The sequence below is a fragment of the Rattus rattus genome, chromosome 1, assembly GCF_011064425.1.
Source record: "Rattus rattus isolate New Zealand chromosome 1, Rrattus_CSIRO_v1, whole genome shotgun sequence".
Lineage (NCBI taxonomy): Eukaryota > Metazoa > Chordata > Mammalia > Rodentia > Muridae > Rattus > Rattus rattus.
Window position 1 is genome coordinate 27,450,881 of NC_046154.1, and position 244,551 is coordinate 27,695,431.

Genomic DNA, 244,551 nt, shown 5'->3' on the forward strand with positions numbered 1-244,551 from the left:
TCCTGGGCTTTAACTCTAGAGCTGGGATGGTTACTAATGCCCTATTCTCGACTCAATTCGTGACTCCCTAGAAGTCTGTACCCAGCCCCGAGTATAGGGGCGCCAGGAGAGGCTCCTTGAAAGAGGTGGTATTGGGTTATATTTAAACTGGGTCTTGAAGGGTGAATAGGAGTTCGAAGAGATGAGGGAAAAGGTCAACAGCATGTACAAAAATCAGGAATTGCAGGTGACTCCTTCCAACTTTATTTGTGTGCCTTATTTTCTTCATCTATAAAATGGGATCAGTGGTCCTGAGCTTGTGAGGACCAAGTGACATTCAAACTGCATGGTAAACTGTCTCTGGGGGAGGCAGAGAGCTCAACACCTGCTGAGCTCAGTGCCCAGCATCAAATAAACAGCATTGTTTATACACATCCATAGCCTAGCCCTTAAGCGTGGAGGCAGGAGGATGGGAGTCCAAGGTCATCCTCTGCTACATACTGAAATGAGCAATCCAGGGTAAGTACACTTTAGCCCCAGCACTGGTGAGGCAGAAGCAGGGTCAGGAGTTCAAAGTCATCCTCGGCTACATAGTGAGTTGGAAGCCAGCTTGGGCTACATGGAACCACCTTATTTATAAACAAACAACAAACAGGGGCTGGAGGATGTCTCAGTGGTTAAGAGCCTGGTGCTCTTCCAGAGAACTCAAGTTCAACTCCCAGCACCCACATGGAGGTGCACATTGTGTCCATCAGAAACTCAGTTGGGGTTGGGGATTTGGCTCAGTGGTAGAGCGCTTGCCTAGGGGCGCCTTAAGGCCCTGGGTTCGGTCCCCAGCTCAAAAAAAAAAAAAAAAAAAAAAAAAAAAAAAAACTCCAGTTGCAAAGGATCATAAGCCCCCCTTTGGCCTTCCCAGGCACTGCATGCTCGTGGTACATTCATTCAGGCAAAACACACACATGTAATTTTAATAATTTTAAGGAATTTTCTAAAAAAGAAATAGCAAGAAAAAAGAGGATGGAGGGGGAGGAAGGGAAGGAGTGATAGGGAGGGTGAGAGGGAGTGAAGGCAGGAGAGAGAGAGAGAGAGAGAGAGCTCCTTCAACTTGGTCAGCTGACCGCCTGACAGGACGATTCTGCCAGCCGCTAAAGGCAGAAGTAGCCCTTCCCCTTTTTCCTTTTAATTTCCATTATATTCTGGTTTATTCTGCATGCGTGTGCACATGCAGAAGGGAGATGGTGTTACACATGTATCATGGCTCAAACGCAGCGGTTGGATGCCTATGACTCTGGCTTTATTAGAACAATCCCTGTCTCCTCTGACCAGCCCCAGTGACATCCTTGTTCCACAAAGGGCTAGGCCAGGACCCTGCAAGGCATCAGCTCTGGAATGGAACAGAGGCTTTGGAATGTCCGTTGTCATGGTCCCACCTCTGTGCAGTGGAGGAAGATGTCTGGAACCTTCTCTCCCCATGAAAGCCCCTGCCACCCTGAACAAGCAGAGTGAGGAGGGGACAGACTGCTGGGCATCTATCTATGCTTTCTCTCTATCTTCAACCTGTGTCCTACCATACTCACCACACAGCGTTTTTCCCTCTGAAGACCCAGGGCTTTCCAGAGAGCAAAAAAAAAAAAAAAAAAAAAGAAAAAAAAAAAAAAAAAAAAAAAAGAAAGAGAGAGAGAGAGAGAAGAGAGAGAAAGAGAAAGAAAGAGCCCTCTTTTCTGGTTCTGAAGGCCAACATGCCATCATCCTCCTGGCCACCTTCCCTGTGGCCGGATGGAACGCCAGAAGCAACATGGAGGCTCCCTTGGCAGTTCCGACCTACCTGACTAGCTAGCATGTTCTCCAGTGAGCCTGAATGAAGGCACCAGCCTCCAGGTCTCCGGGAGAGGCCTTACCGGATTCGAATGTGTCCTGGGTTTTGAGAGTGAGCTGGCGGTTAGGAGAAGCAGCCTGGACCTGAATGCAGTTAAAGCTGCAAGGCACAAAAAAGAAGCGATTGGAAGCTAATGAGTATTGATTACAAGGGGAAAGCGGGTTAATTGAGTGAGCCGGTAACTTGGTTGCCAAGGTAACATCTCACTTGAAATCTAATCATCACCCCAGCGGGCACACCCGGGATCAGCGCAGGGACTGAGGATGTGACGGAATGACTCCTGTCTGAGGACCAAGAATCTGAAACATCAAACTATGGCCAAGGGTTGCCAAAGGGAGAGGAACCCCCGCCACTGAGCCTGAGGCCGGGCACCCTCTCTGTGCATTTATCTCCTCCGAAAGCCAGAGAGAAACCTGCTGTGGCCCCTAGGCAGGCCACCAGCTCTCTGCTGGCTGGAAAGCATGGACGCGGGTGGAAGAACCCTTCTCCGTGACGTAGAAGAAGAGCCACCTTATTTGCATAGACACAGATGACATTTGAGCTCTGGAAAGAAGTGATGGTCTAGGCTTTATGTTTCTCTCCCTTTGCTCCAGATCGGGCTGAATGCAGAAAGCAGATAGCCAGAGAGATAGGCTCGGCATCCGGTAGAGCACCAGCCTAGTGAATGTGAGACCCTGAGTTCAATCCTCAGCACAACCGAGAGTGGCCCAGGAGGAAGATGAAGGCAAACCCAGTCTGTTTGCCAGCGAGTCTCTCAGTGCCTTGAGGTGTTTCTAACTTTGCCACTTATCTCTTTTTTCAGTTTCTTTTATGTGTATTGGTGTTTGGTTTCTGCGCGCGCACCATGTATGCGCATCATGTACGTGTGCAGTACCCTCTGGGACCAGAAGGGGGCTCCCTACAGACTGGCATCAACAGACAGTGGTGAGCCTCCATGTAGGGGCTGGAAATCAAATCTGGGTCCTCTGGGAGATCAGCCATTTCCCTTAACCACTGAACCATTTCTCCAGCCCCTGTTAATCTTATTTTTATTTCCTCGGGGAAGGGAAGGAAGGAAGGAAAGGGACAAAGCCCTGAGGTATGTGTGAGCTTTCTCCATGCACCTGAGTTGGCCTTCCTGACATGCCAGTGTCAGGGTTCACTTCCTAGCAGCAAACAGACCACCAAAGCACCCACCTTAAAAGACGTCCATTTGCAACTATCAGGGGGGCAGACTGCCTCGGTGCCCATTAAGATTCAAGAGATTGTTTTTCTGAATGTGTAGCAGCTGGCTTCAGCCCCTGTGGGACGGTTAACAGAGAAGAGGTGGCATAGATCTGTGTGAATTGTCATGGATGGGGTGGGATTCAGTGGTGACCATTGAAATCACACTTGGACGATAGCCACCATCCCTGTGCCCCAGAGGACTCGCCAAGACAGGAGGGCAGCCCACAGCAGCCCAGTGTGGAGCATTTACCACAGGGCAGTGATGTAACTCACTTCCAGTGTTCTCCCTGCCGCACTATGAAGTTATTACCTGCTTGATAAAAATTCCTGACAGTTGATCTGGCAAGAGGGCTCAGCCAGCAAAGCACTTGCCGCAGGGCCTGACAACCTGGGTCGGATCCTCAGAACCTCCATAAAGATGGATGAAGAGCGCCAACTTCACGAAGCTGGCCTTTGACTTCCACATGAGTGCCACAGCAGAAGCGTGCCCCTCTCTCTCCCTCCCTCCCCTCTCCCCTCCCCTCCTTTCTCTTTCCCCCTTCCCCTCTCTCTCTTCTCTCTCTCTCTCACACACACACACCATACACATAATAAAAATGAACAAAAATGTTGTAAATTTGTAAATTCCAGGTCATTCTACAGGCGAACATGGTTTTTTGTTTGAGTGAGATTGGATGATAGTGCACCCTTCTGCATCTGGCCTTCTGCGTTGTTTTAAAGGCCACTTGGAGATTCAGCACGTGGACCAAATGTAAGAAAAAGCCCCATTCTGCAAATGGCTCCATTTTTATTTGTCCATTTCCCATTTTTGTTCATTCAGAGAGTGGGTTTTCTTTTCTCTTTCTGTTTCTTGGGAAGTTTTTTGCCATTACCAACTGACACTTCGAAAACATCCTTGCAATTAAATCATCAGCTTGTCCATGATTATCTCCTTTGAATAAATTCTATGAAGTTAAATTTCCAGGTCAATTTGCATGCAAATCGCTAAGCTTTCCTCAGATATTTCCAAATTGCAGAAAGTTAAAAGACCCAACTTACATCTAGAAACCACTTTTTATATTTTTATTGCAAATTTATGTATTGTGTGTATATATGCATGTGTGTACATGAGTGCATGTGTATGTATTAAAGCATATATGTGCATGAGCACATATGCAGTATGCATGTGTGTGCATGAGTGCATCGATATGTATGCATGTATGTTATGCATAAGTGTGTGTTGCATGTGTGTGTGGATGAGTGCATGTGTGTGTGTGCTGGAGTGTATGTTGTATGTGTGTGCATGAGTGCATGTGTGTGTATGCTTGAGTATATGAGTGCATGTGTACGTATACATGTGTGTACATGAGTGCATGGGTATATATGCAGGTGTGTATGCATGTGTGTGTATGCTTGAGTGTGTGTTGCATGTCTGTGTGCATGAATGCATATGTGTGTGCTTGAGTGTATGTTGCATGTGTGTACATGAGTGCCTGGATGTATGTGAAGGTATGTATACTTGAATATATGTATGCATGTGCATGTATGCTTGAGTGTATGCTGCATGTGTGTGTGCATGAGTACATGTGTATGTATGCATGTGTGTACATGAATGCATGGGCATGTATGCATGTGTGTGTATGCTTGAGTGTATTATGCATGCGTGTATACATGAGTGCATGTTTATGTATGCCTGTGTACCACAGTTCAGTGTATGGAGGTGTTGTGGGTTGCCCTGGCGCTGTTTGTATTTTGGTGTTAATTCTGCTTCCTCAAGAGGGACTGCCCTGAGGGGTTGGGGATTTAGCTCAGTGGTAGAGCACTTGCCCTAGCAAGCACAAGGCCCTGGGTTGGTCCCCCCAGCTCCGTTAAAAAAAAAAAAAAAAAGAGGGACTGCCCTGCCCAGGAGTGGATCAGATATTCAGGTGATTTCGTGTGAACCTTCTCTCCATTCTAACTGGACAAATAAAGGCTAGAGCCTGTGATTGGGCAGTGGAGGGGAAAGGTGGGGCTGGAGGTTTTAGAGAGTTGGGGAAGAGAGGGGGAGGGAGGAGGAAGGACAGAGAAAGAAGAGGTGGAAGGAAGTTGGGGGAGAACCACATGGCCTGGAGGAGCTGCACGTAGCAAGGGATCCCAAACTGGGGAATAGAGCAGCGCAGTGGTGAATCTGCCCAATCTAGGTGTGCAGCTTACAAACGTTATAGCTGAGTCGTGTGTGTTTGCACGGGCTTAAGGGGGTTGGAGCCTTACTGCAACATGGAGGTTAGGGGAGACAACCTCCGGAAGTCCATCTCTCCTTCCACCAAACGGATCCTAGGGATTTAGCTCAGGGCATGGCAGGCAACTTCACCTGCTCAGCCATTCACCAGCCTTCTTTATTAAAGAAATCACTATTTAAGTATACATAAGGAAAACCCAGAAACTAATATGAAGAGAAGTGTAAAATCAAAGCCACACGCAGCTAAGATACAAATCAATATCCCTCCCTCCCTCCCTCTCTCTCCTCCTTCCATTCCTTCCCGTCTTTCTCTTTCTTCCCCTGACTTCCACAACCTCCACCCTTGCTTAACACACAGAGAGAGAGAGAGAGAGAGAGAGACAGAGAGAGACAGAGAGACAGAGAGAGAGACAGAGAGAGAGAGAGACAGAGAGAGAGACAGAGACAGAGACAGAGAGACAGAGACAGAGACAGAGAGAGAGAGACAGAGAGACAGAGAGACAGAGAGACAGAGAGAGAGAGTCTTTCTCCTATTTCTCTGGCCTTGTCACACTACCTTTTAGTCTCGATGTCTCTATTGCATTCCCACATACACATATGGACTTTTTCTTTTTACATGTTTGGGTGTTTTGTCTGCATGCACATCTATGTAACACATGTGTGCCTGTTGTCCACAGAGACCGGAAGAGGGCCTCAGATCCAACTAGAGTTACAGAGGGTGTGAGCTGTCTTGGGCATGCTGGGAGCAGTCGATGCTTCAACCACTGAGCCATCTCTTCAGGCCTCATACCTGTAATCTCATGCTCATTCCCTCGCCCTCTCCCCAGATCACATCGTCACTCTCTGTCCCTCCCTTGGGATGACCCCTCCTGCAGGGTTTCACAGTCAGGCAGCTGCGAGCCTCAGTCACGTTCTGACAGAGCAGTGAAGCCGGCAGAGCTCTGTAACAGACCATCGGTCACTCTTCCGGGTGACACCCTAGTCTAGCGGCTGCTGGCCAACCCTTGTCCAAAGCTCACGACTCATAGCTGTCTCCAAGTTCAGAAACTTTAAGGCTCCAAGCTGCCCCAGCTAGATTCTGCAGCCTGACATGTGCTCTCTGATGCACACATATAACCATCAGCGTGTGCTGTCTGCCTTAGGGGTATGTGTGCTAATAGGTCAGGCAGACACCAAAACATGGAAATCCAGGAAGCTGGTGGCCTCCTCAGGATGAGGATGGGGAAGGAGCTGCTGGGAGCTCCTCTGCTGGAGTGATGCAGGTCTCCGTGGGTCAGTCAATCACTCCTGCTGCCTCTACCTAGCTACCTTCCCATCCCCTCCCTCACCAAACATCTGCCTGTCACAACGTTTGCTCTCCCCTTCCTCCTCCACATCCTTCAGACCTTCAAGGTCCTTCTCTCCCAACTCCCTCCTTCCTAGCATCTTGCGGCAACCAGCTCTCCTTGAAGGTGAGCACTACACAGAATGTTCAGAACCACAGTGGACAATCCCAGGCTGAGCCTCTAGGCTCAGAGCACGTCTGGGACTCACCACGCCTATGGAATCCTCCGTCTGCTCCTTGGTGCTGGGCACACGGTGCACACCAGGACGGGTCTTACGGATAAATGCCCATCGTGTGATGACTAAATGTCTCCCCTCTCTCCCTCCCTCCCCTCTGCTCAGTCCCTCCCCTCCTTCTCCTCTCTTCCTGTCTTCCCTTTCCTCTCTACCTCTCTCTGTCTCCTCTCCTCTCATTTCTGTCTCTCTCCTCCCTGTCCCCTCTCTGCCCATCAGTCTCTCTTCCTTATCTTTTCTCTCAAGCCCACGACTTCAAATAGTGACCTACAGCATCCAAGTTTCCCTCCGCAGCCCAAACCTCACCCCAGAATCTCAGCCCTCAACATCTCACATGCCCTTCTCCAAACCCAGTACACACTCTGAACCTCCTCCCTCAGAAGCCAGCCGCCTCACGAACTGTCCCAGAACTCCTCAGTGCTCCCTGTCTGTCATCCTTCCGCAGGCCCTGGAGGTACAGGGGAGGGAGGTAATCCCCGATTCTTTTCTGCTCCTCCTGATCCATTCAATGTCCATCAGCAAGTCCTGTCTGCTCCAAACGCAAAGTGCATCCCCCTCAGCAACCCCATCTCCTCTGTAGCCCAAGCCACCAACTCAGACCACTGAGACAGCCTCCTGGCCTCCTGGCCTCCTGGCCTCCACTCTCCTATTTGTTTCCATATAGAACCTTCTAACGGCTTCCACCGTTCTCAGAACCAACCACACCACACAGCTGCATCTCTAGCGCCTGTGAGATTGAACCTCCCACTTTCCCCGACTCTCTCCCCCATCACTCAGACCTTAGAGCTCCTTGGTCCCTTCCTACCTGAGAACACACCAGGCCCCACCCCGTCAAGGCTCACCCATGCTGGCCCTGCCTAGATCTCTACCTCTGTGACTGGCCCCTCTTATTCTTCAGATCACATCCTTGCATGCCAGCAACGTTGAGATGCCGTCATCCTCCTTATGACACCCATGTTGCCAGGAGAGATCTGGAGTCCCCCCCCACCGAAACAAAATGATAACTACTTGAGGTGAGGGATATATGAATTACCCCAAACTTTCACCATGCGATATGTACACAGGTCAACACCTCACACTGTAACCCACAAACCTCCACAATTAGCGTGCATCAACCGGAAACGAAATAAAGGTAAAACAAGCATTTCGCCTCCATCCATTGCCCTGTCTCCGTGCCTTGCAACAGCTCCATCCCCCAAGGGGCAGCCCCAGCAGGGCAGAAGCTAGGAGGCCACGGTGTAGTTGGTACTCAATAAAAGCTGACAGACCACGAAATGAAGTGTTTAAGAGTGACACTCAGCCATCAGGCAGGCAATGTTCTTCTTTTGCTTCCCTGGTGGCTTTGTGACAGGACCTCCCCCTTCCTCACCCCAGTGCAAAGACAAGCGGGATGAAGATTGTCTCGGGCTCCAGATGGCGAATCAGCAGGTAAAGGCCCCTGCAGCAGGGCCCGACAACCTGAGTTTGATCCCATGGTCCCACATATGGAAGGAGAGCCGTCTCCTGCAGACTGTGCTCTGACCTCTATTTGTGGGTTGTGGCATGTGCATAAACATGTATGTGTAGCTGGTGGCAGGACGCGTGCCCGCATGCATGAGAATTCTGTCTCGTAGCAGGTGAGCATGAGACCGTATGAGAGCAGCTTTTAGCACAAAGACTGCCAGATGCAAGGACGTCAAAAAGTGCTCCCTAAAAGCAGCAGTGACCTAGCTCATATACACTGGATAAGCAGCAGCCCTACAAGAGCTGCTTCAGATAGACAGGACCGAGCATGGTGCACACACCTGTAATGCCAGCACTCGGAAGGCTGAGGCAGGAGGATCTCGAGTTTGAAGCCAGCCTGGGCTACATGGAAAGATCTTGTCTTAGAGGAGAGGGAAAAGGAGGAGAGAGAGTAAGTGACGCTGTGGCTCAGGAAGAGTGGGTGGCATGCTCAGTACATCACCACTAAAGCAGTCTCTTAGCTGCCCCGAAAACAAAATGAGCACAGGGTGTGGGGTAGATGACGAGCTGGCTGGAGCAGAACTCAGAGAAACAGGCTCAGACGTAGGCACAGCCTGGCAGACCACCAACCAGTAGCCACAGACAGACATTCCCCTAGTTTGTCTCCACGTGAGAATCTGGGCTTTTGTGCCTGGGTTTGATGTGGAATCCTGAGGCCACCCACTGGTACCCTTCTCCCGGGATTGCCACCCTTGCAACTCTCTGCTCCTGCCAAGGTAAGCGTGTGGATGCAAGCAAACCCCCGGAATGACCACCCACACATCGCCCCAGATGCCAAGGCCATAGAGGCAAAGCACCAGCAGGTGGGCTTGGGTCCAGGCCCATCCTGGAAAAGGCCAGCTGAGGGTTTCCATGGAGCCTGTCGCTATGGTAACCAAACCTCAGCGGCAGGACTCCAGCAGAGCCAGGAAAGACAAGTTCCTTTCTTGTCCATATCTCAGGAGCCTGGGGGGGAGGGAGGCTGGAGAGGAAGGGGGGCAGGGGAACGGTGAGGACAGTAAGGATTTTTGAACCAGGCTGGGTGGGGGCAGGGAGAAATGGAGGTCATCTTCAGTGGGTCAGTCATAAAGCACCAGAATGTGGCACCCCATTTCACGCCTGTATGCCTTTCTCTTCTCTTCTCTGACCTGTCCCGCCCCTTCCCCCTGAGCACCCGCAGCTGTCATTCATGCCTTGTATACTGACCCTACAGGCAGCATCAGCCCTGTTCTCCCCCGACCACCCACGTCTGTTTTGTCACACACCCTCGGTGTGCCTATTCACCAGAGAACTTGGGAAGAAGGGCACACAAAGAGCACAGACCTCAGGAGCAGAGACATGAGTTCGAATCCCAGCTCCACCTTGCATACTGGTGACACTTGCTTTTTCTCTTGGCGCCTCCACTCTCTGACCCGCTCTTTGCCAGCCATGTGATCTTGAGCATGCGTGCAGGCCTCTCCAAAACTGAGCTGCTTCTGAAAAGCGGGATGACGTCGGTGAGATGTCTGGAACACAGGGAGAAATAGATGGCTGTGGATGTGGCTCAGTAGGTAGGGTGCCTGCCTAGCATGCATAAAGTCCCAAGTTCAATCCCTGGTGCTTCATAAACTGTGCGTACTGGCACGCACCTGTAATCTCAGAACCAGGAAGGATCAGAAACCCAAGGTCATCAGTGAGTTTGAAGTCAGCTTGGGCTACATGGGATTGTGTCTCAAAAAAAAAAAAAGAAAGAAAGAAAAAAGTCAGGCACGGTTCTGGTTTGTGGTATACACTGCTTTTCTCTCCTGGGGCCTGGCTTTTCACTTCCTGGCCTCTAGCCTTAATTCTGCCAGGATTCTCAGCCTGGCATAGCCCATGCCTTTCAAAGTACAGCCTTTGAGAGGAGAGAAGGCTCCTGTTCTAAGCAGGGACTGGCGTTCGTACAGCGCTGACATTTCCAGCTGGCCATGGAAATGCAAGCCTGTTTGCAGGAGGATGGACGCCCCATGGGGCTTTTTGGCAGCGAGGCCAATCCACCCCCACCTGTCTGTCTTTCTGGCTGTCTGGCTGTCTCTCTTTCTGTGTGTGGGTATGTGTTGCTATGTGGGTGTGTGACATTCTAACATACTTATACACATGTTTTCACAAATTCTGTCACAAATACCAAACAGACATGACAGAGGACGATAAAAGCACATCTGTCCCTGGTCACTGAGCTTCCTGGCCCAGAGAACACCTCACGCATCGTTCTGTCCCCTGGAGTTTCTCCTTACCTGGAGCTCTCTTAGGTCCACAGAAGATGAAGCCTGAAGCCTGAAGCGGACGCCATCTCCTTGCTCACCCCAAGCTCAGAGGAACCTGCCCTCAGGCAGCTCTGGGCAGTTCATGAGATTCCAGTCAACAGCTAGAAAACAGAAGCAATGTAAGTGGTGTCACGCTGCTCGGGGGTTTGAACACAAGAAGCCACCCAGAGCAAGTAGGTGGAGCAGACTCCGTGCTTGGCAGGCAAGAAGTATTCCCTACCGATGTCACACTGGGACCAAGAACCATGCTGTACTCTGTAGAACTACCTCACACCAGCTAGGTGCCTCTGAATCTGTTTGGGGATGGCTAAAGCAGACTTTAGGGCCAACAACAAGGTAGGGCCTGGGTATGCACAGGTTGATTAGGAACCTGACTTGGAGGGCACCGCCCTCAGCCTCAGCCTTGCCTTGAGTTGACCTTGACTCTAAGATCTAGGTTGTACCCCAAGAGTCAGTTGGGGAAGGAAAGGGTTTATTTGGCTTACACGTACACTTCTAGGTCACAGTCCATCACTGAGGGGAGTCAGGACAGAAACTCAAGCAGGAACTATTGAGGATGCTGCTAACTGATCCACTGTCTGGCTCCTACACTCAGATCCACCTGCCTAGGCATGGTGCCACCCACAGTGGGCTGCACCTCCCACATCAATCATCAAGATCATTTCTGATAGACATGGCCACAGGCCAATCTAGTCTGGATAACCCTTCAATTGAGACTTCCCTCAGAGGACTCCAGGCCATGTCAAGTTGACAGCTGAAGCTAACTAAAACAGGATACGTCTATGTGTATGGATCAATGGTAGAGTGCTTGCCTAATATGCATGAAGCCACAGGTTCAATCCCTAGCACCGCATAAACCACGCATGCTGGCTTACATCTGAAATCCTAGCTCTTGGAGGGTAGGCAAAGGAGGAGCAGAAGTCCAGGGTCATCCTTAGCTTCGCTGCACAGCCAGTTCAAGGCTAGCCTATGCTCCACATACCCCATCACACACATGCACATGTGTGCACACATGCACATGCACAAGTGCACACAGGCCATAGAGCATATGTGGAGGTCAAACGGCAACTTGTGGGAATCTATTCTCTCCCTCTACCACCGTGTGAGTTCTGGGGTTTGGCCTCCGGTCATCAGGCTTGGCAGCAGGTGCCTCACCCTGCTGTGACGTGTGCAGTACACCCACTGTACGCAGAATAAACATAATGAAGAGTATAAAAATAGAATAGCAATTTCTTAGTAGGCATCGGGGCAGAAAACAGAAGAGCCCTTGAAGCCCTCTCTCTCCGCCTCTGAGAGACTCTGCTGACAGAGCAGAGGCAGTATTCCTGAGGAAGAGTAACTCTCTCAAAGACACCCGGCAAGCCAGTGTCAGAGTTCATCTGAGACCCAACCCCAAGCTGGGTCTTCTTGGGACACCCTCCCGGGACACAGTCGCCCTTCTGCATCCCTGTCCTCGCAGAGTCTCAGTGCTTCACCCACGACTTCATTCAGGTAACCCCAGCCCATAACTCTCCACACGGCAGCCCCAGCTGGGCATCCGCCACCCCCACGCCCAGCTCTCAGGCTCTGAGGCTCACACTCCGCCCTGCCCACCTCTCCTCTGGAATCTGCCCCATCTGCCCCACTATACACACTCAGATGCTCAATGCAGCGTGGTAGATGTTGCCCTGAGGACCACTCCCACCGTTAATGTTTGCCCACGGTGGTTGCTCTCCCACGGTTGTCCCTACTGTTGCAAGTGAGCCAGCAGAGTCCTCTCTCCTCCGCCACAGGAGCACACCCACCTCATCATGTCCCCCGCCATCAGAATCACCCTCTAGCGCTTGCTTTCCTTCAACAAGTATCTATGCCCTCCCTACAGTCATTCGGGGCCTCAAGCTGGGCATAGGGGCTGAGCAAAACAGTCTCCATGACTGCATGAAGCCAGTGCTGGACCATGATTTTTCCCTGCTCAGACATCCTCTAGTGACTCTCCCATGACCGTTGGGGTCAAGTGCAAATTCCTCATGTGAGTACATTTCTGGACTGCCCACCTCGGCCACACTGATCTTTCCTGCTGAGTCCCCTGACGTCTCTCCCAGCTTCCCAGATAAGCCTATGACTCCTAGACACTCCCCACGAATATAGCCAAATACAAATGTGGCACAGAGGGGCATGTTGTGTTCGTGGACAGACCGTGCTGTACATGATTAGAGCCAAAGTCCTGCTATCTTGACATAGACGTGTCTAACCACCCTTTCTATAATTGCTGTAATTGCTGAAGTTCAAGCCCATCTCCGTGCCTGCCCCTTCTCCAAAGCACAGACTTTCCCTGGACACCTGGTGAGCTAGCACAGTCCAAGGCTCAACTCGGTCTCCCGGTCTGAGTCTGCAGGACTCGAGCTTCCATGGAAGAAGGTCCTGCCCCTGAGACTGGCCAGGCCAGGCTGCAGTCTGAGGTGGTGAGTCACCTCCTGGCTGCAAATCAAGGAACCCTCAGTGCGCCCTTGTTTGGAGAAGACCAGGAGCTGCAGCGCAGAGACAGAACAGTCATCAGGAGTCACCAAGGCCCTGAAACACACCGGGAGGGTCACAGAAGGATCCAGATAATTGGAGACCGAGAGAAAGAAGATGCGGCCAGATCCAAAACAGTGCAGCAGGAGAAGGGAGAGCCCGTGAGCGCGCAAGGCCACAAGCAAGAGCGCGCATGGAGCCTGGCTTTGAGCACGCGCTCCTCTTGCTCCCTAACCTGCTCCACCCGCGCCCGGGATCCCAGCGTGGGCCAAAGCGGAACCAATGGGCTGCCAAGCCTGGGCATTACCTCACCGGAACGCGCTGCCATTGGCTGGCCCCTGCGCCGGTGCGCGCTGTTGCTATGACAGTTTGGACCGGCGTTGCGCAGAGATGCCAGAAGGAGGCTCCCCCTTTCTCTCCGGGGATTCCCATTCAACTCCAAGGACCTCTGCTGGGACCTCAAGAGAAAAACTGAGCTCCAGCAGCTCCAGCAGAAATCAGAACTCCTCTAACGACACCAACTACTACTCTGCCACAACCGCTCCCTTCCATTCCGTGCCTGGCCCCACCCTGTCACTACACAAGCACCTGCAGACAGCCAGGCACCCATAACCACGCAGGGCAGCGCTGACCTCTGCGCTGACAGATGAGCCCCTGCAAGTCTGTGCCCCGATGTCCTGCCCTGACTGAATGAACGAGCAGCCGGGAACTGCTCCTGGGTACTCTGAGATGTCCCAACTCAACCACTGGCTCGTGGAGGTTTCTGGGAGAGAGGAAAGCAGGGCTGAAGTTTTCTGGACAATAGAAGATAGGAAAAGGATTCCATCCCGTGCTAAGACCCAGAGGCAGGAGGCGCTTGGGGCGCTGTGGCAGGAAATTAGGTGCTGTGATGGGGAGACTGAAAAGGAGGAGTTGGCCTAAATTGGAAAGAAACGCAAGAGCGAGGTCCCAAAAAGATTTGAGAGTAATGTCAAGGAGCTCTGAACCACACCCAAGGGAGAGAGGAGGGGTCGTGATGTGTGGGAACCTGTGACAAGAGAGTCGAGTACTTTGGTTGCCATGAAGGATGATCAGAGGGAGTATGGAGACCAGTTTCTGCAGGCTCTGAGCAGGGTAAAGAAATGCTGAGCCCCTAGCCAGAGTGGAGATGCAGACATGAAGGATGGGGACAGCCCAGGTCAGGTTGAATCGATGCTCCCTTACCTAGGAAGTTGGCGCAGGGGGAGGGGGAGGGGGAGAGGCTTCCTGATAACCATCCAGGGCCATCATGATGGCCCACAGCATCCACATCTGTGTATGTAATGCTAGCTCCATCAGTTGTACTAAACTGATAAGCTCCTCCTTCCCTCCTACTCTCTTCTCCCCCTCCTTCCTTCCTCTCCCCCACCCCAGGTCTAGCACCTGGCACAGAACTTCCTCCTAAATCCCATTCCACCAACAGTGAGCTCCCACCAAACCAGGGTCATCTCTTTGACCCAGCCTCCCTCTGCTCCCACCTCCGTTTCACCCAGCCTCCTCTCTCACAGCTCTGGTAATATTGTCACCACCATCTAGGTCAAAGGATGGGCTGTCTCCTCCCTTCCCTACCCTCAACCCCTCCGCCTCCCTCTTCCCTTCCCCTCCCTCCCCTCTCAGTCTCTTCCTCCTCTCCTCTCTGTCTCTCTCTCTCTGTCTCTGTCTCTCTCTGTCTCTCTGTCTCTCTCTGTCTCTGTCTCTGTCTCTGTCTGTCTCTCTCTCTCTCTCTCTCTGCTTCACACACACACACACACACACACACCAATGCCTCAGCCCTTCCCAATGAAGAGGAAAGCCTTTAATCCATTGTAGTAGATTTCTTTTTTTTTTTTTTGGTTCTTTTTTTTGGAGCTGGGGACCGAACCCAGGGCCTTGCGCTTCCTAGGCAAGCGCTCTACCACTGAGCTAAATCCCCAACCCCCCAACCCCGTAGGATTTCTAAAGCCTAATAGGGCCCCTCTTCTGTGTGCTACTCGGCGCACACCCACTAGTCAACCATCATGATGACAGATCCTCAATAAACATGCAAGCAGGTGAGGAGACCTACTTAGGACCTCCTGTGCACAGCCCTATAATGGGGCACCTTATTACCTCGTCACAGAATGCTGCTTTCACTATGCTTGCCATGCGATGGTGTCACGGGGTGGTGTCACAGGTTCTCAGGGGAAGGCATATCCTGGAGTATTAACATAGTGGTGAGACCGAATCCTGAATTTGTGTCATAATGCCACATTAATGTCATCATGATCTCAACCAAATCCTTGACTCGATGGCTGTGCATAACATCTAGAATAATCTAGCTGCTTCTTTGATGTCAAGATTGCCAGGCTGGAGCTCCTGGTGATCAGAGCTACAAACATTTTTGAAACCTGCAGACCCAGCCTCAGGCCTTCCTCATTGTCCCATTCCCCAGGCAGAGGTGCCAGGAGGTCCACACTCAAGGCCATGAAAAGCCTCCCTCACTGTCCCAGCACTGTTTCTAAAAAAGGCCTGTGCCTCCCTGGAAGGAGCAAGGCTAGAAGACTAGAAAACTACATTTCCCAGATACCCTTACAATTCTGGGTTCTGGGTGGGTTCTGCCAACAGGGAGGATCCATGAAAGATTAGGTAGTGAAAAGGAGTAAAAAGGGTTGGGGATTTAGCTCAGTGGCAAGGCCCTGGTTCGGTCCCCAGCTCCGAAAAAAAGAATTAAAATAAATAAATAAATAAATAAATAAATAAATAAATAAATAAATAAAAGACAGTGTCTAACAGCTCTGATGGTGAGAAGAGACTCATGAGCTCCCAGCGACATTACAGCTCTGTCTCTTTCCACTGGCAATTTAGAGCAATTCCCTGAGTTGAACCATTTTCTGTGAAGTAGCTGGGGAAGTCTTGGGTTTCTCACTAGATAACAAAAGAGACACGTCAAGATCTTATGTGTGCCTACTCCGAGCTGGTGTCTCTCTGAACATTATTCTAAGAACTAGGACCACGGGCCCCACAGGAGTAGGCAGTGCATGAGGTCCAGAGAGACAGAGGCCAGTTCTATAGGGCTTCCTAACCATAGACTCAGGTTTAGGTCTTGGTTTTTTGAGACATAGTCTCAATATGTTCAGATACAAGCAAAACTTAAATGCACACACACACACACACACACACACACACACACACTCATTTTGCATTCTGGCACTGTGGGTGGTGAGTGTGTGGGTGTTTATCTTTGCTAAATTGTGCAATTATGTTTGTGCATCTTTTTCCAGTTTTTATTAGCATATCGTAATTGTGTATAGAAATGTATTTCATTGTGAAATAATGTATTGTGTGCTGTGTATAATGTATTGTTACAATGTATTTTGAACATATTCATCTCTACCTGTTACTTTCTCTTGTTTGCCTTCTCCCCCTCATGCCTCTCCTTTTGCCAGCTAACCTTCCCCACACACACACACACTTTCATGTCTTATTTCTAGGGATCCAATAAATTTAATTAGGGTGACTCAGAGGAGCATTGGGGAGGAGTTATTTACAGAAGCTGGGCTACTTGTATTCTCATAAACTTTCTGCATAAATTTTCTGTTTTATAATCATATGTTCCAAGGTTCCATTGTTCCAGTAAATGGGGGAGGAGCAGCTGGAGAAATAGCAGTGCCCACTTTTGATTTCAAAGCAGATACGCAGAGGAGGAGATGAGGAGGGAGACTGAGGGTGAGGCTGAGGCAGCAGTTCATGGACCCAGCTCGCCATGCCCGATGGCCAGTTGACGTTATCAGGAGTAAGCAGTAGAGTAGAGGACCTCAGAGAGAGACCAGTCTTCACGGCAGCTGAAGAAGAGGTGTTTAAAAATGTCAGCAGCAGACATGTGTGGCTAAGAGCTCGAATCCAGAACATCCAACATCTCCTGACTTAGAGGAAAAACAGACCAACTTGTAAAGACAGCGGGTGTGTTGTAGAGAGAACGGGCCGGAGCCTGTTTTAGTAGTGTTAGTTTAAATAATTGCACAGTTAAATTGATTTTGTAAGAAGGGAGTGAAGGCAGTGCGGTGGGTCCTCAGGAATTTCACACACCGACTGGTAGCTCCCAAGAAATAACCTAGAGAGGCCCATGGTGTTGGGTGAGTCCCAGCCTCAAAACAAGAGGATCAGTGGTGTGGCCGATGGAAACTCATCACTCTGGAGCAAAATGGCAGATACCTGCAGGCTGTCCTGCACTGGCCTCTGTTGGCAACTTGTGTTTCATGCCCCTGTCTTCTGTGACATGGGCCTGAGGTCTTGTGGGTTCTTTGTTGTAATGTGCTTTTGTTGTTCTTGTGTCCCCGCCTTGCCCCCCCATAAGAGCTAGAGCAGCCACAGCTGGCCCGAAACTCCCTCTGTGGCTAAGGATGACCTTCAAATCCTCTTTTGAAAATTTAATTTGCCTGCCCCTAGAGGCATTGCAGGTGTGGCTGCTGTGTCCCATGTGTGTCAGTAGGTGGCAGAGGAGAGGCTCTGACTATGCTCAGTAGTAGCCTAACAGTCCCTGAAAAGGGTGAGCCTAAGACAGCCTGGTCAGGGAACTAGCCTGAGATGACCACCAGTCCAGCACAGGCCCAGTCAGGCTGCTAGAGACTAGAAGAATCCCTGCCTGGTACTGGGGGCTCTGTGTGGGAGTGAGTCCCAGGCAGACAACGCTCATAAGGAGCTACTCAGGCAAGGGTAGTAGGGAGCGAGCCCAAGATGGCCATCAGATCAGCACCATAGAACCTGGACAGGTAGCTAGCCTAATATGAACACCAGTTAGGAGTCATGCAGGCCTAGGAGGGTCAGATCGTGCCTGCAATGACCCCTGCTCAGTGCCATAATGCATGGGTGGGGCTTAGCACTCCTGAGATCATTCCTGAGAGGATCCTAAACACTAGGAGATCCTGGGCATCGCTAAGAGGAGCAAGTAAGTGGTGGAGAAATGGAAGAGAAAGAGAAACAGAAGGATGTGGGCACAATGAAGAGAGGCAGAACTGGAGACTCAGGGTAGTAGGGAGCAGCCTGATGTGAGCAGCTGCAGCTGATGATGCCATCTGGGGGGCTCCTGGCCTGTGCTGCCACATGGGGGAGGGACACATCTGGATCCCTGGCCCTGCAATAGCAGAGGTCTGAAGTCCCTGGTCTGGGCTGCCACCTGGGGACATGTTGATGTCTGAGAGCTATGAAGAACCTGCCCCACCCCTCTCATGGGCATTGTTTCGGGGGCTGGCCCTCGAGGTATAAGGGCAGGAGAGCTGACCCCACCCCTAGCCAGCTGCAGTACTTGGGGAGAGCAGGTCCTGCACATTGCAGGAGTTGCGGGTGAGCCATGGGAGTGGGAGAGCTGACCTTACTACTTGGTCTCCATTTGGTGGAGGGAAAGAGACCTCCACTGCTTCTCCCTCCCCATTCCCTCCCCCACCTTCACCACCTGGGATCCTTAGAGCAGGAGGACTGGTCCTGCCTCTCACTAGTTGCAACACTTGGGAGAGTAGGCCCTTGGCCTCACCTGGGTAGTAGGGTAAAGCAGGCCCTGGTTGAAGATGCGGTGGGGATAGGAGTGGGGGTTTGCTGGTGAGCCGGCTGCAAGGGCATGAGAGTGGGAGAGCTGGTGGCTGGTCAGCTCAGATACGCCTCTCATGTTCAGATTCAGGGCTTTGAATTGTTCCACTGGAACATCTACCCCATCCACGAACTGCTGGAGTATGCGAGGCGGGGCAGACCACAGATGCAAAGCTGCAGGACCTCCATGGCACAGCAACGGCAGGATGTCCTAGAGGAGTCCCAGTGAGGTTCCATTATTGATAAAGTGACAGAGGACAGAGGCCTTGAACCAGACCAAAGGGTCATCGCAGTGAACATTTGCAAGCAAAGACGTGTGGATAAAAGGGTACACTGTGGGACACACTGTGACACACTACAGCTTCCACAGTGAGGTTTTTTTCCTGTTGTAGGGGAGTGGCTGCAAGAGTTGAGGGCAGGCACAGGGGGAGGGGGAGATGAATGGGATTAGGGTACATGAAGTAAAATTTATGAAGAATCAATATGAGCTTTTAAAAAAATCTGTGTGTGAGAGAGGTGGGGAGGGAAGGAGCTTATTCTGTATGTATGTGTTGTTTGAAAAGCCCACCTGGGTCACCTGGGGTTGGAGTTATAGGATATTGTGAGCTACTCCTTGTAGGAGATGGGATTTGAACTCTGGTCCTTTGAAATAGCAGCAAGCCTTCTTAACCACCGAGGCATCTAGCTCAGACTTTGAAGTTCTGACTTTCCTGCAGACACCTCTCAAGTGCTGAGACAACAGGCATGTCCTACCAGTCACCTGGTTTCTGTGGTGCTGGGGATGGAATCTAGGGCTTTGTGCATGCTGGGCAAGCCCTTTCCCAACTGAGCCACATCCCCAGATCTCTACTAAGTATATTTAATTTAAGACATTGTTCTTCTCCATTAGAGTGAGAAAGATAGAGGTTCAGGGGCTGTGGTGTGACCAGTGGTAGACCTCTTGCCTAGCATGCTCAGGGTCCTGGGCTTCATCCCCAGGTCTGAGGAAGTAAGTACAGAGGTCCAAGGATAGACCTCACTTCTAACACAAGAAGAAATGAACCCATAGAATTGATACTTTTTGTGATTTGTATTTCAGTTGTAATAAGACACATTAAGGAGGTCTGGGGGCCGAGTGGGGGTAAGAGATTTTTTTTTCTACATGCTTCTTAGGATTTCTTAAGAGACAGATTTCTACCAGGAAACCCATACTGGTCTTTTTTTTTTTTTTTTTTTTTTTTTTTTGGTTTTTTTTTCGGAGCTGGGGACCGAACCCAGGGCCTTGTGCTTCCTATGCAAGCGCTCTACTACTGAGCTAAATCCCCAACCCCACCCATACTGCTCTTAAATGTGGGATTCTCCTGCCTCAGCCTCTCTTGTGCTGGCATGACAAGCATGTGATGTCATGTCTTGCCTTTATAATATTTAAAACGAAATCTAAGCAACTAGTTTCACATCTGATTAGATTTACAGAAGTTGCTTGAGTGCTTAGGAAGAATTTGTTCATCATATTTGTAAGGCTCCCTTGTCAGGTATTTGAAGTATTTGAATTGGATAAATTAAATTTGTAATTGTACTTTGAAATATCTAAAGGAATTTGCTTAATTAAATGTTTGAGTGGTTTAAAAGTTTACGAGGATTTAATCTGTCAAGTTTATGACTTAATTGAATACCAATCAATGAGAAAGTAAATGTGATCTTACTTTATATAAAAATTACTAGGTTCATAAATAAAATATCATGATCCGTAAGGTAGAAGGGAAAAGCCAAGGCGGGAGCAAGGGTCTGAGATCCATAACACTAAGAAATTAAATATGGATTGATAAGTAGCTCATTGCATTTGTCCCTTGCTAGCTGAATGCTCACACCTGAATGGCTTATACACACACACACACACACACACACACACACACACACACACACACACACACACCCCAAGAAAAAGTTATCCTAAATACATTTAAAAAAAAAAAAAGCACCATGCATTGGGAGTGTCCTGCACACTGCTGGTAGCCTGCACTGCACAAGTCTGGGTGACAGGGTAGAGCCTGTGCTATGGTCAAGCCTCAGCTGGTCTTCCTTAAGGTTTGGGGACTTATTGCTGAGTTATCTCCCATACTTATTTCATGCTGGACTGGGGGCACTCGAGCATGGTAGAACCCTGGTGGAATCCTTGGCATCTTTAAGCTATCGATACGTCTGGTGGTTATTTACACTGTGGTAGGTGTTTCTTACATCCCAAAAAGAAAGCTCCACCCTCAGCCTCCCTGAAAGCATGCATGCAAACAACTGGACACTCACTGTGACTTTTATGTTATAGCGCTGGGGATTGAACCAATGGCCTTTAACCTGCTGGCCAAGCACTTTCCCACTGAGCTATGATCCCCAGCTCTCTGACTTTTCAGTTTAAAATATCTCATTACATTGCCAGGGTAAGCTCAAACTCACTCAGTAGCCCAGTCAAGCCTTGATCTTACTATTATCCTACCTCAGCCTCTCTGGTATCTGGGCTTACAGGCCTACACCAGAGACCTAGCTAAATGATTTTTTTTTTAATTGAGCATCATGTAGTCCTGATTGGCTTTAAAGTCAATCTCTAGCCAAAAAGACCTTGTTTTTCTATTTCTACCTCCAAGTGCTAGAACCACAAACATATACCACCAAAGCTGGTTTACACGGTGCTGGGGATCAAACCCAGAGCTTCATGCATGCTAGGCAAGCATTCTACCTAACACGCTCCAGCTGCAGCTAGATGCTTTTTACAAACAACCAATAAAAGGCAATTGTCTTTGTTTCATCATAAAAAGTTTTATTTGAGTCAAAAGTCCTTTGATGAGCGAACATTTTTCTGTGAGTTCCAGTCCAGCTTGGTCTACATATGGAGTCCCAGATCTTGCCTCAGAAAACCAAAAACAAAAGAAAGATAGCTAACATTTATAGCTAACATTATAACATTGTATATAAATGTATCACTATGCTTTTGAGACACCTGAGTGCTGATTGAATAGAGTTAGATGAGCCAGGAGGCACACAGGCTCTCTAGCGTGTTACTTTCCAATGAGTCTTAAGAGCAGACTCAACTCCTATGTGACAATATCTGCTCATCCCTTCTGGGTGCAGGGGACGGGGGGGGGGGGGGTTGCCACCTGCTCTCTCAGCAAGACACTTGTATTTTGTTTTGTTTGTTTGATTTCAAAGGCAGGGTGCCAAACTAAATTTTTATTGCTGATATTTTTAAAACACAAAAGCATGAAGAATTAGAGGAGATACAGTTTCATCAAAATGTCAGCTCAGATTATCACTGTATCAATTATATGGATTTTCCTTTTAGTGGCCCAATGGTCTTCACAAATAAAAATCACAGCTCAAGCCTTAAAACACATTCTGTGAAATGTGAATTAGACTTGAAAAACATTCTGATTTCCGCTGTGTTTTTTAGATCTCTCTATAGTGTTACCTTGAAAAATCTCTAAGACGTGGAATCCTTATTGACTGGAATCCTGGTCAAGTCATCATGTTTATAGCATCAAAACACCTATTCCAAAAGTTGCAAGATACCCAGGATATGGTGGCACACACTCTGAACTCCAGATGTGGAAACAGGACTATGAGTTTGAGACCTTCCTGGTTTACTTCATGAAGCCTCTGTCAAAAAGACAAATGGCCACGAGAAGAGAGCGACCCCATCCCAGTGAGCAGGGGGACTGTGCTGGTGTCAAGATAGTCTGGGATACTCTCCCTGGCTGGCTCTGGGGCAGCTTTCTGTTCTGAGGCAATACACATCACAGCAGCACAGTGGCTGTCATCATCTGTCTTTTACTTTTTTGGTTTTGTTTTCGTTTTGAGGTCCAGACTGGCCTCAGACTCACTATGTAACTCAGGATGACCTTGAATGTCTGAGCCTCCTGCCTCCACCTTCTGTGTGCTAAGCTTACAGGAAAAAGTCAATATACTTAGTTTCTGCTATGTTGGGGATAAAACCCAGGGCTCCTTGGATGCTGGCCAAACTCCCTAACAACTGAGTTCTTCCCAGCCACTCAGCAACCTTTGATATGACAGCGTAAAGCCCAACAGCCAGAGGAGGAAGATGCATCTTCTTCAAGGTACTCCATTAAGTGATGCCAATCACCATGAACCAATGCCGCCGCCACCACCACCACCACCACCATCACCACCACCACCACCACCACCACCACCACCATCACCACCACCACCACCACCACCACCATCACCACCACCACCACCACCACCACCAGCATCACCACCACCATCACCATCACCACCACCACCATCACCATCACCACCACCATCACCATCACCACCACCCTCACCATCACCACCACCACCCACCACCAGCATCACCACCACCACCACCACCATCACACCACCACCACCACCACCACCCAGCATTGCCACCAGCATCACCACCACCACCACCACACCATCACCACCACCACCACCACCACCACCACCACCACCATCCACCACCACCACCACCACCACCACCACCACCACCACCACCACCATCACCACCACCATCACCACCACCACCATCACCACCACCACCACCACCACCACCACCACCACCACTACCACCACCACCATTACCATCACCACCACCACCACCCACCATCTCTTGTACCTCCCAGTTATTGGGGTCTTTCCTCCCAGGAACCATGCTGGGAAGTTGGCCCAGGGATCAACTATGCTTCAAATGAGGCAGAGTCAAGGTTCACAGAGCCGATAATGTGGGCTCTGCATGCAGTTGTGTGCATGGAGATAGATGGGCAGAGGTTACACTAGCAGAGAGTAGCTGATGAAGATCCTAGAGCCCTTCACACATAACGGGCTAAGGCAGGTCACAAGCTCAGCCCTTTCCCTCCATAAGAGTAAAATAGATTAATGAGCCCAGAGCCTGGACTGTGGGCTCCTCTGTGGATCCATTCATATGGCTAACATGTGGACAGGTTTGCTACCCACCTCTGGGAGCTACAATTGAGGTTATGGGGGTGGGGCTTCTGAGTCTCCATATGAACAGGACCTGGGAATGCCAGGCAGGCATCACCTCTGGAGGAAAAGCCAACTGTACCCTGGAGGACAGGTGGGGAGTTTTTATTGTTGCCTCTGGTCATGAATTGGGAGGGGGGGTGGATCTGTTTCTGTGTCAAGAAAATTTTTGGCTTGGGCTGGTGACTACAGGCCTGTAATCCCAGTGGAGACTGAGACAAGAGGATCGGAAGCTCAAGGCTAGTCTGGACTACAGAGCGAGTTTGAGGCCAGTCTGGACAATTTAATGTGACTGTCTCAAGATGAGAAGGAGAACGTGGGCTAATGACGTGGCTCAGTGGCGGTGTGCTCGCCTGGTATGGGCGAGGCTAAGGACATGCTCGACTGGCAGGGATGGCAAGGGATGTGGCTCAGTGGTGACAAGCTTGCCATGTATGAATGAGAGTCTCATTAATCCCAGGCCGAAAAAGGAAGAGGGAACAGGCAGAGGGAGAGTCAGAGAGAGAGGAGGGAAGGAGAGACACAGGGAGAAAGGAAAGGAGGAAGGAGCAGGGAGGGAAAGGGGGAGGAAGAAGGAGAGAAGGAGGGAGGAAGGGAAGGAGGGAGGGAAGGAGGGAGGGGGAGGGAGGGAGGAGGGAGGGACAGAGAGAAAAGCTACCCCTTAGTTGCAATTCAGGAAAAATTCTAAGTCTAGGAAAGCATTACATAGTTCTGGAAAGACTCTGTCCCAAAATGTAAGAAATATGCCTTCCTGAACTATGAAACATATTCTGCCTAGGATTCTAAAAACCACAACATCCAAAACTCCAGAACACCTTTCCTGGCGAGCCTGCTATGTTGGCACTTGCCCCTGGAGGTGTCTGCGCTATGCAGAGAGATGGGGAAGGATGGGCTTTCAGTGAAGATGGCGCTGACTGGTGGGGGTGCTGGCTGGTGGGGGCAGTGACTGTGGGGGTGATGACTGGTGGGGTTGATATCTTGTGAGGGTACTGACTGGGGGAGCTGACTCTACTGAGTGAGGAGGACTCTAATCCTTGACTATAGGGATTCTCAAGACACTGGGCCTAGATGTCTTTGTCATCTGAGCTGGAAAAATCACAGGCCAAGGCTTGAAGGGACTCCTAGGCTCCGCATGCCTAAGGCTGGAAGCCATGTTTAGGTCTGGTCACTCGTCAACTGACCTATGACATCCCTTTTCTTACAGCAGGAATCCCACTCCCAGTGCTCTGAGAGAGTCTCTGTGCCCTGACCACACCCCTTAGGTCCCCAGAACACAGCCTGGACTATGAGCTCCAGGGAGGCAAGGCTCTCTAGCTGGCATATGAAGGAAGAACCCAGCACCCTCTGAGCAAAGAACAGGAAAACGGACATGGGTTGATGGAAGGTTTTGGTGAGATATGAAAATGAATGTGGAGGTCCAGAGAGATTTACAGGATCAAATAGGCTACCGGTCCTGACCAAGATTAGGACACATGTGTCAGGGGTTGGGGATTTAGCTCAGTGGTAGAGCGCTTGCCTAGCAAGTGCAAGGCCCTGGGTTCGGTCCCCAGCTCCGGAAAAAAAAAAGGAAAAAAAAGGAAAAGAAAAGAAAAGAAAAGAAAAGAAAAGCAGGACGCATGTGTCAAGACCAACCTAACAGCTATCAACATCACAGACCTTGGGGAAGTGGCTGTGAACACGGCTTGGGCTGGCAAAGTAAATAAATATCTGGGCACCTGGGATCAGTGAAAATGGGACGCTGTACTGTAAAGTCACAATTCCATCAGAGCTGACCCAGCAGCCACCTATGCCTGGACAGGGTTCCCTCACCCCCACCCTGGACACCACCCCCTCATATGCTCTAGAGATTCGTCTGCCATTCAGAAAAGGTTCTGCAAAACATTCCCTCATCCCTGGAGAAGTCTCCTGACAACCTGGCCCGGGAGACATTGCAACTCTCTTCTGACTCTAGAAGCTGTCGGGTCCTGACTTGGGAAATCTCTTGCTGACAAGTGTAGGAGAGAGCACTCTGTAAAGCTCAAAGCTTGTGCCTGCCGTACAGCAGATGCTTGACAAACGTGTGTAGAATGAAGGAGTGGCCCTGAGAGATCTCTGCGCGCGCGCGCCACCGATATTATTCTTACTGTGACTAAATAAAGCCATTATCAGGGGTATTATGGGAAATTCCATATTTCTCCCTAACGAGATCTTTCTCTTCTGAGTTCTCAGCAGATAGAGCGCGAGCGGAGGGCCTGGCTCACAGTGGGCATCAATAAACGTTTGATGGATGAGCCAGGGCATGCATGGATAAATGAGAGGTCTACGGATGAATGAATCGCCACGTGGAATGCGGGAATGGAAAGATGGATAGAGTGGTCCTGCGTTCGCCTACTCAACAGCCGCCTCCCTCTTCCCCTGCCTTTTTCCATGTTAAATGAATCCCGGCTTTATTCAGTCTCTAGCACTCAGGGAGGAGACCAGCCCTTCTCCAGGCAACGCGTCTTGTTTTTCTCCAGTCCACCATGATACCTTTTCCCCAGCCAGGGACTTGCTTAGGAACAGCCGTGTGATGCAATTCTGGCTCGAGAGACAGGGGAGCCACCCCCACTGGGGCCCCACAAGAGCAACTCCTCGTTAAAGAAACTCTAATAGGGAACATTGTCTCTTCTGGCCTCCAACATGGGTGTGTGAGATGACACATACAGAGGCGTGCAGCCATCTTGTAGCCATGAGAGATACGACAAAGGAGAAAAGTCAGACATCCTTAGCACCACAGAGCAAATATCCAGGAAGAACCTGGGTCCCCAGCACTGTCTTTGGATCACTAGATTAACCAGTGTCACTGGGTGGGTACATGGATGGATGGATGGACAGATGGGTGGGTGGAGGAATGGATGAATGGAAATGTGTTTGGATGAATAACTTAGAAATCTATAAGTGGAAGAAAAGGTTTTCATGGGAGTGAGGGTAGATGGAGACATTAGTATACGGATAGATTGGGTGACTGGATGGATGAATGGATAAACGGATGGACAGAGACAGATGGATGGATGGACAGACAGATGGACAGATGGATGGATGGATGAACAGGTGGACAGATGGATGGACAGATGGATGGATGGACAGATGGACAGATGGACAGGTGGGTGGATGGATGGACAGACGAATGGATGGATGGGTGGGTGGGTGGATAGATGGATGAATAAGAAAATGGATGAGTAGAGAGATAGATGGATGAATGATGTGGGGATGGAGGAAGAGAGAAAGAGGAGGAGGGTGGGGAAGATGTTGGGAGGGAGGGAAAGAAGCAGGAAAGATAAAAGAATGCTGGAAGTGAAGGGATGGATGTGATAAATGGATGGATGGAGGAAGGGAAGCAGGAGGGATAGAGGAATGGGGACAGATGCTGGAATGGGGATGGGTGATGGAGTACGTAGATGGATACGTGGATGGATGGAGGAAGGGATGGAGAAATGGAGGGAGGGCAGGAAGGGAGAGAGGGAAAGAGGGATGAAGCAGTCGAGGAGTGGAAACATTTTCATGGGAGTTGAGATGAATGTGCAGAGAGCCTAGGGCTGGTTGGCTGGGGAAGAATGTGTGGTGCATGAGAAGACCAATGGGATCTCTCCTCCTTCAAAGGATGCTCCCAGGGGCAGACCAGGCAGCAAGCTGAGCCTTCCCAAGGCTTTCTTCCCAGCCTTCATGTGGCTTCCTGCCTCATGAAACCTAGGCTTGGCCACCAGGATAGTATTTGCTTTAACCTTCGTCATCTGCTGTAAGATCTGGTGCACACTCCTCCTTTAGGGCAGGTTTCGCCCTGCCAGGGAGGCTCAGGCATGCAAACACACAGGGACTCAGAGCTGTTTCTCCACCACCTGCCCCCAGACTCTTGGGGAGCCTTCTCACCTACAGGATGGGACCCACAATGTCATAAGCAGGGAGATGCTGATGTGTGAAAGACAACCTCCTGCAAGGGGGTTTCTCTACCCAGCCCTCACTCAGTCTGTGTGTCTGTGTATGCTGCGTGCATGCCTGCGTGTACATCATGTGCCTGTGCCTGTGTGTGCATCCACGTGCTTGACACAGAAGATGGAGCCCAGGGTCTCAGGCATGCTAGATAACTGGTCTACCTCAGCTTTCTCTGCCGTGATGTTACTTTTCCTTTTGGGACAGGAGTTCACAGAGTTGCCAGGCTGGCCTCGAACTCTGATCCACCAGCTCTGCCTCCCCAGAAGCTGCAACTACAGATGTGTAGCACCACACCTAGAGTTCCTGGATGCTTTAAACTAGTTCAGGTTGAGATACTGTGGGCCCAGCTCTCTATTCTGTCAGGCAGGGGTACCGCCAGGCCGGGTTCCTGGCATGGCCTCGAGGTTAGGGAAGGAGTGTAAAACAGAGGGCTTCCCTCTCTTTCCTGCCCAGACCTGGAGGGCATGTTGCAGCCCTGAGCCTCTAAAGTGAGCATTAGTTGTTGAGCCAAGCTAGCCAGGAGCCACAGCTTCCCATCTCATTCATGCCAGAGACCTCCTTGCTGGGGATCACACATCCTAGCCCTAGTTCTGCCCTGAGGAGCACCCTAGCTCCCATCTCACCACCCCTGTGGCCTCCTCTATCTCTTACCCAGGATCCAGTCCCCACCCTCACCTTAGCCTTCTGTGATACTCAATATTCTCTGAGCCAAGCTCCCTCACCCCAGGGCCATGGCACAGGCTGCTCCTCTCATAGTCACCACTCCTCTTGGCTCTCCCACACACACACAAGCACCAAAGACACCAGGAAATTTCTAGATTTCTATCTGACCCAGACCCCAGAAAGACCCCTCTAATCCACAATCCCAGCACACCCCCTACCACCCCAGCAGACAAGGCAGCCCTTGAAACTGGGCCTCTCCATCAGTACTACATAAAACTGAACCTGACACATGAACAACTGTCTGTCACTCTCCGAGGATTGCCCTGCTGCTTGAGTGACCCTCATGGTACTGTGGGTACATGGCCACTAGGAGGTGGCAACGATGCCATCCATTTATCCTTGGCTCTGGAACTTTCTAAGTTCTAGATCTCCCTTCCCTCATGGTTTAAAGTTCTCTGGAGATACGGTCAGAACTGGTCTGAGAATTGCTAGCCACGTGGCCTTGGGCAGATCACGAACTTTATCTCCTCGTCTTATTGACTCTGCTAGGGGTTCCATCCCAGGGTATAGGGACACTAGCATCAGTCAAGAATGGTGTCCACCTGCTGATGGCTTGAAGGGCACAGTAGGAGCTGCTGGAAAAGTTCTTCCCTTCTGATCCCTCCCATCCTGTCAAGGCATGGGCTGTTCAGGGCACTGCTCTCCTTCTGCCCTGAGGCCCCATCTCTCCATCACCCTGAGCCCCTTTAGGTCCCAACTGAATGTCTGCCAACCCCTGCCCAGGACACTCTTCTTTCCTGGGGCAAGCCAGGAGTTCTCAGCAGAGGGCACATGGCGAAAGTTGCCCAAGCCAGTCATTTGGCATGTAGATTAGACCAGGTTAGACCAATAAAAAAGCTATGTCTTAAAAAAAAAAATGATGTCCACCTTTGCAAGTCACCTGGGATAGGCACATGTGGAAAGAGAGACACTATCCCTAAAGGTGGGTCTTTCCCAAAAATGATACCTGTCAACCCCTGTTGGGAGGATGGCTTAAAGCCTCACTAGTGACCATACAGGGGACTCCACCACATAGGTGAAAGTCCTTGAAGCTGCAGGCAGGCACCATGTGCCAGAAAACCTTTCCCTCTCCTGGGAAATTATCTCCTTTCAGTGGAAGTGACCAGCAAGTCAGCCAGAGCAGGAGAGGGCCTCATCCTGCTGTCTGAGGGCAGGACTCAGCATTCCTGTGTGGTTCCACTTTATACCTGCAAGACTGAGACCCAGTCAGAGGTGGGACCAGCCCAACTCCAGGCAGCCCTGCCGAGATGCCTCATAACAAAGGTCATTGTGGGACAACTACCCTCTTTTCTCTCCCAGTGTCCCAGAGTGAGCCACAGGCACAACTCTTCCTTGCCTTTGAGGCTTTTCTTCTCACCTCCCCATGCACCGCAGGAACAGCAATAGCTACAAAGCCCGGAGCGCAGGAGAGCCAGCACACAGGTCTATCCACCCTCTTTATAATCACTGCAGATGCTGACTGTCACATGGTGGGAGGGTTCCCAGTAGATCATAGTTTTCTGACCACTGTCACCAGTCACCCTGCCATGGTGCTTCTGGAACACCTGTACAAGAAACAAGTGGCTTTCGGAATTCTCAGGATCCGGGTTCAAATCTCAGCTCAGTTAAGAATGTGTTGTGTGACCTGGGAAAAATCACTTACCTTCTCTGAACATCAGATGCCCCACCTACCTGGGCTTACCCTTTAGGCTGTCAAATACAATGTTACAAGTGACACGCTCCCTAAAGAGCTGAGCAGGCTACCACCCTGCCCAGGTGTCCAGCTCGTCAACAGGGCAAACCTGGCCCAAGAGGAGACAAGACAAAGGCAAGAGGACAGCTGCTGGAGAAGGGAGCTCAGACCTGCGCACGTGATCTCTTTTTTTAAAATGTATGTGTATATGAGTGATCTGTGTGCATGTCAAAACAGGGAACACATCCAGTTATAGATGGTTGGTTGTGAGCCACCACGGCGTGCTGGGATTTGAACTCAGGACCTCTGGAAGAGAAGTCAGTGCTCTTAAGCACTGAGCCATCTCTCCACCCCTGCCTACACCCCTGCATGCTCTTCATGCATGCCGCTTTCTTGGTGGCCCTACCCACTGACAGTGCAGGTGTGGAGAAAGGGGGCTTGCATTTGACACATAGATGTGGCTCTGTCCCTTCACAATGTCTCAATGATTGACTCAGTGGCTGTGGGGAGAAAAGATACCTAATATTTCAGGACCCCTCACCTTTATACTTTGTCCCCAAATGGAAGGGGCGTGGCTCAGTGCTTGAGGGTTTGTTTAGCATTTGTGAGGACCTGGATTCCAACAAACACTGCAAAGGGAAACTGAAGAGAAACCATTTTAAAAGCTTGGTGGTAGAGGGCCTATCAGGCAGGCCTGTGGTTCCAACCCTAGCACCACACGAGAAAAAAAATATAGTCCTTTTCTCATCATGGCTTCCCAGATGGAGACAGGAGCTGATGCGGCTTCCAGAAGGAACCAGCAGGGTGGGCATGCAGATTGGGCCACACCCCCTACCCAGTGCCCCAGGTAACACTTGCTCTACCTGTGGCTCCTCTCCCTGCTTCTTGCAACTGGCACCACAGTTGGCACCGGCTCCTTGAACCCCACAAATCCTGCACTGGTTCCAGGAAAACTTCACAGATGAGAAAGTGTCCTAATGGGTATGGGCTGAGGCAGCTGAGCACCCCTAGGGGCCAGCAAGGCCTGCCTCCCCTTCCCCATCATGAGAAGCAGAGACTGACCCAGGCCCTCCCCACCCAGGACCACACGATCCCTGAGTGTCTTCCCTATCCCTCTCACTCCAGGATGGTGGCCTCTGTGTCCTCTCCCTGCTCTCTTCATCCTGTCCACAATCCTGTGATCTGGCTCTTGATGTGCAAAGAACATGTCTAGACTTAGGAGCCCCTCCCCTGCCGGCTCTCCGGGCCATTGTCAGTTGGCTAGCAACAGCAGCAGCACGTTCACTCAGAAGCCAACGTCAAGCCTTCCCTTTTGTCCTCAGATCCCCAGTTCTGGTCCTCCCTGAGATCCTGGCGCCTGTGACTGAAAGAAGAGGCACATAAAAGAGCTTAGAAACGCAGAAAAATAATTCTTCCCACTGCCACACCGCGTTCTTCATAGGAGAGCATGGCACCTCCCCCTCACCAGGCCCAGAGAGGGCAGGAGCTGGTTCAGACCACACAACAGGCAGGGCAAGGTCATATGCTCAATAGAAGACTCTGCTGAGGATGTTTCTTCCCCAACTTGCAAGCGGGCACTGACCTTTCCATAGAGCACCTTAGGATTTCAGTGGAGCACCTTAGGATTTCAGTGGAGCACCTTGGAATTTCATTGGAGCACCTTGGGATGTCAGTGGAGCACCTTGGAATTTCATTGGAGCACCTTGGGATGTCAGTGGAGCACCCTGACTTTCCATGGAGCACCTTAGGCCTCAGCACTTGCCTGTCAGACACTTGTTCAGATAGCACTTGGGTCCTGTCTTCCTGTCACTATCCCATGCCATGTCAAGGACTCAGAACAGTGGCAAGACCCTCATGCACCCCATCCATACTCCTGGAAGCCCCAGGGTGGCTCCATCGCTGTCCATGAATCCCTCTCCAGTTGCACCCAGGGCACACTCTGCCGACACTGGGGTCAGCTGCTGCTGGCTACTAGAGACAATGGAATCACCCTTCCCTGCTGCGGCTTTCCCCACACAAGTTCTTACCCACTCCGGTGGTCTAGTCTTCATATAGTCGTCATATCTACCTCTGAACTGCCGTATCCTCTGTTTAAATGCCAGCTTACCTCTCGCAGTCATTCACGAGCACTTAAGGGACTGACACAGGAGTATCTAGAGTTAAAGGCCAGCCTGAGTTACATAGTAACCTCAGGGTCAACCTGGGCCATATGAGAGGAGGAAGGAAGGAGGAGCAAGAGGAAAAGGAGAAGGAAGTCACAGCAACTTAAAAACAAAAACAAAAAAACAGGCTAGAAGAGGTGCGTCCCAGGGCACTGTGTTCCTTCCCCCTCATACCTTAGGCATCCTCCACATGCATCCTCCATCTTCAGAGCCTCACTATCCCAGAATGGGTGCCAAGGTTCCAGCTCTTTGTCTGCATTTGAACCGGAAGAAATGGATAAGCAAAGAGCTTCCCCGGAAGCCTCTCCTGGAAGCACCATGAGGGTCTTGTGGCATCCTGATGTACTGAGGAGAACAGGTGCCTCCACTGCACACAGCCAGGCCAAAGCAGCCTGCCTTTGTGGGTCACCTTGTCCAGGAGACGTTGTAGTAGGTAACATTGTGGAGGTAACATTGTAGCAGACAGCCTGCTGTCAGTCACAGGGGTAGGGGTCGGGGCTGGAGGAGTCCAAGCCTGACGCTGACATGCTGGGTGACTGAGACATGGCCTGTGTCTGGCTGTTAGGATAGGGAGAGTGTTCTGTGGGTGGAATCTGGCAGTTGGAGGTCCTCAGGGAAGGGGGGTGGCCTTGAGTGGCTTGCCATGAGAGTGGTGGCGCCCTGCCCTCCTGTGACATCGGTCCTGCTAAGCATGAGAACTCCTAACTACCAAGTTCTACCCACACCAGCCCTGTGTGCTGTGTGTGCTGTGTGTGCTGTGTGTGCTGTGTGGCCTGAAGCAGGTGCCTTAGGCTCTCTGGGCCTCAGTAAACCTTACCCAGTAGGATGAGGGGGCGTCTGGGCAGTGCCTTGCCCCACCTCCCCAGCTCTGAGAGCCATAGTCAGAAGCTGGACAGGGCTGTTGACAGTACAGTGAATTCCTTCCCCAGTTGGGAGGAGACAGGAGAGGAAAGGGTCATCTGGCTTCCTGCAGCCAGAGCAGCGCCTGTGCAGAATGGACTTCCTGTTTCCCAAGGGAACTCGAGGCTAGGATGCAGTCCCTTGCTTCCCTCCCTCCCCTTAGCCACGGTGGAATCTGTCCCCAGATCACCTCCCCTGCGTCATCCCGCAGTCTGTGTGGGTGTTGAAGCTGTAGAAACAAGGGGTCCTTTGTCCCTACGATGCCCCAAGATGTTCCCTCCCTACATCCTGGGCCCTGTGAGCCCATACCCATTCTTCAGATGGGGAAACTAAGGTGGAGGAAGTGAGTTTCTCAGGTTTCCAGGCTGGTGAGGGTTGAGACTGAAACTTCTGGAAACCTTGTCCAGAGCACTAGTACTCAGTGTACTCTGTCTTACAGTGTCGTGGGGACACTGTAAGAAGCTGAGCTTGACCCTCATATCTGGTCACCTTGGTATGAATGCTGTGTTCCTTTCTCCTGCTTGTGTTCTGAGAAGCATGGCATGGGGTCTCCTGCTGGCCCCATGTGTCTGTCTCAAATGTGCACTTTGGCAGTTGTCCTTGGGGAGATAGACCCAGGGTGTGGACCCTACATACAAATGACCCCAAAACAAGGTGGCCAGTCACATCAGTCCCCAGCCAGGAGAATGAGCTTGGTTGCCAAACAGCCCTGGAGTCTGTCTGACGTCAGTACCAGCTTGCTGTGTGTCTTGGGCTAAGGACTTAACCTCTCTGAGCTTCAGTTTCTTCATCTCTGACATCCCTATGCATTTCCCAGCACTGCTGGGATCAGGACCACCAGCATGAAAACTTCAAACAACAGCCTCTGTTCTCTCCCAGTCCTGGAGACTAACCCCAAAGGCCAAGGGTAGAGCAGGCCTGGATCCTCCTTGGGGTCCCCAGGGAGATTGAGACTCGTGTATGTCTCCCAGCCTGTGGCAGCAAATTCTACCCTCTGCCTCTGCCGGTCACTTCCCTGTGTGTCTAAATGTCCCCCTTAAAGAGCAGCAGGCACTGACCTACCGTAGCCTGCAGTGACATCCTCTAAACTGGATCTCACCAGCAGAAACTGTCTGGTAAGGAAAGCCACTTTCAGATTGCAGAGGTCAAGATTGGGGGTGGAGGAACACAGCTAATCCACACCAGGGATCCCCAAGATGACACTTACGCATAGCTTTTGTAGGAAATTCATGGGACAGGCTCATCCCTGAGTTTGTGCCATCAGAAGCCCCACGGGCCACTGTTGGCAGATCTGTTATCCATCCCACATCCCCTGTGAGTGGCTTCCTGACACTTGTGGGTCCTTATCCTCACCATGTAGACAGAAACCCGGGGTGAGGACTCACCAGCATACACCACTCAAGGAGGCTCCCAGCCAGGCTCAGGAGGGTCCCAGGGAGGACTGGAGCTGGGGAACTCAGAGGAATGAGGATTGGAGCCAAGTGACTGAGGCTAACCCCAAAAGTCAGTCAGGAGATGAGTGTCACCCAGGGGAGGTCCCCAACCTGTCACCCCAAAAGATTCTCTCTGTCCTCTTTCCCTGAGCTGCCTAACTCCAGCCCTCACTGAAGGAATGAAGTGAGGACTCAGAGCTGAAGCCCAGCGTGGTGGAGTGTAGGGTTGGGTTGGGTCCCACATCCCATCTGCCATGGGCACCGCTGCTCAGGGAGGCAGGACACAGGAAGTTGACTGCACTTTCCCCACGCTGCTGCCGTCCAGGCGGGTGTCAGGCTATAGGACAGCCTCGGGACACCGCTCTGGGGGTGGGGAAGCACAGTCTGAGGTGCAGAACAGCCTGAGCTGGCTTGGGGATCCCCAGGCCAGCAAGAAGACCAGGGTCATCGGGTTCTCAGACTCTTGGGCATCCAAGCCACGGAAGAGCTGAGAATGGAGTGAGGGCCCGTGGGCTGGATGTAGCCTGGGGCCAGGAGGAAGGGGAGGGGCTCTTGTGGGTCCCCAGTGGGGGAGTCTTTGGCTTTACGGTGGCAGGCTTGGTTTTGCTTGATGGCAGTCATCATGACTGGGAGCACAGAGAGGCCTATATGGGGGATTAGATGGTGGCTCTATAGGTGAAGACCTTCTCCATGGCTTCCCACAGCGGATCCTGATGAAAAGAGGCAGTCCATGGCTTTAAGACATTTATTGTCATGGCGGAAGGTGAATGAGTGAAACCGTACCCCCCTTTCTCAGGGTGGGCCTGAGACTAAATACCTTTTGCAGGGAGGAGTGTCTTGGAAGGAGAGTTTATTGGCTAAGCCTCCAGGCATTTAGGTACCTCATTAGAGATCTGTCTTGAGCCTATGTGACCACAGTTCACGTTCTCTACCTGTGGAGGGGCTTGAAGCATTGCCCTCACATGGCTGATGACCACAAATCTAAGGAGGGCTGTGGCTAGTGACAGGGACCTGGTTCCCCCCGGAAGTCAGACAAAATACCTAGCATCCCTTCAGGGTCACAGGGGTTTCTAGACTTAGCTCAACCAGGAACCAGGGTGCTTTTCACAGTCCTTCAGTGGAGTACATGTGACCCCCAACATTTGGAAAGTTGAGGCAGGAGGATTACCCTAAGTTTCAGGTCAACCAGCCTGGTGAATTCCAGGTTAACCAATAAGAGTTTCAAAGCAGGCCATATCTCTCTCTCTCTCTCTCTCTCTCTCTCTCTCTCTCTCTCTCTCTCTCTCTCTCTCTCTCTCTCTCCCTCTTTCTCTCTCAGAGTAGAACCCAAGCTGGAGCTGGAGAGGGATTTCTCTTAAACAGCTACCTATGGTTCCCTTACCTCACCCCCACTGTCTTTTCAGCAACCCACCGAGGGACGAGGAAACTGAGCATGGCAATGACCATAGAGGACCTGCAGGGTCCCAAGAGGGACACTTGTGTCACTCAGCTGCCATTCCACCTGGAACAAACTGCCCTCTGGGACCCTCAGGTCCATGTCTGCAGGGGGCACCAGTAGCAACTGCTCCATGAACCCAATCCTCAACAGTGTGCTGAACATCTATCTCCCCTGTGCTCAGAACCAGGACGCCCAAGGTGGTGAAGACCTTTGGGACAGCACAAAAGTAATGGATCCCTCCACTTCCCCCTCCCCCAGGGCTTGAACCCCAGTGCCTGTGACCGTGGTAAAAAGGACATGTGGGGAAGACTGACCCAGAAGCAGAGCACTGCCCTCCAGTCCAGTGACAGCTCCCTTCTCTCAGGGGCGTAGGACCCACCTCTGTTTTCCAAAGCTGGAAGCTGGACCAGCTGCATCCTGATGCCAGAGGCGCGGTCCCAGCCACAGGAATGGAGGTCACAGGCTGACTCCCAGGCACTGCTGGGCACAGGAAAATGTCCCAGACAGAGAGGGAAACCCTGTAAAATTGCAGCCATGTTGCTTTCTAGGCTTCTGCAGTAGGCCTGTGGGTGCGGCTGCGTATCTGTGTAGCTGTGGGGGTGGGGGCTGTCTGGAGTCTCTGAGCGTGCATATGTCTTTGAATATATATTTGTGGGCGTGTCTGTGAATATATCCGTGAGTGTGCATCTGGCAGGATTATGAGGCAGAGGAATGGCCAGTTCCAGCCAACCTGGGCTACACAGTGCCTGCAACGCTGCCTCAAGAAACAAGAACACCACCGTCCCCTCCCCACCTGGCTCTCCCACCTCCCTCCCTCTGAATTCTCCCGTCTTCTGTTGCCCGCCTGACATCCTGCACGGGTCCCCTCCACTGCCTACAGTTGTAGGCAATGTCTGTTTTCCGTCTAGGAGCTCCGTCTTAGGTACCAGAAGACATGGATCTTTCTCTGTGTTTTCCTCCCCCTTTATCCAAGTGACACGATCTCACCACCTGCAGCCATTAGGACACTCAGGCCCGGCCATCAGGACATTCCCCTTTCCAAGTGGAGAGATTGGCCCTGGCCCACCTGGCCCATAGACATTACCCAGGACTTGATACAATGTTTCTAGGCGAGAAAGAGAGAAGACAGGGGTTTCTGTCCTTGCCAGCTGAAAGGAAGTGATGCCAACCGCCCTCTCCCCGTGGCCATGTCTCTTGCTTGCTATCTAGCACTGTAGGTGAAGTCACCCAATACAATGAGGCAGAGTAGAGAATGACAGTTCCCACCTCTGAGTCACACACACCAAAGCAAGTACCAGCCATTCTTCACAGGAGCATCCGGGTGCCTGACTGGACTCCCGTTGCTTGTAATTATAAGAGGCTTCACAGCACAATTCCCTTGGCATTGCTCATCCCATTCCCCCCCCCCAGGCCAGGTTCCCATTATCCCTCACTTCTCCCTAAATCCACCCTCAGAAGACCCTGCAGTCCTGGGCTGTGAGAACAGAGGATTCATTTCCCAGAACCACCTGGGTATAAGGAGAAGGCTGCTGCTGATAGCCAGAGAGGCCTGACTGACAAGCTCAAATGTGAGTCTCCTTCTGAGAACAGGCTGCACTCCGACAAGTGCAAACCCCCTCTGGTCCTCCCACTGGCAGGAGAAATGACACATCTGGGCAGATCCACCAGATGTGGCTCTAAAAGCACCCCCTCCCTCCCCCCAATACCAGCATCTCTCTGTGTCCCAGCAGATTATAGCCTCTGGTCTGCCTCTTAGACAGGATGTAAGCTTAGCTTCTAAGTCAGAAACCAAAAATAACTGGCTTAAATAGGAGAAAAATTCTTTATTTTTCAGCCTGGTTCACATAAACCACAGAGGGCCAGGCTTCTCAACAGGGAGAAGCTGACTGGCTTGTCACATGCCACGGCGACTGCCAGTGAGAAGGAAGGTTTCATGGGATAGGGATGTCCCCTTCTGGTGTCCCCAGAGCCTGGGAAGGTCACTGGGTTAACTGGGAAGTCAGTTGAAAGCTGGACTCCCTACATGCATCACTCCCAAAGGGGACATAGGTTTGTGTGGTGAATGGCTAAGCAGTAGCCTCGGTTCTGCCCAACCGGTGACACCAAGAGCTTGGCCTGACACAGGGGCCTGAGGGGGTAAAAGACAAAGCAGTACGGAAGCCTCTGGCTCCACCTCAGCTCTGCTAGGGATCTAGAGCCCTCCGTGATGACTGCTGGGAGAAAAGGGGTCCCAGAAGGGAAAAACAAGGGGCTGTTGTTATTAGATCCAAGATCAGTCCTCAGCTGTGCACTCAAGAAGGGACAGTGAGGCAGAATCGATGCTTATTCCAAGGGAGCCAGGAGAAATCCTGTCTGAGAGAGGGAGACAGAGAGAGAGAGAGAGAGAGAGAGAGAGAGAGAGAGAGAGAGAGAGAGAGAGAGAGAGAACAGGGACAGCTCTCTCGAGGTTCAGTGGATGGGTAAAGAAGCTTGCTGCCTAGCCTGATAACATAAGTCAACCCTCGATGCACATGGTGGAGAGAACCCACTCCTGTAAGTTGCTTTCTAATCTCCATGCACACACACACACACACACACACACACACACACACACACACACACACTCAGAAAGTAAATGTTTGGGGTTGGGGATTTAGCTCAGCAGTAGAAAGCTTGCCAAGCAAAAGGCAAGGCCCTGGGTTGGTCCCCAGCCTCCAAAAAAAAAAAAAAAAAAAAAAAAAAAAAAAAAGTAAATGTTTAAAAGCCAGAGAAAGACCAAGCAAGCAAAAGGCAACATGCGTGCCATGAGGTAGATCCTTGCTGGGGTCCAGTTTCCCCACCTGTAAAGTTGGGGCATGTTTTCCTCCACCCCATGGACTAGTCCTGGGTACCCAGCGCCTGCCACACGCATGCTCCACTGGAGGCGTGGGCGGGGCGGGGAAGGCTCGACTGGTGACTAATCTCATTAGTGGTAATCCTCACCCTGATGCTCATTAATATAATAAGGCTGGGCTCGCAGCCCCAGCCTGGCGGTGGCTCTGAGCTCCCATGCTGGCTAGAGCATCTCATTTCTGCCTGGCAGGGGGTGGGGCTTCCACGGTAAACACTTATTACCCTCTGGTCTCTGGGGAGACCCAGAAGAAGAAGCTGCAATTCCAAGCCCACAGCTCAACTCTGAGCTCTGCCGTTTGCAAGCATGATGGCACATTGGGCTCCCACACACATTCAGACAAGTGTGCAGGGCTTTCCAAAGCGTTTGCCCCGACCACACATCAGCTACAGTTATCTGAAGGGAGGGAACGTCAATCGAGAAAGTGCCTCCATAAGACCCAGTTGTAAGTCGTTTTTCTTAATTAGTGATTGATGTGGGAGGGCTCAGCCCATCATGGGCGGGGCCATCCCTGGGCTGGTGGTCCTGGGTCCTATAAGGGAGCAGGCTGAGCAAGCCTTGGAGAGCAAGCCAATCAGCAGCACTCCTCCATGGCCACTGTATCAGCTCCTGCCTCCATGTTTCTGCCCCGTTTGAATTCCTATCCTGTCTTCTTTGGTGATGAACAGCAGTGCGGAAGTGTAAGCCGAATAAACCCTTTCCTCTCCACTTTGGGTTTTTTGTTTTGGTTTGGTTTTGCTATGGTGTTTTTATTGCAACACCAGAAACCCTAAGGCAATAGCAATCCTCGCAGGACGGAATCCTCTGTCCTACAGGCGACTAGAACCGCGGTGAGCACGGAAACACCTGGCCAGCACCCAGCATTGTATTATGCAAGCCAGGCTAAGCATGTCTCCCTGTGATGGTCTTTGCAGCTGGGGATGGCCAGTGTCTATGCCCCCGCAGGAAGAAGCCTCTCAGAGAACTGCTGTCCTCTGCCTAGGGACACACAGAGAGGATTTCCATTGCTCTTTCAAAGACAAAGAAACTGAGATTCAACAAATAGGCCGAAGCCACAAAGGGACTGAGTCAGAGCTGGTTCAGCGTCCCCCTGCCTGGAATCAAGGAAGAGTCTCTGAAGCCTTCAGCTTCAGAAAGAAGCAGGGAGGTCTGGAGCACAGGGACAAGTTACCTCAAGAGGTGTCAGCCCACCTGGGTCTCCTCCAGGTCAGTGTATCGGGCACTTCCTCACAGTGTGTTCCTGGACAAGACACACCACCTCTCTGGGTCCGAGGTCCCTCAGAATGTAGAGAACGCCTGATCTCTAGGAAGTGTGCTCATACCTGTGGCTATTCTGTATCTTTTTTCATATACAATGTCAGGGTAGTCTTACAAAGAAGCCATCAATGTGTCTATTTTCTGTGAGGCTTGAACCTAGGACCTTCCTCTTAAGAAAGGACACTACAATGGAGTCACATCCCCAGGCCTTGAGTCTATGTTTTGTTACGTTTGTTTGTTTTTTGCTCTGATTTGATTTTGTAAAACCGGCTGTCAAGTAGCCCAGGCTAGCCCCAAGTTCGGCGTAGCCGAGGATGACTTAGAGCTCCTAATCTTCCTGCCTTTACTTCTTGAGCCCTGGGATTATAATTATGTATCTGGTTGTGCGTCCTCTAGGGCCTCAAGCACGGTAGGCAAGTACTCTGTCTACCTGGGAGCCACCCCAGCCCTTTGAGTCTATGATCCTTAAGCAAGGCGTAGTCCACAGGGTCTGTTATAAAAGGTTCCATTACTCTGGGATTCTCTGGGACTGGTGGCTCCAGCAGTCTCTGCTTCCCAGGGTGAAAGGATTTAATGGGTTGGTAATTGCTGAGCCATGAGGGCAAGAAGCAATTTATCAGCCCCTCAGCCAGCCTGGAAGGCCACTACTACTCACCCTTCCCTCCCTCCGTCCCTCCCTGAACTATGATGTCACAGCCTGCCCAGGGAGAAAAATCTGTCTCCATGACATGGCCTTGGAGTCTAGGGCTAGTGAGAACTAGAGGCCACCAGAGTGTCTGCTGGGTGACTTGGCAGACAAAGGGTTCTGTCTCCTGGCTGGCCTCACACACAATGGAAGGACCTAAGCCAGCTTGGTCTGGCCCAGCCTCTCCCTCAGCCAGAGATTCACACGCATTCCACCCGCCCAGAAGAGCCTCAGAAAGGAGGCAGGCAGGAAAGGGGGATACGAAGGCAGGGTCTCAACTCGGCTCTGCCACGACGGCTATGCCCACCTCTACCCAGACCCCTCTCCTGACTGACCTGCATCCTTTTATAAGCCCTTCAAAGCCAACTCAGGTCCCTCCTGCTGTAGGAAGGCGTGCCCGCCAATTGGTCCCTCTGTCACTTGTGTGGCATCTGGTACCTGGGTGTGACTAGGAGACGCCAGCCTCTCCTTTCTAGCTTTATTCTTGCAACAAGAGACCTGGAACTTGGGACCTTTCTGCCTCTCCCTCCTGCGTGCTGGATTACAGGTGTGTACTACCACACCCAGCTCTGTCACGCTCAATGTCACATTCGAAACTCCTCGTAGGGCCTGGGTCTGGGAGAGACCTGTAACCCTAGTACTCTGGAAGCTGAGCCAACTTGCACCATGAGTAAAACCCTGTCTCAAAAAAACAAAAAGGAAAGCAAAAGCAAACACCTTCCCCAGCCTCCAACCCAGGCTTTTGTTTGGCTTCAATGCCTGTCTCCAGATCATGCACTAAGGCTTACAGGCATACCCTGAGGGATCTCTGCACACTTGTGTATATATGTGGGGGTGCACTTGAGTGCATGTGGACGCTCACACACGCATGCATGCATGCACACATGCACACATGCACACACACACACACACACACACACACACACACACACACACACACACCAACCCTAAGCCACCACTGGGGGCGCATAATCTTAATGCCTAGAGCATGTGTTAGCACTGTGGACATCGTGTCAGTGCAGAGGTGGGGGGTCTAGGAGGGGCACAACCTGGGGCACCTGTGTTTTTACACAAAAGCATTGCTTAAGTACCAGCTGTATACCCCACTCCTAAAAGTGTTTGGGGAAACAAAGGTAAGAGAGGTATGGGTGATTGCTGGCAGACTTTCAACAGTATACTTGGGGACGTACTGAACAGCCAGTACGTCCGCATCCTCTTACTTCCCTGCTGTGGTACAGAAAGCACGAGCTCTCAAGTACACACACCCACACAAGGCAGCTCATAAACTCCATGCCAGCCGGTATGGAATTGCATAGGTCCCCAGCAAACTCTGCATCCCCTCCACCCTTGATTTTGATTTGTCCATCCTCAGCGATACTAGGACTTTCCATACTTCTCTCTCTTCTAGGAAATATTTTTCCTCTCTTCTATTCATAGAGAACTCCTGAATAGCCTTCAAAACCCAAGTTGGGTATGTTGGCACAGATCTATGACTCCAGCCACTCCAGAGGCTGAGGCAGGAAGATCACAAGTTCAAGGTCAGCCTGGACAACATAGTAAGATCCTGTCTCAAAATGAGAAATGAGCCGGGCCATGGTGGCACCTGCCATTGATCCCAGCACTGAGGGGGCAGAGGCAGGCAGATCTCTAAGTTCAAGGCTAGCCTGGTCTACAGAGTGAGTTCCAGGACAGCCAGGGTTACACGGAGAATCCCTGTCTCAAAATGACAAAGGAAAAGAGGTCAAGGCGTGGTGCTGCACATCTGTCATGCCAGCAGGCAGGAGACTTGAGACAGAAAGGTTGCTTCAAGTTTGAGGCTAGTGTAGGCTGCATAGTAATGCAAGCATAGTGGGTAACCCATGCCAGAAGAAAAGAGAGAATGAGCCATTTAACATCTCCCAGAGGCACTGTTCTAATGCTCAACACTAACAGATGCTGGACTATGCCTGGCAAAAGGTACGGGATGACCCCACCCTACCCCCATAGACAATCAGGAAGGGCCTGTGTCTACCAGTCCACGCCCCCTTCTTACATCACATGGTGATGGGTGAGCAGCAATATTCACACTAAGACGCGATGAGAGTGCAGACCTGTCAGAGCCTTGGCAATGGGCTGAGGGAAAGACACAAATCACATATCCTTCAAAGATCGTGCCGTCATCCCAGAAGCCGGGGTTGGGAGTTCCCAGAAACTGAGGGAGGCTAAGCTCACCACTGCTCGGGAAGGCTCCGTCTCATGATTCTGTAGAAGGGGTCTCTGAAGCCGTGGCTAGCTCAGGCTCCGTGTGCTTCCTTATTGTCAGAGGCCAGCTCGAAAGTCCCTTTACTTACCTGGAAAGGGACTGGGGCCATGGAGGTGCTGACCAACTGGAAATGGATGGTATACATCAGCATGACACTGAGAGGTAACAGCAGGGACAGAGGACACACAGTTAGTTCTGCCTCTGCTGGGCCAGGCTCCCCCTCCCCTCCAGTCCCCCACAGCCCTTGGAAGCTAATTTGTCCTCTGTAGAAAAGCAGAACCATCTTGTGAACAAAAATACAAATGCGGGGCCGAGATATAGCGCAGTAGAGTTTGCCCAAGGTCTTAGGTTCAAGCCCTGGTACTTTTATGAATTGTGTGTGTGTGTGTGTGTGTGTGTGTGTGTGTGTGTGTGTGTGTGTTATAAAAACTATGAAAGTAAGGATAGCAAGATGGTTCAGACAGCAAAGTCACCTGAGTCAGGACCTGAGTTTGGGTGCCCAGCACTCACACAAAAAGCCAAGTTCATGTATGTAGCCCCAGTGCTGAGCAGGAGCAGAGGGCAGAGACAGGCAGCTCTCCTGAGCTCAGTAGCCAATCGGTATAAGATGTCAAGTTCCTGGCTCAGTGAGAGAGGGAGAGAGAAAGAAAAAAAAAAGATGATATATGCATACATTATACATACATACATACATACATACATACACACATACATTATAAATACATACAATGAGACATGGTAGAGATATACACACATATATGCATGATAGATACATACATACATGAGAGTTATATAGATATATAAACATAGATAGACACATACATACATGATACATAGATACATACATATATACATGAGAAAGAAAGAGAGAGAGACAGAGACACAGAGAGACACACAGAGAGAGACAGGGTCTTAAAAGATAAAGAAGAAAAAGCTGACAGGATGGCTCAGCAGGTAAAGGCTCCTTCTGCCAAGCTTGACAACCCAAGTTTAATCCTCACTACTGACACAGTAGAACAAGAGAACCGGCTCTCACAAGTTGTCACCTAACCTCTGCCTGTGAACCAGGGCACAAGTGCACCCGCCCACACATACACACAAATGCACACAATGCATAAACACAATAAAAATATTAAACAATGAAGGAGAGTGATAGAAGATGTGTGATAGCAACCTCTGGCTTCCACATGCACAGGCTAGCACACATACATACATTCACACACATACATGCATTCACACACATACACATGCATTTACACACACATACATGCATTCATACACACACATGCATTCATACCTACACACATACATGCATTCACACATGCATACATTCACACACATGCATTCACACACATACATATATGCATTCATACTCATATACACACATGCATGCATTTACACAATACATATATGCATTCACATACATATACATGCATTCACACAAAATGCACATATGCATTCACACATGTGCATTCACACTCATATATGCACACATACAAGGAAAGAAGGAAGGAAGGAAGGAAGGAAGGAAGGAAGGAAGGAAGGAAGGAAGGAAGGAAGGGGAGGGGGAAGAGAAGGAAAAAGAAAGAGCAAATGATGGAAATGTGGTTTTTGGGTTTTGGGTTTTTTTCTCCCTAATACAGGGTTTCCCTATGTAGCCCTGGCTGCCCTGGAACTTGCTTTGTAGACCAGGCTGGCCTTGAATTCAGAGATCCACCTGCCTCTGTCTCTGGAGTGCTGGGATTAAAGGTGTGCACCACCACTGCTTGGCTGAAAATGTTTTAAATATTAAAGGGAGAGGGGTCAGGCTGTGGCTCTGACCATGCAGTGCTGACATAGCATTTGGGAAGCCCTGAATTAGATCCCCAACTCCGTACAAACCTGGTATGGTGGTCCATGCCTATAATTTTAACACTTGGTTAGTGGAGGCAGGAGGATCAAAAGTTCAAGGTCATCCTGGGCTACTAGAACGGTTGAGGCTAGCCTGGGCTTCAGGAGACTGTCAGAGCAAATACAAATTCAGGCTATACAGACTTCAGTGAGCTCAAATTTCTATTTGTTTCCTAACTGGCATTTTAAAATATGGTTTATTTGAAGCAGGATCCATATCAAGTTTCTACAGTGTTTGACCACTACATCTTTTAATCTTCTTTATGAAGTCTTTAGGGGGGTGCATGCCTATGGTGCAAGGTACAGGAGGCTGAGGCAGGAGGATTGCTTGAGCTCAGGAATTCGGGGCCAGCCTGAGTAACACAGCAGAATCCCATCTCAAAAAGTTGTTTTTATTTTTGTTTTTAGTATGTTTGCATGTGAGTGTGCTTATCTATATATGAACTACTCGTGGAGGTCAGAGGTCAGCTTCAGGTGTCCTTCCTCAGGAATGCTGTCCACCTCCTTCGAGACGTGAGCTCTCATTGGCCTGGAGTTCACCAATCAGGCAGCCTGTGGCTAGTGAGCCCTACAGATTTTCCTGCCTCTGCCTCCCTGGCATTGGGGTTATAAGTGCATCCCGCCATGCTTGCCTCTTGTCTGGATGCAGGGGGTTGAAGTCAGATGCTCACCCTTGTAAGGCAAGCTTCTACTGACCGATAGGTCATCCAGACACGCCCCCAACTTTATCTTAACAAACATGCATGTGTATACATCTGTGTATATTTTCTATACATTCTAAATTCCCTTCTCTTTCTTTACAAATGATTTATTGAGGGAAGTGGACCATTTGATAGAACATTTCATAGCTTGGGTTTTGCTGATGAAGCCAATCTCGGCTGTGAGACAAGGGTGCTGATTCTGTGTAGGAACTGAGCACAGAGCCTGTGGGGGAGTCACTGACAGGGGGGCCCCCCGTGTTGTCCCACGTATTTTTTTCAGTCTCTCAATCACACGTACTCCTCTTGTGGCTCCTCAGCTGCTGACTGGGGCTGGGTACCTGCCCACACTCACGCAGCACACAGCCTCTCCCCCCAACACACACCCCAGAGGGAGGAGAAGGGGCAGGGGGAGGGGGAGGGGAGAGACTGGGCTCTGGCCTGGGTCTCCTGCACCCTCTCAGCTGCAGGGCTCTGCATTCTGGTTCTTGGAGCCTCAGTTTCTCCATCTGCAAATACACGCTTCAAGGACAGCACAGACTGTGGAGAGCTTGTGTGGGTAGAGCCATAAAGGGGAGCCCAGCCCAGCCTCCTCCGCCAACTGATCCTCTCCTCCGCTCCCAACCCAAGTCCTCCATTACCACAGCAGGCCTGGCCTCCTTCCTTCTAGAGGGAGCCGAGGCTGGGAATCCACCACGAGCAGTCTGGACCCTCTAATGGCCGGCAGCCCACCCTCAGCCCAGCAGAACAAGGTGGGTGGCCTCCAGAAGCTGAGCACACTCTGTTCCCAAGGAGGCTCAGGCTGGCCTCTGTGACCTCTTGGACTTACAGAAACAAACAGCCATTCTTCCCCTTCTCCTTCGCTTCTGCTACTCCCCAGAGGGGAGGCCCCAGCTCCTCTAGTGCCCAGCCCATTGTGTGGCCGGCCCGAGAGTGCTGCTCCAGATGAGTGTTGGCCCTCGTGGCCCAAGTCAGGGTCTGTACTACGTCAACAGAGGTCCCTTGACCCCTGCCCAGGTTCAGGTCATTTATTCACTCAGTGGGCAGTACGCCAGGTCTGGCCAGGAGTAGTTGCAGACTCCAGTGAGCTCGTTACTTGGGAGGCTGAGGGAAGATTGCCACAAGTTCTAGGCTAGCCTAGACTACGCAAAGGCTGTTACATCATCACCGCCATCGTCGTCATCACCATCATCACCAGCAGCTGCAAAGCTATCATCATCATCATCATCATCCTCACCACCATCCTCACCATCATCATCATCATGCTGATGATAAATGAGTGTTTGCTGCTCAAATGTAGCGGCGAGTACCCAGGGAAGTTGATGGAGCCTCCTGGAATCGAGCCATCTGAGGTCCCCCTTTCCCCACTGAGGCCCTGGGGAGCTGTCTTAGAATTACCACACGGTGGGAAGAGTTGGAACCAGTGGAGCTGAGAAGGAAAAACTCCCTGCCAGGCTCTAGTGGCCCCACAGTCGTCTGACTGTCTGTGGGGTGTGTGTGTGTGTGTGTGTGTGTGTGTGTGTGTGTGTGTGTGTGTGTGTGTGTGTGTGTATGTGTGTGCAGGCATGCATGTGCCATGCCACAGGTGGTATGCCTGGCCTGTCTTGCTTGGCAGGGTGTCTTGCTCACTACTGGGTATCCCAGGCTAGCTCACCTGCAAGACTCCAGAGACTTCCATCTCCCCTGGGCATTCCCTTGTGTAGGTGTGGAGGCCACACGCAGGAGCTGCAGTTGGCTTTATGAGTTCTCGGGGTTCGAACTGAAGTCCTCACACTTGTGTGATGAGCGTTTTACCCACTGAGTCACCTCCCCACCCCCAACCCCCATCCCCGTGGCCTCTTGGCTCCCATTTCCAAGCACAGGTCAGGTGAGGGTAGACATCTGAGAACCTTTAGTGAAAAGTGGGGGGGAAAGAGTGGGGGAGGGAGGCATGTGAGAGGAGCCAGAGCATCACTACGTCCTCAGGCTTTAGGAGCCAACCAGAAATGGCGCCCCGTTGTCTGAGGAAATACTCATGAGCCTTGAGGAAGTTCCCCTCAGAGGAGGGCAGACTGTGACTGTGACACCCATGGGCGCCATCTTTCCCCCTGCCTTGGGGCCCAACAGCCCTGTGTGTGTCCCCAGAGAAGCAGGAGCCATAGCCAATGAGGCACAGCGGCTTTCGTCGCACGGGAAGAGCCTGGGTCAGGCACGGAGTGGGCCTGGCTGTGAAGGCCCAGAGAGGTTAGAAGGAGCCTTGCCCTGCCTGCACCCAGTGATCCGGGCCACAGAAACTTGTGGTCTCCGAGTCCTGCTCTTGTCCCCACGCTGCCTTCAAAAACACCTTGAGCAAGTTAGCAACGAGGAACATTGTGTTGAGTCCCTCACGGAGCCCTCTCCCCCTCCACAGGGGACACTTGGTGGTGAGGGAAACAGACTTGGAGCGCCCAAGGCCAGGCCCGAGGCTGGGAAATGCCACCACCTGGACATAAGAATGGATATGTCAGCAGCGTGCTGGTGGTTCATGCTTTTAATCCCAGCACTCGGGAGGCAGAGGCAGGCAGAACTCTGTGAGTTCAAAGCCAGCCTGGACTATGCTACACAGTGAGACCCGTCTCCAAAAGCAAAAAGCACAAAAACAAAAAGCAACAAGAATGAGCATATCGGACCCCAAGGGCAGAGTCTCCCCTCATGCAGGGCTCCAATTCCCACATCCTTTAGGCTGAGATTCTTTTTGCAGCCTCAAGTTGGAGTCTCCCCTAGGGGATGAACAGCAAACCCCCCACCCAGTGCCCCAACTGCAGTCATATACACCATTTCCCCTCATTCAACCAACCACAGTGTTTACCTCATGGTTCCCATGTGGATGCTATCCTATAGCCCTGGGTCATTCTCCATCTCCCCAGAGGACAGTGGCTGGGACACAAGGTGAGCATAGGCTGTCCCTCCCAAACCAATCCCCTACTCATGTCACACGTGGGCCACCACACAGCATCTTTCAGCTTAATTTTATTCCCTCTTATAAATGGGCACAGCACAGGGAAATGTTAAAAAAACAAAAACGAAACAAACAGAAAACAAAACAAAGCAAGCCCTGTCCTTCCCAAGTCAGGGGTGGACGAGCGCCCATGCTAGGATGGACCAGGCCTTGGTATCTTTATCTTTATCCATCTGACCCTTCCTCCTTTTCTTATGTACGTTTTGGCCATGAACTCAGGACAGGGTTGGTTAATAAACAGGTTATAGGGAAAGGACGGGTAGGGAAGCCTAGGGAAGGGAGGAAGCCCCTGTTCCTGGTGGCCCAGAGGCTGGGAGGGCTCTGTACAGGAGAGAGGATGAACCAGTAGAGGTGGGGAGGGGGACACTGTCTCAGGGGGCTCTCTGGAGCCACACTGTCTACGAAAAGTATTTACATGCATTCACCACGCCGGGGCCAGGCATACCCAAGCACCCAGAGGGCCCCTGGGGGAAGCCAGGCCATCAGCCCCTCAGAATGGTGACTCCAGGGCCCAGTTTGGGCCTCTCTGTAGATCTGTACAGTGTGGGCTTCTATTTACAGACACCAAGTCTGGGGAGGTCCATCCCAGGAGAAGGCCAGGGCAGACCAGGCAGCCACCCCTGCCCCGAAAGCAGCATTGGCTCTTCTCTGTGTGGCTCGAGCCCCAGCCTGGAGGCCAAGCCCAGGGAGATCTGGCCCCAGCATCCTAGGCTCTTGCTGCAGGTCAGCTCAGCCAGTTCTGGCTGTCACCCACTTGCCTCTGGCAGTCAAAGGGAATCAACCTTGCCCATAGAGAGTCCCTAGTCTGGCCCCCGAGAGAGACGAAGCCTAGCTCTTCAGCTCTCTGGCCCCAGCATGTCTTACTCCCTAGGAAACCAGGGCGTGGAGAGGTCCAGGACACCAACTCCTCTGATTCAGAATGCACCATGCTCCCAGGCATGCGGGCATCCTGAATACCTACCCAGGAGCACTGAGGTGTCTCCGGATTCCTTTGGGCAGGCCCCGCACGTACTGCACTATTTCTGGGGCAGGGTGGGAACCCCGCACCCACATTGCACTAGGAAGAGTTCAGTTCACCCTTGGAACTGAGTTCTCTTAAATCGTCCTGGCCTCACCAGGCTAGCCCAGTGTATCTGGGCTGCTCACACCCTTAACCTTTAGGTCACACGTCATGGGCATAAAACCTAAGACACTGGCCTTGGGGCCTGGACCCCATACTCAAGACCCACAGTCTCTTCTTTCAAATGTTGACACAGAAAGAGTGCTGGTCCCGGAGACCAAACCCACAGCCCCAGGGCTGGAGCCACCCTGAACAGTGAGGAGTGAGCTCTAGCCCAACACAGAAGAAGCCAGGGCCTCCTGCTCTGGTCCCGGTGTCCCCTAGGGATGAGCCCCTGGAGGCTGCATCCCCCACCTCCTGAGCCTTTCTCTCCAAAGCTCTAGTTCCCAAGACTGCAGCTTACCAGGGAGGAGTGGGAAGGTCTGGGACACTGGCGCTCCTCTCCTCCCTACCCAGCCCTCCTGCTGCAGGGAAGATCTCGGCCAAGCCCCCTCCTCCATGCCTCATGGGACTAGGACACCTCTCATTTCTTCCCCTCCTTAAAGTCCTGGCCAACTGGCTTCCTTAACAAAACTCTAAAGCCCCATTGAAAGAATCCTGGGGGTTTGGAAGACAGAACAGAGCCTGACAGGGGACACCCCCCACCCCAGAAAGACAAGCTGTGCCTAGATCCTGTCCCCATTTCCCAGATGTGGTTCTTCATTCTGCCCAACTCTGCTGTCAGGGAATCTTTAAAATGAAACAGAAACCATGTGGTCACCTGACTGAGTCTGGGACATTGAGAGATGGCAGAGGGGTGCCCGCTAATCACTACCTAAGCCGCGTCCCTTTGGTGCTGAGAATTCCCTCGGCACACCCCTCTCACAAAGAGAACGGTGATCCCACACTTAAAATACCTCTGGAATAGCCCCACGTCTAAGAATAACAGAGACAGGATGGTAGACTGGAGGCCTGTGACACCCTTGTCCCCATCAATGACTCTCGGGGCCTACAGCATTGGGATGAGCCTGCTGGAGTATGGGTCCATCCAGTTGTAGCCAGAACTGCCAAGTTGCCTGGTCAGTTGTGTCCACAGAGAGGACCCAGAGTAGGTAGGCCTGAGGTCGGTCTCACCAGGCCAGGGCAGGGCAGGGGACACAGAGGGCCTGGGCGGAGCCCGCCCTCGCAGGCACTTTGGAGACACGTGTCCTGGGAGGCAGAGACAGCTCCTGGCTCAGAGCAGAAAGGAGATACATAGAGACCAGGGACAACCCACACAGCTCCTTGGTCCTGGGAGACCCTAGCTCCCTTCTTCCTTCAGACTTGGCTGGTAGAGGCTAGCCCAAAACTTCTCTATGAGCCACAGTGGGGAGGGCGAGCCTGCATCTGTGTGGGGTTGTGACTGACATCAGCTGGGATCAGCATCAGTGTGGCTGGTATAGGTGTCATGGTGGGGACCAAGTGGAATAGGGTGACTCTGGGGGACCCAATATGGGCTGATGCCTACAACTCGGTCCTGCCTTCCTCAGTGACCCGGATGGTTAGAGGAGCCAGATGCAGGACCAATGTGTGTAAAGAGAGAGTGGGAGGAAGGTGGCGGGGTTGCCACTGGTGACGATGACAGTGGCCTACGTGGCAGAAGCGTCAGGATGTCTGAGCACTGCGTGAAGGTGGTGCGTATGTGTGATGTCTCGCTGGCCGGGTGGTCAGGACTGGGTATGTTTTTGTCTCCTGTGTGAATGCATTATAGGATTATAGCAGTGGTTGACAAAGGCGATGTGGCATCCCCTCTCAGGAGGGACGCTAGAGTGGCCTCCCTTACCACTGGCTGCCCTGTGCACTGAGGAAGCCCTTTCCCTGGGAGGAGGTGCAGAAAGAGGTGCAGCCTGGGGACATGTGCATTAGGCAGGGGAGAGGGGGCGGTGACCCCACGACGACTCAGGCTGGTGACAAAGGACACCCTCCTGTCGAGAGAGGCCTTGGGACAGCAGCTCGAGGCCTCAGCATCCGGATGATGTTGAATTGGAGGGCTAGATGTACCATGTATTGGTTCTAGAAGCCAGCATGGTGGCCTCTGCGTGAAGAGGACATCAGCAAGCACTGTGGGCCATCTTAACCCTGGCCCCGCCCATGTTTCAACCAGCAACCAGGGCTTCCTTCCTCTTGTCCATGGGACACAAGATCCTGAAGCCCCAGGCTGGAGGGAATGGGCCTAGAGAAGGGGTCATACGGGCACAGTCTGGGGCAGATGGTGGCGCCTCTGCTCCTTAGGACAGTCTGTGTTAAGCTAGCAGCCTGAGCAGAAGGAAGCAGGGCCAGGCTCCATCCCAGGCCCAGGCCCAGGATTGGGCCTGGGCTGTTGTTGGGACAGGGACTGGGCAAGGCGGAGTCGAGGCTGCAGGAGGCACTGTGGCTCTCTCTGCTAAGCGTAGAACTCCTCCTGCTTGTCGGGCTTCTGGTATGTGACGCTTGCCTGCTTGGGCTCTTCCAAGGTGTAGCTGCCTTCGTCCTTCTTCTTCATGCGGTAGATGAGCAACGTGACCAGGAAGGCAGCGAAGAGGGCGCCCACCACGCCACCTACGATCACAGCTGTGGAGAAAGACACAGAGGTCAAGACCCAGAGGCAACGAAGAGGGTTCAGGTGCCAGCAGCCTAGAGATCCTCCCGGACCTGGAGTCAGAGAGAGAATACGGGAGAGGACGCTGCTGGTACCACTTACAATTCCCAGCTCCTTTCCAATGGCTCAACAATGAATCCACATCCCTACGATGGAGGCGGCGACCCTGTCAAACATCAGATGCTCCGCAGCCTTAAGCTATTAGGAAGGGAAGGCCCCTCCCCAACACTGCCAGACCAGCACCCGCTGTCTCCATGAGGAGATGGGAACCTTGATAGGAGAGCCAGTGGGATCGCAGGTCCCACCAGGGTAAAGCCTTCAAGGTCTTAGGTCAAAGCTGGGTTAAAGGTCAAACCAAAAGACAGGTGAGAGAGTAGCACCTAGGAAGAAAGGTCCCTCAGGGTCAACTGGGTTGACTCCAAAAAGCAAGGTTCCTAAGTCAGTCTATGGAGGGGTCAGAGGGTATAAAGAGAGTTCTAGAGAGAGAGCAGAGAATGAAGAGAGGAGTGGGAGGAGAGGTTCAGGGGTAAAACCCTGCTTTCCCTTCTAGCCTCACGGGAACCCCACACCCTGCCTTGCCCCAGGCCTGGAGCCTGGCCTCACCTACGAGCACCTCCTTCCGCTCTAGTATGCTCTTCTGAGGGAGCTGGGCAGCAGAGCTGCCTGAGTCGATGGCGTTGTCGTGGAGGCCAGGGCCTGGGCGGGCACCCTTGGGCAGTGTCCCCAGTGGAGGTGATGGCTTGGCCGCGGCTCCTTCCACAGCCACCACTTCATTGGCCGTGTCCGGCTGTGTGGTCTCTTCTTGCAGCTCAAAGTCCCCGCTGGGCCCCCCGCTTACTGGCACCTCTGGCTCGTCCTGGGTTGTGGTCAGAAGGGACTCTGGAGTTGGGGTCTGCAGAAACGGTAGTATGACTTGGGGTTAGGTACTCCATACACGCAAACCTGCACCTTGAAGAAGGGATTAGTATCCTCAGTTTACGGAGTGGTAAACAAGCCCAGAGAGGTGTCGCGACTTTCTCGGGGACACACAGCTCATACACGGTGGGAGCAGAACTAAAATCAGGATCTCTCGGACTCGTCTGCACTTCCAATTACCGGACCTCGGAGTGTTCTCATCCTGGCCACATCCTGTCCCCATGACTTCCTCTCCAGCTGCCTTAGAACAATTCTTGGTGGATTCCTGTCCAGGAGCGGGGGTTTGTCTGGAGCTTGCTAGCATGGCTCTGTCCTCACATATACGGCGTAAGTATATGGCGGCCAGTTCACGAGCAAACCTGCCAAGTCGGAGCTGCTGTCCCCAAACCTCCTACACCTGCTTCTGCTTCTGGGCCACACCCTACTATTGTTCCCCCTCCCTGAAAGGCTCCCTCTCTGAGGGAAGGGCCTGGGTCTGTGTCTTATGGGACTGGCTGGAGCCTGAGAGGGTCTGAAGGGCTCCAAAAGTCGGCTCCTCAGCCTAAGGCCCCTGCAAGGTTGAAGGCAGGCTGCTCTGCGGCTCTCCATACTCACCGTGTTCCCTTCCGGCCTGGTGCTAGGAAACACTTTTTCCAGTCAAGGTCTCATATAGCCCAGGCTGACCTAGAACTGGCTCCACAGGGAAGAACTTTAAACTTCTAATCCTCCTGCCTCCACCGCCCAGATGCTGGAATCGCAGGCAGGTAACACTACCTTGGGTTTCCTGTGCACATCCATAGTGTGATGCACAGGCCAGACTGCAGTCCCCTGGAGTCCCCTGGAGTCCCTCCACCCTTATCATGGTCTTTCCTTCAATCCCCATGCCCCACCTAGCTTAACCCTAGCCCTGGACACTGGTCAGCCTCAGGAGCTCCCAGCTCAGGAGCCCCCCAGGTCAGGAGTCCCCAGCCTTAGGAGCCCACCTCAAGAGTCCCCAGCCAGTCAGAATTTGAAGCCTGATTCAACTACTACCTGAGGAACCTAGAAACATGGCTTCCTTTGCCTCACTTGTAAAAAGAGGGGACCAGTCAGCATGGTGGGAGGGGACAGGGCTAGAGAAATACCTATCAGTCAGCATGGCAGGAGGGGGCGGGGCTAGAGAAGTATTCAGGGATAGTGGCCTGCACTGGCTGCAGTGAGGTGCTCCCTGTAACACCCACTCAGTCATCCTCAGGCCACTATAATGACAATGATGAATATGGCCATGACAACAGTCAAGCAGCTGGCTTGTGGACTGTTCCAGAATTCTAAGAACTAAATGGTCAGGAAACACCATGTGCAGACCACGGCAGGCCTCTCTCCCTATCTCTCTGTTTCTGTCCTCATCATCGTCTGCTTCTTCTTCTTCCTCTTCCTTCTCCTCCTCTTCCTCCCCCTCTTCCTCCTCCTCCTCTTCCTCCTCCTCCTCCTCTTCCTCCTCCTCCTCCTCCTCCCCCTTCTTCTTCTTGTCTTACTGTGTAGCCCAGGCTGATCTGAACTTGCAGCAATCCTCCTGCCTCAGCTTCCTCAGTGCTAGGTGTGTGTACCTTCTCTGGTCTTCCTCTCATAGATAAAGAAATGAAGACATAGAAAGCACCAACCACCAGCTAATGTGCTAAGACTAAAGAGAAAAAAGATGGCAGATGACAATAGGGTCTACCTCTGGCCATCCTGGGACTCACTCTGTAGACCAGACTGTCCTCGAACTCAGAGATCTGCCCCCCAACCCCCGCCTCCAGGGTGCTGGGATCAAAACTGTGTACCACCGGGGTTGGGGATTTAGCTCAGTGGTAGAGTGTTTGCCTAGGAAGCGCAAGGCCCTGGGTTCGGTCCCCAGCTCCGGAGGAAAAAAAAAATTGTGTACCACCACACCGGGTTGGCTGGCAATCTTTTAACGCTGCTCTGGACATAGACCCCCAGCCAGGCACACTCACTGTTCCCGAACTCTGCCCCAGAAATCCACCTAATTGGTGCCTAGGCTCAAAAGCAGCCATTACTCAGATGCCTTGGCTCTCTGACCTCCCCTAACCCCATCCAGGAGCTCCTACCCAGCACACACACCAGGCCCACCTTGCCTAGTTCACCAATGGCACCTCCTGGTCCCTGGCCAACCCACCTCTGCCCACACTAACCCCTCACCCACTGTCCTTACCTGAGCCACCTCTGTGGGTCCAGGAGCGGTGGTCCCCAACGGCAGGGTACTCCTCTCAGCAACTTCAGGCTCCTGGGTGGTGATTGGCCGAGGAAGGGCTCGTGGCCGCGAGGTAGCTGTGTTGACCAGCCTAGGTGTCGGGGCCTCTGTGTCCAAGGTAGCCACAGTAGTGGGCGGTGAGGGTACTGCTGGGGTAGTGACCTTGGCTGTGGCAGCCGTGGTCAGGGGAAGAGGCAGCAGCCCTTGTATACCGGTGGTCCTTATGTCAGCCGTGGTGGCCGTGGCAGGGGGTGCCGCGGGAGTGCTAGGGGCAGTGGTGGCTGCTGTAGCAGGTGCTGTGGCCATAGTTGGGGCCCCTGTGGTGGTGGCTGCAGTGGTAGATGTGGTGGTGGAGATAGTGGTGGCTCTCTGACTGGGCTCTTCCACAACTTCTGTCACCTCTGTCACCAGTGGGGGACTGGTGACTGGTTCGGGGCCGGGGTGCTCAGAAAGGAGTTCCTCAAACGGGGTATCCACGGGCTGGATAACGGTCGTGGGTAGCATGGCAGGTGCGGTGGGTGCAGCCAGGGCCATGTCAGGAATGAACCGCATGGCTGTCTCAAGGCCGGACTCCTGCTCGAAGTCTGGGGGGTGGGGAAAGGAAAGCCCTGGGGAGTGGGTGTTCCTCACTGCCAGGTTCCCAGGCAGCCATTGCCGTCCCAGGAGGACACCCCACCTCTCTGAGCAATTTCCCCAGGAAAACAAGACAGAAAGGAAGAGGCTTGAGCAGATGAGCTAGCCAGGGCCTAGTCAAAAATCCTTGAGGGAGCCATGACCTCCAGACCGCCTGCCCTGACTCTGCCAACTCACTCTTCCTGAGGCCTAACGACGGCTGACTGAAGCCTCTGTCTGGAATTCAGTCAGGGTTACAGGAGAGCGAGGCCTGACCTCGTGGGAAGGGACCTGAGGACATACCCCACACAAACCCATGGCAGCAGAGACTCCCAAGCAAGCACCTCCCAGACATGAGCAGATCGCCAGAGGGGATGGGGCCTTCTTGCACAGCACCCTTCCCAGGCCACAGGGGCAACTCAGGGAGGGATAAGATGAGGGGCTTGGAGTTAGGAGACCTGAGGAGAGGCCATGGCAAATCAGGGTCATGAGGGCTGAGCAGGCCGAGTGAGGAGGGCCCAGGTTCCTGAGGAAGAGGCTTAAAGCAGACACTGGAGGGAAACTAGAGGCAGAGCTAAGTTCAGGAAGCCATGAGCCTGGAACAGCGGTCACACAGGCATCCCCTGGCTGGGCCCATCTCCACACGCTCCCTCAGTTACCAGCTTCATGACCATACTGACTTCCTGTCCCCACCTCCCAGAGCCTATGAGAGGAAGGTTAACTCCTCAGCACATAGAAATATGGGAGTTTCAAGAGGTTGGAAGTCACTTGGCTTCCTGGCCACAAGGCTCTGACAGAGCTGCTGCATCCACTGTCATCCTGCCTGATTCACAGTTGACTGAAGACAGAGCCAGCAGGCCAATCCCACGCCCCTGAAGCCCACCGTAGCCCTATCTCAACTTGAGCCTGCCTACTGTTGATGGACTCAAAGGGTCACCCGCTCCAGATGGGACCGAAAAGTTCGTCCCTGATGAGGGCTTCCCCTGGCCCTCCGAATATAATGGGTGCTGAGCTGGGAACACTGATTGGCTATCTATGTTTATTCAACAAGACACGGGGCTAGGCCCAGGCCCAGGCTACACATCAGATACAGGGACAAGGGTCCTGGCCTCTGAAGGCTTCCCTAAGCCTTCTCCCTACCAGAAGGTTGCTCTGCCCTCCTCCTTCTTGAGGTCTTGATCTCCATACAGTGGCAGGACTCACTCAAATGACCTTAAAGTCTTCTGGGCTGGTGCTAGATACTAAAGACAGGCAGGGAGACCTGGGATTACTTACAGCCAGAGCCCGACCCCGAGTAGAGGTCATCCAGTTCATCATCAGGAAACGAGTCGTCGTCCCCTGAGCCCTCAAGATCCACCGGCCTCTCGAAGTTCTCATTGCGCCAGCGTTGAGCCTGGGAGGGTGCAGACATGCACAGGGCTAGGCACCCAAGATATTGGCCCATACAGGCCCAAGAGACAGCAGACACATTTAAGGGCAGAGTGTCCCATATGGGCTACAGAGAGCTGGGTGTTGGCGGATGGCCACTTCCCACCTACCCAAGGCCACGGTAGAAGAGCTCTCTCCCTTACCTGCCAGCTGCCACTAGGGACCATCAGCTGCCGACCCCCCCATCCCCAGCCATGAGAACCCCTACACAGGAGAATGGGCTCGGAGCATGCAGTGCTGAGTTTGAAACCAAGACAGGTCGTTCTTAGACTGGACGGGTTGTTCATTCTGTTTGTGTGTTCGGTAAACAAAAAAATGGCTCCCTCCACTATCCCAAGATTGGCCTGGTATTAAGATTGGCCTGGTTGGCAGATTCAACACAGGCTCACCGTCACCTCCGTGTGAACAGTGCCCACAGACAGGATCCCATCGGGGCCTCCAGATAAGTGACTTCAGGTGGCAGCCACCAGCCCAACTCACAGATGAGGAAACTGAGGCTCCAGTGCCCAGAGGGCTAGGAATGAAAGGAGGTTTGGGATCCAAATGACACCAAAATTGGCAAGGGCAGAGAGATAGTTCTATAAGACAGACATGGATGCTAGGGAAGCTGAGGACCCAGGAGAGAAATACCAGAATAAGGAGGGGAAGGGAGAAGAGGAATGTCCATGCTGAGCCAGCCAAGCCCCTTCTCTTAACGGAAAGTTAGCTGCCGCCTGGCCTACCCCACAGTATATGCCCAGATCAGCACGAGCCCCATAGTACTTCTATCTCCATTGCTTCTCCAAGCATCTAGCTCTCCAGGCCTAAGAACCCTTCCAGGTCAGAACTTGGGAAGCCTGAAGCTGCTGTTCTCAGCTCTAACTGTAGTCTTCCTAATAAGCTCACAGTTGGAGCCAGCACCTAGAACCTCAAAGATTCCCAAAGACTGATAAGTGGCCTTGACTTGCCTGACTTACCCCGGCTGTGGTCCCCACCATCAGAGCTTTGAGGGGAAGCTCCTGGTATTAGGATTTGAAGCCTACGACATTTACGTCTTATAACCAAAATCCAAGGAGAAAGGCACCCTAGGTAAGAGAAACCTAATACACTCTGGGGTTGGTCAATGCAGCTGCCTCCCTTGGGCTGGCCTTGCCTACCATGCAGGTTCACCCAGCACCCTCCACAGCCCCTGGTTTCTCTGCCTAGAGCATTCTTCCCAAGCCACCTCCAGTGTTACTTCTTTTGAAAGGCATCCCACGCTCCCAAGTCATGATGCCTGAAGTTCGTGAGCAGTTTGCTTTGAAATACCAGTGTTAAGGGGCTGTTCCCATTCACCGTCTACAATAAGATGCTCCAAGATGGTGGTTGTCCTGACTAGCAAGGTTCCTGGCACTGAGGAGGCTTAGGATGACCGATTTGGAGTTAGGACCTGGAATGGCTAGAGGTGTGGACACAAAGTCACTAGGCTGGTCACAGAGGGCCCAGTGGCTAGCCAGTGGGTGGGTTTCTCGGGTAGTGCCTGGGTATCTGCCCCAGCTGGCAGTGGGGAGCAGTGGAAGGTGTGTGAGAAGGGCAGGAACTACATTTACATTCAGCATCTCACACCCCTGCCGCTTACAGACCCTTGTCGAATTCATGCAGAGCCAAAGAGAGGCTCTTAGTCCTGGCTTCCTGCCCCCAGCCCCCAGCACCTGCTCCAGAGCCCCAGCCAAGGCAGCCAGGGCAGGGAGCCAGGAGATACCCCTCATATACCACACACACACACACACACACACACACACACACACACACACACACACACACACGTCTGGAAGTAATGAATTAATCAGTATTTACTTTATACGAGTGAGTCATGGGATGGAACAATTAGTGTAATTGCCCCGTGACTAATCACTGGGTCTTCCTCCTTTGTAGACATCCCAGGAGCTCAGAGCAAGCCCATTGTTACCCCCACCAGCTCCCATTTCTGCCCAGCCCACACTTCCCAGGTCCTGGACTGTAAGAGCCACATCTCCTACAAGCTAGAATCCTGTGGGGGCTTTAAGCACCTGTCCCTCTCATTGTCCAGCCAGTAACCTGATGTCACACAGCAGGATGAGGACTAAGTTCTGTTGAAGCAGGCTGAGAAGGAATGTTCTAAGAGATCTGTCATTCCAGGGACCCAAAATATGAGCGAACACAGGAGTCAAAATGGGGATTCCTCAAGGCTCCTCAGTGGCCAAAAAGGGCTTGCATCAACCCAGAGACAGTTCCAAAGCTACAAGGACCCTGCAATTGATACAGCCAGAGACACAAACATGTACCAACACACACTCACCTAGAGGCAGCCATTGAAGGCAACAGACCGCATGTCTTTGGGGGCCTGTGAGAGAAGTTGCGAGGGGTGGGGGGTATTGCATGCAGCTCTGAGCTCAGAAAGGAGCATATAGCCTCTCATGAACCCATCAGCCTCCACTCAGGTAGCACTCACCTAGATACTATTCATCCTGGCTCAGTAGCCATTGACATGACAACGGTTGCCATGGCAACCATATTCTCCATGCTAAGGACCAGGAGCTGCAGCTCCCCACAGAGCTGCAGAGTGGGAGAGGGAGATGGGGAAGGATCAGAGGACAGGAGGGATGGAGAGGGGGAAGGCCAGAGCAGTCAGGGCTGGGGAGAAGGGGAGGTGAGAACGTTTGGGGGGGGGGGAGGTGGAATCTCACATCTCAATTTAGTCTCACTCATCAGAGGCTGCTGGGAAGAGGCAACCTTAAGAGGCATGATTTCCCCACCATGCCTCCACCAGACATCCTTCCGCTAGAACGAGATGCTTGAACCGGCCAGGGGCCTAGCCCATAGCCCAGTCACCCTGAGGTCACCCTGTGGGTCGGATGAGGAGGAGGAAAAAGAGGAGGAAGAGGAGGAGGAGGAGGAGGGAGAGGAGGAGGAGGAAGAGGAGGAGGAGGAGGAGGAGGAGGAGGCTTGCAGGACACTAGGGATGCTGGTAGCTCAGCTCCCAGGGGACAGCAGAAGGGCGGGGAGTTGGGGGGGTTGGCGGGCAGTGAAGAAAGGTGGCAGTGAAGAAAGCTTTAAATGTCACTAACTGAGGGGAGGCAAAGACAGCATCTCACCCCTGAATGGCATCTGCATTGGCCTGACTTCACACTTGATGTCACCCCCTTAAAGAATAGAGTCCTAGTGCCGTGGGCCCTGTTGGCCTCTCTGTCTGACCCTCCCTGTGACTCTCCACTGAAACCGTCTACAAACCCTGTGACTGAGCAGCCTGCAGACACTCATGTCCCAACAAGTGACTGAGAGGAGATACAGCCTAATGTGCACATAGACACAAACTACACAACCCCAGCACAACCCCAGCACACCCCCATCACACACACACACACACACACATACAAGTGGACACACATCCTTTAGCACACACACAAACACATATATGGACATGCATACTCATACATACACTGGTACACACATGCACACACTCCTTCACACCAATACCTCAGCAGACACACGACCCAATGGACACAGTTAAAAGCGGCATTGACAGACCCCCCAATGCACATGCCCAGTAGAGTTTATTAGTGGCGTCTGCCAGCACAGTCTTGTCCCAGTTGTGCACATACCTTAGGGAACTCATGAAGGAATGACTCACCCCTACAGGTGCTCCACAAACATCAGCAGGCTCGGGACCACAGGTGCCAAGTGTCACCTCCATGGACACACACGTCCCCTAGGCCACATGGCACTCTTGTTCCACTGCCTGCTCCATTCAAACACACACACTACAACTTGAATCCAATCCCTTCACACTTGCATGTCACGGCACGACCCCCTGGTCCAGCACGCACCATGAAGGGAAGAAGTACCCCTGACATGTTTTCCTCCAGGGCCAACACAAGGCAAACAGCCAGTAGAACATCCTCCTTCCTGCCACTGGGGACCTGGGTATCAGGCTACCGCCGTCATCATCATCACCATCATCGTCATCATCAGCATCAGCATCATCATCCCCTGGATGGGAGGGTTGTTATCTTCACTCTACAGAGCCAGACAGCAAGGCTAGCCAACGACCCAGGCATGAGCACCACCCTCATGCAGTCCTTCTCTCTGAGTGTTCCAGGCCACCCAACCCCATGTTCAGCCAGAGCCCAGGGTTCCTACACGTGTGGCCAGCCCCATTTGCCCAGTCGGACACCCACCCCAGCAATTCAGCATCTACCTGTGCTTGCAGCCCCACCTACCCACCAAGGTTGGCTTCAGTGACTGAATCTGCTTCACAGCACACACCCTCCCCACAGACGACACAGGCCCCTCGCTCCTAGAGCAGGTCCCTCTGGACTCCCAGAGATGCAACCCCCAGGGTCAGCACAAACTCATGTGCCTGTGATCGGCTACAATGTTCCACCCCTCCTTATCACATTCATCTGGAACTGAACGACAGCCTCAGGCCTCAAAGACACCCAGGCCCCTGTCCAGGGATGTGGGGTCCTGGCCCGGTGGCAAGCAAGCTCCCCTAGACAGCCACAGGCCTCTCTCCCGAGTGTCATGGAGCTGTGGGAGTTGCTGGGCTTCCAAATGCCTGGACAGAAGGCTTCCTCCTGCCGGCAACCCCGTCTCCTCAGATTTCCTGCCCAAGACTAAGCATCTGGAGCCTCAAGTCAGAAATGTCCCCATAGCCCACAGCAGCAACTGACCACTACCTCTGAGACACCCCTTACTCAGAACCCTCTCCAAGTCACCAACAAAGTCCCAAGGAACCCTCTTCACCTCCTCCTCCACCTTGTAGAGAGACAGGGCCCTCAGTTCCTCATCTGTGAAATGAGAGGGTAAGAGCAGGAATCTTTAAGCCACTGGGAGGGGTAGCCAGGGCTGTGCAAAGCAGGAACAGGGTTGTGGGTGGGTGGGTGGGTGGGTGAGTAATGATTGATTACCAGTTGTGTTAATCTCTCCACAATTACAGAAGTGAAGCCACAGCGTCGTCCTGGAGGAGACAGCTGCAGAGGGAACTGCTGATACCCAGAGAAGTTGAATAACGTTGCCAAAGCCACACAGAGGACTAAAGAGAGAGAGAGACTGGAGGACGAAGGGCAGAGTAAGGTGCAGAAGCATTCAGACACATAAATTAGGTCAGCCGCCGGGGGCCAGGAACCCAGCACCCTGCTAATCAGGCTGCAAAAGCTAGAACAAAATCAAGTGTAATTAATTCTGCCCCAGCTTCCTTCCCCCAGTTAGCCAGATTAGGGCTCCACTGTCCTGGTGACCAGAGACAATGTGAGCTGGGGCTGAGAGCCCAGCATTGGGCTCAGAAAGTCTTGGGTTCAAGTCAAGCTCTATTTGTTTGCTGGGTGTCTCTGGGCAAGTTATATAACCTCTCTGAGCCTGTATTTGGCTAAACAGTGACAACAATAATGCATGCTTCATACAGCTGTTGTGAGAATCCAGTGAGGCAGCACATAGGAAGTCTGTGCTGCCAGTCAGACTGTTGTTGGTCCTGACTGTCTGTGGCTGATATTCCCACACCAGATCTCAGTTTCACGTCTAAACTAGGCCTGAGAGATCAGAGTGTTCAAGTCCTTCTCCCAGCAGATGCAGAGATAGACAGGAGGGGAGAGGAGCGGTCCAGAGTAGCCCCCAGGGTCCCCATGGGCTCCGTCCCCAAAGGCCCTCAGCCCTGTGAGAACTCAGCGCCTCTCATGCTCACCAACTCCACCCGGGAGACCCAGAGACTCTCTGCAGGAATGTGGGCTGTGGCCAGGCTCTGGGCAGAAGGATGGCCAGGGTGACAATGACAGTATGGATAACCTCAGTCCTACCCCTTCCCAGTCTTATGCCCCAGCTTCCCACCCCCACCCTACCCCACCCCCACAGGGCAGCACTGAGTTCAGAAAATGCACCCCCACTACTTCTCCCCCACCTCCTCATTTCACCCCAGCATCTCCCTCATCCCCCAACCCCAGCTTCCACCGGCTCCCGCCCCCCTAAAACCCACCTACCCCCCAACCCCTTTCCCCACTCCTCACCCCCACCTAGCACATCCCAGCCAGCCAACTTCTCTGCAAAGGAAATCAAGATGGTGACTGCACCCCTCCCCTTCTGTGTGCCAGGGGGATGGGGGTGGGGTGGGGGTGTCAGCAAAACCTCCCTCTATCACCTTCTCCAGCTTGCTGGTGCCCCCCAAATCTCTATCCATAACAGTGGTGAACCAACAGTGCACAGGTCACGTGAGCTCCTCCCCGCTTGCAAACAGAACTTTCTCCTCCTCCCCCTCAGTAAAGTGCAAAGGAAAACTCAGACTATGAAACCCAGGTCAGGACCCCTCTAAGCTGGACCTTGCCAGCCTTCTGCAATTGGGGCCTCAAGAACAGGAGCCCCAGGGCAGTGCTCTGAATAAGAAAGGGGAACTGGAAGCAGTTGTTTGTTCTCAACAATAGGGAACTGCTAAATAAGTCAGCATACATGGAATAGTATGTAGCTGTTAATAAGTGTATTCTCACATGCCCATGCTGCTTAATTAGGTCCCTAAAAGGCCTGAATGCTTCCCAGAAGATTTTTTTTTTCTAAAAAAAGTTGTTTTGAAAGAATATTCCAGAATAAGGGAAAAGTTGTCCACTGACTGCCAGGAGAGGGACAGCTGGACTGCTAAAGTGACTGCTGGGTACTTCTGTCCCTCAATGACTGAATGGCCCTGGCCAGGCACCAACTCTGTCAGTCTGCCCTTCCAGACAAAACAAAGGCAGTATGACCTCTCTGGGGCATCATAATGGAGACTGGGCCTAGGACTGTCGCAGTTAATACCCTCACCATCAAGTTCCAAAGGGAGACTATTAAACACACATGGCGTCCAGCCAGCCTAGCAGAACCTGCTATGGAAGTGTCATCCCCAAGTTACATTTCAGAGAGGCTGAAGTGGCCGGCCAGCTATCTGGGTCGGTCTGTGGTTTTCCAGCACTTGGCTTTAAGCGTTGTGCCTGCTTCCTAAGGACCCCCACCACCTGATGGCCAATGGTTTCCTCAGCCCTCTTCCTTTGTGGACACCTCCCAAAAAAACAGTTGGCTGCAGATAGAGGCTGGTGGGCCTGGCTGCCCCCTTCCCCACCCCGCCATCACCCTCACCATGATAGTTCTACAAATAGGCACCCGCCAGCTGCCCATCCAGGCATGAGATACAGGCAGCCGCTCCACAGCACACATTCTGTCTCCTGTGTTGGGATGAAAGACAGTGACCAGCACTGGTAAGCTAGGGAACCCCTCAGCCCAGGCTGAGGCAACTCCCACTCTCCCAGCCACGAGCTTTTGGAGATCACCCTTGAGACCCCCCTGGCACGCTGCTCCTTGATTCCCAGCCCTGAGTTGTGCAAAGGAGGAGCACCCATGGAGGCCTGGGTCTTCCAGCCTCTGCCTAATGATCCTCCCACATGAAACCCCAGCTCCTGTCCTCCGGCCTCAGTGGGCTTGGCTTGACCCACTTGGCTTGGGCTTGCCTGACCATGTTGGGTCCCAGGTTCTTCTCACTCACAGATAAAGACACTAAGACTTCTGACCACCAGTGTGTCCCAACAGGGCTTGAACCCTTGACTGAAACCCCTGAGCCTCCAAGAGTACACACAGGGCCCCCGCTGCAGCCTGGTGCATCCCCTGGGCATTTTTCAGGAGGACATCTGTGTCATTCCATCCCTTACTGTGAAGAATAGTGGGCCTGGGTTCTCTGGATACATACAGCCTAGATTCTCTCCACAAACCCCACTGGTGGGGGCTAATCCTCATTCCATACATGGGAACCAGAGCTCAGAGAGGTAAAGCAACTGGCCTTGAGTCTCCCAGCAATAGGACTAAAATACAAAATCAACATTAGCCAGACCCCAGGCGCGCCCTACTGTACAGGGGCCTGTCAGGTTATTTACCTCATGTGGGTTCACACACTAGGGCCTCAGGTCCCATCCTTCCCCCCAGTCTGTTGTCCCATAGGAGGAGAGCTACTTCATTTCAGGGGACTCTGGGTGCTCTGAGCAGCAGAGGCCTCAGGAGCCACCATCCCCGTGTCCAGGTAGAAACTGACACATACAGAAGGTTCACATCAGACACCAAGGGAGGTCTGACTGGCAGAGTGCTCAGAGCCTGCCTAGGAACCAACACACTTGTCCCCAGCCACCTTCATCCTGGTTCCTATAAGCCACATAGATCGTCCAAAGGATGAGCGGCTCAAGCTACACCAAGAAGGCGCCAAATGCTAGCACAGGCTTTCTGCAGCTGTGCAACCTTAGGCAGGAAGCCGACTTCTCTGAGCTGTGGTCTCTTTGGCTTTGCTTATGTAAGCTTAATAACAACACTGACCTCAGAGGGTCAGGGGATCTGACACCGAGAGCCCAGTAAGAGCCTCCCTTCTCAGCAATCTGTCGGCCTGAGCCCCAGACTCCCATCTGCAGGCCCTGACACAGAGCAGGGGGCCTTAGGAGGGAAGCACAGGATCCTGGGCACAGCAGGTGGCCCATAGGCAGATCCTTCCACTCTCCACCCTTGCTCTCAAGCAATGGGTCTGTAGTCCCAGCTCCCCAGATGGTCTGGCTCCTTCAGCTGTGCATGGGCTGAGCTTTTAAAGCAGCCCCTCAAAGGACAAGCTCTTATCCATCATCACCCTGAGCTTCGTACCTGGTCCACTGTGCCACCCCATAGACACCTGAGCGATGCAGGGATCACTGTGCTCAGAAGCCATAGAAGAGCCTGCTTAGAAAGCTAGGAGAAGCGACCTCAGACCCCTCTGGTGGGTACATCAAAACAGGAAGGCCACTTTCAAAGAGCAGCTGACAGTTCTTCGGAATGTGAAAACAGAAGGTATGACCCAGTAATTCTATTTTTTTTTTTTTAATTTTTAAAACACAAAAGCGGGACAGGCAAGAGGGCTCAGCTCATAAAGGAGCTTGCTGCCAAGGACGAAGACCTGGGTTCGATTCCCGGAGCTCACATGGTGGAAGTCAAGAACAAAGTTGCCCTCTGACTTCCATGTGCCCCAACATAAACAAAAATAAATAAATGAAATGCAATCAAGAACAGAAAAGCAGGGCTGTCCAGAAGAGGCAAAAGTGAATTCATCCTGACTGGATGCACAGGACCCCTGCTGGGTGTGCACACACTAGGAACATCGCTGTTATCGGCTGAATAGTTACTGTGTCACCGTGTCAGTGCTCATGTGACCCTTGTTCTTAGCATGTGTCACCTGCTTCGAGGACGCCTAAGGCAGGATCCATCCACATAGAAGAATATTACTCATCAGAGAAAGCTACAAAGATGGCGGACGCTACTACCCAGTGAGTGAACCTCTCAAGCACTGTGCGAAGGGGCAAAATCAGGCCTGCAGACCTCACACTGTGTGGTCCCCTGAGAAGGAAGTGTCCAGCCTGTTGACTGCTAGCACTGGGCACCCTAGGCACACAGGGAACAATGACACTGGCACAGGGTCTCCTTTCAGAATGATTTTTTTTTTTTAAAAAAGTCCAGAAGGTGGCAGTGGCGCACGCCTTTAATCCAGCACTTGGGAGGCAGAGGCAGGTGGATCTCTGTGAGTTTGAGGCCAGTCTCGTTTGCAGAACAAGTTCTAGGACAGCAGGGCTACACAGAGAAACCCTATCTTAAAACCCAAACACTTAAAACACTTAATAAAAATCATTCTGAAATAACCCAGAGTGGTGGCACACATCTGTAGACACCGCCCTCCCCTTCCCCCACATACAGACACTTCGGAGGTAGAAGCAGGAAGCTCAGGAGTTCAAGGTCATCCTTGGCTCAGAGCAAGCTTGAGGCCAACCTGGACTGACTACTGGAAATCTGGTTGGTTCGTTGGTTTGTTTGTTTGAAGTCCTAAACTAGGTGGTGGTTGCAGCTCTGAATTATAGCAGCCTCCACTCTCCTCCAGTGACCCCTGGAGAGTGCCCAGAACCTCAGGCAGACTGACCCAGAGTCCCACAATGCCCTGCAGCCACATGGGGCCCAGTGGTCCTTCCATGTCTTACCCAAGTACCTTGTAGGCACCTCTACTGTGGATGCTGGGCCCTCTAGTAAGCATAACGAAGGTCACCTGAAGACTTGCCCGGTGACAGTGACAGCCCATCTGGCTACAGAGATGTTCCTAAGTGACTTGCAAGCACACACAGCATGAGGCCCGTGCTTCCAGGCAGAACTCAGCGTGACCACACCATTCAGAAAGATGCACAATTTGAACTTGATGGACTGTTCGTTTCTGGAATTTTCCACTTAGTATTGTCATGCTGTGGTTGGTTGAGCATAGGGAGTAAAGCCGTGGCTAAGGGAAACATCTGCACTTTAGGGCACATGAGTCTCCTCTCGATATGACTGTGTAATAAAGGCGAATGCGTACAACTGAGGCTCAGAGGAAGGGAGGAAATTTGGTTACACGGCAGAGCCTAGACACAAATTTGGAATCTCCAGAGAACTTATCATGCACCCTTGTCACACACATCTCAGTGCTCCCATTTTGGGTACCCAAGAGAAGCCCTCTGGTGGCAGATAGACAAACCCCTGGGGTGGAGCCCTCAGGTAAGCAGAGCCCAGCCAGGCCTCTCTCTGTGTCTGTAGGCCACCAACTCTCAAAGGGCCATTGAAGGGTGCAGGGGCAGCTCACATCCAGATGCCCTCTCAGGAGTCCTGCTAGCTGTCCTAACAAGATCTAGGACCAGAGGGGGCCTTAGAGGCTAGACCCAAGGCCATCTGCCCCTACCTTGTGGCTGTCCTGCGTAGCCTCAAGGACAGACAGCCCTGTGGGCTCCAGGATCTGTCCCTCATCCCTACCCACCTCCACTTGGCTCCCAGGCTGAACCTCTACCAAGCCAACAGCAGCTGCCAAGCCCCGGGCAGTTTCCGCTCTCTGCTCCCAGACGGAGGCCCCATCTGTCCTGAGGCCTGGCCCAGGCCCCAGATGCCTGCCTTTGTCTGGCAGGTTCTCAGTGTCCCCTCAGTGACAGGGTGGAGGGAGCATGGAAAACCCCATATGCCGTGTCTGCCCTCATCAGCATCCCAAGATGCTTGGGGATATATGTCCTGCTCTCCCCTTAACCCTCCACACAGGTTCTGCACTGGGCCCAGACACCACCCTGCCTTTAAGGACCTTGAGTGGCCTCCAACCCACTCTGCAGCTACCACAAAGCTACCACATCCCCTCTACCAAGACTCCTCCCAGACCCTTCCTTCCACAGCAAGGCTGGAAGAACTCCCATAACACCTGCCTGGCCCCTTTCCTACAGGGTGTCTGCCTCCAGCCCAGCCTCAGGAAAGAATGAATGGGGGTGGGGGGACTAATAAGAAAGTGCAGAAGGAATGAATAAATAAGAGAATAATTAAATGAGGGAGGGAATTGATGAGGAAGGAGATGAGTGAGAAACGGAATGAATGAGGGGGGTGAATGAATGAGAGGGGGGAATGAATGAGTGAGTGAATGAACGAACGAGGGGACACGAATGAGCGAGTACCAGATGGTCTTGCCCAGGATCCAGCTTGGAAGAAGACAGTGTTAGTGACAGAGGGTCTGAGCTGGAAAGATGGCCACCAACCTGGATGTCAGCCAGCAGACTGCTGCCAGGGCAGTCTTGCTCACTGAGCCTGGGATGGGGTGAGGATGTCACCTCTATGGTGGCTGAGACTCCTCCCACTACCAACACGCTGGCCACAGCTTGAGGCCACCACCATAAACTGGCTACATGAGCCCTAATGCTTTCCTTAGTGGAACAAGGGCTATCCTGTTTACAGAGGGGATCTAGAGGCCCAAGTCACAGCCCTGTCACCCAAGCCACTGCCTCATCATCACCCTCAACACACACTGCTACCCGTCCAAACTCGGACAGAGCTGAGGTGGGAAGAAACAGGCCAGGCCCAGCCTGCGTGGTCTTACATTCTGGGTAGTGTGGGGTGTTTCCTCCCACAGTGGGCCAGGGACAGTCACCTCAGAGCCACTGTTCATACCAATCTCCTCTAGTAGATGCAACTTTCAGATGCCTCATAGCACAGCGACCCACCAGGGAACCATGCTCAGACAGCAGTCACATACCATGGCCTGGCCTGCTCAGTGCCTGCACCATTCTGCTAGTGACCAACAATGTCCTTAGTCACCTCCAGGGCCTCCAGCTCAGATCTCCCGTCAACTAGACAGGTCTCAATCTTAGCTGTACACATGCTCGGAACCCAACATAGGATGTATCCTGGCTGGGCTTCATTCATCTTCCCGCCTCACCAGGATGCTCAAGTACCAGAATCAGAGGGCTTCCTAGCTCAAGATTCTGAGTCAGGGGCCCCTGCAGACAGGTAGGTACTTAAGTGGTAGGAGATGGCCCTCCTGGCCTCTCTCTAGTAGTTGTCCCTTTCTTGGGGGACACACAGCTCCTGCCTTCACTCCCACGCTGACAGCACCCAGAATTTATGAGTGGCATACAGAACCAGCTCTCTGAGGGGTCCAAGAGTAGCTTTTTGGCATGAGAATGATGTGCCTCTGGGGGTTGGGCAGGAGGCAGAGCTCCCAGTGTCTCCTCTGCCCTTGCTTTAATCTCCCTAAGGAGGCCAGATGACCAGCTGCCCCTGGCCAGAGCTCTGGACCCTGGGATTAAGACCTGGATTAGGGACAGGCCTGTTCCCGTGAGCACAGCTCCAGTGCTGTGTCTGCACAGCACATACACATGTGTCCAGAGGGCTCCTGGAAGCGCCTAGGGACACTGTGTGTGCATGGCCAATTGTGGGTGTGGATGCTGCGAGTCCGAGCCTGTTCCTATGGGCACAAGGAGTCTTAGTACTCCATGCGAAAACAGTCCCTGCCACTGGTCTGGGAGTCCGCGTACATTCATCTGTGTCTTCACATGTGTGCATGCATCGGTACATGTGCACATGTATGAATGCATGTGGAAGTCTAAAGTCGATGTCGGGTGTCTTCCTGCTCCAGCTTTTATGGTTGAAGCATAGTCTCTTGCTGAACCCAGAGCTCAGTTTCTGGGAGCCTGGTTAGACGGCTTGTCCCAGGGACCGCTTGTGTCAGTCAGCCTCATGAGTGCTGGGTTGATACGTGGGTCACCATGCTCACCTAGCTCACCTGGACTCTAGGTCTTCCCATTCGATAGCTAGAACTTCAATTAGTGAGTGCCCAGCCTCTGTGGGTGCATCTGACCCTCACAACGTTGCCACAGCGCCTCCCGACTTCCTCCATCGAAATCCGTGTGGAGTCACCTTAAGGGAGTGAACCTTAGCAGCTGGGGAAGTGGGAGAGGTGGTTTCCGCTACTCCAGGCGCTCAAGCATCAGCTTAGACTCCTGGCAACCTCCATATACACCTGCATGCCAATGACCTCGTCACTCACCACAGTGTAAGCTTGGACAGAACCGTGATGTTAGTAACCATACGTGAGAAAGGGTCACCCAGGGACCATCACAGCCTCCCGGCCAGGTCTAAAATCATTTCTCCACTTCATGTGGAAGCAAGATAAAACCGGCTTCCCAGCTCCCTCAGTTACAGGACCCTGACCAGCAAGACCAGTGTCTACTGTCCTCAAAGCAGCTTTGGCCTCAAATTCCTTGAGGCTTGTTAAAGGGAGAGGTGAGCTCTTGACGGGGAGGTGAGGACTTCCAAAGGGATCTATCCCAGCTCTAACCAGATCCTGTCCCTCCAAGGAACAAGACTTCAAGTCCCCACTGAATTAACAGTCAGGGATGGGAGAGGTCCCAATCAGTCAGGGAGGGAGGGAAGGAGGGACAGCCTCAGGGAATGAGAGTAGGAGGAAAAGAAAACTAGGAAGGAAGAGAGAGCGAGCAAAGGTGTTGGAGGGGGAAGGATGGCTGAAGGGGACACCTCCAGGTAACCCAGCCCCCACGGCCCACTTTCAAGGCATCAAAGTACCAAAGCACCTCGATACACACACACAACTCCATGGCTACATCTCCCCAGCTGTTCTTGCTTCCCTTTTCTCCCCAGCTTGGGAGGGGGGGGGTCGTCATACAGGGGAGGGCCAGGGAGAAAAGACAAGGTGTTAGAGTGAGAAGAACCAGAAATAAATCAAAATGAGGATGTGTGAAAATGGGGAAAAGAAACAATACAGCAATGTCAGACCAGGGAAAACGAAACGTGGATGTGTGAGTTGGGCCGGGAGATGATGTCATGGGGAGGGGGGAAGGTAGCAGCTGCAACAGTGTATCCAAGACAGGGCTCCCCAGAGGCTAGGTAACAAAGTAACCCTGTGGGGAGTCAGACAAGAAGAAGCACTGAAGCAGGACCAGTGCTTGGCAAAGAATCTTAACTTTGGGAAAGAGCAGGGCCTGGGAATCTAGCAGAGGTAGGACAGAAGGAGGGCTCCCCCGGTGTTGGGCAGCTAGGAAGAAGGGCTATCTGAGCTGGGCTTTGGAGTATGAATAGAAGTTCACTGGAAGGGTAAGCGAGGATATACATTGGTGTGAAAAGTCAGACAATGGGCTGTTGAAGGGGTCTTGGGTGGGGCAGTGCGCAGGGCAGAGGAACCAGTCTGAAGCCTTGCACTGAAGAACAGTGAGAATAGATGTGGCACAGATACCAAGGGACACAAGAGCATCTGGGGGCAGCCAGGGGGGAAGCTTCTGGAGACAAACAGTGGAACGACACCTGGGCTCTGAACAACAATGGAGACAGGTAAAAGACAACCTGGTGTAGGGAGTGATGCTCACCCTGGGCCTCTAGAAGGTTTGCAATCTCAGTTTAGTAATCAACTTGCTGTTACTTTGGGTCCTCTGCCACCAGCAGTCCCCTCCCTGCAAGCCTAGGTTAGCTTCAGCAGAGATGTAATGACAAAGAATCGTCCTCATCCTCGAAGTCAAGGAGGCCCTGGTCTGAGTCAGCACCCAGCAGGCACACAAGTTCAAGGATCTGGCAAGACCTTGGTCTTTACCTCAGTCTTGATGCAGCACCGGATGGCACAACTTCTCTGCTGCTGGCAGTTTGTGTAATAGATGGCGCCCTAGCATCACACCGCATGGGTTCGAATCCCAACTCAGCTCTTCCTCTGTGACTTTACGCAAAGTATGTCATCTCCCTGTGTTTCTATCGTATTTAAGAAATGAAGATAATGTCTGTGTCTTTCTCACAGGGCTGAGTGTGATTTTTGATACACTAGGTTTGGTATCCACCATACGACCCCCTTACAGGCCACACCCGCTGCCTCAGGGCAGAACGTAAAGGTCTCAATTCATCACAGCTCACCTGATGAGCTGTGTGGAGTCTTCTGCACTGGGGCCAACTACCTAACCCCAGAATGTGCTGAGGTACAAAGCCAGAAGCCTGGAAGTAGCCAGTCAGTAAGGCCACCCCTTTAGCAACAGGATAGGAAGAGAAAAAGCCTCCATCTCAAACACAGGCATGCTCGCCTTCCACACGACGTGCTCCCTCCTCCTCTGGCTGGCAATCCTACTGTTCCTTTCCATAGCTTGTCCTTCCAGCAGACCATAGCCCTTCCTGCTTCTGAGCCTTTGACCACTCCAACCCTCAGCCATCCACTGAGGGCTTGAACCAAGAACACTTCCTTCACAAGGCCTCCCTTCAGTCTCTAGAATCAACACCTCACTTCCTTGACTCCTTCCTTCTCCATTATTGGAGCTTCATAAGGTCCAGAGCCAAGCACGGGGGTTGGGGGAAGACACACACAGCTCAGACAAGGGCTGTGGGTCTGGTGGGTTTCAGCAGGCAGGTGAGAACAAGGACCCGGTGATGGACTCCCCACCCAGTGTTCTTCTCACCCCTGGGTGGCCTGGATGTGAGTGACCATGTCCCCAAGGGTCAGGGAGAGAGGTAGCACTCAATGTGACTGGAAAGGAAAGGGGCTCCCACCCAGGCCCGAGAGGAACCATGATAGGACATGTGAAGGGTGTGGGGCACTCGAGGTCAGGCCATCAGTGGCTGTGAGGACTGGCAGACCCAGATCGCCCCCCATCCAATGGCTCCATTTCACAGACAGTTCAGTTCCCTTTTCCTAGATGAGTTGCTAGAAGAATCAAGCCCAAGGCAATCTTAAAGGAAGCTGATACTAAAAATAAAACCTGCCACCCTGGTAACTAGTGACCGCTGAGCTAGCTTTGCCTCCCAAAGCCTGAAGAACCAGGAGCCACCAGTCCCTGTCCACAGAAGAGGAGACCCCTTCCAGGGCTAGGCTGGTCTTGCCCCGAGTGGACAAAAGTGGTCTCCTGCTCCATCTCCACAAATTTCCCATCCACAGCTAGGCAGATAGGCTCTTCAGACTAACACCACAAGCGCCCAGTATGGGCCCTGTATACAGTAGGCGCCCAATAAAGACTGCTGCCCCAACCCAGTAGTCCATCGCAAGGATCCAGGAGCTGTGCCCAAGCCCTCATCACTGTGTGCTCTACTTGGTGGCCCAGTGCCCCGGGCAAGCACCTGGAAGGCTGCAGAGCACTGCGTTCACCTTGGCAGACGGCTTGCTGCCCAGATGGGGTAAGATAGGATGGTGTGACGTCCCACCAGCAGTGCTGAGGACCCAGAGGTGACTAGCGCCTAGAACCCTTATGTCCTGACCACTGTCCCTGCAACTGTCATCCCTGCCGTCTGCCTCCACCCCTCTGACAGGAGGCACCTTGAAGGCAGGAATGTGGGTGGGATTCAGAGGCAAGGCCTGTGCCCCAGCTGAGGCAACCACAATGGTCGGGAGAAAAGGACAGATGGACACCCACACCTGCCACACCCTGGATAAGTGCGCCAGTCATGGGCTCCACCAGGTATTCAGAGCAGAGGCCAACGGCTCTCCCTACCCGCCAGGATTCCTCGGCTGTCCCCCAGGCCTGAAGCTGGAGGGAGACACTAAAGAACCGGCCTCCTCCTCCCTCCGCCCACTCTGGTGCCGGCCACGGCCACTGGCGATCGAACTGGCAATCATCCAGCTGCAATTAGACTCCCAGATGGCACTGGTGCCGCTTCTACATGACTCTTCCAGCCTGGCTAGGAGCTGAGGTGGGGCTGGGGGTGGGTGGGTGGTCCACCGGGCAGGGAGAGGGTACAGGATACTCCAGAGCTGCTCAGGTACAGTCCGCCCACCCTTGAAGGTGTGACACAACATTAGCCACCCCGGGCAGAGCTCCAGAGCAGGACTGGAACAGCTGAGCGCAGACCCCACGTCCTCTTGGCGCGTGTGGGCGCCACTGGTGGGTACCTGCCCATCCCGGAGCCTTGTAAGTAAGGCAATGATATCAGTCTCCTAGAGAGGCCAGAAGGCTCAGTGAGCCAGCCATCCCTGACTGCAGAATGTACCACCATGTTTGGGCAAGGCCCAGGTCATCCACTGAGAGGGACAGCTGAGGGTGACCATCTCTACAGGAAACTCCCACTCCAAGGTTCCTAAACGTTAGCCAGCCTGGGCAGGGGGAGGGGGGAGAACAGAACCCAGACCAAGTGCTCTAAGATATAGGATCCTGGATGTGTAGGTCATGGGTGTGTGGATGGTGGGTGTGTGGACGGTGGGTGTGTGGACGGTGGGGTGTGTGGATGGTGGGTGTGTGGACGGTGGGTGTGTGGATGGTGGGTGTGTGGACGGTGGGTGTGTGGATGGTGGGTGTGTGGACAGTAGGTGTGTGGATGGTGGGTGTGTGGACGGTGGGGGTGTGTGGATGGTGGGTGTGTGGGTGGGTGGGTGTGTGACGTGGGTGTGTGGATGGTGGGGTGTGTGGACGGTGGGTGTGTGGACGGGGGGGTGTGGATGGTGGGTGTGTAGGTCGTGGGTGTGTGGACGGTGGGTGTGTGGGTCGTGGGTGTGTGGACAGTGGGTGTGTGGACGGTGGGTGTGTAGGTCGTGGGTGTGTGGACGGTGGGTGTGTGGATGGTGGGTGTGTGGACGGTGGGTGTGTGGATGGTGGGTGTGTAGGTCGTGGGTGTGTAGGTCGTGAGTGTGTGGACGGTGGGTGTGTGGGCCATGGCTGCTCACTTTCTACACACATCACCCTGCCCAGGGATTTGCACACAGGCAACCTGATCTTCGCAGAGTCCCAGGGCCATGACATCTGAGCAGTAGATAGGTCTACCTGTCTCCAGCCTGCACTGCAGGGAACAGAATTCCCAGAAACTCAGCACTGTGGAGCCTAGAAAATACTTTGCCTAATCTGGCCAAAATCCAGTCAGCTGCAACTGGGAGTCCCAACCAAGTTCTCCTACTGGGGGGCGGGGGGGGCGGCGGGGGGGGGGCAGGGCTCTGCTTTAGGCCCGGCTCCCACAGTCTTATAGGGAAACTCTAGCCCTGACTCCAGACAGCAGGTCCTTAGTAAGACCAAGAGGGCAAGAACAAAACAACAAGCAAAAGCCTGGGCAATTAGAAGCAAGAAGCTAATCTAACATTTACAGGAGCAGCCACTCCCTCCCTGTTTATGCCATACCCTAACTCCCAAGTGCCCTGCCCCTGCTATAAAAAGGCTCAGAGAGGTTAGGCGAATGCGCCCAGATCACACAGCAAGAAACTAGAAACAGCAGGGTTTCAACCTCACTGTTTGGCACAGAGGTCTCTGCAATTCTGTTTCCAGGTTTCACCTTCAGATTTGGTGCTCCCCCTTCCCCGCCCGAAACTGAGACAAGCACCAAGGTCTGAATGAGAAGACAAGTTCTGACTGTTTCAGCAGTGGGGATTAAGAGAATTCTTCTGCCCACAGGCCAGCAAGATAGCCCCAGCCTGCCACCCTCAGCCACCTGGTGAGAAAGGTGCTAGATCATTTGTGAGGGTCCCCACTCTCCCACGGCTAGGTCCCCCCCACCCAGCCATGGCTGCTTAGACTCCCCTCTGTAATCACCCTCTTCCTGTTTGATACTCAGACTAGGCCTGGTCTGTGGGAGTGGGGGAGGGGAACAGCCACCCCTCTGGCTAGAGGCCTGCTCTGGAGTGAGGGGCCGGAAGTGAAGGCTGCCCAGCCTCCCGGAATCTTGGAAGGCTAGGAGCCAAGGCAAATGCGTGGGGGGAGAGGGGGGAAGCAGTCAATAAGGCTAATGTTCCCAGGGCATTTTGTGGGACAGAGATCTGAACGGTCCAGGTGATCGCCAGTTCAGTCCTTGCTCTGGTTGGTGTGGGAGCCAGGAGGGGTGGTGGAAATAAGGGGCCAGCCTCCAGGCAGTGTCCCACTTGGTCATCCTGCCCCCAGACACAAAATTACAGGGCTGCACAATGCTGGGCTGAAGCCCAGAGCCACAACCTCATGGTCATGGCCAGACTTGGTGGTGACAGCATCACCACAGGCCCGCCCTAAGCAGCCCCCTGGCGCCTCCCAGTCCACGTCCAATACCCTGAATAAGGAAGGTTCCCGCCCACCTCACCAACTGATCCCTCCACACAGGAGCGGAACTGCTGGCCAAGCTGCATTTTCTGCGTCTCTATACTCAGTTCCCACTGCCCAGAGTGGCCTTGGGTGCCCCTAGAAGCTCAAGGTCTGTCAAGAAAGTCCTATGACTCCCCTCATCCTGTCCTGGACCTTGTGAGTCATTCCCTCTCTGCCATCAGGACAGAGAGAAGTGAGGGTCAGAGAGCTGGCACTCAGAGGGGAAGGCTGAGGCAGAGATCTGGGCTCCTAATGGTTTTCTAGGGATAGAGAGTGGAGTAGGGGTGCAAAGGCAGGTCTGGTCACCTGTGTAGAGGCAGGCATGGCTCATGCCTCATACCCAAGGGATCTTTAACCCCTTATCATCCAGGATTGTAAACGCTCCTTGCCCTGTACTCATGTGACCCAACACAAGGCCCTCAAGCTCTACACATCTTTTGGGGACTGAGGGGTTCTCTGTGAAGCCCTGGTTGGACTAGAACCAGGCTGGCCTCCAACTCAGAGATCCACCTACCTTTGCCTCCTGAGTGCTGGGATTAAAAGCTTGGGCCACCACTACCCTGGCTTTGTACACCTCTCTTATAAAGTTCCCCCAACCAGTCTCCAGGGACCTTTAGAGTCACCCCTTTGCAGATGGTAGAGGAAACGCCCTAGGAAAGCTCTTCTCCCTTTAGCAGCTTGCTGTAAGCCCCAAGACTACAGCAGAATGAAATGTGAGCAGGGACAGTGTCTAGTGAGACTGGGCAGCTGCTAAATGATAGACAAGAAGAGACAGTGGTACCCTTGCCTCTCAGCCCAACAATCAGGAGGTCGAGGCAGGAAAAAAAAAATCACAAGTTCAAGGGCTAGCCTGGGCTAGACAGTGGGACTTGATCTCAAAAATTATTTTAGTAAGTGGGGTGGTGATGGTGCCTGCCTTTAATCCCAGCAGAGAGAGGCAGGCAGATCTCTGAGTTTGAGACTAGCCTTGTCTACAGAGCGAAAGCCAATGCCTCACAGAGAAACCCTGTCTTGGAAAAAATTAATTAATAAATACATAACTTGGGGGATAAGGAGACCCCAGAGAGATGAAGTAAAGTATGTAAGCTCACAGCATATGAAGACATAGACTAGGACCGATGGCTCGGGGCGGGAACCAGCTGGGCCCCAACACAAAACAGCTAACTTGGGGTTGGGGATTTAGCTCAGTGGTAGAGTGCTTGCCTAGCAAGCGCAAGGCCCTGGGTTCGGTCCCCAGCTCCGAAAAAAAGAAAAGGGAAAAACAAAAACAAAAAAAACCAGCTAACTTCTGGCTATGTGACTCTGAGCAAGTCACCAAGTGTCTGTGGCTCATTCCCTCATCTGTGAAACAGGAATTCTGGTTATTTCAGAGACTGTCCGGCACACATCCTACACTCAGTCATATAGAGGTCTGGGGGCATGTGTCAGAACTACCCAGTGCTCAGCCTGGAACTGTGGCGCCTACCCGGAGTCCTCCTCAGCCAGTCTGCAGCTGGCCCAGAGGGCTCTAAGTAGCAGCCCTCTCCCTGAGCAGCTTGGAAAGGTGGGGGTGGGGGGGTCAGTTTCCAGGAGCCTCCCCTCTCCTGAAAGAAGCAGGTGGTCCCTCCCTCCCACACAGCCCATTCATCCACAGCTATCCGGCATTAGGAGGCTGATTCCACTCCCAGAGAGCAGGAGGCTTCAGGTCCAACCCAACAGCCCTGAAAATTCAACCCTGCTTCTATAGGTGATGGATGAGAGAGAGAGTGTGGAGGTTTAGCCAGGCTGCCATTGTGGACCTTGTCAGCTTAGCTCAGAAGGCCTCTTCTTCCAGGAAGCCTTCAAGGCTTCCTCCAAGAAGGGCCATCTCCAGAGAAAGGCAGCATACTCCAGCTCCTGCCTGACACTGTCTAATGCACAGAGAGGGTCTTGAGGTAGATGACAGCACTGCCCCACATCACACAGCAAACATCTGCTCCTGGTGCCCAGCAGCCCAGAAATCATGAGGACCTGGGTTCTGGGGCCTCTGAATCACTTTGCTTACTATAGTGGCCAGCCTGGGACAGTCCCCAGCTTTTCATTCCTATAGTGAGGTCACCAGTCTGAAGGGCAAAAGGAAAGGACTCCTGGGTGCCAGGAGCAAGCCTCACCTGTCACCACAGACCTCACCTTTTCAAACACACGACCATAACTCTGACAAAGAACAGGGAACAGTGACTCGTGTCTGCAATCCCAGCACTTGGGAGGTAGGAGGGTAGGGACTTCAAGATCATCCTTGCCTATGTAGCAAGTTTGAGGCTAGCCTGAGCTACATGGGACTCTGCTCCCACCCCCGCCAAAAGGGAATCTGCGTGCACCAAGCACTGAGGCTATGCTTTCTGCTCTTTTTTGCATCTTACAGAGAGAGGAAATCAAGGCACAGGACAGTTAAGTCACTTCCACAAAGTCACACAGCCACAAATCAGTTGCATAAAGCACCCCTGACAGCAGACTGAATGGCATCTATGGTCACTCCCAGATCTGGACCTTGAAAGGACATTCTCCCAAGGCTATAATTTCTTGTGTCCCCACATTCCATGCCGCCCTGGGAGTCACTTAACGAGAACAGCTGAGGTGGCCTGAGGTCCTCAGAGCCCTAGACAGTCAGTCTCTCTCAGGACCGAAGCCTCAAATCTGTAGGTCAGGACACGCCCCCAACTTGCCAGCCACAGCCTGGATCAAACCAAAGCAGCCTTCTCCTCCCTCAAGTCCCATTTCCCTGATCCTGTGCCCTCCCAGACTGGCAAGAAGGCGCAGGGTCATCCTGTTTCTCACCTACTGAGCCAACCACTGTCAGTTCCTTGTGGTCAAAGGCCGGCACCAGAGACCATTCCTAGACCGGCCAGCTGGCCCTCTTCTGGTCTAGCCTCAGTCCTCTCTGAAAGCACCACCCTTTAACCCTTAGCTTCCCAGGCCAGGCACCAGGGCAGAGCCCTTCCTCTACAGCCCCAGTCCCTCCCTGGGAGGACGACATGCTTACAGAAAGAACACCTCTGGAGAGCCATCCCTACCACAGTCTCTCCTCTCGCTCAGCCAGGCCCACCACCTGGGCATGTCATTCAGCATTGGCCTGAACCATGCCAGCTGTACTTTGCCTTCACACCTGCCTGGTTGAGGCCCTACTATGTGCTGGGTCCTCAAAATCTCCCTGGATCCTTTCCCTACTGGTAGAAGGTGTATTATCAGCCTTTTCCTTCCTACGGACAGTAGCTCCGGTGGAGCCATGTGTCCTGAGCCCTTTGTGCTCACACCAAAATACCCTCAAAGGTGACTCTGTGTCCACTCTTCCTCCAGGAAGAGTACCCTTATTCTGTCTCTGCAGAGGGGGAAGCCGGGGCTCAGAGGAGTGGACAGGCTGGCTCAAGACCTCACCGTGAATGGGTGGTGGTCCTCGCTGGACTTTGAAACCAGGTCTTTGATGTCAAGGGTAATTTTCTATAATACTGCTGAGAAGCCGGCTCCCACTGCCAGTATGGGTAGCGCTGCCTTTCTCTCAGGAACCTCTCCCCTCTCAGGAAAAAGAAAGAAAGAAAGAAAGAAAGAAAGAAAGAAAGAAAGAAAGAAAGAAAGAAAGAAAGAAAAGACAAGGTGTGCATGGACCACCAGGCACTATTCTAGGGTCCCCAAAGCTAACAGTCCCCAGGGCAGCTCAGGGTCTTGCCTGACTCCCTACAACCTGGCCACCATGCTTAGGAGAGAAGGGGCGTGCCGGCCAGCCTGGGCTCTGGTGGTCATCTGAGTGGGTAGGGACAGCCATTGCTCCTGGAGTCAGCCACGGTGGTAGGACCTAGAAATCCCCAGCTCCTTCGGCAGGCATTTAGACACCTGTCAACTCAGAACTCACTTGGGAGCTGGGTTCCTCCGAGAAGGGACCTAGCTGGTCCACCTGCAGGACCTTCTTCCTCCTGTTCTGCTAGTGAAACCAGAACCAAGATCAATTCCATAGCTACTTGGGTTTCTCGAAGGGACAGTCAGGGGTCACCTGCTACCCACCTCTGCCGGCATGCACATCCATGTCTTCTGGGGTGGGAGGTGAGCCAGGCCCACCATCGCCACACACCTGCACACACATGCGCGTGCTTTCATGCACTTCCATGGGTCAGAGCACACACCCCCTCATCCAGCAGTCACGCAGACATGGCCAAGGTGGCACACAGAGTGCACAATGGGTCACCCTAGTGTGGAGCGGGATGCGGATGCCATCCGCCTCATATGAACAGAGCCTCTCCCATGACCACACACACCCACAGGTGCCCACGCACCCTTCTTAGAAGCAGACACACACAGGGTCACCCTCATTCACCCCCGCGGGTCACCTTCATCGACCCACCCCCCTCCTCCTGGGGAGTCCCCAAGGCCCTGCAGGCGGCTTGGGTTGGAGTGGGGGTGGGGAAAAGGCGACCCCAGCGGATACCGGACGCACACGCTTCCCGGCGGTGCGACCCCGTGAGACCGGGACACACCCAGAGCGGCGCGCGCGACGAGGGGACACGCAAAGACACGCGGGGTACACGCTGGGCACTCTCTTGGGGCCCATCACTCACCCCCGCGGCGCGGCCGGCCAGCAGCAGCAGCAGCAGCGGTGGCAGTAACAACCCGCGGGCCCCGGGCCCATGGGTGGCGGTGTCCACGCGCTGCCCCTGTGCGGTCCCGCGGCGCGGCGGCCCGGGCTTCATGGCGGCCTTTGTTCGCGGCGCGGGCTGCGCGGGACCTGCGCTCGGCTCCTCGGCCGCCGGCTCCGCCTCGCTCGTTCGTTCGCTCGCTCGCGGCTCCGCGCCCACAGCGGCCGCGCCCGCAGGAAGCGTCGCCGCCGCCGCTGCCGCCGCCGCCACCGCCGCCCCCGCGCGGGCGGGGCGAGCAGGAGGGCGGGGCCGCGGCGACAGCGGCACGCGACACCGCCCCCGGCCTCAGTTTCCCGGAGCGCGGTGGGGGCGAGGGGCGTTGACGTCTACCCCCCAACTGTGGATTCGCGGAGCACGCTGTGTGCGAGCTGCGGGAGAACCTGGGCTCTTCCAGACAGCACCCCGCGTCTCTACACCCCCAGCAGGGTGGTGTCAGAGGACTCCGGCTTGGGGTCCCCCTGGTCCTTCTGAGTTTCACCTTGACCTGTCTATCTGAGAAACACAGGCTATAGCCCCTAGCACCCTGAGTGCAGGAAGCAGAGGCTTGGGTCGGCTAACAGGCACGCGTGGGGAGCATCAGCACGCTTCTGCCTCCACACATGTTGGTGAAGTCACCCGTTCCCCATTCACAGGGGCTCAGTTGCATGAAAGGATCTCGGGGGAGGTTGGTAAGGGTAGGCGTTGGTTCGTTGGCACATGAGCTGAGCAGGACACCCTCCAGGTCCCTGCAATCAACACTATCCATTTGATGGCCACGTGTCCTTGGAAAGAAACCCAGACTCGGCACCATATAAGGCAGAGTGCGAGATGGGTTCCCCAGAAGGAGCGAGAGGCTGGGGCATCACAGGTATGCAAGGCCTGCCTAGCTAACTTCAGTAGACATCATGAGGGGAGGGAGGGTGCCTCCACTCGGTGGTTTACAGATCACTGAGAAAGAGCCAAGCCTGAGTAGTAGATGGCTGTAACGCCAGCACTTAGGAGGCTGAGGCAGGGGGCTTTCAAAGCCTGGACTATATACTGAGTCTCTGTCTTTACAAAACTAAGGGGAGAGGGAGCTGGAGAATGACGTAGCATCTTACTTAATAAGGGTGTGAGTTGAGTTCCCAGTACCCACATCAGGCAAATCACAACTACCTGTAACTCCGGTTCCAAGGGATCCAAAACCTTTAGCCTCCAAGGACACCTGCACTCGTGTGCACAGGTACGGGACCCGTGCCCTCAGGTGCACACCACACGAATAATACAAATAAATCTCCTAAAAATAATAAAAGCAAGCGTTGACACGTTATTTTAGAAGATGGGCTTTCAGGCTGACCTTGAACTTTCTTCGATGTAGCTGAGCATGACCTTGAACGTCTGACCCTCCTACCACCATCACATCCAATGTATGCAGTGCTAAGAACCGAACCCAGAGCTTTGTGCAGAGGGGTGTGTACTCCCCCAACTGAGCTACATCCCCAAGACTTCAAAAACAGTCTTTTAAACCGAATCCATTCGACGTATTTTGGCATTTGAATGCCTTGGAGAATAGAGCTGGAAAAGAGTAGAGCTGAGGAATCAGGAGCTGGCTTTATCGCTAGCATAATTAGGAACTGAGGGACTCTAGTTCTGGGTTAAGCAAGTGCTTGGGTTCAAATCCTAGTTCTGACAATCATGAGCTGTGGTACTTGTTTGTGCAGCTTCACCTCTCTGATCCTATTCCCCAATGTATGACACAAATGATGACCATATGGGCTTCACTTATTCATTCAACAAACACATCGAGCGCCTTGTGTGTACCAGGTCAGGGGACAGGCTGGGAAGTTTTTGTGCGCTCTTCCTTTTCGTGTACTGGGAGGTCAACCAATGTGGTTGGGGACTGGGATATGGGCATGACACCACCTCCCAGGGTGGGTGAGCAGACCAAGAGTGGTTCTGAGGCGCTTCCAAAGGTTTAGCGGGGATCAAGCAGGAGACCCAAGGAGTAGCCTGTCAACTTTGTGAAAAAAAAAAAAAAAAAAAAAAAAAACCTTGGGACAGCTGGATCTGACTGACGAACAAAGTACTGAGCTGCCCATGCTGGGAGGCAAGCAAGGCTCAGAGTGTTGCTCAAAGGAGTCTACCAAGTTGCCAGGAAGCATGGTCCAGCCTTGCCTTCTTCCTTCCACAAACCAAGATCACAGCAGGAAACCTTGTGGGGAATCTTTGGCTAGGAGCGCCACCTGCTGCTTGTCATAGGTACATCACGGATGGAGCTGAGATGGGAGTCTCTCTGGGGACCAGGTGCACTTTTAGTCCCTGGACATTCGGAACATCACTGGTCACCCTGCCTATACCACCACGTGTGTCCTTCCACACCCCCAGGACTCGAATGTCTCCTTCCCTGTGCTATCCCCATCCACCAAACAGACTCCAGAAACTGCCATCATCCAGCCTCAGGCCACCTGGCAAAGACTCTCTCTCTCTCTCTCTCTCTCTCTCTCTCTCTCTCTCTCTCTCTCTCTCACACACACACACACACACACACACACACACACTCACACACACACACACACACTCAACAGTCCGTCTGTCTTTCCTGGAACTGGGAAAGTCCAGGTTTTTAATGGACAATAACTGCAGGGTTCTAGCCAGGCTGCCTGCCCTCCACCCGTCTCTCTGACAGGACTCCAGTTCCGTTTTTCAGAGCTCAAGAAGAACTGGGTAGATGTCAAGTTGACACATGCTGGAGTCAGAGGGAACCACAGTTGAGAAAATGCCTCTATCAGCTTAGCCCATAGACAGGTGCGGGGGGGAGGGGGGACGGCATGGATTTTCTTGGTTAATGACTGAGAATGTGGAAGAGCCCCGTCTACTGTGAGTGCTGTGATCCTGGTGCAGGTGCATAAGAAAGCAGGTTGCGGGTAGAGATGGCTCAGTGATTGAGAGCTCCAGGAGACCTGGGTTCAGTTCCCTGCACCAATAAGACAGCTCACAACTGCCTGTAATTCCAGTCCTGTAATTCTGGCCTCCTTGGGCACAAATGTTATGCCCAAACATACAAGCAGGCAAAAGACTCTTACACATAAACATAAATAAGTATTTAAGCCCGGTGTCGGTGACATGACTTTAATACCAGCCACTCAGGAGGCAGAGGCAGACAGACCCCCTGATGTAAGGCTCACCTGGTCTATAGAGTGAGTTCTAGGACAGGTAATGCTACATAGAGAAACCTTGTCTGAAAAAATAAGAAAGAAATAAAGAAGGAAGGAAGGAAGGAAGGAAGGAAGGAAGGGAAGGGAAGGGAAGGAAGGAGGGGCAGAGGGAGGGAAGAAGGGAAAATAGGCTGAAGAAGTCCAGGGGAACAAGTCAGTAAGCATATTTCTTTTGCTTCAGTTCCTGCCTCCAGGTTCCTGCCTTGTGCTCCTGCCCTGATGTCCCTCAGTGATTGAGGGTGACCTGAGAGCTGGAAGACAAAATTAACCCTTTCCTCCCAGAGTTGATCTTGATCACTTTTATCACAGCAGTAGAAAGTAAATCAGGACAAGAGTCCAGCCCCACACCCCACACCCCACACCCCACACCCCCACTCCAGCCCCACCCCACCATCTTACTGCTGAAACCCAGCCAGTGAAGAGACCTTGACCTCTGCTTTTTTTTTTTTTTTTCTTTTTTTCGGAGCTGGGGACTGAACCCAGGGCCTTGTGCTTCCTAGGCAAGCGCTCTACCACTGAGCTAAATCCCCAACCTCTTGACCTCTGCTCTTAACCCCAAGGCTGTACTGGGAAGTGTTTGATGAGTGAATTAAAGAGTTACTGAGGGAGCCGCACTCTAAACCAAGACATGCTCAGATGAGGCCTAGCATATAAGTGTGATTCCCACCAGCTGCCTGGACCGTGTCTCCCCAATCCCTTGTGCCCCTCGTGAAACTGTCTCCTAACTACAGGAGACCCCCCAAAAAAAGGGTTGGAGGGACTGATCAACACTCTGATCAAGGCTGCACCCCAGACTTGACTGACGAGTGATTATCTCTCCACCTGCCTCCCCCAGAGGTTTGGCCAAGCAGATGGGATCCTCAAAACCCATCTTGAAGTAGGAAAAGCTGAGATTACAAGAGGGCATCTCATCACCAAGCCCTGGCCAAGCACCTGTTCGCTTTGACTCCTCCCAGGCCTGGTGCTGTAAGGACCAAGCGACTCATTCCTCGGAGAGAGCCCAGCCTACTGTGGTGCCTTGCCTGCTGACTCTGAGGGCCCCCACTCAGTAACTTGCTTCTGGTCTCCCAGGCGGGAAGTGGATGAACCAGGAATCTGGACTTAGCTCTTTGGAAAAAAAAAAAAGTTTGCATTGTCTAGGTATATGTGTGGGAGGAGGGGCTTGAATGAAGGTGCCTTTGGAAGCCAGAAGAAGGCATCAGACACCCTGGAGGTAGAGGTATGAGACAGGCATAGGCATCGGATCTAATGTGACTGTTGAGACCCAAATACAGGTCCTCTGAAAGCTTTACAGGTTTGCTTAACTACTCAACCATCTCTCTCCTTAGACAATAAATTAATTAAAAGTAAAAATAAATAAATAGAGAGGGTCTCACGATGTAACCCAGGTTGACCTGGAATTCTTTCAGTAGGCCAGGGTGTCCTTGGGCTCACAGAGATCTGCCTGACTGCTTCTGAGCACTGGGATCACGGGTGTATGCCATCGCTGTGTGACCTGGCTTGTTCACCTCAGTGCTGGGTGGTCACCTTGGGACAAGGGGGTCCTTGAAAGCATCTCCTGCCTTTTCAGGCCCTCCCCTCTCCTACTCAAACTTCTGTTTTGCTCCCCAAGAGTCAGGATAGAGGTCAGAGTCAAGATTTACTTCTGGGAAAGCCTTGGTGAAACAAGGCTGAGGAATCAGTGACCTCCCAAATGTAGGAACTGAAACAGGATCCTAGCAGGATTGCACCAGACTTGAAGGAACCAGAATGATCTTTGCAGAACTTGGAGAGCTCAGAGGTCATTCTTTGCCTTCATGTGAAATCCAGCGTGGGCAGCAGCTGGTAGCCACAGTGCCCAGCCATTCCTCAGGTCTCATGGGTATGTGGAGGGGATGTCAAGAGTCCAGGCTAAAGAGGCCTTCATGTCTGGAATAGCTGTGGATGGGCCAGTGGAACCTCAAGACCCCAACAGGTCGCTTGGCAGCACAAAGTTTCTGGACCAGAACAGCCAAGGAAACTGAAAGCAGATGAGACTTCCCGACCTGCAGCTGAGAAGGGGAAGGGAGATAGTGGGACTGGCTCTGGGGAGCCTTAGCTGCCCAGCGCTGCCCTGAGGTACCCATATAGAGCACCGAGAACAGAGTCTTAAAGGTGGGCTGTGCACCAGAGGGTCCTGAGGCTGCGGCCATACTGTTTTGACAACCATTCACCTTTGAACAGATCCTTAGGTGCCAGGATGAGGTTTCCCCCTGGGGAAATCCAGGAGATCTGCCTAATAGTGACATCTCCAGAGAGGCTGGGGTGGACGAGTGCTCTGAAGCCGCCAGAAGCATGACCTGAAGCTTCATTCTGACATTCTGCCCGTGCAGGGGCAGGAGCTTCTATCTACCTGAGAATCCCAGATTAAGTATTGTTACTTTTTTCCTTGAGAGAGGGACATAAGTGCCTGTTCTACCCGGACAGGACTCAACAGACCATAGGATGAGCCCATCTGAGCTGGGCTTGGGATGAGTCCTAGGAGCATGGGTGACTCAGTCAAAAGCAGCTGCATCTTCAAAAAGCCTCCCAGTATGGGTGACTTAGAGAAGCTGCTCCCTGACTGCAGAGTGGCCCTCTGCAGGCCGTTCTTTCCATTGTATGCTACCTCACGCCAGAGCGGGCACCATCTCCCGAGGGCGTGGTGTGGTCACCGCAACTCCTCTTCTAGACAGCAACTGTCCTGTCCAAAGAGGAGAAAGCAGTTTGCCTCGCCCTGCGCAGGCAATTTCGTACGTCTGGTTCACACTGAGAAAGGCGAGGCGTAGAAAGTGAGGCGACGGGTACCATGCCACACACTCTACGGCTGAGCTGGGGACTGGATGGCTTCTCATCCTGAGGTCTCCTCCCAGATGATCTGGTAGCCTTGTCCAGCTGCCCCAGATCTGTAAAATCTTGGGACCTGGTTACCTCTGCCCAAGGTGAGGCGGCTGAGGTCACAGAACTAGGAAGGTTGTGGGGAAGCTAGGCCTAGACTAATTGAGGCCCACACCTGTCCTCTTTCCTGGGTTGGGGACCCAAGAATGACTGGGGAAGGAGAGAAGAGGGCAGGGAGAGGGGGATGGGAAAAGGAAAGAACTAAGAGGAAGAAGAGAGAAAAGACAGGAAATGAGGTGGGCAAGAGAGGGAAGGAGAAGAAAAAGGGAGGAGGGGAAGGGAAGAGCATTATCTCAGAGGTTTCTCCATAGCACACTCGAGTTTCTGGGAATAAATTGCACATTTAAAGTCATTTTCTTGGAAGAAAAAAAACCCAAAACTTCCTAAAATACTTTCCCTTCTCACCCCATCTTGAGACTGGAGCTGAGGGCTGGGAATCCTGACTCCCCCGGGTGCAGCAGCTTGACTGTTGGCACAACTGTTGTTGGGATTAGAGCATCTTAGATTTGAAGGGGGGATCTTGTGAAACTGGCATCCAGCCCCACCACTGTTGAAACAACCCCCTCACCCCGGGGGAGGGGGCAGAAATCTGCTATTGAAGGTCACAGGAAGGCAGTAACTTGTAGCCGCCCTCAAATGAGGGCCACCCTGCTCTGTCTCCAGCAGATTTGTGTCCCCTTTGCCTAGATGGGGTTTGGCAAGGGAACCTGGCGACACAGGACAGGCTCAGGGTTGAGTCCTGGAGCCACCGACTCCTGATATTCAGAATCCAAGTGACAGCACAGACGTGGATCCTACCACCACCGCAGGAGGCTGGCAACTGCTTAGAGTCAATTCTCTGCCTGAAACTGAGAGACAGACAGGCTGAGATACCTCTCGGGGTCAGGGAGTGAGCAACTGGAGTAGGTAGGTGGGTGGCTGTGGAACTGGGTCTTTCCCGGGTGTCTGGAGACTCTGCCCAGAGTGCCAGGTGCAACCTCCACAGGAATCCAGCCAGCAGGACAGCATCTGAATGTCCCCAGAGCTACGGTGACCTTAGGGGACGCACAACCCTGGACTGTGGTTCTAGGCGAGAGCACCACCAGGCAGAACCCCTAGAGCCCCCCAGTGATGCACTCGCAAAGCTCTACTTTCTCCGATAAGTGTCCTGGTTTTGGAGACATGTCAGTCACCCTAGTAAAATGAAGGGTAGTGCTGTCTTTCAGCTGTGCGTCCAGCTGGGGTCCGGGGCTTTCACATGTCCAGTGCAGTAGTTTTTCTCCTCCCATTTTACACGGGAAGTGAGGGCAGAGGGGGTGGTGGGGAGGTTGGAGGGCTGTGGGGGGAGCTACACAGAGATGCACAGAGCTGGGCTATGAAGCTCCCGGTTATGAGAATACTTGGAGGTTTGGGTTGTGCTGTTTGGGGGCTTGGATGAGTCAGCTGGGGCCTAGACACCCAAGGGCTACCTTGAAGCTGGGAGTTCTCTGTTCAGGTCCCACCACTGATTGACCCCACCAGGTGACAAGTGGGGAAACAGAGGCCAAAGAAGGCAGAGGCTCCACAGGGGTCATAGAGCAAATCAAAACTGGATCTGAGCCAGATGTGTGTGAGCTTCGGTTCCCAGCCCCAGACCGTGAAGGTCTGGCCCTGCACACTAGGGATTTCTGGGGAGGAATGAAGAAGAAACAAATCTCACCCTACTTCCAGGTCTTGAAAGCCAGGCCTTGAATCCTGGTGCCCTGGAGACTCCATAGTGTCTGGTTTAGGCAGCAGCGCCCTCATGTGGCCAGAGCTGATACCTACCAGAAGTCACAAGCTTCTTGCTTCATCAGTGAATTTATTTCTGCGTAACTGCTTTGGAGGTTTTGTAATTTAATACCTTTTCGTTTTATTTGTGGGTCTTTTGTCTACATGTCTGTTCTTATGCTACATGTATACGGCACCTAAAGAGGCCAGAAGAGAGCATCGTATTACCTGGAACTGGAGTTAGGGATGGTTCTGATGTGCCACTAAGGGCTGGGAATTTAACCCCTGGCCTTCTGCCACCTCAACTGTGTGTGTGTGTGTGTGTGTGTGTGTGTGTGTGTGTGTGTGTGTGTGTGTGTGTGTGTGTGTGTGTGTGTGTGTGTGTCTGAGTGTGTCTGAGTGTGTCTGTCTGTCTGTGTGTCTGAGTGTGTCTGTCTGTGTCTGTCTGTGTGTCTGTGTGTGTCTCTGTGTGTGTGTGTGTGTCTGTGTGTGTGTGTGTGTCTGTGTCTATGTGTGTGTCAGTCTGTGTGTGTGTCTGTATGTGTGTCTGTGTGTCTGTCCATGTGTCTGTCTGTGTGTCTCTGTGTGTATGTGTGTCTGTGTCTGTGTGTGTGTCTGTCTGTGTGTATGTGTGTGTCTGTGTCTGTCTGTGTGTGTCTGTGTGTTTGTTTGTGTCTGTGTGTGTGTCTGTGTGTTTGTGTGTGTGTGTGTGTCTGTCTGTGTGTCTGTCTGCATGTTTGTGTGTGTCTGTGTGTCTGTGTCTGTGTGTGTCTGTCTGCATGTGTGTGTGTGTGTGTGTGTGTGTCTGTCTGTGTGTCTGAGTGTGTCTGTGAGTGTCTGTGTGTGTGTGTCTGTGTGTGTCCATGGAGCTGGAACCACAGGCAGTTATGAGGCCCTTTCCTTGGGTGCTGAGACTAAATTCATGGTCCTCTGAAAGAGCAGTATGTATGTGTGTTCACAAACATACGTGTGGGTGCATGTTTGTTCTAAAGTGTGCATGTATGTCAGAGGTCAAGTCATGGGAGCCAGTTCTCTTCTTTTTACCATGTGGGTTCTAGGGATCAAACTCAGTCACCAGAGTTGGTAGCAAGCACCTGTACCACTGAGCCCTCTCACAGGCCCCTGCTGCAACTCTAAAGGGTAGGGATCGCTAGGCCACACCAGCAGGGCAAGTTGTAATAAACAGAGCATTGGATCCAGGAAGTCAGGAGACGCAGATAAAACCCTGGCTTGGTTTTCAATGAATACCAAGCCCAAGTTTCATCTCCTCTGCAATGTAAGCTGAAACGTCTGGACTCCCTCCCGGTTGTCTCAAGAATGAGGGGTGGACACAGCCTGGAGCCCAGCTTGCTCCATCGAACAGTGCTGTGGAGGGAGGACCTAAGTGTCTCGTCTGAATGTGAACCTTGGCTTATGGATCTGAAATGGGCATTCCTGAGCTACCTCCTGGCTTGTGGATCTGAAATGGGCATTCCTGAGCTACCTCCTGGCTTATGGATCTGAAATGGGCATTCCTGAGCTACCTCCTGGCTTATGGATCTGAAATGGGCATTCCTGAGCTACCTCCTGGTGTCAGCTGAGTGTGTGTCTAGTGAATCGCATTGGACAGACTTCCTTAAAAACAGGTTTCTTCTCCCGGGTTTATTTTTATTTGTTAAGAAGGGTCTGAGGTGGGGTTGGGGATTTAGCTCAGTGGTAGAGCGCTTGCCTAGCAAGCACAGGGCCCTGGGTTGGTCCCCAGCTCTGAAAAAAAAAAAAACAAAAAAAACAAAAAAAAAAAAAAAAAAAAAAAAGAAGGGTCTGAGGTTGGGAGATGGCTCAGTGTAGAGCATGTGAGGAAAAAGCCCATGTAAAGCCAGATGTCCACACCATGTGATGGTCAGAGATATAATCCACAAAATAAAACCAGTCTCCAAAAGGCTGTGACGGTGGACAAAGGTCCTCTGAACTCTTGTGCTGGGGAACAAGCATCCCTTCCAAACCTCCCCAGACAGACAGGATCTCACGCAGTCACTCTGGCTCACTGCGTGGCTGAGATGATCTTGAACTTCTAAAATGTGTTGGCATTTATAAATATGCGCTGGCTCAGTTGGCTTTGTTTTTCTGCCTCTGAGACACCCTTTGTTATTGTAGCTTAAGGTCAAACTCTCCATCCTCCTGCCTCGGCCTCTTATGGTTGAGATGACAAGCTTGGGTGTCCCTAGTTCATGCTGTGTGCACAGCCCGCGTGTGTCGGGGGAGGGAAAGAGGTTCTGTCCAGAAGCTATTAAAATGAAGTCTCCAACAGTAAACAGAGAATATCAAACGTTGCTTGATCCATAACACACTGGGTACTACTCAGTCACAAACTCTCGATCTACACAACTCCTTTTCAAAGTGCTCGTCATTAGTGCTCAGGTAGTTTCCCCTTTTGCAGAGAATTGGGTCTCGGGGCATGGGAGGATTAAAGGCACCATTTAATCCTGATTCTGAAGACTCCTGACACGTGCAAGGTTTGAAATCAAGAGACCACCCCCTTTCCAGCAGGGTTTCCACACACGTGCTTCTCCACTGAAATGCTAAAAGAACCCAATCAAGCAACTACAAGTAAATGCCCTGAGATGTCCCAAAACACAGGCCCCAGCCACTAGCCACCTCCCCTCAGCACATACCTGCCCTGGGAAGTCCCCACAGCCCAACTCCTGATGTTCAAGCAGAATCGGGCCTTCAAGTGGGAATGATCACTTCTTTTTTCTGGCCCAGAGGGCTTGCTGGCATACATGGCTAGAGGCCCCTACATGCAGGAGGCCGGGTGAAATTCCGGATCTTGTGGCCTCCCATCTGGTCTTCCTTGCTAAACCAACCTTTGTCGATTTTTGCCAAAGGCAACTCTTGACAAACAGCTGGGTGGGTAGGGGAAGGGTGGACATCCTGAGGACAGGAACTACTGTGATCCCAGTGGTTCTCAATCAGAGGGTAATCAGTAAGCTAGACACTGGATAGCCAGGTATAGGGGCTGTCAGTCTCAGAAAAGATATTTCCCAATGCCAAAAAATGCCAGAAGCCAAAATGAAAACCCTGCAGGATGGTCAGCAGGACAAGGCAGTAATCCATGGACACGCACTTGCAAAAAGAGGCACAGGAGACTTGCACTGAGGGTTTCTGAGCAAGCTGGGCACTTCCTTTCCTCTCTTGATCTTCTGGCTTTCAAGAGAGGGTGTCTCTGTGTAGTCCAGACTGTCCAGAAACTCAAGCTATGGACCAGGCTGGCCCTCAAGAGATCTGCCTCCCTCTGCTGGGATTGAAGCCACCACACCAAGCGTGTCTGGCAATTTTCTCTACATGAAACAGTCCCTCACAGGGAGGGGAGGCTCATGAGACCCAGGTGAACAAAAGCTCATATTTAGGAAAGCAGAAGCTGAAGATTCTCAAGGCTTCTCCCCAGCTTTTGTGAAAGGCTCTGACTGTGGAACTGCTCACATGCTCTGCAGAGAGCCCCAGGGTTACAGCCTGGGCTGGGGACAGGGGCACTCTAGGATGCAGCTGTGAGTAACCCCTCTTGTTAGTGTCCCAGTAAAAATGCACTGGTTCACCGAGATGGGTTCCCTTTCTGGGGTGAGCAAGGGTGTGTGTGTCTATCCCCAGGAAAAGACTATCACAAAACACTGCAAAACCAGACATGAGGCAAACTGAACTCAACCTCTTAGGTCGAATTAGGCTCAGAAGTCATCAGCTTGATCCCCCAGCTCCACTCCACTCTTCTACCCTTCCTCTGCAACCCTGGAGCAGCAGAGGCAGGGTGGAGCAGGGCTCACCTGAGCAGGTTTGAGAGAAGTGAGAGCAATACAAATTCAGATTCCAAAGTTCTGTATTTTTTTCAAAATAAAGATCACACATTGTTTAGAGACAATCTACACAAGAGTTACAAAAAATAGTTGCCCAGGCATAAGCATACACAGGTTTGTTAATTATACACATATGGTTACAAGTGTGCTTGCAAAAAGTTCATTGGAAATATACACAAGGCTCTGGAAATGTACACCGTGTAGTGTTACAGTCTATATTCAAACGAGGATTGACAGTATGTTACATTCACTTACAAGTAGACAAAATGCAAAATACAGCTCATCTGTACAAAACGGAGGGTGAGTCACTTTACAAGGGGAGGTGCTGAGCAGGGAAGGGGCAGGCGAAACTTCTGCACATCCTTTTGACTGTCACAAAATAAGCGAAACATTACCTTTTCTTAGGATTTAAAAAAAAAAAAAAAAAAGGAACACTAGTGTGAACTGAATCATCTGAAGTAACATTTAGAAAGGCTCTCACTACCGTCTTGACTAGCTGACAAATAAACCAAGCTATTTTTTCTTTTTAAACATTAACTAGGCTGTATAAAGAACATTTATTCCTTCAAAAGAAAAAAAATTTACTTCTGTTTGAAATTACAATTTACAATATACAACACTATCTGCTACAACCATAAAAGGTGGGATATACAGAGTGCACGGGCTGGCCGGTTCTCTTCTTACCAAAAACGTGTTCATGTTGATTCAAACTTCTCCACATTTACATTACAGGTATACAAATGTACAATTGTACAATCAAAAGTATGTCCGACTACTAGGGTACATTATAGATACAGATTAGACATCAAAACAGGAAAATACTACAAATCCGTATATATGCAAAGTCTACACAAGTATACACTATGTATCTATAGAAGCCAGACCAGGAGCAGAGCTGGGTTCTCTCATGCTAGATAATCAGATTCTGCTTCCCAGTGTTCACAGAAGGCAGCCCATAGAGCAAGTGGCCATGCCCACTGGCCTCGGGCCTGTCTCTGTGCTTCCCGCTCCTCCTGGATCTGCAGCTACCACCTCCCTCAGCATGAGGTCATCTCCAAAAGAGCGTCATAAACTCCGTATCACAGGCTGATGCTTTAGCAACTCGGAAACGTTCCCATTTCATATGTATATATGTATATATATATATAGTTTATAAACAGTGTTAAATGCCAGTTTGAGATTATTTAACTAAAATTCAAATTTCTCAGGTTTCTTTTTTTAATAAAATGAGGTGGGGAAGAGCTATTTGCAAAACTTGCCACAAGGCAAATGAGTTAAAAACCTTTTTTTGTCTTTTTTTTAAAACTTTTTTTGTTAAACCAACCACCCTGAAAGTGTCCACATGTGGAATATAGATACAACATTGAACAAAGCATGTGGCCTCTCATGTACACTGATTACCTATGTACAAGTTCCTATACACCAGTAAACAGCAGGGCAATTAGTCAATTAAAAAAAATAATTAGTACATGTTATGTGTAATAAAATGAAATTTACAAAGGCCTTTCCACAAGTGGATCTGATTCCATTTTTGGAGGAGGGAGCAATCCCGGAGCAACCATCGCCCACTTTCGACTCTGAGCTGGGCATCTCTGGTTGCTGGTTCGATCTGCCAGGGTCAGTGAGGTCAGCGGGACAGGGATGGGTGCACTGCTCAGATGATCCCATTAGGGGGACCACAAATGGGCCCCAAGTCCACACCATTCTTCATGTAGTACTTCTCAAGCTTGGCCAGGATGTGCTTGCCATAGGTGTACTTCCGAAGAGTCGCGATGTGTGGCCGGATCTGGAGAAGATAAGTGTGGGTGTTACACTGGCCAGAGAGTCCCGAGGTGTATCCAGCACCTTCCCAGCCAGACACAGACTCCACAGTGCACATACATGGTGTTTCATCCCACACAGATACTTTTGTCCTCTTATTGCTAGCAAGTCGGTGAGGTAAAGACAGGAGCTCTTGCCCTACCTAAGCACTGACACAAAACAGAGAACCAACCCACCCACCCACCAATGAAAGAACAGCACATGCCAGCCGACTGCACAGTACCTACCACAGTCACATAGAAAGCCAGGCTGTCCTGAGAGGTGGGGTTTCCTTTGGGGAACCATCTGTCTGAACTCACCACCGGATGCCTGCCTCTCCAGGGCACAGGATTGTTTCCAGTTGACCAAATGGCACTGGCTAGTTTTTATGTCAACTTTACAAGAGTCATTTTGGAAGAGGAAAACTCAATTGAGAAAATACCCTCATCTGATTGGGCTGTGTGTGGACAAGCCTGTGGCATTTTCTTGTTTGATGATGATTGATGTGGGAGGAGCTCAGCTTACTGTGAGTGGTGCCACCCGTGTGCTGGTGAGTCTGGGTGCTATAAGAAAGCAGGCTGAGCAAATTACTGGGACCAAGCCAAGAAGCAGCACTCCCCATGACTTCTGAAATCAGCCCATGTCAACAGGTTCCTGACTTTCTTGGATGATAGAAAAACTGTAAGATTAAACAAATCCTTTCCTTCTCAGCTGCTTTTGGTGATGTTTACAACAGAAACACTAACTGTGGCAGACAAGATCATGTTTTAGAGAGGACTGTGGCAGTGCCTGAAGATAATGTTGCTAGCAGTACAGACAAAAGAGCACTGGCCTGCCAGGCTTTTGAGGGAAACAAACACTCTATCAGGCATTCAAGTGACATCTGCAATTAACCACTAACACGAAATCTTTGCTTTGCTGGTACAACTGATACTGGTCAGCTGGGACTGCGATTAGGAAGAGATCAGCATCAGTGAAGCAAATTTTCCCAGAGTATTTCCTCAGGGTCAGTACACAGAAGCTGAGCCCCAAAAGAGCCAATAGGCTCCTCATGCTGCAGCCAACCATGGTAATGTATAAGTAGAGTCTCTTCTAGGTGGGATTGCCTTCTAAGAGGTCATGAAGAAAAATTGAAGCTTGGCACTGTGAGAGGATAAGAGGAGCCGCTGATAAAGTGCAGCCTCAGTGTGTAGAAGGCCTAAGACTGAAGGAGTCATGAGAGAAGTTGAGGCTTGGTAACCATAAGGCAGCTCAGAATCCACGAAGAATCCTCAGGAAAGGTCATTGGTAAAGGTGGAGGCCAATACAGAGAGAGACCCCAGCATTTTGGAGATGCCAGTGCCATGGGATGATGCTCAGTGTGGGGCACTTGATGCTGCTTCAAGGATATTGGCAAGAATATTTACACTGGGCTAGGACAACGCTCAAGATGAATGCAGCTGAGGAAATGTTGTAGTCCTTCTATCTCGGTCATCCTGATAAACCCCTAGACACACTGACCATGGGGCTTTGTTTATTGCCTTGTTTGTTTCTGACTATTCTTTGCATACACCTAGAATGGTATAAATACAGACTGAAAAAAAGGAAACCCGCTTCAGCACTGGCTGGAATCACGTCACAATGCTGTCTAACTGTCTAACATTCCTCCTCCCTCCCTCTAGACCCCGCTGACTGACTGAGCTGTTTGGCCCCATGACAGCAGCAGCTGTGTGCAGTAAAGCCTGCCTAACCCTAGGAGACAACGATGTGGGTTGTGGGGGGCTGTCCAAGCCCTCTGGAGGAACCCCAAAAGTTCCTTGGTGAAGTCCAGAGCTCTGTCACTGAGCCTGTTGGGCTTGGGTTTGCTCTGAGCAACTGTGTCCCACGCTGTCCCTCTTGGGATAAGAAAGTATTTAACTTACTTTGCTTTTACAGGAGCCAGTTGAGAGACTCTGGAGTTTTAGGGACTATGAATATTTTATAGGCTTGAACTTTTAAAGAGACCTTGGATATTTTAAAGAAACTGAATTTTTAAAGTATTTGTAAAGACCGCAGGGCTTTAAACATTGAAATGTTTTTATATTGTGAGGTTAATATTAATATAAGATCTTGGAGATGAACAAGAAAGGAAAGGCTATGCTTTAAAAGCAGTATGATTGGGGTTGGGGATTTAGCTCAGTGGTAGAGCGCTTGCCGAGAAGCGCAAAGGCCCTGGGTTCGGGTCCCCAGCTCCAAAAAAAGAACCAAAAAGAACCAAAAAAAAAAAAAAAAAAAAAGCAGTATGATTGTTAAGCTGAAAAGAGGCTGACTGTGTTGACTAGTTTTTCATGTCAACATGATACAAGCTAGTTACCTTAGAAGAATCCTTGACTGAGAAAATGCTGCCATCTAATTGGCCTGCGGCAGGGCTGTGGTACATTCTTTTGACTGCTGTCTGATGGAGGGCCCGCCCACGGTGGGTGGTACACCCCAGGGCAGTAGTCAGACTGAACAAGCCAAGCCAGCAAGCAGGGCTCCTCCAGTGCCTCTACATCACTCCCTGCCTCAAGGTTCCTGCTGTCGAATTTCTTCAACAATAGAGCAGGCTAAGCAGTTTTTAAGATGAGATAACCTCTTTTCTTCCCAAGTTGCTTGTGGTCTTTGTGCTTTCTCACAGCAGTAGAAACCCCAACTAAGATATAATAAAGAAATAGAAAGGGACAAACAAATGAAGAGGATGGTCACTGTGCCAGTGCAGCTCAAAGAGGACAGCTCTGTTGTTTCTCCAAAGATAAACTAGGGATAAGGAATAGCACAGGTATCGAAACCCAACACTCATGACACATCTCTGCCATCACTCACTCCCGGACCCCCAGCCTCCGTCCCTCACTCCTCCATCCTGAGCCCTGCTCGCCCCTGTGGGCATTCATGCCCTGCATCTACTCCTGTGCACCCACAGAGGGGATCTCACTTGGAGCTACAGTGCTGACTCCCTTCTGCTCAGATATTAATCTGTGTTCCCAACCCCAAATCATCTCAAGGATGATGCAAAAGGAGATCCTGTAGCCCATCCTGAAGCCTACAAGATCAGCAGTTAGTCTCGTCAACTGCAAGCTCAGAGCAAGGGAAGGGCCAAAAAGCTGTGGAAATTGCAATGAACCTACATAGGCCAGGAAACAGCACACCTCCATCCGGGTATCTACAGGACACTGGATGGTAACAAACTGTCCTGAGTTCTAGGTAGCACTCTACATACCTTCCCAAGTTTGCCTATCCAAAGGAACCAGGAGTACTTCACCCCAGGTATGGTAGGAACCCAGTCCCCAACAAGAGCTTCTCCCAGACTCAAGTGCCCTTGCTTTGCATATACCCCCAATCTAAGTGTAATCTGGCTTTCTCCATTCTTAACCCTCCCACTCCTTTCCATCTCCCCAGCCTTCCTGCACTCCATTTTTAACTTGACTAGTAAGACATGAAAGGGATCCCTGCTCTTTCCCACCCCCACACCTTAACTACATGCAGACAGTCCTGGCTGTCCTTATCCTCCTGATTCCAGCTTCTACTGACCACTTCTCTTCGGTCTGACAAACACTACCAGCTGTTAACTCAGTTGTTCCCATGTCTTCCCCAGAAGTTACAGCAGTGGTGCAGGAGCAGGAGAGTTATTTAAAGCACAGTCCTGGGTCTGAATGACTGTTCCATGGATAAAGGCACTTGTCACTAAGCCTGACAACAACCTCCAGGTTCCATCCTCAGAGCCCACATGGTAGAAGGAAAGAAATCAAGTAAGCTGTCCTCTGACGTTCATATATTCATGCTGAGGCATACACATAAAGTAAAAAAATAAATAAATAAATAAGTGTCTCCTCTCAGGATTGGGGATTTAGCTCAATGCAAGCGCAAGGCCCTGGGTTTGGTCCTCAGCTCCATAAATAAATAAATAAACAAACAAACAAACAAATAAATGAGTGAGTGAGTGAGTCAGTCAGTCAGTGAGTCAGTGAGTGAGTGAGTCAGTCAGTCAGTCAGTCAGTCTTCTCTCTGGTCCCCAAGTCTTCATGACTGTATGCCCTTTTCCTGTACTTCCAGTTCCTACATACATCAGGCCCGCCTCACAACACCTTCACACATCAACAAGGTATGAGACTCAGCCTCCAGTGCTCCAGGCTCCACCAGCCTTCAACTGCCATCATCTACATGATGGAATTGGTCTGAATCAGAGCTAGTGGGATCCTGTCTGGCTCAGAACGAGTCCATATCAAAGGTTCTCACCAACGAACTTTGTCCTCAGTGAGGGCAAGTGGGTCATCACCGCCAGACAATAGTTAACCCCACCGCTGAGAAGGCTGAGGGAGCTCAGAGCACCAAGGCTGAGGAGTGCAGGCCAGGGGCCTTGGTGCCACCTGGCACAAATAGCTGTGGTGTGTGTGCCTTCCCTATCTGTGGGCCTCTTGGGTGACACCCCCCCCCCCAATCCATCCCTATCCACAGAAACTAGCTGTTTGGGCCTCGGTTCCCTTTCTTCTGTCTAACTCTCCCCAGCCTTGATTCTGCAGTGGAGGGGGTGAGGGCCTCCCCCACGGGCAGCATTGTTTCCCACTGCTCCTGTACACCACAGTGTGGAGAAGGCAGGGTCCCAGCCCTAGTCATGTCCACGCTGCCCACTGCTGACACACAGCAAGCAGGCTTCAGCATGTGACCAGTGAACAAGAGGAAGAGTGAAGGAAGATGGCCCGTGGGCTGAATCACAGTTCAGGTTTGCTGGGATGTTTGGTGCCACTTATGGGCAATAAGCAGATTTACCTCCCTGAAAACACACACAGCAGGAATAAGTGAAAAGAGGAAAGGAAATACAGGAAGCACTGATGATCTGACCAGGGAGGGATTTACCTCAGACATGTGCAGCATGTGCCTGCAATCCCAGCACTTAGGAGGCTAAGCATCAAAGATCCTACTCTTTAAGGCCAGCAACAAAGTAAGCCCTTCCAAGCAAACACAGGCCGGGCATGTGGCTTAGTGGCGGAATGCTAGCCTAGCATGCACCAGGCCTGGGTCAGAGGGTAAAGGGTACTTGTCATCAAACCCAACTACCTCAGTGTGATCTAGACATGAACCCTAACATCCACACTCAATAAAATGTTAATAAAACATGTAGCACATAGGTGTGTGTTCAGACAAAACACCCATACCCATAAGAGAAAAGAAAAATGAAGAAAATTAAAGTTAAAAAAGAAACAAAATCCCAGAAACAAAAGCCCTACACTGAGTTGAGGGCAGGAATGGAAAGCACAGTAAGACCACGGTGAGTCCACACCGCAACCAGTCTTCACAGAACACCACCAAGCCCACTGTCTGCTGTCCTCTCTGTCTATACAGGGTCCATTTGGTCCTCTGCCCACTCTGGGCTCGTACCCAATTTGCTTACCTTGTGCATGACAATCTTCCGCTGCCCCGGCTCAGCCACATCGATCATCTTCTGGACCACATAGTTGGCATACTGATCCTTCATCATGGTGTATAAGGCACTATGGGGACCGTCATTCATGGTGCATACCTCATCAATGAGCACAGCACGCTCTGTACGTGAGGCATGAGTGACACACTTCTCCACAACATTGCTGTCATGAGACAAATTGGGAAGATCAATCAGAAAACATCCCCTCTTAGGCTACACTTGTTAGATGAACATGGAGGGAGACGGCACACATGGAGAACTCATTTCCCCAGGGTCTGGTTCTGAAGATCCATGTTTTCATCAGAAATGCTGGGTGTCCATCAGTGCTCCAGGAGAGGGGCCCTGACCTGCTGATGTGAGATAGTAATGAACTTGAGAAACACACAAACTGACACCCAAGGTTCACCAGAGCTCTCGCATAGCTCAGGGGGCTCATAATCACTATTTCAACAAAACCAAGACTTAGGATGACTCTGCTGGTTACAGCTTCCATGAACGACAGACACCGGGACTTGGGGCAGTCCAGGCTCAGTGAAGGAACTTCAAATTGTCCCACAGCACTGTCAGCTGCTCAGAAGCACGGAGGGCCCCCTGTGCTGTGCCAGCAGCACTTGTGACCACCTCACACACCTCATCTGGGAAAGCAGTAAAAAATGCCTCACTGCCACACAGATGGCCAATCGCCAGCAGAGCAGTTCCTCATAATAACTGCCTGCCTTTATTACATGGCACGTGTCCTCACCTCAGTTCCATGGGCACAAAGCTGTGCAAATCAACAATAGAGTGTGCTATGTGGACCACTGTCAGTGAGCCCAGTACCCAGTACCCAGAAGTACCAAGTTGGCTTTACAAAGGGGTGCTAGGTCCCAAACCTTCACCAAGAAAGAAGCCACTCCTACCGAAAGCAGACCATAAACTCCAGAAGCACAACTCTGAAGGTGACCCCTGAAGGCACGTGGCCTACCAGCCTTTCTAGACTAAGTCACACATAAGTGCTTTGACTAATCTACTCCATCTGAGCTCCACTCGGGCCCCATGGAAGATGTACATGAATACACACACATATACCACACACACAAAATTCTAAAAAAAAAAAAAAGGTTTTAAAGGGTTTCCCTAATTAAGAGTGAGTATAAGAATAAATATCAATATAATAACTGACAGCCATGAGTCACGCCATCTGTCTAGCCAATCCCATAAAAGCTCCAGGGAAGAAAATACTACAAAACTAAGCAGTATTGTGTTCTATGAGCGGTGAGAAAGAATGAATGTGTCAGAAGACCACAGAGCTAAGGCCCAGGAGGCCAGGGCTTCCCAAGCACGCCACCCTGAAGCTGAGAAGTGGAGGCCTGGGCAGGTCTCACGAATGGCCCCTCTCAGGCCAAGAGAGGTGAGTGGAGAGCACCTTACAATGCCCACCCCACGGAAGAAACAAACAGGGGTCAAAGGACGACATGTCAGAAACAGCCCTTAGATTTCCAGAGTAACTGCAAAGGAGCAGAAAGAGAGCACTTAACATGCTACTTGACTTTTACAGCAGTCAATACTTAAAAAATAAAAATAAAACCAAACTCCAACATTTGAAAGTTTGATAACCAGAACTTGTAAGGTGGAAAAAAAGAGAGAGAACCAATTCCCCCAGGTTGTCTCCTAGCTTCCATACATACACATGGTGCAGTGTACATGGACACACAGACACGCACGCACACACAGCCAAGTAAGTGGAGGAACTTAGGGAAAAGAATCTGCGGCTCAAGCGCTGCCCAATCCTTGCTCCCCAGAGCACACACCTTGCGAATTTGTGCTGACTCAATACAAGTACATTGCCTCGGATCTCTGCTACAATTTTGCTTTTATCCTCAGGACGACCATGCTCCAGGACATGTTGGATTACATAATTACCATACTGATCCTATTTGAGAAGCAAAAAACAAAAGAGAAAAGAAAATATACATAAAACAGTTCTGTGGATTACTGGGTCCTCCATCTGATTACTGTCTATCGCTCTTTAGAGGCAGAGGGCGGGGTAATGACAGAGCAGCACTCAAGTGCATCTGAATGGGAAGGAACCTGCAAGGAACTTCTAAATAGATAGGTGGTAACAATTTTTCTCTGTTATACAAAACAAGAACGCACTGTTACAAGACAGCAGACTATTTTTCTTTATATATTTATGGATTTACTTTCTAGCTGGGCTTTTCACAAATTACTAACTACAAAAAAGTAGGTCTATAATTATTTTAGAATCAGGGAAGGAGTGTTTGGGGAATAAAGAAATGTTTTCCTCTAATAGAAAGTGCGTCTTTCTGACACTCGGGTTGTTCACTATCGTATGAGAGTCACCACAGCACATTCGGTTTGTGTGCAATGAAGTGGAGACTTCCCACTCACAGGCCATGGTTTCGAATCATTGTCTATATTCATGGCACACACAGACCTGCAGGACACTGATGACATGCTTGCTAATGCTTTCTGCTTAGAAAACACACACGTCTGCCCACAGGAGTCCAGAGTCTGCAGCTCCTCCTCTGGAAACCATAGTACCTGCACGAGCTGCTCCGTGTGCTGGTGAAGCTCCTCCAGGATAGGGAGGGTCTGGTCGGGGAGACAGTGTTCCAGGATCCTCTGGATCACCCTACAGCCATATGGGTGCGTAGACAAAGCAAACACCTAGAGCAGACAGATCCAAGCCAATCGCTTCAGTGCTGGCACATCATCACCCCACCCACCTAGCATCACAGATACGCTCAACAGACTTTTTTTTTTTCTTCTTCTTCTTTTCGGATCTGGGGACCAAACCCAGGGCCTTGCGGTTGCTAGGCAAGCGCTCTACCACTGAGCTAAATCCCAAACCCAGCTCAACAGACTTATGTCGGTTAGAAATTCATACAAGTGGGTAAAGTAGCTGAAACGAACTTTTCCAGGAAGCCTCAAATGAAATAGAAATGAGGCAAGGTGATGATGCAAACTCCTCAGGAGGCAGGTGCACCTCTGAGTTCCACAACGGCCTGTTCTAGAGTTCCAGGACAGTCAGTCAGAGTTACACAGATAAATTCTGTCTCAAAAAACCAACTTCTCTCCCTCACCCCAAAAGTTTAAAAAAAAAAAAAAAAAAAGAAGAAGAAGAAGAAAATCAAAAGGGTCAACCAACTGCCTTTCCACAAGATAGAATGAAAACAGGAGGAGGAGGAGAAATTGGACATGTGGCCAGCACCTTTAATCTCAGCACTCAAGAGGCAGAGGGGGAGATCTACTCCAGGGAGGCCAGGGTAGCAAAACTAAGAAGGTTCCAGTAGGCGCCCGCTCACTGGTGGAGTGTTCGTAGCATACAGGCACACCACCAAGGAGCCTACATACTAGAAGTGATTAAATCTAAATGCTTCCACATAAACAGACTGTTGCACAAAATGCTGGCTAGGGTGCTGTTTGGTTCAGAACAAGTAACAAAGTGCATAAGCATTTAACGATCGTATTTTGACTTGACTTTTGTGGTACTGCAGATTGAACCAGGGGTTCTTTCTTGTGCTAGGCAAGTATCCCACAACTGAGCTGCATCCCCAGCCTACATCTCCAGGATCCTGATTCTGGCTTTTCCTAGCTGCATGGAAGTACTTATGGGAGCACAAGAGTTAATGTCTTTAATCCCGAACTCAGAAAACCAGGATAGGAGTATCATGAGGTTCAAGGCCAGCCATGTCTACACAGTAAGAGCCTGCCTCAAAACAGCAAAGGGGGGTTGGGGATTTAGCTCAGGGTTGGGGATTTAGCTCAGTGGTAGAGCGCTTGCCTAGCAAGTGCAAGGCCCTGGGTTCGGTCCCCCGCTCCGGAAAAAAAAACAAAACAAAACAAAAAACAAAAACAAAACCAGCAAAGGGGAAAAGATGACAGTTTCTATAAGCAGCAGCAGCAGCACACGAGTGCTTGCCTCCCTCCCTTGGGTGTCAGTGGACTGAGCACTCCCTATCTCACTAGCTGCCTGGCCCTACAGTTGCACCTATTATCTGCAACGCTGCAAAGACACTGCCTGCTCACGATCTACAACAGCTTGCAGTGGGTGGGTCGGTCTGATGCAGCTTGTATTTTAATGCTAAAACTGGTTCCTCAAGATATGGTTGACCCCCAAGGAGCAGATGATGCTCGCACATAGTCAAGTGATGTCACATGAACCTTCTCCCCAATTCAACTGGTCAATAAAAGGATAGAGCCAGTGATTGGGCAGTGACGGGAATAAGGTGGAACTGGAGGTCCCAGAGGAGAGTAGAGGGAGAGGAGAGGAAGAAGACCAAAGAGGAGGAAGCCACCATGGACCAGAGGCAGGAGAAACAGTTAAATAGCAAGGGGCTTGATAGCTGGGGAATGAGTTGGAATAGCCCTACATCTGCCCAATTTAAGCATTTAGCTTATAAATAACATCTGGATTTCGTGTCTTTTATATGGACTTATTAGGAACATAAAAACTCCAACAACAGTAGCTAACTTCACTGGGCACTATGTTTCCAAAACAAAAATCCTCTAAGACTAGGGCTGTCTCCAGAGTTCCCTGTCTAGAATGTCTACCCAGAATGCTGCTGGCAGAGCATGACATTTTTAAACCTAGACAGTGGCGCACAGACATCTACACTGAATATTGGTTTTTTAATTTTTGTTTTACCTCAGTGTGCCTAATGCTATATAAAATATGTGAAGTTGGTCTTTTACTAGATACAATAATTAGCCAAATGCTAGATCAAAGAAATACAAATACTGAAATCTAAGACTATCAATAGTCTTAATTTTCAAAGTGGCTGCAGCACATTTCTGAAGCATCCCACAATGCATGGTGGGGACTGCCTGTAGTATCTGGATCTCGTTCTCACTTCCCTCCTGAGGAATGGAATAGACTATTTCCCTATCAGCTGGCAATCTGAGCTTCTGTAAATGTTAATTCACCTTTCCTCCATTTCTCCCCTCCACATACTGTTTTCTTGGATTGCAATAGTTCTTTATCTAACCTAGCTGTCAGCTCTTGCGGTTCCAAAGGGGTGGCATTTAAGCCCTGGACTGGAGACAGCAGTGTGGCTGCAGCTGCAGGTCACTGGTTCCTCTCCACTCCCTCAAAATAAGCACAGCAATCATTTTTCTCCTTTGTTTTACTTTGTTGCATACTGTCATTAATTTAATGTTTTTATAGATTAAATTATATACAAATGTGTGTGTACCCACCAAAGCCAGAAAGAGGTATCTGATCCTCTGGAACTAGTTACAGATAGTTCTGAGTGGTCATGTGGGTTCTGGGAACCAAACCCAGGTCCCCTGCAAGAACGACAAGTGACCTTAACTACTGAGCCATCTCTCCAGCTCACACATCATCCCAGTGAACGAACGTTGTCTCTCTCCCCTCCACTAATCCTGAAACTCCCGGTATGTTAGTCCTGGACTCTGAGTCATCTTAAGCATGTTGTAAGTGAACAAGAACTGTCTTGGAAAAACTCTAAACCATGCTTCCATTTAAGCACTTCTTAGAGAAATATTTCCTCCTTTAAAAAAAAAAAAGAAGTCCTGACTCAAATGCCCAAAAAAGAAAGTTTATTTAATGCCCAATCCCATTAACTACAGCAAGGCAGGAAATTATTATTTTTGGCAAAGAAACTAACAATTATATTCAATTTAGAGCCACTCAGAAAAATAATGGCATAATATGGTAACAACTTTAGCCCAGGCATGGCTATGCCCACTTGGAGGGCTGGAATACTACAAAGCTGAGCCTAGCCTGGGCTCCACAGCAAGACCCCACCCAGTTCAACACCAAAGCAGTGCAGTGCTGGAGGTGAGGGTCCTGTAAACGTCACACAACCATGGCCCACACCCTCAGAAAGCTGTAGGCAAAGACGCCCGGTTATGTTAAAGATCGTGATCAATCATGATCTGCAAGATTCTATCTTAATTTTTTTATGTAACAAAAGATTTGAAAACTCAGATTAAAAACTAGCCATGGGAAAAATAATCCTTCAGATATTAATACATCTTAACAGTTCTGCTACCAACAGCAGACCCCAGAGAGTAAAGGGAAGACCACATGTTCTGGTGGATGCCACTGCACATGACTGCTTCTGAACAGAGTGAAATAAACGCATGGGGACAACATGACCCTAAGTGACTTACCTGCCCCTTGAATGCATCGATGATGAACTGCAAAGACTGGGGCTGTACACATTCAATGCACTTCTGAACCACATGGTTGCCATTCTGGTCTTTCACACACTTCAGGACATGGCCATCTAGCTCCCGCACCATCTCGTTCTATTAGAGACAAAGATGAGAAGGCACCACCAGAATCACAGCCAGCAAACATCCAGATAGTCCCCACTCCCTACCAAGCAGAATCACAGCCAGCAAACATCCAGACAGTCCCCACCCCTACCAAGGAGCAAGCACTGCCGAGAGAGAGCCATGACAACCAAAGTCAACGGTAGCCAAGCAACATCGCAGCGAGTGAGAGAGCAGGTGGGACATAAAATGATATTAAACTTGGAAAAGACTCGTCCAGGCTCTAAAAACCGGCTTTCAAAACCATGACACCAGCAGGGTGCAGTGGAACACACCTCTACTCTAGGTCTTAGAAGCTGAGGCAGAATTGGAGTTGCTACAAAGCAACTTCTAGGCCAGCCTATACTACACCTAGCAAAGCCTTTTTAAAAACATGCCAGGGTTTGGTGGTACAACCTGTACTGATAGCACAGCAACAGGTTCAAAGGTTCAAGGCCAGTTTTATCAACGCCAACTTGAGCTACATGAGACTCTAAAAACCTAAAAACTACCAAAGTCCTCTTCAAATAGGAAAAAAGTCATGAAGCAGGAAGGACTGAAAAGCTCATACAATTCCACACACTTGTGTCCTGACAACCATGTAAGCTTCTATTACTAATAAGCACTTAATCTAGAAAGATCCAAGAGCTGAGAATGTATGCTTTAGCTCCCTCTTAACAGATCACATAGGAAGCATGGAGGCAGACAAATTACACAACTTGTTGAAAAAGATCTGGACTGCCAAGCCTCAAACCCAAGCAATGGAGCGCCATGATGCAGCCTGTGTTTGCCGGGCAACCACCTGAGAATTCCATAATTACCTGCAGCCCTTCCAGCCACAGAAAAACAAACTGACAACTCAAGTTACCTATTTAAAACATGTAATTCTAGTACATGAGAGGTGAAGGCAGGAGGACTGCCTCCTTGCCAGGACATAAAATCTATAGGCAGCCATTGGTGGTGATGGTACACATCTAGGAAGATTAAGACTGTTAGAGAATCCAAGAGTTTTAAGGTTAACCTAGACATGCTAAGAACACGTCTCAAAGGGCTCCTACCTTTGGTAGAACCAAGGTACATGGGGACAGACAAAAGGCGATACAATACAAATTTCAGAGCAGTCACACTATGACTCCCAGTGTCTGACTTATCCACTGATTAAAGTCAATAGGAATGATTTTCTCAATTCATTAATGGTGTCCAAACAGTGAATAAAGACGACAGATAGACACAGAGTGCAACAACAATGGATAAGATTCTTTTTTTTTTTTTTCTTTTTTCTTTTTTTCGGAGCTGGGGACCGAACCCAGGGCCTTGCGCTTCCTAGGCAAGCGCTCTACCACTGAGCTAAATCCCCAACCCCAATGGATAAGATTCTTACTGGAACCTTCTTCCTGCATCCAGAAGGGAAAGATAATACATTTCTGTTGTTTGTTCCCAGAATGGGAACTGAGTAAGATCCTAATATGGAAATTTCATTAGTGGGCCGTGTTATTACTAATCCAACCCATAAACTTAGACTCACTGAGAAAGGCATCATAGTGACACATATGAGGGAGTTTAAAAGACCTGGCAAGCTGACATTCCTTGCCTCACATCGTCTATATGGAAACACAGAATCTGGCTGGCCAGGCATCTGCTCCCCAATGTCCCTGTTGATTCTATCTGCACTTCTTTGTATTTCTGCGAGAACGCCACAGCCACTGTGACATGGCACCACTCACAAACAGTGACTGCATCCCTGAGGTATGAGCTGTAGAGCAAATGAGACATCCGTCCCTAACAGAAGACACTCAACACTCACTATGGCCTAGTCAAAGGAGCATTTACTAAACCAACACTAGAAAAAGCCTTATTTTTGGCCAGGGATACATACTCACAGAACTGATAAAACTTGTCTACTAAAATAAAGCATAGTCCACAGCAGAAGAGTAGTCTCGGGGTTGGGGATTTAGCTCAGTGGTAGAGCGCTTGCCTAGGAAGCGCAAGGCCGTGGGTTTGGTCCCCAGCTCCAAAACGAGAACAAAAAAAGAAGAGTAGTCTCACCTCAGAACAAAGTGCCACAGAGAAAGAGCTAGAAAAAGGACAAGTGGAACAACTCTGCATGGGGGCACAAGCCCACGACCCCAGCTTCTCATGATTCGCCAAAGCAGGAGTCTTTCAAGGCCTGGAGTGGGCAGTTAGCCAACCTGTATAAAGCCCTACCTTCAACCCTACATTGCCACAAAAGTGGAAAGAGGAAGAATCAGAGAGAAGAACAGAGAGGCAAAGAAGAGCAACAGCCCTTCTGGGAAAGACACGAAATGGTGAAAAGCTGGCAAAGGCCTTCTCAGCGAGGAAGGGGAAGAGGGGACATCATATACAACGGCCAGAACAGCTGGTTTCTTTTGTTAAGTGGCTATCATGATGGAAGAGAAAGAAGATTCTAGGGGGGGCAGCAACAGAATTAAAGATAATTCACTGAGCCACAAAACCCTGAGGTTATTAAAACTCATAATGCCTGAGTGAATGGCAAATGCCAGCCTCGGTCTGCCTGTGATGACAAACAGCACCGATCTTGGAGAATGGAGTCTGGCTATCTGGCTTTCTATGGGTGCCTTCAAATTTGGGATACTCCTCAAGCATCTGGCTCCAATGTGCTAGGACGCCACTGTGTACACCCACACTCAACTAGACAGTGCTTTCTTATCTGTTCTGCACATATGGCCCAGGTCTGTCTCCAACCACACCCATCTTCAGTCGCCTAGCTATGAGACTCAGCCTCCAGTGCTCCAGGCTCCACCAGCCTTCAACTGCCATCATCTACATGATGGAATTGGTCTGAATCAGAGCTAGTGGGATCCTGTCTGGCTCAGAACGAGTCCATATCAAAGGTTCTCACCAACGAACTTTGTCCTCAGTGAGGGCAAGTGGGTCATCACCGCCAGACAATAGTTAACCCCACCGCTGAGAAGGCTGAGGGAGCTCAGAGCACCAAGGCTGAGGAGTGCAGGCCAGGGGCCTTGGTGCCACCTGGCACAAATAGCTGTGGTGTGTGTGCCTTCCCTATCTGTGGGCCTCTTGGGTGACCCCCCCCCCAAATCCATCCCTATCCACAGAAACTAGCTGCTTGGGCCTCGGTTCCCTTTCTTCTGTCTAACTCTCCCCAGCCTTGATTCTGCAGTGGAGGGGGTGAGGGCCTCCCCCACGGGCAGCATTGTTTCCCACTGCTCCTGTACACCACAGTGTGGAGAAGGCAGGGTCCCAGCCCTAGTCATGTCCACGCTGCCCACTGCTGACACACAGCAAGCAGGCTTCAGCATGTGACCAGTGAACAAGAGGAAGAGTGAAGGAAGATGGCCCGTGGGCTGAATCACAGTTCAGGTTTGCTGGGATGTTTGGTGCCACTTATGGGCAATAAGCAGATTTAACTTATTCAGTTACTCAGGCTACACTGGAACCAAAGAGATGAGGCTGCAAACTATCTGATCCTCTAGAATCTTGTGAACTAACCGGGCAATTCCTGCTTGCTCTGCCAACGGGAAGCCATGAGTACAACCATAAACCACAAAGCTCCAGACTGACAGTCTTCACAGTTCACTGTACAAACCACAGAGACACCAAGAGAAAAGTGAAAAGGAAACTTACAATTACCTGCTGGTCTGAGGGAATAAATTCCAAAGCTTTCTGGATGACTCGGCAGCCATACATCTGCAGTGCCAATGATAGGACGTGGCCTCGAATCCGTTCAGCCAAAGCCAGCTTCTGTTCATGGCTGCCAAACTGGACGGGGTATATGAGAGACACTGTTACTCAAGTAAAGGAGAAGGACCAGAGAAAACAAAGTTCTCCTTAACCTGTGTTGTGTCCAGCCTCCGCCTCTTGCTGTCCTACTGCCTACAATCACATGTATCTTAAAGAGCCCTGAAGAGTTAAAGCACTAACACTCCTTTCTGAAAGAAGGGAGCCAGACACCCGTTACTCTAAGTAGATGGAAGCGGCTTCAGGGTTCCACATGCCTCAGAGTGACAGAGTTAACTGTGATGCATGGGCAGACATATGCAAGGTCTGTGGCAGGCAAGCCAAGTGACTGCCAAGTGTGAGGTGAAGTACACACAACACTCATGGATTAGTGTCTTTCAAGGAACCTGAAAGGTGACATTGCACAGAATTAAAGTTCTCCCAAAAATTGTTTTCCAACCTTGGCTGTTTGCAGTCATTTGAATACAATCATCATCCAAGCTCTATGTTCCACTCATGGGTCTAGGGAAGATCTCTGGCTTGCTCTAAATCACAAAACTACACACACGCCACATTTGTTCTGACACCCAGCTGCACAGCACCCTAACTCAGTGACATAATGGCAGCGAAAAGAGAATCAGAGAGGCACAGAGGCCAGTTTCTTAGAGCAGCTGAGTATCTGTGAGGAAGTGAACCGGTAAAGTCTGAAAGAGCCGCTCTTAAAGCTTCATACAAATAGTAAGAGGCTGTGAGATTTTGTGATGTTAGCAGCAGGTAAGCTTAGAGGTCCAGTAACTGTCCCCAGACCTAATCTTCTCCCTCAGTGTTTCTGCAGCATCCAACAGCTTGAAGCTGCTGACAGTAAGAAATGACAACAATAGCATTATTATAACGTTAATAAAAACTTAAAAAAAATAAAATAAAATAAATCCCGTCTTTGAAATTTGAGCTTAAAAGACGGAGCAGACAATATTCACCACTAATTTACTCCCAAAGACTCAATCAAGTTAATGGGCAAAAGAAGGTGATGAGGCCAAAGGAGGTCTCCAAACATTGCCTCAGGGCATGGTGGGAAAGCGGAGGCTGGGCTGCCTTCCATTGCTCCTCATGCTTGCACTGCGTTGCAGTGATGCTGCCGCTAAACTACCATGTGACCATCTGGACACTGAGGTAGAGGCTGCAGAGTGGGGCTCAGCACTTAGGACAAGCTTCATGACAAGCTTCATGCTTCCAAAGGACCTGAGTTTGATTCCTAGCACAACCGCTTGGTTCGAGTTTCAAGGGATCTTATGTCTCAAGCCTCTTCAGGCAACCACCCTATCTCCCCATATATTAACATTATTTTTTAAAAAACAATCTCTCTTAATGCACTCAGGCAGGGTGGTGCGTGCCTTTAATCCCAGCCCTTGGAAGACAGAGACAGAGGCAGGTGGATTCCTGAGTTCAAGCCCAGTCTGGTCTACAGTCTGTGCTGGGTCTCAAGTAGGAGCGTAGAAGCAGTGATCACACCATACTCCCAAATCATCTAACACACCCAGGAGCACAATGGTGGCTGATCGGGAACTGGAGAAACACTGAAAACACTCTTCTCTGAGAAGACCTTAATGGCTGGAATGAGCTTTTGTGCTTCAAAAAGCCAACAAAAGTCAAATGCTCTGAAGATTCTCAAAGTCAAAGTGTGGGGGAAAAAAAAAAAGACATACTTCAAAGAACTTCTGAATGACGTAATTTCCAAACACATCCACCATAAGTTGGTACGCAGCCTGCAGGATTTCGTTGAAGACAAGCTGGCGCTCAGCTGCTGTGGCTCGCTCTAGTTTCAGCTGAATGAATCTGGAGAACAGAGTGAAGGGGCAATGAAACCACACAGAGAGACTTGCAATGTGAGGGCATCACTTGATAGACAAGCTCTGCAACATTTGGACCATGAGCCCAATAAATGCACTGGGTTTTGTTTTATTTTGTTTGCCTATTTTTTAAGGGTCTCACTACGTAGACCAGGCTGGCCTCAAACATAAGATCATCCTGCCTCTGCCTCCCCAAGTGCTGAGATAGCAGTCCCTCATCAGAATGGCCCTGACCCCATTCTATAACCCACATCGGTAAAGAGAGTCATTCATTATCTTCTGAATTGGCCCCCCTGCTTGACTCCTTCAGGAAAATCCTTGCTGTCTCCACTGTCCTCCACTCCTCAGGGAAGGCAGCTAAGAGAAGCACCAAAGCAGGGAAACCATTAGGAGTTTCCCTGAATACAGACAGGAAGAACCACAACAGAGATTGGATGGAGGGTGAGTGGCACTGTCTCACCTCGCCGGGTCTCTAGGCCCAGTGCAACCCTCTGGGCAGCTGCTGGTGTAGTAGGAATGAGAGCAAATGCTAGACCTGTTGTGCTCCTGGGAACTGAGGACCCACACTGTCTCCTCCATAAGAGGCCTTATAGTGCTGACCTATGCACAGGGCTTCCTGGGAAGGTTAATTCTTCATGCATAAAGATGGGTGTAATTAGTGCACAGTAAAATGTCTGAACTTGTAACAATCCCCCTGCCTCTGTCTCATGGATACTGGGATTATAGGTTATGTGCAACCATAGCCAGAGGCAGACAACAGCATTTTAAGATTCTTGTGGAGCAGAAACACAGAGTACTTGCTCATAAAAGTAAAAAAGTTGCTCAAAGACAACCATGGTCCAGACCACTAAGATGTTTTAAACGTGTGGCCATCTAAAGATCTCCATGCCTCCATCCCCTCAGAAACAAACCCTGAGAGACGCAGCAGAGGCATATTGTGAGTCACGTCTCTGTGCTGCGGTGTATTCCTATCTGAGGCATGGAATCCAGGGCACAGACTTTAGTTATTCTGGGGGCCAAAGCCAGGTCCTTACCTAGAACCATGCTGGTCTTGGGAAAATTCCATTATATGCCCAGCAATCTCCCGCAGTTGTAAATTAGGGTACCGGTTGTTTCGAAAGTCTTCCAGAAGTCTGCTCCTGCCAGAGGGCATAACATCAGACATTCCGTATCTCAAACGAGAGGAAGAAAAAAGGGTGCTGCTGGGGCTGAAAAGGCTGGAGGCACTGCTCGCACTGCGGTACTTGGCTTCGGCACCGGGAGCAGCAGAGATGTATCTTCCACTGCCGTTCGTGAGTCCTCCTGTTGGTTACAGAACAAAAAGACCTGAGTCCACGCTTAGGGAAGGAGCCTCATCTAGGAGGAAGAATCACCGCTGCACCATCTACACCACTCCTGCACCTCCACAGCCTCCCCGTCTCTCCTCCTACGGCACTGTGCTAGGATCAGGCAGTTTTCCCCACTACCGTGGCTTTCCAAGGCCTACACACCAATCTGAAGGAAACATCTGCACAGAGATTAAGAAAGAAGTATCTATTTTGGTTTTTTGTTTGTTTGTTTGTTTTGGTTTTGTTTTAACTAGTGCTAGCAAACCAGTGCTAGCAAAATTGCTATAAGGCTGGAGGTACAGCTTAAAGATGAAGCACTTGCTAACATGTGTCAGGACCTAGGTTCAATCCCCAGTACTACCTAAAAAGGAGAAAACAAAACCAACCAGTAAAAAAATGGAGCAATATACTATGTTTCCTTAATAAATCAAATGAGGCACAGCACCTACAGTAAGGACTCAGAAAACACAAAGCACACAATGAGGCCTCTTCTGAGCTTGTCACTTCGAGCACTGTAGGGACTCATTCCATTCCTAAGTCACCTTCCCTCCCAACTGAAGCCCACCCATTAAGATCAGTACAAACAGGGGTGTGGATACTGCATTTGCTTGGGAATGTACGAAGAGGGAATAAAATCAGGACATCCTAATGTATGGACAGGAAATTCCTGGAAAGCTTTTTGTGAAGGAATGACTTCAAGGCAGGTGGTAGGTCTGAGGTCCTCATCAACAGGTGACTGTGAACACTCATTCCTGTGAGAGGAAGCTCACGTGGCATGGCACGTCCGTGTACTGCTGCTGATGGTGACCAGGTTACAAATGTGTGTCCCTACACAACAAGATGGCATCCCAACCAAAAGACTTAACAAAAAGCAGCCCTGGGCTAGGGTGTAGGTCAATGGTAGAGTCTGTGCCTAATATAGGTATGATACTGGGCTCCACCTGGCAAAACACAGGCACAGACGTGAGCGCGCGCACACACACGCACGCACGCACGCAGAGGAAAGTAGCATAGTTACATAGATTTACAGATAGATTTTTTCAATCATTCTTACAATGGTTCACATAGTTCTTGTTGTAGCTTTTGAACTGTTTGGGTTTTTCAAAGACGGGATTTCTCTGTGTAGCCCTGCTTGTCCTCAAACTCAGAGACGCACTTGCTTCTGACTCCCAAGTGCCAGGATTAAAGGTTTGGCTCCACCATACCTGGCTTGGTGTTTTTGTTTTAATTTTTACTGTATATCGAGAACATAAAATCGTATGGCATTCAGAAGAAAGGCTGCCATGGGGCAGTCTTTCAGTGTGTGCTACTCAAAAGCTCCATCACTGAAGTGCACCCCAGCACAGGAATGTTTTTCTCCAATCACTGTAAACAAACCGACCTAAAACAGCCTAAGTATTAAGAAACACATCAACTCCAAATCCATGGACAACTGCCTACTTCCATCTCTCCGTGCTCTGAACAGAATTTGCCTCAGCATTTAATGGCAAGTACAAACAGAGACCTAGCTTGGCTTTTTTCACAAATTCCAGGACCCAACTTCCAAAGTAAAGGTCTCCCTCTGAGTGACAGAACGGCAACACTAACAGCTCAGCATTACACTGTGGAGAGCAGTGTGTGAACATCTAAGCTACTTCTTCACAGGTGCTGCCTATGGGTCATGGGTACATGTACCTAACAGGAAACTAGAACTAGGAGGGAAAAGAACCAGGCATCCAAAAATGCAAGGCATAGTCCTAACAGCCAGAACAAAAGCCAGGCCCTTGGCCCAAAGCGCCATGTGCCTTATGTTGAGGCTCAGTTACGTCAACCGTTTTCGTTCTTTGGGGTGCTGCTAAGTCTCACATGTCACAGTACTCCTGAACACAAGTGGATTTGTTCAAGAAGACAAGAGCAGCCTAAGGACACTCTCTACGACAGTAAGAAACCTTGCTCTTCTGACTGGAGAGAGGACAAAGAAACAGTCACAAGGTCGGTGAAGCAGCAGGCACTACAGATGCGGTGCTCATAACAAACATACAAGGAGGACCAGCACAAACACACATGGCTTCTGAAGTCACACCAGGCACTGTGCTAGCAGGTCACTGAAAAAGGCAGAAGATACGTGGAAAAGAAGCCAGGCCTTGGGCAACTAAGTCAATAATGGAACAAACTAACCCTCAACACTACCCTGCACTTCTCAATTTCCAGTTATGCACTAATAAATTCGGTGCTGTTGAAGCTAACATTAACTAGACTTCGTTATTGTGGCCAAAATTATACTAATACATACTTCAAAGGGCTAGAAGGAACGATAGCGAATATGCCCATAAGTTATATATTTCTACATTTATGCTCAAGTTTTGACATACTGACTCTTTTATTACTGAAAAAAAGTATACACAAATCTCTGAGAGAAACACAACTCACAGATGTACCCTGCAGAGGTCAAGTAGGATTTATCTATGCATTAACCTAAGACAGCAAGTTTTGTTTAAGATTAAAGTTCTCTGGTCCTTTCTGAAAAAACAGTCTAACAAACAGATTTTCAGTATTTACTGACCAAATGGCTCTTGGATTAGGAATGTGAGAAGTAGCAGTTAACAATCCAGTTCCTAGCAGTCAGTCTACCTGCAAGTACCAGGCAACCGAAAGCCTTTTATGAAAGAGACAATTAACATGGGCTTTAAAAAGCTGGCTGAACTTTCCCATATTCTGTAGTGTTTGGACAGTGTCTTAAAGCACCATTCCACAGAAATTAAGGGCTTACATAGTCTACTTATATTATGTCATAGCTATTTAAAGGCTGAGTTCCTGGCATCGTCATCACACACACACACCCCACACTACCATCCACCCACCACCTCCCCCCTCCCCAGTCTCTCTCTCCACTGTAATGAGGACTGAAGCTCCGACATTCACATTAGGTTAAAAACTCAACCACTGGCTACATCCTCACCTCCAACATTTAATAGAGGCTGCAATGCTCACTGATGTCTTAACACATCATGTTAGTCCTAAACTAAAGAAAGCTTAGTACATTAAAAATGTATCCAGGCGGGGTTGGGGATTTGGCTCAGTGGTAGAGCGCTTACCTAGGAAGCGCAAGGTCCTGGGTTCGGTCCCCAGCCCCGGAAAAAAAAAAAAAAATGTATCCAGGCAGTGAGACTCATAGATGGCAGGGCCCAGGGAGAGACTCCTGCTTCTGTGTTGCTTTTGAACCTGGATAAGGTTCAGGCAGAAAAGACTTCTATGTGATAAAGAAAAAAAGAAACGGTCTCCAAGTGTGGCTCTCAATCCCTGCAGCACTAGTGAGGCTCAGGCAGCGATCTGAGTTTGAGGCCAGTCTAGCCTACAAAGAAAGACCCTGTCTCAAGAAGAAAACAAAACCCCTAAATGGTAGGTAGTAGAACTTTTTCACCTTAAACAGAGTACAAGAGGACTTGGGTGTGCTTCAACTGTGGAGGTGGGAACAGGCACAACTTACCCAAGTTCCACAAGCCTGCCTGAGGACTGCAGACTGTATATAAGCCCAAGCAAATTCACTCAGCAAGTTCTGATTCTCAAGAGCTAAGGCACAACCTAGGGGCTGCAGAAAACCATGTGCACTGAGAAACAAACCAGGGAACAGGAACGTAATGGGTCACAGACGTTGCATGGATAAGCAGGACAGGCAAAACTAACACCAGACTTCTAGAACATCCACAACAGAGTAGACATCCCTCCTCACACCTTTCCTGAGAGAGGTCCTTGAAGCTTAAGAGTGCAATCACAGACTCCATCTTCTAATCCACATGTGCACTGAGAGGGGCTCCATGACAACAGCTCGACTATGTGGAAGAACTGCTTGCTTAGACTCACATTTTGTATGTTTTTCCCAAGCTTTTGGGTGTGTGTGTGTGTGTGTGTGTGTGTGTGTGTTTTGATATATATATATATATAAAATATATATATAATATATAAATATATATAATATATATATAATATATAAATATATTATATATAATGTGAGGAAGAGACTGGAGGAAGGGTGATGTCAGTGGAGGTCTATAAAGACAACTCCCTCAAGTTAGTATCACCTTTATGTGGGTCCTGGGCAACCAACTGAGGTCACCAGGGTTACATGGCAAGAGTTGTACCAGCTGAGGTACGGAACCAGCCCTAACTGTATTATAAATGAAGATGAAATGGACAAATCTGGAGAGCCCAATCTCCATTACCAAACTGACTTAAGAGACACAAAACCTGCCAGTTGGCAGCGTCACATGCAAGCCTAGTCTATATGGTGAGTTCCAGGAAAGCCAGAGTAAGACCCTATCTCAGAAAAATAAAACAGAGACCAGTGGTAACAACGAAAATGACAAGTGTTGGTGAATTAAAGCACACCATTAATCCACCGATTGGGAGCAAGACAAGTGGATCTCTTTATTTCAAGGCCAGTCTTATCAATACGGACAGAGCTACATAGAGAAACCCTGCCATGAAAAACAAAAGAGGAAAAGGGGAGAGGGGACGACAGACTGAAAAAACCTAAAGCCAGGGATAAAACACCAGACATAAGAAAAGTAACTAAAACCTTGGAAATGGTTTTAACTGGTGAATTTGCAAACAAATAAAGGAAAAACAATCCCTGGACTATACAACTTCCAGAAACTACCAGAGACATAGGTCAGGTCAATACCAACCTGACAACAGGTATTACACAGAATACCTGCACTTCACTAATACAGACGTATAACAAAATCTTCACAAAATGAGTCCTACCATGATCAACAAAGACAGAAAGTACTTGACAATATCAAAATCCATCTTAAAAAAAAAAAAAAAAAAAGAAAAGAAACCATACTAACTTGTGATCTTGTGATAGTGGCAAGTTTTCTCATCTTCATAAAGGTCCACCACAATGACCAACTGCCAACAACTTCAGGGCAAATGAACAAACATTATCCCCAGGACCTGGACACAGCCAAAATAATACACTCCTCTCTGTTCTGCTATCTAGAAATCCTAGAGATTTACCTAAAACCTAAGACCATTAGAATAAACAAAACCATTTTCTGGATAAGATGTCTTGGTTAGGGTTTTACTGCTGTGAACAGGCACCATGACCAAGGAAACTCTTATAGGGACAACATTTATTTGGGAGCTGGCATAAAGATTCAGAGACACTTTTAATAATAAGATGGCACAAAACAGACCAAAAAGACTGTTCAATGGGTAAAACTGTTTGTCACCGAGGCTAGTGACATGAGTTCAGTTCCCAGAAAGCACATGATGGAAGGAGAGAACAGACTCCTGTAAGCTTCTGTCTTTTGTATGCTCACTGGGGGATGCAGGTACACCCTTGTAACTTTAATTTTTTTTTACACCTTAATTTTAATGATGATTCTTATACGCTTTAATCTCCCTTTTAGCCCACCATCCACCAAAGGTAGTAGGAAAGATAGGATATGGAGGAAGTAGACCAACAGGAGTGACCCAGAAGGACGCCAGGAAAAGTTCTAGGCTGTGCCTCTTTTAGGGAAGCAGAGATCAGGGAAGAGGAGAGACCCACAAGCAGTGCACAGCTGGCTCTCTAAGCAAGCCAAGCTCAGCCTCCATCACAGTCAGCCGAGTCCTGTTTATACCCTCCAATCATCACCTGTCCTCCAAGGGTCTTGCCTCATCACGTGTCTTCCCCACAGCACATGCATCTATCTCAGTTGACATCACTCTGCCAATCAGCCCCAAACTGCAGCACACCACCAGAGGTTTTTGGGTGCGTTTCCCTCTATGGAGTCCTGACAAACTACGCAGTGTAAAACAGACCAATACATTTGTGTTGTTAGCAAAGAATCCTGTTTCATGTGTCCTTCCATGTGTCTGCTTTAGCAGACGTCCTTTCACCTGTTTCTGCTTCACGAAAACATTCCTTCATGTATGTGCCCTAGCAAAACACCATCTGACACAACTGACTTTCCAAAGAAACCACAAGTTTCCACTTCTATGTACACGAGTACAGGTGCCCATGAAGGACAGGGGCACCCGATCTCCCTAGGGCTGAAGTTATAGGGAGTTGTGAGCCCTCTGACATTGGTGCTGGGAATCAAAGTCAGGTACTCTGCAAGCTTACTATGTGCTCTGAACTCCTGAGCCAGCTCTCCAGTCTTTGCTGGTGTCTGAATACACCAAAAAGTGTTGAATTATACACTTTAAATAAATGAATTAAAAATGATATGAGGCCAGCTAGATAAAGACTCCTCCAAGTTGTCTTCTGACCTCTGAGGATACACTCTGGCCACCCCCTCAATAAGTACAATAAAAATGATATGTAAATGAGGTGTAGTGGTATATATCTCTGATCCTAGTTCTTGAGGCAGGAGGATTACAAATTGAGAAACCAGACCAGCCAGGGATATAAAAAAGAGAAACTGCCTCTAAAACAAAACCAGGAATTTAAGGCCAGCCAGGGCAGTGTGAGGTCTTTTAAGAACTCACATGGCTTCACCCACAGTGATAATACACCTACTCCAACAAGGCCAAACCTTCTAATAGTGCCCTGGGCCAAGCATACACAAACCATCACGATCGGTATACAAAAACTCAGTATTATTTCAGCAACAAAATGAACAACCCTAAACCAGAACAAAATCCCACTCACAGTAGCACGTAAACCACACTGAAAACTACAAAACTTTGCTGGGGGAAAAAAGGGGAGGAGGAACAAACTAGACAGTTACATGTCAGGATGAACTCTAAACCCATGAGATAAAAACATTAGTTCAAAATGAACACATTACGTTTAGGAGTAAGAACTGTAAGATTTGGGAATAAAGCACTTGCTAACTCTCCCAAAGGACGAATTTGGTTCCCAGCATGCAGCTCACAACTGGAGCTCCACAGGGCCAAGGACTCTGGAATCTGCACCTGCCTGCCTCAAATGCACAGACCCATATTCAAACACATGTAACTTAAAATTACAAAAATGCATCTTAGAAGAAAAAATAACATCAAAATAAACAGTAAAAAAAAGTGAAACTTTAGAAGATACGAAAATATTTCCTACAAAACCAAGACTTCAATGAAATAAACTTAATCAAATTCAAACTTGACATACTTTAAAGACACCGATTTTAAAATAAAAGAAGCAAACGATGAGAACATAAAGATTTCTTTCTTATAGCTCAAATAACCAAAGTTTTAAATGAGCAAAACACATAAATTTTAAAGATAACTAAAGGCACATAAAACAATGTTCTAAAGCCAGGGCACATAAAACTAGTACCTGGGAGGATGAAGCAGGAGGATTACAAAATCTGAAAGCAGCCTAGACTAGATAATACTTCGTCTCAACCCTCTCCCAAAATGCTTTGAGTTAGAAGTGAAATGGAAAATAAAAGCACAATGAGATACCATTCCTTGTCCACTGAAAGAGCTCTATCAAAACAAAGGCAAGCAGATCTGTGAGTTCCAGGCCAGGCAGAACTACATAGCCAGACCCTATCTCAAAAATAAAAGGCAGATCATATAGCTAACACAAGTACGCCTACAGAAACACTTCCATTAAGATGTTCGTAGCTGAATGCCCCACAGTGGAGGCGCGCGGCCTTTAATCCCAGCACTCAGGAGGCAGAGGTAGGCGAATCTCTGCCTTCAAGTCCAGTCTGGACTACAGAGAGTTCCATGGCCACTCAGAGACACTGCTGGGGTTTGGAGACGTTCACAGCTGTAATTATAACAAGTAACAGCCAAAGCAGAAACAAAAGCCCCTGAGATCTGAGTGGACAGACAAAAGGTAATGGGCTCACAAAAATTGTTCAATAAGAAGGAACTACCTACTGGCATATAATGCATCATAGACAAATATCAAGAAAAAATAAAATGCAAACTAAATACATCATTAACTGCAGTTTCAACTGAAGTGCAGAAGGGTATGAGAGGTTGTAAATATTATAAAAGATTTACCATGAAAGCCACAGAAGTTACAGCAATAAAATTTATTCAACAAACTACATCAAACAAGGTAAATTTTACAGTAAGAACTAGAAGTTGGTCTTTAATTTAGAATGAAACAAATGGGAATGAAAAGTCACTTGAGAGGGGTTGGGGATTTAGCTCAGTGGTAGAGCACTTGCCTAGCAAGCACAAGGCCCTGGGTTCGGGTCCCCAGCTTGGGGGGGTCACTTGAGGGTTCTTAGGCACATAGAAGTAATTATTAAGCAGATCAATTGCTTTCTTAGAATCCTCTAATGCATGTTGACTGCTGGGTCTCACTGCATCAGCATTTTCAGATCCAGTGTGCACACCGGGAGCCACTGCATGTAGTTCAGGAGTTAAACTCTAGGACAGAGAATCTGTCTGGTTACCACCTGTATTTTGTAACTAGTTTAATTAGAATATAGCTAGGCTGGAGAGATGGCTCAGCAGATAAACAACACTGAATGCTCTTCCAGAGGCTCCAGGATAGATTCCCAGGACCCACATGGTGACTCACGACTGTCCCTACCTCCAGATGCAGGGGATCAGTTCCTCTCTTTTAGTCTCTTTGGACACTGGAAACATATATGGTACACATGCATGCAAGTAAAACACCCAAACACATTTTAAAAAAAAAATTTTTTTAAAGTAAATAAAAACAATGACAAAAACAGTCAACAACAGCAACAACACAAATGATTCAGCAAAACATAGACTTAGTTACAATGTGCTGGCTCAAAAGATATACTGGGCACATCACATAAAAAGGTTATATATTGGAATTTAGAATTTTAAAAACTGTTGTTCAAATCTGATACATACAAGTGAGGCAAAATATTCAAGCTCTGAGAAGGCTCTCTACATGTGAAACAAAGTGCTACCCCACCCTTGTACTTCCCAGACACACAGGAAGTGAGAGTCTTAATGCAAGGAGGGTAGTGCAGGACAGTGTTTGTTCAGTCCTCTGCTCTGAGCCTATGGCCCTCTTGGTCCTATATTGCAGCCAGGCTTTCTGCTGCTAGAAAACACTGCCATATAACATGCCCCATCCACTCATCTATCCATTGTGGACAGCCAATAAGAATGTCCAAGTTTTCTCCACTTCAGAAAACACATGTGTGTGCATGCACACACTGCATGCATCACTTGCCTTCAAACTCGTTCTAAAATAACTATTTATTACAGACTTTACCAAACTTTTCATGGTTTGCATAAATGTCTCTCCAAATGAGATCATGCTACTCACTTTTATTCAGTCATCACTGCCAAGTCCCTGAAGCCACATTTAAACATGTTAGGCAATGGCAGAATCTTCTAGCAAGTGCATTCTTGCTGGTTTGTTCAGAACACTCCCATTTAAAGCCACCACCACAGAATAACAACACTCTCATCTCACCATTTGCTCTCCACTTCTCTAATTCAACTTTCCCCATCTGGGAAGTAAATCAGCACCTTGAAATCCATACCAGAGAGACAACGAGGGAGGAGGGGTGCACCTCATTTCTAGATAAGAACTCTGCACCCCTGCCCAGTGCTACAACTTAATTTCCTACTATTCTTTAAAGCCTGCTATTTGGAACCTTCTCATCTAATTATTTACAGACTATAAAGGTTTGGATTTTTTAAAGTATTTATTAATACTTTAAAATCTGGCCAAAAAAATTCAATAAAATGCTTTGTGAAGCTACTAACTTCTATCCAAGGGGGACGGGGGACGGGGGCTGGGGGGGACAGCCTACAAAGAACCTTAGCAGATCAATTACTGCTGTCATCACAAGAGCTACACTAGCAACTATTCTTCTTTCTGTGTCCTCCTACCTCCCTGTAATGACTTTTACTGTGTTTGCCCAAGAGTAAATGCTCACACTGAGGATGGAGTGAATACACAGGGTGTATCCAGATGCTTAGCAATCCCCAACTGCTACAAAGCTAGAGGTACAACCTGAGCAACTGGAGGAATTTATCAAAGGCATAGAACACCAGGACACTTCTAGAATAAAGGGACTGTCCTTTGCTTATGCAAAGTACTTGAAATGTCATCAGTGGCAAGAGACTTCTAGCGTTCAAGGTGGTGTTAGAGTAATGGTTCTTACCCAGGTTTAAGCTTGAAGAGGATCCATGTGAAGAGAGGGAAGGAGGTGGTGTCTGTGAATGTCCTGGTCCCTGACTAGGGAGAGGCATGCCCACGGGTCCAGGAGAGGAGGAAAAGCTAAGGCTGTTATAAAAACTGTGTCCAATGGGGGCCAAGCTGCTCGATGTCCTCTTATAAAGGTCACTGCTGCCAGTCAGGGAGTCACGGCGGGAGCCACTGCCAGTGTTGGAGTTTGCAACTAAAATGGAATTAAAACAATGCAGATAAGAACAGGCCTGTTCTTTGAAGAACAAGCCCACTGGCCTGTTCCTAACACTTTGAACCAGACTCCTTACCACCGCAAATGTGTCAGCAGAGACAGCCTAACTGTTAATGTAGCAGTTCTAGGGGCAGCTAAAGTCATAAAGAGGACATGGCTTGGGTTAACAGAGCTATTATTCCAGCCATCACACAAATATGGCAAATTTACCTTTCCTTAGTGTCACAGATAGAATGGGATGGGGGCAGGTTAAAAAGCTATGATGGCCACATGAGCTACGGGAAAGTGAAAGGAAATGACCTAAAAGGAATGCCTTTCATCAGCTGAAAGGTTCTAGCAGAAAAATGGAACAAGAGGGGGGAGCTGTGTAAGCTGGGGGCCTGCCCGCTCCACGGGACTTTCTAATGCAGGCCTGTCTGTCATCTTCGGGAGCTACAGCTAGCCTACAGCTCTGATTAGTGCACCTTCTCTCAGACACGCCGTTCTGTTCTGAAATCACACTGCTGATAACCACTCCATGTATCCCATTGTCCACAGACTACATTCTTCTCCCATCGAAACAAATATTTTGGTCTAGCATCCTTCCTCCCAATGTTCCACAGCATCTCCCTTACCGCTGTTCAAAACATAGATAAAATGCCTGTTTAAAATGGTCCAGCCAAGCCCAGGGCACAGGTTTGAATGTGGAGCGCCCAGCCTTTGACCTTCTTGTGAGTCCTTTTCCCTCAGCCTAACATCTACATTGCTAGAGTCCCCTCCACAACTCCCTAATGCTTGAAGAACATCTCTCTTTAGTTTTCAACGCCTGAAACAAACTGACAAAGTGAACGTAAATAAGTAGCAACACAAGCACGGACCGAAAGAGGCCCTGGCTGCATACCTTGACATCTATAGTCCAACATCTCAAAGGTTGGGTGGGCTGGCTAGACTGCCAGGGACTTATTCCACATCTGCCTGTGGTATCTGTGCAGGGTGTCATGCATTGTCAGGGTTCCAGAATGATTATAAAACTCATTCAAATTTGTTTTAACAGCTTCTCAGCCTAATTTGTACCTGCTGTTCCAAACCCTCCAAGGGCCGATCCTAGGGTGGCACCAAGGGAACTGCTGCTTCCGAATCCCAAGGACGTGTTGGCAGGCTGGGCGGAGCCCTGAGAGAAGAGGGAGCTGCTCTGGGAGTTACTGCTCAGAGAGTTGTTGCCATAGAAAGAGCTGGAAGCCAGATTGTTACTGGGCTGCTGCTGAGGCTGGGGCTGGGGCTGCTGGGTGCCTAAAGGTCGAAATGGTCCATTTGTAGTTCCTGCAAGACCACCGGCTGCTCCATTTGCTGAAGCTGCAGCCGCTGCAACAGCTGTGAGGAAGAAAGCACAGCATTAGGCTAAGAAAGGTGCCAGCCACAGACCCATGTATTATATCCACTTAAAACAATACTTCTAGTGCTACAGAATCCTTCCAAGGCTGACACAGACCTTATAAAGAACTGTACACATCCATCTTTGATGCCTTCATCTGCAACTTTTACTGTCTATTTGTATTATGGGCTTGAAATAAAAATTCCACACAACAATCTCTCTAGGCTAGACTCGGATTTAAAGTGGCTCCAGTTTAAAAGTGGCTCAAGCATTACATGGACCCATTAAATACATCAACTTCCTGAAAATCCCAAATTCTACACCTACTCCCACATGATACTTTCCATGAAATGATCTTGTCCATCTATTTAAGTCCTTCAGTCATGCACTTAACTTCCTTTTAAGACGCAGATCTTTCCATAATAGCCCTCTGTTCTCCCACCCTCCCATGCATCTATTTACTCAGGAACAGGATCCTGTAACCAAGACTGGCATGGAATATGAACAAGAGATCCACCTACCTCTGCCTCCCAAGAACTGGAATCAGAAGTGTATGCAAACGCAAGCAGCTGACTCTCATTTTTAAAAAAAACTCATGTATCAATCAAGCTTTAAAAACCAAATTCTCCGCACTGTCAATAAATGCACTGCTATGTTGGTCCTATAGGTACCCAGTTTTACTCCGGCCCTAAGCCAAAGCAATTCCCACCAACGGGGGTGGGGGGTGGGGTGGGGGGTGGTGTATGTTGTTCAGCCTTTGAATGCTAGCTGTTGTGCCACTGCCTGTGCATCTAACCAGGTGCCACACAATCACCAATAGAATCTGAATCTACCAAACTGCCTTGTAGCTTCTAATTCTCTTTGAAATATTACAGGGTGAAAAAAACAGAGATTACCAATGAAGGAACACTAGAGCCCATCTGAAGACTATCACTATCAGCCAACCCTTCCCCTTTAGCTCCCTCATCAGAGTCTTCCAAAATGAAGCTTACCTGCTTGTGCAGCTGAGGAGCTAATGATGACTGGGGCTGGAGCAACAAGCCGAACTGGAGCTCCGAGGCCATTTCTTGCCCCTGCATTCACCACAAGGGCACCAGTTTGGTCATAGTAAGCAGCAGGTGCCAAGACTGGATAACCTGGGGAGAGTAAGCAACACAAGTAGAAACCATGTCAGTTAGTCTCCGCTATATTAGGTGGAAATTCATCAAACAAATGATGTGCGAGCGTTAAACCACAGGGTCATTCTAAGTGACATGATGAAACTTCACAGTACTCCAGTCCCACCTCCCTACAAATGCAACCTGCCCATCAGTGACAGTAGCCTAGGTTACCAGACTGTCTTATCAGTGTAGCTGCTATAGCACTTGAGCCTGAGGCTTCTAATGTGCCACAACGGAATCTCCATATTCCAGTTACTAAAGTCTACAGTAGCTCTTAGCTGAGGTGGTGGTTTGGATAAGAATGGTCTCCATAGGCTAATATATTTGAATACCTGGTCCCCAGAACTGTTCGGAAAAGACTACAAAGCTTGGCCTCAGTGGTGTCACAGGAGGCTGACTTTGTGGTTTCAAAAGCTCACACCATTTCCAGTTAGCCTTCTCTGCCTCGGGCTTAAAGAGACAGGAAGCACTCAGCTATGCTGCCATGTTCTCTGCCATTACCACGTAGACTCTGACACTATAATATCGTAGGCCCCAAATAAACTCTCTCTTCTGGAAGTTGCTTTAGTTATGGTGCTTTCTCAGAAACAGGAAAGTAACTTTTAAGACAGATCTCAGTCTCCTACCAGGCATTGAATTCATATGGTTTACACAGTACAAACAAGATTCAGTACTAACCAGTGTGAGTCATCACACGCATGGGTCTTTCGACCCACAGTAATCAAAGGAGCTTCTGAATTACAGGATACATCGGGTACCAACATATCATAGAGACAGATCCCGTTTTGGGATTCTGTGGACCTAGATAAACAACCTGGTTCTGTCACTCACACAGCTGAAACTCCCCGAATCTGAGCACTCACTGCCTTGGTAATAGTAAAGGAGAGACAGATGTGAAGGGTCTCATAGCACTTGATGGACAGAAGCACTCTCTTCTGCTGGTCAATTTAGGACTGAAAATACCGTTCCATCAAAGTGCTAGCCAAGACCAATTATGTCTTTACTAAACAAGGAACAGAAGTCTGAGTACAACCACCACAGTATTTGCATACACCACAGAAAATGCAGGTTACATACCCCACAAGATAGTAAGAAGAGCTAGGTTAGGTTCAACTGACAAGATTATTCACTGCTACTAAGAATCTCCAGGTCTCAGGAAGAACTGTGTGCGCATGCACAGGAGACCTAGCACCACACAGAGATAATACACAAGGCAAGCTGAGGCTTCTCACTTTATGTAAATGGCTACACTAGGACGGGAAAGTGTCACAAAATCAAGGACCTGTTTCAATTAAGCACATGACATCAATCTATATCCAATGCATGCCACAGTAAGGCAGTGAAGAGACCAACAGGCACTGGTGACACATGGATTATTCCCCCTTTTTGGTTTTTCAACACTTAGAAATCCCACAAACACAGACAGTGCCTATTTAAGAGAACAGCAGGGATTCTCTCTTAGTCAAGCAGCTCACACACAGGCATTCAGACCATGGTGAAAACAGATGAAAGCTGTGTCCACTTAAGTCCTGAGGCAAAAGAGATCAACAAAGCAAAGCTCACCTTCTTACACGTATGGACACACACATCCGTCATGTGTTCAGATAACCATGATGACCAATGACTGGCTCAGAACACAGCTCCTCATCAATGGCCTCTGGTCTAAGTGAGGGCAAGTATGGATCATCCCTGCCAGTCCCCGGTCCTAGTCCACAAACATTCCCTGAATTCATACTTTTTTGGCCTCACAAAGTATTAGGAACATGAGTGGGACTCTTACCTGGCATACCTGCAGCCAATCCTTGTCCAAAGGCAAGAGCAGAGTTCACTGCTGCAGCTGCTACAAGGGGATCTGTTTGTTGTCCCTGCTGGTTCTGATTTGGGGTCAAAGGACGCTGGCTAGCTCCTCCACGAAGAACCTGGGAGTAGGAAACAGAAATGCTATCTCACAGGACACACCACATGCTCTACTAGAGTCAGACAGCAAAAGTAAAATAGTCCTTTATTCCCCCTTTTTGGTTTTTCAACTAAGGCAGGGTTTTCTGTGCAGCCCTGGCTGTGCTGGAACTCACTCTGTAGACCTCAAACTCAAGAGATTCACCTGTCTCTGCTTCCTGAGTGCTGGGATAAAAGAAATGTGCCACCACTGCACGGAATAAAATGTTTACTATAATGATTTCATCACACCGTGTGGCTACTAGGGTAAAATTTCATTCTAGAATACTCTTGTTGTAAGTGCAACCTTTAGAAACAGTAGATAATACCAGACAGGATGGTGTACACCTTTAATCCCAGCACTAAGGAGGCAGAGGCACAGAGAAACCCTGTCAGAAAGAAAGAAAGAGGAGGAAGGAGGAGGGAGGGAGGACAAGAGAAAAGACTGGAACACAGTGATACTCGTTACTCAATAGTTTTAACTCTTACCACAGAGCAAACAGTGAAAATATAACTATAAATGAGACAGGCAAAGCAGGTGCACTCTAGTCAACAGGGCTGGAGAGACAGCTTAGAGTAACAGTGAGAACTCGAAGCACCCACGTGCACTCGTGACTGCCTGCAACTCCAGTTCCAATAGAGTCAATGCCCTCTTCTGGCCTTGGAGATACCAGGGGAAACATGTGCATACAAACATGCAGGCAAAAAACACTCTTGAATACAGAACAAAGAGTGGAAGGAAGGAAGGAGGAGGAAGGAAGGAAGGGGAGGGAGGAGGGGGGGGAGGGAGGGAGGAGGAGGGAGGGAGGAGGGAGGGAGGAGGAGGAGGGGGAGGGGGAGGAGGAGGGAGGAAGGAAGGAAGGAAGGAAGGAAGGAAGGAAGGAAGGAAGGAAGGAAGGAGTGCAATGTCAGAGTTCTGTCACATGAGTGAAAAAGAAGACTAAAAAGGACTAGGAGGGATCAGCCCAGACAGGGAGCAGTGTCAGCACCGAGTGGAAGTATCTGTACATACTCCACAGCCATCTCCAAACTCAGGGCAATTCTGAACTGTTTACCATCCTACCTCCACTAGGCATGCCACCATGTTCGGTTGTGCTCACATGGTGCTAGGGGATGGAACCCAGGGCTTCATGCACGCTAGGAAAACACTGATCCAATGCCAACTGAGCCAACTCCCAAACCAAAGCACAAAATTCTTAACCACAACATTTTCTTTTTTCTCTTGTATGGCGCTTCAAGTGAAAATGGGCACACAGCTTCATGTTTGACTACTGTCTCCACATGGTAAAAAAAATGTTTAAGAAGAATTAAGGTCTTGTTGGAGGAAGTAGGTCAGTAGGGTGAGCTTGGAGTTTCCCAGTTTGCTCTTTGCTTCCCACCTGTGGTTTGAGAAGTGGGCTAACACTTTCTCTCCCCAACCCCTCTCTCAGCTGTTGTTACCATCTTCCCTCAGCCATCAGAAACACTAACCCTTTGGAACCTAAGTCCTCTTAAATCCTCTGTGTGTGTGTGTGTGTGTGTGTGTGTGTGTGTGTGTGTGTGTGTGTGTGTGTGTGTGTGTGTGTGTGTGTGAGAGAGAGAGAGAGAGAGAGAGAGAGAGAGAGAGAGAGAGAGAATGAGGACAGAGACAGAGACAGAGACGCAGTTTGTCTGTGTAGCCCTGGCTGTCCTGGAACCCCTCTAACATTCTGGCAGGGCATGGTAACTCCAGCACTCAGGAAGCAGGGGAAGACAACTCTCTTAGGTTCAGAAAACGGGGGCTGGAGAGATGGCTCAGCGGTTAAGAGCACTGACTGCTCTTCCAGAGGTCCTGAGTTCAATTCCCAGTAACCATATGGTGGCTCACAACTGCAATGGAATTTAATGCCCTCTTCTGGTGTTTCTGAGGACAGCTACAGTATACTTATAGCATAAAAGAATAAATAAATTTGAAAAAAAAAAGAAAAAGTTCAGAAAACGGTCTGGTCTACAGAGTGAATTCCAGGATAGCCAGGGCTACATAGCATGTAAACCAGAACTCAATGCCCAGCACTGACGTTAACAAGAACAGTATGGTGATGGACTTATCCCAGTGTCAGAGAAGGAACAAGAAGATTCCTGGCTCATTGGCTGGATAGTCCAACCTAACTGGTGCATGCCAGGTATGGGTGAAAGATGCTCATCTCAACAAAAAAGGTGGCTGGCTCCTGAAGAATGACACCAGAGGCTAATAACCTCTGACCCACCCAACAACAATAATGTATATATCAGCTAAATGAGCACTGAAGTATGTGGACATCACGCACAGGCACTCCGCACTTTATGATTAAGAGCAACATCATCTGTGACAGACAGACAGACACACACACACACACACTCCCTCTCTCTCAGAGGCACCCTGTGTTTTATGAAGACATTAACATCAGCTGTGAGTCATTTGCACACAGATGCACTCACTGGTCTGTCTGTCAGTAACACACACCATACGCCCGCCTCACAGGAGTGACTTTACCTGCTGCTGTCCCTGCTGGGCCTGCGGAGCACTCTGCTGAGTAGCTGAATTTGTTGCTGCTGCAGCTGCAGCAGCTTGTTGCTGGAAAAGACTAGCAGGATAGACACCCCATGGCGTGACTCCATAATATTGGTGAGGGACCACAGCTGGGCCTGAAAGGAACCAGAAAAGGGTAAGAAGTTTAAAAAGCATGATCTTAAGATTATTCAGATCTTGAAAAGTGAGATCCAAAAAAATATTAAAGAACACAAAGACTTGTGCTAGCTAGTATTTATGAGAGGAGGGAGGGACTGAGGTTGACTGTACAATACTTGTGGCAGGGTCTTCTGAAGCCAGGCTGCACTGCGGCCAGACAGGTATGGGTACGGTGATTAGGCTACTAAAGAGAAGCTGGGAAGGGAACTGAAGGAATGGGGCTTAAAAACAGGAGGAGCTGCCTGAGACAAAGATTTGTTTGTCAGATGAGGTCGTGCTATGCAGCCCAGTTTGGCTTCAAACTAGACCTGCTCCTTCCTTAGCCTCCCAAGTGCTGGACTATAGATGTGAAACAGCATACCCAGCCGAAGTTATGTTTACCCCATGAGAAAGAAAAGATACATGACAGACAACAGACAAAGTTTGCTGTGAAAGAGAAATACACGGAAGATACATGAGCTTAAACAGAAAGGAAAAGAACAAACTCCAGCTGTGTTCAGTCTTCACTAACGCCAGATGCAATCTATGACCCTTCTGATAACCGTACCTCCACATACAATTTCAAAAACCTTTGACTATTTTTTCCATGTTTAAAGTCTCAAAGCTATTCAATACAACAAGCACATACTCACACAGTTACATCAAGCCTCACATTTCAAGCTGACTGTTATTGACAAAAGCACAATGCACCTTACTCTTGACTCACCAGAGTCACCGGCCCCAGCACAGAAACTCAACACTCTCTCCAAGCCAACTGTCCCCTTCACTGGTGATAAGTGAGCTACAAAATCTGCCACACAAGGCAGAGAAGCAGATCTGAACGGAATAAGGTAGCTCAGAGAGCAGCCGGTGGGGCCAAAGTCTAGGTCAAAATTCTATGCTGCAGTTGGTACCAAAAAAGAAAAAAGATGTGAATTCACCCTGAAGACAGTGACAAGGCTCTAAGAGTAAATAGTTTGTGTATATTTTACACAATTAAAAGAACTTACATAGAAGGAAAACATAAACTGTTCAAAGACAACTCCTGGAATCTGGTGAAACACGCCTCTTGCTCAGTCTCACAGGTTAAGCACATACATGCGTGCAGCATGACTAGCAGTGAGCAGCCTTGCATTTTAGTATAGTTGTGCTGGTAGAGGAGCTGCAAGGTTCTAAACCACAAGCAAGTTTGACTGCATCACGGCCTAATGTTTGCCTCCAGAACTTCTAGGTGGGTGCCGTTTGACGCCTATGGCTTACCATGACCAAGAACGCCCACTGTGTTGTTGAGGAAATGCGTTACCACATGGACCATTTTCTCAAGCAAGCGTGTGTACGCATTAAAGTGCCTTGTTGGCTTTTCAGAACCTAAACAAGTAAAGAAAATGACAGTCTCCAAACTCACCTGACAAGCTATTAAGATAAAGAAAGCCACAAGGGGGAAAGGGGAGAAAGGCACCTAAGGAAATTGTCCCAGTGCCTGGGTTCCTTGTTCACACAGCAGTGTACCAGGTTAAGAGTGTGGCCCTTTGGCCTTTGAGAAGATGGGTGAGACCTGCAAGGACAGTGCCCTAAAAACTTAACACTCTGCCTCCAAATCCTTGAGCTGGTACTTCTACTACTTGGACCTTGGTCATGTGGTCGAAATTAAACACCCCAATCAGGGTGCTGAGCTGAAACTGGCTAATCACAATTCTTGGCTCAATTTCTGTGTTTACAAAATCCTTTCTTCCATGGTTTGGGTCGCTAATGTCTCTTGTCATCTGTAGTCAGGGTCATGTGCACACGACCTACCATTTCAGTAACTGCACACTCATTACCTGATGATGGAAAATGCTCAACAGCAGCACTAAGGGCAGTGCATAGCTCTTAGGTGTGGCAAGCGTTAGTGGTAGCCAACCAAGGTCCGCACTGCTGACAGGACTGTCACACTCCCAAAGAAGTATTAACTAGGCTGCCATCATCACCAGGGAAGCAATTCAGGAGCTAACCTGCACCATCACTGAGAACCACACACCAGAGGTAAATGTTCTACACAACAGTCACAGAAACCTTACATGGGAACTAAGTTGAAAATGTCTTTGTCTTCATATTGAAATGAAGCCACTTAACATTTATGGCCCTTTGAGACAACAACAGTGCTACACAGAGTCAAAGGAGAAAGGTACTTGACTTTGAAATACAAATCAAAGTTCAGGGAAGGAAAAGGCCATTGTAAATCCATCCACAGCAAATAACACCCACAGCTGTCAGCAACAGAGAAACAACAGACAACCCAGACTAACAGATCATCCATCCAGACCAACGCCAGATCATCCCAGGCACAAGCCATGACTAATATCCCAAGACAGAAGCCCAAGTTGGTACTGTAAGGAACTGAGATCAGATGGGGCTGGCTGTAGTGTATGGTGTGAGCCAATGTGACCATACAAGAAAAAAAGAGCGGTTTATTGGTCAGCTTCACACACAAGTCATGGAGAGAGGATAATATACAATGGGCTAACCTCAGTCGGTCTTCAGAATTCTGACACTAGAGCTCCTATGTAGTACTCACTAATCCCAAGGATCAACCCAACCGTCATCTTCTCCTCAGGCTCTGATGATGAACCTGATGTGATAGTAACAGTACCAGGCCACATTTCAGAGTAGGGAGAAGAGAAATCCAAGGGAGGTATTAAGACTTGTGCTCAAAAGCTATGTAATTTAGAGGACTGGAGGAAGGGAAAGCCACAAAGCAAAGAGAAGGCAAGAAAACAGTGAGCTCCCTCTGGAACCAGCAGAAAAAGCTGAGCAAATACCCTGCATTATCAACAAGCAATTCAGGGCACCCAAGCCACTGTGGGGGCAAAATGAGTGAGCGCCTTATTTTCCTAGGCAGAATGGGGAAATAGCTAAGCAGAGAAATATGACTGACAAGGGACAGGAACTAAAGCCAGGAGACATTGGTGTTGGAGACATGGATTTGCGAGAGGAGAAAGGCACGCCCATTTCAAAGGACTTTCTAGCAGGTGAGCAAATCCCTCATGCAGCACGTGTCTCACCGAGTGTCGCTGCTGCAGCCAATCCAGCTGTGTAGGGGTCCGTCCCTGGGGGAGCAGCGCTGATGATGTATGGGTTGGGGACAAACGCAGCGGGAGCTAAACCTGCTGGAAACATACCTGTCAGTAAAAACAAACGACCAAACTGCAGCCCTACTACACAACTCTCTAGTTTGGCTAGCATTCCAGGCTGTAGATGAAGGGGACAAAAGGAAGAGAGAATAGGCTGAGCTGAGAGTAAAGAGGAATTTCACAAAGATAATATAACCTCAATAAAAAGCCATAGTGACATCTATCCGAGTGCGTGAGTGAGTGAGTGCGTGCGTGCGTACACTGGGAGGACAGAGGAAGACAACAGGTACCTTCCTCTATAGCAGTGGTTCTCAACCTTCCTATTGTTACAATTCTTTAATTAAATTTCTTTAATTAAGTTTCTCATGTTGTGGTGATCTGCAACCATAAAATTTCATTGCTACTTCATAACTCTTTTTTTTCTACTATTTTGAATCGTAACATGAATATCTGATACGAGAGTCCACAGGTTGACACCCATGGCTCTAAGGCTCTCTACCTTATTTTTTAAGACAGGTTGTCTTGCTGCATGAGAAGCTTGGCCAAACAGAGAGGCCAGCAAGCTCCTTGGATCCTCCTTCCCATTCCCCAAAGCTGGGATCTACCTGCCTTCAAGTGAGTACTGAACATTTAAACTCAGGTCCTCTTGCTTGACCAGTAAACACTCTTACCTACCAAGCTTCACTCCAGTCCTGTTAGCTCTGTGAAATGGAGGTCTCACTATGTAGCTTACTTCCCTTGAATCCCCCTGCCTCAATCTTCAAAGTGCTGGACTACACCACCCAGTTTAGACCACTTTGGGCAACCTCTCCCATCTTTACTAATGTAGTGTTTGCAACAAATCATGCACTCCTCATTTTTATATTGTCTCCTTGCCCTGTCTCTGTTACAGTTTTAAATCCAGCTAGACAGACTCTTAGGAATTAATTTTACTGTTTGTTTGTGTTGCTGAGGGTTGAATCTAGGGCCCTGTGCAGACACTGAATGTACTATACATACTCCATCTCCAAATCTTAATTTTAAAATCATACTAAATTTCAATTTTACTATTAAAATTGTTTCAAAACACTTTTATTAAATGATGAATTATTTCTATTAAAACAATGTTTCAAAACAGTTTTGGTATTAATGGCAATTTACATGCACACAGCACTGGTAGGATCTTATGGCAACTAGGGTGGGGTTAAATGCTCTTCTTCCTTGCATACACATCCAGTGTTGCCATGTCCTTTCTGCTCATTTCTGTTACTTTTAAAGCAAGAATAAAAGAAATCAGGCTGGAGAGATGGCTCAGCGGTTAAGAGCACTGACTGCTCTTCCAGAGGTCCTGAGTTCAATTCCCAGTAACCACATGGTGGCTCACAACCATCTGTAATGAGGTCTGATGCCCTCTTCTGGCCTGTAGGTGCACATGCAGGCAGAAAGCTGCATGATGTATACATAATAAATAAATAGATATTTAAAAAAAAAAAGAATAAAAGAAATCTCTCCTCCCACTTAGTTACAGTCAGGGTATTTTGTTTTGAAGAACCCTTAAGAAGGTCTGGCGGGGATCTGTGATATCAACACTTGGGTGGCTGAGGCAGGATAACCGACATGAGTCTAAGGCCAGCTGAGACTACACCATGATCCTGTCTCAAAGATCTAAAAATAGAGGTCCAAATAGGTAGAAAGGTCCAAGTGAAGATTAAAATGCCTGCCAAACTCAACCCAAGAAGAGGAAGAAAAGACTTGGAAGATGGATCTTAAAAGGGAAAAAAAGCATTATCTGCTGTCCAGTAAGCTGAAAAGTGACCTGGGCTATTCATAACTGCAACAACCTAATCACAGGTGCGGACATCTAGTCATTTATTTATTCTGGGGGACAGAATGTCATTGTGTACCCCTGGCTGGCTTGGAACTCACTATGTTGTAATACAGGCTGGCTTTGAACTGATAGAGGTCCTCCTGCCTCTGCTTCTCAAGTTCTAGGATAAATGTGTGTGCCACCACACCCAGTACTGTTGCCTGAAATCTTACGAAGAGGTATCAGTAGTCATTTCTCTAGCAAATTATTTAAATCCTAGGGGTGAAGAGGAATACATTTCAGAGAAGTATTATGAGTTTAGATCTAGCACATCTAAAATAAACTATGGGGCAAGAAATAACTGGACACAAGAAAGAGGCCACTTACTCTGTGCAAGGTATTTGTCTCAAATCCGGCCACCCGTGCCCTTTCTTTTTTTGGACACAGAGAATCACTGTAAATTCCAGGCTCACCACAAATGTATTATCTATTCTGTAGATCAGACTGGCCTGGAACTCCTCTAAACTCTCATTGCCTCCCAGGTGTCAGGAAGGCCTCTGACATTTGTAAGTTACTGGTTTTCCCAGCATCTACCACTCCTAGATAGAAAGAGACACGGGCTTAAAGGACTTACCGATGTGAGGCTGGTGGGCTGCTGCAAGTGCATATTGCTGCTGCTGGGCAGCTGTCAACTGCTGAACAGCAAGCGCATTGGGTCTTTGGAATAGCTGAGGCAAGAGAAAGATGCTATAGTTAGAGAACTGTCCTGTGAAATGTGTTTGAAATCTCTTAACAATTCCATTAGCCTCTGTTACACATATCTGACAAAAAAGGATGCCTGCTCCACTCCCTGAAGGAATAATGCTTCAGTCTATCTATTCTCCCTGCCTCAAATAGCCCACTCCCCTCCATAGATTGGTCCTATGTCAAATGTCCCCTAACTCCTGATATACACATATGAAAAATCCTTAATAGCAACCAGCAAGTGTACAGCACAGAATGACTAAGGAACACCTTAAAGTCAGGTAAGAAAGCTGCAAATTAACTTCCACATGACCCCAAAGGTTAGAATCGATCCAAAGGTCTTTTAAGACCCAAGAGTACTGAGTTCTTACTTAGTCATGCTTTGCAGGAGATGAGAAAGGTTTGCTTTATTCTCTAGGAAAATGATTTTGCATACCTTCATAAAGTAGCAGCCTTTCCTAATGAATGAATTAGAGAAATGCCTGGCTTTGGGAGTTTCAGGGTCTCCTAAAGTATAGCTATTGACAAGTGAACAAGCAAGGTTCCTAACTTTCAGCCTAAGAAACTGAGTTGAATCCCTAGGACCTAAGAGCTGTTCTCTGACTTCCTATGCTGGTGGCATCAGGACTTGCACACAAAATTTTAATTCGCAGCAAAGAGAGAAAACTGTCAAACACCTCTCATTAACATGATCCCATGAATGTACCTATAGAAGATCCCGAAGTAAGTGATTCACCTATTCATTTAACAAATATTTACTATGCAAGGAACAGGGACATTTTATCATGGAGAATGATGAAGAAAGGTGAAGCTGGCAGCCTGGTTGTGAACTGCTCAATAGCTCTATGTCCAGAATACAGCTTCCAGCCACCTATTCTTCTACTAGAGCCACCGAGAGCCCAGTTCACATCACTAGGTGATGTCTAACAGACAGGACAGACCTTCAACTACAGCCATATTTATTGAGAGACATCAGAAGGTACCATCACGTCAACTCAGCTAAATTACCACTGCAACTATTCTTACTATTAATGTATACAACAGAGATTTAATCCTGTGGCCTTACGCCCTACGTCTGTCTCAAACAGGGCTGGAGAGATGGTTCGGCTCATTAAAGCACTTGGTGCTTTTGCTCCAGGTTCAATCCCTGGACCTATGTGGGTACCAGGTAAATATGTGGTGTGTACACACACACACACACACACACACACACACACACACACACACACACATCATGCAGGCAAAACATTCATACACATAAGCCTAAAAATATTGATATTTTACTTTTCTTTTATGAGCATTGGTGTTTTGCCTGTATTCATGAGGGAGTCAGATCCCCTGGAACAGGAGTTACAGGCAGTTGTGAGCTGCCATGTGAGTACTGGGAATTTAATCTGGATCCTCTGAGCAGCCAGTGCTCTTAACTATTGAACCATCTCTCCAAATCACTACAAATATTTTTATATAAAAAGTTGGGATATGTTCAACACAGTGGCCACTTTAACCTGAATCTTACTTTCTATACTTCAAGTATTTCTTAAAAAAAAACAAAAAACAAAAACAGATTTTCATCTTGCCTGTCCTTAGGAAACAATCATATTCAGATTTAAAAATCAAACAAAAAACCCTCTGGCTTTCCTTTTCAAAGGTTAAAGGAAACGTCACCATGATGCTGATAAAAATAAAAAGGCATTATCTCGTACATATCTAATACCAAGCAGTGAGATAAATGAATTTCTCAAGCATTCAAAACACTTGTCCACCCTAAGACCGAAGCTTATCAGTGTGTCTTAGAAGCTGCATTTATGTATGGGCTTTGCAAGTTTATCTCAAGAACACTGTCACTAGCACGTGCACACACGGGGGTTGGGGGTGTTTGCACACAAGAGAATCAGCTAAGAGGAAAAAAAAATGAAGAGGCCAGGAATATAGATAGTTTAGTGAGGAAACATTCACTGAGCATGTAATAAGCCCTGGGTTCAATCAAGTACCAAAAAATAATTTTTAAAAGCAAATAAATAAAGGTTAAGTAATAAACTAAGGTAAAAGCCACATAAAAAACTAAAAGTTTTTGAAGCAGTCCTTCTCACCAACTGATTCCATTTGCTTCTATGCCACCCTCACGGCCCTGCTTTAAACAACCCTTCTCACTGATAAGTCCCACTGTTGGGCTGCTGCAGAGAATGGAACTGGGAGATAACAGTGATACATGTAGAATGTCAGGGCTGAGGGCATCCTGACATGATCCAACAACACTCAGACTTTCCTCAATATATCCTTCATGTACTCAGTATTTATAACTGTAAACACACACAGAAACACATATATGTGAATACCGTAAAAGCAATCCTCCCATGTAACCAAAATCTGCAGTCCCCATCCTCATGTGGTCACACTTCAAGATACAGATTATTACTTCTAACAGGAACCACATACATTAGCCTTGCAAGAGGCCACACGTAGCCTGTGGTTAAGGACTGCTTAACAATTAGTGATAAGAAAAATGGGAGATTTTCTTTTTGAGAGCATTTTATAATAAACAATTTAACAAAAGTTAATTATGTATCAAGCCATTAGATTTGATTATATATTAGATTATGTCAATTTTGTCATTATTTCTTGGTACATTTTCTCTTGAGAAATACAGTACAAAACAAAACTGGGTAATTGGCAAGTGACAGCCTCCAAAGCTCCTTAAAAACTCAAAATAATGCCCTCTGGTAGCACATCCCTGAGTTCTGCTATTGCTGTCATGCATTCACTGAGAAAGGAGCTAGGAACAGCAGATGAGAGCTGTGCTGATTATAGCGCGTGCACAGGGAGGGAGCACGGGGCAATTCAGCAAACATTTCAAAGTCATATTCCCAATAAATACTGAAAGCACAGTTTGGGTATCTATAACAAACTGCTTTGACTTTCTTTCTTCTATGTCCCTCACTACATGAGTTTACAAAAGGCAATGTTCCTGTTCCAAAAGCTCAAAAACATACAACACAACAGTAGGCTATTTATAAAAGGTAGTTATTACCAATATGGCTTAGAAAACAAAAGGGAGCTATTAATATTATTACTGTTATAATCAGTATATCCTAAACAGCGGAAGGATAAAACTCCCACAAGCTGTCCTCTGTATGGTCTCGGTGTCTGTGTCTGTCTGTCTCTCTGTCTCCCCCCCGCCCCATGTCATGAATGCATGCACACAGGCGCACACATACAAATGTTTTTGGAAGTTACAAGGAAAGTAGCTAAGTTATTAGAGAACAGTTTTCTGTTAAACACCTTTCAAAAGAAGACTAAGGATAAAGCTGAATTGAAGGTGGGGACAAAATCTACATAACAAAGCCTGTGCAGTCCTTGGTTGGGGGGGGGACCTAACACTAGAGACCAAAAGATCTCGCCATTTTGTTTCAATTTTTACTGTTGTTTATGTGTCTCAGACAAGAGCCAATAGTCCATATGCATACCAAACAGCCATATACACTAAACATATAAATGTTATATTTAAACGACAACAACAAAACCTTCACTGTTCCTTAACAGATAAAACAACTAATTCCAAATGATCCTGGTGGTGCATGCAGAGGCAGGGGGATCTCTCTAAGTTTGAGGTCAGTCTAGTCTACATGAGTTCCAGCACAGTCAGAGCTGGAAAGACCATCTCAAAAAGCAAACGGGGGGGGGGGGGCCCGGGGGAGGGAAGGGAAGGGAGAGAGGGAAAGGAGGGGAGGAGGAGGGAGAGGGGAGAGGGGGAAGAGGAGAGGGAAGAGGGGAGAAAGAGACAGGGACAAACATAAAGACAGAAACAAAGACAGAGAAAAAGAGAGATTGATTGATTCTAGGGTAAATGATTTCTGAGATCTCAAATCAAAACTAAAACCCAATCCTCTACCAAATAAATGTTTCTGTATAACTGAACAAAATAAAACACACTGAGGTAACCTTAAATAATCCTATAACTAGTCAATAACAAGTCTTCCTCAATAACAGCCCATAGGACGCTGGTGAATTTTAAAAGTGTTTTGCATTAAAGCTATGCAAATAAGCCAGTGTGGTGGCCAGCATTCAGGAGACAGTTAGAGGGAGGCCCTTCTCTTGAGTTTGAGAAAAGCTTGATCTATGCAGGGCTACCAGGACAGCCATGGCTACAAAGAGACTGAGTTTCAAAAACAAAATACTAAAGTTATGCATACTTATAGCCTCCGTTAACGATGGTTAATCACTAATGAAGAAAATGAGTGTGTGTGAGACAGAGAGACAGGCAGGCAGGCAGGCAGGCAGGCAGACAGGGTGTGTGTGTGTGTGTGTGTGTGTGTGTGTGTGTGTGTGTGTGTGTGTTCAAAGTGCACTTGGGTGATGAGGAGGAGAAGATCCCTCTCCTCCTGGAAATCCTGGATCCTGCACTGGATGCCCTGCAGCTGGAGTTATAGTCAGTTACAAGTCACATGTGCACACTCTATAATCCCACCACTCAAGACAGGAACACAAGGATCAATTCAAGGTCTTCAGTTACACAATTAACAGTTTTCTGGGTCAGTTCCAGTAACATGAGACCCTATCTATATTAGGCTATTTTCAACTGACTGTGTTCTAAATAAAATGCATCAACACTCAATAACTTATGCCTACATAACAGTATTAGCTTCAGTTACATGGTGAGGATATAATGACTTTCAAAATATTTTGGTGGGAATATAAATGGAAAATTATATGTTATTTCATTTAAAAACTGCTCAAATACATGCCATAGAATGGCATGAATTTGGTAATACAAAAACTTTTGGGGGCTGTTTTTCAAGATTAAGAAGGCAAAAGGGAAAGCAAGAAAGTGGAAAGATCACTCCAGAAGGACATCAAAAAGGATATTATGTGGAGAAAATAGCCTTAATTGAGGCCCCGTTTCCATGAATGTCAATCCTGCAGGCTCACTTGAGTGTTTTATCCACCTGCAGCCTCTTCAGCATATTCTTTAAACTCTCGAAATAGTCTCCAAAAAGGGTCACTATTAGCCTTAAAGCTGTGTTGTTACAGCAGATGGCAACCATGCACTTTCCTCTTCTGTGTAGTCACGAGCGTTCCAAAATCCTTCTCATGCTCAGTATCAGCTAATAATTCATGCTTCTTATGTATAAAGAAGCAAATATAGATTCTGCTTTTTTTTTGGGGGGGGGTTCTTTTTTTCGGAGCTGGGGACCGAACCCAGGGCCTTGCGCTTCCTAGGCAAGCGCTCTACCACTGAGCTAAATCCCCAAACCCTAGATTCTGCTTTTAAACACATTGATGTGTTTTCTCCATACTCTACCACATACCATATATTTAGAATACACACAAAAGCACACCCTCAACAATATGGGTTGGTAAAGCTGCTCAGAAGCAAAGCATGTGCTGGGCCTGCACAGTCCCTCACCATAAAACAAAGCAGACAAGAAAGCAAATCACAGGAGTCACCTAACTGCCCAAAGGATTTCTAGAACTCTTGCTCTTATAAATCTGAGAGGTCACATTCACAATGAGCACCAGTAACCAGAGAAGAATCTAAAAAATCCAAAGCCCACAGAATAAAAAGGGACTAAGCACCTTTCCCCTACTCACTGGACGCTTTCTATCAGGTATCTCAATCAAGCTGACACTTTGTTACAAAACCAACTTCCATCAACTTCAATGGGAAACGTCACAATGGAAAGGAGCTAGGACAAGAGATCATTTATTCTGTAGTTGTTCACACTAACTCCCCCTCACCCCACCAAGAAAGGAAAAAAACAGACAAAAATAAAGCTGCCCTACAATTTGAAGCAAATTAAAAACGCAAGATGACCACCTTTTGTTCCTCATTTACAGACCCCAAAATCAAAGAGCATAATGTGGAAAACAATACACAGTGCTCTGGATGACAGCTTAACAACCCTCAGGTGTTCTGGGTACTCTCAGAGACACATCTGGTATAAGCAAGACCACTATAACTGAGACTCAATGCTCAATGCAGTCTGGTACTCAATGCTAGAATTACAGTCCAGGCACACTGTGATTATATATAATCCTCTCTGCTCTGTCAACCCAAACACCCACTTAAGACAGCCTTGACCATCACTGAGCCCTCCCATGCCTGGCCAATGGTACTTACACCAACCAATTTAACACGATCCCACTGCAAGAGAACTCAAGTTTCCACAAGGACTGGTGAGTCAACAACTAACTAATATATTACCACCACAGTGTCTACACCTGCTTCTACACAAATGCCACAAAGCCACAAAAACCAGGCATTCTTCCTAAAAAGAAGAGATAGAAGCAGGAAATTCAAGGCCAGTAAAGGAAACATGGCAAGACTGAGTATGTATGTATATATGCATAGACAGACAGACAGACAGACAGACATATAGATCCTGCTTTTAAAAAAAGTCTTGGGGTTGGGGATTTAGCTCAGTGGTAGAGCGCTTGCCTAGCAACCGCAAGGCCCTGGGTTCGGTCCCCAGCTCCGAAAAAAAGAAAAAAAAGAAAGAAAGGAAAAAAAAAAAAAAAGTCTTACTCGGTATTAAGTCCACATGCACAGCGCCTATTCATCTTCAGAGTCTCTCAAATCACCCATCCGGTTAAACACACTCTGGATAATCTACATTTTAGGCTTTAATGTTTGTTTTTGATTTTCGGCTTCTTCCTGAAGAAATAAGGCTTTTAAGGAACAACTCGCTGGCACTTGTTCCATAAATTCTTCCTTCCTCTGGAGACAGGAACTCTCCATAGGGTGTAGACATGAATGATCTTATCTCTTTGTTATTTCAGAGTTTGTGTGTGTGCGTGTGTATGTGGGCACTCCTGTTACTGAGGTCAGAGGCGGGCATTAAATGCACACACTTTTATTTAATCCCAGCATGGGCAAACAGACAGAATTTGAGGCCTGCCTGGTATACATAACAGATTTCTGGACAGCCAGAGCTACAGAGTAGAAGCTGGTGGTCGTACCAGAGGCAGCTGTAAGCCACACAGCACAGGTACTGGAGAGCCAACCCGTGTCTTGTGCAAGAGCATCTAACACACTGAGCCATCTCCCCAGCATCATCAGAGTGCTGCCTGTTCTACAGAAATGATGAGAGGCGTCCTAACAACTGAAAACAACTGGAACAGAAACCTTTGCTCTATTCAAAGATACACTTGTCTACAGATGAAAAGGTACTAACTACACATTATCATGAGTAGCCCACGAAGCCACAATCTCCCTACATCAATTCACAAAACAAGAAAATGTTTTCTGGATTTGAGAGGCCAGACGGCCACACAGTGACCCTTGGAACATCTGATCCAAGAAATAACTACCCCAGCCATTATGCTGTAATATTATATTACTAGAGGTTATATAACAAACCTTCCAACAACATCCAAAACTTTCCCAGCTATTACAGAGTTTCAAATTTTAATTTGGGAAACTTTCTAACAGAAACAGAGGAAAGCCGCCCCCCATTTGACTAAAGGGAAGCAGGGGGATAGCCCTTGCTCTCACGCAGCTCACAAGCAGGCAAAGGCAATAATACCTTACACAGGCAGGCAAAGAAAAGACACAGGATCTGAGGTCACTGAGCCACGTCATACAATGGAATTGAAGAAATGAGGACTTTCCAGCTGCACATAAAAGAGAGTGGTACAGCTGGCCGAGAGTGGGATGGAGTTAAGTGTGTTGAGAAATATGGTGGTTTGAATGAGACGCCCCACAGTCTCAAACATGTGAACACTTGGTTGATGGTGTGACTTTGTTGGAAGAACTACATCACCCAGGAGTGATGTTTAGAGATTAGAGGTACAAGCCACTTCTGGTCCACTCTGTTCTGTGTTTGCAGTAGAAGATATGAGTCATCAGCTTCCTGCTTCCTGCTCCTACAGCCATGCCTATGGCTATGTCTCCCTGCAATGACACACTGTCTCGTACTGGAAGCCCAAATGAACCGTGCCTTCTCTAAGTTGCTTTGGTCCTGATGTTTCATCACAGCAACAGAAAGAAACTAATATAAAATGCAAAAGTAAGAATGCATACCAATTACAAATGATCCTTCCTCAACTTTGCCAGCTTCTCTACAGGCACTTCTGGGAAACTGGGTTTGGAAAACTTGGACATCTTAGGATAATGATTGCCAGATGTTATCAGGGTGCTCAAAAATCTTAAAAATATATATCTACTCAGAAAAAGTTAATTTGAGATTGGCAATACAGCTCAGGAGTTGACCACGTCATTGGCATGAATGAAGGAAAAGACAATAGTTAGCATATACAAAGTGTGCTGGCTAGATTTATGTCAACTTTGACACAAGCCATAGTCATCTGATAGGAGGGAACCTCAACTTACAAAATGTTCCCATAAGGTCAGATTGCAGGCAAGCCTATTTTCTTAGGTAGTGATTGATGGGGGAAAGACCAGTGCATTGTGAGTAGGGCCATCCCTGGGAGGGTCATCCCAGGTTCTATAAGAAAGCAGGCTCAGGAAGCCAGTAAGTAGCACTCCTCTATGACCTGTGTTTGCATCAGCTCCTGCCTCCAGGTTCCTGCTTAAGTTCCTGCCCTGGCTTCCTCAATGGTGACTGCAGTGTAAATGTGTAAGCCCCACCATGCTGATGACCATAGTGTTTCATCATAGCAACGGTAACTCTAATTAAAACATGGGATAAAATAATGCACAATTCATAGTCTCTGCGCATAGCAACCCCTAAGCTGTAAAAACTAAGACATCTATGAAAAGCTGTATGTAACTCAACAGGTTCCAAAGAGCAATCTTTTTAAATTAACCAGTCTAAAAGCCATCTCTGACACTGTACATCTGTACAAGTAGTATCTCTGATATAAACAAAATTCATTTATGTTTAAGTCCTAATAATTAGCTAACTCCAAAACTCCTGGTAATATGAAACTGTAGACTAATAAACCAAAAGGGCCACAATTCCTTCACTATGAAGTAAAGGACAGTTAGATAAAAAAAGAACCAAAACTTAAATTTAAAAAAAAAAAAAAAAAACCCTACAAGAGATAAACTTTTTTTTAGATTTATTTATTTCACGTATGTGAGTACACTATTGCTGTCTTCAGACACACCAGAAGAGGGCACTGGATCCCATTAAAAATGGTTGTGAACCACCATGCTGGGAATTGAACTCAGGACCTCTGGAAGAGCAGACAGTGCTCTTAACTGCTGATCCATCTCTCCAGCCCCAAATAAACTCTTCTTAAATAAAAAAGAGTTCAATAAAAATACAAAACAAAAACATTGAGTCAGTAAAGACCAGAAAAGAGAAGAACAAGAGACAATTTTTGTAGAGTACACAGCTACTGGGAACTATAGAAAGAATAATGTTCAATTATGGGGCTGGGGATTTAGCTCAGTGGTAGAGCGCTTACCTAGGAAGCGCAAGGCCCTGGGTTCGGTCCCCAGCTCCGAAAAAAAAAAAAAAAATAATGTTCAATTATACTTTTCATTCTATAGGGGAAAAAAGCTTGCTAATTAAATCACACATAGGCTGGGGGTATGGCTGGGCCATATACACCTGAAGGTCAAGCACAGGCTCTCCCCTCGGTACTGCAGAAAGCAACAAAAATGTAACCACTATATATACTCGGAGCATATTTTAAAGAGGCACAGCACATTATAACTAATCTCCACTGTAGGTAATTTCAAAATGCTGCCATCTCTCACACTTTGAATTTTTATTTTTGTAACAGTCCAAAGGAGTAACAGAAAGGTGTAATCTGTCAGACCTTTTGTGGATTGTGAAGCTACACAGTAGTCCCTCTGATTCTCACTTCCTTTCTAATGAATTAGGCCTACTGTGCCTTCAAAACTGGCTGCCATTGTTTTAGGGCATGGTGGCTCACATCTGTGATCTCAGTATTACCAAAGAGGCTAAAAGCAATGACCTGGAGAAGTGACTATGTAGTTGAGAGCGCTGACTGCTCCCAGGTTCATTTCCCAGAACCCCACTGCAGCTCATAAACATCTGTAACTCCGGGATCAAGAGAATTCAAGTCTCTTCTTTGTTTCCTTGAGCATTGCATGCACATGGCACACAGACATGCATGTTCACAAAGCACAAAGATGGAGACAAGAAGGCCATCCTGGGCTAGGCAGATTCCAGGCCAGCCTTGGGTTCATAAAAAAGTCTCAAAAAGACTAAAACAGTAATAAACACATGAATGGATTTTTCTAGAAACTTGTAAAAACACAGAGCTAAGCCTGCAGGGATGGCTTGGTGTGTAAGAGCACAGAAAACAACAGGTAGCACTGTTGGTGGGGTGGTAAAAGTGGGGGGGGGGGGTATTGTAAAAGGGGGTGGGGGATAACTGGAGCTTAGTGGCTGGCTAACCTAGGAAAATGCCCAGCCTAGATGAAGTGCCTTATTTCAGACTTGGTGAGAAGGGAATTAGGCAAAGAGCAATAGAGGAAGAAAACATCCAACATCTTCCTCTGAACTCTGCAAGTGTGTATTTGACCTCTCTGGCTCTCATGACCATCTGCCTCCCTGGGCCACCAAACAAATCATTGCAGACCTTCTAGTGTTCTGTGTACTTAGTTTATCATTCTTATTATTTTACAATTAGAATGTCTGTTAAGTGTGTTATAGACTGTATCTAGGGTAACTAATTTAAACAAAAGACATGACTGATAGGAAATGGGTTGGTATTATACTGAGGTAATGGACAAAAGAAATCACCATTTCATTTATTTATTGGGGGTATAGAAGAAATATACACTTGGGGAATGGATGCATGTGGCACTGTGTACACATGTAAATAAATGTCTTCCTCTATTGTTCTCTATCTTACCTAACACTGAATCTGAAGCCCACTGCTCTGTTAGGTTGTCAGGCTGGCTAACAGCTCCAGAACATGCCCATCTCTGACCTCCGACCCTAGGGTTGCAGCAGGCATGCACAGCTCTCCAGCTTTGACAAAGATGCTAGAGATTTGAAGGTGGATTTTCTTGCTTTCAAAGAAAGCTCTCTTACCCACTGAGCCATTTCTCTAGCCCCTCATTGTTTTTTAACACAAAACAAACCAGCAACAGCATACAATAGCAATCTTCTAAATGTAACAGCATCTGAGAGGATGCCCATCCACTCCCCAGAGTGGGGAGAAAAGAGCCAAGCAAGCATGGTGCACACAGAACAGGGTGCTCTCCTCTCAGCAACTGCAACCTAAGAACCAGATTCCTGAGGTGAGCTTTTAAAACTTATTCCATTGCTGAACCAAAAGCAACTGGCTAAAGACTTTCTGAACTGGTAAGACCCTTGCCCACCCCGCCCCCATGTGTTGGCTGAAAAGAAAGGGAAGGGTGACAAAGACACACACTGTACCTGTTGTTGAGAATTGTAGTCAAAAAGTCCCACAGTTGCTGCTGCTGAGTCCACAGGTACCTGCGTGCCTGAATAATCAAACTGCAGAGGCTCCATGCCCACATGTTCCATGGGGTCCAAGGGGACACTCTGGGACTCCATGTTGGAGAAATCCTCCACAGGCTTGGCACCATTGGTGCTGGTCAGCTGGGCTAAGCCCTCAGAACCATTCTGGTTTGGACCCAGAAGATCCACTTCATTAGCAGAGCTCTGGCAATTACCAGGGGTACGGCTAAACAGAGAAAGTAAAGGGCATTAAACCTTATTTTGATCGAGAAGGGACACTACAGCAACCCCCAGTTTATGTCCTTGACATCATAGTTCATTAGCAATCCTGAAAGCTAGTTCTACAAACTAACCAGATCTTTGACAAGGCTTACAGGGCTGTAGCCTCTAGAATGACTCTTCCACTGTTTGCCTTCCTTCCTAGACCCTCTTGCTGGGTCATCATCACTGCTGTTAGCATACAATACTTTTACTATGGACTCTAGATGGAAGAAACCAAAGTCAACTAAAAACAATGTTGCCTGTGGCAGCCATGAAAACAAAACAAGTTTTCCCCACAAACACAGGCACTCTGCTCCACCAGAGTAGCAGATCCTCTTTAAACACAGAGCAAACTGGGATGGCTGCTTTCTGGGCCAGGCGTAATGGCCACACCTACAATCCCAGCACTCAGAGCAAGTTTCAAAGTCAGGCTGGAGGCCGCACAAGCCTTTGTTTCAAAATAAAGCAAAACACCTAAAGTTGGTTCCTAGGGGGAATTCCAATTCCTGTAATGATTCTAATAAAAAGGTTTTCATGTCTTATTTATCTATATTTTTACAAGTGGTGTGAATACTACCCCACCTGCCAAGTAAATGGAAGAAGGAAGTCAGTTCAAAAACGTCGAAAATGTGTAAAGCATCATTACTGACCACAAGCTCCTACTCCGAGACAATTCTAAACCTAATCTAGTGTGTTTATATTCCACCCTCCATGTCACCACACTCCAAAGAGCTAAAAGAGCCAAAAGGTATAAGTGAGTAGATACCACAACCCTATGTATAATTCCATAACCATTATAAACTGCAAATCTCCAAACCCATTACAGGCCAGGGAGAGTAGCCTATGGCTACATTCGATCCCTCCATCTCTTAAAAGATAAATACAGCTGGTACAAGTTAAAGGAACTGTCATGTTCCATCATATACACCACTACCTCCTGCCCCAGCAATATACCTTAAAGCATTGGTCAAGATGCTTGTGACTCATGGAGGTGAGGCTGTTTGAACACATCCAAATAACACAGGTAAGTATTTATTGCCTGTTGTCTCAAATTTCAAAGACTCTAATTCTATACAGTTCAACATATAGAGATATATAGAGATATATAGATATATATGTATATATATGTATATAATTAAGCTTATAATACCTCTGCAAATGATACAAAACTTTTTTTATACAATGGGTATTAGAAGGTATAAAAACACGTTTGTGTCTGTCTGCAATAAACACCCATAAGCTTTAGAATGACATTAAATTATTTTTGTGTATGTGTAACACTGAACAAAGATTTTTTTTTAAAGGCATTTTGAAATCACACACTGTAACTAAACCATGTGTACATAAAGAAGTATGGTTATCAATTGTGGAAGACAAATAATTAATACTACAGATGTTCTATTACAAGGAAATCTGCAACTCAGTCATGACCAGAGACGGGATAAGAGGCATCCATGGAAAGTACATGATTATGAACAAGCCATTTGCTGGGTGTGGCAGTATACAATTGAAATTCCAGCACTCAGAGGCCAAGGCAGGAGGATTGCCAAGTTCAAAGCCAGCCTGGGTTACATAGTGAGCCCCTCTTACTTTGCACGTGAACATCTACTTCTTCCAACTGAAGTAACTGATGACGGCCTACCTACATAGAGTGGAGCTGCCGAGAGTGTGTAAGACAGGAGAAGGTGTAAAACATCTCAGCTATTTCTCCCTCCAATGTGAAAGAGAGACACATCCCTCAGTGTCCATGGCTCTGGTGTACAGTGGTGTGGGACCAACTCAGAGAGTCCCCAAGTGCCTACATCAAAGTTCTAGAACTATAAAAATGTCCTCTGTGGAACTACTCTGCAAGCCCAGCTCCATACAAATGCCAATTCTACTATTTGGGCAAAGTATAAAACAAGGTCAGCTCTTGGAAAATTCCACCTTACCAGTTAGTTTACACCTCTACGGCATCATCTATACTAGATCCAATTTTTAAAGCTGAAACAAGACAGGAGGGACTAAAATAAAAACAAAAACCCACAGCCCACATCCAAAAAATCAGAAGTGTAAAATATACAAACCTAAAATCTTTGACGTCTGCATCAATCCCATTCTGCACTGGCAAACCATTGGTCTTGTCCATCACATCTCCCTCCTCCTTCAAATCTCCTAGCTTATCTCCATCAAACGCACCCTTGTTCTTCTTTTCACCTTTGTCGTTTTCATCACTGTCTGCATCCCTTGGGCCCTGTTTAAAAAATAGCTTCAGCTTCACTAATCATCATCAACTAATTATGGACACCCACTGTGGACACCAGACTACACTAAATGCTAACTGGAACAGGACAGTGCCCATGCCTGACATTACAGTCTAGTTTACAAACAACACAGAGGCAGGAACACTGTAGAAAGTTTTGCCAAATGGGGGAAGACAGACAGACAGGTATGTTACAAACTGAATACATCTTATCATACCATGTACTCCCCATTCTACCCCACCCCTTTGCTGCCCAATTTAAACTGTGTACCTCTCCAGCCTACTTCTCTACTCTCAAATCTGTCTAGCATACTCCTAAGAGGGAAAGCATTAAGCTTGCTTTAAAACAAACAAACAAAAAAAATCATGATTCCCATTATCCTATATAAGCCCCTCCTTTACTTCTAAATATGAAACTTAATGTGGGCTGAAACCAGTTGAATCTAACGTGTCTCCACTTGACCTGGGGATATATGCCTTGCCAAATCATACTACTGCCCAGTTTTACCCTGTTGCACCAAGTCCTTGACATTTTTTTATTTTGTTTTAATTTTTTGTCTGGTTGATTTTGTTTTGTTTTGGCTTTTTGAATCGGGTTCTTGCTATCTCTTGCTAGCTTGGAACACAGAGCTCAGGTTGGCCTGTATTTTTGGCAACCCTTTTGCCTCAGCCTCTTGAATGCCAAGATTACAAGTGTGTACCACACACCCAGCAGACACTGATAGTTTTAAAAAGATGCTTCAAAACAAATTAAATCTTCCTTTTAAGGAAGCATACTCTAAAAACTCATATCTTCCATTACCTGCATATTTTGCAACAAATTAGTTTAAATGATATAATTGGGGCATTTTATGCAAGAAAATTTATTTCTGAAATGTTTCAAACTTTCAGACATGGGCACTACTGTAATTGATGTTATCAGATATATTCAGATCCTGCCTTTAAAAGTATGTGAATGTATCTCCTCATAGTAGCACCCAGCATAAGCCCTGCATATATTAATTTTTAATGCCTTGATTCCCAAAAGGAAAGTGAGTATCTGTGAATTCAATGTGGCAGACAGCTTTGAAGACCCTGGCACTCACTGCAGGGCACTAAGTAACTTCAGCTGCTATAAACTGAGAGAAGTAATTTCATCCTCATCACTGTCTTGGGCTTTAATGGTGGAAACAAGGGCACATGGCTCAAACTCAAGTTCCTGATACAAGGCAAGCCCAGTGGACAGAAGACAAGCACTTCTAAGACAAATTCCCAATCACCATCTAAACTCCAGTAGGACACAGTGGAGCACAGAGTAGCAGGCAGTTAGTTTTGTGAGCAGACCCATTGAGCAATGGTCACGCTGCCCAGAGAAAACAACATAAGCTCTCCAAAGTGTTAAGAAATCACTTAATCAGAAACTACAGTACAGGAGCCCTGAATTGTAAAACCTGTAGGAGTTTTAGACCTGTAGGATACTATTTCAGAGCCAGCTTTCCTTTTAAAGCCATTCTCTGTATAAATGCACACAGAAAAAGAAAGTCTTTGTGGATAATACAAAAATAGGACTGCATATGAAGTATATACACAGCTTGGCCTCAAGTGGCATCAAGACAACAGTGGCCACCACAGGATGTGCCTTGGAGACTGCTTTTCTACAACATGCAGCTTAGGAACAGAGAAGCACTGAAGGAGAGCTCTGACACCCAGTGCAGACGGGAAGACAAGGCTCTAAAGGACAAGAGCTTACACGAACCCAGAACCAGCAGCAACCTCCACCAGGCAGAGAGGAGGATGGAAGTTTTGTTTTACAGCTGCGGCTATAAAGATGGATGCACTGTCTAGCAGAATCTCAGTAAGTATGGCCAAGAGCTGTTTTAATGGTGAGGGTCAAAGCCTCCTGGGAAACTGCACTGCCAAAATAAGAAACTCCATCTTATCTCTGTCATCTTAACCCAGTCTAGATGGTGAGAATATGACTGCAGTGGCAGAAAGAAACCATTAATGTCAATGGCCAAGAAGAATCATGTGAGCAATCTCTATATGTCTACACAACAAGTCTATGTCTCAGGAAAAACTGCCCAACTCCAATCTCTCCCACAGCATCCAAAAGACTTGACCATAAAACTGCACAGGAGACAGGAAAAAACAGCAGCACAAAGGTCCTACAGCCAGTTGGGGTGGGGGGGGCGGCAATCTCCACAAGGCTTCCGGGGAACCTGTTCAGCCTACTCATGTGCTCACTGGTCTGCACCAATTAGTTTCACTATCAATTTCACAGCCAAGGGCTAGGTTTTCAAAACACTCCCTGAGATAGGAGGCTCTCACTAACCCTGTACCTTTCATTCCTGCAGCTTGTTACCTGACTTTTCCCCCTATCAAAATATCAGACGTTTGGCAGAGCACTGACAACTCTTTCTGCCTGTTGATTTTGTCAGTGCATTTCATCTTAAAGAAGTTTGTGGAAAACATTTATAACCTCAGCAGTTAGGTGTGTATACACCAAAAGATATATATGAACAGATACTTTTTTTTTTTAAGAAAAAAGCTCATTTAAAACAATTACACATGCCAGGTTGTGGTGACGAACACCTTTAATCAATCCCAGCACTGAAAGGCAGGAGAAGCATACAGACAGAGCTTTCTGAGTTCGAGGCCAGTCTGGTCTTCAGAGTAAGTCCCAGGACAGCCAGGACTACTGAGAGAAACCATGTTTTGAAAAACAAACAAAAGATATGCAACAAAAATAGCTGGCAATCCAGTCTACCTTGTGCATTATGCCAAGATCAGAGGGAGAAATCAGTTGCTATGGAAAGTCAGCCCTGGACCCAAGATCATCAAAAGAGTTTTTACTATAGTCCCAGCACTGAGGAAGAGAAGCAGTGAGTTACCAGCCAGCGAGGGCTATAGTGAAAGGCCCTGTCTCAAAGAACATGAATAAAGTCTCTGAGTCAGGCAGTGGCGGTGACAGTGATAGTACATGACTTTAATGCCAGTGCCCAGCAGCAGAGACAGGAGGAACTCTATAAACAGTCTGGTCCACAGAGTGAATTCCAAGAGAGCCAGAGGTACACACAGTGAAACCTTTCTTTATAACTGGGCAGGGGAGTTGAACTTGTAACCCCAGTCCTCAGGTAATAAAACAGGAAAGTTACAACGACTTCAAGGCACTTGGCTACATAGGGATCCCATATTAGACCTTGTCTTTTGTTTTTAAAGGAGGGGAAGAAAGAAAACATCTTGTGAAGAAAGCGAAATGAAAGATGGCTCAGCAGAGAAGAGCACTGGCTGCTCTTCCAGAGGACAAGGGTTCAATCCCAGAACCAATGTGGCAGATCTAGCAGTTCCTAGGACACTGACATCCTCTCATGGACTCCAGGGGCATGGAATGCCATACGTTGTACAAATAAACACAGACAAATCGCCCATACATGTAAAATAAAAGTAAATTTAGGGAAAAATAGAAAAGGAGTATAAAAAGTATTAATTTGTGGCATGTGTATGGTTTTCAATTATAAGGGGAAGTGTTTATGGTTATGAAAGTTTTCAGACAGTATTAGTCTGAAATCTATTGTGTGTTCTATGTACAACACTGGTCATAGGACTTTGGTCATTCACTCTCTGAGTCTTCATTTTCTCATTTATAAAGCAGGGATAATTTTGTTTAATAAATAGATATGAACAGCAATGAAATGTTGTATTGTGAAACTTAAGAATCTTATTGTATACCCATAAAAATACATCAGAAAGGTGTTCACAGCAGGGTTTGAAACACTACCAAACACAAGTACTTAATTGGTGTGGTCCTTCTAGAGCACTCATTTAAAAATGGTTCTAAAAAAAAAAAAAAAAAAAAAAAAAAAAACACTGATTCTATAGTCAATGCTGATGAGCACAATCTCAAACTACTTCAGAGATTTAACCTTTAATTTAAAAAAAAAAAAAAAAAAAAAAAAAAGCACCACCGCAGTCTGGAAAGCACTGGAGCATCCAGGCCCTGTCTACCTGTCTATCACACTCTTCACAGTGGCAACAAGAAGGTGCAGATCAACATGTGACTGAGGACCATCGCCACTGCTAGGAGCCAAAGAGGCAGGAGCCAAGCAGACATGGTCCGAAGGACAGACAGAGTTGGCCTCTTCACTGTCGGCTCGGCCTCCTCAGGACAACCATAAAGCATGATACCCCCAAACCTTTCTCTGTTCTCAAAGAAGTCAGAACTAAAAACCCTTCACATGACAAAGGATCCAGTCAAGTGAGAGCAAGAGGCTCTCCTCCATCGGCATCACACATGCAGGTCTGTGTGGATCTAGCTGCACAAACAAGACGATGCTGACTATGCTAAGTCCAGTGTGTGCTCATTTCACACAACACACCCCTGAAATTTTTTTAATTAAATCTTTTCGAAGTATAACAGGTTCCACCTCTGACAGGAATAAAAAATGAGAAAAAAAAAATCTGCAGCTGCTAGCCTTGTGGAACAACTTGATGAGAACCCACTCAAAAGCCAACATAGCAGAGCAAAAGCCATCCCAGGCAAAACCGAAATGAAAGCAAAGCTTGAATGCAGGACCTGGACTTTGCCCTGAGCCTTTTTCCTCATCTATAAATTAATCTGCCATAAGGGTTGTTCCAAGGGTTAAATGAGGCAATATCCTTAAAATTATAAGTCTTCAAAAGAAATTAAAAGACAAAACAACTTGTTCTTATAAGATCAGTATAAAAAAATGCAGCCACTATACATTTCACTGATTCTGGGATACTATCATGCTAGGAACCACTATAAAAGGACACAAGAATGACAAGGCCATTTGAATTGGCACTCATTTCAGCAGGAGGAACGCTTAGAGAAGTGTACCGTGGAGCATGACCTACACAAGTCTACTCACAATCACCCAATTCCTGGTGTGCAGAAAGGTGAGAGCAACAGCCACCTGCAGTGATATTTAAAAGGGAAAAAGAAACCTATCTTACAGGCAAGAAGTGATGTTTGATTTTATTAGAAAACCCTCAAAAATAGTTTGGTTTTGTTTAACAAGTTTGATATTGCAGACCTCAGCATGTGGCTTCCACAATCTGAAGGTGTTGCACCCTGATGATCTGCTCTTCCAAGGAGACTCTAGCAGTGCAGCAGAGCTCACCTGCTTTAATGTTCATGTGAATCACTGGGGCAGCAGAGAGCTCACTTGTTACAAATGTGGGTAGTAGGTACACTCTTGCCTGCCTAGCATTCAGGATGCTGAGGCAACAAGACTGAAAGTCTGAGGCCAGCCAGGGCTACACAGTGACACCCTGTCCCCAAAACAACAAAAGCAGGTTTCAGTTCTGAAAGGCCAGGGTATGGCCTAGGAATCCTAAGCCCCAGGATAATACTAGTGTTATCGGTGCACAACTGAATATTGTATTTCTTACAATATTACGATACTTCTTTGAATAGTAATTATTCCTGCTAAACAATTAAAAGTCCAGTTGAGGGCTGGAGAGATGGCTCAGTGGTTAAGAGCACTGACTGCTCTTCCAGAGGCCCTGAGTTCAATTCCCAGCAACCACATGGTGACTCACAACCGTCTGTAATGTGATCTGATGCCCTCTTCTGGTGTGTCTGAAAAAAGTTACTGTGTACTCATAAATATATAAACCTTTTTAAAAGCAAAAGTTGAGACTCAAAACCCTGGCTTCTTTATGTAATGCAATATCCCAAGTTTCACAGAAAACAATTATAATACTAGCCTTCCCAGCCAAATAACTGTGACCCAAATGAATAGCTACAAATACATATCCTCCAGGTCAGAAAGCAGGCACCTGACTCAGCGTGGAGAAACCTACCAACATCTCTGCAAAGTTAGAGTAGTTGTCAGTAATGCAATGTTTGCACTGGATAAACCAGAATGTAGCATTGATGACCCACTTTTCAACCTATTTAAAGAAAAACAAATCGGGGACCAAGAGCAGTGCCCTTAGAAAGACAATGTCACCCAAGAGCTTTCAAAATATGTAATTGTGTAACTAACTCTGAATCCAGGAGATGGGGAGAAAAATACCTTATTCTAGGAACAAATAAAATAAAAGCTAGGGGTTGGGGAGAGAAGACTTGACTCTTGAATTCAAGGTTTTTCAGATTATTCCAAAATCTGGTATACACATGCTGGGTGCTAGCAAGTGTGAGAGCAGAGTCTTCTGCTGACCCTCAAAGTAAGTTAGCTAAGTTTGTAGCAGGTTCTGTCAAGCCCTGGCTGGCCTGGAACTCACTATGTAGACCAGGCTGGCTTCAAACTCAGAGATCACTTGACCTCTCTCTGGCATAAAATACCAGGCCCCACCTGCTAAAAGTAATCCTTAATCAAACCAAAACTCCTGAAGCATTTAAAACACCAAAAGGAACTCAGGGAAGCATGGGGCGGGAGAGCTAAATCTTTTCATTCAAGCTGTGGTGAGGGAAATCTCAACGAAAACTTAAAACTACTGTCTCCTCATGGGACACCTTCATCACTTGAGTTTTAACATCTGGACTGCCAGCTGTCACATCCAAGAAGGAATTCTGTGTACCTGCTGTGAGTTCTACATAATCACTGTGCCATAAATGATGCTGGCCACTCAGCTTACTAGACTAAAGCCCAAGCTGCCCCGACCAGGAGCTCTGTGGTCTGTAGAGAACCCCCCTAGACACTGTCCTTGCTCTCCAAACTTAACACTGAACTACCTTTGTTTTTAAAAGAAAGACTGGGACAGCACCCTTTTTCCCCAATGTTGTGTGCATGTCATGAGAACTAGAGTAATTCAGATTTCCCATTAACAGAGTTTTCTCTAGGTGATATCCTAACCGCAGAAGAGCAAACCTAGGTTAACATCAGCAGAACACAACACCAGTGCTGACCAGCAGTTTTCTGGCCGACAGACCTTCCTTCTAGACTTTCCAGCTAGAAAATGGCACCTGCCAACACCCTGACTTGGTATCCACAGGTATTCCTCTATCAACAGGAATGCTATCTACAGATGGCACAGGTGTCGAAATAGTCAATAACACTTTATTCTCCATGGCCATCTTCTTAAGAAAGAAGATATGAAGAATTATCCAGCTGACTGCTAGGAGTCCTGCTTCCCAGGGAGTACGATTTTCAACTGGAGGTAGGGAGAGCTCATCTGGCCTGAGGCTCAAGTCAATGAAGACCTAAAAATCACCAGTTTCCCAAAACAATTAAGTATGAAACCCTCCATCACAATCCAAAGGCAGGGTTTTATCATAGAAGCTGTCCTAAAAATGACAGTAATAATTCCATTCTTCTGTTTTACCTACTTTTAATTCAAATGATTTTTCTGCCTCCTACAACTTTCACAATAATCCTGATGTGTGCCTGTGCCTAATGTCAACAAAGCAGAAACTGGTCAGAGAATTCTCAGCCATTGTTAGCAAGGTTCCTGGTCACCATACAAGCAACTCATTAACAAACCACACTAATTTTTCTCCAGCAAATAACTTAAAAATGGTAGGCAGTATCTAGAAGGCAGTACTTTCTCTGAAGAAATCAAATGAAAATGTAAGGAGGAAGAAAATAGAATTCTATTGTTTTCTTGAGAGATATACAATCAATCAATCATTTGGCCTGATCCCATTCCTCATATCCAAAGTATAAATTTTGTTCTTCCCCAAAGAGCCCCATGAGAAGGAACGCAAAAGCAGCTCCCTATCTGATTTACAAGTCATTATGCCCTAAGTCAAAAGATCCAGAAGCATTCAGGTCAGCTCTGAAAAGGCTGGCCCTCAAGAACATGCATACTATTAATATACAGAGGGAGAGCAGGCTACCACAAACCAACTACTGCTACCCAAGAGTTTTCAGTGACAGAGGTAGCCTCTCGGTAATAAGTGCCACATAGAGAGAAGCGCATGTGCAGATGATGGGGGGGAGAAGACATCTCAAACAGTTGCCACCGGGTGCTATGTCCACAATGGCATCCAGAGAAGGACTAAAAGGGAGGGTGGAGAACAAACTGAGTTAGGCCTGAGAGGCAGGCAGATAGCTGTGGCTACAGCATCAGCCAGAGTACAAAAGGAGACCAAGTAGATATTGTTAGGACTCCTTTACTATAAGGCTGCTAATACAGAGAATGTGCTTCAAGAAAGGTAGTCAAAGGCTTCAGAAAGAATGCGAAGAAAGCGAGGAAGCTGCTTTGGCTGCCATTCAGCCAGGATAAGTGGGTTAGTGACAATGAATTAAAAACCAAACCAAAAAACAAAGACAAAACAAAAGAAAAAAAAACAAAAGGAAAAAAAAAAGCTCCCCAACAGCATAGGCATAAGAAACAAAGCTGTTCAATTAAGGCCACCATAAAATTAACATCTAGCCTGCAAATCAAGATTGGGCCACAAGCCTCGTCCTTTGTAAGGTTCTTGGGTAGTGGCCAATTATTCCTCTAAGACAAGTACCTCATGCTGATACCCAACTTCTGCTTTCTTTGTAAAGAAAGTCCTCTGTTACACTCTGTGTTTTAATGAAGAATGCTTTCTTATAAACTAATTAACTGAGACTGACTTTAGCTCTCTCCTCACCTAAATACTATGCGAGCCCACAGCCCACAAAGCAGACTTTACTTTTTCCCGTCTGAAGTGCAGTTTGCCTCTGTCTGCTTGTTGAGCTTATGCTCCAATGGAAGTGTTTAACACCCTATGCTGCTCTCTGCAATGGAAGTGTTTAACACCCTATCCTGCTCTCTACAATGGAAGTGTTTAACACCCTATGCTGCTCTCTACAATGGAAGTGTTTAACACCCTATGCTGCTCTCTACAATGGAAGTGTTTAACACCCTATGCTGCTCTCTGAGAGCCTAGGAAACTCAACAGGCACATTTGCTTTAGGGGAAGGGAAAGAAAGAGATAGGAACGAGTTCCTCAAGCCAACTTACAAATCCTCCTTTTCTTAGACAGGAATCGCCCGGGGATGAGCTCAACACATACTCCACCATGCTAACGCCTAGTCCCCCACTCTCCGATCGTGGGGACAGTACAGAATTGACCTCACTGTTCACATGGAAACTCTGACCAGGTCTTCTCTGCACCATGATTGGCTGGGAAACTGAATGATCTACAAAAAAGATACACAAGTGTGACACAGTGCAGCCAGAAGCCCAAACAAATTATGAGTGATGTCTCATGATAAACCAGTGTCTGGGAATCAGGAGACCAAGCACGCACGGCCAGCACGGTCAGCTGAGCCAAGGTCTCCTCTTGGGTCTTTCAATAAGCACTGGTATTCTACATAGGCTAAGGAAACAGAACACACCCTGCCTCTATCTAGGAGAGCAGAGGAGTACAGTTCACACAGTTAGGTAGATAAGCCAATGGTTATCTCTTCCGAGTTGCAGGATTGATTGATTGATTGATTGATTGATTGATTGATTGATTGATTTAGGCAAAACAGTATCTGAGGACTCCAGTTGGCACTGTCCTGAACACAGTTTCTCCAGTGTTGGGTTTTCTGTCTTCCCCCTCCCTAGAAACTACAGCTTCTTTCTGCTTTTGGCGTCTCTGCCTCTACCAGCTCCCCCCAGTCCTCTTCAGGGAAGTCTATTCGCAAGAATGTCTGTGCCGGGTGATTTCATTTGGTTCCACGCACATTTAGATAACTACCTCATATACAGCACAGATCATCAAGGGGGAAAAGAATCATGAAGTTCAAAGTACAGGCTTGGATTTTCCAATTCCAGACAAGCTGACAACAGTACAGAGGGAAAACTCAGAGCTGAAATCATGGTCACTTCAAATGAGTCCATTCTTCTTTGACTAGCACTTCAGAAAATATTGAAGATTTGATTTTGTGTGATTATTTTTAATATATTCATGGCCTACACTCCTTGGTAGCAATTATACTACCACAGGACAGGACATCTGCTCAGCGTGCTTCTGCCACTGATGTGAGATTCATGAGTTGGCCGAGTGCTGAGGAGGGAGCTCTAAGACAGGCATAAATCACAGTAGACAGCTAGAGCTAGATTACCTGATGTTCCCCAGGCACTGTCTCGCCATTGATCACCCAGGAATATTCCTTTTGGTCCATCTTTGCTGGATTCATCTGTTTCCCAAAACTTTTTACCTGGCAAGAGCTGCTGCAAATTAAAAATAATAGATGCTTTTAAAGAATTCACAAAGGGAGAAAGTACAGCAGTCAACACTTTCTTTAGACGCCCAAGGGCCCTGCGGGTCTCAGTCAAAGTGTTTTGGCTACACAGCTGTGATCAGAGCACTATTCTACTTGGTAAAAGACATAGAAAGGCCTAAAGCAAGGGGACACTAATCATCAATATCTAAAATTGTTCACTTAATCTATGTGAAGATTTTTGAGGAGGTAAGAGTACAAACATCGCCCTAGTTAGTAGCTAACTGCTTGCTAAGAGGGCTCTAAGTGCAAGAGTACCTGCACTGTTAAACAAACCGTCTGCACATGCACTGACTGAACACACAACGCTAACCAAGCAGGAGCGTGAACCCAGCTATGAACCCAGCTACAGAATACTAGACACCATTTCTGTTAACTAACACTTCCATACCATATCCATCTAGTCTGAGATTTTAAGAAGACGTTTAACCACTTTCAGAAGCGGAAAAAAAAAAAAAGAAAAAACAAACTTTTTGACTTCTGTTAGGTTTAATAATACTTGATAGTATCATTAAGTAACTTGAATCAAAGAAACAGTGGTTGTAGTTACAAAGGAAAATTCCTGAAGACTGCCATAATTCTTGGTCTTTCACCAACCTTACTTAATAAAATGTCTCCCTCGTTTCCTCTAATTATGTTTTTTTTTTTAAATAACTGCTATTCCTCAGACAGGATACCAAGAAGTTTGAGATAATGTGCAATCACTACTACTGAGCATAAACAGGCATACTTGAAGAACTGATTTATGCAATAGCAGAAATGGAATGCTAGGTTTCAGAAATAAAACACCAGAATGCCCAAGAGATCTGCTCTCCTCTTGGAGAGGTTTAACTCTCCAACTTACTTAGCTACATCTGAGAATAAAGAAAACGAAGCTGTCTAAGAAAACAAACCCAGCCCTCCAGCCTCACTACCACCTTCTCAGAATAGTGTTCATGCACCCTCAGAAAGTCCCAAACCATTCCACAGCATAGGCTCCACAACATGCCAAGCAGTTTGCTACCTTTTTCTAACAGATCCCTAACAAAAAGACTGTGGACTGACATTGAATTATACAAGTGCTAAGTTGCCTCAAAGATGGGCAGTTAAATTAAAGCATCAACCAATTCTTCCTTGATGTTTTTGGGGTCTGCTAACTAGAGTGGGTTGGGAAGAAGAAATAAAAAGAGAGGGAGAAACAGGTGACCAAATAAAGCTAAGCAAAGGGCCAGAAATCCCCCAAGTAGATAATTGTGATGTACCCTAGGAACTACTATTACCTGCCCTTGGTCACTTCCTCTTTTTTCTGCTGCCAAGCCCGTTTTTCAGTGGCTGCTCCAATCAGAAGCATCATGAGCAAGAACTAAGCCCAATGTGCATCAAACGGCTTCTTGGGAAATGCATTATGTGACATCAGACATAAGCAATATCATGGTCAAATTCCAGAAGAGATACTTAGAATTATTAATATACAAGGGTCAATTTAAAAGAACCCCTGTTCCCAAATAGAAGTTCACAGCGGTCTGTGACTACAATCCCATATGCAGGCAGAATACCTTATCAATACACACAGAATAAAAAGAGCTCCTGTTTTCATTTTTTCCCCTCCTTTTCATTTTGTAAAATTGCCTATCCAAAGAGTCCATAAATCTCATTACTCACTAGCTCGCTCGCTCTCCCAACATTCCACTTTTAAGTGACAACATTTTCATTCATATTTTGAAGAGAGTGAGACCAGACAGTAGTCCCAACATAGGATCCTCTCTGTACACTGAAAGGAGCGACAAGAGTCCACATCTCTTAGTGGTTAATTTCATGCTCTATGAAACGGTGTAAAGAGCAAAAGTAATAAAAACCAGTACTATGCTGTCTTTTTTTTTTCAACATTTGTCCTTCTCCACATAATTCAAGAATAGCCTGGACAAGGTACCAGATTCGACATATAAACAGTCTTGCTATAATTTATCAAGGGACTAAAGGGGACTTGTGGGAGTCTGACATTGTTTACTATAGTCTATTAGGTTATTATAACATGCAAAGCAGCAAGCGCAGACAAGCAGATGAGGGCAGCAGCTAGACACTCCTTCAAAAGGGAAACAGTAGAGCAAGCATGAGGCACATTGCTAAAAGGGAGAGTCTAAGAGCTGGTGAGATATCTCAGAGGGCAGAAGTGCTTGCCTCCAAACCTGATTACTTGAGTTCAATCCCTGACACCTACATATTAGAAGAAGAGAGCTAACTCCACATGCTGTTGTTCTCCACACACCCACTATGGCACACAAGTCCGCAAACACACACATATGCACACTAATAATAATGAAACAAATATTAAAAAGGTGAAGTCAGGAGTTGGGGATTTGGCTCAATGGTAGGGCGCTTGCCTAGCAACCGCAAGGCCCTGGGTTCGGTCCCCAGCTCCGAAAAAAAGAAAAAAAAAAAAAAAAAAAAAGAAGAAAAAAAAAAAGGTGAAGTCTACTTTCTATTAGTAACATGCAACAAGCCTCAAAGAGATACACATCAAAAATATGTTCCCAGTTCACTAAGAGTCAACCAGTTGTCCTGCTACTACAAACAGAAAACAAATAGTAAGCAGATGTTAGAGGTGACCCCCACAGTGCTAGCGCTCCTTAGACATATGGGGTGGAGGCCAGCTAACTGTTATCAATGAGAACAGCCGACACCATTTGGGCAAGTTCCCAAGAGATAGAACACGGTGGAAGAGCAGAGTGTAGCATGCTGACTGGGGCCAAGCAGGGTAGAAAGGGTGAGCTGCATGGGTGCTCAGCAAACAGGAAGGCAATCTCTGAACCAAGGGATCTGGGCAAAGTCAAAAGCAAGCTTAGTTATGCCCTTTAATATCTCCGAGTTCAAAAGAACCTAACCTAGCCTTTCTCCCTCTGCTATAAAATCTGCCTGTACTCCGATAGAGGTAAGCAGCACAGCGGACTCCAAATGACCTAGTCCTAGTGTTCTGTAAAGAGCCCCCTACCACCACCACCACTGCCCAGCCTGCTCACTGCAGGCAGCTGCTGTGCTGGGAACCATACAGCACCGCAAGTGGCCCACCTGGCAAAGTATCAAGAGAATAGCCTGAGAGATCCCCACCCAACAATTCACTAGGAATCGAAGCCCTCCTAAGAGTCTGAAGGCCTGAATCCTGATATTAAATTTGAAAGAAGATCCTTCTCAGATAAAGTTGAGCATAAAATCAACCCTGAGAGAAATCATGCCTGCAGCTTGTGGGAGAGCTTATGAAGTTGTAAGATTTAAAACAATGGCCTTCTGAGCTGTCTGGAATCTGTTATACAGTGGGGGAACTGATCCCATCACGACTATGTGGAAGTGTGTGTTTCCAACGCTGGAGTTTTAAGAATAACTTCTCGATGGGTGGTGGTCCACACCCTTTGATCTCAGCACTTGGAAGGCAGAGGCAGGCAGATCTGTGAATTCCAGGACAGCCAGGGTTACACAGAGAAACCCTGTCTCAAAAAACAAAAACACCGAACAACAACAACACCGACACTTCTCATCCCACTTCCAGTGCTGAAACTACACTAATTTTTGATTTAGGAAAAATGAGCTATTTAGCTCTGTCCATTTCTGTTCTCCCATACTCTAGCTTAAAAACACACTAGAACTAAGTAGCTAGTGACAAGCAGCGTGAAAACTTTCAGCTTTATATTCCAAGTCAGCAAGAGTAAGGACATCACCTTCAGAGCTACGTAACAACTTTACTACAAAACAAGAGAAAGAGTCAAGAGCCATTTAAATTCAGCAAGCACAGCTCTAGAGGTCATTCTATCTGCAGCATGAGGTATAGCATCCCCACGAGCCAACACACTGCCAAAAACAGGTAGCTGACAGATTTGCACTTCAGCCAGACCAGCCTTTATGCGGGGGTGGATCAGGCCATCTAAGCACAGGGCAATAAAGGCAGGCCTGCTGAGAACTCACTAAGTAATGCAAGCTGATTTACAGCTCTAGGCAATCCTCCTGCTTCATCTTCCAGGTGCTGAAATTATAGAACTTCACTAAGGGAAAACTCAGCTATAAAGGATTAAGATATGACAATTCTAAAAAGAGGTGATGGGGATTGCAAACTGGTCCAACAAAGCCCAGCAACTTCTCCATCTCCAACGCTGACAGCAAACAGCTTCTCAAAACTGACTTCATCTGTAACCAAGCACGGTGATCACTGACCACAGTGACCCTGTCCAGTGAGACCCACAGTTTCTCAGAAAATAGCAGCCTGCAATTCAGCTTTTACCCAATAGTCTCTTGTGGTTCTGGTCAGGGTGGGATCAATGTCATAATCCAATTCCTCTGAATGAGCAATAGACCACCTTTGAGATCTACAAACTAGAGTAGGAACGCACATCTTTATTCCCAGCCGCAGAGAGGCAGGCAGATCTCTGAGTTTGAGACTAGCCTGGTCTACAAAATGAGTTCTAGGATACAGAGAGCTACACAACTGAAACCCTGTCTTGAAACAAAACAAACAAACAAACAAACAAAAACCTCTACAAACTGAGAGTGAGGTGGCTGTCTCCCCATCTTCAGCAAAACAGACCTTCTCTTTCCCCATAACATCTCATTAAATAGTATTCCTAACTAGATAGGAGATGTCAAATCTCCTCCTGAAACAAGGAAATGCTTAAATGGTGAGCACTTTGAGAACTGCGAGAGCAAGACAGGGGAGGCGCTGGTCTGCAGGTAATCTGGCACTTGGGAAACTGATATTTTTTTTGCCTGGGAACACCTTTTGTTATTTTCTGAGTCTAACAGAAAAAGACTACACAAGAAGTCATACTCAGTGTAGACTCCATCTCCTGAAATCTCAATCGGGGACAGGAAAACTATCACAAATTTACTACAAGCTGGTTCATTCTACATTTTAAGTTCTAGGTTAAATAAAAGCTAGCAAAGACCTTGTCTCAAAACCAAAAACACCAGAAACAAGTGTTTAAAATCAAAAACACCACACAATTATCTTATATCACTTATTAAGGAACCCTTAACACTCAAAACCTCTAGTCTCTGAATGCCACGTGTGGCTTTACATCTGCCTCCTTATCTCATATTACAAATACTCTGTCATAAACATCAACAGAAATAATGCAATACCACTTACAGTAAAGAGCTATCATTCTACCACAGGGTGGGATTTCCTCAATCCAAAGCTGTTGTGGTAAAAAATAAAAAAGGGCGAAACCAGTTCCCACTGGTTATCCTGGCAGTCATGTTCTCACTTGTTCCAGCTCCGGGCCATTGGAACTAGCACTTCAACAGCTCCACACTTCCCCAAATACTCTCTGACCTAGGCAGCAATCTCTCTGCCCATCTAGTTCCCAGGCCGGGTTGTTACCACACCAGGCATACACATCCCAATTCTGTGGCAAGCCTGATGCGTCCTGCCACCACACACTCTCTTGAACCCAATTAAGTCGCAATATGGAAGAACACACCACACAATATCCTCTTATCCAATCGGTAAGATATAATTTGCCCATCTAGACAACACAAAATCCTGTACACACCCGTCCCTTAAAAATAGCTGGTAACAACCTGTAACTATGTGAAGAGAAGAATCTTAACATCTGTCACCATGTTCTCTCAGTTCCTCTTCTTGTTCTGTCTTCCTTTCCCCCTCTCTAAAACTTTTCTCCTGACCATCCTCCCTTCTTGTCCAGTGACAGGCCTCGTTCTATCCTGTACCGGCCTTCACCTGCATAATGACATCAACCTACACAAAGCTGTCCATGTACTCTGCCAGCAGACAAAGCTAGCACCATGCCACCCAGACCACTGTAGTGAAACTCACTAGCCAACCAAACTTCCCAAGAACCATGACTGTAGTTCTGCAGAACCTGGAGAAGCTCTCTAACTGAGGATCACCGTGTATGACCATGCCAATACTAATGTTTGCCCAGGGAAGTATTCATGAGATTCTCTGCTGGCCTTAAAAGGCTAGGCAGTGGTGTCCCCACACTTGCAAGGCAGACGCAGACAGATCTAATGCTCTACTGAGTAAGTTCTGGGTTAGCCAAGGCTACACGAGAAACCCTGTCTCAAAATGCCACCCCGCCCCACCAAAAAATTTGTACACTCTTTCTACTACCATATGCTCTTAAGTGTTATCTAACTGCTCATACTCCCTGTCTCTACCCACTAGTTTCCTTTTTTCTCCTCTCTCTCCGTCCACACCACTCCCTGCAGAAATCTAGTTTGTTAAGACACAGGGATGCTTACGAATTCACAGGCATGATCAGGTTTCATCATGTTATCTGGCTACTCGAATTTCAAAGTTCCTAGTTTTACCTGAAATGATTAAACATTTAATAATCTAGTAAGACTCAAGAAATAAAAAATCCCTTAGGGCTGGAGAGATGGCTCAGTGGTTAAGAGCACAGACTGCTCCTCCAGAGGTCCTGAGTTCAAATCCCAGCAACCACATGGTGGCTCACAACCATCTGTAATGAAATCTGATGCTCTCTTCTGGTGTGTCTGAAGACAACTACAGTGTACTTATATATAATAAATAAATAAATCTTAAAAAAAAATCCTTTAAGTCTCAGAAGCTGACATTAAGTCAGGAAAAGGCCCCTTTGAAACTGCAACTTGAACTATGATAGTGACTATGGTAATTCACAAGTCCCTGAAAACGGCAGTATTTTCAGAAATCTATTGTCAAAACTCCATGGGATTTAGCTAGCTGCCCCCCAATACCGACATGTTGTAAAATAAATGAGACAATACAGGAAATGTCCACAGTGCCACACCTTTTACTGATGCTATCATTGCTCTGTTAGAGATGTGAGCCAGTGACTCAGAAAATAAATGTAAACATTTTTGAAAGTATATAAAATGTAAATAAAACCTAAGTCACTCATTACAGAAGAGTAATGAACAGACACAGGGCCATCTAATCCCCAAGAGAAACTTATCTGAACAACGAAAGTTCTTCAATCTGGCTTGGTGGTGCATATATGCCTGTAATCCTAGCACCCCTACCTAATGGAGGATTACCACAAGCCTGGGTTACAAATCAAACCCTTTCTCAACACATATGCTCACTCAGGAGTCTTCGTCCTAGCCCCTCCTCTCTCCTCTCCTTAGGCACTCGTCAGGCAGCCTGAGACCATCCCCAAAACCTGTACTATGGACAGGGCAAGAGAATGGCCCCTAATTGTTCTCTGCCCTCCACATGGCTATCCGTACACACAGAAAATTATTTTTAAAGACAGAGATACCAGTTAAAGTGCAAAGCCTGCAAAGCCCAGCATTACATGAACCCTTGATACAGGAAGAAACTTTTAAAAGATTTTTATTATTTTTAGTGTGTGTGTGTGCGTGTGTGCCAGTGTCGTGTGCGCGCACTCATAAAGGCCAGAAGAGTTCCCAACACTGGAGTTACAGGCAGCTCTGGAGTAGACTAAGTCCTGAGCCATCTCTCCAGACCCTGAAAGGAATAATGATTTTGTGTTGTCCTGGATTATAAGAGCAGGATTAATATCTTTCAACACAAGTTCCACCACTATCGTGAAACCACCAATCACTCAACCAGCCAAGATAAAGTCATTTTAGTCTTTCCTTCCTGAATGTAAAATATCCAATGCTGGTTTTTCTGCCTATGGAAAAACTTAAAGTTGGTCAGCAAATGCACTTCTGGAACCCTAACACCCAGGATACTGAAGCTGGACTGCAAGGCTAACACGGGTTCTACAGTGAGAAACCTACTTTTAGTGGAGACTTTGGGTTCTTGGTGTTTTGGGTTTGTTTTGTTTTGTTTTGTTTTGTTTTGTTTTGTTAGGATGGGCTTGTGGGGGAAGAGACAGGGTATCTCTACATAGCCCATGACCAGGAACTCACTCTGTAGATCAGGCTGGCCCCAAAGTCAGAGATCTAAATGAGGCCAGAAGATAAGTCTATAGTACCTAAGGTGTGAAGCCTTAGGAGAAGGCTGAGTTCTCCGATGCCTCTCAGTTTTCCCATGGCTCTACTTATTCAGTCTACAGCAGTTGGGGACCTGTCCATGTTAGGCAAGCCCTTCTACCTCTGAGCTACATCCCTAGCCCTCCAAACAAGTTTTGGGATTGATTTTCTGGTTGTTTGTCAGTTTTTTGTTGTTGGCAAGTTGTGGTTTTTGTAATTTCTATTTTTGTTAAGATTTACTCATTTTATGTTGAGTGTTTTGCATGTGTAACATGTGAGTGCTTGGTGCCTTCAGGTCAGAATCCTGGAAACGGAGTTACATGTGGACAGTTGTGGGCCACCATGTGAATAATGGGAATTAGACCCAGGTCCTCTGCAAGAACATATGCCCTTAACCACTGTGCCATCTCTCCTACTCTTGTAATGTAATTACAAATGATGAATCAAAGCCCATCATAATAAACAAAAATACAGTCACAGAAGCCATCACTTAAATTGTTTAAACTGAAAATCTATTCTATAGCGCCAACTGAAGCACAGAAGGCAAATGTTAACAGGATCCAAACAGCTTATGTTTCTTCCACCCAGAAGGTAGTAAGGTGCCCTGAAGATCCACTATGAACTGCTGAGGGACCAAGAGGCATGATTTGAAGGAGGTTGGAGAACTGATGCCCATTAAGGACACCCATGAGTGAGAGCTGCGGGCTGGTTCTTTGACCTACAGCCATCAGGAGCAACTTCTCCTGAAACAGTCTGCAGACATGCTGCTTTCATGAGACAAGTCCTTCAAAGACTCCAGACACAGATAGCACCTCAAACTTCCTGTCACTTTGGATAAATTAACCTGGAAACAAGTAACACACCAGCCCCTCCCTCCCTCCTTCCCCCTCCCCCTCCACTAAGCACTCCTGAGTCCACTGAGCGCATTCTTTACATGCTCCCACTCCAAATTATTGGGACAGCGACAAATGAAACTATCTTCACAACATTTGACAATCAGTCCAGGATAACGACAGGAAGAAATTACACAATAAAATACCACTATGTTTGCTGTCTGTCAAGATACCTACTGATTAAGTTGCATGCTTTTTTGATGCATAAATGATGTTCCAGTCACATTCCTGTTTAAATGGGCCTATATCAAAATCAAAACAATTTCTCTTGAAACCCTAGTATACAAAGACCTGCCCAAGACCCCTTACCACAGAGTTCAGGAATAGACAGTTTAAACACCAGTCTCCAAGAACACCTCTAGATCCTGAAACTCCAAGCAAATACCTAAGAAGTGAAGACTACAACACTCCACCCATCCATACTGCTGGTCAGCCTCTGTACTTCTCATCATTTAAGCATGAGCAACAGGCGTCTCTATGCTAGAGGAAGGAGTGCCCTTTCCATGCATCCTCATAAATGACTGGTTCAAAAATGTGACTGCTGTTTATACAGAAAATATCAACAGAAAAGGCTTCTCTGTCTGCTATGAGAACCAAATCAAAATCAGTGAAGTGAATCTGATGCTCTCTGGTTCCTTACAGCAAACTTACTGTAAGAGAAAGATGTTTCTGGGCTTGGTAGGAGATGTCCTTAATCCCAGCAACCTGGAAGGCAAAGGCAAGCAGATCTCTGCGTTCCAGGCCAGCCAGGTCTGTACAGTGAAACCCTGTCCCAAACTTTAGAAAGAAAAGAAAAGAAAAGAAAAGAAAGAAAAGAGAAGAGAAAGAAAAGAAAAGAAAAAAGAAAGAAAGAAAGAAAGAAAGAAAGAAAGAAAGAAAGAAAGAAAGAAAAGAAAGAAAGAAAGAAAGAAAAGGGGGGGGGAAGAGGGAGGGAGGGAGGGAGGGAGGGAGGAAGGGAGAGAGGGAGAGGGAGAGGGAGAGGGAGAGAGGAAAGCAAACAACAAAGAAACAATTATACACATCATAGTTTGATGCACTCCTGAGCAAGCAGCAGAGTACAAGACCAACCTCATAAATACTGTTATGTCTGGCTACACACACATAGATGATACATAGACGATCCAGAAAAGCAGCCTCTTGATCTAGTTAAACTACAATAATCTGCTAACAAATGCCCTGGGGGCATATGGCAGAGTGTGCCTACAGAGTGTCCCCCAGGACACTGAGGCAGAGGCACATGGATGCAGCTGTCAGGCCAGCCAGGGCTCCACAGTAGCTCTGGCTCAAATAGAGTGCCTCCATATCAGACTCAGTCGGCAGGGCAGCAGCAATGTAGATCACTAGTTATCGGTGCCGAAACGCTTCTGCCCTAACTATCTGGAAGAGGGACAGAGATGGTCGGGTCTGCTGTCATTCATCCTCTTCACATCTGCACAACCCTAGGGGCAGGAAAGGTATCTAAGTGCTGCAGTTTTATGGACCCCAAATAGATGGAATTCTAGACGAACAAGTGTGGGCCTAAGAACAGGAGACATCCCCTGAAAGCAGAACTCATTCTACAGCTTTGTGGAGGAGCAGAAACTACAAGCCAAAATTTGAAAGACTAAGACTCCACATAAACCACTGAGAGTGATGTATCTGGGTTTGAACTGCTGGAAGGATCACATCAGCTCTGCTGCTCATCTGCTTTAAAAAGCATCCTAACATTGCAGGACCATCATGAAAACCAGGTCTATGAAGGGATAAGCAGAGCCAAAATAGAATATATTTGTTCAATAGAATTCTTCTGAGCTCAATAAAATGGAGTGAGTCTATGCAATATTCACACAGCCTTAGCTGGTCTTCCTTTCCTCATCTTTAAAAAAGGAGGTGGGAGGTGAGGGGCATGTGGTTACACAGGTCAGGTGAAGGAAGGGTGACCTGGGGAACAAGTCAGACACAGCGCACATACGTATAATCTCAGCATTTTTCCAAGCAAAAACAAAGAGCACAAATTCAAGGTCAGCCTAGACTACATAGTGAAGATTTATTTCAAACAAAGCAAAAACAAAAAGAGTAACAGAAAATGCTGTTGGTGGGAGGTATCATTATAAATATGATATTGGAGGCTGCCATTTACTGTTGTAAATGTAGAGTTGGTTTACTCGCAAATCAAGTATATGAATATGCATCAAAAAAGCACCAACAGTCTGCCCCGGTGGCACACACATTTAATCCCACCACAAAGGTAGATAGATTGCTGTGAGTTAAAAAGCAAGCCTAGGCTACACTGGAAGACGCCGCCCTTTTGAGACAGGTCTCTCTACACTGCCCTAGCTGTCGGAACTCACTATGTAGACAAGGCTGGCCTCCTGACTGCTGGGATTGTGCAACACTATGCCCAGCCTTTTCTTTTTATTAAAGCTAACATTTTAGCCAAAAGAGAAGCATGAATGTTAGAAATATATTAACGCAGAGAGCAGGGGCCCTGCTGTGCTTACTACTTTCTGAGCAACAACATGTCTCCTTCCCAAACAATCAATTTTGTAGTCAACTGAATGAACTGTTTGTATGTATCTCTACTTAAAAGGAATTGCCAGCACAACAGCAGTCCCTTTCAGAAATGTGAGTCACAAGCCATTTTAGCTGATCAACGCTTTCTAATTCAAAATCGGGCATTAGTGGCACTCAGGGGGTGGGGGTGGGCAGATCTCTGAGTTCTAGACTGGTCTACAAAGTGAGTTCTAGGACAACGAGGGCTACACAGAGAAACTCTGCCTCAAAAAGCCAAAAGAAGGAAGAAAAAAAGAAAAGAAAAGAAAAGAAAAACACCTTTCTAATCCTATAAGACAATGTCAACCATAATGGAAGATAATTTAACATACTGAGCCATTCCCACTTTGCCCTGCTTTCAACCCATGTATCCTGATGGACGTTTCCAATCAGCTGTTGAAAGGTGAATGGGTCACTGAAGAGCCCAATGAGGGCTGGCAATGTAGCTCAGTTGGTGGTTACATACATTAGCATGTATGCAGCCTAGCATCACAGAAACATTCTGCACTCTGGAGATGACGCAGTAGGATCCGAGGTTGAGACTTGAAAGGGTGATCAGTAATGAAGAACACGCAATATTCTAGCAGATGACCCAGGTTTAGTTCCCACCACCTACATGATAGCTCACCCCCACCTATAACTCCATCCAGAAGATGTGATAGCCTCAACTTCCATGACCCTCTTCCTGACGCACACAGTGCGTACAAGCTCAGGCAGGCACACATTTTAGGCTGCACAAGGTCACAATTTGTTGAAGCCAGCCTGGAATACAAAAAACCCTATTATAGGGTGTCCTGTGGGGATGGGGGTGTATGCAATGAAAAGCTCTAGAATAACAAATCACTCTTAAATGTCTTTTGGCATATTTCTCTTTTCCTCTCTCCTCCTAAAAGGCTAACCATTCTTTTTCTACATAAGGTCAAACTCCAGCAATCTCTGACCAGAGTCCCAGAAACTAAACTCTTACTCAACATCTCTCAGAGACAGAAAGCAGCAAGGTGCAAAGAGAAATGTCCAAGCACAGATGGGAGCACTGGTTAAGGTGCTGGGCTGTGCTGCTTCTATCCGGCAAGTTTTGCTGAGTAATCAGCGTCCTCCTCCAAGTCCATGTGGTGGGTGGTACCTGCTTTTAACCCCAGCACTCAGGAGGCACAGGACATAAAGGGCTACGCAGTGAGACCCTGGCTCCCGAATCTGCTGACATTCAGAGATCCTACTATTCCTTCTGAATTCTGCTGTTTGCAATCTTCAGGTAAAGTCTACTTCTGGAGAACAGAGAAGGACTCTTTATCACTCCATATACAGGGAGAGAATGTTCTAGACTCTCTCAATCTCATCTTTTTCGTGATTTAGTTTTATTCTACATGTTTTGGCATTTCTGCCTGCATGTATACCGTGTGAATGTCGGACACCCAAGAACTGAGTTACAGATGGTTTTAAGTTGCCATGTGAGTGCTGGGAACCGAACCTGAGGCTCTGGCACAGCAACCAGTGCTCTTAACCAAGCCAGTCCTTTCTCAACCATATTTCAAACCTATCACCAAGGGTAGTATTGTTCTAAAGGGTGAAGCGCTACATACCTACATCTGCATTTAATCCAGAAATGAGATGGTAGCCTACACTGTTCTAGATGATAGATAGATAGATAGATAGATAGATAGATAGATAGATAGATAGATAATAGAATCTCAGCTCAGCGTGATCGTCAATGCCTCAAACAGCAGCACTTAGAAGCAGAGGCAGGAGAATGAGTTCAAAGTCACCTACATGTGAGTGTAAGTCCAGCCTGAGCTACATAAGACCTATTTCTATCACCAACATCCTAAAAAGAAAAATAGTCACTTATTCTATAAAGATCAGAAAATTCAGCTAGCTCATGCTAGTAACCCCAGCCCTTGTTTAGTTGAGGTAAGAGAACTACTACAATTTCAAAGTCAGCCTGGGAAACAGTGCGTTCCAGAAGAAGTAGACCTCCTCAGGTCTACTGCAGTAGCACAGGCCTTAAAGCACTCGGGAGGTAGGGACAGGCGATCTCTTAGCTTGAGGCCAGCTGGTCTACAAAATGAGTTCCAAGATAGACAGGGCTGCACAGAGAAACCCTTTCTCAATTTAAAACAAACAGAAAACCCTACCCAAAAATAAGTAAAAATTTAAAACCACAAATAAAGAACAACAGAAAAAACAAAAATTAAGGGATCTTTTCACCAACAGTTCTCAGTGTTTCTCTATTTTTCACAAAGAAATACTTTTCATGGCCTAGGCAGTCCCATTGTAACTGCCATCCTACCCAGAAAGCAGAGACCATAGGGAAACCAGGTTAGGAAGTTTAAGAACCAACGTCAACATAACAGATAGGCTGAAAGCTGAGTGTCAACCTAACTGGATTCAGAGTAGACTAAGGACCAAGTAGAGGGCATTCTGGGTGCATGCGTCACAGCACCTCCAGACACTGACATTGTGACTGGAAGGATAACATTTTGGGGAGGAGGGGAGAGGCAGAAGCAGACACTAGGTAAGCGTCCTCCCTGGAGGCATGTTCCTGTGGAGTCTCTGTCACCATAGCCTCTTCCTGTATGCCACTTTCATTGTCTGCTTTTTTGTCTGCCAAAGAAGCCCCTTTGTTATAGGTTTCCAAACTCTCTGAAACAGCTAAAAGGAACAATTCTGGACTAGAGACATATATGAAGGCAAAAGACCCGTACACATAAGATAAAAATAAATAAATGAATAAGAATTCTTCCTTTATTTTGTTACTGCCAGATATCTGGTCTGGGTGACCACAAGAGAATACAACAGTCCCTAAGACTGTATTTTACAAAAATACTCTCCTGAATCCCCACCAACTAAGCTGCTCCAGTAAGTATCTTTAAACTTTTGAGGACTCTTAGGTTGAACTAAGGAACCAGTAAAACACAATGGGGACTACTTTAATTCATACTCTGCACAAGGAGAAAGGAACCCCTTCAGCTGAAAACAGCTACACTGCAGGAGCTGGGGGGCTGGCTCAGTAGTGAAGAGCACCAGTTGCTCTTCCAGAGGACACAGCTTAAAACCCCAACACCCGCATGGAAACCCATAGCCCACTAGAATAACTCCAGTTCCAGGGTATCTGACAACCCCCTCTGGCCTCTGCACTTGTGTAGTGTGTAAACACACACACACACACACACACACACACACACACACACACAGAGGCAAACAAAAAGAGCTGCACTTCAGACAACCAGCAAACATGTAAGCATGGTATTTTAAGTAACAAACTCCTGCCAGGCAGTGGTGACCCAGACCTTTGATCCCAGCACTTAAGAGGGCAGAGGCAGGTTAATCTGTGAGTTTGAGGCCAGCCTGGTGTACAAATAAGAGTTCCAGGACAGCCAGGGCTATTAACAGAGAAACCCTGTCTGGGGAAAAACAACGAAAAACTTCTTAGCAAAATTTCTACTAAGAAAAAGATTGGAAATCTTTCTGTGCTAAGAGTTATGGCAAAGGCTTTAAACAGAATAAAGCAGCCCTAACACTAATAGAAACCAGGTTTTTTTTCCAAGGGAACCAATGTTCTTTGACATGTAAAGAGCCATACATTTAGGTACTTAAGTATTCTCTGCACACACATCCCTTACACACACCACCAGTTTAAAAGTTCATCAAATCCACTTGAGATTAAGGTTTGTGGTAGTAAATACGATATTACTCCCTTCAAGAGAGTATCTTTTATTGCTAAATGGGAAGGGAAAAAAAATCAAGTAATTAGAAGCTACTGTCCCCTGCATTAAGAGGGGAGATTCACCCAATCTGTTTGTAACCAAGTCCTCATTTGCCCAGAAGCCACTTCTCAGCTTGCAACTTCCACAGGATCCTGATGTGCTCTCCAGGCCCTCCTTGCTGCCCTCACTTCCGTGCCCTGTTTGTGCTCTGGAGAGAGAACTTGTCTGAGTCATCTGACCTTGAGAAGTAATAGCTTTCCCTGTGGGGACAGTAAACTGAGTCCTCAGTGGGCACTGGTAAGTTAATGTGAAATAGTAGTTAATATCCGCCTCAAATTAGTAATTAGTTAACAAATGGTAAGTGCCACTGTTTGTGTGTTTGGTGTGTTGTTTGGTGTACTGTTTGAATGAAAAATGTGCCTAACAGGCTCAAGAATAAAGGCAGCCTTGGTCTCCAACTAGTTACACTGCTGAGAGAGGAGGAAGGATGTCCCTGAGGTGGCTCTTAGAGATTAAAGCCTCCTCCTCCTCCTCCACTCCCAGTTCCTTCTGTCTGTTTCTAGGCTGAGATAAAAGGTGTGATCTCTCAGCTTCCTGCTACCCAAAGCTATGTCTCTCCCTCTGGAACCAGCAGCTCAAATAAACTCTCCTTTTTCCTTAGAGGACCCTTATTCATTTTGTCACAACAGAAAACTAACTAATACACTCAACTATGACATCCAGGCTGACCTTGAACTCAAGCTATTTCTGCCCCAGTCTCCCAATCCTGGGATTAAAGGATGAGCTAATAAGCTCAGCTCAAGAATTGGACTGGACTTTAAACACAGAAAAGGTTAGAATCACAAGTATAGTTTATCTTCCATATTTAATGGGTAACATAAATGTTAATTTTCTCTTTAAAACATACTCCAGAAATTAACAAAGTACTTTACCCAGTAACATGCAAGGTTTATTAGCACATGCTGCTCCAATGATAGTAGGCAGACAGAGGACACTTACCAAATCATTTCCTAAAATTTAGAACCCAAGATGTTAAGACAGACACTAGCCTCTCGGATCATAAGAAAATTCAGAAAAATTCAAAGCAAAATCTTCCAACAAAATAAGCAAGACTCTCAGGACAAAGCAATAGAGGCCAGAGAGCACCCAGGAGGACTTGGTGTAAGCTCAACAAAGGGACTGCATAACTTCTTGATCTTCTAAACCTAGCACAATGCCAGGACCAAATAGCATTCCCTAAACCAAACAAATGTTATCTAATGGCTGGAACACAGAAAAGGTCTGAAGTATAGTCATTCTTCCACCTTCAAAACATTGAAGTAGTTAAGAGAGTTTTTTATGTACAGAAGAAAACAGACAGTCCTAAGATTACTGTACAGAATGGCAACCAGAAGTGACCGGCCTCTTAGTGAACCTCTGAGGCCTTCAGCAATACATCTGAACGGTCAATACAGTAGTATTTGTCATGGGTACAGACTCCTGCCAACAAGCAGACCCTTCCGAGTCTGACAGGACTTTAGCCACACTCTCCTTCTAAACAATGGCAAATCACTACAATGAAAAAAATTTAAATGCTAAGAAACCAAAGTTGTTTCTGAATTTGCTCTGACCAACTGAGATCTCTATCTGTAAGTAAGAAACCTAAGAAACAGCAGCATTCAAAATGGAGGCCTGAGTACCAGCTTTTGAAGAGCACCTGTGTAACACAAGCCACTGACCGCTCTCATTTACAGCACACTAAACTCCACTTCCAACTGGGAAAGCACCTGGCCACTGAACACTGAGGCAAAGGTAAGAACACCTGATGAAGATAAATGACATCATGACTGCATACCTCATATCACAGCTAACGTATTAACATGTTTATTGTCCGTGCTCACAGTTGGTGCTTTGCAGTGTAAGTAACTGGACTAAGTTACTAAGTCACCAGTAGAGTTTTGGCACAATTCTCCAACATCCTATTCCTACTTTGAGGATGGCAACAAGGAAAGGCAAGCACAGATTCCTAGAGACTAGATTCAGACACAACTGATGAAAGACAAATCCAAGCTTCCCTAAGAACACCCACTGTCAACCACACCAGCTCACTTACCTCGCCCATAGCTCTCCCTTCCAGAGCAAGTGCTTGAAAATCATGATTTAATTCATCCATAGAGCGCACCTAGTATTCAGAATAGAAGGGAAAGCTTGCGTCAGCATTATGAATATTGCGTACATATTATGCACAAATGAAGACTTTTCTATGTTTAAGGCAACAAGCACAGTAACAAAACTCAAGGGATTAAACGTTCACTCACCTTTAACCATCAAGATTCAGAAATGATCTGTTACCTGACCTACTGCCTTCATTTTCAAGGCATGAAATGCGCCATGACAAGAATGCTAGTTACTGTTCCCATGCTTCTTTAATAAGCAGAGACGAGCACAAAGGTGCTCAGTGGCAAGTCGCTGATTCTAACAGGGCTGTATCTCCTTCAGCAGTCAGGGATGAGGGAGGCCAGTTTGAACCAGCACTCTTGGGTAACAAGATGAGGCTGTAAACTGTCAGAGACTCCTAATATCTATCTCTAGAAGGCAGTCCCAGGAAGCCCCCAAATATCAAAAAACAAGGGAGAAAGCACATAAGAAACCTTCCTCACATCTCACTAAAGCAGCCTATTTAAGCTTCCATTTCATCAGCTCCAATGTCATTACCTGCTAAGATGACTGGATTAAGACATTTCCCACAGGGTGCAAGGAAAGAACTGACTTCCCACAGGCTACACACACACACACACACACACACACACACACACACACACACAGTAGTAATTATAAAGGTAAGATAACTTGTCGGTGTACTCAAAGTAGCCGGTTTCCATCAAGCCACAAACTCACAAGTCAAAAAAAAAAGTAACAAGTTTTAGGTCACTGTGAGTTTCACCAAGATAGACTTTGGTGCTATTCACTTTGCTCTGTCCCAGGCTTCCTGTGTGGGGAGGGAAGGAGAATTGTGTTTCCCCATAAAAGTCTAGAACCCAACACTGGAATATCTTATTTTCTAAACTGTAAGATTTCAATGTATACCCATTCTTTTCCTTCTCAAATCTGAGCAAATACAACAATTAAGTAAAGCATCCATTCCGACACTACTCCACGGCCCACATAAAAACACTGCTTCATTCCCACCCATGGCAATGCTTTTTTTTAGCAGTCATTGAAATAAAAAGAAAAGCCATGTGGTAGTGGTGCAAGCCTTTGATCCCAGTGCTCTAGAGGCAGAGACAGGTGATCTCTGTTAAGTTTAAGGACAGCCTGGTCTACACAGTGAGTTCCAAGCCTCAAAAGCTGGAGGAGGAAGGGGGGAGGGATGGCAGAGGCAGGCAGACTGACAGACAGACAAGACAGACAGACACACACAGAGAGAGACAGACAGACAGACAGACAGACAGACAAGGAGACAGACAGACAAGGAGGTACTCTAAAATCCTTGACCACTGTTCTGGACATTGTTCTGTACTGGTTCTGATTCTCCCCACTCTTGTCTTCCTGCTGGCCTAAAGTAGAAGGGAAAGGGGTGGGGAAGAGACAGGACAGGATGGACACACACAGCACACACAACAGAACTCTAACATTTTTAAAAGTTAATGATCTACTCCTAAATACATTTCATCAATTGTAATTCCTTTCACTTAAATACACCACAGACTACTAACCGATACAATCACTGGAACCACAGAATAATAAAGCACACACAGGTGAGCCCTGGCTGAGGGCATGAATGGACCAAAACAGTAATCCTAGTAGTTGTATGGGTTCCATCCTCAGCACCACTTAGACAGGACTGGAAAGCATTCTAACTAAAGCTTATTACTCCTCAACTGCTAGGTCTAACAGTTTGTCCAGTCCTCTGCTGCATGTACAAAAGAGAAAAAATTCAGAAAAAGCAAGATATCAGTACTCAGTACTCCCTAACCTGTGCTAGAACGTCTTTTGAGAACAAATTTGTTCAGTTACACATGTATTTAGAAAAAAGTTAATTAACTTGACACTTTTTTAAGCACATGTCAAGAAAGAGCAACTGCGGGGCCTAAGAGATGGCTTAGTGGTTAGGAACACTTGCTGCTCTTCCAGAGGACCCAGTACCTACACCGCAGCTCTAGTTCCAAGAGATCCAATGTACACTTCTGACCTCAATGAGCCCTGCACGCTTATTTGTATACAGGCTCACAAGCAGGAAAGATACCCATACACATAAGATAATAAAATAAAAATAATTTTTAAAAAAAGAGCAACTTCTTGCTTCCCCCACCTGTGGCCAGAATGGTCCCAAGAATAGCTCCCCCTGGGCTGGAGAGATGGCTCAGTGGTTAAGAGCACCGACCGCTCTTCCAGAGGTCCTGAGTTCAATTCCCAGCAACCACATGGTGGCTCACAACCATCTGTAATGAGATCTGATGCCCTCTTCTGGTGTGTCTGAAGACAGCTACAGAGTACTTACATATTATAAATGAATAAATCTTAAAAAAAAAAAAAAATAGCTCCTCCTTAAGTAATGAATCCCATAAATCCATGGTTGGCAGATGCCTTCAATCTGAAGCAGAAGCAGGTCTGGTCCACAGGGTGAGTTTGAGGACAGTCAAGGATACAAAAATTTCACAAATTTCAGCTAGAGATGGATATGACTGGCAACAGTTATTTCCCTTGGAATGATCTCTCAACAGGTAGCTGAAATGAAAGCTGAACCATTTACATCAATATATGCACCTTCAAAACTCAGTCAGTCTTAACAGCAGAGAGGGCAAAGGGGAGTGTCAAGAAAGCACTACACCCTGGAGGCAGCGTCTGTCCAATGGTTCTTCTCTTGCCTCACAGGAAGTCAGTGTGCTTTACGGGCTTCTCTAGGAATCTGACAATAAGCTGTATGGATTTTATTAATATCTATGACACTTGACCTGCTAAATTTCCTTCCAAGAATTTAAATTCTACGTAAATAATCAGAACATGGGCAAAGATGTATTGACAAAGATTTCAAACATATTCTAATGGGGTCAGTAGCAAAGAGCTAAAAAACAGAAGTTATTAAATATCACATGTGTTTTAAAGTTTGTTTTTTGTTTTGTTTTTTTTTTGGGGGGGGGGTTAGTTTTGTTTTTCCATGCAGGGCTTCTTTGTGTAGCTTTAGCTGCCCTGGATATGGATCTCACAGACAATCTACCCACCTCGGCCTCCCCAGTGTGTGTGCCACCACACTAGAATCTAAAGACTTTAATACCACATTTAAAATGTCTACCTTTCTTTATGATATAAGTGTTTGACTTCCAATGTATGTCTGTGCTGTGTGTGTGTGTGTGTGTGTGTGTTTGTGGAGGCCAGGAGAGGGTGTCAGATCCTCTGGAATTGGAGTTATACAGTTGTGAACTGAACATGGGTGCTCTTTAAGAGCAGCAAGTACTGTGAGCGAGCCGCTGCTCCAGCACCCTAAAACATGTCTGAACTTTAAAGAGAAACGTGCACATGAAAAGACAAAAGTAGCACAATACAAAGTGCCACCTGAACACACACCACACCTAAGTAATACCCCTGAATGTTAACTCACAGCTTCTAGAGCGGTGGCTAGTAAAATAGCTCAGCCTGAAGATCTGATTTGATCCAGGCAACCTACCTTAGATAGTCTGACCTCCTGAACCCACACTCAACACATAATACATCATACAGACACACACTAATAAAACAAAACATAACAATGTTTTGCTAGAAGTTTGTTTGGGTAGTCTGGAAGCTAGATATCTAGGTAGCCTCGTATGGTAGCATACACATGCACTCCCAGTTTAAAAAACAAATGGACAGCTGGAGAGATGGCTCAGCGGTTAAGAGCACTGACTGCTCTTCCAGAGGTCCTGAGTTCAATTCCCAGCAACCACATGGTGGCTCACAACCATCTGTAAGTGATCTGATGCCCTCTTCTGGTGTGTCTGAAGACAGCTACAGTGTACTCATATATATATAAAAGAAATAAATCTTTAAAAAAAAAAAAAAAAAAACAAACGGAGGGGCTGGAAAGATGGCACAAACTGACTGTTCTTCCCGAGGACCCAAGTTCAATTCCCAGCACAAATGTTAGGAGACTAACAAGCACCTGTAGCTCCAGCTCCAGAAGAGTTAATCACCTCTGGCTTCTGTCAGCACATGCACATACATGCACATACTTCTGTCAGAACTTGTGCATACATGCACATACTTCTGTCAACACCTGCACATACATGCACATACTTCTGTCAGCACATGCACATACATGCACATACTTCTGTCAGCACCTGCACAAACATGCATACTTCTATCAGCACCTGTACATACATGCACATACTTCTATCAGCATGCACATACATGCACATACTTCTGTCAACACCTGCACATGCACTTCTTTTTTTTTTTTTTTTTTTTTTTTTTTTTTTTTTGGAGCTGGGGACCAACCCAGGGCCTTGCGCTTCCCTAGGCTAGCGCTCTGCCACTGAGCTAAATCCCCAACCCCCATGCACATACTTCTATCAGCACCTGCACATACATGCACATACTTCTGTCAGCACCAGCAAGTTCCAGGTCAGCTAAAGCTACATAGAAAAACACTATCTCAAACAAATAAAAATAAAAACTAAGGCCAAGAATGGTGGTAATGCATGTGTGATAACAACAGTACTCAGGAGATGGAGACGGGCAGGTGTGTGGAAACCTCTTGATGCTGCTTCAAGAATATTGGCAAGAATTTGACATTGTGCTAGAACAAATAGGCTCAGGCAAGAATTTGATATTGGGCTAAGACAAAGACGCAGGCTCAAGATCTAGATCATCTTGATAAGACCCTGACTACCCTGGAACCTTTATGTCTTGTTTGTTCCGTGGCTTTGTCTTTGACCCAGAACTGACCCTATTTTTGCATGTACCTAGAATGGTATAAAAGCAGACTGAAAAAAAGCAAAGCCACCTCAGCACTTCCTGGGATCATACTATAACGTTCTCAAGTTGTCTTTTCTTTCTTTAACCCTCTCACTCCCTCCCTCGAGACCCTGTTGACTGACTGAGCTGGCTTGGTCAAATGGTGTCTCAACTTTGGAGCTCAAGTACAAAGAGTACAGTGAAGGAAACTGGGGGGAAAGAGGCATGTGCAAAGGAGAAGACAGAAGTTCTGGGCCAGCAGTGAGTAAATCCTGTAAAGATGGGACAGGGTAATGGGTGTGCGTGTGCGTGTGCGTGTGCGTGTGCGTGTGCGAGAGAGAGAGAGAGAGAGAGAGAGAGAGAGAGAGAGAGAGAGAGAGAGAGAGGCTAAAAACTAGAGTGAAGATAATTTGCATAGGAACTTTTAGTTTTTGGACCCTGATAAGAGATAATTTAGATGGGGCTGGGGATTTAGCTCAGTGGTAGAGCGCTTACCTAGGAAGCACAAGGCCCTGGGTTCGGTCCCCAGCTCCGAAAAAAAGAACCAAAAAAAAAAAAAAAAAAGAGATAATTTAGACCCTAGACCTGAGGGGGAGAATGGGTTTCAGAAAAGCCTCCCCATCTGGGGATGCTTTGGTCAAAGAGAAAGGAAGTGAATGTAACCTGTTCCAGAGCTCTCCTGGGGTTAGAAGGAAGCTGGGAGACATCCTGCTTCCTCTCTGGCTCTCACTGCGGGAGTGCCTAGTTCTGGTTCTGTCCCCTCGGTGGAACATCTCGTTCTATCTCTTCTCTATTGTGTGTCTTTGGTATGCTAGTCTTTCCATGTCCGTCACTTTATGTCTATGTTTTCATGGCTTGATTGTTGCTGTTTCATATTCAAAAGAAAAAATGGTTAAAACTTTATCTGCTGGTCATTCACCACTTAATTTAGTTTTTAACTCATTTCAAGGATTTTTTTTATTAAAAAGGAAAAAAAAACACTCTGAATTGGCACAACAAAAACCGGTAAGTTGCCCTGCACCTGTAGCTAGGAGTCTAGCACTGCTGGAAAGGAAAGGCCCTGTCAGGAGCTGATTGTCTGTACAAGCCTCTCTTAGGGGCTAGCAGCTTCTCAGCTTCTCTGGACAGAAAGCTGATGGTTGTTTCTCCTATAATAATCTGTGACTATGATTATTGGATTCTGCAGGCAACAAGGTGCTCCTCTCCTGAAATTACAACTAGAAAAAGCAAGTAAATTTTGTCTGTCTACTCTAAATATGTAAGATGGGTGTGGGCACTTCATATGTTTCTGACTGTTCTGCATGCCTGGGTTATAGATTATTGGCTTATAAGTTATTGGGCACTGTTAAAAATTTATAACATTGGTAACAGAAAGTTGGCTTAAAACTGGTAACTAAGACTGGAGAGATGGCTCAGTGGTTAAGAGCACTGACGGCGGGGTTGGGGATTTAGCTCAGTGGTAGAGCGCTTGCCTAGGAAGCGCAAGGTCCTGGGTTCGGTCCCCAGCTCCGAAAAAAAGATCCAAAAAAAGAAAGCACTGACGGCTCTTCCAGGGGTCCTGAGTTCAATTCCCAGCAACCACATGGTGGCTCACAACCATCTGTAATGAGATCTGATGCCCTCTTCTGGTGTGTCTGAGGACAGCCACAGTGTACTCCTATACATAAAATAAATTTTTAAAAATCTTTTAAAAAATTTAAACTGGTAAGTCAGGATTGGAGTCATCCTGGGAAACAATACATGGCATGAGCCAACCTAGGGAACCAGGTCTCTAAAGATACCTCTAAACTGTGGTAATATTTTATGTAATTCCTGTCCTAGAAAAAAGACTTATAAAAGATAGGATTTAAAACAATGTTTCTTTAATGAGGTGTTAAAAAGCTGCAGCATCGGGGTTGGGGATTTAGCTCAGTGGTAGAGCGCTTGCCTAGCAAGCGCAAGGCCCTGGTTGGTCCCCAGCTCGAAAAAAAAGAGAAAAGAAAAAAAAAAAGCTGCAGCATCATGTATTCACATACAAGAACTGGAAGCCAAACTTTCTAACATGAAAGTAATGCCCTTGGTATTGATTTTAGAAGAGACTGGATTGTTTACACTATTAAAAATTGTGTTTTGCCTTCCAAAATTATGGTTATGCTCTAATATTGCAAAAGACACTTAAAAATTATAGTTAAGTATATATAAAGCTAAAGGAACATTGGCAGTTTACAATTCAATCACAAGAGTCTCATGAAGTATTTATTCCTTATTCCAAACAGCAATTAAATTAGTTGTTACAGAATACTGACATTTGGCCTATTGCATGTGCAAACTTTTCGGGCAAAACTGATAATCACTATCCAAAAGTTAAGTTATTAGGATTTGCCTCTATGCATGCTTTTGTATTTCCTGTAAATTTACACATGCAGTCCATAAAGAGTTTACTGTATTTACAGATGGCTTATCTGATGGGAAGGCAGCATATGTAGTTAGATCACATGTCTATTCTCTTGAGTCACCCCCCATCCAATGCCCATTTCAGCACAGATAACTGAATTATGTGCTGTCTGCTGGTTTTGAAATGTTGAAAAATCAAGCTTTTAATTTGTGTACTGATAGCCAATATATAGCTCATGGTTTATAATTGCTTGAAACTGTTCCTTTTTTAGATACTGCTAATTCTCAAATTTTGCAATTATTTATGCAGATACAACTCAGTTTAAGAAAACTGTTCCTGGGGGTTGGGGATTTAGCTCAGTGGTAGAGCGCTTTGCCTAGCAAGCGAAGGGCCCTGGGTTCGGTCCCCAGCTCCAAAAAAAAAAGAAAAAAAAAGAAAGAAAAAAGAAAACTGTTCCTTACTTTTTAAGACATTTAAGAGCTCATACTGAACTGCTGGGATACCTCAGTGAGGGCAATGCTATAGCATATGACAAGCCAATGGCATGGTCCCAATCTGTTGTTAATATGGGGAAGAGGGCATGTTTGTGTTCCCCCGCCCCGTTGCAGGATGTCAAAGGAATGTGATGGCTGCCAGAGCAGTTGGCAAGACATGCTGATGCTAGGACTAATGATGCTGTTGAGTTTGCTGAGGGCCCTGACAATGGTGACAGGGAAGCTGTATTGAGCCTATGTTCTTGATACACCACTGATACATCTGGTGTGGTCCAGACCAGAGATTCTTATGACCAGGAATAATACTCAACTTCTTGGATCTCCCTGGACAGGGAAGTAAACTTATAATAAGACCATGACTTTCAATGCAATTGGTGATGGGATTCCTGTTTGCTTTGTGAAGAATAGTACGAATGATGGAATGATGGGTTTATTTCTGTGTTTACTCATATTTGGAAGAAAAACATTTCACAAACTGTAACTCAAAGCATAGAGACAGACATGACAAATTCTATGAGGGATCGGCCTCTGACCCTCATAAGCTATGATCTTGCAGATCTGAACCCACAGAGAATGTGTAGGCATTTAACAAAATGGTTAGATGGAAAGAATGCTATAATCAACTGCCAATGTGGCTTAATGTTCCAAATAATACGTGAATTATTGACTGGGCAGGGAATCCGTCAAACACTGGACGAAAGGGGACAGCCATAGGCCTTTGGCAATCAGGAACAGGCCATTTCCAAAGGCATATTTGGAAGTCATCCGTAGCTCTCTATAAAGTTATTTATCAATAGACAAAATTGGGACAGGATCTGTATTTTGAACAAGTGTTAGTGCTTGTGTTAAGGCTCCTAATACTTTATTAATAGGCCATGTTAAAATTTTGTTTCTTCTATGGTATTTAATGTAAGTTACATTGATTGTACACTTTCTAATTATGTTAGTGTACTGAAATCTAGCATGTCTGGTATGGTGGTCTATTAGCCAGCTTTTGTTTTATTGCCTGTGAGTATGACAGGACCTTGGTATTCTGAAAAAAGCTTACAAGAAGTGTGTCAGGCTTTAAGCAGAAGCAAGAGGGTTCAGGTCTGATCAGTGCTGGCATACCAGCTTTGATTACATTAATAGCTACCACCACTGCTTCTGCAATTGCTTTGATGCAAGAAGTTAAGACAGCTACTTTTGTTAATCATTTAGCAGAAAATGTGACTAATGCTTGAGTATTCAAGATTTAGATAGGGGTCAGAACAAACTGATGCTCTTTATGATCCTACTAAAATAATGGAAAGGAGGTTCAAAGTTTAGGAATAAGAAGCTCTCTCGCGTGTCACACTAAATACCAATGGATTTTTGTCACCTCTAAAACTTACAATGATAGCCCCTATAATTGGGAGAAAATTCAGAAATCCTCTTGCAAGGTATTTGGCATAATTCTAACACCTCTCTGGATATTATAACTTTACATAACAAGATTATGAATTTAAAGAATGCTGTTGTGCTGAGTTTTGATGCTACAGTATTGCTGATAAAATTATTCATGGCTTACGGTCAGTATTTCCATCTTGGTCAAGCTTCAAGAATGGCTTGCATGGCTTGATCATTTTGGCCCTTCTTGTCCTGGAATACTTTTATCCCTGCCCATTATGATAAAACTTGCCTTTAACAACTTCAACATGTTGACAGCCAAAATACAAGGCTTGAAACTCAAACAGGCTGGCAGTCAATGGGTTAAGATTCTACACAGAAGAGCTGGAGAGATGACTCAGTGGTTAAGAGCACTGGCTGTTCTTCCAGAGGTCCGGAGTTCAAATCCCAGAAACCACATGGTGGCTCACAACCATCTGTAATGAGATCTGATGCCCTCTTCTGGTGTGTCTGAAGACAGCTACAGTGTACTTATATATAATAAGTAAATCTTAAAAAAAAAATTCTACACAGAGCCTTACCAAGCTAAGACAGAAATGCAATGCTTTGGCTAATGCATGCTCAATGACAGGTAAAGAAGACACTTGTCGGGCTGGAGAGATGGCTCAGTGGTTAAGAGCCCCAACTGCTCTTCCAGAGGTCCTGAGTTCAATTCCCAGCAACCACATGGTGGCTCACAACCATCTGTAATGAGATCTGATGCCCTCTTCTGGTGTGTCTGATGACAGCTACTGAGTACTTATATATAATAAATAAATCTTAAAAAAAAAAAAAAGACACTTGTCAGAACAACCTTGTTTATGAAATAAAACGGGGAGATTTGGAGAACTCTTAGTGCCACTTCAAGGACACTGGCAAGAATTTGACATTGGGCTAGGACAAGGAAGCAGGCTCAAGATCTTGGTAAGTCCCTGAATACCTTGGAACCTTTGTTTATGCCTTGTTTGCTCCTTGACTATTTCATCTTTGACCTAGAATTGACCCTATTTTTGCGACATGCATAGAATGGTATAAAAACAGCTGAATAAAAAAAAGTAAACCTGGGGTTGGGGATTTAGCTCAGTGGTAGAGCGCTTGCCTAGCAAGCGCAAGGACCTGGGTTCTGTCCCCAGCTCCGAAAAAAAGAAAAGAAAAAAAAAAAAAAAAGTAAACCTGCCTCAGTACTTACTAGGGTCATAATGTCAAGTTCCTCCTTTAATCTTCATTCCCTCCCTCAACCCTGTGGACTGACTGAGCTGGAAACCCTATCTGAAACAAAAATAAAAACTGAGGCCAAGCATGGTAGTGATGCATGCCTTTTTTTTTTTTTAAAGCCATCTTCTTCTTTTTTTTTTTTTAATTTTATGGGTTTTTTTTATTCATTTATTATATATATATAAGTACACTGTAGCTGTCTTCAGATACACCAGAAGAGGGCATCAGATCCCATTACAAATGGTTGTGAGCCACCATGTGGTTGCTGGGAATTGAACTCAGGAAGAGTAGTCTGATGCTCTTAACCGCTGAGCCATCTCTCCAGCCCGTGATGCATGTCTTAATAACAGCCAGACTGAGTTTAAGGCCATCCTGGGCTGCACAGTGAAACCCTATATCCGAAACCCTATTTCAAAATTTAAAAAAATAAAACTTGGGGTTGGGGATTTAGCTTGGTCCCCAGCTCCGAAAAAAAGAAAAAAAAAAAAAAAAGGAAGAAAAAAGAAACTTTTAAATGGGAATGGGTAGCAAAGCTCACTTTTTTTTTTATGTCTATGGAAATTTGCCTGCACATGTCTACCTGCCACATGCATGCTCAGCTTAGCTCCCCTGGAAACCAGAAAAGAATGTGGGTGCTGGATATTGAATCTAGGTCCCTGCAAGAGCAGTGTTCTTTATTTTTTCTTTTTCTTTTTTTCAGAGCTGGGGACAGAACTCAGGGCCTTGCGTTTGCTAGGCAAGTGCTCTACCACTGAGCTAAATCCCCAACGCCAAGAGCAGTGTTCTTAACCACTAAACCATATCTCAAACCTTAAAACTCAGTACAACCCTTTTAAGTGTTGTGTGCACTTTGAATTTGTGATTCTGCCTCTTAACAAACCTTAGGTCTCTCAAGGCCTATGAGGTGCTGGGCCTTGATAAAGGTGCTAGTTGCAAAACCTGACAACCTAAGTTCCATCCCTGGCACTCGCTGCAGGCGAGAATTCACTACTCAAAGTTGTCCTCTGACCTCTAAACACTTGTGCTGTGTGGAAAGTAAGTCCTCTCTGCCCTATGCAGACAAAATAAATCAGAAGGTAACTAAAAAGCGCGAATGCCTAGTATGACATACTGAGAAAGGTAAAACTGCAAAAACAGTAATAACTACAATAGAGGTGGCTTGGATTACTAAAGACAACAGACAACTAGAACATTCCATCTCTAGATTATGATAGTATAAGCGTACATATCACAAACTCTAGAACTGCACACCAGCTGGGTACAGTGGTGTAGAGCTGTAGTCACAGTCAAAAGGCTAAGAGAAAAAGATCACCTGAGACCAAGTTTAGCAGCACAGAAAGACTCTATCACTAAAAACTAAATTAGAATTCTGTTTGCCATGAAATATGCCACCTAGCACTTAGGAGACAGAGGCAGGCAGATCTTGAGTTTCAGGATAGCCAGAGCTTTTTAGTAATACCATGTCTCAAAAACAAGAAGTAAAAATGTCACCTTAATTAAAAGGGGGGAAGGCATATGGAGACACACCTGTGAATCCATCTATAGAAGGCTAGGACAGGATTACAAAACCAGGTTAGTCAGGACCACATGGTAATACCATGTCTCAAGTAAATGGGATAAACCAGACATAGTAGTGAATGCCTTTAATCCTGCAAAGGCAGAGAAAGGTGAATTTCTGTGAGTTTGAAGCTACCCTGGTCTACATAGTTAAGTTCCAGGCCAGAGTTACATGTTGACATCCTGTCTCAAAAAGCAAGACAAAAGGAGAACTGAAAAGGAAAAAAACAAAAACCAAACATACACTATAGTATCAATGGGCTGTACTGCTTTCCTGTCCTAAAAAAGTGGGGGAAATTCAAATTACATGAAGTCCCATACATTTTCTAAAATGAGGCATAATTTACTGCCTTGATCACTGTTCTATCGTTGTGAAGAAAATACCATGACCACAGCCAACTCTTATAAAGGAAAGCATTTAACTGAGGTTTGCTTATAGCTTAAGAGGTCTGTATAGCTAGGAGCACAGCAGCACACCAGCACACCAGTACTGGAGAGTTCTACACCATGATCAGCAGGGAGCAGAACGACTCTGGGCTTGGCTTGGGCTTTTGAATAAAACCATCGCTCCTAATCCTTTCAAATTAATTTGACTTCTGGCACTATGAACCTCTGGGGGCCATTCCCATTCAAACTGCCAACAACCAGGAACTATTCATACAGATATTTTCTTTGTTTGCACTTGCTTTAAGGATACTGTCTCACTTCCCACCTAAGACTGGCCTCAAACTCACAGCAATCCTATATAGCCTCAACAGGTGTTGAGGGTCTAGGAATGCATTTTAAAAATTCAAGTATTGGGGTTGGGGATTTAGCTCAGTGGTAGAGCACTTGCCTAGCAAGCGCAAGGCCCTGAGTTCGGTCCCCAGCTCCGAAAAAGAAAAAAGAAAAAGAAAAATTCAAGTATTTTAAAAAAACAAAACACATCATTTTATTACATTATGATTTATTTATTTTGTTTGCATGGGGAAGAGAACTCCAACATGCCACAGTACAAGTGTGGAGGTCAGAGAACAACTTTCTTTTTTCTTAAAGATTTATTTATTATTTTATGTATATAAACACACTGTAGCTGTCTTCAGACACAACAGAAGAGGGCATCAGATCCCATTACAGATGGTTGTGAGCCACCATGTGGTTGCGAAATCGAACTCAAGACCTCTGGAAGAGAAATCAGGGCTCTTCACTGCTGAGCCAGGTCTCCAGCCCCAAGAAGAACTTTCAGGAATAAATCTCTCCTACAGTGTGATTGCCAGGGATGGAATTCAGGTTGTCAAGCTTGGCAACAAGCTTTTCAAAAGGCACAAATCAGAGAACACGCAACACTTTAAGGTTCTTCAGTATACAGCCTTTCAAAGCATGCTCACTGTTCCTTCACCTCCAAACTGTCTCAGTGGTCAAGACCCTACACTGGATTGCACCTTACAAGTTGATCAAGTTAAAATGACATCCTAGTACTCTTCAAAATAAAAAACTCCACTCAGTACATCTCCTCAATGTGTCCTGATGGCATACTGTCTTCATTCAATGATTATATACTACTTGCCAGGTGCTAGGAATAAAAGGCTTCAAAAGACTTCTTTGAGAAAGTTTCCCAAAGTACTGGTTCTTAACACGAGGATCTCAAGGGAGGCTGAACAACATACACGAATGACAACTCAGCATTGGAGATTCTGAGTCCACACTTGTTTACTGCAACAGCACAGTAACATCCAATGGAGACATAGGAAACGCCCAACCACTGCTAAATGCTTTAACCAAGTACCACACGGGCACAAAAGTATCTAATTCTGGAAGAAAGAGAGAGCTAGCAACGGCCACCAGAAGTGAAGGTACTTTTAACAAAAGCTTGAAGACTCATTGTATAGTGAGAATTTAAAACCTAGTAATGTTAGGTAAATACGTTTTCGTTTTAATCCCAGGTGTGGGAGGATATGGGGCTGCTTCAGTATTCAGAGCCACTGCCTATGACTGCCACTACCTCCTCTGCAAGGACATGATTTTTGATCACTGCATAAGAGTTTATCTTTAGGGGTTGGGGATTTAGCTCAGCGGTAGAGCGCTTGCCTGGCAAGCGCAAGGCCTTGGGTTCGGTCCCCAGCTCCGAGAAGAAAAAAAAAAAAAAAAATTACTATGCCCTTTAAATGCTGGGAGAATTATGATTTGAGACAAGAAAGTTTCTTAATTGGGGTTGGGGATTTAGCTCAGTGGTTAGAGCGTAGGAAGGCAAGAAGCTCCAAAAAAAAAAAAAAAAAAAAAGAGTTTATCTTTAGAATTCTGGGGACTCTCAATCGGAGACGGTATAAATCTGAGAGCCCTGAGATGGCATGTGCCAGTGGAGGCTGCTCCATCTCCTGTTGGTGGATGGAGATATCCTGATAGAGATTGGACTTGCCCCAAGGAACCCAATGGCCGTAATCAGCAGGAAGTAGTCTAAAGAGGTTTATCCCTCCTTTCCCTCTTTCTCAAGCCAGTGTTGAGGATCGGAGTGAAATAAGGGTTAGCTTGCCAATACTAATATATTTGAACAGCTGGCCCCCATTGATGGCAGTTTGGAAATCTAGGAGGTGTGTTACTAGAGGAAGAATGTCACTGGGGGCTGGCTTTGTGGTTTCAAGTCTAATGCCATTCCCTCTGCTTGCTCGCTCACTCTGAGATATGATCTCTCAGCTTTCTGCTTTGACTGCCACAATGATGTGGGCCAGTAGCCCAAATAAATCCTTACTTCTAATAAGGATTGGTCTTGGTCCTGGCATTTTACACCATAGCAACAGAAAATATCTAATATTCTCTACACAACATACCAGAGGGATCCTTATACAATGTATGTTTATTGCTGCACTACTCAACAGTAGCAAAGCCAGCAAAGCCTAGAAGTAAACCGACAGAGGAGTGGAGGAGAGCATGCGGCACAAGCCAGGTGTGACTATGCATAACTGTGACCTCAGCACGTGTGAGAAGGAAGCAGAAGGACTGCAGTTTAAGGTCATACTTGGTTACATACATACATAGTTTGAGTTGAATTTAGCCAAGCCTTCAGGGAAAGAGGAAGAATAGGAAGGTGATACAGACACATACCTGTATCTTATCGGCTGAAAGAAAACATTGTATGTTTTCTCTCACATGCAACTTTCTTTTTCCAAGAAAGGGTTTCTGTATAACCATAGGTGACCTGGAACTTGCTCTGTAGATCAGACTGGTCTCAATGACTCACAGAAACCCACCTGCCTGACTCCTTGGGATTAAAAGTGTATGCACCACTGCCCAGCTGGTTTTATGTTCACGTATATGTAAAACCTTAAGGAGGTTTGTGAAAGATTAAAGAGTCCTAGAGCAGGAGGAGGATAATGGATCCTATGTCACAAGACAGCAAACAGGGAGGAGGAACAGGGGTGGGGAGCAAAGAACAAAGTGTAATAATATATACTGTGTGGAAATGTAAGAATAAAACCTGTTACTCTTCCCTAGCTTAAGTTAATTTTTTACTAAAATTAATAAAAAAAAAATAGAAGGTAGCTTAAAAAAAGAAAACTATAAAACTAGAAATGCATTGTGAATCGAGTGTCACTGGGCACTGGGAGGCAGGCAGAACTGAACTGAGTTCTAGTATAGCCAAGGTTACAACTAGACTGTCTCAAAATATAATGAATTCATTTAAGTCATTGATTCATCCATTCATTAAATAGCATGTGAAAGCACTTCACAAATAATATTTAAAAATGCATGTTTTGACAAAGTTATAGATTCAGTACACAGTGGAGACAATGAAAAAAGCAGAGAGGTGACCTGCACCAAAAACGCCAAGCAGGACCTGTTATACTATTTTATACTATTTCGAAGGGAAGTTGTTAACCCTAAATTCAAGAGAGAAAAAAATTGGCCTGGCTAAGAGGCACGCTCTTGTAATCCCAGCTCTAAGAAGAACTGGCCGCACACAGTGTGAAGCCAGCCTAGGCTACATAGGAAGATCCAGACCATCCAACGCTACAAAGCCGGACCCTCTTTATAAACTGGTATTACCAGTTTATAAATATAAACCACAGGGCTAAACCCACAGCTCAGCTGGTAGAGTGCTTGGTTGTAGGTAGGAAGTCCTAGGGTTAATCCTCAACAACACACACACTGGGTACTGAGGTGGAAGCCTGTGCCTGAGCACTTGGGAGATGGTAACATAAGGAACAAACGCGCATCTGCTATGTCTTGAGATTCGAGTCCATCCTGGGATACAAGATACCCTGACTCAAAAGTAAAAAACAAAACAATTGGGCTGGAGAGATGGCTCAGCGGTTAAGAGCACTGACTGCTCTTCCAGAGGTCCTGAGTTCAATTCCCAGCGACCACATGGTGGCTCACAACCATCTGTAAAGAGATCTGATGCCCTCTTCTGGTGTGTCTGAAGACAGCTACAGTGTACTTATATATAATAAATGAATAAATCTTTAAAAAAAAAGAAAACAATTTTAAAAAAAAAGTGAGGGCTGGAGAGACGGCTCAGTGGTTAAGAGCCCTCTGACTGTTCTTCCAGAGGTCCTGAGTACAACCATCTCTAATGGTATCCAATGCCCTCTTCTGAAGACAGCTACAGTGTACTCATAACATAAAATAAATGCATCTTTAAAAATATTTTTTAAAAAAAGACAAAAGAAAAAATATGTGACAAGAGACTGGGCTAGAGAGATGTCCAGCTCCACTTAAAACCGTGTGTCATTTAATACAGGCTTGTGTTTTAGAAAAGTAGTTGTCCCACAATAAGTTGCAATGGGTCTGCAACAAGTGAGTCCTACAGAAAGTAAGTCAACTGTGAGATTTTACATGAGAACCACATTTCTCCACCCTGTTTTCTCATTCATAAAAACTTACGGGGTTGGGGATTTAGCTCAGTGGTAGAGCGCTTGCCTAGGAAGCGCAAGGCCCTGGGTTCAGTCCCCAGCTCGAAAAAAGGACCAAAAAAAAAAAAAAAAAAAAAAAAAAAACTTACATAGAGGGCTGGGGCTATGTTCAGTGATAGCACTGGCCTGAATACATGAGACTGCCAGGTAGTGCCTGTACCACCACCATGAATCACTCACTCAATAAATAACCTGCATGAAATTATTGGAGGTTCTCACCATGTAAAAGAATAAAACTGCCAGCGAGAGCTAGGGGTGGGGGTGGGAGGTCATCCTTTAATTTATCCCATCACTCAGGAGGCAGAAGCTGGGAGATCTTTGTGAGTTCCAGGCCAGCCAAGAGCCAAGTCCCAGGACAGCCAGGTTTTCACAGAGAAAAAGGGAAAAACAACAACAAAAATCTCCCCTGTCCTGCTGTCCTGGAGGTGGTGGTGCAGGCCTTTAATATTTGCACTGGGGAGGTAGAGGGAAACCTGAGCTGAGATCAACCTGGTCTATTGAGTGAACTCCAGGACAGCCAGAGCACAGAGAATATTGTAAAACAAGTGGGGGGTGGGGCATGGGGAGGCCTCTGTAGGTAAAGCACTAGCCTGGCAGGCAAAAGATGAGGACCTGTGTCTGATCCCAAGAATCCAGGTAAATAAAGCAGGTGCAGGGTTCTAATCCCAATGTTCTTAGGACAAGATGGAAGGCAATTTCAAACAAGCTTGCAGACCAGCTAACCTGACATATCAGTACAAAAAACAGAGATTCATCAATGGAGAGATCTAACAGCCAAGAATTTTCCGGCTTACGCACACATAACTGCATGGCAAGTCCACATTCATACAGCACATAAACTGTCTTATAAAATTTGAAAATAATAAATTTTAAAAAACCAAATTATCAGTAACCTCTACCACCTACATAAATATAACAAATTTTGTGCTATTTCCTCCTTGTCCTTAATCCATGTATGCCAGGCAATAGTTTAAAAGCTCAAGAACTCTCCTTCCCCCCCCCCCCGTCCCCTGAGACAGGGTCTCTTACTATACAGCTCTGACTCTCCTGTAACTCATTATGTAGACCAGGCTTGCCTGGAATTCAATAGGTTAAGTGTGCTATGCTGCCTAGCTATGTTACCAGCTCTGAAGTATTTCTCTTAGAATTAGTAAGTTTCCAGGAAAGTGATTTTAATGTGTACAAACAGGGAGCATTAAGGATGTTGTCAATAACTCCTTTATTGGTAACATAGTTTGCTCAATTAAAGTTTTGATTTACGGCTTGTCAGCTGCTTACCCAGTTGCCTAGCCACACCACAGTGGGAGCATTCTCATCCCCTGTAGCTCACTTCCGCTCCAACCCTGGGTAACCTGAGCCCCATCCTGTATTCAACCCTTACTATCACAATAAACACGCTCACACGATCTACTGCAATCTGTGCACTGTTTGCACATTAAGTACCAAGACAGCTACGCACACAGAAAAAAATGAATGGGAAAACACAGCAAAGGAGAGGGCTTTAAAACATCAAATCCAGCACTTGGGAGGCAGATGTATCTCTGGGAGTTCAAGGTCAGCCTCCTCTACAGATTGAGTTCCAAGACAAAAAAAAAACCCTGTATTGAAAAACTGAGGGCTGGAGAGACGGTTTAGTGGTTAAGAGCACTGGGTGCCTGACTAGGGGGTTTATGTCCAGGAAACCAGGAAAGGGAATAACATTTGAAATGTAAATAGGAAAATATCCAATAAAAGGGGGGAAAAAAGGTATATTACTAAACCTCAAAACAAAACAAAAAAAAGAGCACTGACTGCTCTTCCAGAGGTCCTGAGTTCAATTCCCAGCAACCACATCGTGGCTCACAACCATCTGTAATGGAAACCAGTGCCTTCTTTTTTTTTTTTTTTTTTTTTTTATTTTTTTCAGAGCTGGGGACCGAACCCAGGGCTTTGCGCTTGCTAGGCAAGTGCTCTACCACTGAGCTAAATCCCAACCCCACCAGTGCCTTCTTTTGGAGTGTCTGAAGAGTGACAGTATACTCACATACATTAAATATTTAAAAAAAAAAAAAAAAAAAGAGGAAAGAAGGAAGAGAAAAACTAAGCCTATGCACATAGCTTTGTCACCCCGTTCTCTTGACAGTGTGTGGCAGCATCTTGTACCAGAGTGTGCATCAAGGTTCCAAAGACTGCTTGCTACTAGGTAGTCTTTCCAGAATATTCTTGAAGCAAGCGGCTCACACAAGTCTTGCGCAACTGCAGCTTCCTGGAAAGGCTGCATCTAAGGATGTGTCTGCCACACGAAGGTGTCATCAGAAACAGAAGTGCCTCTTGGCTTTACACCCTCCAAGCCATCTAGACAGCACCCCTCACTCAGACGTACAAGTCTCCTAACTGCTGTTTTTCTTAAAAGACTTTCATGGCTGAGTTTGGTGGTGTACACCTTTAATCCCATCTCTGTGAGTTTGAGGCCACCCTGATCTACATCTACATAGCAAGTTCCAAGTCAGCCAGAGTTACAATGGGAGACCCTATCTCCAAAAATCACTCAACTGATTCCATTCTCTCTTCTTCAACGGGTATATGTTATTTCTGTGAGTTTTCTATTGGATTTTAATTTTGACACAGGATCTCATTTAATCATCCAGGCCAGCCTGAAACTGACAATAAACTCTGAGTTTCATTTTCCATTGTGACATCTTACTACCATCTATCATTTACCCTAATACCTTACCAAAAGCTTTTTGAAACAATGTGTTGCCTAGAAGGCATTCACATCAAGTTCTATTCAGTTTGACTGGACATGTGTACATACACACATGCCAGGACCACTGGACCACTTCTTCATGTGAAACCATGATTCTTCAGAGTATACAGTCAAAGACTGTTGACCACCCTTTTAACAAAGTACCTAATATTAAGCTTGAAAGTACAGAACACAGAGAAAAAGGATGAAGAGTATAGAGATAACAGAATATAAAATATGAAAGATGTTTTATTTAGTCAAGTGCTGAGGAACCACCTAACCATCTATCCCAGGTAACTAGTATAAGCTGTCAGCTACCTCACAGCACTGGAGAGGAAACATTACCAGGGGGGCTGGAGAGATGGCTCAGCGGTTAAGAGCACTGACTGCTCTTCCAGAGGTCCTGAGTTCAATTCCCAGCAACCACATGGTGGCTCACAACCATTTGTAATGAGATCTGATGCCCTCTTCTGATGTGCATGAAGCCAGCTACAGTGTACTCATAAAATAAATAAACATTTAAAAAAAAAAAGATACCCTCACCAAGAGACAAACACCAGTCCAACACCAATGAGACATTTGATCAACTGAGCTCTGCTTGAGCCTCTGTGATCATCCTTTATGAGGCCAACCTACAGTAAGCACCAACTGGTCCTAGTGTCCGTGGCCACAAGCAAACTGAGTATACTCCATGGCCCTGTGGCCAGGACAGAGCTGCTCCTGGCTGCCCTGGATAACCCGCTATAAAGTTCAGTCATGGACCTTAACACGTTTCCCCTATTTCATCACCTACTTTATCTCCCAGCATTTTACAAAGAAAACAGATTTCACAATGGCAGTACCACAATCACATGTCAAAGTTTTAGTTTTGCAAGATGAAATTTTAATGCTAGTCAAAAAAACTTAAATTGGGGTCGGGGATTTAGCTCAGTGGTAGAGTGCTTGCCTAGCAAGCGCAAGGCCCTGGGTTCGGTCCCCAGCCCCGGAAAAAAAAAAAAAAAAAAAAAAAAAAACTTAAATCGTAAAAATGACTATTTAAATATAGTCCATTTACATATCAAATGGGTCTTCCAGCTTTTCTATAGCACCCTCAGTCTGTTAATGGTTTGCTATGGGCGCTATAACATGCGCATTGCAGCTCTATTCTGGAATCAGTGCTCTGATGGCTTACTTACTTTTTCAACCCACCCAACCCAAGTTCACTTTCCCTCCTCTCCTCCAGAAACCTCCACTGAGTCCAAAAAATGGAGGCTTTGACATTTCAAACTATGTACAGCTTATTAAATCAAATTATGCAGAAAGTTATATGTGCTTTTACTGTTCATCTGGGAGCATGCATTAACACATGGATTTACTAGTAGCCCAGGCTACCCTCCCAACTCACCATTCTTCTGCCTTAGCCCACTGAATACTGGTATTAGAACCATGCTCACCTTACTTATGGGGGGAGGACCTCCTATATCTCCTTCTTCCTAAAAATATAACATAATACAGCCAGGTCTGACGGTGCATGACCTGAATCCCAGCACTCAGGAACCAGAAGTTAGAGGATCTCTGGAATCGACAAAATCAAGTTCCAGACCAGGCAGGACTACATGCAGTCCTGTCCTTAAAAGGCTCAGTATTAGGGTTGGGGATTTAGCTAAGTGGTAGAGCACTTGCCTAGCAAGCACAAGGCCCTGGGTTTGGTCCTCAGCTCCAAAAAAAAAAAAAAAAAAAAAAAAAAACTTAAAAAAAAAAAAAAAAAAGGGGCGGGGGATTTGACTCAACAGAAGGGCGCTTACCAAGGAAGCGCAAGGCCCCGGGTTCCGCCCCAAACCCAAAAAAAAAAAACAAAAAAAAAAAAAAAAAAAAAAAAAAAGTTCAGTATTATAAAGCAGAAAAGCTGATTTTATATATATATGCATATGCATATGCATATATACATGCATATGCATATGCATATGCCTCTGTGTGTGTATGCGTGTGCGCGCGCGCTAGTAATCCCAGCTACTTGAGAAGCTAAGGCAAAAAGATCTTGAGCTTGTGGCAAACCTGGGCAATATCATCTCAAAGACCATCATCTCAAAAATAAAGTCAGTTCACCTAAAAAAAACTAAATGTTGGGCAGTGGTGGTACCTGCCTTTAATCCCAGCACTCAGGAGGCAGAGGCATGTGGATATCCAAATTTGAGGCTAGCCTGGTCTACAGAGCAAGTTCCGGGACAGCTGGGACTACAAGGAAAACTATTGTCTCCAAAACTTTAAAACAAAAGCCCCCCCCCCCGAGATGGCTCAGCGGTTAAGAGCACTGCCTGCTCTTCCAGAGGTCCTGAGTTCAAATCCCAGCAACCACATGGTGGCTCACAACCATCTGTAATGAGATCTGATACCCTCTTCTGGTGTGTCTGAGGACAGCTACAGTGTACTTATATACAGTAAGTATATCTGGGGTTGGGGATTTGGCTCAGTGGTAGAACGCTTGCCTAGCAAGCACAAGGCCCTGGGTTCGGTCCCCCAGGGGAAAAAAAAAAAGTATATCTTAGAAAAAAAAAGAAAAATGGACTGGAGCAATGGCTCATGGGTTAAGAATTAAAGAGGGCCAGGTTTGGTTACCAACACCTACACTGAGCTTACAACCTTGTGTTAACTCCAGTTCCGGGGGATCTGAAGCCCTTTTCTGATCTCTGTGAGCACTCTGAGTACTACATGCTTGTGGTTCATTTACATGCAGGCAAACCACACATAGATAAACCTTTTTTTTTTTTTAAAGTAAAGATTTTTTAAAAAGATTTCTTTATTTAATTTATGAGTACACTGTAGCTGTCTTCAGACACAGCAGAAGAGGGGGCATCAGATCTCATTACAGATGGTTGTGAGCCACCATGTGGTTGCTGGGAATTGAACTCAGGACCTCTGGAAGAGCAGTCAGTGCTCTTAACCACTGAGCCATCTCTCCAGCCCAAAAAAGTAAGTTTTTCATAAAAGAGAAGAACATGAACCTAAAGTACCTTCCTGACACAGTAAGTATAAATGTTATCATAATCACACCCTGAGCTTCTAAATGATCAAAGTGTTTTACCAATTTGATCTTAAATTTTGTTCCATTGTAACAGAACATGGAAATGCCTTTAATCTCAACACCAAGGGGACAGAGGCAGGCAAATGTCTGTAAATTCAAAGACAGCCTGATTTACACAGCCAGTTCAAACCAGCCAGGGGTAGAGTGAGACTGTCTCCAAAACAAAATAATAAAATAAAGGGGGGGGGGGGTCAATCCATTATAGTCGTCTAAAAACAAACTGTAAAAATGAAAAGGCAGGACTGAAGAGATGGCTCAGTGGTTAAGAGCACTGACTGCTCTTCCAGAGGTCCTGAGTTCAATTCCCAGCAACCACATGGTGGCTCACAACCATCTGTAATGGGAGCTGCCCTCTTCTTCTGTCTGAAGATAGACAGCAACAGTGTACTCATATCCATTTTAAAAAAAATCTTTTTTAAATGACAGAACCTTGAGTACGGTCTCAATATGGAGAGCCACGATCCAAAGGAACCAGAGCAGCTGAGGAAGCTGTTTATTGGTGGTCTGAGCTTTGAAACCACAGATGATAGCTTAAGAGAAAATTGTGAGAAATGGGGCACACTTACAAACTGTGTGGTAGGTAATGAGAGATCCTCAAACAAAACGTTTGGTTTTGTGACCTACTCTTGTGTCACAAAGAGTAGATGCTGCAGTGTGTGCTCGGCCACACAAGGTTGATGGACATGTGGTGGAACCAAAGAGCTGTTTCTAGAGAAGATTCTATAAAGCCTGGTGCCCATTTAACGGTGTAGAAAATTTTTGTTGGTGGTATTAAAGAGGATACAGAAGAATATAATCTGAGAGATACTTTGAAAAGTATGGCAAGATTGAAACCATAGAACCAGGAAGACAGGCAGAGTGGAAAAAAGGAGGATTTGCTTTTGTAACTTTTGATGATCATGACACAGTTGATAAAATTGTTGTTCAGAAATACCACAATTGGGGTTGGGGATTTAGCTCAGTGGTAGAGCACTTGCCTAGCAAGTGCAAGGCCCTAGGTTCGGTCCCCAGCTCCGAAAAAAAAAGGAAAAAAAAAAAAAGAAATACCACAATTAACGGGCATAATTGTGAAGTGAGAAAGGCCCTTTCTAAACAAGAGATGCAGTCTGCTGGGTCACAGAGAGCTCGTGGAGGTGGATCTGGCAACTCTATGGGATGTGGAGGAAACTCTGGTCACTTTGGTCGTGAGCAAACTTTGGTGGAAAAGGAGGCTATGGTGGTGGAGGCGGAGGCAGCAGAGGCAGTTACGGAGTTAGTGGTGATAGATATCATGGATTTGGAGGTGATGGTGGCAACTATGGTGGTGGTCCTGGTTACAGTAGTAGAGGAAGTTATGGAGGTGGTGGACCAGGATATGGAAACCAAGGTGGTGGACATGGTGGTGGAGGAGGAGGATATGATGGCTACAATGAAGGAGGAAATTTTGGTGGAGGTTAACTATAGTGGTGGTGGGAACTATAATGACTTTGGAAATTATAGTGGACAGCAACAATCCAATTTTGGACCCATGAAGGGGGACAGCTTTGGTGGAAGAAGCTCAGGCAGTCTATGGTGGTGGCTATGGATCTGGAGGTGGAAGTGGTGGATACGGTAGTAGAAGGTTTTAAAATAAAACAGAAACAAATGCTACAGTTCTCAGCAGGAGAGAGAGCAAGGAGTTGTCAGAAAAGCTGCAGGTTACTTTGAGACAGTCGTCCCACATGCGTTAGAGGAACTGTAAAATCTGCCACAGAAGGAACGATGATCCCTAGTCAGAGAAGTCACTGTGGCTTAAACAGGAAACCCCTCACAGGACGCTCACAGCCACAGTTTGCAAAAGTGTAGCCACTGACTAATGCAATGAGTGTCGATTAGATGTATATTCTGAGGTCTTTTATCTGTTGTAGCTTTGTCTTTTTCTTTTCATTACATCAGGTATATTGCCCTGTAAATTGTGGTAGTGATACCAGGAATAAAAAATAAAGGAATTGGGGTTGGGGATTTAGCTCAGTGGTAGAGCGCAAGGCCCTGGGTTCGGTCCTCAGCTCCAAAAAAAAAAAAAAAAGGAATTTTTAATAAAACAAAAAAAAAATAAATAAATAAAAAGGCTCAGAAAACAGTCACCACAAAAAAATGAATGACCCAGTAGTACAGTGGCAAGCACTGGAGTCAGATCACTTCCTATTGAGTGATTACTACTTAGAACCCATATAAAAACAGAACACACGGGGTTGGGATTTGGCTCAGTGGTAGAGCGCTTGCCTAGGAAGTGCAAGGCCCTGAGTTCGGTCCCCAGCTCAAAAAAAAGAATTAAAAAAAAACCAAAAAACAGAACACACAACACATATATACCATGGAACAGAAAACACGACTGCAGTACTATGATAGTCTGTATCATTTGTATTTATCTACTATCAAGCCTATATTTACCTTTCTAGTAAAATAACTAGTTAACCTAAAAATGTGCTACTTTGCTACAATAATTCTCTGGGGTCCAGCACGTCTTCCTGGGAAGGCAAAAGTCTACCTAGAACTTACACAATGAACCCATGCTTACTTCAAAACTACATAGCCTGGGCATGGTGGTGGCACACTCCTTCCTGTAATGTCGGCACTAAAGTCTGCCTCCTAACTATACTTCAGTTTCTTGTCTCTCACAGAAGATTCTTACTACATTTCTTTTTTTTTTAAAGTATTTATTTTATGTATATGAGTACACTGAGCTGTCCTCAGACACACCAGAAGGAGGCATCAGATCCCATCACAGATGGTTGTGAGCCACCATGTGGTTGCTGGGAATTGAACTCAGGACCTCTGGAAGAGCAGTCAGTGCTCTTAACCTCTGAGCCATCTCTCCAGCCCACTCACAGAAGATTCTTAGCTACCCCACAGAATTTTAAGGATTGAATTCACTAAACAGCTCAGTGGCTTGTCTGGCTCTAAAAATTCTTTCACTTAACCTACCTGACAGTGCCACAGTCTCCTGCCTCACCAGAAAAGCGGCTGAGAAGGGCAGAGCACCCACCAAGTTATGTCCCTTTGTTCTAGCACTCCTCCGGCTGAGTGCTGGGTAAACAAGAGCTGGCCACCTTGGCTGGCCTTAAACGAAACAACACATATACAAACTGCATAGCCCTCCCCAGTACTCTCTCCACTCCTTGTCACAAGCCTTGCATTTCCAAAATGGCTAAACAGTAAGACCTACTCCTCTGCCGAAGGACAAAACTAAATGACTGTTTTGTCCTGAATTAACATAAAAATCACAGAATACATCCAGGGGAAAGGGCACCAAAAAGACACCAGAACCTCCATCCTACAGTAGCCTGTTCCAAAAGGTGAGACAAATACCAAAAGCAAACCAGACATAGCTGTCATCCCAGCACTCACACACACTCAACATCTTAGCCTAGCATTCAAGGACTTTCCCTCTACCACCATGGTCTTTTTCTACAATCTTACTGAAAAGCCACAAAGTTAGGGAATCATGAAATCAATAAATTTCTTCCAATTTTTTTTTTCTACTTATGTTTTTTAAGACAGGGTTCCTCTGTAGAGCCCTGGCTATCCTAGAACTCGCTCCATAGACTAGACTGGCCTCAAACTTGGAGATCTGCTTCCCTCTGCCTCTGGAGTGCCGGCTTATGACACAACATCCGGCTGCCAAACCTTCTTACATGCTAAAGTGTATTGACTGATACTGAGATGAGTACATTTAATCAGCACCTTCAAGACTCTAAACCTTTCTGAGAATGTAGTAAAATGAGTCTTGCCTATGAAGCTCAAGCCTGAGTTCTATCTTCAGTCAAGAAAAAAGGGGTGGGACTGGAGAAATGGCTCAGCGGTTAAGAGCACTGACTGTTCTTCCAGAGGTCCTGGTCCTGAGTTCAATTCCCAACAACCACATGGTGGCTCACAACTATCTGTAATGGGGATCTGATGCCCTCTTCTGGTGTGTCTGAAGACAGTGACAGAGTACTCACATACTTAAATAAATCTTAAATTAAAAAAAAAGGGCTGGAGAGATGGCTCAGCGGTTAAGAGTACCCGACTGCTCTTCCAGAGGTTATGGGTTCAATTCCCAGCAACCACATGGTGGCTCACAACCATCCGTAAGGAGATCCGATGCCCTCTTCTGGTGTATCTGAAGACAGCTACAGTGTACTTATATATATAAAATAAATCTTTAAAAAAAAAAAAAAAAAAAATGGGGTGACCCTGCTATAACAGTAAACAAATGCCGTGCCTTGCTTTAAGTACAGAATAAAACTAAATACTAATAAAACTATAACCAAGGAACACAAGACACTTCCTCTTCCTTCCTACATATGCCCTTGCAAAAAAACAAAGATCCAGGATCTACTGAAGTGGCGCCTGTAATCCCAGCCCAGGCAGAGTCAGGCAGATCTCAGTGAGTTCAAGGCCAGCCTGGTCTACAGACAAGAGTTCCAGAACAGTCAAGGCTACAGAGAATCACCGTTTCAATACCCAACCCCTCCAAAAAATAGAAACCAAAAAGGAAGGGAGGGAGGGAGGGAGAAAAGGAGGGGGGCTAGGCTGACAAGATGGCTGGATGGATGAGTGATGGTGCTTGCCAGCAAACCTTATTACAATCTGTCCTCTCACTTGTACATGTTGTGTGTACACATGTACCTACACAGATAAATAAATAAAATGTAATAAAAATTATCTTTTAAAAAAAAGAGGGGTTGGGGATTTAGCTCAGTGGTAGAGCGCTTGCCTAGCAAGCGCAAGGCCCTGGGTGTTCAGTCCCAGCTCGAAAAAAAAAAAAAAAAAAAAAGAAGAAGAAAAAAAAAAAAAAAAAAAAAGAATGAGATAGGAGCTGGACAGATGGATCATTGGGTTTAGTGTTTGCCACCAAGCCTTCATGAAGCCTTGAGATCCCCAGCACTAACATAAAAGCTGTGTAAAGGAATGAATGCAACCATATCCCCAACCTCGGTGGGTAAGCAACCCATGGGAACCCCAGGAGCTCAATGCCAGCCAATCTAGCCAACAAGTACAACTCTAAGTTCAGTAAGTAATCAGTCTCAAAACATAAACACAAACCTTTAATACCAGCCCTTTAGGCAGAGGCAAGAGGATTTCTGTGAGTTTAAGGGGAAGCCTGATCTACAGACTGAGTTCCAGGATAGCCAGGGCTGTTAAACAGAGAAACCCTGTCTTGAAAAAAACATAAAAGAAATAAAGATAGAAAACAGTAGACAAAGATATCTGGCTCAGGCAAGCGCACACCTATGAACACACACAGACACAAACACAGACACAGACACACACACACACACACACACACACACACACACACACAAACACACACACACAAATCAAATATACCACACACACATACATACACGAATAACAAAGAGAAATAGCTACTATCCTTCCTGGCGAGCTGAAGAAGCAAGTAACTGAAAATTCAGACTCGCTTACGTTTTTGAAATAGAACAACAAAAAACAAAGAAACAAACTAGAAATCCTAGAAAAGATATCTGTTTCTTTGGCTAATAAGCACTGGACTGGCAATGTCAAATGACTCTTTACAAATGGCACCTATACTCAATTGCCAAGAGTAGCCTTAATCAGTTAAATAAGTCTAACCCTCAGGAAACAAAGCAGGCTAAACTCTTTGTTAGTAAAGTAGATTTATATTTTTTTAAAAAAAAAGAAGTCAGACATAGAGTTCAAGTCTTTAATCCCAGTACTGTCCAACCACTGTGGGTTCAAGGCCAGCTTGATCTACACCACCTACATATAGAGATGCCGTCTCTCAAAAAAGTTAATGAAAGAAATTAATAAAAAAAATTACTGAATATCAACTAAATTCTTAGAACAAGAACGAGATGGTTAAAACCTAAAAGGCACGATCAGTCCTCACATGGAACAACAAATCTGAAGTGAGCAATTCATTTCTTAATTTCCCCCCCACTTCCAACCATAACATCTTTTTGTTTCAGTAATTCTTTAAATTTTCAATTTACAACATCTGTCAAGTTTAGTTTTTCCTGGGAATTTAAACATTCTCACATTGCTTCCAAATAACAGGATCTTAATTAAAGATAAAAGTCACCCAATCGGAACGGAAAAGCTTTGCTTTACATTGTCCTGTAAACTCAAACAGTTCTTAAGAGCATGTCAATGGTGAAAAATATGCTGTAAGATATTCCTAGAAATGCAGTGAGAACATGAAAACACTCTTGAGATTTCCTTAGTGAATTACTGTATAACACCAGAACGGTAAATAAGCCAGTGGCAATTACAATAATAACCAGCCATTCTTTAAACCAAATGACTTTTGTTTACACAAAGTAAATAAAATAAGCAATGGAAGAGTTTCAGAACAGTCACTGGAAGCAGAAGCCTAAGCAGACAGTGATTAGAAGTTTCAAGAGCTGAAATAGGAACTTTTTTTACCTGGTGTTCTGCATGAATGTTATCCCCTGTAGGCCATCGATGTTTGCTAGTATTATAGCCGCCTCCACCACTTCCTCCTCCCCCAAGCTGCTCACCATGCTGCCTCTGAAAGAAGTAGTCCACCATAGCGTCGTCCTGGGAACGGCCTGCAACTCCTATGGATCCTGGGACAGGGCTGGAGTGTGTCCCAGCTGCAAGAGCCTGATTTGCAGCTGGCTGTGGCTGCGCTTGCGACCCTGTTCCAGATGTCAAAACAACAGGCATGTTGGGATTAGCTGGTTCTTGAGGGTGATGTTTCAGGTGGGGGCTGAAAGAGTCCTGCCAAAGCACTGCTTTTCTCTTCAAGACACATGCAACGCTCATTCCACCAACACCTGAGAACAAACAGTTAACAGATGTTTAATGCTTGCATTTTTTTAAAACAACTCCATATACTCCAGTACAAAATGCTAAACATTTCCCTCTCTTCTGCAAGTCAATAACTGTATAACTGTCTCTACCAAGAAGTCAAGTGCCTTGTAACAGTTTCCTGACCTGAACCTCCGTTCAAGCTACTGGGCCTGTGTGTACAGAAATAAAGGTCAACAGCAGCAGGTACTCCAACAAGTGCCGAGATGAGGGCCCACTGCTGTAACCAGAGCTGTACTGAAAAGTAATCATACAAAGACAAGAAACTTGCCTAATGTGCTAGGACCTAAGTTGGAGCCCCAGAACCACATAAATAAAAAAAATAAAAAATACACAAACAAGCAAAATTGCAATATGGAATCAGAATTTAATCAATAGTAGTTTCCCTACTCAACTTTCTCAAGTCAACTGTACTTAAAATAAACAGCTTTTTTTTTCCCTGAGGTGAGATTTCATGTAACCCAGGCTGGCTTTGAAATTAAAAGGTAGTCAAAGCTGGCCAGGAACCAAGTACTGATCCTACTTCCACCTCCTAGGTACTGGGATTACAGACATGCATCAACAGGACTGTGACCATGAACTTTTGAAAGCATCCTTAAGTTTATAGGCTTGAGGTGTAGCTCAATGGAGTGCTTGCTGGCCCAGCCCGAATGGGCCCTAGATTCTATCCCCTGGACTCCACCCCAGCCCCTGCAGATTCAATCCCATGGACCCTCCCCACCTCATACCCTAATTATCTTTAAAAGAATTTACATGTAACATGTAACATGTAACATGTCAATAACCAAACAAAAGCCTATGGCTTAGACTCTATAACTTAAAAGGGTCCTTTAAAATATCTAACATGTTTGTGGGACAATACCAAGACTGGCTGTATTTTTGTAACATGGAGAAAAAAAATCAAGACTTTTACCAATAACTTGCAAATACAATGCCATCATGCTCATTACTGATTAACTCTTAGAAACTGGATGAGGCAAACTCAATTCACTTTGCTGGTACTAAACCTCACTGTAAAAACCAGGTCTGCTCACCAGCCACAGGGTAGCAAATACATGGCAGACACTATCTCCTCAAAGAAAACACTGAAGGGAAGCATTCTTAGCTGTTTTTACAAGCTGTTTTTACAATATTACAGAAGTTAGGAAGAGCCCATGGCCATCCAGCTAGGAACAGAGATCTCAAGCTATTTTGAAACCAACCCTGGTTCCTTCTAGAATCCTAGCAACAGTATCACTCTTTTTCATTGTTTTGGTTTTGGTCTCATCATGCAGTCCTGGCTAGTCTACAACTTGCTATGTAGAGCAGGCTGGCCTTGAACTCACTGAGATCTGCCTGTCTGAAGTATAGGATTAGAGATGTAAGTCACCACCCCTGGGAGTATCTGTAGTACATTAAACTCTGGAAATCCAACCAAGAAATCAAATATTACTAGGATCCATTGCTACTTAAGTTCCATAAAACCAAATAATTACATTTGTATGAATAAAGTAAACTGGTTACCAATTAGGGTATTCTGTCTGCAACCACCAGAGGACTTCCGAGGTTAGCAACACAGTTCAAAACAGAGGAGAAGCCTGTTTTCTCTTTTCTGAAATAGTCTTCTTTTGTATGTGTTTTACCTGTGTGTGTATCATGTACATGCAGTGTATGAGAAGGCCGGAGGTATAATATCCTCTAAAACTGGAGTCAGGATTGATTGTGATCCATGTCAGTGCTGGGAACCAAACACATGTCCTTGGCAAAAGTGAAAAGTGCAAAAGCACTGAGCATCTCTCCAGACCCCACATGCTCTCTCATTAGCTAAGTAACCTCATGGAAAAGTAATACTAGCTTCTCACAACTAACTCAGGTTATGAAGCTAGTAAAAGTCACATGGAATCTGCAATCTCTTCAAAATCCCAGCACTCTGGGAGACTAAAGCAGGGGAACTGCTAATATTTTGAGGTCAAGGAGCTATACTATGAGTTTAAGGCAAACTTGGAGAACAGTAAAATATCCCTCCCCCAAAAAAACAAAACCAAACCTCTGCTTTGGAAATGCCTAATGTAAATCAAAAATTCCAATACCCTTCTACCTACCTACCTACCTACCTACACACACACACACACACACACACACACACACACACACACACACACACACACACACCAATTAAACCTTATACTGGAATAGTTTTTGCCTGCTAGGCTCTTATGAACAAAATGCTGTCAATGCTCAAGCACAAACCCAGAAATGTACAGCTGTTTCATTCTGAGCCTCTGCAAAATACACCAACATAATCCTCCTCACCGGGTTCTCTAGGGACCTCAGTCCTTCATACCTCAGAGTGCATTTACTTCTGTAAGAGAGCCTCCATCTCTTTACTTGAGGCCACCTGATGCAAAAAAGTTTTGCCACCAAACTAACAACCTGTCAGTTTCAAAAAAAAAAAGTTTTCCCCCATTGGCCTTGGTTTTTGATAGCTTTTAATCAGTAAGTTGAAAAGTATAAAGGAAGTTCTAAATTTCCTCAAATCACTATGCTTAAGATTCCACAAATTTAGTTACCTATACCAGTCAAGGCAGCCATGCTTCCTTCAATCACCAAGAGGATTCATAAAATAATAAAAGCAGTATTTTCTAACATAAAAGAGCTGCTAAAAGTTACCTATGAATTTTCATATTAAGAAAAGTTTAGCTGGCCAGTGGTTGTGCACACCTTTAAATCCCAGCACTCAGGAATCGGAGGCTGAGTCAGATCTGAGTTCAAGACCAGCCTCGTCTACAGAGTGAGTTCCAAGACAGCAATGGCTATACAGAGAAACCCTGTCTCAAAAAACAATAAATAAGTAAACAAACAAATGATAAAAGTCTGTCCCTGAAAGCAATCTCATTCTAAAAAAATAACTGGGGAAGGGTCACTTACAAAAATATTAAAACAAAACAATTGGCCTTTGAAAGGCTATCTGGAATGGAGACTTCCTGCTTTATCTAATGAGGCAAGGCTGTTTCTCAAACTGCCTTGGGGGTTGGGGGGGAAGAGCAGGGAGCCTGGCAAGAGGGACAACTTAAAAGTGACCGAACACCTAAACACTGACATGTGTCTGAGAGAATTTTGTAACATCTTGGCAATGGCAGAACAAAAACTAATAATTGGTCACCTAAGAACCACAAAAAAAGAAACTGATGTTGCCTTTTAGGGAACCCTCAAAGCTCACTAAAAAGTTATGTGCAGTATTTAAAATGGGAATTTTTTTTAAGCAAATGGCATATCATTTAAAAGCAAATATGTTAAGCAATAGGAGGTACCAACGCTACGTACTACCGTTCAAACTGTGTAAAGATCACGCTGTAGTTTATTTTTACTTTTTTTAAATATCACTAATAGGAGTTTTCTTTAAACAAAGAAACATGGTTTAATCTATCTCCCTTTACTAAGATGCTTGGGTTTAAAATTTATTTTTACTACACTGAACAAACCTTCTGTGGACATAAATTTATCTTAAATCGGTTCACAAACCCAAACTAAACAAATCCTAACTTCAAAAAGCTGTGGCCTTAGACAAGATGAATTCAAGCGTGAAAAGGCAAAATACTCAAAGTTCAGAACCCAGTATTTCCAAACCACTAGATAAAGATCCGCGGTCCCTAGTGTTTTACAAAGTTACAATGATCGAAGGGTCAGAATGTTCATGTGTTTACTAAAAACCCCGAAGGAAGCTGCTTATCTTAAAGCGAGAACATTAGTAACTTTTACACCAACACAAACAGCTAAATAAATCTACAATCCTATCTTCAGAAGTAACTGGCTTTAAAAACTGAAAAGTCCAAAAGTACTCATAAATCATCTTAATAATCCCAGTAATTAATGGGGTGAGCAAAATGATCAAGTGTAACGAAGCGTTATCATAATTTGCACAGTGAAAACGAACAATCCTTCAAAGTTATGATGAGAATAAAGCCTTCCTCTGGTCATCTGTGTGGGAGCTCTTGGGAAGAGGGGTGAGCCTCACTGGAGAAAAGTTACAGGAGCGATCCTCACTTAACATGGGAGTGGTACTGACGAGTAAAACAAATGACCCATGTTTACCAACCGCGTTTGTGAGGACCGAAACTGTAGCACTGTGTAGATATCTACACATGGTTTTCCTACTAACTACTGAAAGCCCCTTGGAGAGGAAAATACACCAACACAGGGAGGCCTGAACACCCCCCGCCTCAAAAGGGGGGAAAAGAAAAACACACAAGCTCTCATAGAAACAAAAGGCCACAAGAATCCCAGGCGCTTAAAAAGCGATCCGAAACTTCCTGATGGCCACCTCTCCACATTTAAGGCTTGCAAAATCGCCCACTACCCCACCACCGTGGGGGCTCGCCCGAGGACGCGGGCCCACCGCTGCTTTCTAAAGCCATGTATTGTTCCTCCCTCGGCGCTGCCACGGAAGCTCCAGAAGTCGAAGGAGCCCGCGGGAGCACGGAATCTCCACTCCGCGGCTACAAGAGAGGACCTAGGGCTTCGCAGACCCATCCAAAAATAAATAAATAAATAAATACCCCCCCCCAAAAAAAAAAGCCGAGCCGAACGGCAACACCAACCTCCAGGGACTCCCAGCAGGGCCGAACAGAGGCACGGAGCCGCCGCCAGCTGCGGGCCGGGCCCCGGCCGCGGCCCGCTCCCCACCCCCTCCTCGCGGATAACAATAGGGCCTCGCTGCCGCCTCCCAAACACGTACGAGCGGAGCGAGCGCGGAGCCTCCGCCAGGCCCGGCGGCATCTCTAAGCCCTTCTCGCCCCGCCAACCGCTGCCAAACGCCAATACGAGGGGCGCATCGGCTCGCTGGGGGTTCGGAGCACGGTTTGGGGCCACCGGGGCGCGGATACTCACGGGCGGAGCGGTAGGATGAAGATGGATTCCGGCCCCCCGATCTTCGCTCGCCGGCGCTCTCGCTCCCCCTTACCTTTCACTCCGACAACATGGCGGCCCACTGGGGACTGGGCTGACGCGGTGCATCATGGGAGCGGCGCCGGCCCCGGCTCTGGCGGTGGCAGCGGCGTGTGCGGAGCGGGAGGGCGGCTCTGGAACAGGTTGCCCGGTTGCCATGCCAACCGCAGGGCCTGCGTGAACTCGGGGAAACTCGCAGGCCACACAACCGCTGTGCCCGCCCGCTGGAGCGAGCGCGCGCCGCCGCGTAGGGAGCGGGGTGTAAGGCGCGGGAGCGCGCACGGAGTGCCCAGCCTGTCGTAGGGGGAGGGGACGCCGACATAGATCTTTGCGTGGACCTTAGCACAGCCCGGCCCGAGGCTGGGTTCGAACCTCTTCCAGCCTTCTGGTTCCTGGCCTTTTTGCATCTTTCTCCTGCCTCTGTTTCCCCAGTGTAACAAACAAAAGAGAAGAGCAACAGGATAACCATACTGTAGGAGGGCAGGGCCTCAACTTAATTTGCAGGATCTGGAACACAATGGACAATGCCGGGACCCTTATGCAAAAGTCATTAGAAATATTAAGATGCAAAAAAAAAAAAAAGAAAGAAATATTAAGATGCAAATTAAGCTGAGAACAACAAGCCTGAGGTGTTTGCAAACATTCCATTTTGGTTGGTTGGTTGGTTGGTTGGTTGGTTTTGGGTTTTTGGGGGGTTTTTTGTTTTTGTTTTTTTATGTGACAGGATCTTTTGTAGCTCTGGCTGGTCTCTAACCTACTAAAATCCACCTGCCTCTGTCTTGGAGAATCATCCAATTTTAAGTTTTTTTTCTTTTTGATTTTTCAAAACAGAGTTTCTCTGTGTAACTCTGACTGTCCTGGAACTCACATTGTAGACCAGGCTGGTCTTGGAACTCACAGAGATATCCCCATCTCTGACTTGAATATTGGGATTAAAGGCCTGTGCCCCCACCACCTCTATTTTTTTTTTTCTTTTTTTGAGACAGGGTTTCATATCATCCAGGCTGCCCTCAAACTCACTGTGTACCTAAAGATTACCTTGAACTCCTGAGCCTACTCACATACCTTCCTACTTCTGCTATTACTGACATGTTCAGCCATATCCAGTTTATGCAGTGCTGGATACCACACTTTGGACTTCAGGCCTGCTAGGCAACACCCTACCAATCAAGAGAGCTACATCCCCAGGTCTCAATATTCAAACTCACGAACATACTGTATTCGGAAAGCCAGCTTGAAACCAGACCTGACGTTACTTAACTGAACCTTCATTTCCCACACTGCTAACAATACTGTGTGAAATCAAGTAGATAATGCATTTAGCTCCATCAGGCCAGGGCCCTGGACAATACTGAATAGCCGTAGTACAAAAACACACAAGAGGAAGAAAGATGGCAGATATGAGAAACATACACCTTCCAGCTTCTTACCAGACTCTGGGCTCCATGCTTTCATCCTGAGAGCCAGAATAATTCCTTAGTTTCTTTTTTGTATGTCTGGTTGGTTGATTTGGTTTGTTTTTTTGTTGTTGTTTTGTTTGTTTGTTTTTTGTTTTTTGTTTTTCAGGACACGGTTTCTCCGTGTATACCTGGCTGTCCTAGAATCTGCTCTGTGTAGACCAGGCTGGCTTCAAACTCAGAGGTCCAACTGCCTCTACCTTCTGAGTGCTGGGATTTAAGATGTGTGCCACCACCGCCCAGCTTAGTCCTTAGTTTTAACTTCAGCTTCAGCCATTCACTTGGTGAGATTTTAATGCTGGTTTAGCCGTATTCAGGAGATATCAGTCTTAAGGGCTCTCTATTCAATCAGGTGAGGCAATTCCAGCCAAGTAAACACCGCCCGTCTCTGATCTCCTTAAAGAAATTACTTTCAAAGACCTAAGATACAAACCCAGCCCCAGAGTCACCCTATCAGAGCACAGCCTCCAGCAGACTCATGAGACTGCTGTTATCAAGTGTTTACCAGTGTGACATATGCTGCCCTCAGACTTTTACTCATTATCTAACTTAAAATTTCCAAACTAAAATAAATAAATAATAAATAAACCTGCCAGGCTATGAAATAGTAATCAGAGTTGACACAACACCAGTATTCCTGTTTTAAAATGAAGAAACATAAATTCAGCATGGTGGTGCATGCCTTAATCCCAGCACACAGAAGGCAGGCACATGTGGATCTCTGTGAGTTCCAGGCCAGCCTGGTTTACAGACCAAGTCCTGGACAGGCAGAGTCACACAGAGAAATCCTGTCTCAAAAAAAGAAAAAAGAAAAAAACTGCTAAAAAACAAACAAACAAACAAACAAAGACAGGCAAGTAAGCTCTTACTGCACTCTCTAAACTCAGTTTCCAGCACCCATCTTAGGTGATACCTAAGGCTAGTTGCTTCAGCTCCAGGGGGATCTTACCTCCTCAGGCACCCGAGCTCATATGAGCATACACACGCACTTTAAAATGAAAAAAAATTTTAATTTTCAACAAGAAAAGGCATAGAAAAGTCAAATGAGGGGGTTGGGGATTTAGCTCAGTGGTAGAGTGCTTGCCTAGCAAGTGCAAGGCCCTGGGTTCGGTTCCCAGCTCCGGAAAAAAAAAAAAAAAAGAAAGAAAGAAAGAAAAGAAAAGTCAAATGAACATTTATTTGGCCAAACATGTCTGTCTGAAACTATTTGCTGAGCACTGCCCAAGACACTTTAAATTCTGCCTAAAATTTAGGATTCCTCTTGGCGGGCAGAGGTGGCACATGCCTTTAATCCCAGCACTTGGGAAGCAAATGCAGGCAAATCTCTTGTGTTTGAGCCCAGCCTGATCTACAGTATGAGTTCCAGGACAGACGGAGCTATACAGAGAAACCCTGTCTTGAACAAATGAAAACCAAAAAAGAAGAAAAACCAAAAAAAAAAAAAAAAAAAAAAATTGAGATTCTCTCATTCATCTAGCCAAACTTATGTATAATAACATAATATCAATCCACTGAAATTTATAAAACTTTAAAAAAATCTAATCAAAGGCAGATGATGTGGTACTCCTTTTTAATTGAAACACTCCAGAGACAGAAACAAGCAGATCTGTGAGTCTAAAGTCGGCCTGAAAGTTCCCCACTGGCCAAGGTTACATAGTAAGACCCAGTCTCAGAAAGAAAGGGCAGAAAGTCTAATCAAGCTGATGTGGGAGAAGAATTAGAGTGGATTTGAGAAAGGTATTTTTAATCTAAGTCAACAGAAACTTAATCCATGTCACTGTAACTAAATGTTATAATGTAACTGAAAAACCTCAAGAAGTCTCTGGCAGAAACTTCTAGGGAGGATCATTCAAGAAAACCTTGGAGGGGCTGGAGAAATGGCTCAGCGGTTAAGAGCACTGACTGCTCTTCCGGAGGTCCTGAGTTCAATTCCCAGCAACCACATGGTGGCTCACAACCATCTTCCGGTGTGTGTGAAGACAGATATGGTGTACTCATACATAAAATAAATAAATTAATTGAAAGAAAGAAAGAGAGAAAGAGAGAAAGAAAGAAAACCTTGGAAACTGGGTATAAAATCCCAGCACTTGAGAGACAGAGGCAAGAGGACCATGAGTTCCAGGCTCGCCAAGCTTCATAAGAAGATCAACAAGGATAGACAGATACATGGATGGATGGATGGATGGATGGATGGATTGGATGGATGGGCAGACAGATGGATAGTCAGACAGACAGACCATTCAAGTAGGTGTCTGCTTTCATTGGGCACTCAAAGTGTGGGCAGTGACTCCAGAGACATTTTCAGTCCCTCCTATACTATTATTCCTGGCTGATAAATGTTTCCAATAATAATAATAATAATAATAATAATAATAATAGCATCTAATAACTAATAAGTCATGTTTGTAAACACTGTAAAGACTCTAAGGCAGCCTTTATTGTCTTCTAATTTTCTGAAAAGACACTTTGTTATATCCATTGGTTTTCAACTGTGTTACACTTGTCCACTAGCTTAGTTGCAGACTCTTCCCTCGCAAGACTTCCCTTGTTTTCTTTGCTACACCGTTTCCATTCCAACAAGAACTTTGCAGATCTCAGCAGATTAACCTCCTTCCCACAACCACACCCACCACCCACACCTAGGCTTGGATCTAAGCAATCCTCCCATTGTGGGAAAACTAAAAAACTGGGGACAGGGAGGTGGCACCAGGAACACTTAAAAAAGCTGTTTGACAGTATTGGAAAGCTAAGGAGGAAGTGAAGAATTAATTACTAAGCCAGGGTCTAGGAAGGCCTACTCTCCTTTGGAACTACTTCCCTAGTGAGGATTTTTTTTTTTTTTTTTTTTTTTTTTTTTGGATAGACAACCAAGAGGAAGAGGGGAGGTTTGGGGTTCCTTTGGGCTTGACTTTTTATTGGTTTTTGTTGTGGTTTGGTTGCTTAGGTTTTTGTTTTACTGGGGGGCAGGGGACCGTTTGACTATTGAGTTTTTGAAACAGGGTTGGTTGCATGATATAGCCCTGGTTTGCCTGGAACTCACTATGCAGACTAAGTTTTGAACAATGTCTTGCCTCTGCCTCCCAAGTACTGTAATTACAGGTGTGAGTCATCATCATCAGCCTTGCTAGAAAATATCTTTAAGGTAAACAATGTAACTTCCACTCTTGCTTTGTTTTATTAGAATGTATACCTTCACTGTTAGAGCTTCTTTTTAACAGCTCCCTTGTCAAAACATTGAAATTGTCAGGCATGGCGGGACATGCCTTTAATCCCAAGCAGAGGCAGGTAGATCTCTGTGAGTTTGAGGCCAGCCTCATCTAAAGAGTTCCAGGATAGCCAGGTTACACTGAGAAACTCTGTCTAGGGAGTGGAGTTGGGGCTGAGGGGTGTGATGGTTTCTGTACCGCTGACCCAGGAAGTGATACTATTAGAAGGTGTGGCCTTGGGGGGTTGGGGATTTAGCTCAGTGGTAGAGCCCTTGCCTAGCAAGCACAAGGCCCTGAATTCGGTCCTCAGCTCTGGGGGGGGAAAAAAAAAAGGTCTGGCCTTGTTGGAATAGATACTGCACCATGTCTGCCTGGAAGCTACCATGCTTGCACCTTGATGATAATGGACTGAACCTCTGACTCTGTAAACCAGCCCCAAGTAGGTGTTGTCCTTTAGAAGACTTGCCTTGTCATGGTGTCTGTTCATAGCTGTAAAACCCTAAAAACAGAAGTTGGTACCAGGAACTGGAGAATTGCTGTGATAGTCCTGACCATACTTTTATTTGGAAGAATGTGAATTTGGGGACTTTGGATTTGAAAAGCAGTGGGATGCTTTAAATGGGACTTAGTGGGCTGTCCTAGTAGGAATCTGGAAGACTTTGATGCTGAGTGTGATTTGAACAGCACAGGCCTAGCCCAAGAAGTTTCAGTGGAGAAGAATTTCAGAATGTGGCATGGAAACTGGTTTTGTGGTATTTTGGTGAAGAATGTGTCTGCTTTTTGCCCTTGTCTGAAGAGTCTGCCCGAGGCTAAGGTGAAGACTCAGATTAATTGCGTTGACAAAGGAAGTCTCAGAGACACTCATAGATTTTTGTTCTCTGGTTAAGTCTCATTGAAAAGCATTTTAAACAAGCATAGCAAGCTTAGAAAGGAAAAATATAAAATATATGGTTTGAGTATTAAAGGGGCACAAGGAAGTGAAATGAACTGAATCCTATATTATAGGAGACAACAGATTAAGGGATTTGTGGGCAAGATCCTACCCAGCTAAATTTGGATCCAGGCATGGTGGTACACACCTTTAATCCCAGGAGGCAAAGCCAAACAGACCTCTGGAGTTCAAGACCAGCCTTCGACAAAGCAGGTTCCAGGTGAAGAAAAGTTTAATCCAGGCATGGTGGTAGAGATGCCCTTATTCCCAGCATTTCAGGAGATAGAGCCATGTAGATCTCTGAGTTCAAGGTCAGAAAGCAAGTACCAGAAAGCCAAGCTTAGGCAAAGAGGGAGTCAGAAAACAGAAAGCAGGTAATATAATATAATTGGGGTGGGCGTGTTCCGGCCTCAGAAAACAGCAGAACTTGGCAGCTTCAGCCATATGGCTCTAGCTTTAGAATGAAAAATAGAAGGGACTACTGGGACAAATGATGCTGGTTAGCTGGAGCTAAGAAGTTAGCAGTGATTAAGAAGAGACCAGCATCTGGCTGGAGAGATGGCTCAGTGGTTAAGAGCACTGACTGCTGTTCCGGAGGTCCTGAGTTCAATTCCCAGCAACCACATCTTGACTCACAACCATCTGTAATGGGATCTGATGCCCTCTTCTGAGATGTCTGAAGACAGCCACAGTGTACTTACATACATAAATAAATGATTAGAGGAGGAAGAGGAGGAGGAGGAGGAGGAGGAGGAGGAGGAGGAGAAACCAGCATCATTGAGGTGAAATCTTCTAGGAAGTGTTTTTTTTTCTAAGAACACAAAGAAGCTCTGTTCCAGAGAAAGCCAAGGTTGTACCTCATGCTGCAACTGTACTTAGTAATATGTGAGAGTTGCCCACGTGATACTGGTTTTGAAGGCATGAAGGGGTCATGAAGAGCAGCTGAGGCTTGGCACTGTGAGAGGCCATGGAAGGCCATTGGTGAAGGTGCAGCCTCAGTTGCAGTTAATGGCCCAGGACTGAAGAGTCATGCAAAGAAGTTGAGGCTTGGCACCATGAAGAGAACCTATGAGAGGCTATTGGTGAAGCCTAGTTGCAGCAGAAGACCCCAGTGTATTGGTGATGCCAGTACCGAGGGATGATCACCAAGAACAGCAGCAGCAGTGGAGTGCATCGACCTGAGTGCTACAGAGGGCAGAGCTGGAGGAACTCTTTGGAGGAGCCCAGAAGATGATGTGTGGATCCCAAATATTGAAACAAGAAGCTGTAACATTGAAATTGCCTGGAGGACTCCAAGATATTCAGGACACCAGAGCTGTGGGCTATCTGCTGAGGAAGGCTGCAAACAGGGAGCAGAACCAGCCCAGCAGAAAGAAGTTTGTTATAGTCAACAAAGATGAAGACCACTTTGACATCGAACATGGAGATACAGAGTTTGGAGTTTGCCTAGCTGTTTTCCAGTCTTGCTTTGGGGGTTACAGTTAAATGATTGGATAAATCTCAGAAGAAACCTTGAACTTTTGAACTTTTAACATTGTTGAGACTGCTATAGACTACAGGGACTCTGGAAGTTGGACCAAATGGATTTTGCATTATACTATGTTTAAGTGTGGTCCCCATAGACTCATAGGTTTGAACAAGCCTATAGGGGCCAGGGAGTGGAATGTGATGATTTATCACATAATCATATGTGATAAATATATCATATGCTTGGCCCACGGAGTGGTACTATTAGAAGGTGTGACCTTGTTGGAGTAGATGTGTTGCTGTGGGTGTGGGCTTTAAGACCCTCATCCTAGCTGCCTGGAAGTCATGTGGGTTCTGGAATAAAAGCCATCAGGCCTGGTAACAAGCACCTTTATTCATGAGGCTTCTCAAAAGGCCCCCTCTGGTTTTCTGTGTTGTTTTGGTTTTTAAAGACCTCACACTGCCCTGGATGGCCTTGTATTCCTGGTTTTGTTTTAGAGGCAGTTTCTCTTTTTATATCCCTGGCTGGTCTGGTCTCCCAATTTGTAATCCTCCTGCCTCACCCTTCTAAGAACTAGGATCAGAGATGTATACCACTACACCTCATTTACATATCATTTTTATTGTACTTATTGAGGGGGTGGCCAGAGTGCATCCTCAGAAGACAACTTGGAGGAGTCTTCATCTAGCTGGCCTCATATCATTTTTAATTCATTTATTTAAAGTGTATAATTCAACACTTTTTGGTGTATTCAGACACCAGCAAAGACTGGAGAGCTGGCTCAGGAGTTCAGAGCACATAGTAAGCTTGCAGAGTACCTGACTTTGATTCCCAGCACCAATGTCAGAGGGCTCACAACTCCCTATAACTTCAGCCCTAGGGAGATCAGGTGCCCTGTCCTTCATGGGCACCTGTACTCGTGTACATAGAAGTGGAAACTTGTGGTTTCTTTGGAAAGTCAGTTGTGTCAGATGGTGTTTTGCTAGGGCACATACATGAAGGAATGTTTTTGGTTTTTTTTTTGTTTTGTTTTGTTTTGTTTTTTTCCCCCGGAGCTGGGGACCGAACCCAGGGCCTTGCGCTTCCTAGGCAAGCGCTCTACCACTGAGCTAAATCCCCAACCCCTAGGAATGTTTTTGTGAAGCAGAAACAGGTGAAGGGACGTCTGCTAGAGCAGACACATGGAAGGACAAATGAAACAGAATCATTCTGGGTTTGAATTTTGCTGCTGCTGCTACTACTGCTGCTGCTGTTGGAGACATGTAGCCCAGGCTAGACTTAAACTCATTTCTTACTCCAGGCTGGCTCAAGCTGCTGCAATTCTCCTGCCTCCTAAAATGTGGCTCCTACACATTATGAGCAAGCTTGGTAGCAAGCTGAGCCATCTTGCTTGCCCTCTTCTCTATTTTCAAGGTACAACTTGCTGGGTGGCGGTGGCACATGCCTTTAGTCCCAGCACGCAGAAGGCAGAGGCAGGAGGATCTCTGTGAGTTCAAGGCCAGCCTCTCTACAAAGTGTGTTCCAGGAGAGCTAGAGCTACTCGGAGAAATCCTCTCAAAAACCAGGGTCCCACCCTGCACCACCCCCCTCGGCCCCCTCCAATAAAAAACCAACTCAACAACTTTGAGCATGTCTACTTGCTGCTTAAGTAACATCGTTTTCTTTGGTACATAATTTTGTTCTTCTGTTCTCTGTAAAGGCTTTCTGATCTTCATGTCCCCAACTCCCATCCTAGAGCATTGCATAAGGTATGGTTGTGTTCAAGAAAGGCACAGCCTGGAGACAAAGAGGAGACTGGAGAGATGGCTCAGTGGTTAAGAGCACTGACTGCTCTTCCAGAGGTCCTGAGTTCAATTCCCAGCACCCACATGGTAGCTCACAACCATCTGTAATGGGATCTGATGCCCTCTTCTGGTGTGTCTGAAGACAGAGACAGTGTGCTCATATACATAAAATAAATAAATAAATAAATCTTAAAAAAAAAAAACCCTGTCTTTTAAAAAAAAAAAAAAAAAAAAAAAAGCACTGACTCCTCTTCCAGAGGTCCTGAGTTCAATTCCCAGCACCCACATGGTGGCTCACAGCCATCTGTAATGGGATCTGATGCCCTTTTCTGGTGTGTCTGAAGACAGCTACAGTGTACTCATAAGAATAAAATAAATAAATCTTTTCCGGGCTATGCAGACGTGAGACAAGATGTGTTTAGGTTTAATGGTGGAGGAGGAGCAGTAGCCTGACAGTCAAGGCACCATGACTTGGGTTTAGACCTCTAGATTGCTGCAAACTTTAAGAACACTAGAGATAAACTTTGCCACAGAATCCTGTCACGCCTACAAGGAGAAATCTCTTTATCTTTATCTCCTCCTACTTCCCAGCTCTCCAGGGAAAATATAAGTTCCACAGGGGTGAAAGATATTATGCTTAGGGGTTGGGGATTTAGCTCAGTGGTAGAGCGCTTGCCTAGCAAGCACAAGGCCCTGGGTTCGGTCCCCAGCTCCGAAAAAAAGAAAAGAAAAAAAAAAAAAAGATACTATGCTTAATTGCTTAGTGTTTCACCAGTTCCAAAGAAGTGTAGATACTTTAATAAACATGTCCCCTCTCTGTGAGTTTGAGGCCAGCCTGGACTACAAAGCAAGATTCAGGACAGCCAGGGCTACACAGAGAAATACTGTTTCAAAAAAAAAAAAAGAAGAAGAAGAAGAAGGGAAGCAGGAAGGAAAGAAGGAAGAAAGAAACAAAGAAAGAAAAGAAGAGAAAAGAAAAGAATTAAAAATAATAAATAAATAAGCAAGTCCTTGATGAAATGAAGGCATCTTTCACCAGCTTCTCTTCAGGTCATGGAGATTCTGGGCAACTGAAGGACTTTCCTAAGTTTCTCCAGACGGCCTCTAGAACCCGAGGGACATCATGTCATGATGACTAGCCAGGAACTAGTTAAGTTAGGGTCCATGCTGGTGCCTGGGGTTGAATGGAGAGGGATTTTTGTGTTCTAGCGTTCACCTCCCTGGAACCACTGCTATTTCCCAGGCCCTAAGAATTGTCTGCACCGAGGACATCTGGAGTTGGTGGGGAAGGCTGACTAAGCCCAGCACTCTGGAGGCTGAGGCAGAAGGATCACAGTTTTGAGGTCAGTCTTGCTTACCCAGTGAGTGTAGCTCAGTGACAGAGTGTGTACCCGCAATACACAAGGCCCAGGACTCCATCCCCTGCCTAGGTCATTGGAACTGAGTGCATGGGACACACATGGAGGGTGTGTAGCCTCAATGCCATTGCTTGCTTGCTTGTTTGTTTTTGGCAGGATCTCCCACTATGGCTCAGGTGAACCGAAAACCTACTTTGTATCCCAGGCTGGCCTCCAGTTTGTATCAATCCTTTTACCTCAGCCTCTAAGTGCTGGGATTACAGGAATGAACCACAGCTTCTAGCTTAAATTTTAGCAACCAGTTCTTCAACTATTTTTTTTTTCTCTTTTTCGGAGCTGGGGACCGAACTCAGGGCCTTGCGCTTGCTAGGCAAGCGCTCTACCGCTCTACCACTAAGCCAAATCCCCAACCCCAGTTCTTCAACTATTTATAATTAATCGTTCTATTTATAATGTCATTCTCGGCCTTCTGCATGCTGAGCGAGTGCTCTACCACTGAGCTACATCTTCAGCCCTCATTATTTCTAGATGGCACCTGCGCGCGCGCGTGCGTGCGTACATGCGTGCGTGCGTGTGTGTGTGTGTGTGTGTGTATGCGTGTGGGGTGTCTGGCAGTGGTGGTATACACCTTTAATCCTACCACTCCAGAGGCAAAGGCAGGGGCAGTCAGATCTCTGAGTTCAAGGCCAGCCTGCTCTACTGAATCCAGGACAGCCAAGGATACACAGAGAAACCTGACTTAAAAAGCAAAATAAAGGGGTTGGGGATTTAGCTCAGTGGTAGAGCGCTTGCCTAGCAAGCCCAAGGCCCTGGGTTCGGTCCTCAACTCCGGAAAAAAAGAAGAAAAAAAAAAAGCAAAATAAAATAAAGCTTTTATTTTTATTTTTAGTTAATTTTAAATTATTATAATATATAGATGATTATATAATTTGCTAAATTATCTTAAATTAATTTTTATTTTAATTTAATTTTTATTTTAATTTTAAATTAATTAACTTTAATTTTTTTTTTTTTTTCATTTATTATATATAAGTACACTGCAGCTGTCTTCAGATACACCAGAAGAGGGCACCAGATGGTTGTGAGCCACCATGTGGTTGCTGGGAATTGAACTCATGACCTCTGGAAGAGCAGTCGGGTGCTCTTAACCGCTGAGCCATCTCTCCAGCCCCTTTAATTTTTTTCAATTTATGCATTTCTAGCCCTGCAGGTCCCCCAGTGTGCATGGGTACCCAAAGACACACATTCATCTGCCTCTGTCACAGCCTATCCTTTAGTTTGGTTTCTTAGTTTCTGAACCTGTTTTGGTTTTTGGTTAGAATTTCTTTGGGAAGGGACATAGGGAGCAAACCATCAGCCTGCAACAGTAGCCACTTTATTAAGAAGGGAAGCTGTGGGGTTGGGGATTTGGCTCAGTGGTAGAGCACTTGCCTAGCAAGGCCCTGGGTTCGATCCCCAGCTCCGGAAAAAAAAAGAAAAAAGAAGGGAAGCTGTGTGTTTAATCCCGATTCCAGACTCAGAGAAAGCTAAGTTCCTTCAAAACATTAAACAAACAAAGCTGGGGAGATGGCTCTAACAGTTAAGAGCATTGGCTGCTCTTCCAGAGGAACCAGCTCAATTCCTAGCCCCCATATGGTGGCTCACACCCATAAGTGACTCTAGTGAGTTCTTCAGACCTCTCTGAACAGCAGACATACACTGTATAGACAAACCTGTGGACAAAACAGCCAGACCCACAGGCACATATTTTTTTCCTTCCTTTGAGACAGGTTCTTACTATGCAACCCTTCTAGGTTGGAACTCAATGTATAAACCAGACTGGCCTTACGCTCACATAGATCCACCTGTCTCTGCCTCCTGACTTCTGGGACTAAAACCACTGACAAATTCCCTTAGTCCCAACACTCAGGAGGCAGAAGCTATAATCTATGAGTTTAATGGCAGCCTGGTCTACATAGTGAGTTCCAAGCTAGCTAAGGCTACGTAGTGGGACCCTGTCTTACATAAATAAACAAACAAATATTTCAAATAATGTCACTGGTAGAAAATTTAAGGAATCAAGACAATTGCAGGAGTTTATTAGTTACTTTGTTGACTGTGTGATAAAATACCATGACCACTGAGTGGCCTTTAATCCCAGCACTAGAGAGGCAGAGGCAGGCTGATCTCTGTGAGTTTGAGGCCAGCCTGGTCTTCTGAGTGGATTCCGGGACAACCAAGGCTATACAGAGAAACCCTGTCTTGAAAAAGCAAATAAGCAAATGAATTACATAAATCAAACACTATGACCAAGGCAATTTGTCAAAGGAAGAGTTTATTTGAACTTCTGATTCTGGAGGGATGAGCGTTCATCACAGGAGGGAATTGTGACAGCAGGTGACAGCCTTGGCAGCAAGAACAGCCGAGAGTCCGTACCTTAAACTTCTAGGAGGAAGCAGAAATCAAACTCAAAAACGGCAAGCCTGGGGTTGGGGATTTAGCTCAGTGGTAGAGCCCTTGCCTAGAAAGTGCAAGGCCCTGGGTTGGGTCCCCAGCTCTGAAAAAAAAAAAAAAAAAAAAAAAACGGCAAGCCTTTGAAACTCTCGAAGCCCAGGCTGGAGAGATGGCTCAGTAGTTGGAGGCTGTAGCACCCTTGCAGAGCACCCACATCAAGCAACTCACAACCACCTGCCACCCCAGCTTCAAGGATTCTCCCCCCCCCCCCATTTTGGCTTCCATGAGCAGCTGTGCGCACATCTGCTTATTCACACACAGACACAGACACATATACACATAATTTAAAATATATATATATATATATATATATATATCTTCAAGACAATGATTCTCAAAGCCCATTTTCAGTGACAGACTTCCTCCAGTAAGTCCACAACACCCGAGGCCCAAACAATGCTACCCAAGCTAAGGACCGAGCCAAGCGTTCAAATGCTTGAGCTAAGGAGGACACCTCCTCCTAGTGACCTTGGAGGAAGAGGTTGGGGACGGGTGATCTCCCTACCCTGCTTACCTCACATCTTAAAGGAATCTACTGTTTTGTCTGCACTCCAAGGTCTGTGAGACTGAGAAATATTTCACCAACACCAGAATGAGAAGGAACACAAAGATTGGTAGCGTCTGTGTCGTGTTCCCAATAAACACGAGGAAAAGGGAAGGCATACAAATCAAACTAAACTGAAACCTGACTCCAAGATTTATGTGTATACATCCATGCAAAAATGAGGGGAAATTGGGAGCTGTTATTGAAACATGATGCTCGTGACTCAGATTTTTAGTGATGGAATGTCTAGAATCATCCAAAAAAGTTGATGAGTGTGATAATGAGAAATTCTCTTCCTTGGCAAGAATCACGGTACGATTTAATACAGTTATGGCAGAATGTCTATGCAGAGTAGAAATATTGGCACAACTTATTATCACACATTGTTTAGGGGAGAATAAGACAAAGTTAAAGTTGTAGATACAGAAGCTGGGGAGATGGTTCAGTAAGAGCACTTGCTGCATAATCCTTGAGGATCTGGGTTCAAATCCCCAGCACCCATGTAAAAGCCAGGTGATTCTGCTCACAGTGTTGCCAGGCCAAATCAGGCAGAGCTTGTTGGCCAGCTGGTTGATCTGAAATGTCAAGCTTCATGTTTAGTGGGAGACCTTGTCTAAAAACAAATAGAATAAAAAATAGAAGATGGTTCAATGGGTAAAATACTTGCTGTCTAATCCTGAGGACCTGGGTTCAAATCCTCAGTACTCGTATGCTGGCTCACAACCATCTAGTAAGATTTATAGTGATGCCCTCTTCTGTCTGACATTCTCCTCTGTCCCGCAGGTTTACATGCAAATAGAGTGTTCATATACATAAATAAATAAATAAATTTAGAAAAAAAAATCTGGGCACAGTGGTGCATGACTTTAATCCCAGCACTCCAGAGGCAGAGGCAGATGTGTACAAGTTATGTCTGGTTCTTCCTCCCAGCCCTGTGATCCCAGAAATAAGACTCAGACTCAAAATATATTTATAAATACCTTGGCCATGTACTCAGGCTCTTCTCTGACTAGATCATAACTTAGATAACCCAACAAATTCACCCTACATTCTACCACTGGCTGCTTACCTGTTCTCAGGTGCCATGAGTCCATCCGTCTCCTCCTGTCTTCCCAGGTGGATCTCATGCTCCTGGTTCCATCCCAGAATTCTCTTTCCTTTCTGATGTCCCACCTTCTACTTCCTGCCTAAGGCATAGGCTATAAGCTTTTTTTTTTTTTTTTTTTTAAAGAATTATTTATTTATTTTATGTATGTGAGTACACTGTAGCTGTCTTCAGACACACCAGAAGAGGGCATCAGATCCCATTACAGATGGTTGTGAACTACCATGTGGTTGCTGGGAATTGAACTCAGGACCTCTGGAAGAGCAGTCAGTGCTCTTAACCGCTGAGCCATCTCTCAGCCCAGCTCTAGGCTTTTTAACTGACAAGTGATGCTCTATGCAATGCACAAGACAGATCTCACCCTACACAAGTGGACCTCTGTGAGTTCAAGGCCAATCTGGTCTACACATCAGCTTCCAGGACAGACAGACAGTCAGGCATGTTACACAAGGGAAGCTTGACTCAAGAAACCAACAAAACAAAGAGGCAAGGTGGCTTGGTGGATAACAGCACCTGCTGAACTGCTCTGGTGGAGGACTCTGAAGCAAAATGACGACACGATCAGCCCTAAACATGGCGGAGGATAAGGTTCGCATCGTAGCTGTGAGGGAGAGAACTGCCGAGGCATCTGAAAGAGGCCAGACTGAACATAACTGGAAGAATAGACTAAGCCATGAGAAGGGAGAGAGAGGGTAGGAAAGCCAGAGAAGAAAAGAGAGAGGGACAAGAGAGGGACCAAGAGAGAGAGAGAAGGAGCAAGAGAGCAAAAGAGGGTGGAGGCAGGAGAGAAAAGCAGGCTTGATCAGGTTGGTCTCGAACTCAGAGACCCAACCTCCTCTGCTTTTGCTGGTAATAAAAGCATATGCCGCCACACTCTTATTGATTGATTGATTGATTGATTGATTGTGATAGGAACCTAATTCCTTTGACCGAAGCTACACTTTTAAGCCCTTACTCAGTAATTTTTAAAAATGTTATTTTGTATTATTATTGTTTATTTTCCTGAGTCATGGTCTTCTTATGTAACCTAGGCTGGGCTGGCACTCATAGCAACCCTCTGGCCTAAACCCACCCCACCCCCATCCCCATCATCACATGCTGAGGTTCCAGGCCTGGGTCATGCCACTGGTCTTCTTCAGTTGCTTTAGATAAGTTTCAGGAACGAGCTGTCTAAAAAATACAACAGCTACTTTAAGCGTGTTGTTTTCCTAAATGCATTTACATATAAATGTTTTGGGGAAATTTTACTTTGCAGAGAACTCATCCAGGGAAGGCTCCTACATCCTCATAGGATTACTTACAAAAACAATGAATGTAGATAAAAAATAAACTAACGGCCCAGGGACATGAAGATGGAACAAAGAAGTGGAGAATCCATAAAAAATTGCAGCAGAGGAGCCTTGAAGAGTAATTGTAGGAATTATTTGTCTCCTCCGTAAATTCCTCTGAATCTGGGCAAACAACTCAGTGGTAGAGCATGGTTAGCATGCAAAGGCCTTTAGTGTGAGCCCCAGCAGACACACACAAGTTGTTTTTGTTGTTGATGTGTTTGAGAAAGGGTCTCTCTGTGAAACCCAGGTTGGCCTGGGACTCACTCACTCTGTAGACCAGGCTGGACTCCTACTTAGTATGTTGCAGTGGATGACCTGGAACTCCTGATCCTCCTGCTTTTGCCTCCCAAGAGTATTTCCACACCCAGAGGTATTGAATACCTCTTGAAGGTATTTATTTAATCACTAGCTGACAGGAAATAATCTGCAAGCAAAATCTTATAAATCAACCTTTAGGGCTGAGTATAACTCAGTAGTAAAAGAGTATGCTTAAAGGTCATGGGTTCAATCCCAGCTAGATACTGGACATGTACTTCACACTATGGTCTATGTCTGGACCTTGTTTTTTTTTGACTCAGTGCATAACTGTGAACTCAGGTTGTTAATCCAAACTGGAGATTCTCTTGCTTCAGGCTTGCAGACAGTTATATGCCATGGAGCCTAGAAGACAGACTCATTCGATTGTGATTTCCAAGATGAAACACTAAATTTCAAAATTACTTTACCTAGACAGGTGAGGTGGTGCATGCCTTCAATCCCAGCACTTTAGAGGCAGAAGCAGGTAGATCTCTGTGATTTCAAGGCCAGCTCAGTCTACATATAGAGTTCCAGGTCAACTAAGGCTATGTAATGACATCCTGTCTCAAAAACCAAAGCAAAACACCCAACAAGATTTGCAGAAGTCCATTCATTCTTTCCTTCCACTATGTGGTTCCAGGAACTGAACTCAGGTCATCTACCTTGGCAGCGAGTGCCTCTACCAGTTGAGCCATCTGGTCAACCTGATGGTATGTGTCTACCTTCCCAAATGCTGGGGAGGCAGAAACAGACAGATTCCTAATCAGCAGGCCCCAGGCCAGAGCAAGACAGCAAAGAAAAGCAAAGGGAGTTAGAGAGATGGCTCAGTATGTACAGTATAGGCAAGCACGAGGGCTTAACTTGGGATCCTCAGAACTCAAGCAATGCCAGGCATAGCTAGTCCTAGCTTTCCTACAGTGAGATGGGAGGTAGAGACAGGAGAATCTCCAGCTCACAGGACACTGGTACATGCAGTGGGAAGCAACAAGGAACCCTGCTCCAGACAGGTAGAAGGTATAAATCAATATCTGAGGTCATCCTCTGACTACAGTTACCCTGGCAACACATGTGCCCACACACATACACACATAATAGATAGGACCTACACATACACACACACACACACACACACACACACACACACACACACACACACACACACAGACACGATGGATAGGACTTGAAGAGGAAGACCCAACCTAAAGTAGTCCTCTTACTTCCACATACATATGTACACCCATAAACACACAGATATGCTTTATTACTTTCTGGTTGCTGTGACAAAAGTAACAGGGTTGGTGGGCAGAGGCTATAAAAGCTCAAAGCCCGACTCTGGCAACAAACTTCCTCTCTCAAGGCTCCACCTTGCAAGGGTTCTGTGCACTCGCACAAACACACACGCATTTGAATACACACTTGTACATATACATGCACACAGTCACACTCATTCACACACCGTAGATAGGACCTTCACACTCTCACACACACCCTCACACATTTGAATACACACTTGCACACATTCACACACACACTCTTATATACTCACACTTGAAATAACTATTATGAGTGAGAAGTAGTTAATACAAAATGTTGTGTGGGCATGATGGCGCCTACCTTTAATCCCAGCACTCCAGAAGCAGAAGCCAGTGGGGGTTTCTATGAGTTCAAGACCAGCCTGGCTATAGAGTGAATTACAGGACAGCCAGGGCTACAACTAAGGACTCTGTTTTTGTTTTTCTTTTGTTTTGTTTTTTTAATGTCTCTCATGTTGTGTGACCAGGAGCAAGCCTGTCCTCCCCATTCTTGGAAATTTAAATAGGATCTTTCTTGAGCCTGGGAATTCAAGACCATTCTGGGCAACACATGTAGACATTATTTTAAACAAACAAAAATTTAAAACAAAACCAGCTACAACTTTTCCTAATCCTCTGAAACATGGTCAGCAAATTTAGCCCCTTGGCTTAATTCATGACTGGTTGTATCTCATTTATTTATTTTGAGTTTCTGCTTAGCCTTTGTTTGGTATTTTTGGTTTTGTTGTTCTTATTGTTGTAGTTTGAGGTTTTCGATTTTTTGGATATGTAGTTTCTTTGTGTAGCCCTGGATGTCCTGGAACTCTCTCTGTAGACCAGGCTGGCCTGGAACTCACAAAAATCCACCTGCTTCTGCCTTCTGAGTGCTGGGATTAAAGGCACATGCCACCACTGCAGGGGTTTTTTTTGTTTGTTTGTTTGTTTTTTTTTTTTTTTTTTTTTTTTTTTTTTTTTTTTTTTTTTTGTTTGGGGGGGGGGACCCCGGTTTTTTTTTTTGTTTTTTGGGAAATTTTTTCCCCCTGATAAACCCCCCACCCCCTTTTTTTTTTTTTTTTTTTTTTTTTTTTTTTTTTTTTTTTTTTGGTTTTTTTTTTTTGGAGCTGGGGACCGAACCCAGGGCCTTGCGCTTCCTAGGTAAGCGCTCTACCACTGAGCTAAATCCCAGCCCCCCACTGCAGGGTTTTTAGTTTGGTTTCTTTTCCTTTCTTCTTCCCATTTTTTTTTTTTCCAGCTGGGGACCTCCCTGCCCATTTTTTTTTTTTGCCCATTTTTGTACTCTTTTTTTTTTTTTTTTTTTTTTTTTTTTTTCCGAGCTGGGGACTGAACCAGGGCCTTGCGCTTGCCAGGGCAAGCGCTCTACCACTGAGCCTAAATCCCCAACCCCTCCCTGCCCATTTTTTTTTTTTTTTTTTTTTTTTGGTTCTTTTTTTGGAGCTGGGGACCGAACCCAGGGCCTTGCTTCCTAGGCAAGCGCTCTACCACTGAGCTAAATCCCCAACCCCTTCCCTGCCCATTTTTAAGTATTTGCTTTCTTGCTTTCTTTGTTTTGCTGGATAGAACTTACACACACACACACACACACACACACACACACACACACACACACACACACACACACACACACATATATATATGCTGGACAGGACCTACACACACATACGTATGTTTTTTTATGTGCATGAGTGCTTTGCCTGCATGTATGTATATGTAACATATGTGCTTCGAGCCTACAGAGTCCAGAAGAGAGCAACTCATCCCCTGAAATTGGAGTTACAGACTATTTTGAGCTACCATGTGCTTTCTGGGAGCTGAACTCAGGTCCTCTGCAAAAGCAACAAGTCTTAACCACTGAGCCATCCTCCAGTCTTGTTTTGTTTTGGAGACTGTGTGTTAATATGTGACCATCTTAGACTCTCTACTACGGGTTGGCCTCTGACTTACAAGTAAGTGATCCTCCTGCCTCAGGCTTGCGGTTGCTGGGGTTACAGGCATGTAGTCCCCTGCCAAGCTACTTTCTTTAAGGATCAAAGACAAGGCCTTGTGTATACCAGACAGGCACTCTACCACTGGGCTACATCCCCAGCCCACTTTTCACTTTTGTGGAAGACATAGTCTTGCTGAGTTTTCCCAGGCTAACCTGGAACGTGCAATTCTCCTGCTTCAAGTCTGTCATAGCTGGGATTGCAAGTATGGACCACTAGGCCCAAATCTTTTGCTGCTTAAACAAAGATGGTAGTCCAGAACTGGAGTGATTGCTCATCTGTTAGGAGCACACAGTGAGGGCATAGGAGAGCATAGGCTGCTCTTTCAGAGGACCCTAGTTAGGTTCCTAGCACCCACGTCATGCAGTTCACAGCAGCCTGTAACTCCAGCTCCAAGGGATCTGACATCCCTTTTCTAGCCTCCAAGGGCATCTGCATTCACATACACATACCCATAATTAACCATAAAATATGTCTTTAAAAGAACCTTAAGAGGCCATTATTTGAAATGGCTTCTCCACTAGGCCCCGACAGACTAGGCCAGACCAAAATGGAGTAACTCAAGCCTTGTGCCACGAAATCACAGGGCAACTCTCATGAAGCAGACATTTTCCAAAATAGACGGCTTGTCCCTCAAAACAGGAGATGCCAGTCCACTTGAGTCAGCACAGTAAGGAAGTCCCAGGTTTAACCATTACCAAAAATAGCACGGACTAATCAGCATTTTTATTGTTTGGTCTCTTTGCCCCCGTCTTACAAAACTCACTGTTTTTCCAGTGTGCACTCTCAGACCAACTTGCAGAATAAGAGCCAATTTGATCTATGACCAAGTTTGTTGTAATTTTGCCCTTTGATATAACCAGAAAACCCCAGCCAACACCCCTCCCTGCCTTCCCATTGCCCTGGGGACACAGGTCAGAAAGCTCAGCCCGGGCTCCTGGCTCTCTGTCCCCGGCCAGCCTCTGGGCTTCCCAGTTTCTTCTCCAGTTCCTGTTTTGCCCCCTAATCAGAACTGTCCTCTTCCACCTCCAGGACACCTGCCCTCCTTCTTCCTCACAACCCCTTGCCACTGGGCCTTCCCAGCAGGGTGAGGCTCTCCCCTCTCCTGCTGACTTACTTAAATTCCCTGCAAGTTTAGCAGAAGAGACTCTTGACAGCCCCCAAAGGCTTAGATCAACTCATGACTAAATTGCCATTGTCTTCATTGAAAAAAAAAAAAAAAGTTAGAGTGGAGGTGGAATGGGGGTGGGGTTTGGGGGAAGGCAGCAATGCCTGTAATCCCAGCATTTAGGAGGCAGTGGCAGGATCTGGAGCTCAAGATCATCCTCAGTTCAGTGGGAGATCAGCTTGGCTACATAAGACTCTGTCTCAAGAAACAAAACAAACAAACAAAAAACAAAATACAAAACAACAACAAAACCTGTTAAAGCCCTGTAAGCATTTCAGTAGTGTCTTTGTAGAGTGTGTGCTTAGTACAGGTGAAGCCCTGCGGTGTTTATTCCCTAACACCGTAGAAAAGGAGAGAAGTAATTGGAAATGGTGCTCAGTTGGTAGTGTGTTTGGCTGGCATGCACAAGACCATGGACTGGTCCCCAGTACTGAATAAGCCAGGTGTGGTGACACACAGATGCCTATACTCACAGCACTCGGTAGTTGGAGAAAAATAGTATCAAAAGTTCAAGGCCTTCCCCCCAGTTAGTAGAGAGTCTGAGGACAAGCTAAAAGAGAAAAACACTCACACATACGTGCACACACACACACACACAAAAAAAAAACATGCACACACATACACACATACACACACATACACATACACATACTCAAACACACACATACATACACACATACACACACACACACACACATACACACACATACACACATACACACACACACAAAACATGCACACATGCACACACATACACACACACACACACACACACACACACACATGCACACACACACATACACATACATACACACATACACGCACACATGCACACACATACACACACACACAGAGCCAAGCTTCAGGGGCATATTTGTTTTGACAATTTATTCACCTTTATTTGTACATATATTTTGCCTGTATGTATATCTGTGCACCACCAATGTGCCTAGATAGGCTTGTCTTTAATCCCAGCATTTGGGAGGAACAGGTAGTCAGATCTCTATGAGTTCAAAACCAGCCTGCCTTGCATAAATTCAGTGGGGGAGATCAGCTTGGCCAGCTGCTGAGTGAGGTCACATGCCTTTAATCCCAGTGCTCCAGAGGCAGAGCCGGCTTGGTCTACAGAGCAAGTTCTAGGCCAGGTAGTTGCTTTCCTTGCCGTTCTCCCCCAGCCGAGTTCTTTTTTTTTTTTTTTTCCTTTTTCTTTTTTTCGGAGCTGGGGACCGAACCCAGGGCCTTGCGCTTCCTAGGCAAGCGCTCTACCACTGAGCTAAATCCCCAACCCCCCAGCCGAGTTCTTAAAGTGGATCCAGGCAGTGGGTGAGTGAATACTTTTGCTGGAGATGAAACTGGGCCTCACTCCTGCCAAGCAAGTGCTAGGCCCCTCAGCTACCCCATGCAAACTCCCATCATTAGATGAAAGTGGGAGCCCTAGCTAGGTCCTGAGGAGTTTTTCTGCCAAGTCTAGAAGGCTTCTGCGGGGCCAGGTGGACTTTCTGCCCAAGGTGTGGTTCACAAAGTCCTTTCCCATAACAGCTGAGGAACAAACTGGAACTAACAAACGGCTCCTGTCCTGTCCTCTGATCCAGCCACCCTTGCAAGCGAACCAGGCCCTAAGCCTCGCCCTGTACCATGCCCTCTCTGTGATAAAAGGCCAAGGGAATGAGGGGCCTCAGGGGGCATGCACAGTAACGCATGGGCCTTTTCCTGAAGCCAAGTATTACAGGTGTCCTGGAACCCAGAGAAAGAACAAACTGTCAGCAGAGGCATGTAGATCCCTCCACGATCATGAAATTCCTGGGTTTAGCCCAGTGTGAGGACCTGTGCCTTTAGTCCGAGCACTTGGGAGACACAGGTCAATGTCTCAGTTTGATGGCTAGCCTGGTCTACACAGTGAGAGGCTGCCTCGGAAGCAAACAAACGCAAACAAACAAAAAAAGCAAACAAGAAAAGAAACTCCTCAGTTCATTTTCCCTTTCCTAAAGCACTGGCCAGAGCTGCAGGCAGCCAGTGGGAAGAGCTGGCCTAGCCTGTGTGAGGCCTAGGTTCTATCTTCCGTAGAAAATAAAGCGATGCACGGAATACACTAGGCAGGCAGGCTAGAGGGGCTGACTAGAGCCAGGCAGGACGGGAGCTCTGGCGGGTAATCCCAGCACTGGGGAGGCAGAAGCAGTTTGAGGTCAACCTGGGCTACAGAGAAAGAATCTTTAAAAAGAAAAAAGGAAAGCCAGATCCAGCACAGCCAAAGGTGCTGACTCCAGTACACACATTATGATGTTACTCTTAAAACCAAAGCAGAGGGCTGGAGAGATGGCTCAGTGGTTAAGACTACTCTTCCAGAGGTCCTGAGTTCAATTCCCAGCAACCACATGGTGGCTCACAACCATCTGTAATGAGATCTGATGCCCTCTTCTGTGGGTCTGAAGACAGCTACAGTGTACTTATAGATAATAAATGAATAAGTCTTTAAAAAAAAAAAACTGAAACAGAACAACACAGGCTGGCTTGCTGAGTGCTCTGTGTGAGGCGTTCTTATTTGTGTGCTCTTTTCTCCCTCTGGGCGCCTTTCCTCAGTGCATAGACTCCATAGACTCCATAAACTACCCTCCTCTAGCTCCACCCAAAACCAAGTCTTTTGAGACCAGGAAAGCAAAACCTTCTGGGTAAGAATGAGAACTGACCTGTTGCTAAGTGCCTGTTGCACATGCAGGCATGGGCACACACACACACACACACACACACACACACACACACACACACACACACAAAGAAGGTTGCCTTGTGCAGACCCCTGCCATACCTTTCACCTTTCCTGCTGCCCCGTTTGGATCTTAGCTACTATGGGGATTGGCTGTTCACATGGGGGACAGCCTTGGACTTTGCCTCTTTCCTTCTCAGACTTCTGTGGGCTGTTCTGATTTTTGTTTTTTAATGTTTTACTTTGCTTCACTCTGTGTGTGTGTGTGTGTGTGTGTGTGTGTGTGTGTGTGTGTGTGTTCATGTGTGTACAGAAGTGGGTTCTTTCCTTCTACCATGTGTGATTCAGGGATGGAATTTAAAAGGACCTTGAATTTTTGATTCTTCTGTCTCCACCTCCACAGTAATGGGATTACATGCTTCCTACACTGTTCCCAGCTTTAAATTTTCTTCCTTCCTTCCTTTCTTTCTTTCCTTCTTATATATAAGTACACTGCAGCTGTCTTCAGACACACCAGAAAAGGGCATCAGATCCCATTACAGATGGTTGTGAGCCACCATGTGGTTGCTGGAAATTGAACTCCGGACCTCTGGAAGAGCAGTCAGTGCTCTTAACCACTGAGCCCAGCTTTTAATTTTCTAATTAAATAATTTATTTATCGAGAGGTGTAATGAATGAGCACATATGTGTTTGCAGGTTTCATGTATGTGTATAAGGAGGCCAGAGGTCAAAGCCAGTATGTAGACCTGGCTGGCCTTGAACTTGTAGTAATCCTCCTGCCTCTGTCTTCTGAATGCAGGGATTTGTTTTGCTTCGTTGAGACAGGTTATACTGGTCAGACTGTCCTCAGATTCCTGGCCTCAAGTGACTCTGCTGCTTCCCAAGTAGCTGGAGTGACCAATGCATTTCACTGTGTCCAGCTGTTCTGGGCTCTGTTTCTGTTGTTCTTGTTATTGGGTGAATCAAACTCAGGGCCTTTCCAGATGATACCCTGTGAAGCTTAGTTGTCATTTGGGGGAGTTTGTTTTCTTTTTTTAGATATATTTATTTACTTTTTAAAAAAGTTTATTTTTTTTTAAAGATTTATTTATTTATTTTTATTTACTGTTTTTCAGACACACAAAAGAAGATTTGAGCCACCATGTGGTTTGGGATTTGAACTCAGGACCTCTTATAAGTTAACCACTGAACCACCTCTCCAGCCCAAAGAAGATTTATTTATCTATTATAAGTTCCTGTAGCTGTCTTCAGACACCAGAAGAGGGCATCAGATCCCATTACAGATGGTTGTGAGCCACCATGTGGTTGCTGGGAATTGAACTCAGGACCTCTGGAAGGGCAGTCAGTGCTCTTAACTGCTGAGCCATCTCTCCATCCCCAGGAGTTTGTTTTCATTTGCTTGTTTTGCTTTGGGAACTGTGGGGATTTTTTGTTTGTCTGTTTGTTTGTTTTGTTTCTGTTTCTGGTTTTTTATTAGATATTTTATTTCTTTACATTTCAAATATTATCTCCTTCCACCGCGTGGCTTCTAGGGCATCAGGGTTGCCTGGGACACCTTTAGGTGCTGAATCACCTCACCTGCCATCATCCTGCCTGAGCCTCCTGAGTGTTAGAACTGCACGCCTGTGCCCAAGGCCCAGCTCTGAGTCATTTACATTAATAAACACCCTGCTTCTTTGAGGTAGATCACTTACCTAAGCTGTGGCTCCCACAACCTCATGGCCACATGCATGATGTGACTTTAGTTTTATTGTTTGTTTTTTTTCCCCTCTCTATGAAACATATCAATCTTTTACATTAGAGTTGTGTTTTCGTCATAAGAACCCATCAACCTATCCCCTTTTGTTTGTTTGTTTTTGAGACATGGTGGTCTCATTATATAGGCCTGGCTGGCTTGGACTTACTGTGTGGACCAAGATGGTTCCAGAACCTTTAGCCTTCTTCCTGCCTCTGCCTTCCCAATTGTGTGTGCCACTTCACCCAGATCCTCTGTCATAAACGTATTTTCTTCCTGAACTTTGATGCCTGAAGGTTTAGTGTTCCTGTGTGTGTGGAATCTGGACTCCCTCAGGGCATGGATCAGGCCAGCACAGCACCTGTCCCTGTCTCTTATCCCACAACATCTCTGATTTTCCAGCTGCAGAGGTTGACTGAGCCATGATCTGATGGAACAGAGTTCCTGACAGTCCTGCAGAATATCACCGCTGGCTGTGGGAAAGAACTTTTGCAGCTGCCCCCATCATGGCCACTAACAATTTTTTTTCTCCATCTTTATTAAATTGGGTATTTCTTATTTACATTTCAATTGTTACTACCTTTCCCGGTTTCCAGGCCAACATCCCCCTCACCTCTCCCCCTCCCTTTCTATCTGAGTGTTCCCCTCCCCATCTTCCCCCCATTACCACCCTCCCCACAAGAATCCTGTTCACTGGGGGTTCAGTCTTGGCAGGACCAAGGGCTTCCCCTTCCACTGGTGCCCTTACTAGGCTATTCATTGCTACCTATGGAGCCCAGGGTCAGTCCATGTATAGTCTTTGAGTAGTGGCTTAGTCCCTGGAAGCTACCAACAATTATGACCCTGTCACCTGGGGCTGGAGAGATGGCTCAGGGGTTAAGAGCACCCAACTGCTCTTCCAGAGGTCATGAGTTCAATTCCCAGCAACCACATGGTGGCTCACAACCATCTGTAATATCTGATGTCCTCTTCTGGTGTATCTGAAGACAGCTACAGTGTACTTATATATAATAAATGAATAAATCTTTAAAAAAAAAAAAGACCCTGTCACCTGCTCCCAACAACACTCTGTCCCCACAGAGAAAATGCCTTCCATCCAGTGGATCTCCCCGGGAACTTGCACAGGGTGTGGATGCCATGGAGTGGCTTTGGTACTCTTCATGGACGATTACTGAAGGAGCACATTATATGCAAGGGATTTCCTGTTAACACCAAGTTTTTATAGCAATGTCTTTGGTTGATTTTGTTTCTTTGTTTTTGTTTTCCAGACAGGATCTCTCTATTTAGCCCTGGCAGGCCTATAAGTCTCTGCCTCCGAAGTTAGGGCATTGAAGGTGTGCCACCAAATCTGGCTGTTTATCTAGATTTATTTAATTAATTAATTAAATTAATTTGTAGACCAGACTAGTCTCAAACTCACAGGAACCCACCTGCTTCTGCCTCTCAAGTCCTGGGATTAAAGGGGAGAACAACCACAGCCTGGCTTTTGGTCTTTTTCAAGACAGAGTTTCTCTGTGTAGCCCTGGCTGTCCCGGAACTCACTCTGTAAACCAGGCTGGCTTCGAACTCAGGATCTGCCTGCCTCTGTCATCTGAGTGCTGGGATTAAAGGTGTGGAACACTGTGCCTGGCTTGTTTTTTTTATGTGTGTAGGTGTTTCAGTTTCAAGCATGTCTGTGTGTCTTATGTGTATGTTGCCTGCAGAGGCTGGAAGAGGGTGTTAGAACCCCTGGAACTAGATTTACAAATGATTGTGAGCTGCCATGTGGGTAGTGGGGATCGAAGCCAAGTCCTCGGGAAGAGCATCTGGCTCAGCGGCTGAGCCATCTCTCTGGCCCTACTTATTGTATTTTCCAATTAGTATACAAGTTAGTAAAGTTAGCTTCTCCCCACCCCGTACCCTTCCACCTCCATGAGTCACCTTCCCCTTCTCATGGGTGCTTTTATTACCTTGCCCCTCTTCCTTCAAACTTCTTTTTCTAGGCTGGCCAGGTGACTCAGCTGGTAAAGGGACTGCACACAAACCTCGTGACCTGAGTTTTATTCTCAGAATCAAATACAGGTGGAAAGAGAGACCCAACTCCTCAGAGTTGTCCTCTGACTTCCATATTCATCCTGTGGAACATGTGCCCTCCCCCCCACCACACACACACACCACACACACCACACACACACACCACACACACACACACACACACCACACACACACACACACACACACCACACACACACACACACACACACACCACACACACACACACACACACACACCACACACACACACACACACACACACACCACACACACACACACACACACACACACACCACACACACACACACAACACACCACAACACACACACGCCACACACACATACACACGCGCACACACCCTACACACACACACACAACACACACACACACACACACACACCACACACACATATACACACACATACACACACCACACACACACATACACATGCACACACACATACACACACACACACACCACACACACACACACACACTATATATTTTTTTAATTTAAAAAACTTTAAAAGGGCTGGAGAGATGGCTCAGCGGTTAAGAGCACCCGACTGCTCTTCAAGAGGTCATGAGTTCAATTCCCAGCAACCACATGGTGGCTCACAACCATCTGTAAAGGGATCCGATGCCCTCTTCTGGTGTATCTGAGGACAGCTAAAGCGTTTCACATAAAAAAATAAAAAAATCTTAAAAAAAAAAAAAAAAAAAAAACTTTAAAAATGTTTTTATTTGCATGTGTATCGTGTGCCTGCAGGTGTCTATATACATGTGGACACTTGAGAACACAAGAGTCCAGTGAATCCCCCACGGCTGGAGTCACGGGCCACCTAAAGTGGGTTCTGGGAAATGAACTTTGGCCCTCTTGAAGAGCACCAAGTGCCCTTAACCATGGGAGTTATCTCTCCAGCCAGCCCAAATAAATTTTTCTTTTTTTTTTTTTTTTTTTTTTTTTTCAGAGCTGGGACCCGGAACCAGGGCCTTGTGCTTCATAGGCTCTACCACTGGGCTAAATCCCAACCCCATAAATTTCTTTTAAAACCTCTTTTTCCCCCCAGTTGTGGTGGCGCATGACTTTAATCCCAGCATTCAAGAGACAGAAGTGGTTGGGTCTCTGTAAGTTCCAGGCCAATCTGGTCTGGTCTACATAGCAAGTTTCAGGCCAGCCAGATCTACACACTGAGCTCCTGTTTTGTTTTGTTTGTATTATTAAATTATTTTATTTATTTACATTCCAAATGTTGTCCCTCTTCCTAGTCTCTACCCCCAAGTTCTTTACCCAATTCCAGTTCCCTTTACTTCTGAAAGTGTGTCCCCCAACCTCACCCAGGCCAGCATCCCTCTTCCTGGGACATCAAGTTTCCACAGGATTAGGTGCATCCTCTCCCCCTGAGGCCAGACGAGGCAGACCTCTGCTACCTATGTAGGGTCATGAACCAGCCCATGGATGCTCTTTGGTTGGTGGCTTAGTCTCTGGTCCAGGTTAATTGATACTGTTGGTCTTCCTATGGTGTTGCAATCCTCTTCGGCTCCTTCGATCCTTCCCCTAACTCTTGCATAGGGGTCCCTGACCTCAATCCAATGGTTGGCTGTAAGTATCTGCATCTGTCTCAGTCAGCTACTGGTAGAGCCTCTCAGAGAACAGCCATGCTAGGCTCCTGTCTGCATACACAACATGGCGTCAGTAATAGTGTCAGGGTTTAGTGCCTGCCCATGGGATAGATCCCAAGTTGAGCTGGTCACTGGTGACCTTTCCTTCAGTCTCTGCTCCATTTTTGTCCCTGCATTTCCACCATCCCTGACCTCAAGCTGTACTATGGAGCAATAGTGATTAAAAAAAAAAAAAAACAAAACCCACATGGTATTGGTACAGAGACAAATAGGTTGATCAATGGAATAGAATTGAAGACCCAGGAATAAATCCACACACTTATGGACACTTGATGTTTGACAAAGAAGCCAAAACCAAAAAAGAAAGCATCTTAACAAATGGTACTGTTTAAAGCGTAGTCTACATGTAGAAGAATGCTAAATGATTCATATTTATCACCATTTACCAAGATCAAGTCCAAGTGGACCAAGGACCTCCACATAAAACCAGATACACTGTATCTAGCAGAAGAGAAAGTGGGAAATTGCCTTGAATGCATTGGCACAGGGGAAATTGTCCTGAACAGAACACCAGTGACTCAGGCTCTAAGATTAACAATTGACAAATGGGACTTCATGAAACTGAAAAGCTCTGTAAAGTAAAGGACACTGTGAATAGGACAAAATGGCAACCTACAGATTGGAAAAAATCTTCACTAACCTACATCTGATAGAGGGCTAATATCCAAAATATACGAAAAGCTCAAGAAGTTAGATTCCAAAATAATAATAATGATAATAATGATAATAATAATAATAACCCAATTAAAAGCTGAGACCCTGGGGTTGGGGATTTAGCTCAGTGGTAGAGCGCTTGCCTAGCAAGCGCAAGGCCCTGGGTTCAGTCCCCAGCTCTGAAAAAAAGAAGAAAAAAAAAGCTGAGACCCTGACTTTTAATTAATTTTTTTTTTTTTTTTTGGTTCTTTTTTTTCGGAGCTGGGGACCGAACCCAGGGCCTTTCGCTTTCCTAGGCAAGCGCTCTACCACTGAGCTAAATCCCCAACCCCAACTTTTAATTAATTAATTAATTGCTTTACTCGTGTATTATATCACGGCAATAGAAACTAAGACAAGTAGCCAACCTTCTGGAACACTCCAGAACACCTGCCGCCAGAGAGAACAGAGCCTCCCTTGCACTCCCTGCTAACATACTCTGCCCTCAGAGGACAACCTGGAGTGATGGTGAGTCTTTCCAGTCCATTCATTAAAACAAGTGCCTTTCCAAAAAAGTTGTGCCAGGCCTCATGGGACAGAGGCAGATGGATCTGTGAGTTCAAGGCCAGCCTGGTTTACATATGAATTTTCAGGAGAGACCCTGTCTCAAAAAGAAAAGGGCTGGACAGCCGGGATTTGAGGAGCAGAGACTGGCCACAAAGATGATTCTACTTTTACTCTGCCTGTTTAGACATGACTCTGTGCAAGCCTCGTGGGACCTCCTACCCGGCCGAGCCACAGGATGCCCAATTCAAAGTTGGCGATGGCCTGGCCTGGGTTCTCAGCAGGCATAGCCGTCCCTCGGGAGGCTCCAGACCCAGGCAAGCTGGTACTCTGGGTCAGGCTGGGGCTGGGGTCAGGCCAGACAGGTTGCAGGCGGGTGAGACTGGGTCAGGCTCCAGGCAACCACCGCGGCCTCGAGCCGGCCAGGCCTGCCACTTTATTTTATTTATTTTATGTATATGAGTACACTGTCACTGTCTTCAAACACACCCTCGAGCCACCCTGTGTTTGCTGGGAATTGAACTCAGGACCTGTGTCAACACTCTAATTTATATAAAAACTCAAGGGAAAAGCTGAATTCAATCTTTTCTTCTTCCTCTCCATCTTGTTTGGGATGGGGCCTTATTCTGCTGAGAGATGGCTCAGTGGTTAAGAGCACTGACTACTCTTCCAGAGGTCCTGAGTTCAATCCCAGCAACCACATGGTGGCTCACAACCATCTGTAATGGGATCTGATGCCCTCTTCTGATGTGTCTGAAAACAGTGTATTTATATATAATATATTATATTATATATAATAAATAAATCTTTTTTTAAAAAAAGTGTGTGGCTAGGCATTCAGGCAGAAGGGGTAGGCAGACCACTGAGTTTGAGGGCAGCCTGGGTCTACATTCAGAGTTCCAGAACATCCAGGGCTACATAAAGAAACTGTCCTAAATAAATAAATTAATTAATGTATGCTGCAATCCATTTCCCAGTTCAGTTTCTTTCTTTCTGCTCAAATACGTTTTGATGAGTCTCAAAGGACAATAAAATGAGCGATAATCCAGTCACTGAGTGCGACATGTATTCTCCTTTATTAGAAAGAGAAATATTGGGGTTGGGGATTTAGCTCAGTGGTAGAGCGCTTGCCTAGCAAGTGCAAGGCCCTGGGTTCGGGTCCCCAGCTCAAAAAAAAAAAAAAAAAAAAAAGAGAGAAATATTTTAGTAGCTCTGGGGAGGGGGGGGGACACCATCAGGTCATCATCACTATCGAAGGGCAATAAGGACAGCACACACACTCAAAGCACATGCACACGTCCCCGTCCCCCCCCCCCCAACTCTAATCCTTCTAAATCACTGACTGTGGCACTGATTCTCCCTGACAGGTCATGCGAATACACATGTACCCAAAGATCTCATTCCCAAACGAACGCATAAGCCAGGTGTGGTTGGACAGACCTGTAGTTCCAGCCCTCAGGAAGTGGGATGGGGCTGAGTCAGGGGAATTCCCATGAGTTTGGGTTCAGTCAGAGCTGTAGAGGGAGGTCTAGGCCATCTTTAGCTACAGAGCAAGTTAGAGGCAAGACCAGTCTGCGTAGCAAGTTTTATAGCAGTCAGGCTATATAAGGAAACCCTGTCTCAACAACAACCAGTAAATAAAATAAAATAAACAAAAAGTACAAAAGGAAATTTATATATACACATATGTGCATATGTGTATATATGTGTATGTACATGAAAATGACCTATGTAACCCAGTGTAATAAAATTTAAAAATAATGAAGTATTGGCTCGTTAAACTAGGAGAAAAACAGAGCTGGATCCAGGTGTTCAAATGAGGACAGCAGCAGCTGCTCCCTGAACTGTTTTCTTTTTTTTTTTTTTTTTTTTTTTTTTTTTTTTTTGGCGTTGGGGACCAACCCCCGGCCCTTGGGCTTTCTGGGCGGGCTCTCTCCCCCTGCGCTAAATCCCCCACCCCTGAACTGTTTTCTTTAGCTGTCCCTCTGTTCTCAAACAGGCCATGCCAAATTCCTTGTCACCATAGCTAAAACCCTAGACCAAATCAGAGTTTGATCTTCTCCGTCTTCATTGATGGCCACGGCCTTTGTCCCCCTTCTCCTCGTTCCCAATTTCATCTTCAAACAGTGCTCTATTTTATAATTTTTTCTTTCTTTCTTTTTTTCCGGAGCTGAGGACCGAACCCAGGGCCTTGCGCTTTCTAGGCAAGCGCTCTCTCACTGAGCTAAATCCCCAACCCCTTTATAATTTTTAAACATGTGTTTATTTGGGAGACAAGTATGAAGGGCAGAGGACAATTTTAGGGAGTAAGTACTCTCCTTCTACTGTGTGCTGAAGGTCCCAGGGATCAAACACAGGTCATCATAGGCCTGGCTGCAAGCCTCTTTAACTGCTGCGTCATCTCGACACCCTCACAAAGAGCTCTAACAAAGTGGATCCGATCTCATGACAGCACTGCCCCAAACGTATATGGATGCAACTGGAGGATGGGTGGTTTTGAATTTCCGATCCGCCCAAGGGTTGGGATTCCTGGTAGAGCTTCCTTTTCCTTTGTTTGCATTTCTTTCGCAAACAAAGATCGTGAACTCCCTTATGTAGTCCAGGCTGGCTTTGCACTGGAGATCTCCCGGCCTCTACTCCTCCTCTGCTTGAAACATCGGCATAGCTTCTCATTGTGAACTCCATAATCCTTCATGACACAGCTTTTCCTCCTTTCTCCTACCGTTTTCCTCCAGTGCGATGGGGGTGTCTCTCCATTACTGGTAGCTAACTCCTCCCCTTCACTCAGTTCCTTTGGACTTTATCTGTAAGCGGCCATTCTCACAGAGTTCTCTTACCACACAAATCCAGGGCTGGCTTTCATTGGTCTACCCTGGCGCGCCACTCCCCGGAACAGCCAGTCACTGTTGCCAAGGGGCTGACACATTCTGACTGGTTTGGCCTGAGTCATCAGCCCTGGAGCTGATGGAAGTGTGGGTTGAGTGGAGAAAGACAATCCCTTGAGAAAGATGGGGATTCTGTTACCAGAAGGGTGAGGTAATGCTGCTCA

The 244,551-nt window shown here is 46.9% G+C and overlaps 2 protein-coding genes, 3 non-coding genes and 1 pseudogene across 18 annotated transcripts; 1 reads left to right on the forward strand and 5 right to left on the reverse strand.

Moving 5' to 3' along the window:
* Positions 1 to 17,483: 17,483 nt before the first annotated feature.
* Positions 17,484 to 17,583, forward strand: LOC116890553 (annotated as a pseudogene).
* Positions 17,584 to 48,501: 30,918 nt separating this feature from the next.
* Positions 48,502 to 81,402, reverse strand: Sdc3 (syndecan 3). The gene is made up of 5 exons (XM_032896947.1): positions 81,174 to 81,402; positions 57,176 to 57,293; positions 55,250 to 55,872; positions 52,768 to 53,056; positions 48,502 to 52,136 (listed from the first exon to the last, which is right to left on the reverse strand). Exons 1-5 carry the CDS (start codon positions 81,303 to 81,305, stop codon positions 51,970 to 51,972), a joined length of 1,329 nt encoding a protein of 442 aa, XP_032752838.1. The 5' UTR covers positions 81,306 to 81,402; the 3' UTR covers positions 48,502 to 51,969.
* Positions 81,403 to 92,876: 11,474 nt separating this feature from the next.
* Positions 92,877 to 211,912, reverse strand: Pum1 (pumilio RNA binding family member 1). 14 transcript variants are annotated; one of them, XM_032896951.1, is made up of 22 exons: positions 211,660 to 211,912; positions 206,386 to 206,759; positions 177,436 to 177,504; positions 160,145 to 160,250; positions 159,054 to 159,232; positions 149,998 to 150,164; positions 147,626 to 147,896; positions 136,192 to 136,285; positions 133,703 to 133,819; positions 130,488 to 130,639; positions 127,842 to 127,980; positions 125,894 to 126,037; positions 124,604 to 124,900; positions 123,293 to 123,529; positions 112,971 to 113,238; positions 111,793 to 111,922; positions 109,997 to 110,131; positions 106,226 to 106,363; positions 102,629 to 102,754; positions 101,875 to 101,996; positions 100,055 to 100,247; positions 92,877 to 94,657 (listed from the first exon to the last, which is right to left on the reverse strand). In XM_032896951.1, exons 2-22 carry the CDS (start codon positions 206,746 to 206,748, stop codon positions 94,526 to 94,528), a joined length of 3,579 nt encoding a protein of 1,192 aa, XP_032752842.1. In that variant the 5' UTR covers positions 206,749 to 206,759; positions 211,660 to 211,912; the 3' UTR covers positions 92,877 to 94,525. The 14 variants fall into 14 exon arrangements, with proteins under 14 accessions (XP_032752842.1, XP_032752845.1, XP_032752851.1 ...); XM_032896954.1 differs by having other exon boundaries at positions 110,003 to 110,131; positions 160,145 to 160,253; positions 211,660 to 211,911; XM_032896960.1 differs by having other exon boundaries at positions 110,003 to 110,131; positions 133,703 to 133,804; positions 160,145 to 160,253; positions 211,660 to 211,910.
* Positions 98,866 to 98,948, reverse strand: LOC116890446. The gene has a single exon (XR_004386639.1). It is a non-coding gene; the product is annotated as a small nucleolar RNA SNORD103/SNORD85 (small nucleolar RNA).
* LOC116890448 lies at positions 109,215 to 109,297 on the reverse strand. The gene has a single exon (XR_004386640.1). It is a non-coding gene; the product is annotated as a small nucleolar RNA SNORD103/SNORD85 (small nucleolar RNA).
* On the reverse strand, positions 127,685 to 127,758 carry LOC116890449. Its single transcript, XR_004386641.1, has one exon. It is a non-coding gene; the product is annotated as a small nucleolar RNA SNORD103/SNORD85 (small nucleolar RNA).
* Positions 211,913 to 244,551: the final 32,639 nt, after the last annotated feature.

Excerpts from the sequence above, each read along its gene's own strand:
- Pum1 (XM_032896950.1), bottom strand. The coding sequence starts at position 206,748 with ATGAGCGTTGCATGTGTCTTGAAGAGAAAAGCAGTGCTTTGGCAGGAC. Across the intron at positions 110,132-111,792 it reads TCATTCAGAAGTTCTTTGAA|TTTGGCAGCCATGAACAGAA; the intron begins GTATGTCTTTTT and ends TACCCCGTCCAG. Across the intron at positions 94,658-100,054 it reads GGAAGATTGTCATGCACAAG|ATCCGGCCACACATCGCGAC; the intron begins GTAAGCAAATTG and ends TATCTTCTCCAG.
- Sdc3 (XM_032896947.1), bottom strand. The coding sequence starts at position 81,305 with ATGAAGCCCGGGCCGCCGCGCCGCGGGACCGCACAGGGGCAGCGCGTG. Across the intron at positions 53,057-55,249 it reads GACCCACAGAGGTGGCTCAG|ACCCCAACTCCAGAGTCCCT; the intron begins GTAAGGACAGTG and ends CCGTTTCTGCAG. Across the intron at positions 52,137-52,767 it reads GCGGAAGGAGGTGCTCGTAG|CTGTGATCGTAGGTGGCGTG; the intron begins GTGAGGCCAGGC and ends CTTTCTCCACAG.